Source organism: Oncorhynchus mykiss, chromosome 12 (assembly GCF_013265735.2).
Source record: "Oncorhynchus mykiss isolate Arlee chromosome 12, USDA_OmykA_1.1, whole genome shotgun sequence".
Taxonomy (NCBI): Eukaryota; Metazoa; Chordata; class Actinopteri; order Salmoniformes; family Salmonidae; genus Oncorhynchus; species Oncorhynchus mykiss.
The window spans coordinates 8217360-8473012 of record NC_048576.1 but is presented as its reverse complement, the minus strand read 5'-3'; the positions used below and the strand labels follow the sequence as shown (position 1 = coordinate 8473012).

General features: G+C 44.2%; 4 protein-coding genes and 1 long non-coding RNA gene across 17 annotated transcripts in view; 3 read left to right on the top strand and 2 right to left on the bottom strand.

Annotated features, from left to right (window-relative positions):
* The window catches only part of mapk10 (mitogen-activated protein kinase 10), a 114398-nt gene extending 113431 nt beyond the window's left edge, over nucleotides 1-967 (bottom strand). For 10 of the 11 annotated variants that reach the window (XM_036936823.1, XM_036936824.1, XM_036936827.1 and 7 more), the window contains exon 1: nucleotides 691-966. Coding sequence is in view for 9 of the 11 variants with exons in the window: in XM_036936827.1 (XP_036792722.1) it covers nucleotides 691-693 (3 nt within the window). In the remaining 2 variants the exon portion in view is untranslated. Of the gene's footprint in view, nucleotides 1-690 lie in introns of all 11 variants that reach the window. The other variant, XM_036936821.1, reaches the window with a different exon arrangement.
* An 11374-nt stretch (nucleotides 968-12341) lies between these two features.
* Nucleotides 12342-181462, top strand: ptpn13 (protein tyrosine phosphatase non-receptor type 13). 3 transcript variants are annotated; one of them, XM_036936815.1, is made up of 50 exons: nucleotides 12342-12701; nucleotides 43253-43372; nucleotides 60794-60960; nucleotides 62627-62692; nucleotides 62849-63034; nucleotides 63777-63870; nucleotides 77491-78084; nucleotides 112359-112451; nucleotides 114976-115072; nucleotides 122582-122807; nucleotides 123344-123418; nucleotides 125325-125499; nucleotides 127930-128080; nucleotides 130423-130561; nucleotides 130794-130946; nucleotides 131465-131647; nucleotides 134687-134849; nucleotides 136683-136834; nucleotides 136962-137108; nucleotides 137445-137584; nucleotides 142240-142352; nucleotides 147793-147882; nucleotides 148306-148413; nucleotides 151889-152020; nucleotides 153274-153764; nucleotides 154326-154385; nucleotides 157050-157143; nucleotides 158049-158134; nucleotides 160391-160544; nucleotides 160825-161057; nucleotides 161232-161330; nucleotides 161518-161730; nucleotides 161934-162121; nucleotides 162744-162906; nucleotides 164515-164670; nucleotides 164923-165094; nucleotides 166920-167130; nucleotides 167481-167566; nucleotides 169043-169104; nucleotides 172559-172714; nucleotides 172944-173184; nucleotides 173327-173439; nucleotides 178213-178268; nucleotides 178379-178476; nucleotides 178721-178869; nucleotides 179295-179385; nucleotides 179872-180209; nucleotides 180412-180627; nucleotides 180739-180801; nucleotides 180901-181462. In XM_036936815.1, the coding sequence occupies exons 2-50, from the start codon at nucleotides 43258-43260 to the stop codon at nucleotides 180976-180978; spliced, it is 7626 nt and encodes a 2541-aa protein (XP_036792710.1). In that variant the 5' UTR covers nucleotides 12342-12701; nucleotides 43253-43257; the 3' UTR covers nucleotides 180979-181462. The 3 variants fall into 3 exon arrangements, with proteins under 3 accessions (XP_036792710.1, XP_036792709.1, XP_036792711.1); XM_036936814.1 differs by having other exon boundaries at nucleotides 154326-154463; XM_036936816.1 differs by lacking the exon at nucleotides 154326-154385 and having other exon boundaries at nucleotides 12343-12701.
* A 433-nt stretch (nucleotides 181463-181895) lies between these two features.
* On the bottom strand, nucleotides 181896-184441 carry LOC110536916 (tubulin alpha-8 chain). Its single transcript, XM_036936817.1, has 4 exons — nucleotides 184287-184441; nucleotides 183797-184019; nucleotides 183133-183281; nucleotides 181896-182942 (listed from the first exon to the last, which is right to left on the bottom strand). Exons 1-4 carry the CDS (start codon nucleotides 184287-184289, stop codon nucleotides 181965-181967), a joined length of 1353 nt encoding a protein of 450 aa, XP_036792712.1. The 5' UTR covers nucleotides 184290-184441; the 3' UTR covers nucleotides 181896-181964.
* Nucleotides 184442-184474: 33 nt separating this feature from the next.
* LOC118937621 lies at nucleotides 184475-194472 on the top strand. Its single transcript, XR_005034853.1, has 3 exons — nucleotides 184475-185029; nucleotides 185273-185456; nucleotides 194036-194472. It is a non-coding gene; the product is annotated as an uncharacterized LOC118937621 (long non-coding RNA).
* A 25626-nt stretch (nucleotides 194473-220098) lies between these two features.
* Nucleotides 220099-227003, top strand: LOC100136343 (gonadal-soma derived growth factor; the record flags this gene model as incomplete). Its single annotated transcript, NM_001124579.2, is given in 7 exon segments — nucleotides 220099-220459; nucleotides 221812-221969; nucleotides 223480-223566; nucleotides 223875-224011; nucleotides 225059-225866; nucleotides 225867-226720; nucleotides 226775-227003. Coding segments are annotated over 5 exon segments (648 nt in total).
* Between the last annotated feature and the right edge of the window lie 28650 nt (nucleotides 227004-255653).

The following is a 255653-nucleotide window of genomic DNA, read 5'->3' as shown; positions in this document are numbered from 1 at the left end:
TCCACCGTTCAAGTTGATAACATCTAATTCAACTTCATGGTAGGTCTTGATACGATCTAAAGAAGCAATGTCAAATAAGTAGAATTATTTGCACCTAGTGTTCCTCTGTCATGTCCATGCATGACAGTTGAATGTGACGCATTCTATCAGTGTACTGTAATTAATGGCCACGTTACGAGGACAGGTGAAGTGACTTCATTCAGGCACGGTGTATTATCCAACAACATTGTCAAAATAATATTGAATATGATAAAACCACATAGAAAATATGTCTGAAATAGCCTTATAAACTCTAAATAATAGACGGCCATTCATTCCTGTATGGCCATAGTCATTGATGTTGCAACATTGTTACCATTATATAATAGACTGCTGATACATAAATAAAACACATCAAGCATTTGTGCACTAGCGGAAAACAACCTTTTGTCCTGCATCAAAACGATATCCTATCAAATCAACGCATTTGTATCACTTCCATCACACTACTACCCACCGATGTATAATATAGCAGGACAACAGAGTCAAATCAAAAAAGTTTGTTATTGTCGCTGTCGCGTTCCAAAGCGGAAAGCATTTAGTTAACCTTCGTAGCAGATCAATATTCATCACCCCACCCTTCAGCAGTTCCCGCTGCATTAATATCACAGTTCCACCGCATCGTTCCCGCACCACACCGCGCAGACCTACCATTCCGTGCCAGCTGACGACGATCCTAGTCCGGTGACAGTTCTGTTCAAAACATTCCGACGGGAGACATTTAACGACTTTTACACGTACAGAATAATACACGTGAAGATGGAGATAACTGGAAAGAAAGAAAAACCCAGCGATGGATGAAGAATACCCTAGAAATCGAGATTGCAATGCTGAATCACTCCCCGTTCACCGTATTGCAACCATTGTGTTGCAAGATGCTGGCTGTACAACCATTGTGGACCTACCAGAGAAGAGGAGGGAGAAGAAAAAAAACAAGGGGTTTAGGGAAATAAGTTGCTATGGCAACCGAAAGGAGCAAATGTGACGTCAATGCCCGGAGCACATAGAAGGGCCTGGATGGGAGGGGTGGGTATGGAGGAGAGAAGGCTCAAGCTCTCTCTCTCTCTCTCTTCCTTTCTCTCTGATCCTGCACCTTCCTCCCTCTGAGCATGGCCATATCAGTAGGCCTCACTCATCAGCCCACACACACACACACACAGCTTTCCTTTTCTGATTCTATAAACATTTAAGAATGCAAACATAGTGTAGGCGACACGCCACAGCTCAAATTCAATGACTGTGCCTGTGCAAAGCTAAAGATGGGTTTTTATTTTTTTACGCAAACTGAACCGTTTTAATTTATTTTTGTATAGATTTTATTTTACCTTTATTTAACTAGGCAAGTCAGTTAAGAATAAATTATTATTTACAATGACTGCCTCTCCAAAAGGCAAAAGGCCTCCTGCGGGGACCGGGCTGGGATAAAAAATAATAATAATAATAATAATATATAAATATGGGACTAAACACATCACGACATGAGAGACAACACAACACTACATAAAGAGAGACCTAAGACAACTACATTGCAAGGCAGCAACACATGACAACACAGCATGGTAACAACACAACATGTTAGCAGCACAAATCATTGTACAAACATTATTGGGCACAGACAACAGCACAAAGGGCAAGAAGGTAGAGACAACAATATGTCACGCAAAGCAGCCACAGCTGTCAGTAAGATTGTCCATGATTGAAGAGATTGAGATAAAACTGTCCAGTTTGAGTGTTTGTTGCAGGTCGTTCCAGTCGCTAGCTGCAGCAAACTGAAAAGAGGAGCCACCCAGGGATGTGTGTGCTTGGGGACCTTTAACAGAATGTGACTGGCAGAACGGGTGTTGTATGTGGAGGATGAGGGCTGCAGTAGATATCTCAGATGGGGGGAGTCAGGCCTAAGATGGTTTTATAAATAAGCATCAACCAGTGGGTCTTGCGACGGGTATACAGAGATGACCAGTTTACAGAGGAGTATAGAGTGCAGTGATGTGTCCTATAAGGAGCATTGGTGGCAAATCTGATGGCCGAATGGTAAAGAACATCTAGCCGCTCGAGAGCACCCTTACCTGCCGATCTATAAATTATGTCTCCGCAATCTAGCATGGATAGGACGGTCATCTGAATCAGGGTTAGTTTGACAGCTGGGGTGAAAGAGGAGCGATTACAATAGAGGAAACCAAGTCTAGATTTAACTTTAGCCTGCAGCTTTGATATGTGCTAAGAGAAGGACAGTGTACCATCTAGCCATACTCCCAAATACTTGTATGAGGTGACAACCTCAAGCTCTAAACCCTTCGAGGTAGTAATCACACCTGGGGGAGAGGGGCGTTCTTCTTACCAAACCACAACCTTTGTTTTGGAGGTGTTCAGAACAAGGTTTAGGGTAGAGAAAGCTTGTTGGGCACTAAGAAAGCTTTGTTTAAAGCATTTAACACAAATTCCGGGGATGGGCCAGCTGAGTATGAGACTGTATCATCTGCATATAAATGGATGAGAGAGCTTCCTAGAAGAGCGTGGGGCCTAGGATTGACCCTTGGGGTACTCCCTTGGTGACAGGCAGTGGCTGAGACAGCAGATTTTCTGATGTTATACACTGCACAAAGACCCCTCGGAGACATCAATACTCCTTAGCCGGCCCACAAGAATTGAATGGTCTACCGTGCCAAAAGCTTTGGCCAAGTCAATAAAAATAGCAGCACAACATTGCTTAGAATCAAGGGCAATGGTGACATCATTGAGGATCTGTCACGTTCTGACCTTTATTTCCTTTGTTCCTGTCTCTGTGTTTGCACCAGATAGGACTGTTTTAGGTTTTCGCACGTTTGTTGTTTTGTTAGTTTATTCATGTACAGTTTCTTTATTAAAGTACAATGAATAACAACCACGCTGCGTTTTGGTCCGCCTCTCCTTCAAAGCAAGAAAACCGTTACAGAATCACCCACCACAACAGGACCAAGCGGCGTGGGAACGGGCAACAGCAACAGCAGCGAAAAGAGGAATGGACATGGGAGGATGAGTTGGATGGTAAAGGACCCTGGGCACAGCCTGGAGAATATCGCCACCCCAAAGAAGAGCTGAAGGCGGCGAAGGCGGAGAGGCGCTGGTATGAGGAGAAAGCACGGCGGCGTGGATGGAAGCCCGAGAGTCAGCCCCAAAAATTTATTGGGGGAGGCACACAGGAAGTGTGGCGAAGCCAGGTAGGAGACCTGCGCCAGCTTCCTGTGCTTACCGGGGGGCTGGAGAGACCGGGCAGGCACCGTGTTATGCTGTGAAGCGCACGGTGTCCCCAGTGCGGGTGCATAGCCCGGTGCGGTACATTCCAGCTCCGCGTATCGGCCGGGCTAGAGTGGGCATCGAGCCAAGTGCCATGAAGCCGGCTCTACGCATCTGGTCTCCAGTGCGTCTCCTTGGGCCGGCTTACATGGCACCAGCCTTGCGCATGGTGTCCCCGGTTCGCCTGCATAGCCCAGTGCGGGCTATTCCACCTCGCCGCACTGGCAGGGCGACCGGGAGCATGCAACCAGGTAGGGTTGGGCAGGCTCGGTGCTCAAGAGCTCCAGTGTGCCTGCACGGTCCGGTCTATCCGTCACCACCTCCACGCACCAGCCCTCCGGTGGCAGCCCCCCGCACCAGGCTGTCTCTCCGGCTCATCCTTACAGGGGCTCCCGCCTGTCCAGCGCTGCCGGAGCCTTCCTCCTCTCCAGCGCAGCCGGAGTCTCCCGCCTGTCCGGCGCTGCTGCCGGAGTCTCCCGCCTGTCCGGCGCTGCTGCCGGAGTCTCCCGCCTGTCCGGCGCTGCTGCCGGAGTCTGAGGTGCCAGAGCCCCACAGCCCAGAGGCACCAGAGCCCCTCAGCCCAGAGGCGTCAGAGCCCCTCAGCCAAGAGCCCCTGCCCCTTAGCCCAGAGCATCCGCCCCTCTGTTCAGAGCTTCCGCCCCTCTGTCCAGAGCTTCCGCCCCTCTGTCCAGAGCTTCCGCCCCTCTGTCCAGAGCTTCCGCCCCTCTGTCCAGAGCTTCCGCCCCTCTGTCCCGAGCTGCCCCTCAGTCCAGTGGGGTCATTTAGAGGGGTCGCCGTGGTTAGGAGGCCACGGAGGCAGACAATAAGGCGGACTAAGACAATGGTGAAGTGGGGTCCGCGTCCCGCGCCAGAGCCGCCACCGCGGACAGACGCCCACCCAGACCCTCCCCTATAGGTTAAGGTTTTGCGGCCGGAGTCCGCACCTTTGGGGGGGGGGGGGGGTACTGTCACGTTCTGACCTTTATTTCCTTTGTTCCTGTCTCTGTGTTTGCACCAGATAGGACTGTTTTAGGTTTTCGCACGTTTGTTGTTTTGTTCGTTTATTCATGTACAGTTTCTTTATTAAAGTACAATGAATAACAACCACGCTGCGTTTTGGTCCGCCTCTCCTTCAACGCAAGAAAACCGTTACAGGACCTTTTAAGGTTGCAGTGACACATCCATAACCTGAGCCGAAACCAGATTGCACACCAGAGAGAAAACTATAGACATCAAGAAAACCAATCAGTTGATTATTGACAAGTTTTTCCAACACTTTTGATAAACAGGGCAAAATAGATATAGACCTGTAACAGTTAGGATCAGCTTGATCTCCCCCTTTAAATAAATGTCGAACCGTGGCTGCCTTCCAAGCAATGGGAACCTCCCCAGAGAGGAGAGACCGGTTAAAAAGGTCAGAGATATGCTTGGCGATAATAGTGGCAGTAACCTTAAAGAAGCAATTCTCTCTCTGTGGGTCTAACCCCAAGAAGTTCTGGAAAACGTCATTAAAGACCTGAAGAATAAACCCTCCTCCTCACAGCTGCCAGTGTCCCTTAATGTTGATGATGTGGTTGTACTGACAAGAAGAACGTTGGCTGAGCTATTTAATCACCACTTCATTAAGTCAGGATTCCTATTTGACTCAGCCATGCCTCCTGCCCGTCCAATATTTCCTCATCTCCCACCCCTTCTAATGTGACTGACCCCAATGCTTCGCCCTCTTTTCCCCCTGCCCCGCTACAAAGTTTCTCCCTGAGTCCGAGGTGCTAAAGGAGCTCCTGAAACTTTACCTCCAAAAAACATCTGGGTCAGGTGGTTTAGACCCTTTCTTCTTACAGTAACTAACTTTGGTCTTCCGGATAGCCAGAGTGCACTTATTTCTCATTTGCCTGAATGAGAGCCAGTCAGCCTGAGTGTGTGTGTGCTGAGCCTTTCACTCCACTGAAAATGTCAAAGATGAAGGTCCAACATAGGGGATCAAACTGAGGCCAGTTCATGAAGGCTTGCTTTATTTTTTTAGCAAGTCTATAACAAATAAGGACAGGTCGTTTCACTGAGCAGTCATTACGAACACAGGCTGTAAAACAGGGATCACTTTAAGGTCATTACAGAAAACACCAGGCTGATACCTATCAGGATTATTTGTGAGGATAACATCAAGGAGAGTAGCCTTTTCTGGGTGTTTGGAGTCATTCCTTGTGGGATTGGTGATAATCTGAGAAAGATTTAGGGAGTCCCATTGCTTTAGGACTTGGTCAGGTAGTTTAAGCATGTCCCAGTTTAGGTCACCTAGCAGGACAAATTCAGACTTAGTGTAAGGGGCCAGGAGAGAGTTTAGGGTACAGGCCGGTGCTGATGGAGGACGATAGCACACAGCAACAGTCAACAAAGAGCTATTTGAAAGTTGTAATGCTTAAAACCAGCAAATCAAATTGTTTAGGGAGAGACTAGGTGGAGACAACGGAGCACTGAAGGGGATCCTTGGTAAAGATTGTCAATCCACCACCTTTGGAAGATCTGTTTTGCCGAAAAAGGTTAAAACCAGAAAGGTTAATATCAGTATTCAAAATACTCTTCTTTAACCACATCTCAGTAATGACCAACACATCTGGATTGGTCAAGGTTACAATACGATAGGTCCCGAGTCCCGAGTATGGGAACGTAGTCAACAAAGCATGCAGGAGCCATGAGGCAAATAGTAATTTGAGTCAATTTGAGGTGTACCTGTGGATGTATTTCAAGGCCTACCTTCAAACTCAGTGCCTCTTTGCTTGACATCTTGGGAAAATCAAGAGGAAATCAGCCAAGACCTCTGCCGAGCGTGCTGTCTATTGGTCTGATATGCTCGTCCATATATTTATACAGTTGAAGTCGGAAGTTTACATACACTTAGTTTGGAGTCATTAAAACTCGTCTTTCAACCACTCCACAAAATTCTTGTTAACAAACTATAGTTTTTGGCAAGTCGGTTAGGACATCTATTTTGTGCTTGACACAAGTACTTTTTCCAATAATTGTTTACAGACAGATTATTTCACTTATAATTCACTATATCACAATTCCAGTGGGTCAGAAGTTTACATACACTAAGTTGACTGTGCCTTTAAACAGCTTGGAATATTCCAGAAAATGATGTCATAGCTTTAGAAGCTTCTGATAGGCTAATTTACATAATTTGAGTCAATTGGAGGTGTACCTGTGGATGTATTTCAAGGCCTACCTTCAAACTCAGTGCCTTTTTGCTTGACATCATGGGAAAAACAAAAGAAATCAGCCAAGACCTCAGAAAAAGATGGTAGACTTGCACAGGTCTGGTTCATCTTTGGGAGCAATTTCCAAACGCCTGAAGGTACCACGTTCGTCTGTACAAACAATAGTACACAGGTATAAACACCATGGGACCACGCAGCCCTCAGGAAGGAGATGCGTTCCTGTCTCCTAGAGATGAACGTACTTTGGTGCAAAAAGTGAAAATCAATCCCAGAACAAAAGGACCTTGTGAAGATGCTGGAGAAAACAGGTACATAAACTGTAAATTGGCTCAGCAAGGAAGAAGCCACTGCTAAAAAAACGCCATTAAAAAATCCAGACTATGGTTTGCAACTGCACATAGGGACAAAGATTGTACTTTTTGGAGAAATGTCCTCAAGTCTGATGTCCAATGACCCCAAGCATACTTCCAAAGTTGTGGAAAAATGGCTTAAGGACAACAAAGTCAAGGTAATGGAGTGGCCTTCACAAAGCCCTGACCTCAATCCTGTGGAAAATTTGTGGGCAGAATTGAAAAAGCGTGTGCGAGCAAGGAGGCCTACAAACCTGACTCAGTTACACCAGCTCTGTCATGAGGAATGGGCCAAAATTCACCCAACGTATTGAGGGAAGCTTGTGGAAGGCCACCCAAAATGTTTGACCCAAGGTTAAATTGTTTAAGGCAATTCTACCAAATGCTAATTGAGTGTATGTGATGAAAGAAATAAAAGCTGAAATAAATCATTCTCTCTACTATTATTCTGACATTTCACATTCTTAAAATTTAGTGGTGATCCTAACTGACCTAAAACGGGGAGTTTTTACTTGGATTAAAATGTCAGGAATTTTAAAAAACTGAGTTTAAATGTATTTGGCTAAGGTTTATGTGAACTTCCGACTTCAACTGTATATTCTTAATTAGGTATTTGTTGTGAAATTGTTAGATATTGCTGCATTGTTGGAACAAGAACCACAAGCATTTTGCTACACCCACAATAACATCTGCAAAACACATGTATGTGACAAATCAAATTTGATTTGATTAGACTTAATATGCGTGTTTGGAAACATACGAGTGCAAGACCAAGTCCAGCTTCAGCGCGTGATTAAGACGGATAATTGGTTTAGATCAAGAATCAGCCTGAAACCTGTAAACTCATCCTTCTAAAACGTGAAAGCATTTTACAGGACAGTACTCACCTCCCTTTCACTCAAAACTCATCCTCCTAAAACTTGAAAGCATTTTACAGGACAGTACTCACCTCCCTTTCACTCAAAACTCATCCTCCTAAAACGTGAAAGCATTTTACAGGACAGTACTCACCTCCCTTCACTCAAAACTCATCCTTCTAAAACGTGAAAGCATTTTACAAGACAGTACTCACCTCCCTTTCACTCAAAACTCATCCTCCTAAAACTTGAAAGCATTTTACAGGACAGTACTCACCTCCCTTTCACTCAAAACTCATCCTTCTAAAACTTGAAAGCATTTTACAGGACAGTACTCACCTCCCTTTCACTCAAAACTCATCCTCCTAAAACGTGAAAGCATTTTACAGGACAGTACTCACCTCCCTTCACTCAAAACTCATCCTTCTAAAACGTGAAAGCATTTTACAAGACAGTACTCACCTCCCTTTCACTCAAAACTCATCCTCCTAAAACGTGAAAGCATTTTACAAGACAGTACTCACCTCCTTCACTCAAAACTCATCCTTCTAAAACGTGAAAGCATTTTACAAGACAGTACTCACCTCCCTTCACTCAAAACTCATCCTTCTAAAATGTGAAAGCATTTTACAGGACAGTACTCACCTCCTTCACTCAAAGCTCATCCTTCTAAAACATGAAAGCATTTTACAAGACAGTACTCACCTCCCTTCACTCAAAGCTCATCCTTCTAAAACGTGAAAGCATTTTACAAGACAGTACTCGCCTCCCTTCACTCAAAACTCATCCTTCTAAAACGTGAAAGCATTTTACAGGACAGTACTCACCTCCCTTTCACTCAAAACTCATCCTTCTAAAAACGTGAAAGCATTTTACAGGACAGTACTCACCTCCCTTTCACTCAAAACTCATCCTTCTAAAACTTGAAAGCATTTTACAGGACAGTACTCACCTCCCTTCACTCAAACTTCCGTCGCAGCAGCAGCTGGACAAGAGGAAAGAGACTTCTACAAAATAAAATGAAAACAGACAGATATGGGGACTCTTTTACTCCAACAGCCATTAGGCTGTTTAATAGATATAGTCTGTTGGACCCTCCTGTACACAGCACATTGCACTTTCACTTTAAATGTGTAGCCATGGCACTTTCAATTCATTATATTTTGTAGTTTCTGTGTTTTCGTGTTTTATGTATCGTATTTTTAATAAGCACATGACCAAATTAAATTCCCCGTGATGAGATAATAAAGTAGATCTGAATCTGAAATACATTTTTTTTTTAAATAAGAAATAATGTCAGTAACACAAAAGGACATGACCAAATTCTCAGGAAGGCAGAGCTAACCTGAGAAGTCTTTCACTCACACACACACACACACACACACACACACACACACACACACACACACGCACACACACACGCACTCACACACACACACACACACACACACACACACACACACACACACACACACACACACACACACACACACACACACACACACACACACCCACACACACACACACACACACACACACACACATCACAATTGCTGCTATCAAATTCTTATTTACTATTCCTAATACTTCACAATTTAAGCCACATACACCTACAGTGACGGTCTTCACATTCACGCAAACTCACATACATGTACACACTCATGCACCCATGCTCACACACACACACATACACACACACTCACTCATTACCATGCACGCAACACACACAATGATGCCATTCTTGATGGATTGATTATAATGATTATTTTTACCATTAGTATTGATCCTGCTATCAGACACTTTTACCCCTGTTTACATGTACATTGCTTACTCAAATCACTCTCATAGGGCAGCGCACAATTGGCCCAGCATCGTCCGGGTTTGGCCGGGGTAGGCCGACATTGTAAAATAAGAATTTGTTCTTGACTGACTTAGCCTAGTTAAATAAAGGTTAAATAAAAATATCAGACCTGTATATTAGACCTGTATATCAGACCTGTATATCAGACCTGTATATCAGACCTGTATATCAGACCTGTATATCAGACCTGTATATCAGACCTGTATATCAGACCTGTATATCAGACCTGCATATCAGACCTGTATATCAGACCTGTATATCAGACCTGCATATCAGGCCTGTATATCAGACCTGTATATCAGACCTGTATATCAGACCTGTATATCAGACCTGCATATCAGACCTGTATATCAGACCTGTATATCAGACCTGTATATCAGACCTGTATATCAGACCTGTATATCAGACCTGTATATCAGACCTGTATATCAGACCTGTATATTAGACCTGTATATCAGACCTGTATATCAGACCTGTATATCAGACCTGTATATCAGACCTGTATATCAGACCTGTATATCAGACCTGCATATCAGACCTGTATATCAGACCTGTATATCAGACTGTTCTCATGTTTGTTTTTTTATTTCTTCTGTTGCGTTTCACTTTTTTTTTTTTCCTTATCTATATTCCTACCTTGATTGTTGGGAAAGAGCTCGCAAGTTAAGCATTTCACTGTCTTGTTTTACACCTGCTGTATCCTGTGCATGTGACAATAAACCTTGAAATAACAAATAAACAAACACACACACAGTTACAAATCCCATAGTAATAAGTTAATATGAGTTTGTATCTCTACAATTGACACATTCCTGAAAGATACCCCTCCCCAATGTGTGAATAAAGTTGGCCTCATTGAGCAGAATATGCACTAAGTCTGTTAACACGTCCTGCTTGCAATGATTTAAAAAAAACACTAGATGGCAAATAATGAGTTTGAAACAGCCAGCCCAGTGCAAACTGAGGAAGTGCTTGATGCTGAATTACTTCCTGACTGACTGGATGGATAGATGGCATCACATTTCCAAACAAAACAGTTGATGTGGCAGTGCTCATAGCGGCTATTTTTAACTGAAATGTAATTTTTTGTTTTGTTGTTGTCGATATTTTGATTGACATATAGGGCATATAGAGTACATATACAATACAATATTGTTTATGCTTCTGATAATATTTTGAAAGTTTACATTTAAGTTCGTAAAAGTTTTGTGCTACTTATTGAAATGCATGGTTTCGTCAAAGGATACAATCTGTGAATCCCAGATGACCAATTATCCAGGCTTTATCACAACCGGCCGTGATTGGGATTCCCATAGGGCTGCGCACAATTGGCCTAGCGACGCCGGGGTAGGCCGTCATTGTAATTAAGAATATGTTCTTAACTGACTTGCCCAGTTTAATAAAGGTTAAATAACTAAAAATATTTAAAAAATTACCAATAGACTGTACCACGATATATTCTCTCCTTCCACTCCTACTCCTGTATTTGCCATCATGCATGTCATTAGAGGGTTTAATGAGCTTGGTCTACAGGCACTGCTGGCAAATGTTTTCCTTCGGTCCACAGGTTCTAACAACGTATGGTTTAAAATAGCCTAGCCTGCTCCCGTCCCTTGTGGGTATGATGTTCTCTCATTAAAATACAAAACTTGAATCATCATCTATATTGTGGTCAAAAGTTACAAATAGTTTACAGTGCAGATAAATAAAAAGTTAAAGTACAAGTGGATTATGTTGGATTACAGCATAACACAGTACATACAGTACAGTATTTAATCACTTAGCCTATTTGCTGTGCTCTGATTTAAATCTTGTGGGAAAAAAATGTCCAGAAACAAACATTTTGCGGTCTGCTTGGAAATAGCTCACTTTTTGCTGCTCTGGATAATGTTTCCGAAAGAGAAATGTAGAGGCTTAAGAAAAACAACAGAACCAGAGTTGAGCCTATTTCTTCCCTTCATACCCCGCCATTTGTGGTGTGAAACCTCATTCTTCTCTTGTTAGTCACTGAAAGTGGTGAAATGACGTGCTACTTTCCTCACGAGTAACTATGTCCAAAATAGACCCCCAAAAGCACTCGTATTGTGTCAATAGGACTACAACGATTGATAGTTGTTTGTTAAAAAGTGAGAAAACGAGTGAGAGAAAGTGTATGAGAGAGAGCGTGAGAGACAGAGAACAAGAGAGAAAGAAAGAAGTGAGAACATCGTGCGTTTGTGTGGAGGAGTGGGGAGAGATACTGTAAGTATACGGTAGCCCATTCCTAGCAGCCTCTGTGGTAGGCTCACTGAAGAATATCCACGCCAGACATTGGAGTGGAGAGAGAGAGAGAGAGTTTGAATGCACTATTACTTTACGTTTGTTATTTAGTTGTTTCTATTTGTTGACCTGCCAAAATGCTTGGATTCAAGGGTCCAGCTATTGTTAATTACTCAGACCTTTGTACAAATATACTGTATACCACTGTTCAATAATACCCACAATGAATGGCTACCCCCTATCCCTAGAAAACCACATATGGAAAACCTTGATCAGATTTTATACTTGACCAAAAGAGTACTGGTACACCTATATCAACATTAGTAGCCTCAGCCTACTGTACAGTATTTTCCTCCCCGTTGAGGGTAACTATAGAGACGTCTCAGATGCTTATATGACGAAGACGGTCCCCCTGCACAGAGCCAATGAACAGTGTGAATATGGCGTCTGGTTACTCCCAGTCCGCCACAGCTAGACGGGAGAAGGGAGGGGACTGGAGAAGGAAAACGCTCATAAGCAGTAATGGTTACTGGGCTTCGCCGAACAAACTGGGGATTGACAGGCAAACCCGCCACGACTGTTTAAAATTATTATTATTTTTCAACGCAGGCTTTTGTTGCTTTTAACCACATGATCTTTAACGGATATATCTATATTTTTTGATCGAATACGTTGTCGTGAGGACATTAACCTGTTGCATCCTTTCCGACAGTCTCGCGGCAGCGGTCAACTTTAAGATGTTCTATTGTGGATGCGATGACGTTTTGTTTCGTCTTTTTGCGCTTCTGTAGGATAGTCGGACTGCGAACATTTTTCCTTCAAGCTCTTTAGTGTCATACATCGCTCGGTAAGTTGACTATTTTGTATCTATTTTTCCAGAGGTTGAGCTTTCTTTATGAAGTTTATTTAGCATAAAAGTTTATGGACGTGCAAAGCTGCTAGCACTACTCAGCCTATCACTCGCTGTTCACAACCGACACGGTGCTAGTGTTCTAGCTTTGTTATCATGGGGTTAAAGCCAACCTTTTTTCAGACAGGAATGTGCGGAAACACCCATTTAAAAAAAATAGTCTGTTACTTTTCGTTACTTGTCTTTTAATGGTTACATAGTTGCTGCGTTTTTAGTAGAAACTTGACCTATGTGGTTTGAACGTAGCATGGAATGTGTGTTGCAACAATGTTGCAAAGGAAGGTATCGCTCGAGGAAAAATGCTGTAGCACGAGATGCCACAGGATGGAACAAAACAAAAACCCAGTATCAGCGCTCTGAAGTAGCCAGCTGAATCAACTGCAACATTGCCCTGTGTACATTTGTTACAATGTTTCAACTTTAATCTAAAAGGTCTAATGCATAATATTAATCATCATTCCAAATAAAAGGCTCACAGTTGCATTTAGAAGCCAGTATTGAAATCCACCAAGGGTCATTTTGGCGGTTCTGTCAGATTGTAGGTTACATATAGGCCTGTATCATCTAAAAACCTTTGGAATCCTCATGGGGACTACAGCTAGATAATCTAACTCGTGTTCAATTAGATTACTAATGCATCATGACTCAATATAGAATTTCAGCTGTTCCTTGAATCTCACTTAACTTTCAGATTTTAAATAGAGAATCATCCACCTATCTAGTCTTGGTTCCTTGGTTGACAACATTGCATAAAGCCTAATGCAGTTCTCCCCTCCCCCAATCCATAACTAGAAGATGTTTGTAAAGTCAACACTCAGGTTTAGGACTTTATTTATTTATTTTTATTTCACCTTTATTTAACCAGGTAGGCTAGTTGAGAACAAGTTCTCATTTGCAACTGCGACCTGGCCAAGATAAAGCAAAGCAGTTCGACACAAACAACAACACAGAGTTACACATGGAATAAACAAAACATACAGTCAATAATACAGTAGAACAAAACAAAACAAAAAGTCTATATACAGTGAGTGCAAATGAGGTAAGTTAAGGAAATAAATAGGCCATGGTGGCCATGTAATTACAATATAGCAATTAAACACTGGAATGGTAGACTGACAGAGGATGAATGAACAATTTGTCCCATATAACAAAAGTTATTTTGGGTGGGTTTGGCCATGCAGCAACTAATGAGCAAAGTCCCAGTTTTAACAAGGAACAGTTTGATTTGGAAGGTGTTACTTTGCTGTCTCCTTGATCACTGGTAGGCTAAAAGGCAGTATTTATGTTTGAGTTATAATGCTATGGGGAAAACCAACATGTTTCACTAGTTAGTTAGTACATGGTATACATTGTGTGTAGATATCTATCTTATCTATCTCTCATCCAACTAAATGTTTACTTTCAGGCTCCTTTCTTGACAATGCAACAACAATAAGAAATACAAAAACATAAGAATAGGAACGTTGAGTCTTGGGTAAGGTTGCAACATTCCAGAAACTTTCTGGGAACTTTACCCAGATTTTTCTGAATTCCCGGTTGAAGTCAGGGATGTCAGAAATCCCGGAATCAGGAGTGAACTGGGGGGGGGGTGTGTGTGTGGTTTAGTAAAAAACCATGAGCTGCATGTCAGTGTCTCCATGGAAATGCTGTGATGAGCAGGAATGGGCGGATGAGGTGAAGACCAATAGAGTGCTGAGAGGGATGGAGAGGGAGGGGGCGAAAGGGGGAGAGAGAGAGATGACTGAAGGGCTTAGTAATGATGGACCTGCTTTATGTCTAGCTGCCTGTCATCAAAACATCAACAACAGGACCGGATGTTTTCCCCCACATTTAAAGGAGAATGAGTGACAGAACGAAAGCCGTTGCTCTGTCACCTGACCAGGAAAGGCGTTGCTCTGTCGCCTGACCAGGAAAGGCGTTGCTCTGTTGCCTGACCAGGAAAGGCGTTGCTCTGTCGCCTGACCTGGAAAGGCGTTGCTCTTTCACCTGACCAGGAAAGGGGTTGCTCTGTCACCTGACCAGGAAAGGGGTTGCTCTGTCACCTGACCAGGAAAGGCGTTGCTCTTTCCTCACGAAACTAGAACAAAACAGGACCATGAATTTTCACAATTGACTCTATAGAGGGGTCCTTTGGAGGAAGGAATGTTGACATATGTTTGACATTTGTATCTTAAATCATAACTGAGATAATAAATTAAAGTTGGAACATTTGTGACATTTTGCCTTTACCCTGCTTCCCTTTTTAAGACGCCATAATGTTCCATCTGTAAGTGCTACAAAGCAAAAACTAAAATAAACACAAATTCATACTTAGTCAAATATCCATATCATTCAAAAATGATATTGTGATATGCAGCTGTCGATAATATATATTTTTCCTTCTCCCCCTATCACTATTTCAGTTGCTCCCCCCCCCCCTTCTGATCCAAATGGTTTTATCAGCTCTGACCCAACCTCAGCTCCAACGTATGGAGAAAATGAACCAACAGCTTGTTTTCAGATCTCTGAATCGTTATGCTGTTGGAAACTAAGCCTGCGTAACATTTTCAGATCTCTGAATCGTTATGCTGTTGGAAACTAAGCCTGCGTAACATTTTCAGATCTCTGAATCGTTATGCTGTTGGAAACTAAGCCTGCGTAACATTTTCAGATCTGTGAATCGTTATGCTGTTGGAAACTAAGCCTGCGTAACATTTTCAGATCTCTGAATCATTATGCTGTTGGATACTAAGCCTGCGTAACATTTTCAGATCTCTGAATCATTATGCTGTTGGAAACTAAGCCTGCGTAACATTTTCAGATCTCTGAATCGTTATGCTGTTGGAAACTAAGCCTGCGTAACATTTTCAGATCTCTGAATCGTTATGCTGTTGGAAACTAAGCCTGCGTAACATTTTCAGATCTGTGAATCGTTATGCTGTTGGAAACTAAGCCTGCGTAACATTTTCAGATCTGTGAATCGTTATGCTGTTGGAAACTAAGCCTGCGTAACATTTTCAGATCTCTGAATCGTTATGCTGTTGGAAACTAAGCCTGCGTAACATTTTCAGATCTCTGAATCGTTATGCTGTTGGAAACTAAGCCTGCGTAACATTTTCAGATCTCTGAATCGTTATGCTGTTGGAAACTAAGCCTGCGTAACATTTTCAGATCTCTGAATCGTTATGCTATTGGAAACTAAGCCTGCGTAACATTTTCAGATCTCTGAATCGTTATGCTGTTGGAAACTAAGCCTGCGTAACATTTCAGATCTCTGAATCGTTATGCTGTTGGAAACTAAGCCTGCGTAACATTTTCAGATCTCTGAATCGTTATGCTGTTGGAAACTAAGCCTGCGTAACATTTTCAGATCTCTGAATCGTTATGCTGTTGGAAACTAAGCCTGCGTAACATTTTCAGATCTGTGAATCGTTATGCTGTTGGAAACTAAGCCTGCGTAACATTTTCAGATCTCTGAATCATTATGCTGTTGGAAACTAAGCCTGCGTAACATTTTCAGATCTCTGAATCGTTATGCTGTTGGAAACTAAGCCTGCGTAACATTTTCAGATCTGTGAATCGTTATGCTGTTGGAAACTAAGCCTGCGTAACATTTTCAGATCTCTGAATCATTATGCTGTTGGAAACTAAGCCTGCGTAACATTTTCAGATCTCTGAATCATTATGCTGTTGGAAACTAAGCCTGCGTAACATTTTCAGATCTCTGAATCATTATGCTGTTGGAAACTAAGCCTGCGTAACATTTTCAGATCTCTGAATCATTATGCTGTTGGAAACTAAGCCTGCGTAACATTTTCAGATCTCTGAATCATTATGCTGTTGGAAACTAAGCCTGCGTAACATTTTCAGATCTCTGAATCATTATGCTGTTGGAAACTAAGCCTGCGTAACATTTTCAGATCTCTGAATCGTTATGCTGTTGGAAACTAAGCCTGCGTAACATTTTCAGATCTCTGAATCGTTATGCTGTTGGAAACTAAGCCTGCGTAACATTTTCAGATCTCTGAATCGTTATGCTGTTGGAAACTAAGCCTGCGTAACATTTTCAGATCTCTGAATCGTTATGCTGTTGGAAACTAAGCCTGCGTAACATTTTCAGATCTCTGAATCGTTATGCTGTTGGAAACTAAGCCTGCGTAACATTTTCAGATCTCTGAATCGTTATGCTGTTGGAAACTAAGCCTGCGTAACATTTTCAGATCTCTGAATCGTTATGCTGTTGGAAACTAAGCCTGCGTAACATTTTCAGATCTCTGAATCGTTATGCTGTTGGAAACTAAGCCTGCGTAACATTTTCAGATCTGTGAATCGTTATGCTGTTGGAAACTAAGCCTGCGTAACATTTTCAGATCTGTGAATCGTTATGCTGTTGGAAACTAAGCCTGCGTAACATTTTCAGATCTCTGAATCATTATGCTGTTGGAAACTAAGCCTGCGTAACATTTTCAGATCTCTGAATCATTATGCTGTTGGAAACTAAGCCTGCGTAACATTTTCAGCTTTTTTTTTTTGATTGCTTCAAAAGTTGTCCATTATTACTCGTGAGGTTTGAGGGATTTCTGTGAAGTTCGGGAAAGGAAGGTGTGTGTGTTTTTGCAGTCTCCTTTTAAAAAAAAAAAAAAATCTCTGTTAGGCCTAAAAGGCATGAGAAAAATGGCAGTAAATCTGAGGCAATTTATGTTATCTGTCTGATTCAGTCTTATTCACCCACTTGAAAAATGTAATTTTACAGAGTGGGTTGTTTTTTTCATGGTGAGTAACTGCATCAGTCAGACCAGCGAGAGGGAAAAACACTACAGCACCACAGAGTAGGGCTACGTCCCACATGCCACCCTATTCCTTATGTAGTGCACTACTTTTGACCAGGGTCCATAGCGCTCTTCTCAAAAATAGTGCACTAGTCACTCTTACCTACACGTACATATTACCTTGACTAACCTGTGCCCCCAGCACATTGACTCTGTACCTATACCCCCTGTATAAAGCCTTGTCACTGTTACTCTTTAATTAACCTAACTAACCTGTGTCCCCAGCACACTGACTCTGTACCTGTACCCCCTGTATAAAGCCTTGTCACTGTTACTCTTTAATTAACCTAACTAACCTGTGCCCCCAGCACATTGACTCTGTACCTGTACCCCCTGTATAAAGCCTTGTCACTGTTACTCTTTAATTAACCTAACTAACCTGTGCCCCCAGCACATGGACTCTGTACCTGTACCCCCTGTATAAAGCCTTGTCACTGTTACTCTTTAATTAACCTAACTAACCTGTGTCCCCAGCACATGGACTCTGTACCTGTACCCCCTGTATAAAGCCTTGTCACTGTTACTCTTTAATTAACCTAACTAACCTGTGCCCCCAGCACATTGACTCTGTACCTGTACCCCCTGTATAAAGCCTCGTCACTGTTGCTCTTTAATTAACCTAACTAACCTGTGTCCCCAGCACATTGACTCTGTACCTGTACCCCCTGTATAAAGCCTCGTCACTGTTACTCTTTAATTAACCTAACTAACCTGTGTCCCCAGCACATGGACTCTGTACCTGTACCCCCTGTATAAAGCCTTGTCACTGTTGCTCTTTAATTAACCTAACTAACCTGTGTCCCCAGCACACTGACTCTGTACCTGTACCCCCTGTATAAAGCCTTGTCACTGTTACTCTTTAATTAACCTAACTAACCTGTGCCCCCAGCACATTGACTCTGTACCTGTACCCCCTGTATAAAGCCTCGTCACTGTTGCTCTTTAATTAACCTAACTAACCTGTGCCCCCAGCACATTGACTCTGTACCTGTACCCCCTGTATAAAGCCTCGTCACTGTTGCTCTTTAATTAACCTAACTAACCTGTGTCCCCAGCACATGGACTCTGTACCTGTACCCCCTGTATAAAGCCTTGTCACTGTTACTCTTTAATTAACCTAACTAACCTGTGCCCCCAGCACATTGACTCTGTACATGTACCCCCTGTATAAAGCCTCGTCACTGTTACTCTTTAATTAACCTAACTAACCTGTGCCCCCAGCACATTGACTCTGTACCTGTACCCCCTTAAAGCCTTATCACTGTTGCTCTTTAATTAACCTAACTAACCTGTGCCCCCAGCACATGGACTCTGTACCTGTACCCCCTTAAAGCCTTATCACTGTTGCTCTTTAATTAACCTAACTAACCTGTGCCCCCAGCACATGGACTCTGTACCTGTACCCCCTTAAAGCCTTATCACCGTTGCTCTTTAATTAACCTAACTAACCTGTGCCCCCAGCACATGGACTCTGTACCTGTACCCCCTTAAAGCCTTATCACTGTTACTCTTTAATTAACCTAACTAACCTGTGCCCCCAGCACATGGACTCTGTACCTGTACCCCCTTAAAGCCTTATCACTGTTGCTCTTTAATTAACCTAACTAACCTGTGCCCCCAGCACATGGACTCTGTACCTGTACCCCCTGTATAAAGCCTTGTCACTGTTACTCTTTAATTAACCTAACTAACCTGTGTCCCCAGCACATGGACTCTGTACCTGTACCCCCTTAAAGCCTTATCACTGTTGCTCTTTAATTAACCTAACTAACCTGTGCCCCCAGCACATGGACTCTGTACCTGTACCCCCTGTATAAAGCCTTGTCACTGTTACTCTTTAATTAACCTAACTAACCTGTGCCCCCAGCACATGGACTCTGTACCTGTACCCCCTGTATAAAGCCTTGTCACTGTTACTCTTTAATTAACCTAACTAACCTGTGCCCCCAGCACATGGACTCTGTACCTGTACCCCCTTAAAGCCTTATCACTGTTGCTCTTTAATTAACCTAACTAACCTGTGCCCCCAGCACATGGACTCTGTACCTGTACCCCCCGTATAAAGCCTTGTCACTGTTACTCTTTAATTAACCTAACTAACCTGTGCCCCCAGCACATGGACTCTGTACCTGTACCCCCCGTATAAAGCCTTATCACTGTTGCTCTTTAATTAACCTAACTAACCTGTGCCCCCAGCACATGGACTCTGTACCTGTACCCCCTGTATAAAGCCTTGTCACTGTTACTCTTTAATTATTAGTGCTTTTTCTATTGTCTGTTTTTATTTTTTCAGTATATTTTAGTAAATACTTTAACACTTCTTAAAACTGCATTGTTGTTTAAGTGCTTGTTAGTAAGCCTTTCACTGTAAGGTTTACACCTGTTGTATTGTGCGAATGTGACAAATATAATGTTGATATAGGGTGCCGTTTGGGACAACCAAAGACCAGGGACTCTTAAAATCCTTCTTGTGACTGTTACTCTGTATTCCATAGTAGTCTTAGTTCATATCCTTAATGTGACTGTTACTCTGTATTCCATAGTAGTCTTAGTTCATATCCTTAATGTGACTGTTACTCTGTATACCATAGTAGTCTTAGTTCATATCCTTAATGTGACTGTTACTCTGTATACCATAGTAGTCTTAGTTCATATCCTTAATGTGACTGTTACTCTGTATACCATAGTAGTCTTAGTTCATATCCTTAATGTGACTGTTACTCTGTATACCATAGTAGTCTTAGTTCATATCCTTAATGTGACTGTTACTCTGTATACCATAGTAGTCTTAGTTCATATCCTTAATGTGACTGTTACTCTGTATACCATAGTAGTCTTAGTTCATATCCTTAATGTGACTGTTACTCTGTATACCATAGTAGTCTTAGTTCATATCCTTAATGTGACTGTTACTCTGTATACCATAGTAGTCTTAGTTCATATCCTTAATGTGACTGTTACCCTGTATACCATAGTAGTCTTAGTTCACATCCTTAATGTGACACTAACCAGGTTTCCATCCACAGTTTTTATGTGAGTAAAGTCCTAACATGTTAAGAATAAACCGTGACAGCTGTGATGGAAACAGTTCGGTTCAAGTTTATAAATGTCGTGACGTACACTAAGGCGAGGTACACTAAGGCGAGGTACACTAAGGCGAGGTACACTAAGACGTTTTTTAGCAAATAGATGGATGCAGTTCAATGCTTGATTTAATATAATTCACCAATACATTTTCTTGGTAGTCCAAAAAATATTGCTATCATTGTTTGCTGCCTCCACCTATTCGGGATGCATTGTTTTATGGGCGACTAAGGCTGGAATTGTCAATATAATCAAACTAGCAAGGGCAATGATCACAAGTCTGTCATAAGGGGGGGGGGGGGGGGGGGGAATAGGCTAGCGTGCCTGTCGAACCCAAAGCCTGTGGGTCAACTAGGACAACCAAGCGAGTCAACAGTTCAGCCATCTACTTTATGAAATTACATTTACCAATGACAGCACATCAGGCTTTAACTTCAATTTCTCTGAAATGTGTTTGTCCCGTTTTACACCGCGCAGTGGAGGGAACGTGTAGTTCTACAGACACACGCCACAGCCCTAGCTAAGCTACTAAAATGTTGCAGTCTGGCTTTGGTTTTTAAAGCTTCATAATGAATAACCCCAAAAAACTAAACCTGCAACAAAACACCATGCAGAGGACAAGCAAGTAGAGGCCTGTTACAGCAACGTTACAGCAGTATAACATGTAGTAGGCCTGTTACAGCAACGTTACAGCAGTATAACATGTAGTAGGCCTGTTACAGCAACGTTACAGCAGTATAACATGTAGTAGGCCTGTTACAGCAACGTTACAGCAGTATAACATGTAGTAGGCCTGTTACAGCAACGTTACAGCAGTAGAACATGTAGTAGGCCTGTTACAGCAACGTTACAGCAGTATAACATGTAGTAGGCCTGTTACAGCAACGTTACAGCAGTATAACATGTAGTAGGCCTGTTACAGCAACGTTACAGCAGTAGAACATGTAGTAGGCCTGTTACAGCAACGTTACAGCAGTATAACATGTAGTAGGCCTGTTACAGCAACGTTACAGCAGTATAACATGTAGTAGGCCTGTTACAGCAACGTTACAGCAGTATAACATGTAGTAGGCCTGTTACAGCAGTAGAACATGTAGTAGGCCTGTTAGAGCAGTAGAACATGTAGTAGGCCTGTTACAGCAACGTTACAGCAGTATAACATGTAGTAGGCCTGTTACAGCAACGTTACAGCAGTAGAACATGTAGTAGGCCTGTTACAGCAACGTTACAGCAGTAGAACATGTAGTAGGCCTGTTACAGCAACGTTACAGCAGTATAACATGTAGTAGGCCTGTTACAGCAACGTTACAGCAGTATAACATGTAGTAGGCCTGTTACAGCAACGTTACAGCAGTAGAACATGTAGTAGGCCTGTTAGAGCAGTAGAACATGTAGTAGGCCTGTTACAGCAACGTTAGAGCAGTAGAACATGTAGTAGGCCTGTTACAGCAGTAGAACATGTAGTAGGCCTGTTAGAGCAGTAGAACATGTAGTAGGCCTGTTACAGCAACGTTACAGCAGTATAACATGTAGTAGGCCTGTTACAGCAACGTTACAGCAGTAGAACATGTAGTAGGCCTGTTACAGCAACGTTAGAGCAGTAGAACATGTAGTAGGCCTTTTACAGCAACATTAGAGCAGTATAACATGTAGTAGGCCTTTTACAGCAACATTAGAGCAGTTTAACATGTAGTAGGCCTTTTACAGCAACATTAGAGCAGTATAACATGTAGTAGGCCTGTTACAGCAGTAGAACATGTAGTAGGCCTGTTACAGCAGTAGAACATGTAGTAGGCCTTTTACAGCAACATTAGAGCAGTATAACATGTAGTAGGCCTGTTACAGCAACGTTACAGCAGTATAACATGTAGTAGGCCTTTTACAGCAACATTAGAGCAGTATAACATGTAGTAGGCCTGTTACAGCAACGTTACAGCAGTATAACATGTAGTAGGCCTGTTAGAGCAGTAGAACATGTAGTAGGCCTGTTACAGCAACGTTAGAGCAGTAGAATATGTAGTAGGCCTTTTACAGCAACATTAGAGCAGTATAACATGTAGTAGGCCTGTTACAGCAACGTTACAGCAGTATAACATGTAGTAGGCCTGTTACAGCAACGTTACAGCAGTATAACATGTAGTAGGCCTGTTAGAGCAGTAGAACATGTAGTAGGCCTGTTACAGCAACGTTACAGCAGTAGAACATGTAGTAGGCCTGTTACAGCAACGTTACAGCAGTATAACATGTAGTAGGCCTGTTACAGCAACGTTACAGCAGTATAACATGTAGTAGGCCTGTTACAGCAACGTTACAGCAGTAGAACATGTAGTAGGCCTGTTACAGCAGTAGAACATGTAGTAGGCCTGTTAGAGCAGTAGAACATGTAGTAGGCCTGTTACAGCAACGTTACAGCAGTAGAACATGTAGTAGGCCTGTTACAGCAACGTTACAGCAGTAGAACATGTAGTAGGCCTGTTACAGCAACGTTAGAGCAGTAGAACATGTAGTAGGCCTGTTACAGCAACGTTAGAGCAGTATAACATGTAGTAGGCCTGTTACAGCAGTAGAACGTGTAGTAGGCCTGTTACAGCAGTAGAACATGTAGTAGGCCTGTTACAGCAACGTTAGAGCAGTAGAACATGTAGTAGGCCTGTTACAGCAACGTTAGAGCAGTATAACATGTAGTAGGCCTGTTACAGCAGTAGAACGTGTAGTAGGCCTGTTACAGCAGTAGAACGTGTAGTAGGCCTGTTACAGCAGTAGAACATGTAGTAGGCCTGTTACAGCAGTAGAACATGTAGTATTCCTGTTACAGCAGTAGAACATGTAGTAGGCCTGTTACAGCAGTAGAACATGTAGTAGGCCTGTTACAGCAACGTTACAGCAGTAGAACATGTAGTAGGCCTGTTACAGCAACGTTACAGCAGTAGAACATGTAGTAGGCCTGTTAGAGCAGTATGACATGTAGTAGGCCTGTTAGAGCAGTAGAACATGTAGTAGGCCTGTTAGAGCAACATTAGAGCAGTAGAACATGTAGTAGGCCTGTTACAGCAGTAGAACATGTAGTAGGCCTGTTAGAGCAGTAGAACATGTAGTAGGCCTGTTAGAGCAGTAGAACATGTAGTAGGCCTGTTAGAGCAGTAGAACATGTAGTAGGCCTGTTAGAGCAGTAGAACATGTAGTATTCCTGTTAGAGCAGTAGAACATGTAGTATTCCTGTTAGAGCAGTAGAACATGTAGTATTCCTGTTAGAGCAGTAGAACATGTAGTAGGCCTGTTACAGCAACGTTACAGCAGTAGAACATGTAGTAGGCCTGTTAGAGCAGTATGACATGTAGTAGGCCTGTTAGAGCAGTAGAACATGTAGTAGGCCTGTTAGAGCAACATTAGAGCAGTAGAACATGTAGTAGGCCTGTTACAGCAGTAGAACATGTAGTAGGCCTGTTAGAGCAGTAGAACATGTAGTAGGCCTGTTAGAGCAGTAGAACATGTAGTAGGCCTGTTAGAGCAGTAGAACATGTAGTAGGCCTGTTAGAGCAGTAGAACATGTAGTATTCCTGTTAGAGCAGTAGAACATGTAGTAGGCCTGTTAGAGCAGTAGAACATGTAGTAGGCCTGTTAGAGCAGTATAACATGTAGTAGGCCTGTTAGAGCAACATTAGAGCAGTAGAACATGTAGTAGGCCTGTTAGAGCAGTAGAACATGTAGTATTCCTGTTAGAGCAGTATAACATGTAGTAGGCCTGTTAGAGCAACATTAGAGCAGTAGAACATGTAGTAGGCCTGGTAGAACATGTAGTAGGCCTGTTACAGCAGTAGAACATGTAGTAGGCCTGTTACAGCAGTAGAACATGTAGTAGGCCTGTTACAGCAGTAGAACATGTAGTAGGCCTGTTAGAGCAGTAGAACATGTAGTATTCCTGTTAGAGCAGTAGAACATGTAGTATTCCTGTTAGAGCAGTAGAACATGTAGTATTCCTGTTAGAGCAGTAGAACATGTAGTATTCCTGTTAGAGCAGTAGAACATGTAGTATTCCTGTTAGAGCAGTAGAACATGTAGTATTCCTGTTAGAGCAGTAGAACATGTAGTATTCCTGTTAGAGCAGTATAACATGTAGTAGGCCTGTTAGAGCAACATTAGAGCAGTAGAACATGTAGTAGGCCTGGTAGAACATGTAGTAGGCCTGTTACAGCAGTAGAACATGTAGTAGGCCTGTTACAGCAGTAGAACATGTAGTAGGCCTGTTAGAGCAGTAGAACATGTAGTATTCCTGTTAGAGCAGTAGAACATGTAGTATTCCTGTTAGAGCAGTAGAACATGTAGTATTCCTGTTAGAGCAGTAGAACATGTAGTATTCCTGTTAGAGCAGTAGAACATGTAGTATTCCTGTTAGAGCAGTAGAACATGTAGTAGGCCTGTTACAGCAACATTAGAGCAGTAGAACATGTAGTAGGCCTGTTACAGCAGTAGAACATGTAGTATTCCTGTTAGAGCAGTAGAACATGTAGTATTCCTGTTAGAGCAGTAGAACATGTAGTATTCCTGTTAGAGCAGTAGAACATGTAGTAGGCCTGTTAGAGCAGTAGAACATGTAGTAGGCCTGTTACAGCAACATTAGAGCAGTAGAACATGTAGTAGGCCTGTTACAGCAGTAGAACATGTAGTATTCCTGTTAGAGCAGTAGAACATGTAGTATTCCTGTTAGAGCAGTAGAACATGTAGTATTCCTGTTAGAGCAGTAGAACATGTAGTATTCCTGTTAGAGCAGTAGAACATGTAGTATTCCTGTTAGAGCAGTAGAACATGTAGTATTCCTGTTAGAGCAGTAGAACATGTAGTATTCCTGTTAGAGCAGTAGAACATGTAGTATTCCTGTTAGAGCAGTAGAACATGTAGTAGGCCTGTTACAGCAACATTAGAGCAGTAGAACATGTAGTAGGCCTGTTACAGCAGTAGAACATGTAGTATTCCTGTTAGAGCAGTAGAACATGTAGTATTCCTGTTAGAGCAGTAGAACATGTAGTATTCCTGTTAGAGCAGTAGAACATGTAGTAGGCCTGTTAGAGCAGTAGAACATGTAGTAGGCCTGTTACAGCAACATTAGAGCAGTAGAACATGTAGTAGGCCTGTTACAGCAGTAGAACATGTAGTGGGCCTGTTACAGCAGTAGAACATGTAGTAGGCCTGTTAGAGCAGTAGAACATGTAGTAGGCCTGTTACAGCAGTAGAACATGTAGTAGGCCTGTTAGAGCAGTAGAACATGTAGTAGGCCTGTTACAGCAACATTAGAGCAGTAGAACATGTAGTAGGCCTGTTAGAGCAGTAGAACATGTAGTAGGCCTGTTACAGCAGTAGAACATGTAGTAGGCCTGTTAGAGCAGTAGAACATGTAGTAGGCCTGTTAGAGCAGTAGAACATGTAGTAGGCCTGTTACAGCAACATTAGAGCAGTAGAACATGTAGTAGGCCTGTTAGAGCAGTAGAACATGTAGTAGGCCTGTTAGAGCAGTAGAACATGTAGTAGGCCTGTTACAGCAGTAGAACATGTAGTAGGCCTGTTAGAGCAGTAGAACATGTAGTAGGCCTGTTACAGCAATATTAGAGCAGTAGAACATGTAGTAGGCCTGTTAGAGCAGTACAACATGTAGTAGGCCTGTTACAGCAGTAGAACATGTAGTAGGCCTGTTAGAGCAGTAGAACATGTAGTAGGCCTGTTACAGCAATATTAGAGCAGTAGAACATGTAGTAGGCCTGTTAGAGCAGTAGAACATGTAGTAGGCCTGTTACAGCAGTAGAACATGTAGTAGGCCTGTTAGAGCAGTAGAACATGTAGTAGGCCTGTTAGAGCAGTAGAACATGTAGTAGGCCTGTTACAGCAACATTAGAGCAGTAGAACATGTAGTAGGCCTGTTAGAGCAGTAGAACATGTAGTAGGTCTGTTACAGCAGTAGAACATGTAGTAGGCCTGTTAGAGCAGTAGAACATGTAGTAGGCCTGTTAGAGCAGTAGAACATGTAGTAGGCCTGTTAGAGCAGTAGAACATGTAGTAGGCCTGTTAGAGCAGTAGAACATGTAGTAGGCCTGTTAGAGCAGTAGAACATGTAGTAGGCCTGTTAGAGCAGTAGAACATGTAGTAGGCCTGTTAGAGCAGTAGAACATGTAGTAGGCCTGTTACAGCAGTAGAACATGTAGTAGGCCTGTTAGAGCAGTAGAACATGTAGTAGGCCTGTTAGAGCAACATTAGAGCAGTAGAACATGTAGTAGGCCTGTTACAGCAGTAGAACATGTAGTAGGCCTGTTAGAGCAGTAGAACATGTAGTAGGCCTGTTAGAGCAGTAGAACATGTAGTAGGCCTGTTAGAGCAGTAGAACATGTAGTAGGCCTGTTACAGCAACATTAGAGCAGTAGAACATGTAGTAGGCCTGTTAGAGCAGTAGAACATGTAGTAGGCCTGTTAGAGCAGTAGAACATGTAGTAGGCCTGTTAGAGCAGTAGAACATGTAGTAGGCCTGTTAGAGCAGTAGAACATGTAGTAGGCCTGTTAGAGCAGTAGAACATGTAGTAGGCCTGTTAGAGCAGTAGAACATGTAGTAGGCCTGTTACAGCAACATTAGAGCAGTAGAACATGTAGTAGGCCTGTTAGAGCAGTAGAACATGTAGTAGGCCTGTTAGAGCAGTAGAACATGTAGTAGGCCTGTTAGAGCAGTAGAACATGTAGTAGGCCTGTTAGAGCAGTAGAACATGTAGTAGGCCTGTTAGAGCAGTAGAACATGTAGTAGGCCTGTTAGAGCAGTAGAACATGTAGTAGGCCTGTTAGAGCAGTAGAACATGTAGTAGGCCTGTTAGAGCAGTAGAACATGTAGTAGGCCTGTTACAGCAGTAGAACATGTAGTAGGCCTGTTAGAGCAGTAGAACATGTAGTATTCCTGTTAGAGCAGTAGAACATGTAGTAGGCCTGTTAGAGCAGTAGAACATGTAGTAGGCCTGTTAGAGCAGTAGAACATGTAGTATTCCTGTTAGAGCAGTAGAACATGTAGTAGGCCTGTTAGAGCAGTAGAACATGTAGTAGGCCTGTTAGAGCAGTAGAACATGTAGTATTCCTGTTAGAGCAGTAGAACATGTAGTAGGCCTGTTAGAGCAGTAGAACATGTAGTATTCCTGTTAGAGCAGTAGAACATGTAGTAGGCCTGTTAGAGCAGTAGAACATGTAGTAGGCCTGTTAGAGCAGTAGAACATGTAGTAGGCCTGTTAGAGCAGTAGAACATGTAGTAGGACTGTTAGAGCAGTAGAACATGTAGTAGGCCTGTTAGAGCAGTAGAACATGTAGTAGGCCTGTTAGAGCAGTAGAACATGTAGTAGGCCTGTTAGAGCAGTAGAACATGTAGTAGGCCTGTTAGAGCAGTAGAACATGTAGTAGGCCTGTTAGAGCAGTAGAACATGTAGTAGGCCTGTTAGAGCAGTAGAACATGTAGTAGGCCTGTTAGAGCAGTAGAACATGTAGTAGGCCTGGTAGAGCAGTAGAACATGTAGTAGGCCTGGTAGAACATGTAGTAGGCCTGTTAGAGCAGTAGAACATGTAGTAGGCCTGGTAGAACATGTAGTAGGCCTGTTACAGCAACATTAGAGCAGTAGTCTAGGCTGGCTACTTAACTACAGGACATTACAGGACCATCCAGCAATGCTGCATTCAACTGCACTGGTGATCCATGCTGTGCAAAAACACGAAAAACATGTTTCAACTTATAGCTGCATTTAATTTTTTTTTTTTTTTTTTAAGTTATTAAATACTTTTTGATTCGTCACAGCATATTATGCACATCTGCAAGCATAGCAGCAAAGGCTGGATAAATATTATTTTTTGTTTTAATTTTAAAATGCTATATACAGCATCCTGTAGACATTTATAAAGGGACATGTTTTTTTCTTATAAAACCATGGCCAGTTTGGGTCGCAGTTGCTCGTGTAAAATTAAAAACAAAAAAATGTTTTTTCTCTCCACTGATTTATTCCCCTCATTGTTTTTCACTGCCTACAGCTAGAGATGCAGGTGTCATTTGGTTAGCTAGCAAAAAATGTGAATTGCTTTGCTAGCTATTCTGAACATGAATGACTGTTGTCCAAAATTAACATATCTGTTGTCAGTCAAATGTATTTGTGAGGCAGGCAAGTTCCCTTTCAGTTGTCAAAACGTGGGTTGGGACAAGCGTGCATTGGCAGGCAAACTGCAGAAGGACGAGCAGGCTACTGTTCCCCATCGTTTATCAGTGCATTTGACGCGCCAACTAGCTGAAAAAGTTTGATAACATTTATCTAGCGTTGCCTCGTTAGATTTTAGCGCATCTCACTCTGGCTAGCATTAGTTGTTGATCTTGTTGTTGATGTGCGTACGCTCTCTCCACCAGTTGCCCATCTTTTCATGGTGTTTTATCAATAGGACTGTAAAGTTCCCAAATGTAAGGACTCCCGTGGAATTAGCAGAAATCCATTCAGGTGTGGCTTTTGGCAAGTGAATGATGGCAGGCCCGTGCGGCAAATGATATAGGCCCAATGAAGCTCTGCTTGGCTATATATAGCCCACCGGTCTGTGTCGACGCCGGTCCTGGACAGGACACGTGTTTTTATTAGGTTTTATTTACTGCAGTGTCTACTCATTGTCCAAACGCACAGCTGTTTTCCCACTCGATATTGCTACAGAATTTTTTCAAAAGTTTGGACACAAGGGTTTCTCTTTCTCTTTATTTTTTACTATTTTCTACATTGTAGAATAATAGTGAAGACGTCAAAACTATGAAATAACACACATGGAATCATGTACTAGTCAAACAAGTTAAACAAATCAAAATATATTTTAGAATCTTCCAAGTAGCCACCCGTTGCCTTGGCAGCTTTGTCCAGTATTGTATGTTGTTCCCAAAACACTCTATAGGAATTTGTGAAAATGACTTGAGTGCACGCTTGTCACAAATGTAACAAAAAGAAAGGTGTTGTTCATCCTGGGGGTGTATATGAACAGATTTGAATACATTTTCATGTTTCTAAAATGCTGTCCGTTGCACTTTTTAAAGCAAAAAGTGTGTTTTGTGTGCACTGCGTCATCACGCACTCGTTTTGATCTGCAACAGTTTGGTGGAAACGCACCATTGGAAACACCACTGGTGGGAAAAGGTGATTTCTTTTTCTTTGTGGATTTTAGAATATACAACCTAACTTGTGACCATGTATAGCACCTTCTTGTGACTGTGACATAGTAGTCTTAGTTTGTTCCTCTTTCTAAATGTAGTGTGGGAAATAACTTGGAATAAAACAAACCAACCCCCTTTTGGAAAGAGAAAATGACTCTCACTCACACCCTCTTTCTCTCCTTTTGCTCTCTTGCTCTTTTTCACTCTCGTACAGTTTCTTTCTCGCCTTCTCTCTTTTTAATTTCTCTCTCACGCACTTTCTTTTTATCTCTCGCCCGCCAGCTCTCTCTCTCTCTCTCTTTCCTCTCTTCTCTCTCTTCTCTCTCTTCTCTCTCTTCTCTCTCTTCTCTCTCTTCTCTCTCTTCTCTCTCTTCTCTCTCTTCTCTCTCTTCTCTCTCTTCTCTCTCTTCTCTCTCTTCTCTCTCTCTTCTCTCTCTCTTCTCTCTCTCTTCTCTCTCTCTTCTCTCTCTCCTCTCTTCTCTCTTCTCTCTCTTCTCTCTCTAGGGCCTGCCCTCCATAGCAGCCTCTGTCAGGATAAAAACATTCCACTGTTAGGTCTCTGTTGAAATAACAAGAACGCTAAACAATTGGGCCAAGGTCTTCTCCGTGCTACTCACTCTCACCCATTCTGTCGTGTTTTTTTTAATGAGTACCGTTATGGGTTGTAACCCACTTTCCCTTTGGTCCTGGATCCATCCCATTGACCAAAGTATTTTAACTTGCATTCTTGCATAAATATGTATTACTATCCCTACATGCCAGTCATCAACTCTACCGTACTGATCCACTTACCATCCATTAGAATAATTGTGTCCTCATTTGCACCCATTTGGCTGATTTGTAGATTGTGATGCTTATTCTTAGCTTTTTGTTTTTCTTCTGCGTTTTGACCAGCGTGGATTGCGTTAGATAAGCTTCAGGATTTGGCAGAGGTTTCTGCAAAACCGATCCATCCCAGCGTGTAATATTCACGACAGAATCTATGTTTTTAGAGCTTTATTTGGTGGTGGTGGTGGTGAGCAGCAACTGGTTTCTTCCTGGGGCGTTCATCTATACAGATATAGGATAAACACTACAACCCATAACTGATGTAGCCCTGTTACATCAGCATTACAGCAACAGGCTGTAAACCCCACAGACGGTCTGACTCCACATTTCAATTGAAATGTGACGCACACCTATTTAGGTACTAATGGTTTTTGCTTAGTTAAATGTAATCCCTTTAAAACCCGACTCTTCCTATACTTCACTTGCATCACATCGCAATGGGATTCAGAGGATTTAAACATACTTTATCGCTCCAGCCTAGCAGCTGGGGTTTATCACACTGTATGCATCCCAAATGAAACCCTATCCCCTATATAGTGCACTACTTTAGACCAGAGCCCTATGGAACCCTATTCCCTATATATAGTGCACTACTTTAGACCAGAGCCCTATGGAACCCTATTCCCTATATAGTGCACTACTTTAGACCAGAGCCCTATGGAACCCTATTCCCTATATAGTGCACTACTTTAGACCAGAGCCCTATGGAACCCTATTCCCTATATATAGTGCACTACTTTAGACCAGAGCCCTATGGAACCCTATTCCCTATATAGTGCACTACTTTTGACTAGGGCACTAGTCTATGGCACTATGGGGATAGGGTGCCATTGGAGAGAGTGACAACGATGAAAAAAGTTTAGTGGAAAGAAGGCATCAAACAACTATTTCTTTATTAGTGGGACTTACATTGAGCTGGATGTATCATTTGTAGAAAGTGACTTTTTGGACCTGAATGCCAAAACAGTCAAGAGGTAAAGGTGCTGAAAGTTGAGGCCCTGCCTGTGAGACATTAGAAACATCAATCACTGGAAAAGATAAACGGTGTGAGATTGCTAACATTTTTAAAAGTTTACACACAAGGTTGTCAAACTATTTTTTTAAATAATTTCTTACGTTTTAAAATACAAATGTTGACATTTTTTCACAACAAGAAAAATGCTACCGATTTTTTTTTTTTTTTTTTTTTTTTTTTTTTTTTTTTTTTTTTTTAGTCTAGTAAATTCCTCACCAAATACATGTTTATTATGTTGTAGTGTAAACCCTACTTTACATCTGAGATGTTTGTTGTGCCCAACGTTGGTTCAGTCATAACGTTCTTTTGAATACAGGGTGGGTGATAGGTATTCCCATTCAAGTTATTCTCTGATGTGTGGCCCTCCAACCATCTTTATGGTACCATTTTTTAAAAGTTAAAATGTCAATTTTATTATATTTCTCAGCCAAAACATATGTTTTAAATCATACTGTCAATCCTGCATAGAAAACCTATTGAAATAAAGATCATGGAATGGACATGAACGTATTTTAAATTGCCATTTGACAGGTTGGGTGGACCAGCGGGCTGTCTCATCAACAGCACAAATCCAGAATTGTGTTTAGCAAACCATAACTCTCTATGCACAAGGACTACTTTAAACAATGTACGCTGGACATTTTACAATAACATTTACTGGAAGAACTGTGCATATGCAAAGTTTGGGTAACAAGAATTTCGGTAAAACCTCCCTCCGTTTTTATATCCACGTTTTCCAAAAAAATAACTCTTAAATATCTGCTCCGACTTAAGATTCAACGATGTATGCAGAAAGAATAGGGTGTCAGCTATGACGTGACACAAATCTACTGGTTATTGAACTACAGTAAGTGAAATGGATTTACACCTGGTAACTAACTACCTTTCTGTAACGGAATTATCATGGGACCCTGATGCATAGGAAATGAATAATAATGGAAATTAATATCATGATCTTCATGGTGATGTATCCTAAATAGGTACACAAAAGGTTATTAAATATCTTCCTTTTGCTTATTTGGGTGTTATTTTTAGACACTAGTATATGCTTCTATTTTTTATGAGCTCTGCCCTCAAAAAATACAAAATTTGGTTGTTCTGGACCGGATAAAGTCTGTACCAATCAAAGATGTCTGTTTCATAAGTTTGTACAGCACAGTAAAGTACACTATATTATAGTGTACTCAACTGTAGAGTTCTCTACTGTGTAATGAACTCTACTGTAAGATATACTTTATTGTCCATTTACATAAAACTACTTTTTTTTTGTTGTGGTGTCAGCACACAAATACGCAACACTATTACATACAGTACTGAAAACGTGAAAGTCACAGAGTTACATGTTCACGTACTGTATTCAAAGCCTGCAGCCTACTGTCCCACTGGTCCAGCAGCTCGATGGCTGATGGAACAACTTACCCTGGCTCCTATTCTTAACATTGGGCAACATTTTGTGCGGGGGGGTTCTCTGATGTGCTTCACCTTGCCCGTTAATCATAGACACTCTGAATCCCCACTCCCACACTGCAAACTCAGCACAAACTGTTCTCCATTTTGGGAATACATTTGTTTTCAGCACTTTTATTTCCATGACTGATCAAAACTTGTTTTCTCGTGTCTCCATCTTGTCCCTCTGCAGCAGACATATGGTGAGCAATGTTTGGAACATCGAATCGCAATAAAATCACAGTATCAAATCCCATATACAGTGGGGAGAACAAGTATTTGATACACTGCCGAATTTGCATGTTTTCCTACTTACAAAGCACGTAGAGGTCTAATTTTTTTCTCATAGGATCACTTCCACTGTGAGAGATGGAATCTAAAACATAAATCCAGAAAATAACATTGTATGATTTTTAAGTAATACATTTGCATTTTATTGCATGACATAAGTATTTGATACATCAGAAAAGCAGAACTTAATATTTGGTACAGAAACCTTTGTTTGCCTTTACAGAGATCATATGTTTCCTGTAGGCCTTGAAATACATCCACAAGTACACCTCCAATTGACTCATTATGTCAATTAGCCTATCAGGAGCTTCTAAAGCCATGACATCATTTTCTGGAATTTTCCAAGCTGTTTAAATTCACAGTCAACTTAGTGTATATAAACTTCTGACCCACTGGAATTGTGAAACAGTGAAAAAATCTGCCTGTAAACAATTGTTGGAAAAATTACTTGTCATGCACAAAGTAGATGTCCTAACTGACTTGCCAAAACTATAGATTGTTAACAAGAAATGTGTGGAGTAGTTGAAACACTTAGGTTGGAGTCATTAACTTGTTTATGTAAACTTCTGACTTCAACTGTACATAAGTATTCAAACCTTTTACCCAGTACTTTTGTTGAAGCACCTTTGGCAGCAATTACAGCCTTGAGTCTTCTTGGGTATGAAGCGATAAGCCTGGCACACCTGTATTTGGGGGTGTTCTCCTGTTTCTCTCTGCAGATCCCCCCCAAGCGCCCTCAGGTTGGGTGGGGAGGGTTGCTGCGCAGCTATATACAGGTCTCTCTAGAGATGTTCAATCGGGTTCAATTACGGACTTTGGCTGGTCCACTCGAGGACATTCAGAGACTCGTCCTGACGCCACTCCTGCGTTGTCTTGGCTGTGTGCTTAGGGTCGTTGTCCTGTTGGAAGGTGAACCTTCACCCCAGTCTGAGGTCCTGAGTGCTCTGGAGCAGGTTTTCATCAAGGATCTCTGTACAATTTCTCAGTTCATCTTTGCTTTGATCTTGACTAGTCTCCCAGTCCCTGCTGCTAAAAAACATCCCCGCAGCGTGATGCTGCCCCCACCATAGGGATGGTGCCAGGTTTCCTCCAGACTTGACGCTTGGCACATCAGAGTCCATACCCCGACGATATGAAGCTGATTGAATGTAGACCCTACATTGTTTAGACTTGTTCTCAGGTCTTGCCTCATTTGACTGTATGAAATGAATTCAAAGAGGTTTTTCCCAAGCAGAGATTTGTTAAGACGTGTCTAGTGGAACACGTGTTAGTTCTGCAGTTAAACTACTGTAAATGAGGCATGTCTATGATAGTCCTAAATGCCACCCTATTTAGTACATTACTTATGAGCAATTCCAATAGTAAGGTCAACCTGCGCATGGAAAAACAAAATCCCTTCATTCTTTATTGAACTATTTTAAAGATTTACCTTGAATGTGTGTATTTACATTTGGCCTTTAAAAAAAAACATTATTTTATTTTTTTAGTACAAGGTAGGATAGGCTCTATTTTCAGTCAACCAGAATTCACAGCGTTTAACAATGGGCTCATATAGCTTGTTTTGGTACCCCCCCCATCGGTCCCCCTGTGTTTCTGACCAAGTCGGAAGGTTAATGAAACAATAAATAAATGTTTATCCATTCAGTGCTGTTATAGAATGAACCCTGATTTGGGCAGGCAGTGTCACATATGTAACGGATGAGGAGAGATTGTTATCGTCGACTCATTTCGAGTATGATTGAATGCAAACTTTCTGTGCAAAGTTTACTTTCATCAGGAGCTTGTGTGTGTGATTAGTCTCCTTTCTCTCTTTTTGTCAGTACTCGTTCTAAGCGTACCGTATTACAGACAGCTAGTGGGCAATCTTTATCTCTGTGTTGGTGTGTGTGTGTTGGTGTGGGTGTTGGTGTTGGTCGGTAGGTGTGTGGGTGTAGGTGGGTGTAGGTGTTGTGTGTGTGTAGGTGTTGGTCGGTGTGTAGGTGTTGGTCGGTGTGTAGGTGTTGGTCGGTGTGTAGGTGTGTGTGTGAGAGAGCTATCTATTCTCCTGTTCTCATATGAACTGTAATCATGCGTTGTTCTGCTAACTGGCACATTGCATGTGATCACATGGCATAATAAAAATATCTATTTATTTATTTTGATCCAGTTTAACTTCCTGGTACCCCCCAGTGACAATATTGGTCTGTGTAGTCTGCAACTGGCAAGCCTGAGGTGATTTACAATCTGACAACAAATGTATTTTAAAATGCAAATCCTGTAGGTTATAATTTAATGTTTTTTGTACCATATCACATGATGAAAGGGAAGTTTAGCCCCTCATAGGAAAGACATCAACATAATGATATAGCAGGGATTAGCAGAGTGAAGAATGAGTCCATCTAGCTCAAATAAACAAGGGAATGAAATGAGTATCAGTCCCTGAGTCTAGGGTTAGAGGTATACACTTTTTCATGGAAAGAGCCTAATGTTTTATAGACTGACTGACCAGGGGAATCCAGGTGAAAGCTTATTATGTCACTTGTTAAAATCCACTTCAATCAGTGTAAATGAAGGTGAGGAGACAGGTTAAAGAAGGACTTTTATGCCTTGAGACATGGATCGTGTATTTTCTGTGGTATACTCGGTGTATATACACAGGCAGTTTGTGTGACTGGTAACAAAATTTAAGACGGCCTCTGATGCTGTTGAGATGCAGTTCTTGATAAGAAACGACCACACAAGATTTGTGTACATCTCGCCAGCCAATGACGACCAGGCCTGGGTGGCTGCAGGTCAAGTTGTTCAGTCTCTGTGGACAACATGGAGAGGAGACTCTTTTTAAAAAAAAAAAAATGAATTTTACCCCTTTTTCTCCCCAATTGTTTTAGTAGCTACTATCTTGTCTTATCGCTACAACTCCCGTACGGGCTCGGGAGAGACGAAGGTTGACAGTCATGCGTCCTCCGATACACAACCCAAACAAGCCGCACTGCTTCTTAACACAGCGCGCATCCAACCCGGAAGCCAGCCGCACCAATGTGTCGGAGGAAACACCGTGCACCTGGCAACCTTGGTTAGCGCGCATTGCCCGCCACATGAGTCGCTGGTGCGCGATGAGACAAGGATATCCCTACCGGCCAAGCCCTCCCTAACCCGGACGACGCTAGGCCAATTGTGCGTCGCCCCACGGACCTCCCGGTCGCGGCCGGTTACGACAGAGCCTGGGGTCTCTGGTGGAACAGCTGGCGCTGCAGTACAGCGTCCTTAACCACTGCGCCACCCGGGAGGCCTCAGGAGGGACCATTTTTAATAAAACATCTGTCATTAATAATATAGAAGGACATTTTCTAAATCGTTGTAAATATGAAATGGAATGCAGTGTCATCATTTGCCAGACACCTAGGTATTTATAGTTGTCCACATGTTATAAGTCCGAACCATCCAGATTAGTGATGCTAGGCGGGCGGGTGCAGGCAGCGATCGGTTGAAGAGCATGCATTTAGATTTACTAGCATTTAAGAGCAGTTGGAGGCCACGGAAGGAGAGTTGTAATGGGGTTGAAGCTCGTTTTGGAGGTTAGTTAAGTGTCCAAAGAAGGGCCAGGTGTATACAGAATGGTGTCGTCTGCGTAGACGTGGATCAAAAATTACCCGCAGCAAGAGCGACATCATTGATGTATACAGAGAAGAGTCGGTCCGAAACACAGCTCCTGCAGCTTTGAAAACGTTCAATAGCGAACTCCATTAGAGACTGCCGGCTAGCTGGTCTTTAATAGCGACCTCCATTTGAGACTGCCGGCTAGCTGGTCTTTAATAGCGACCTCCATTTGAGACTGCCGGCTAGCTGGTCTTTAATAGCGACCTCCATTTGAGACTGCCGGCTAGCTGGTCTTTAATAGCGACCTCCATTTGAGACTGCCGGCTAGCTGGTCTTTAATAGCAACCTCCATTTGAGAATGCCGGCTAGCTGGTCTTCAATGTCTCTCGCCTTACAGGGAATTCTCAACTAAGTGAACAAAAGAGCTTACACACATTGCAAAAGCCGAAATTTGCCCTTTTACATCCTCATAGTGGTGAGCACGAAAGCAATGTCTTTGCACGTACTGTTGGTAGCAGCATCGGCTAACCATGGTAGCTATAGAACACAGTTCCAGCCAGGTCAGATTACAGGGGGAAAAGCAACAGCTAGCAGGGAATACAGCCACAATTAGCATGGGACACCTTCACCTCCATCCACAAGGGCTAACCACGTCGCGGACTGTGTTCAAGCTGTTCGTGGGAAACCCTGCTAGCTTAATACTGATAGCTACCAGCGAGGCTAATAGCTAGCTACGGCAAACAACTTCAGGCTTTTTGGTCTGGCAGTATCCCGGGACAGATGGTAGCGGTCGCAGGTTCTAAAATCTAAAAGTGTATATAAATCAAACTTTTGTAAGGAAACAACTTTACAAATAAAAAATACAACCTAAGGTCTTGTTAAATCCACTTCAATTAAAGGATTTAAAAAATAATAATATAAGCCTTGAAAAATGAATTTTGTATGTGTTCCGTAAAAATGGGCAAGACAAAAATATTTAAGTGCCTTTGAACGATGGTAGTAGGTGCTAGGCGAGCTGGTTTGTATCAATAAGTGCCAAGCTGTTGAGATTTTCACGCTCAACAGTTTGTGTATCAAGAATGGTCCACCATCCAAAGAACATCGAGGCAACTTGACACCAACAGTGGGAAGCATTGGAGTCAACATGGGCCAGCATCCCTGTGGAACGGTTTTGACACCTTGTAGAGTCCATGCCCTGACGAATTGAGGTTGTTCTGAGGGCAAAATGGAGTGCAACTTAATATTAGGAACCTGTTCCTAATTTTTTGTGAACTAAGTTTTCAGCCTTGTATGCATGTAAAGTTCCTAGTGGAAGGAATATAATAAATACTGACAGTAATGTACTAATGGTAATATATAAACTCAGAAAAAAAAGTGTCCCTTTTTCAGGACCCTGTCTTTCAAAGAGAATTTGTAAAAATCCAAATATATCTTCATTGTAAAGGGTTTTAACACGATGCTTGTTCAATGAACCATTATCAATGAACATGTCTAGGACACACGTTCCGTTAACGGAACCCCCCCCCCCCCCCCCCCCCCCAACATTCCGCAGAAAATATTTTTTCAAAATATTTAACTTTCACACATTAACAAGTCCAATACAGCAAATGACAGAAACATCTAATCTACCCATTGTGTTATATTTTTTTTTATGTTTTACAGCGAAAACGTAACATATTAGATCACCACCAAATCCAAAAAACACACGGCCATTTTTCCCAGCCAAAGATAGTCACAAAAGCAGAATTAGAGATAAAATGAATCACTAACCTTTGATAATCTTCATCAGATGACACTCATAGGACATCATGTTACACAATACATTTATGTTTTGTTCGATAATATGCATATTTATATCCACAAATCTCGGTATACATTGGCGCCATGTTCAGAAATGCCTTGAATATCCGAAATAATTACAGAGAGCTACGTCAAATAACAGAAATACTCATCATAAACTTTGACAAAAGATACATGTTTTACATATAATTAAAGATACACTAGTTCTTAATTCAACCGCTGTGTCAGATTTTTAATAAACTTTACGAAAAAAGCATACCATGCAATAATCTGAGACGGCACTCAGAAGTAACAACATTTCTCCGCCATGTTGAGTCAACAGAAATACGAAATTACATCATAAATATTCCCTTACCTTTGATGATCTTTCATCAGAATGCAGTGCCAGGAATCCTAGTTCCGCAATAAATCGTTTTGTTCGATAATGTCCATTACTTGTGTCCAATTAGCTACTCTTGCTAGCACGTTTAGTTCACATGTCCAAAAGCTGGCGCTGGTCCAGGCGAACTCGGACAAACTTCAAAAGGTTATATTCCAGGTCGAATAAACTGGTCAAACTAAGTAGAGAATCAATCTTCAGGATGTTATTATCATATCCAATAACGTTCCAACCGGAGCATTCGTTTTTGTCTACAGAGTAATGGAACGCATGGCGATATCAAGAGTAATGCGCTTAACCAGAAACTGGCATTCTGCCAGACCACTGACTCAAATAGCTGCCATCCGGTCCCACATCACACTAGAGGCTTCATTCCACGTTCTACTGACTGTTGACATCTAGTGGAAGGCGTAGGAAGTGCGAACAGGTTCATATCTTACTGGGATGTGAATAGGCGATGAGTTGAAAATCAACCAGCCCCAGAATTTTCACTTCCTGTTTGGAAGTTTGCCTGCCCTATGAGTTCTGTTATACTCACAGACCTAATTCAAACAGTTTTAGAAACTCCAGTGTTTTTTTTATCCAATAGTAATAATATGCATATATTAGCATCTAGGACAGAGTAGGAGGCAGTTCACTATGGGCACGCAATTCATCCAAAGTGAAAATGCTGCCCCCTATCCCTAAAAAGTTAATGAACATGCACCTGTGGAATGGACAGATGGAAGGCAATTAAGGTCACAGTTATGAAAACTTAGCACACTAAAGAGGCCTTACTACTGACTCTGAAAAACGGCAAAAGAAAGATGCCCAGGGTCCCTGCTCATCTGCATGAATGTGCCTTAGGCATGTTGTATTCGGCGCACGTGACAAATAAACTTTGATTTGATTTACAAGGAGGCATGAGGATTGCAGATCTGGCCAGGGCAATAAATTGCAATGTCCGTACTGTGAGATGCCTAAGACAGCGCTACAGGGAGACAGGACGGACAGCTGATTGTCCTCGCAGTGGCAGAGAGTGTAACCACACCTGCACAGGATCGGTACATCCGAACATCACACCTGCGGGACAGGTACGGGATGGCAACAACTGTCCAAGTTACACCAAGAACGCACAATCCCTCCAATGCTCAGACTGTCCGCAATAGGCTGAGAGAGGCTAAACTGTGTGCTTGTAGGCCTGTTGTAAGGCAGGTCCTCACCAGACATCACCGGCAACAACGTCGCCTATGGGCACAAACCCACCGTAGCTGGACCAGACAGGACTGGCAAAAAGTGCTCTTCACTGACGAGTCGCGGTTTTGTCTCACCAGGGGGAATGGTCGGATTCGCGTTTATCGTTGACGGAATGAGCGTTACACCGAGGCCTGTACTCTGGAGCAGGATCGATTTGGAGGTGGAGGGTCTGTCATGGTCTGGGGCGGTGTGTCACAGCATCATCGGGCTGAGCTTGTTGTCATTGCAGGCAAACTCAATGCTGTGCGTTACAGGGAAGACATCCAGCATGATAATGCCACCTGCCATACTGGTTGCGTGATTTCCTGCATGACAAGAAAGTCAGTGTTCTACCATGGCCAGCGAAGAGCCCGGATCTCAATCCCATTGAGCACATCTGGGACCTGTTGGATCAGAGGGTGAGAGCTAGGGCCATCCCCCCCCCCCCCCCAAAATGTCTGGGAACGTGCAGGTGCCTTGGTGGAAGAGTGGGGTAACATCTCACAGTAAGAACTGGCAAATCTGATGCACTGCAGTACTTAATGCCGGTGGCGGGCACTCCAGATAATCAATCAAATGTATTTATAAAGCCCTTCTTACATCAGCTGATGTCACAAAGTGCTGTAGAGAAACCCAGCCTAAAACCCCAAACTGGTGTAGAAGCATTGACTGTTACTTTTGATATTGACCCCCCCCCCCCCCCCCCCCCCCCCCCCACCCCCTTTGTTCAGGGACACATTATTCAATTTCTGCTAGTCACATGTCTGTGGATCTTGTTCAGTTTGTCTGTTGAATCTTATATGTTAAGTTTGCTGAAAAATAAACACAATTGACAGTGAGAGGACGTTTCTTTCTTTTTTCTGAGTTTACATGTTAACAGGAGTAATAGTGACCAGTAGCAGGATAAATAGATACTAATGTAATGACACTCAATAATCAATGGACAGCAGGGTAATGGGGTTATTTAATCGATAATCATTTTAGCAGCAGCGTAGGTTGTCTGAGTGTGTAGAGAGAGTCCTGTGGATGGGCACAGTCAGTGTGGATAGTCTGTAGTAGAACAGTAGTTATCTATTTAACCGTTTAGAAGCTGTGTGAGTCTGTTGGTCTGAGCCTTGGTGTACTGGTACCGCCTGCCGGACTGTAGCATGGAGAACAGTCCACGTTTCGGGTCTTTGGTATTTTTTTGGGGGGGGTGGTTCTCATATATAATAGTCTCCTGTGTTCTTGGAGGGGGTTGTTATTCCTCACACTCCCTGGTTTTTATAAGTATGTCAGCGGGCTGTTGCGTTGTGTCAGCGGGCTGTTGCGTTGCGTCAGGGGGCTGTTGCGTTGTGTCAGCGGGCTGTTGCGTTGTGTCAGCGGGCTGTTGCGTTGCGTCAGCGGGCTGTTGCGTTGCGTCAGCGGGCTGTTGCGTTGCGTCAGGGGGCTGTTGCGTTGCGTCAGGGGGCTGTTGCGTTGCGTCAGGGGGCTGTTGCGTTGCGTCAGGGGGCTGTTGCGTTGCGTCAGCGGGCTGTTGCGTTGCGTCAGCGGGCTGTTGCGTTGCGTCAGGGGGCTGTTGCGTTGCGTCAGGGGGCTGTTGCGTTGCGTCAGGGGGCTGTTGCGTTGCGTCAGGGGGCTGTTGCGTTGCGTCAGGGGGCTGTTGCGTTGCGTCAGGGGGCTGTTGCGTTGCGTCAGGGGGCTGTTGCGTTGCGTCAGGGGGCTGTTGCGTTGCGTCAGGGGGCTGTTGCGTTGCGTCAGGGGGCTGTTGCGTTGCGTCAGGGGGCTGTTGCGTCAGGGGGCTGTTGCGTTGCGTCAGGGGGCTGTTGCGTTGCGTCAGGGGGCTGTTGCGTTGCGTCAGGGGGCTGTTGCGTTGCGTCAGGGGGCTGTTGCGTTGCGTCAGGGGGCTGTTGCGTTGCGTCAGCGGGCTGTTGCGTTGCGTCAGCGGGCTGTTGCGTTGCGTCAGCGGGCTGTTGCGTTGCGTCAGGGGGCTGTTGCGTTGCGTCAGGGGGCTGTTGCGTTGCGTCAGCGGGCTGTTGCGTTGCGTCAGCGGGCTGTTGCGTCAGGGGGCTGTTGCGTTGCGTCAGGGGGCTGTTGCGTTGCGTCAGGGGGCTGTTGCGTTGCGTCAGCGGGCTGTTGCGTTGCGTCAGGGGGCTGTTGCGTTGCGTCAGGGGGCTGTTGCGTTGCGTCAGGGGGCTGTTGCGTCAGGGGGCTGTTGCGTTGCGTCAGGGGGCTGTTGCGTTGCGTCAGGGGGCTGTTGCGTTGCGTCGGGGCTGTTGCGTTGCGTCGGGGGGCTGTTGCGTTGCGTCAGGGGGCTGTTGCGTTGCGTCAGGGGGCTGTTGCGTTGCGTCAGCGGGCTGTTGCGTTGCGTCAGCGGGCTGTTGCGTTGCGTCAGCGGGCTGTTGCGTTGCGTCAGCGGGCTGTTGCGTCAGGGGGCTGTTGCGTTGCGTCAGGGGGCTGTTGCGTTGCGTCAGGGGGCTGTTGCGTTGCGTCAGCGGGCCGGTGTGTTATGTCAGCTGGAGGGGAGCAATATGTGATGGGAGACCTAGCCCGTATTACAGTGCTGGTGTTGTAGTGACATCGCATTCTTTATCCTCTTTCTCTCCTCTCCCTTAGCGGTTTTAAAACTCACGTGGAAGAATGAATCACATAACATAAGATCTGTTTACAGGAGATCCCCACTCCCTGGAATTAACACCCCCCTCCCCCCAATTACAACAAACCACTAAGCTAAAGTATGTTTTAAATGTATTAGATATTTCTGTTCCTCCGGGATGATGCAAGTCCATTATTTTTGGGTTTTGTTATAATTGCAATATACTGTAAGCCACTGTCCCCACTTAGCTCGTTTTAATAATAATGTGTGTTTATATTTTCTCCTCCCAGGGACGATGCATGTCTCTCTGGCTGAAGCTCTGGAGGTGCGAGGAGGTCCCCTTCAAGAGGAGGAGGTGTGGGCTGTCCTCAGTCAGAGTGCTGATAGCCTCCAGGAGCTATTCAGAAGAGGTACGTTGATATAGCACCCAGCACAGCCAGAAGAGGACTGGCCACCCCTCATAGCCTGGTTCCTCTCTAGGTTTCTTCCTAGGTTCTGGCCTTTCTAGGGAGTTTTTCCTAGCCACCGTGCTTCTACACCTGCATTGCTCAACTGTTTGTGGTTGTAGGCTGGGTTTCTGTACAGCACTTTGAGATATCAGCTGATGTAAGAAGGGCTTTTATAAATAAATATGATTGATTACAGTAATCACAAGATTCATCAAAGTTTCAGTACCCCCTGAGACGAGGGTGTTGAGCAAAAAGTGAGTCTGACGTTATTCAGTGAAGCCACTGCAGCCACGACATATCGCTAGGTAACCAGAGTTCACTGTGTATACCTTAGGGAGTGAGACTGCTGAGAGCTCTCGTTGTCCAGACACAATCTACTTCTTCCAGCAATCACCAGAGAGCGATTCAGAGGTGTGTGTGTTCGTTGTCATCCAGTTCCCCCGGTTTATCTGGTCTGATTGGACGAGTTGAAGCCTTTTTATCTTTCTGTCATTCTCTGTTCTTTCATTTCTTTCTCTCCATTCTCAGCATAACCATCCTTGTTATGTTAACTGTTGTGTATCGGCCTCCATTTTGTTTTCCTCAAACAAAAAGGCCACAAAATACCCTCTGTTTTCTTTTGCCTCTCTTTCTATCTCTCTCTCTATATTTTCATCTCATTTACACATTTCCCAGAAAGTCTATGGTCCTGTTGAGACAGTGACCCAGGATGGTGGTTTATTTAAATGACTCATGATTCTTATCTGCTATATCTCCAATGTCTCCATGGTAACTATATATTTTTTTATATGCAGTGCATTCAAAGTATTCAGACCTTGACTTTTTCTACATTTCGTTACATTACAGCCGTATTAAAAAATGTATGAAATTGTTTTTTCCCCCCTTATCAATCTACACACTTAACCCATAATGACAAAGCAAAAACAGATTTTTTTTCAAATGTATAAAATTTGTCAAACTGAAATATCAATCAAATGTATTCATAAAGCCCTTTTTACTTCAGCCGATGTCACAAAGTGCTATACAGAAACCCAGTCTAAAAACCCAAACAGCGAGCAATGCAGATGTAGAAGCATGGTGGCTAGGAAAAACTCCCTAGAAAGGCAAGAACCTAGGAAGAAACCTAGAGAGGAACCAGGCTATGAGGGGTGGCCAGTCCTCTTCTGGCTGTGCCGGGTAGAGATTATAACAGAACATGGCCAAGATGTTCAAACATTCATAAATGACCAGCAGGGTCAGATAATAATAATCACAGTGGTTGTAGAGGGTGCAACAGGTCAGCACATCAGGAGTAAACGTCAGTTAGCTTTTCATAGCCGAGCATTCAGAGTTAGACGGCAGGTGCGGTAGAGAGCGAGTCGAAAACAGCAGCTCCAGGACAAGTGAACAGGTCAGGGTTCCATAGCTGCAGGCAGAACAGTTGAAACCGGAGCAGCAGCACGACCAGGTAAATGTTATATCAAGTCCACATCAGTATTCAGACCCTTTACTCAGTACTTTGCTGCCAAAGGTGCTTCAACAATTACAGCCTAGAGTATTTTTGTGTATGACGCTACAAGCTTGGCACACCTGTATTTGGGGAGTTTCTCCCATTCTTCTCTGCAGATCCTCTCAAGCTCTGTCAGGTTGGATGGGGAGTGTCCCTGCACAGCTATTGTCAGGTCTCTCCAGAGATGTTAGATTGTGTTCAAGTCCGGGCTATGCCTGGGCCACTCAAGGACATTCAGAGTCTTGTCCCAAAGCCACTCCTGTGTTGTCTTGGCTGTGTGCTTAGGGTCGTTGTCCTGTTGGAAGGTAAACCTTCACCCCAGTCTGAGGCCCTGAGCGCTTTGGAGCAGGTTTTCATCAAGGATCGCTCTGTACTTTGCTCTGTTAATCTTTGCCTCGATCCTGACGAGTCTCCCAGTCCCTGCCGCTGAAAACATCCCCACAGCATGATGCTGCCACCACCATGCTTCACTGTAGTGATACTGCCACCACCATGCTTCCCCGTAGGGATGGTGCCAGGTTTCTTCCAGACGTGACGCTTGGCATTCAGGCCAAAGAGTTCAATCTTGGTTTCGTCAAACCAGACAATCGTGTTTCTCATGGTCTGAGTCCTTTAGGTGCCTTTTGGCAAACTCGAAGCGGGCTGTCGTGCCTTTTCCTGAGGAGCAGCTACCGTCTGTACACTCTACCGTAAAGGTCTGATTGGTGATCAGATTGGTGATTGGTGGAGTGCTGCAGAGATGGTTGTCCTTCTGGGAGGTTCTCCCATCTCCATAGAAAAACTCTGGAGCTCTGGCAGAGTGACCATCGGGTTCTTGGTCACCTCCCTGACCAAGGCCCTTCTCCCCCGATTACTCAATTTGGCTGGGCGACCAGTTACAGGACGATTCATGGTGATTCCAAACTCCCATTTCAGAATGATGGAGGCCACTGTGTTCTTGAATCTTCAATGCTGCAGACATGTTTTTGTACTGCTCCTCAGATCTCAACACAATCCTGTCTCGGGGCTCTACGGACAATTCCCCTGACCTCAGCTTGGTTTTTGCTCCGACATGCACTGTCAACTGTGGGACCCTACATAGACAGCCTTTCCAAATCATGTCCAATCAGTTGAATTTACCACAGGTGGTCTCCAATGAAGTTGTAGAAACATCTCAAGGATGATGAATGGAAGCAGGATGCACCTGAGCTCAATTTCGAGTCTCATAGCAAAGAGTCTGAATACTTATGTAAATAAGGTATTTCTGTTATGTATTTTAATACATTTGCAAAAAATTTTAAACATGTTTTTGCTTTGTCATTATGGGGTATTGTGTGTAGATTGAGGATTTTTTTAAATACATTTTGGAAAAAGGCTGCAACGTGGTGGGGGGGGTCCAGGGGGTCTGAATACTATGTGAATACACTGTAAAGGTATTGTATAGCATATGTAAGTACAATTCATCACAATGCATAATACAATTAATTAATTCACCCCCCCCCATGTGTTGCATACACACGTACTCTGAAAAAAAAGCAATGCATACAATCAGACAAACGATCAACAACAAAAATGTAGTAATGTTAATAAACATTTCACTCATTACTTTATTATTATTATGACCATGATTTGGATGTGGGAATGCTGGATGTCTTCTTTTGATGTCAAGTAAAATCTGGTCCAAAGGGATCTAGCTACAAGGAACAGTCTAACAGGGAACTAACTCATTAAAAATCGTTGAAATTATTGCGTTTATATAAGGAAGTAATTAAATGAATTGGGCCATGAAGTATGGATTTCACATGACTGGGAATATAGATATACATCTGTTGTTCACAGATACCTTAGTAAAAAATGTAGGGGCATGGATCAGAAAACCAGTCAGTATCTGGTGTGACCACCATTTGCCTCATGCAGGGTGACACATCTCCTTCGCATAAAGTTGATCAGGCTGTTGGTTGTGGAATGTTGTCCCACTCCTCTTCAATGGCTGTGCGAAGTTTTTGGATATTGGCGGGAACTGGATGATGCTCTCATACATGTCATCCCAGAGCATCCCAAACATGCTCAATGGGTAAAATGTCTAGTGAGTATGCAGGCCATGGAAGAACTGGGACATTTTCAGCTTACAGGAGTTTTATACAGATCCTTGCAACATGGGGCTGTGCATTATCATGCTAAAACATGAGGTGATGGTGGCGTGGATGAATGGCACGACAATGGGCCTCAAGATCCCGTCACGGTATCTCTCTGCATTCAAATCACCATCAATAAAATGCAATTGTGTTTGTTGTTCGAAAGCTTAATACCCATACCATGACCCCACCGCTGCCATGATGAGGCACTCTGTTCACAACGTTGACATCGGCAAACCGCTTACCCACGTAACGCCATCGGTTGAAGCTGGGATTCATCCTTGAAGAGTATACTTCTCCAGCATGCCTGTGGCCGTCGAAGGTCAACGTTTTCCCACTGACGTCGGGTTACAACGCCAAACTGCAGTCAGGTCAACACCCTGGTGAGGACGACAAGAACTCGGATGAGCTTCCCTGAGAGCGTTTCTGACAGTTTTTCATCAGCAGTCTGGGTGGCTGGTCTGACGATCCCGCAGGCGAAGAAGCCGGATGTGGAGGTCCTGGGTTGACGTGGTTACAGTTGTGAGGCCAGTTAGACGTACTGCCAAATTCTCTCAAACTACGTTGGTGGCTTATGGTAGAGAAATTAACATTAAAATCTCTGGCTACATCTCTGGTGGACATTCCTGCAGTCAGCTTGCCAATTGCACGCTCCTTCAACTTGAGACATCTGTGGCATTGTGTTGTGTGCCAAAACTGTACATTTTTAGTGGCCTTTTATTGCCCCCAGCACAAGGTGCACCTGTGTAATGATCATGCTGTTTAATCAACTTCTTGATATGCCACACCTGTCAGGTGGGTGGATCTTCTAGGCAAAGGAGAAAGGGATTTTATTTCAGATCATGAAACATGGGACCAACACTTTACATATTGCGTTTTTATATTTTTGTTCAGTGTATATATTTAATTTATCCGCAGTGTTTAAAGTAGGGGGGACGATCTGATTTCAAGAATGTTAGATATGTTTTTGCTGCAAGCTCATGCGGATCAATATATTGATTTCATGGATCTAGTTCACTAGTCCCAAACAGAAACAAGCTAGGCATGAGAGATATATATACATCTGTTAACTTTGTGTTGTTTACTAATTCCTAAATCCATGTCCACAAACGTGATTAATAAGTACCCTTTTTGCTTCTTACAGCGCCATCAAAGGAAAGACGTTTTGGCATTCCATTCTCGCTGTCATACTTTGATTCCACACACCCCTCTGATCCTGTGTTACTTTGACCTCTCCTCTACCATGTCTCTCCTCTACCATGTCTCTCCTCTACCATGTCGCTCCACTCCCGTCTCCTCTACCATGTCTCTCCTCTCCCGTCTCCTCTACCATGTCTCTCCTCTCCCGTCTCCTCTACCATGTCTCTCCTCTCCCGTCTCCTCTACCTTGTCTCTCCACTCCCGTCTCCTCTACCATGTCTCTCCACTCCCGTCTCCTCTACCATGTCGCTCCACTCCCGTCTCCTCTACCATGTCGCTCCACTCCCGTCTCCTCTACCATGTCGCGCCACTCCCGTCTCCTCTACCATGTCGCGCCACTCCCGTCTCCTCTACCATGTCTCTCCACTCCCGTCTCCTCTACCATGTCTCTCCACTCCCGTCTCCTCTACCATGTCTCTCCACTCCCGTCTCCTCTACCATGTCTCTCCACTCCCGTCTCCTCTACCATGTCTCTCCACTCCCGTCTCCTCTACCATGTCTCTCCACTCCCGTCTCCTCTACCATGTCTCTCCACTCCCGTCTCCTCTACCATGTCTCTCCACTCCCGTCACCTCTACCATGTCTCTCCTCTATCATGTCTCTCCTCTACCATGTCTCTATTCTACCATGTCTCTCCTCTACCATGTCTCTCCACTCCCGTCTCCTCTACCATGTCTCTCCTCTACCATGTCTCTCCTCTACCATGTCTCTCCTCTACCATGTCTCTCCTCTACCATGTCTCTCCTCTACCATGTCTCTCCACTCCCGTCTCCTCTACCATGTCTCTCCTCTACCATGTCTCTCCTCTACCATGTCTCTCCTCTACCATGTCTCTCCTCTACCATGTCTCTCCTCTACCATTTCTCTCCACTCCCGTCTCCTCTACCATGTCTCTCCTCTACCATGTCTCCTCTACCATGTCTCTCCACTCCGTCTCCTCTACCATGTCTCTCCTCTACCATGTCTCTCCTCTACCATGTCTCTCCACTTCCGTCTCCTCTACCATGTCTCTCTTCTACCATGTCGCTCCACTCCCGTCTTCTCTACCATGTCGCTCCACTCCCGTCTTCTCTACCATGTCGCTCCACTCCCGTCTCCTCTACCATGTCTCTCCTCTACCATGTCTCTCCTCTACCATGTGTCTCCTCTACCATGTGTCTCCTCTACCATGTCTCTCCTCTACCATGTCTCTCCACTCCCGTCTCCTCTACCATGTCTCTCCTCTACCATGTCTCTCCTCTACCATGTCTCTCCACTCCCGTCTCCTCTACCATGTCTAGATCATCAGGTGTTAGTCACAGTTGGTGACACAGCGGTTACAGCCGAGAACTGTGTTGATAGGCTGTTCACAAGACAGGTTCCCGACAGGGGAGTAATTGCCAAGGTCAACCAGAAAGTGAAGTTTCTAGTCAGAAAGGCCACATTTCTAGAGAAAAAGGGACCTTGAAAACACTTGCAGCAGTGTTCCTTGCAGCCTCACTTTGGCTGCATACTCTGCAGCCTCACTATGGCTGCATACTCTGCAGCCTCACTTTGGCTGCATACTCTGCAGCCTCACTATGGCTGCATACTCTGCAGCCTCACTTTGGCTGCATACTCTGCAGCCTCACTATGGCTGCATACTCTGCAGCCTCACTTTGGCTGCATACTCTGCAGCCTCACTATGGCTGCATACTCTGCAGCCTCACTTTGGCTGCATACTCTGCAGCCTCACTTTGGCTGCATACTCTGCAGCCTCACTTTGACTGCATACTCTGCAGCCTCACTATGGCTGCATACTCTGCAGCCTCACTATGGCTGCATACTCTACATGGTACAGAAGCTTCCATTTGTTCATTTAAGAACAAGCTACAGGCAGCTCAGGCTATAATGTCAAGGGTCGTTCTGAATCTTCTCCCTCGGGCTCTTGTTGGCCCTTCTCAGCTCAGTGTACTACGGTGGCTATCAGTTGATGAAAGAGTCATTCAGCAGACGCTTGAATTAGACCATGAAATCGTGCATGGTACAGTCCCCCAGTATCTGAAGAGCTGTCTTACTACTGTTAGAGACTGTCATTCCTACGCCACGAGAGGCAGTGCTACAGATTTTGTGCCATGTCGGTTCAAGAGCGGTACGGGCCAGAACACGTTTTTAAATATGGAAGTGGAGAAAAACTCCATGGCTGAGAAGCCGTTTCTGCCAGTCTTTTGGTTCAAAGCCACTCTACGCACGCACACACACGTAGAGTGGCTTTGAACCAAAAGACTGGCAGAAATTGTTTCTCAGCCATGTGTTCTGCCCTGCACTCTGTGTGTGTGTGTGTGTGTGTGTGTGTGTGTGTGTGTGTACACACACACACACACCTTAGCCAAATACATTTTAACTCCAGTTTTTCACAATTCCTGACATTTAATCCAAGTAAAAATTCCCCCCTTTGGAAATTGCTCCCAAGGATGAACCAGACTTGTGGAGGTCTACAATTATTTTCTGAGTTCTTGGCTGATTTCTTTTGATTTTCCCAAGATGTCAAGCAAAGAGGCACTGAGTTTGAAGGTAGGCCTTGAAATACATTCACAGGTACACCTCAAATTGACTCAAATGATGTCAATTAGCTTATCAGAAGCTTCTAAAGCCATGACATCATTTTCTGGAATATTCCAAGCTGTTTAAAGGCACAGTCAACTTAGTGTATGTGAACTTCTGACCCACTGGAATTGTGATATAGTTTGTAAGTTAAATCATCTGTCTGTAAATAACTGTTGGAAAAATAGTGGTTGTGTGTGGTTGAAAGTGGTTGAAAAAGTGGTTTGAAAAATTAGTGGTTGAAAAATTAGTTTTGTCTCCAACCTAAATGTATGTAAACTTCTGACTTCAATTGTGTGTGTGTGTGTGTGTGTGTGTGTGTGTGTGTGTGTATTTTTTTTTTGTGGATGTTGTGTATGATTGCGTGCATATCAGAGTGCCCATGTCACTAAGGTTTCTGCCACTAACCTAGCAAAAGAGGACAACAATAGAAACATGTCTCTGACTCTGTGTAATTCTATTACATGTATTAGTTGCCTGGCCTGTATGTATTTTAAAATGGTAAATGAAATGCTGAACAAATGACATGGTGTTTCAGGAAGATGCAGTATGTAGCTACCTAATTGTTTTGCGAATATTCCCTAAACCGATTTTGTAGGCTCACGAGTCAAAGGACGTAACCACCTACTCTTGTAAAACTTGTTTTATTTTATTATTTTTGGCTTTTATTATATTTGAGCCAAATAAGCCTACTGTTTGGTGTGAGATAAATCATAGCAGATGTCAAACAGAATATGTCATAGTTCTAATGCCCGGTCAAGATATAAAACACACACTTTCTTCCAAACCACAGCGATCCTGCCTCTAGCTAAGTTAGCCAGTTACCTCACTCAATGTGGAAATATTTGTATTTGGCATTCTAAGCTCTGGATGCATCTCAATTGGCTCCCTATATAGTGCACTGAGCACTATTGGCCCTTGTCAAAAAGAGTACACTATATATATAGGGAATAGGGTGGGATTTGAGACTCGGTCTGTTAGCGCTTCCATATGATGGTTTGGCATTCCTAACGATGGAACTGCTCTTGAGCATTTCAGCCTTTTAAAAAAACTAAATTAAAAAGAAAGAAAAAATATATATATTTTAATGGACTTCTGTGATTTTGAGGCTCTCGATCCATTTTTGATTCATGAACATATTTAAAAGTGAATCCAAAATGACTTGCTGAACTATTTCATATTAGCTGTTAAGGGAGTAAAGTTGTCTCAACAGTGCATCTCCAGTGAACCATGCTTTCTTTACTTCATTCTAGGTGGCCTTCTCACCCTCCGTTGATCCTTCAATGAAAACAATGTAGCCTATATTTTGTAGTGCGATGTTCAAGGAAATGTGTGGCAGATTGACATATAGAAATATCATTAATTTATATTTTGTTCTATTGATTTGACTAATTTCTCATCTCCAACAAATGGCCTATTGAGCTTTGAGATGTTCCACAATGCAAGCTGCTGGTACCTCAGCCTGCACAACCCCAGTGTTCAACAGATAAGGATAGGGGGGGGAGGAGGGGTTGTGGTGCTGGCCAACAGACTTTCATACAAAGGATGCTTTATTGTCCACTGCCTGTGGTCTGTATTGACAACATGGCGGTTCAAAGGGCTCTGCTGCCTTTGGTCGGTCTCTCGGGCCGTGGGCCGGTCTGTCTTGAGTGCCAGCCAGCCCTTTTGACCACATGCTGGTCATCTATGCGAAGGCCCTTGATGTCATCATCAGACCGGTCACACTGTAGAGAGAGAGAGAGATGGCAGACTCTTTGTAGGTTGTCTGCGTCACTAGGGTCAGAGGACAATACCCAGCTTCTGTCATATGATCCTTCAAGTTCCGGTAACTTTAAAATAAATAAAAGGTTTTCAGAGAAATCTCAGTTGGAGGATTCTGTTCCTGATTCCGGGAATCCTCCAACAGGATTTTGCTAACCTACTTCTTCTGAGTCAGTCTCCTTCCTCCCTTTTTGACTCAGGCCTGCCCAGTGTGGTTATTGTGTAATTGGCCTGTACCTTCAGGGTGGTGGGGGTGATAGTCTGGCATGCGGCTTCAGAATGCTACTGTCCTTGGTTAATGAATGTGAAATGGAGCCTTGGTCTTGGCTCCTCATACATACAGTGGCATCAAGAAGTATTTCCCTCATTTTCTCAACTTTTTTTGCATATTTTAGTCACTGAATGTTATCGATCTTCAACCAAAACCTATTTTTAAAGAGAACCTGAGTGGACAAATGAGACCAACATATAGATACTCCGCCCCATTTATTTAGTAAAGCGTTATGCAACACCCAATGCCCCTGTGTGAAAAAGGAATTTGACCCTTTACACTCAATAACTGGTTATGCCACCGTTGGCTGCAATGACTGCAACCAAGCACTTCCTGTAGTTGTTGATCAGGGCATTTGACCTTTTTTGACTGTTCTAAGCAGCCGCATGATTTTCCCCCTGGTACTCAAATAAAAAAAAGAAGCTATTTTTAGAACAAAGGCTGTACTGGGGAAAAAAAATGCACATTTATCTATAGACTAACTGTGTGTGTGTGTGTGTGTGTGTCGAACATTTCATTCTAAAATCATGGGCATTGACATGGCGTTGGTCCCCCCCCCCCCCCCCCTTTGCTGCTATAACAGCCTCAACTCTTCTGGGAAGGCTTTCCACTAGATGTTGGAACATTGCTGCAGGGACATACAGCCACGAGCATTAGTGAGGTCGGGCCTGATGTTTGAGGTCAGAGCTCTGTGCAGGCTAGTCAAGTTCTTCCACACGGATCTTGACAAACCATTTCTGTATGGACCTTGTTTTACAGGTGTGGCTGAAATAGCCTATTCCACTAATTTGAAGGTGTGTGGGGTGTGTGTGTGTGTGTGTGCAGTACCAGTCAAAAGTTTGGACACCTAATCATTCAAGGTTTATTCTTTATTTTTACTATGTTCTACATTGTAGAATAATAGTGATGACATCAAAACTGTGACATGGAATCATGTAGTAACCAACAACAAAAAAGACACAGCAAATGTAAATAGTTTATTTTTTATTTTTTACAGTATTTGAAAAGAAATATGATTTCTGGTTGAAGATATAGTTTTGACATCAGTTTGAGTGTTGAACTACTTATACCTATCTCTACTCTGGATATATTTTGGCCTACTCTTCCATGCAGATCTGCTTTAACTCAGTGACATTTATGGATTTTCCAGCGTTAACTGCTTGTTTCAGGTCCGGCCACATCTCGCTCGGGTTTAGGTCTAGACTTTGACTAGGCCATTACAGAACTTTATTTCAAAGTTGCTTTTCAGATGTAGACTTGCTTGTGTCTTTTTGTGTCATGGTCTTGTTGCATGACCCAGCTGGGCTTTAGCTCACGGACGGATGGCCTGACATTCTCCCTTGTAGGAATTCAGATTTTTCAGAGCAGAATCCATGGTTCATTTATGGTTCTTTCAATGATGGCATGTCGTCCAGGCCACGCGGCAGCAAAGCATCCCCCACACCGTGATACGAACACCTTCATGCTTGACGGTTGATAGGAGGTTCTTACTGAGGAATGCAGTGTTTGGTTTGTGCCAGACATAACAGGACCCATGTCGTACAAATTGTGACCTCATGTGCATGGTTATGGAATGCTGAGTGAAGGATTTGCAATGAGAACCATATGTAATTGAAGTAACTTCTTACTACAATGGTCCAGAACATTCCCCTACCATCAAAACAAACAACCATCCACATTGAGATTGCATGCTCTACTGTGTCCTTGGTTAGTTGATGGGAATGTTTATTAGCCAATCGGAATCCTGTGCATGTCAACCATGTCCAAAAAGCCTTCATTTTATACATGTAATCATACATGACTATACCAAACATTAGCAACACCTTCCTAATATTGAGTATCACCTCCCCCCTTTGTCCTCAGATTCTGGCCTATGTTGACTAATGCTTCCCACAGTTGTGCCAAGTTGACTGGATGTCCTTTGGGTGGTGGACCATTCTTGAAACACACAACTGTTGCGTGTGGAAAAACTCAGCAGCTTTACAGTTCTTGAGACAAACCGTTGCTCCAGGCACCTACTACCATTACCCCATTCAAAGGCACATAAATATTTTGTCTTGCCCATTCATCCTCTTAAAGATCCTTCTTCAACCTGTCTCCTCCCCTTCACCTACATTTAAAGTGGATTTAACAAGGGACCTCAATAAGGGATCATTGCTTTCACCTGGATTCACCTGGTCAGTCTGTCATGGAAAGAGTTTTGTACATGCATGTACAATGCCTTCAGAAAGTATTCATACCCCTTGACTTACTCCACATTTTGTTACAGCCTGAATTAAAAATGGATTAAATAAAACATTTACCATCTACACAATACATAATGACAAAGTGAAAACATCTTTTTAGACAAATGTATTAAATGAAATACAGAAATATCTGATTTACATAAGTAAATCCCTGAGTCAATGCTTTTTATAGAAGCACCTTTGGCAGCTGTAACACGGAACCCAAACCGGCTGCATCATGCATACATTTATTTTGTCCCCCCACACCAAACGCAATCACGACACACAGGTTAAAATATCAAAACAGACTCTGAACCAATGATATTAATTTGGGGACAGGTCGAAAAGCATTAAACATTTATGGCTAGTTAGCTTGCACTTGCTAGCTAATTTGTCCTATTTAGCTAGCTTGCTGTTGCTAGCTAATTTGTCCTGGGATATAAACATTGAGTTGTTATTTTACCTGAAATGCACAAGGTCCTCTACTCCGCCAATTAATCCACACATAAAACGGTCAACCGAATCGTTTCTAGTCATCTCTCCTCCTTCCAGGCCTTTTCTTCTCTTGACTTTATATTGCAATTGGCAACTTTCATAAATTAGGTGCATTACCGCCACAGTTCTCATTTGTCTTTCAGTCACCCACGAGGGTATAACCAATGAGGAGATGGCACCTGCTTCTATAAACCAATGAGATGGGAGAGGCAGGACTTGCAGCGCGATCTGTGTCAGAAAAAGGACTGATTTTCTATTTTAGCCCTTGGCAACGCAGACGCTTGCAAGCAGTGTGGGTGTAATAATTGAATAACATAGATTTCTAAATTTATTTTACAACGTGAGCGGTGTGGTCAGCCTGGAAGTCTCTAAGAGCTCTGCACACCTGGATTGTACAACATTTGCCCATTTTTATAATTTTAAAAATTATTCAAGCTCTGTCAAGTTGTTTGTTGATCATTGCTCGACAACCATTTTCAAGTCTTGCCATCGATTTTCAAGATGATTTTTAAGTCAACTGTAATTAAGCCACTAAGGAACATTCAATGTAGTCTTGGTAAGCAACTCCAGTGTAGATTTGGCCTTGTGTTTTAGGTTATTTTCCTGCTGAAAGGTGAATTCATCTCCCAGTGCTTGTTGGAAAGCAGACACAACCAGGTTATCCTCTAGGATTTTGTGCATATTCCGTCACTTTTAAGCCTAAAAACCTCTAGTCCTTGCCGTTGACGATCATACCCATAACATGATGCAGCCATCACCATGCTTGAAAATATGAAGTGGTACTCATTGATGTATTGGATTTGCCCCAAACATAACACTTTATCAGGACAATAAGTTAATTTCCTTGCCATATTCTTTGCAGTATTATTTAAGTGCCTTGTTCCAAACATGATGCATGTTTTGGAATATATTTTTATTCTGTACAGACTTTTTTCCCCCTCTGTCATTTGTTAGTTATTGTGGCGTAACTACAATGTTGTTGATCCATCCTCCAGTTTTCTATCACAGCTATTAAACTCTAACTGTTTTAATGTCACCTCATGGTCAAATCCCTGAGCAGTTTCCTTCCTCATCGGCAACTGGGTTAGGAAGGACTGAAGGACACCTGTGTCTTTGTAGTGACTGGGTGTATTGATACGCCATCCAAAAACCTAATTAATAACTTCACCCTGCTCAAAGGGATATTCAGCGTCTGCTTTTATTAGTTTCTTTTGTTATTTTTACACATCTACCAATCGGTGCCCTTTTTGTAAGACATTGAAAAACCTCCCTGGTCTTTGTGGTTAAATCTTTGCTTGAAATTCACTGCTCTCCTTACGGACTTCAGTTATCTGTATGTGTGAGGTACAGACACTGGGTAGTTAGTGAACAAATCATGTTAACCACTATTATTGAACATAATGAGTTAAGCAAAATTTCACTTTGACATGATGGGGTATTGTGTGTGTCGATCTGTGACAATCTTAATACATTTTACATTCGGCCTGACAACAAAATGTGGAAAAGTGAATGGGGTGTGAATACTTTTTGAAGGCTGTGTGCGACTGTGATTTTTATTTGCTTGTAGTCCTCTATATATATTATATCTATATTATTATATACCAGTGTCCTACTTTTGCTAACAGATTCATCAAGTTTTGTTTTTGTGGAAATAAACCAATTGATTGCAGGTGTTACGACTGGAGGGTACAAGTAGAGACCTTAGTTCAACCCAGCCCCCTATATTATTCCTAGTCAGGAATGTGTCCTGCTCTGAGACGAACCTAAGAAACGATACCCTCTGTCTATATCCCAAATGGCTGCCTATGACATGCTCTACTTTTGACAAGGTACAATTTCCTTTTTACCCAAGGAAGTGCACTACGTAGGGAACACAGTACTATTCTGTTTCCAACGTTATGGCTGTGACAGAGCAACACCGTCTGTCCAAACACTAAACCTTCACCTCCAGTGATGCCATATATAGCCTACTTTGTGTAAAATAGTCGTTTGTTTGTCAGGTTTATTAGTTACTTACAGATTTTGTTAGCTACCATGTTAGTGGGAATGGAGTTGTTTAACTAGGTTAAGTAATGTGTTGGGTTTTTGTGATTTAAGTGGCTTTTCTTTCTGCTTATCACTTCAACAGTATGATCTAAAAATGAAAAAAAGGTATTGTGGTGATACCCAGTGCCCTCAAAGCTTGTTTAGTTCGTGCGATTTTTAAAAACTGATAGCTGGCTAGCATGATACTGTACAGTTAGCTGCCTGCCTGCTATTTTTAGAGCGCTAGCTACTCCCTGGCCTGGCCCTCTGCCTCATCATTGATCTGAGTCCCAAACCCTGATAACAAAGCTTATCTGATGGTACTGCCTGACTGGAGTAGTTTAAGCCTGAATCCAAAATGGTACCCTGACTATATATAGTGCACTCCTTTCAACCAGGGCCCCTGTGGCTGTTGGCTTGCAACGTCAGGGTTGTGGGTTCGATTCCCATGGGGGACCAGTATGAAAATGTCTGCACTCACTACTGTACTTTGCTTTGGATAGGAAGGTCTGCTAAATGACTAAAATGTTCATGTCAAGTATATAGGGAATAGGGTGCAGTCTTACTGTGGGATCTCCTTCAAGTGCGTTGAGTGTTAGGGTTGTTGGACTGCCTTTTTGTCACTTTGTTGAATTTTTATCAAGTATGGGTGTTGCCTTAACTCAAGTGTTTATGATGGTAAGGATAGGGATTGGAGTTACAATGGCATCCAGGTCTTTGCAAGATGGTCAAAAATAATTCAACAGGAAACATCCTATTTACTTTGTGAATTCCAGTCTTTGAAAAAATGTTGTACTTCATAACCTTTCTACTTTTTTTTCCTTCTCTTCCTCTCGGAGGAGGAAAAATATCAGTCATTCAAAGAAAGGAATTTTGCAGTGCAGCTCTAACATTCCTTTGTATATTTTTAAGATGTTAGTTCAGTGTAACTCAACCTCCTGAGTTTTTTGCTTTGTAGGAAAGGAGAATTACTCCATTTCTGTGAAGGCCCATTTCTCTCTGTCACACCTTTTCAAACAAGAGTTTTCAAACAAAAATCGTTTTTTTTTTGTTGTTTTTTTGCCAACTTGATCGTCCTAAACAACATTTCTTTATATCTGAAAGGTATTGGCGGCGACCAAGCCTCTACTTTTTTATTTCCGCCAACCAACCTAGTCATGATTGCGGTAAAGTTCTGCCTATGGCTTAGTATGAAATGTAGCTGTAATGCAGAGGCTCTTAGGTTCTTGATGGTTGCTAGGCGGCAGCAGTTAACCATCCTCCTGGCGTTTCTAAACTTTGGCTAGCTAAGCTCATGCGCAGAAACACGTCATCGGGTGTAACGATCATCTCATGCCGAACTGCAGATGTGCCAACTAAAGGCACGCCTTAGTTTTAATTTTCGTCAATAAAAATGTACTTTCACGAAGTTGGAGTAATAATGGGACTTAATAATAATAATGAATTTCCCAAAACATTCTTTCCTACTGACCCCCATTGTAAAACAGGCAACTTCCTTGTTGATACATTTTTGCGGTGTTTCCTCTGAAAAAATGTGTGTGCATTTCGGAGTAAAATGTACTTTTAAAAAGTCACTAGAACTGAGCTTCTCAGTCCTTCTATATAAAAAATGATCCGGGGGAGGACACCGGACCCCCAAAACAAGGAGGGGAAGGACTTCTCCTTAAACCCCCCCCCTGTTTTCGGGGTCCCTCCCCCAGATATTTTTTTATTTAGGACTTTCTACTCCAAAATGAATTACATTTAAAAATAATAATTTCCACCTCCCAGAAATCAGCCTAATAATATATTGGTAAAATTATGTTATCAATGTATACACTTCAACATATTGGCTATAAATAAATAGGCTGAGGCATGGGGTTGCGGATCTGCATTTACCCTACTGGGTTAATTATTAGTTAGATCCCAGATGTGATCATTTTAACTACTTTGCATCCTATTGATTTTAATTTTATGCCCTAAAAAATGCATAAAGTGAGAATAATGTGGGCCTACCTGTTAGGGTAACTTGGGGTAACATGCCACCTGCCTGTACTTCTCACTTCTCGTCACTATTTTTCCTCCCAACTCTTTCCCTGGTTGCCACTACTCTAAAAAATTTAATCGGTCTCATCGCAATTTAAGTCAGTCCCTCAAAAATAAGAGTTTTGGTGGCGTATTACTCTACAATTGACCTGTCACATTTAGCCCCTCTCTCCCCTATCCATTTGACCCGTGTCACATTTAGCCCCTCTCTCCCCTATGCACTTGACCTGTGTCACATTTAGCCCCTCTCTCCCCTATGCACTTGACCCGTGTCACATTTAGCCCCTCTCTCCCCTATGCACTTGACCCATGTCACATTTAGCCCCTCTCTCCCCTATGCACTTGACCCGTGTCACATTTAGCCCCTCTCTCCCCTATGCACTTGACCCGTGCCACATTTAGCCCCTCTCTCCCCTATGCACTTGACCTGTGTCATATTTAGCCCCTCTCTCCCCTATGCAATTGACCCGTGTCACATTTAGCCCCTCTCCCCTATGCACTCATGATGAATTGCTGAGTTGTAATGTGATTTTAACCATGATGCTACTAAAAACGGAGTTTAAAATAGTGCAGTTAGTGCATATTTAGGAATTGACAAATAAATAAAGTAGGAATGGAATGCTGGGAATTAACAAAGGGCATTTTAAAAGGGCTGTTTTCCTGCGATCGCAATAATTTGTTGTTCATTAACTGCTTGTCAGAATGCAGGTTTCCCTCCCTGTGGCACTCGTTACTTGAATGCTCCTCAAGAGTAATGTTTCTCTCTGAGGACACAACGAGCGGACTAGGTAAATAGGTTGCAGTATTGTACCATGGGGGTTATCTGACTTTTCTCTATACATTACTCATTTTGTTGTCAGAGGAAAAGTAAATGTGGACTGTTCTAGCATCTTCAAACTGCGCCAGGACAGAAATGTTCAATTTTTTTTGGCATGGCGGCAATAATTTTGCCTTGGCTCAGTGCTACAGTTGAATGAGTGCAGTGGAAACACTGACTTTTTAAAAAAAATCTATATATTATTGACGGGTGTTTTATTTTCATAACGCTCTTAATCCATAACCATAGTAAATCATCATACCTGCAGGTATGAAAAAGTCTCAGCTAAAGCAACTGAAGTCCCTAACCATTGAGATTCATGATGATGTGCTGTGTTACTGTTTTTATTGAATGAAGACTCTCCGGGTCCCCTCTAATCCCATGATGTCTCCCTCCAGACCCCTCTGCCCTGGGCTTCATCATCTCTCCCTGGTCCCTGTTGTTGATGCCCTCAGGGAGCATCTCCTTCACAGACGAGAACGTGACGCAGCAGGACCTGAGGGCCTTCACAGCTCCAGAGGTCCTGGAGGGAGTCACTCTCTCCTCTCTGTCAGATATAGAGAAGGTATTTATGATACTGTATATTATTATGTTAGAAGGTGCAGTGGTCAAACAGGAAAATCAATTGTTTTCCACCATTTTTTAAATTTTTCCCAGAGTGTATTTCAGAAACATTTAAAATAAGAAGTGTTTTGTGTAGGCTTAACCTGGCGTGACTTTTTGATAACCGTGCAAATCTCTCTGACAAAGTTGACCTCTTATGGATGGTTATATTTTACTCTCGTATTTGTAAATGCTAATGAGCATCAAAGTAGACATGTAAAACTTTCCTGTCTCTCTGCCTCTCGCTCTCTGCCTCTGTCGTTTCTCTTCGCTCTCTCTCTCTCTCGTTCTCATAGAGAAGATACTGTATTGTTGCAGTAGCAACACATCTATTAGTGGGGTTGTTGCTTTGTGTGTGTGTATATAAAAAAAAAACAATGTCAGTCAAAAGCATAACAGAGCGTGCTAGGGTTGGGGTCAATTCCATTTCACTTTAATTCCTGAATTGACCCCAACATGCCTCCTATCTCTGGCCAAGAATCACACACCTCAACACACAGGGCTGTACACAATCAATAGTGACTCCACTGTAACTGCATTAGGCATTAGGCTTAGGTTAGGCTACAATAAGGTTTCGATTCTCATTTATAATAGAAATACATTTGAATGAGATATATATGTATATATATGTATATGTATATGTATATGTATATGTATATGTATATGTATATGTATATGTATATGTATATATATATATATATATATATATATATATATATATATATATATGTATGTGTATATATATATATGTGTATATGTATGTGTGTATGTGTATGTGTATGTGTATATATATGTATATATATGTATATATATATGTATATATATATATATATATATATATATATATATATATATATATATATATATATATATATATATATATATATATATATATATATATATATATATATATATATATATGTATGTGTGTATATATGTGTATATATGTGTGTATATGTATATATATATATATATATATATGTGTATGTGTATATGTATATGTATATATATATATATATATATATATGTGTATGTGTATATATATGTGTATATGTATATATATGTGTATGTGTATATATATGTATATATATGTGTATGTGTATATATATGTGTATATATATGTATGTGTGTGTGTGTGTGTATGTATATATTACAACGTCCTGTGCTTTTCTCTTTTAATTGCACTATAAATGCCATGCTCTGTATAATTACAGAGAGGACATGGCAATTGTGAGGGGTTTGCGAATCACATTCATAACTCAAGAAACTGTAGTTTTACTCTTTAAGCTTGTGGCGAACTCTGACTGTTCCTAAGACGTTCAAGGCTATGATGTTGCGTTCTTTGGCGATCCTCTAGTTATTCTTTCCTTCACCAAGCCTAACTCTGAGGGGAAGCTAATCCTCTGCTCTGAGGGAGCTTTCCTGCAGAATTGTATGGAATGGAAAAGGTTTGGATCTCGTCGCTTTGTTTCAGAACAGAACAAAGGGTCAGAATATTGTTGTACTAGTCAGACGAGAGCTAGTCCTCTACCTTGTTTTTTTTTTTTTTCAACTACAGCTGCTACCTTTTTTGTGTCTAAAATGATTGGAACCACTTATCCTGTTTTTTTTTAATTAATTTTCCACAGATGCACATGTACTCTCTTGGAATGACCTTGTTTTGGGGAGCTGACTATGAGGTTCCACAGAGTCAGGTACAGCTGCAACATTCATAATCCATAGATGATATATTCACAAGTTGGAAACGGATCAGCAATCATGTTTTTCTATTTGCAGAAATTATGTTTTATGTATACTTCTCTTCCCGTGTATGTGTTCGTTAACCCCTCTCTGACGTCTGTCTGTCTCAGCCCATGAAGCTGGGTGAGCACCTGAACAGTATTCTCCTCAACATGTGTGACGACACCACCCTGAGCCGTATGTCTGTTCTCACCGTAATGGACGCCTGCAGCACACACATCAGAAATTCTAGCTGCGAACCCTCCTTCACACACATCAGAAAGCTGGTCCGACTGGTGTTGGGCAGCCTCTCCCAGGTAAACAACTACAACACATCACTGTTAGCTAGTGTTGGAACATTTTATAATGGACCTGTGGGTTTAATACCCCTTATTCTTAACAAAATACAGTAGGCTTGGGCGGTATCCAGATTTTCATACCATTCTTACGGTATTACCTGGATTGCACTCAAGGGGGTGCAAAAAAATACAAACAAATTCCTTCCTGTTGGCAGTCTTACCAGAATGCTAACAAAATTAGCAAAAGTAATAGCGAAATCAGATGGGACGCCGTTAGCTAAATGCTAACGAACATAAACTAATTGCAAGGACAGGCAGATTTGGTCTCTGCGTTGTGTATTCATCTTCAAAGAATTCTTATACATGCTTTTCTGAAGGAGGAGCAGCATGTGTACGCGGAGCGGAGGAGAACGGAGGAACAAAATGGCAAACATTTAGTTGTGAATTGCATATGTGTAACTTCTTCACCTCGTGTGCTGCACCACAGAGACTCTCCGATAGATATAGAACTCTATGGATTCACCAGCTCCCTCTGTCTACCTGCTGTTTACTAACTAACACGTGACTGTCTTTTTATGACACCTCAGACATACTATTAGATGTCCCCTCCAGCTCCTTGTGATAACCTCAACCATTGTCCTTTTTGTGTTTCTTGCTTTCCTTTATTCTCACTCTCTCATTTTCTTGCGCTCTCTTGCCCTTTTGTTCTCTCTCTCTCTCTCGCTCCCTCTTTTTCTGTCTTTCTCCATATCTCCATTAGTTGGATGGCCTGCTGTCCCAGAGTGATAGGGAGTCTATTCCGGAGAGGAGCAAGGAGATTCGGGAGAGGCTTCGGGGCAAAGGCCTTCCCTCAGGTAACATGATCTTCACAATCTCAACCTCCCAACCTCCTGCATAGAGGTTTTTAGTGACAATAGAGAACCTTACCTTCTATCCCTGTGTGTACACACACACACACACACACACACACACACACTGTGGGGTCTGAAATGATTGACACCCTTGATAAATATAAGCAATTATGACTGTATAAAATAAAGGATTTTGTTGAATACTTTTTCTCAACAAGGTAGGGGTGCAAATTACTGACACCCCTAAAGATTTTTCTAAATAAAGTAGTCCAAGTGTAGTATTTTGTCCATATATTTCCAGCACACAATGCCTAAATCAAGCTTCGGGCTCTACAAACTTGTTGGAATCATTTGCAGTTGTGCCCAGTAGGCATGAATGATTAAAATATTGTATTGTCACTTTGGAGTCTCGTTTATTTTAAATAAGAATAGAATGTTACAACACTTCTACATTAATGTGGATGCTACCATAATAACGGATAATCCTGACTGAATCGTGAATAATGATGAGTGAGAAAGTTACAGATGGTCAAAGATAAAAAAAAAACAACAACATGCTAACCTCGCCTGTTATTGGTAATGGTGAGAGTTTGCATGTCTTTGGCCCTCTGTAACTTTCACTCATCCTTATTCACGGTTCTTTCAGGATTCTCTGTAGTCATGGTAGCATCCACATTTTAATGTAGAAGTGTTTAGAACCATATTCTATTGTTATTTACAATAAAAGTTACTCCAAAATGACACTGTTATTTACCATTCATTTATTTTAGGCAAAAAAAAACTATTCTGAGAGACAAACAGCAAATACATCTATCACATTTGAGTCACAAGGCTTGATATAATCATTGCGTGCTAGGAATATGGGACCAAATACTAAACTTTCGGCAAATCATATCCTTCATTTATAAAAAATATTTATAATTATTTTATGCTGCCATTATTTCTCATCTTCATCAAGGGTGTCAATCATTTAGGACGCCACTACAGGAAGGCGGGCACTGTGCCTTCAGAATGTACTCTCCTTGACTTTCTCCACTTTCCATTTTGTTGTAACATCCTGCATTTAAAATGGATTCAATTGAGATTTTGTGTCACTGGCCTACACACAAATACCCCATAATGTCAGTGTAATTATGTTTTTGGAAATGTTTACAATTTTAATTAAAAATAAAAACCTGAAATGTATTGAGTCTAATTATTCAACCACTTTTTGTTTTGGTAAGCCTAAATAAGTTCAGGAGTAAATGTGCTTAACAAGTTGATTGGACTCACACTGTGTGCAATAATAGTGTTTAACCTTATTTTTGAATGACTACCTCATCTCTGTACCCCACACATATAATTATCTGTAAGGTCCATCTGTTGAGCAGTGAATTTCAAACACAGATTCAACCACAAAGACCAGGGAGGTTTTCCAATGCCTCACAAAGAAGGGCACCTATTGGTAGATGGGTAAAAAAACAAACATTGAATATGCCTTTGAGCATTATGAAGTTATTGATTAGGCTTTGGATGGTGTATCAATACACCCAGTCACTACAAAGATACAGGGATCCTTTCTAACTCAGTTGCCGGAGAGGAAGGAAATCACTCAGGGATTTTCACCATGAGGCCAATGATGACTTTAAAACAGTTCCAGAGTTTAATTAATGACGGTGATAGAAATCTGAGAATGGGTTAGCATTGTAGTTCCTCCACAATACTAACATAAATGACTGAGTGAAAAGAAGGAAGCCTGTACAGAATAAAAATATTCCAGAACATGCATCCAGTTGGTAATAATGCAATAAAGTAAAACTGCAAAAAATGTGTCAAAGAAATTAACTTTGTCATAATACAAATGTATTTATATAGCCCTTCTTACATCAGCTGATATCTCAAAGTGCTGTACAGAAACGCAGCCTAAACCCCAAACAGCAAGCAATGCAGGTGTAGAAGCACAGTAGCTAGGAAAAACTCCCTAGAAAGGCCGAAACCTAGAGAGGAACCATGGTATGAGGGGTGGCCAGTCCTCTTCTGGCTGTGCCGGGTGGAGATTATAACAGAACATGACCAGCATGGTGATAAATGACCCGCATGGTGATAAATGACCAGCAAATGTTCATAAATGACCAGCATGGTCAAATAATAGTAATCACAGTGAACAGGTCAGGGTTCCATAGCTGCAGGCAGAACAGTTGAAACTGGAGCAGCAGCAAGGCCAGGTGGACTGGGGACAACAAGGAGTCATCATGTCAGGTAGTCCTGAGGCATGGTCCTAGGGCTCAGGTCCTCTGGGAGAGAGAGAGAATTAGAGAGCATACTTAAATTCACACAGGACACCGGATAAGACAGGATAAATACTCCAGATATAAGACTGACCCTAGCCCCCTGACACAAACTACTGCAGCATAAATACTGGAGGCTGACACAGGAGGTGTCAGGAGACACTGTGGCCCCATCCGAAGGTACCCCCGGACAGGCAGGATATAACCCCACCCACTTTGTCAAAGCACAGCCCCCACACCAGTAGAGGGATATCTTCAACCACCAACTTACCATCCTGAAACAAGGCTGAGTATAGCCCACAAAGATCTCTTGCCATGGCACAACCCAAGGGGGGTGCCAATCTAGACAGGAAGACCACGTCAGTGACTCAACCTACTCAAGTGACGCACCCCTCCTAGGGACGGCATGGAAGAGCACCAGTAAGCCAAAGCATTATGTTTGGGGCAAATCCAACAACACATCACTCATATTTTCAAGCATGGTGGTGGCTGCATCATGTTATGGGTATGCTTGTCATTGGCAAGGACTAGGGACTAAACGGAATGGAGCTAAGCACAGGCAGAATCAGAGGTTAAACCTGCTTCAGTCTGCTATTCAACAGACACAGGGAGACAAATGCACCTTTCAGCAGGACAATAACCTAAAATTCATGGTCAAAAATACACTGGAGTTGCTTACCAAGATGACGTTGAATGTCCCTGAGTGGCATAGTTAGTTTTGACTTAATTCGTCTTGAAAATCGATGGCAAAACTTGAAAATGGCTGTCTAGCAATGATCAACAACCAACTTGACACAGAGGTTGAAGAATTTAAATATTTGTACAATCCAAAGCTTTTAAACTTACAGAAAGCATTGACGGTTGTGAATACTAATGTAAATTAGATTTATGTAGTTCATTTTCAAATACATTTGCCAAAATTACTAAGAACATGTTTTCACTTTGTCATTGTCTTGTGTGCAGTAGAAGGGTGAGGAAAATGAATAAATGTTAATGTTGTATTCAGGGTGTAACACAACAGTGTGGGGAAAAGTCGAGGAGTGTGAATGCTTTCTGAAGGCACTGTACGTACATACTTACGGTAGGCCTACAGTCGATTCACCTGGCTGAATATAGACTGAGTATATACCTGATTGATGAATATCTGATCTAATGACTTTCTGAGTCATGTCAGTGTTGCTGCTGTTTACTGGGAGGAAGTGATTCACAATTTCAACAGAGACAGACCTTGGTCTGGTTCCAACAGGCTTGGTCTCCTCTAGTTGATGGAAGAAGAAGAAAAATCCCTGGGGGTGTTACAGTAGGCGGGCTGAACATAACCCTGACAATAGAGACCCTGGTAGGCTGGCATAGACAAGTTGGGACAGTGAACTGAACACTAGTTTTAGTTCACGGATCCTTCTTTTAATGGGTGGCGGTGCATTACCAGTGTCCTAATGTTGACTGACTCCCACGCTTCCTGAACCATGGCCAAGAGGGAGGTGCTCAGAAGACAAGTCAGTGGTGAGAGAAAATGAACAGCCTTGAAATGTGCTGGAAGTTAGCTAATCGAATTGGTGTGTATACAATAGAAAGTATCAAGTGTACATGTGTGTTTTTTTTAAGGGTTTGAAGTGTTAATGAAGGTATGAAGATCCAGGGGCTTTTTGTGTTACCCCCTTTTTTAGATTCCACTCCTTCAGTCCTCACGTGTCAGACTTTTTATTGATACTTTAAAGATGCCTACTTCCTTTCAATGAAAAAAAAATGGGAGGGGAGAGGAGAGGAGGCTTATGTAACCATTGCATGGTATTGATTATAGTTCCTAAGCTGGTCTGGGTTCAATACTAATTTAAAATACTTTAGCTGGACTTGATTGAGCACGCCTGGCACAATGGCACCAATGTAAAAGTCTCAAAAGACCAACCTCCTCCCACCTGGCACTACAGGCAGGCTAAAGCAAAAAAGCAGTAGAATAGGATAGAATACAGTATATACATGTAATGCAAAAATATGTAAACATTATTAAAGTGGCTAGTGTTCTGTTGTTTAAGTGGCCAGTGATTTCAATTCTATATAAATTCCACCAGCCTCTGTGCTAGTGATGGCTATTTAACAGTCTGATGGCCTTGAGCTGGTTTTTCAGTCTCTCGGTCCCAGCTTTGATGCACCTGTACTGACCTCGCCTTCTGGATGATAGCGGGGTGAACAGGCAGTGGCTCGGGTGGTTGTTGTCCTTGATGATCTTTATGGCCTTCCTGTGACATTGTGTGCTGTAGGTGTCCTGGAGGGCATGTAATTTGTCCCCCCCGGTGATGCATTTGGCAGACCGCAACAACCTCTGGAGAGCCCTGCGGTTGCGGGCGGTGCAGTTGCCGTACCAGGCAGAGATGCAGCCCGACAGGACGCTCTCAATTGTGCATGTGTAGAAGTTTTAGGTGCCAAGCCAAATTTCTTCACCACACTGCGTTGGTGTACCATTTTCAGTGTCATTGACGCCAAGGAACTTAACTTTCCACCTTCTCCACTGTGGTCCAGTTGATGGGGGGGGGGGGGTGTTGCTCCCTCTGCTGTTTCCTGAAGTCTACGATCAGTTGTTTTTGTTAACGTTAAGTGTGAGGTATTTTCCTGGCACCACACTCCCAGGGCCCTCACCACCTCCCTGTAGGCTGTCTCGTTATTGTTGGTAATCAGGCCTACTACTGTAGTGTTGTCTGCAAACTTGATTGAGTTGGAGGCATGTATGGCCACGTAGTCATGGGTGAACATCACTTTCTTTCTGCAGATGTGACATGTCGGTGGTTAGCGTTGAAGTGACTGTGGAGAAAATGCTGTCATTGCTTTGTTTTTCATGCTGGGCGACGTGATTGTTTTCATTCTGCTTTAGTACCACAGCGCTGACTGTGCAGTGCAGCTTACCCATGCCCACCACCACTAATAGTTCTAGATAAACCTCCTGGAAACAATTCTCTGAATGTTGCAACTAAGAATGAAAGGGCCAAAACAAATGTTCTATTTCCTGTTATTATTTTTTAAATATTTTTTTTCAATCAATCTTGTCCTGGTCTGTCTGTCTCCATAGCAACAGTGTTCCTGGAAAAGTTTCTGTCTGCCCCATAGCGAGTGTTCCTGGAAAAAAATAATTCTGTCTTTGATGTTCTGTTTTACTGTAGAGATGGAGCCATATGCTTTGTAGATTAAAGCAAGGCACTACATGTTTTATAGGCCTGAGTCCCCTCCCCCTCTCTCCAACATTAGCTACGCAGACTCTCGTTCTTCAGGAAGAGGTCCCAGTTTCTCAACTCTTTGTGGTTGTCACAGCATTGGCAAGACAACACAGATCTGACACCAAGCTAGTTATACACTATATACAGTGCCTTCGGAAAGTATTCAGACCCATTTACTTTGTCCACATTTTCCACATTTTATGTTGCAGCCTTATTCTAAAATTTATTAAATACCCCATAATGACAAATCAAAAACATGTTCTTAGAAGTTTTTGCAAATGTATTACAATTTTTTTTTTTTTTACTATAATTTTATAAGTATTCAGACCCTTTACTCAGTACTTTGTTGAAGGACCTTTGGCAGCAATTACAGTTGAGTCTTTTTGGGTATGACGCTACAAGCGTGGCACACCTGTATTTGGGGAGTTTCTCACATTGTTCTCTGCAGATCCTCTCTAGATCTGTCAGGTTGGATGAGGAGCGTCGCTGCACAGCTATTTTCAGGTCTCTCCAGAGATGTTCGATCGGTTTTAAGTCCGGGCTCTGGCGCGGCCACTCAAGGACATTCAGAGTTGTCCCGAAGGCACTCCTGTGTTGTCTTGGCTGTGTGCTTAGGGTCATTGTCCTGTTGGAAGTTGAACCTTTGCTCCAGTCTGAGGTCCTGAGCACTCTGGGGCAGGTTTTTATCTAGGATCTCTCTATACTTTCCTCCGTTCATCTTTCCCTCGATCCTGACTAGGCTCCCAGTCCCTGCCGCTGAATAACATCCCCACAGCATGATGCTGCCACCACCATGCTTCACTGATTTCCTCCGTACGTAATCCTTGGCATTCAGGCCAAATAGTTCAATCTTGGTTTCATCAGACCTGAGAATCTTGTTTCTCATGGTCTGAGAGTCCTTTAGGTGCCTTTTGGCAAACTCCAAGCGGTCTGTCGTGCCTTTTTCTGAGGAGTAGCTTCCATCTGGCCACTCTACCATAAAGGCCTGATTTGGTGGAGTGCTGCAGAGATTGTTGTCCTTCTGGAAGTTTCTCCCATCTCCACAGAGGAACTCTGAAGCTCTGTCAGATTGACCATTGGGTTCTTGGTCACCTCCTTGACCAAGGCTCTTCTCCCCCGATTGCTCAGTTTGGCTGGACGGCCAAACGTGGTTCCAAACTTCTTCCATTTAAGAATGATGGAGGCCGCTGTGTTGTTGGGTATGCTGGTGCCCTTTCCCAGATCTGTGCCTATACACGATCCTGTCTGAGCTCTAAGGACAATTCCTTCAACCTCATGGCTCGGATTTTGTACAGACATGCACTGTCAACTGCGGGACCTTATAGAGGTGTGTGCTTTTCCAAATCATGTCCAATCAATTGAATTTTCCACAGGTGGACCAATGAAGTAGAAACATCTCAAGGATGATTAATGGTGCCTCCCGGGTGGCGCAGTGGTTAAGAGCTGTGCAATCAGAGTCCCTGGGTTCGCGCCCAGGCTCTGTCGTAACCGGCCGCAACCGGGAGGTCCGTGGGGCGACGCACAATTGGCCTAGCGTCGTTAGGGTTGGTCGGTAGGGGTGTCCTTGTCTCATCGCGCACCAGCGACTCCTGTGGCGGGCCGGGTGCAGTGCGCGCTAACCAAGGTGGCCAGGTGCACGGTGTTTCCTCCGTCACATTGGTGCGGCTGGCTTCCGGGTTGGACGTGCGCTGTGTTAAGAAGCAGTGCGGCTTGGTTGGGTTGTGTATCGGAGGACACATGACTTTAAACCTTCGTCTCTCCCGAGCCCATATGGGAGTTGTAGCGATGAGACAAGATAGTAGCTACTACAACAATTGGATACCACGAAAAAGGGGTAAAATTTTTTTTTTTAAATGTTTTAATTAAATAAAGGATCAATGGGCCCAAATGTGAGTTTCTACTGCATGGTATTATGTTTGCAGACATTTATAAAAAACAGTTTTTGCTTTGTTATTATGGGGTATTATGGGGTATTGTGCTATTGTAGAATAAGTCTGTAATGTAACAACATGCATACAATTGAGCACACAGCCATGCAGTCTCCATAGTCTCCATAGACAAACATTGGCAGTACTGAAGAGCTCAGTGACTTTCACCGTGGCACCGTCATAGGATGCCACCTTCCCAACAAGTCAGTTCGTCAAATGTATGTCCTGCTAGAGCTGACCCCGGTCAATTAAATGCAAGTGCTGTTATTGTGAAGTGAAACGTCGAGGAGCGTCAACAGCTCAGCCGTGAAGTGGTAGGCCACACAAGCGCTACGCTGAAGCACAAGGCGCGCAAAAAATCGCCTCTCCACGGTTGCACTCACTACCGAATTCCAAACTGCCTCTGGAAGCAACGTCAGCACAGTAACTGTTAGTCGAGAGCTTCATGAAATGTGTTTCCATGGCCGAGCAGCCGCACACAAGCCTAAGATCACCATGAGCAATGCTAAGCGTCATCTGTAGTGGTGTAACTCTGGAACCGTGAAAACATGTTCTCTGGCGTGATGAATCCTGCTTCACCATCTGGCAGTCCTATGGACAAATAAGACTTAGAATCCACCAATCAGAACGTTATCTGCCCCAGTGCCAAATGTAAAGTTTGGTGGAGGAGGAATAATGTTCTGGGTCTGTTTTTTTCATGGTTCGAACTAGGCCCCTTCGTTCCAGTGAAGGGTAATCTTAACGCTACAGCATACAATGACGTTATAGAATTCTGTGCTTCCAAATTTGTGGCAACAGTTTGGGGAACACCCTTTCCTGTTTCAGCATGACAATGCCCACGTGCCTAAAGCGAGGTCCATACAGAAATGGTTTGTCGAGATCGTTGTGAAAAACTTGACTGGCCTGCACAGAGCCCTGACCTCAACCCCATCAAACACCTTTGGGATGAATTGTAATGCCGACTGCGAGCCAGGCTTAATCGCCCAACATTAAGCTTTTATCTCAACGCCATCAGACTGTTAAACAGCCGTCACTAACATTGAGTGGCTGCTGCCAACATACTGACTCAATCTCTAGCCACTTTAATACTTTTATTAGATCCAATTTTAAATTATCACTAGTCACTTTAAACTATGCCACTTTATATAATGTATACATACACTACCCATCTCAAATGTATATACTGTACTCTAATCCATCTACTGCATCATGCCTATGCCGTTCGGCCATCGCTCATCCATATATATTTTTATGTACATATTATTATTTATTATTATTATTATTATTATTATTCACTCATTTACACTTGTGTGTGTATAAGATAGTTGTGAAATTGTTAGATTACTTCTTAGATATTACTGCATGGTCGGAACTAGAAGCACAAGCATTTCGCTACACTCGCATTAACATCTGCTATCCATGTGTATGTGACAATTTTTTTTATTTCACCTTTTATTTAAGTATATTTACTTCGTGCTTTTTTATTTTTTATTTTTATTTAACCAAGTAGGCCAGTTGAGAACAAGTTCTCATTTACAACTGCGACCTGGCCAAGATAAAGCAAAGCAGTTCGACACCTACAACAACAGAGTTACACATGGAGTAAACAAACATACAATCAATAACACAGTAGAAAAATATATATGCAGCATGTGCAAAGGAGGTAGGATAAGAGAGGTAAGGCAATAAATAGGCCATGGTGGTGAAGTAATTACAATAGAGCAATTAAACACTGGAATGGTAGGATGTGCAGAGGATGAATGTGAATAAATACCAGTATGGGGATGAGGTAGATTGGATGGGCTATTTACAGATGAGCTATGTACAGGTGCAGTGATCTGTGAGCTGCTCTGACAGTTGGTGCTTAAAGCTAGTAAGGGAGGTAAGAGTCTCCAGCTTCAAAGATTTTTGCAGTTCGTTCCACCCATTGGCAGCAGAGAACTGGAAGGAGAGGCGGCCAAAGGAAGAATTGGCTTTGGGGGTGACCAGTGAGATATACCTGCTGGAGCGCGTGCTGTGGGTGGGTGCTGCTATGGTGACCAGTGAGCTTAGATAAGGGGGGACTTTACCTAGCAGGGACTTGTAGATGACCTGGAGCCAGTGGGTTTGGCGACGAGTATGAAGTGAGGGCCAACGAGAGCATACAGGTCGCAGTGGTGGATAGTATATGGGGCTTTGGTGACAAAACAGATGACACTAGACTGCATCCAATTTCTTGAGTAGAGGCTGTTGAGTCGAGGATCGGTAGGATGGCCAGTTTTACGAGGGTATGTTTGGCAGCATGAGTGAAGGATGCTTTGTTGCGAAATAGGAAGCCGATTCTAGATTTATTTTTGGATTGGAGATGCCTAATATTAGTCAGGAAGGAGAGTTTACAGTCTAGTCAGACACCTAGGTATTTGTAGTTGTCCACATATTCTAAGTCAGAACCGTCCAGAGTAGTGATGCTGGACGGGTGGGCAGGTGCGGGCAGCGATTGGTTGAAGAGCATGCATTTAGATTTACTTGCATTTAAGAGCAGTTGGAGGCCATGGAAGGAGAGTTGTATGGCATTGAAGCTCATCTGGAGGTTAGTTAAGTGTCCAAAGAAGGGCCAGAGGTATACAGAATGGTGTCGTCTGCGTAGAGGGGGATCAGAGACTCACCAGCAGCAAGAGCGACATCATTGATGTATACAGAGAAGAGAGTCGGCCTGAGAATTGAACCCTGTGGCACCCCCATAGACTGCCAGAGGTCCGGACAACAGGCCTTACGATTTGACACACTGAACTCTATCAGAGAAGTAGTTGGTGAACCAGGACGAGGCAATCATTTGAGAAACCAAGGCTGTTCAGTCTGCCAATAAGAATGTTGTGATTGACAGAGTCGAAAGCCTTAGCCAGGTCGATGAATACGGCTGCACAGTAATGTCCCTTATCGATGGCGGTTATGATATCGTTTAGGACTTTGAGCGTGGCTGAGGTGCACCCACGACCAGCTCTGAGACCAGATTGCATAGTGGAGAAGGTACGGTGAGATTCGAAATGGTCGGTAATCTGTTTGATAACTTGGCTTTCAAAGACCTTAGAAAGCAGGGTAGAATAGATATAGGTCTGTAGCAGTTTGGGTCTTTGAAAAGGGGGATGACCGCAGCAGCTTTCCAATCTATGGGAATCTCAGACAATACGAAACAGTTTGAAACAGGCTAGTAATAGGGGTCGCAACAATTTCGGCAGATCATTTTAGAAAGACAGGGTCCAGATTGTCTAGCCCAGCTGATTTGTAGGGATCCAGATTTTGCAGCTCTTTCAGAACATCAGCTATCTGGATTTGGGTGAAGGAGAAGTGGGGAGGTTTGGGCGAGTTGCTGTGGGGACTGCTGTTGACCGGGGTAGCCAGGTGGAAAGCATGGCCAGCCGTAGAAAAATGAATAATTGAAATTCCCAATTATTGTGGATTTATCGGTAGTGACAGTGTTTCCTAGCCTCAGTGCAGTGGGCAGCTGGGAGGAGGTGCTCTTATTCTCCATGGACTTCACAGTGTCCCAGAACATTTGAGTACAGGATGCAAATTTCTGTTAGGAAAGCTAAGGCTAGCTTTTTCAAACTGCCTGTGTATATTGGTTCCTAACTTCCCTGAAAAGTTGCATATCACGGGGGCTATTCGATGCTAATGCAGAATGCCACAGGATGTTTTTGTGCTGGTCAAGGGCAGACAGGTCTGGAGTGAACCAAAGGCTATATCTATTCCTGGTTCTACATTTTTTGAATGGAGCATGCTTATTTAAGATGGTGAGGAAGGCACTTTTAAAGAATAACCAGGCATCCTCTACTGACGGGTTGAGGTCAATGTCATTACAGGATACCCCGGCCAGGTCGATTAGAAAGGCCTGTTCGCTGAAGTGTTTTAGGGAGCGTTTGACAGTGATGAGAGGTGGTCGTTTGACCACAGTCCCATTACGGATGCAGGCAATGAGGCAGTGATCGCTGACATCTTGGTTGAAAACAGTTAGTTGGGATGATATCTATGAGGGTGCACGTGTTCACGGATTTGGGGTTGTACCTGGTAGGTTCATAGATAATTTGTGTGAGATTGAGGACATCAAGCTTAGATTGTAGGATGGCCGGGGTGTTAAGCATGTCCCAGTTTAGGTCACCTAGCAGCACGAGCTCAGGAGATAGATGGGGGCAATCAATTCACATATGGTGTCCAGTGCACAGCTGGGAGCAGAGGGTGGTCTATAGCAAGCGGCAACGGTGGGAGACTTGTTTCTGGAAAGGTGATTTTTTTTTTTTAAATAGAAGCTCCAATTGTTTTGGTACAGACTTGGATAGTAAGATGGAACTCTGCAGGCTATCTCTGCAGTAGATTGCAACACTGCCCCCTTTGGCAGTTCTATCTTGGCGGAAAATTGTACAGTTAGGGATGGAAATTTCAGGGTTTTTGGTGGTTTTCCTAAGCCAGAATTCAGACACGGCTAAGACATCCGGGTTGGCAGAATGTGCTAAAGCAGTGAATAAAGCAAACTTAGGGAGGAGGCTTCTAATGTTGACATGCATGAAACCAAGGCTTTTGCGGTTACAGTTTGCGGTTAAGTCAACAAATGAGAGCACCTGGGGAGTAGGAGTGGAGCTAGGCACTGCAGGACCTGGATTAACCTCTACATCACCAGAGGAACAGAGGAGAAGTAGGATAAGGGTATGGCTAATGGCTATAAGAACTGGCCGTCTAGCACGTTGGGAACAGAGAGCAAAGGGAGCAGGTTTCTGGGCACGATAGCATAGATTCAAGGCATAATGTACAGACAAAGGTATGGTAGGAAGAGAGTACATTGGAGGTAAACCTAGGCATTGAGTAATGATGAGAGAGATCTAGTCTCGAGAGACGTTTAAACCAGGTGATGTCATCGCATATGTGGGAGGTGGAACAACATCGTTGGTTAAGGCATATTGAGCAGGGCTAGAGGCTCTACAGTGAAATAAGACCGTAAACACTAACCAGGACAGTAATGGACAAGGCATGTTGATATTAGGGAGAGGCATGTGTAGCCAAGGGATCGTATGGGTCCAGTGGGTGGTTGGGCTGGCTGGGGACACGGTGATTCAGACAGTTAGCAGGCTGGGGCTAGCAAGCTAGCAGTTAGCAGGCCTGGGTTAGCGGGTTAGCAAGCTAGCATAAGGGCCTTAGATGGACGTCGCGATGGAAGAAAGTCTGTTTTTGCCTCCTTGTGCAGTGACGTCGATAGACCAGTCATGGAATTAATATGGTTCCAAGTAGCAGAGGGGTCCAAGTCCAATTGGCAAAATGGGTATAGTGGTTCAAGAAACTGGCTGAAGGATCAGCAAACAGTCCAATATGCTCTAGACAGCAGGCCACGGTTAGCAGAATGGGCCTTCAAGGGACGTCGCGCCTGAGTGGCCTGTCGGTATTCCAGTCGTGAAGGATCGGCGGGGTTCCGTACCGGCAGTCGAAGGGGTCCGGATATTGTAGCCGAGGAGTGGGCTTCAGGAGTAGCCCAGGAGCCCTAGCCGGGAGATGGGTCTAGCATGGGCTAGCTCCAGCTAACTGTGATGGTCCAGATGAAAAGGTTCAGAGTTTGCTGTAGGAATCTGGGGATATGGAGAGAAAAATAGGTCCAGTATGTTTTGGTTTGAAATGCGTTGTACGAACTGGCGAGAGCTTTCCGAGCTAAAGGTTAGCTGATGACCGCTAGCAGTGGTTAGCTGACTGATAGCTGATAGCTAGTAGCTAGATAGCTAAATAGCTTCAGTTGAGGTATTCCAGTTCGGCGGTAAATATAAATACTTACGAAAAAAAACAGATCCATTCCACGTTTGGTGAGGCGGGTTGCAGGAAAGTATTTTGAAGTTAAGGTTTAGGAAAAATATTCAAAATAATGTGAATAAAAATATATAAAAAGATATACATAGGACAGGATAAGACAAAGACGTCTGACTGCTACGCCATCTTGGACCTCACTAATGCTTGTGGCTGAATGTCCTCGTAGCAATGTTCCAACACCTAGTGGAAAGCCTTCACAGAAGAGTTGAGGTGGTTACAGCAGCAAAGGGGGGACCAACTCCATATTAATACCAATGATTTGGAATGAGATTTTCGACAAAGGTGTCTACATACTTTTGGTCATGTAGTGTAACACAAAAACCTGTGGTACACTTTCTCATTAGTCCCTTTACGGTATGTTATTTCCCTGTTGTCTGATCTACCGTCTGTCTTTCCCCTCAGGGAGGAGTGCAGCCCCGAGGGTACTGGAGCGTTACAAGGCTCGTAGTCAGGAGCAGGCATCTCTGAACCGTGGCCTGAGTCGCTCCATGGGTTCCCTCCCCATCCAGGACCTCCTGAGAGGTGAGGGGGCCCTGCCTGGTCCCTACCCGCCTTCGGACTACCATCCTGGGTCAGAGTCCTCCGCAGACCTGGCCCTCTACCTCGAGCCCCAGCAGAGAGGCAGGCCGGTAGAGCTGGACAGGAGGTCCCTGCCCTATAGAGGAGACTCGACAGCCCAACACAAGAAGAACTGGGCGTCTTCTGTAGACCTGGCCCACATAGACCCGGATATGCTCCGCTTTGGAGCCCTTGAGGATGCCAGGCGGGGTAGCAGTGCCCTCAGTACCCGCTCAGGGGGAAGGCACAAGTCAGCCTCCCGGGTGTACCGGGATCGAGACGGGGAGAACCGCTACTCAGACTTTGGTGGGTTGGAGACGCCCAGGACGAAGGCCCACCACCACTCACCCCTGTCGGTCAGCTCAGCTCTGACCTCAGCCTATGACCGGATCAAGGAGAAGCAGAGGAAGCTGCAGGTGCTCCGCCAGGCCATGGATGGTGAGACCTTTTTTTCCCTGGTTTTAATGGTAGGATAAGGAAGATGAAGAGATGAAGAGATTCAAATGTCAGGGGCACAGACAGGAGAATGACTGAGACAGTGCTTGGACCACTATCTCAGGGTGTATGTGTGGTCTGGAGTCCGCAGCACCACCATGTAGACCAGACTCCTCCGTGGACCTGCTGCTATGAAATTGATAACTAGTCGTCTATCAGCTGTTGAGACGTTTGAAAAATGTGTGAGAGATGACGTTACCAGAGCAGAGAGGCTGACTGGTTAGTGAGATGTTCTAGATGGCCGGGATGTGGGAAGCTGTGTTGGTCCAGGTGCATTCCAAATGGTATCCTATTCGCTGTAGTGAACTCATTTTTACCCCAGCTCTATGGACCCTGGTCAAAGTAGTACACTATAAAGGGAATAGGGTACTGTTTGGGATTAACACCCAGAGTGCATGAGACAGAGTGGCTGTGGTTTCCAAATGCCTGCTTTTTAATAAGGGACAGGATAATTCTAGCCCTTTAACCCTCTCTCACTTATAGCCAAGTCTGCCTCTCTCTCCAGCTCTTCTCTGTCTGTCTGTCTGTCTCACACTGGTGCATGTTTGACACTGCTTGCGTGCTACAACCAGCCATGACAGCCGTATTCTACTTGCCGTGGCTCTTATTTAATTTCTGACAAGTGTTACTGATATGAAGTCACATGGGACGTTAATGTTTATGTCCTTCTCTAATGCAGCGGTGTCTGGTGGCCATATGGAGGAGGCTTTAGGGCTGGAGGGAGGGACGGATGAACGAGCTCCTATAATAAACCTCAGGCCTTCCTATCCGGCCTGCCTGCCCCTCCTCGGTTGCATCCCAATTGGCATCATATTCCCTTTTAAGTGCACTACTTTTGACCAGGCCCCATACTACTCTGGTCAAAAGTAGCGCATTTTGTATGGAATAGGATCCAAATTGGGATGGCAGCTTGCTCTGTTTCTTTTCTCCTTCCTCTGTGGTTGTTTTTAAATGATAGCACAGCAGCAGTTAATGCTCTCTGGTTACCTCCATGTACATGGAGCCTTAATCTGTGACTTGCTCCTCCGGCTGCAGTGTACCAGCCTCCTTTCCATCCTCCCCCTCTCCTCTTTAACCTTTCTCACCCCTTACCAACATATGGTGCCTTAAACTGTGGCTTGTTCCTCCGGCTGCAATTCAACACCACCCTTCTCTTTCTTCCTCCACCGCCCTTTTTTCTTCCTCCACCACCCTTCTTTCTTCCTCCACTACCCTTCTCTTTCCTCCTCCTCCACCACCCCCTCCTCCTCCTCAACCACCCATCTCTTTCCTCCTCCTCCACCACCCTCTCCTCCTCCATCACCCTTCTCTGCAGTTCAACACCACCCTTCTCTTTCTTCCTCCACCACCCTTCTCTTTCTTCCTCCACCACCCTTCTTTCTTCCTCCACCACCCTTCTCTTTCCTCCTCCTCCACCACCCCCTCCTCCTCCTCCACCACCCTCTCCTCCTCCACCATCCTCTCCTCCTCCACCATCCATCTCTTTCCTCCTCCTCTATCACCCTTCTCTTTCCCCCTCCACCACCCTCTCCTCCTCCATCACCCTTATCTTTCCTCCTCCTCCACCACCCATCTCTTTCCTCCTCCTCCATCACCCTTCTCTTTCCTCCTCCTCCACCACCCATCTCTTTCCTCCTCCATCACCCTCCTCCATCACCCTTCTCTTTCCTCCTCCTCCATCACCCTTCTCTTTCCTCCTCCTCCACCACCCTTCTCTTTCCTCCTCCTCCACCACCCTTCTCTTTCCTCCTCCTCCACCACCCTTCTCTTTCCTCCTCCTCCACCACCCTTCTCTTTCCTCCTCCTCCACCACCCTTCTCTTTCCTCCTCCTCCACCACCCTTCTCTTTTCTCCTCCTCCACCACCCTTCTCTTTTCTCCTCCTCCACCACCCTTCTCTTTCCTCCTCCACCACCCTTCTCTTTCCTCCTTCATCACCCTTCTCTGTCTTCCTCCTCCATCAACCTTCTCTGTCTTCCTCCTCCATCACCCTTCTCTTTCCTCCTCCACCACCCTTCTCTTTCCTCCTCCACCACCCTTCTCTTTCCTCCTCCACCACCCTTCTCTTTCCTCCTCCACCACCCTTCTCTTTCCTCCTCCACCACCCTTCTCTTTCCTCCTCCACCACCCTTCTCTTTCCTCCTCCACCACCCTTCTCTTTCCTCCTCCACCACCCATCTCTTTCCTCCTCCTCCACCACCCATCTCTTTCCTCCTCCTCCACCACCCTTCTCTTTCCTCCTCCATCACCCTTCTCTTTCCTCCTCCACCACCCATCTCTTTCCTCCTCCTCCACCACCCTTCTCTTTCCTCCTCCACCACCACCCTCTCCTCCTCCATCACCTTTCTCTTTCCTCCTCCACCACCCTCTCCTCCATCACCCTTCTCTTTCCTCCTCCTCCACCACCCTCTCCTCCTCCATCACCCTTCTCTTTCCTCCTCCTCCACCACCCTCTCCTCCTCCATCACCCTTCTCTTTCCTCCTCCTCCACCACCCTCTCCTCCTCCATCACCCTTCTCTTTCCTCCTCCTCCACCACCCTCTCCTCCTCCATCACCCTTCTCTTTCCTCCTCCTCCACCACCCTCTCCTCCTCCATCACCCTTCTCTTTCCTCCTCCTCCACCACCCTCTCCTCCTCCATCACCCTTCTCTTTCCTCCTCCTCCACCACCCTCTCCTCCTCCATCACCCTTCTCTTTCCTCCTCCTCCACCACCCTCTCCTCCTCCATCACCCTTCTCTTTCCTCCTCCTCCACCACCCTCTCCTCCTCCATCACCCTTCTCTTTCCTCCTCCTCCACCACCCTCTCCTCCTCCATCACCCTTCTCTTTCCTCCTCCTCCACCACCCTCTCCTCCTCCATCACCCTTCTCTTTCCTCCTCCTCCACCACCCTCTCCTCCTCCATCACCCTTCTCTTTCCTCCTCCTCCACCACCCTCTCCTCCTCCATCACCCTTCTCTTTCCTCCTCCTCCACCACCCTCTCCTCCTCCATCACCCTTCTCTTTCCTCCTCCTCCACCATCCTCTCCTCCTCCACCATCCATCTCTTTCCTCCTCCTCCATCACCCTTCTCTTTCCTCCTCCTCCACCACCCATCTCTTTCCTCCTCCTCCATCACCCTTCTCTTTCCTCCTCCTCCACCACCCTCTCCTCCTCCATCACCCTTCTCTTTCCTCCTCCTCCACCACCCTCTCCTCCTCCACCACCCTCTCCTCCTCCACCATCCTCTCCTCCTCCACCATCCATCTCTTTCCTCCTCCTCTATCACCCTTCTCTTTCCCCCTCCACCACCCTCTCCTCCTCCATCACCCTTCTCTTTCCTCCTCCTCCACCACCCTCTCCTCCTCCATCACCCTTCTCTTTCCTCCTCCTCCACCACCCTCTCCTCCTCCACCATCCTCTCCTCCTCCACCATCCATCTCTTTCCTCCTCCTCTATCACCCTTCTCTTTCCCCCTCCACCACCCTCTCCTCCTCCATCACCCTTATCTTTCCTCCTCCTCCACCACCCATCTCTTTCCTCCTCCATCACCCTTCTCTTTCCTCCTCCTCCACCACCCATCTCTTTCCTCCTCCATCACCCTCCTCCATCACCCTTCTCTTTCCTCCTCCTCCACCACCCTTCTCTTTCCTCCTCCTCCACCACCCTTCTCTTTCCTCCTCCTCCATCACCCTTCTCTTTCCTCCTCCTCCATCACCCTTCTCTTTCCTCCTCCACCACCCTTCTCTTTTCTCCTCCTCCACCACCCTTCTCTTTCCTCCTCCACCACCCTTCTCTTTCCTCCTCCACCACCCTTCTCTTTCCTCCTCCATCACCCTTCTCTTTCCTCCTCCATCACCCTTCTCTTTCCTCCTCCACCACCCTTCTCTTTTCTCCTCCACCACCCTTCTCTTTCCTCCTCCACCACCCTTCTCTTTCCTCCTCCACCACCCTTCTCTTTCCTCCTCCACCACCCTTCTCTTTCCTCCTCCACCACCCTTCTCTTTCCTCCTCCACCACCCTTCTCTTTCCTCCTCCATCACCCTTCTCTTTCCTCCTCCTCCACCACCCTTCTCTTTCCTCCTCCATCACCCTTCTCTTTCCTCCTCCTCCACCACCCTTCTCTTTCCTCCTCCACCACCCTTCTCTTTCCTCCTCCACCACCCATCTCTTTCCTCCTCCTCCACCACCCATCTCTTTCCTCCTCCTCCACCACCCATCTCTTTCCTCCTCCTCCACCACCCATCTCTTTCCTCCTCCTCCACCACCCTTCTCTTTCCTCCTCCATCACCCTTCTCTTTCCTCCTCCTCCACCACCCATCTCTTTCCTCCTCCTCCACCACCCTTCTCTTTCCTCCTCCACCACCACCCTCTCCTCCTCCATCACCTTTCTCTTTCCTCCTCCACCACCCTCTCCTCCATCACCCTTCTCTTTCCTCCTCCTCCACCACCCTCTCCTCCTCCATCACCTTTCTCTTTCCTCCTCCACCACCCTCTCCTCCATCACCCTTCTCTTTCCTCCTCCTCCACCACCCTCTCCTCCTCCATCACCCTTCTCTTTCCTCCTCCTCCACCACCCTCTCCTCCTCCATCACCCTTCTCTTTCCTCCTCCTCCACCACCCTCTCCTCCTCCATCACCCTTCTCTTTCCTCCTCCTCCACCACCCTCTCCTCCTCCACCACCCTCTCCTCCTCCACCATCCTCTCCTCCTCCACCATCCATCTCTTTCCTCCTCCTCTATCACCCTTCTCTTTCCCCCTCCACCACCCTCTCCTCCTCCATCACCCATCTCTTTCCTCCTCCTCCACCACCCATCTCTTTCCTCCTCCTCCATCACCCTTCTCTTTCCTCCTCCTCCACCACCCATCTCTTTCCTCCTCCATCACCCTCCTCCATCACCCTTCTCTTTCCTCCTCCATCACCCTCCTCCATCACCCTTCTCTTTCCTCCTCCTCCACCACCCTTCTCTTTCCTCCTCCTCCATCACCCTTCTCTTTCCTCCTCCACCACCCTTCTCTTTTCTCCTCCTCCACCACCCTTCTCTTTCCTCCTCCACCACCCTTCTCTTTCCTCCTCCACCACCCTTCTCTTTCCTCCTCCATCACCCTTCTCTTTCCTCCTCCTCCACCACCCTTCTCTTTCCTCCTCCTCCACCACCCTTCTCTTTCCTCCTCCTCCACCACCCTTCTCTTTCCTCCTCCTCCACCACCCTTCTCTTTCCTCCTCCACCACCCTTCTCTTTCCTCCTCCACCACCCTTCTCTTTCCTCCTCCACCACCCTTCTCTTTCCTCCTCCACCACCCTTCTCTTTCCTCCTCCACCACCCTTCTCTTTCCTCCTCCACCACCCTTCTCTTTCCTCCTCCACCACCCTTCTCTTTCCTCCTCCACCACCCTTCTCTTTCCTCCTCCACCACCCTTCTCTTTCCTCCTCCACCACCCTTCTCTTTCCTCCTCCACCACCCTTCTCTTTCCTCCTCCACCACCCTTCTCTTTCCTCCTCCACCACCCTTCTCTTTCCTCCTCCACCACCCTTCTCTTTCCTCCTCCACCACCCTTCTCTTTCCTCCTCCATCACCCTTCTCTTTCCTCCTCCACCACCCTTCTCTTTCCTCCTCCTCCACCACCCTTCTCTTTCCTCCTCCTCCACCACCCTTCTCTTTCCTCCTCCTCCACCACCCATCTCTTTCCTCCTCCTCCACCACCCTTCTCTTTCCTCCTCCACCACCACCCTCTCCTCCTCCATCACCTTTCTCTTTCCTCCTCCACCACCCTCTCCTCCATCACCCTTCTCTTTCCTCCTCCTCCACCACCCTCTCCTCCTCCATCACCCTTCTCTTTCCTCCTCCTCCACCACCCTCTCCTCCTCCATCACCCTTCTCTTTCCTCCTCCTCCACCACCCTCTCCTCCTCCATCACCCTTCTCTTTCCTCCTCCTCCACCACCCTCTCCTCCTCCATCACCCTTCTCTTTCCTCCTCCTCCACCACCCTCTCCTCCTCCATCACCCTTCTCTTTCCTCCTCCTCCACCACCCTCTCCTCCTCTCCACTTCAGGGCCAAGGTGCTTCAATCAGTACTATAGTTTCCTAGCTTCCCTGAGGTTAGTAATTGGAGTCATGTGTAGCGGATGAGGGGAAATACAAATGTTATTGGACTTTCCGGTGCTTGGCAGCGGGTCATGTGGCTCTCGAATAGGCTGGGCTGGGTTCTGTAATGGGCGGAGCTGAGCCGTGATTGGCTGGATCAGGCTCCGGAATGGGCTGGGATAGGATTGGCTGGGCTTAAGATATGATAGGATGGGCAGGGCTCCAGGATGTGATTGGCTAGACTGGGCTAGGATAGGATGGGCTGAGCTCCCGAATGGGTTGGAGAACGAGGTGGAGGGGCCTAACTAAACTAATTACCACAGTTTTTCTAAATAAGGTTTTTCTGCTTGTTGACTTCAAAAGTTGTCGGCTATCGCAAGACTTAGGTTAAGTCAGAAGGGAGGGCTTTTAACAAGAAGGTGACGGTTGCTAGGCAATACTTTGGCTCAGAATAATTGTTGGGAATGCAGAAGCAGTAGCTGTTGAATCTAGTAGCTCTTGTATGTACAAGTCCATCAAATATCTTTTCTCTGCATATAACTAACCAACCATGCAGTAAATGTGAGATGCTATGAAACTGTGGTCAAGCCATGTAGTCAAGAACATGTCTCAACCTATGGTGGGTGCAACACAACTTCAGATGACGTAAAATAGGGTCTGCTACAATATATGTGAATATGAAAAAAATCTATACATAAAAACAGACATAAATAACATTATGGAAACTACTTTGAGCACATTCATGTCTAAATAAAAAAAAAAATCTCTTTCTGACCACTTCTACAATGGGCAAATATGAAATGTTTCATTCAAATCAAAAAGGGGTGCTGTCAAAGTGATTGAATTCAAATGGTTTACCCAAAGTCCTCTTGTTTTGTCACTTACTCGCCTTGCAGTGTGACCGAGCATGTGTTTGATTCACAGACCTAGATGACATGGTCCTCTAATGTGATCAGATCCATAGGCTCAAATCTGTGTCAGAGATACCTGGGTTCAGGAGAAGAAACTGGGGGCAAACAGCAGCTGCTGAGGATTGCTTTGCTTTGCTGAGAATATTTATCTAATTTTGGTAAGGGGAAAAACCCCCTGAAAAAAACACAATTCTGGAAAATGAACGCTTCTATCACACCAAAAACGTTTCTTTCTTTGTATCATGTTTGGCACCGCAAAAAAAAAACCTCAGTTACCGGAAATTCTGAGTTCTAGTAAGCTATCATTATCCAGTTAGCATCTGTTCTAGTGAGAGGGCGGCTCTTCTCCTAGTAAGCTATCATTATCCAGTTAGCATCTCTTCTAGTGAGAGGGCGGCTCTTCTCCTAGTAAGCTATCATTATCCAGTTAGCATCTGTTCTAGTGGGAGGGCGGCTCTTCTCCTAGTAAGCTATCATTATCCAGTTAGCATCTGTTCTAGTGGGAGGGCGGCTCTTCTCCTAGTAAGCTATCATTATCCAGTTAGCATATGTTCTAGTGAGAGGGTGGCTCTTCTCCTAGTAAGCTAGCATTATCCAGGTAGCATATGTTCTAGTGGGAGGGAGGCTCTTCTCCTAGTAAGCTATCACTATCCAGTTAGCATCTGTTCTAGTGGGAGGGAGGCTCTTCTCCTAGTAAGCTATCATTATCCAGTTAGTATCTGTTGAAATCAAATGTGTTTTGTGACACACACATGGTTAGCAGATGTTAATGCGAGTGTAGAGAAATGCTTGTGCTTCTTGTTCCGACAATGCAGTATTATCGAACAGTTCCCCAACAACTATCTAATATACACAAATCTAAAAGGGGTGAATGAGAATATGTACATATAAATATATGGATGAGCGATGGCCGAGTGTGCATAGGCAAGTTGCAATAGATGGTATAAAATACAGTATATACATATATGAGTAATGTAAGATATGTACATGATTAAAGTAGCATTATTAAAGTGACTAGTGAGAGGGAGGTTCTTCTCCTAGTAAGCTATCATTATCCAGTTAGCAAATGGTCTAGTGGGAGGGAGGCTCTTCTCCTAGTAAGCTATCATTATCCAGTTAGCATATGTTCGTTTTAGTGGGAGGGAGGCTCTTCTGCTTCCTCCTTGGAGCCACCAGACTGTAAATAATCTGAGTTGTCCTCTCTTCCTCTCTGTTTGAACATAGCTGAAGGCCATAGCTTCTATGCTGTCACACATTCAACAGCAAGGACTTTCTTCAGAGCTTGTTTTCCAACTCACCTAAGGCCCTATTCCCACTAGCAGATATGAAGGAGAGTCTGAGGAGCGGGGGGTGGTGAAAGAGAATTCGACTTTGCAAGTCACAACAAAAAGGCAAGGATGTCATGTGAATTGAAATGTGAAATTCTTTGTCTGCAGCTCAAATTTGACCAATACATATCCCAGTAGCCACTAGCCAGTAAGCACAAACTGTTCCAAAATGACAAACAACTCGCAGGGTTCTGGTTCCGGTGGCATGCGTTGAAACGTGTGGGCCTTATCGTGGTTTTCTTTTGCAAAATGACGACGAATAAACAGACTTGTTTTCTAAAATAGTCGATTGTAAACACCATATTAAGGTGTGGCGAATTCATTTGTATAACAAGTATCCGAGAGATTGTTTGTGAGGAGATTACCTCTGGCCCTTAACTTGCAATTAAAACTGGTAAATGAATCACTCCCAATGCTTCCTTTTTGAAAGTATATGCCTATTCAATTAAAGTAGAAAGTCTGTAGAAGGCAGCCAATGAGACAGAGGTACAACTCCATGACCTGGAAACAGCGTGAGCTAAGTTAGAGGGGGGAAATCAATCTCTTAATAGAGAAAATAGAATCACCTTTTAAGTTATTCACTTAAATTCAATGTGCGGATAATAGGACTTGAAGCTGCCGTGGAAACGGGCAACACGACTTCTGTTATGAGCAATCTTTTCTATGAACTGGTTAGGCAGGAGAAGCTGGGTCCCATGATGTTAATTAACACGGGTCCTCTCCGGAATGGGTCTTGCTGATGGTACGAATCCACAGAAGTCAAAGGACAAACTGTTTGACTTGCAGCGGAATCGGGGAGGGCTCTGACCTAATGTGGAGAAGAGGATCAGCACCTACCCAGACCTGAGTGCTGACTGCTAAAACAGAGGGAAACCTACTATGAAGTGAGATCCAAGCTATGTAGGCTAAATCTGAGATATGGCTTCATCCACCTGGCAAAACTTTTCTTCACCTTCCAGAATACAAACACACACGTTCTCTTCTGCCAAAGCAGCTCAAGACGTCTTTCAGAATATTATTAATTATATATTATTAATAACATATATATTTTTTAACAATGGCAACGCTAGCTATTCTCTCTTGGAATTTGAAAGGCCTTAATAATCCTATTAAACCTTCCAGCTGTCTTGATATCCTAGCAAGAAACCATGTTTATATAGCCATGTTCCAAGAAACACACATGTTCCAAAAGGACACACATTGCCTAAAGAACCATTTGTACAAACTGGCTGCTTTTTCATCAGCCCCAAACAAAACTAAGTGTATTCATAATGATACATAAGAAACTCAATCGCCATCTTGAGTAAAGGCGAAGACCAAGAAGGGAGAATCACTTCCCTTAATGTATCCAAAATGGAAAGAAAATGACCTTTTTATTCATGTGTGTGTGCTCCAAATTCCTATTATCCTATTTGTTTTTCTCTGAACAGCATATCATTAGCATGAACTTAATTCCATTTGGTTATTGTTACCGACATGAATGTCATTTTGGACATGCGAGACTACAATCCACACACAACCAAGACTCTCCAGCGTATACTTTCTGATTACAACCTCATTGATGCCCATTGAGCACATAATCCTAAAGCAGAGGTGTACACTTTCTACTCAAACAGGCATAAGTCATTCTCACAAATTGAATTCAAACTATCTACACAATCTATTTTATTTTCATTAATAAGTACCTTCTGGAAGTATTTAGACCCCTTGACTTTTTCCATATTTTGTTAGGTTACAGCCTTATTCTAAAATCTACACAAAATATCCTCAAATGTTGCTAATTTTATGAAACAAAAGCACTGAAATAAATGTATGTAATTATTCAGACCCTTTACTCAGTACTTTGTTGAAGCACTTTTGGCAGCAATTACAGCCTCCGGCCTTCTTGGATATGACGCTACAAGCTTGGCACACCTGTATTTGGGGAGTTTCTCACATTCTTCTCGGCAGATCCTCTCAAGCTCTGTCAGGTTGGATGGGGAGCGTTGCTCCACAGCTATTTTCAGGTCTCTCCAGAGATGTTTGATCGGTTTTAAGCCTGGGCTCTGGTGGGGCCACTCAAGGACATTCAGAGACTTGTCCCGAAACCACTGTTGGAAGGTGACCCTTTGCCCCAGTCTAAGGCCCTGAACTCTCTGGAGTAGGTTTTCATCAGAGATCTCTCTGTACTTTACTCTGTTCATTTTTGCCTCAATCCTGGCTAGTCTCCCAGTGCCAACTGCTGAAGAACATCCCCACAGCATGACGCTGCCACCACCATGCTTCACCATAGGGATGGTGCCAGGTTTCCTCTAGATATTACGCTTAGCAGTCAGGCCAAAGAGTTCAATCTTGATTTCATCAGACCTGGGTTTGTAGGTTTCTTTTAGCAAACTCCATGCGGGTCCTGATACCTTTTTAATGAAGAGTGGCTTCCGTCTGGCCACTCCACCATAAAGGCCTGATTGGTGTAGTGCTGCGGAGATGGTTGTCCTTCTGGATCTTGTCCTTCTCCAATCTCCACAGAGGAACTCTAGACCGTTGTCAGAGTGACCGTCGGGTTCTTGGTACCCTCCCTGACCAAGGCCCTTCTCCCCCGATTGCCCTGTTTGGCCGGGTAGCCAGATTCTTGCTGGTTCCAAACTTCTTCCATTTAAGAATGATGGAAGCGGGCCTCCCGGGTGGCGCACTGGTTAAGGACGCTGTACTGCAGCACCAGCTGTGCCATCAGAGTCCCTGGGTTCGCGCCCAGGCTCTGTCGTAACCGGCCGCGACCGGGAGGTCCGTGGGGCGACGCACAATTGGCCTAGCGTCTTCCGGGTTAGGGAGGGATTGGTCGGTAGGGATCTCCTTGTCTCATCGCGCACCAGCGACTCCTGTGGCGGGCCGGGCGCAGTGCTCGCTAGCCAAGGTTGCCAGGTGCAGCCTCCGACACATTGGTGCGGCTGGCTTCCGGGTTGGATGCGCGCTGTGTTAAGAAGCAGTACGGCTGGTTGGGTTGTGTATCGGAGGACGCATGCCATTCAGCCTTCGTCTCTCCCGAGCCCGTACGGGAGTTGTAGCAATGAGACAAGTAGCTACTACAACAATTGCATACCACGAAATTGGGGAGAAAAGGGGGTAAAATTTTATAAAAAAAGAAAAAAAAAATGGAGGCCACTGTGTTCTTGGACCTTCAATGCTGCAGTCATTTTTTGTTACCCTTCCCCAGATATGTGCCTCGACACAATCCTGTCTCGGCGCTCTACGGACAATTCCTTTGACCTCATGGGTTTTGCTTATATAGATCTTATAAAGACAGGCGGGACCTTATAGACAGGTGTGTGCCTTTCCAAATCCTATCCAATCAATTGAATCTACCACAGGTGGACTCCAAGTTGTAGAAACATCTCAAGGATGATCAATGGAAACAAGATGCACCTGAGCTCAATTTTTAGAGTCTCATTGCAAAGGGTCTGAATACATATGTAAATGTGGTATTTAATTTTTTAAAATTTGTAATACATTTGGCAAAAATGTCTAAACCTATTTGGCTTTGCCATCATGGGGTATTGTGTGTAGATTCATGAGGATTTTATTTGTATTTAATATATTTTAGAGTAAGGCTGTAACGTAACAAAATGTGGAAAAATTCAAGGGGTCTGAATAGTTTCCGAAGACACTGTATGAGCTTGTCTGACCATCATGCCTACTACTGCCAACTTCAAATCTTAGAATGTACAAAAAAATCCACCCAGATGGCGTTTCAATGTTTCATTCCTACAAAATCCTACAGTCCTCTCATCCTGGGATTTACAGTATTACCGGCTTAGTACACAAGGGGTCGCCAAAAACGTAAAAATACCCATTTGACGTCTACCAGAATGCTAACAAAATTAGCACTTTGTAGAGAATTTCTCTTGAGGTTGCTAGCTAAATATGCTAACGAGCTCAAAGGAAAATAAACAAATTGCAAAGACATGCAATCCAGCTCATAAAGGTTTACATATACATACCAAATTTCATTTTTGGTGAGTTTGGACATATACAAGCAAACGTGAACATTTTGTGGATGAGCGATATTGTGCAAGTGAAAGTTTTGACCCATGCTTGTCTGAAGGAAGAACAGTACAGGCTCTGGAGCAGTATGTGTACACACTGTGTCTGTGTGGAGTCTGGAGTTGCTAGGGAAACGGGCCTGCCTGCCCGGAAGGAGATGTTCTGACAACGAAGAGAAAAAAAACTCTGGGAAATGATCCAAAGAATTCCTCCAAAGAGCCTTGACTTCTCAAACATGGCAGAAAGCTAACACAATATGATGCCCCGTCACCTTATTATACTGAACAAAAATATATATACAACATGTGAAATGTTGGTCCCGTGTTTCATGAGCTGAAAGAAAAGATCCCAGATATGTTCAATATGCACATTAAGCTTTCCCCTCAAATGTTGTGCACAAATTTGTTTACATCCCTGTTAGTGAGCATTTCTCCTTTGCCAAGATAATCCAGCCACCTGACAGGTGTGGCTTATCATGCAGCTGATTAAACAGCATGATTATTACACAGGTGCACCTTGTGCTGGGGACAATTAAAGGCCATTCTAAAATGTTCAGTTTTTCACACAATGCCACAGAAGTCTCAAGTTTTGAGGGAGTGGGCAATTGGCATGCTGACTGCAGGAATGTCCACCAGAACTGTTACCAGAGAATTGAATGTTCATTTCAATAACATTGAACGCCTCCAATGTCGTTTTAGAGAATTTGGCAGTACGTCCAACCGGCCTCAAAACCACAGACCACGTGTAAATGCCAGGCCCTCCACGTCCGGCTTCTTTTACCTGCGGGATCATCTGAGACAGCCACCAAGACAGCTGATGACACTGTGGGTTTGCACATCCAAAGAACTTCTGCACAAACTGTCAGAAATCATCTCAGAAGCTCATCTGCGTGCTCGTCATCCTCACCCGGGTCTTGACCTGACTGCAGTTTTGGTGTCGTAACTGACTTCAGTGGGCAAATGCTCATCTTCGATGGCCACTGGCACGCTGGAGAAGTGTGTTCTTCACGGATTAATCCCGGTTTCAACTGTACCGGGCAGATGGCAGACATCCGTGTATGGTTTCGTGGTTTGCCCACATCAACGTTGTGAACAGAGTGCCCGTGCTGGTGTGGTTAAGGTATGGGCAGGCATAACATACGGACAACAAACATTAATTGCATTTTATCGATAGCAATTTGAATGCACAGAGATACTGTGATGAGCTCCTAAGGCCCATTGCCTTGCCATTCAGCCTGCTGCCATCACGTTTCATCATAATGCACAGCCCCATGTCGCAAGGATCTGTACACAATTCTGGGACGTAGAAAATGTCCCAGATCTTCCAATATCCAGCAACTTCGCACAGCCATTGAAGAGGAGTGGGACAACATTCTACAGGCCACAATCAACAGTCTGATCTACTCTATGCAAAGGAGATGTCGTGCTGCATGAGGCAAATGGTCACACCAGCTACTGACTGGTTTTCTGATCCATGCCACTACCTTTTTTTCAAGGTGTCTGTGACCAACGGTCATGTGAATTCCCGGTCATGTGAAATCCATAGATTTAGGGCCTAATGAATTTATTTCAATTGACTAATTTTCCTTTTTTCAAATTTTATTGTTCGGATACACATTTGGCTGAAGTTATTGTGGGTTAAGCAAAATGCTTGTGAATGATCTCATAAAAATCTTTTGGAATTGTTACAAGCTTTTGATCATTTCTCTGGTCTGTCTTGGAACATATGGGAATTGGCTCCAGTTTAATTAATAAAATTAACATGCTATATACCCTCAGACGTAACAGGCAATCTCCGAGTCACTAGAAGCAGCAGACAAGGCGATCTAATTTCAACTTCTATTTTATCATCCCAGGAACCCCGCACCCAGACAATTCGCCAATCAAAGGAAAAACAAATTTCCCTAAAATCTGCTGATCTCTTCATCTCATATGCAGACACATTTGTCTATATATAGTAAAATATTATCTCAATCGCTTTGAATATCATAGATGCATGCAGCTTCATCTCAAGTTATAAAATGAATCTAACCAAATCCATCTTACTGCCTTTCAAGACCCTGATGAAGGACTCCATCTCTACTCATGGATTCACAATAGTTTCCCATTTTAAATGCTTGAGTAGATGTATTTCCTTCCTCAGATAAAACCATTGCCAGAAACTTTAACAGAACGCTCAAATAAATGAAATCCGACCTCTTTAGATGGAATAATATCCCAGTTTCTTTAACCAGAAGATACCTATTGTCAAAATGTACACATTGCCACGGCAGAATTTCTGTAGTTCAATGCTTATGGCAAGGTTAACGATCCCGGATAAAAAAATATATAAAAACATACTATGAGTGAAAGACGTAGAAAGTCTAGCACGTACCAAACTTTTTAAATTGTATTTCCAGGCACTAGCATTTCGCCCCATCCTAAATTGGTTTAGACATGATTCTTTAGCCCCCTGGCTGAGTAAAGAGAAATATGGTGTCTCCTATTGCCCTGGAAGAGGTGTTCTTCATTGATATGTCCCTTAATATAATATGGTGTCTCCTATTGCTCTGGAAGAGGTGGTATTCACGGATACTGTATATTCCTTAGCCTCTAGCGACGAGCAATCCCGTATCCGGGAGCGTAATCATAGCCTCAAGCTCATTACCATAACGCAACATTTCCTATTCATGAAAATCGCAAATGAAATAAATATATTTAAACACAAGCTTAGCCTTTTGTTAACAACACTGTCATCTCAGATTTTCAAAATATGCTTTTCAACCAAAGCTACACAAGCATTTGTGTAAGAGTATTGATAGCCTAGCATAGCATTAAGCCTAGCATTCAGCAGGCAACATTTTCACAAAAACAAGAAAAGCATTAAAATAAAATAATTTACCTTTGAAGAACTTCGGATGAGTTCAATGACGAGACTCTCAGTTAGATAGCAAATGTTCATTTTTTCCAAAAATATTATTTGTGTTGGCGAAATAGCTCCGTTTTGTTCATCACGTTTGGCTAAGAAAAAGACAGAAAAATGCAGTCACTACAACGCCAAACTTTTTTCCAAATTAGCTTCATAATATCGACAGAAACATGGCAAACGTTGTTTAGAATCAATCCTCAAGGTGTTTTTCACATATCTATTCGATAATATATCAGTCGTGACAGTTGGTTTCTCATCAGAAGCGAACGGAAAAATACTGCAGCTGGAGATTACGCAATAATTTCAACGGAGGACACCAAGCGACCACCTGGTAGATGTAGTCTCTTATGGTCAATCTTCCAATGATATGCCTACAAATACGTCACAATGCTGTCGACACCTTGGGGAAGCGACAGAAAGCCTAAGCTCATTCGTGGCCCATTCACAGCCATATAAGGAGTCATTGGCATGAGGCGGTTTCAAAAAATGCGGCACTTCCTGATTGGATTTGTATCTGGGTTTCGCCTGTAACATCAGTTCTGTGGCACTCACAGACAATATCTTTGCAGTTTTGGAAACGTCAGTGTTTTCTTTCCAAAGCTGTCAATTATATGCATAGTCAAGCATATTTTCGTGACAGAATATCTTGTTTAAAACGGGAACGGTTTTCATCCAAAAATTAAAATAGCGCCCCCTATATCCAAGAAGTTAGACAACGTAAACTACGCTTTGGCCCTATTAATGCTCACAATTTCTATTTGGCACCAAACTGCAAAACAATATAACTGGGAATCTAAATCCCATGCCCGAACTCCAATATTTCACAATAATGCCTTGTGATCTGGAGTGTGGCCTTTGGCATCTACCCCCAATGGTCCAAATAAGAAATCCATACGCTTGCCGATTTATGATGGACAGTAATGAAAACATTCCATGATTTTAAAGATACATGCACATTACCGGGCAACTCCCCTTCTCTATATTTACAACTTAGGACAGCTATGCTGGCCTATGAGTCCCTTGGGTAACCCAACTACCGAACCCCATCCAATGATGGGATTTCTAAATAAATGATCTAGGCTTCCGAAAGGACTGATCTCTATAATATGCAGTGCCTTCAAAAAGACCCCTTGACTTTTTCCACATTTTGTTACGTTGCAGCCTTATTCTAAAATTTATTTAAATAAAAATGCTAAATCCTCAGCAATCTACACAAGTATTCAGACCCTTTGCTATTAGACTCAAAATTGAGCTCGGGAGCATCCTGTTTTTCCATTGATCTTCCTTGATGTTTCTACAACTTGATTGGAGTCCACCTGTGGTAAATTAAATGGATTAGACATGATTTGGAAAGGCGTGCACACACCTGTCTATATAAGGTCCCACAGTTGACAGTGCATGTCAGAGCAAAAAAACGAACCATGAGGTCGAAGGAATTGTCCGTAGAGCTCCGAGACAGGATTTTGTCGAGGTTCTGGGGAATGGCACCAGAAAATGACTGCAGCGTTGAAGGTCCCCGAGAACAGTGGCCTCCATTCTTAAATGGATGAAGTTTGGAACTACCAAGACTCCTAGAGCTGACCGCCCGGCCAAACTGAGCAATCTGGAGAGAAGGGCCTTGATCAGGGAGGTGACCAAGAACCCAACGGTCACTCTGACAGAGCCTTCCAGAAGGACAACCATCTCTGCCGCACTCCACCAATCAGGCCTTTATAGTAGAGTGGCCAGACAGAAGCTGGTCCTCAGTAAAAGGCACATGACGGCCTGCTTGAAGTTTGCCCAAAGGCACCAAAAGACTCTGACCATGAGAAACAAGATTCTCTGGTCTGATGAAACCAACATTGAACTCTTTGGCCTAAATGCGAAGCATCACATCTGAAGGAAACCTGGCACCATCCCTACAGTGAAGCATGGTGGTGGCAGCATCATGCTGTGTGAAGATTTTTCTGCAGCAGGGACTGGGAGACTAGTCAGGATCAAGGAAAATATGTACGGAGTAAAGTACAGAGATCCTTGATGAAAATCTGCTCTAGAGCAATCGGGACCTCAGACTGGGGTGAAGGTTTACCTTTCAACAGGAGGACCCTAGGCACACAGCCAAGACCATGCAGGAGTGGCTTCGGGACTAGTCTCTGAATGTCCTTGAATGGCCCAGCCAGAGACCTGACTTGAACCTGTTCGAACGTCTCTGAAGAGACCAGCATGGTCAGATATTAATCAGTGGTTGTAGAGTGTGCAACAGGTCAGCACCTCCGAAGTAAATGTCAGTTGGCTTTTCATAGACGATCATTCAGTTAGAGACAGCAGGTGCACTAGAGAGAGTCCTAAACAGTAGGTCCGGGACAAGGTAGCACGTCCAGTGAACAGGTCAGGGTTCCATAGCCGCAGGCAGAACAGTTGAAAGTGGAGCAGCAGCATAACCAGGTGGACTGGGGAAAGCAAGGAGTCATCGGGGGGGGGGGGGGGGGGTTTAGAACTTTGCTTCTAAACCATAGTACACTACTGAATGACGAAACAATTCACAAGATTGTATGTGCAGACAAAGGGTGTATTTTCTCATCTGTAGGATACTCATTACGTTTTGGCTTCAAGACAAAAGCTTTGAGTTGGTAATTGCATGTCTTCAATTGTGGCAAAAGCAATTTGCGACTGAATGTGGGTATAAGTAAATTCACTGCGATTTTAGCTATTTTATATGGAAGCCCACACCACCATTTAATGAAATGCATCATGGCCACAGCTGCAGGTAGCCTACTGATAACAACCACAGCTGCAGGCATCCTACTGATAACAACCACAGGTAGCCTAGAGCAGCCTACTGATGACAACCACAGCTGCAGGTAGCCTAGAGCAGCATACTGATAAGAACCACAGCTGCAGGCATCCTACTGATAACAACCACAGATAGCCTAGAGCAGCCTACTGATGACAACCACAGCTGCAGGTAGCCTAGAGCAGCCTACTGATAAGAACCACAGCTGCAGGTAGCCTAGAGCAGCCTACTGATGACAACCACAGGTAGCCTAGAGCAGCCTACTGATGACAACCACAGGTAGCCTAGAAGAGCCTACTGATGACAACCACAGATAGCCTAGAAGAGCCTACTGAGGACAACCACAGGTAGCCTAGAGCAGCCTACTAATGACAACCACAGGTAGCCTAGAGCAGCCTACTGATGACAACCACAGCTGCAGGTAGCCTAGAGCAGCCTACTGACGACAACCACAGGTAGCCTAGAGCAGCCTACTGATGACAACCACAGGTAGCCTAGAGCAGCCTACTGATGACAACCACAGGTAGCCTAGAAGAGCCTACTGAGGACAACCACAGGCAGCCTAGAGCAGCCTACTAATGACAACCACAGGTAGCCTAGAGCAGCCTACTGACGACAACCACAGGTAGCCTAGAGCAGCCTACTGACGACAGCTGCAGGTAGCCTAGATGCAATCTGGTCCAGGGGAAAGTTATGTATTTATAGTATTTTTATTTGTGTTCTGAGAAAATGTGAATGGTCAAATTTGGTTTATATTCAAGCTTCAGGTGGTTAGGCTGCCTACTCCTTTTTAATCCAAGATGATTGACTGGAATGAATCAATCAATACCATAGTGATGAACTACTGAGTATTTATTTTTAAATTACAGATGCAAAGGCCTTCACCATGCAACCCTGCATACAGCCAGTTCAGCCCAGTTTCAGTTTTTGTCCAATCGCTGTTGTCTCTTTCTGTGTAAAGGGTTTGTTTTCATAGTCCCTAGGGCCAGGAGTTTTTTATTTATTTATAAACCGTATGATCAGTTTTAGAAAAGTAATCTGGTTCCATCAGCCCATATAAAATCGTTTAAAAAAAAATATATATATATATATATTTTTAATTTACAGCAGATTTATTACTACATTATACGTTACAACCGCAGTTGGTTAGGTCAACCTACTACCTCAACTCTGGGGCCCCAGGAAAACAACCCCCCCCCCCCCGACCACCACTTTTGCTTCCATAGTTTTATGTGGCTCAGTGCAACCAGATGCGACTGCTACAATTTCAGAATGTAACAGGCTGTTACTGCAATTTCAGGTAAAAACAGCTGAAAGTCTATACATTCAGCTGTTTCAAAAACATGGCTCTACTATTACCATTTTATTCTGTAGCAATGTTGGCTTACTGAGACCATTCTGTTTACACCGCTGTGCTTCGGGGGGTGGGGAGGGGGGCAACTATCAGCGTGGGTATCGAGCACTACCTCTGGAGGTACTGGTTGAGACGTAGCAAGTCCCCTAGTTTACATTTGAGTAATATGTTTAGCAGACGGTATTTTTTTAGGAAAGGTGTAGTTTGTGTGAAGAGGCTCGAAGAGTGTTCAGAGTGTTGAATCAGTCTGGCTTGACTGACAGGCTTGAAAGGAAAAACAGCCAGATACAATGAATAAAGTCATACCGTATATTTAAATCACTACCACTCTGATGGAAACACTGGAATCTTTTTGTGTCGATAAAATGTATGCCACAAATTGCAGTGGAATTTCCCTAGTGTTTCTTCCCTAGTGACTCAGATAAACACAGTGAGGCCTTTCCTTCTCTCTCCACTAGTGTGACTTAGATAAACATAGTGAGGCCTTTCCTTCTCTCTCCACTAGTGTGACTTAGATAAACATAGTGGGGCTTTCTCTCTCCACTAGTGTGACTCAGATAACATAGTGAGGCCTTTCCTTCTCTCTCCACTAGTGTGACTCAGATAACATAGTGAGGCCTTTCCTTCTCTCTCCACTAATGTGACTCAGATAACATAGTGAGGCCTTTCCTTCTCCCTCCACTAGTGTGACTCAGATAACATAGTGAGGCCTTTCCTTCTCCCTCCACTAGTGTGACTCAGATAACATAGTAAGGCCTTTCCTTCTCTCTCCACTAGTGTGACTCAGATAAACATAGTGGGGCTTTCTCCCTCCACTAGTGTGACTTAGATAAACATAGTGGGGCTTTCTCCCTCCACTAGTGTGACTTAGATAAACATAGTGGGGCTTTCTCCCTCCACTAGTGTGACTCAGATAAACATAGTGGGGCTTTCTCCCTCCACTAGTGTGACTTAGATAAACATAGTGGGGCTTTCTCCCTCCACTAGTGTGACTCAGATAAACATAGTGGGGCTTTCTCTCTCCACTAGTGTGACTCAGATAAACATAGTGGGGCTTTCTCCCTCCACTAGTGTGACTTAGATAAACATAGTGGGGCTTTCTCCCTCCACTAGTGTGACTCAGATAAACATAGTGGGGCTTTCTCCCTCCACTAGTGTGACTTAGATAAACATAGTGGGGCTTTCTCTCTCCACTAGTGTAACTCAGATAAACATAGTGGGGCTTTCTCTCTCCACTAGTGTGACTCAGAAACATAGTGGGGCTTTCTCTCTCCACTAGTGTGACTCAGATAAACATAGTGGGGCTTTCTCTCTCCACTAGTGTGACTTAGATAAACATAGTGGGGCTTTCTCTCTCCACTAGTGTAACTCAGATAAACATAGTGGGGCTTTCTCTCTCCACTAGTGTGACTCAGATAAACATAGTGGGGCTTTCTCTCTCCACTAGTGTGACTCAGATAAACATAGTGGGGCTTTCTCTCTCCACTAGTGTGACTTAGATAAACATAGTGGGGCTTTCTCTCTCCACTAGTGTAACTCAGATAAACATAGTGGGGCTTTCTCTCTCCACTAGTGTGACTCAGATAAACATAGTGGGGCTTTCTCTCTCCACTAGTGTGACTCAGATAAACATAGTGGGGCTTTCTCTCTCCACTAGTGTGTGACTCAGATAACATAGTGAGGCCTTTCCTTCTCTCTCCACTAGTGTGTGACTCAGATAATAGTGAGTGAGGCCTTTCCTTCTCTCCACTAGTGTGTGACTCAGATAACATAGTGAGGCCTTTCCTTCTCTCTCCACTAGTGTGTCACTCATAACATAGTGAGTGAGGCCTTTCCTTCTCTCTCCACTAGTGTGTGTTGGTGATTATTGCCTTTGAAGCAGAAAATCCAAACAGTTACAAAATAGAAAGACAAAACATTAATGAATCAATTATCAAATGATTCACAGGGAGCATTAGATCTTCAAAGTAAACTATTCATCTTCCCAAATACACACACTCACTCACTCACTCACTCACTCACTCACTCACTCACTCAAACACACACTGTCTCTCTTTCCCACTCTGCCCTGTTCTCCTTCCTCCCTTCCCTCTGCGGAGTGTGTTGGCGTGGGGAATGTGCTGAGATGTTCATTCCAGATTAGCTGTGGGTGTGTCTGTGTGTTTGAGCCTGGCCCTCCTCGGCTCTTTATCCTCTGTCTTGGGCTTGACTGCCACTCTCCCACAGCCTGTGTGACGATGGCTAAGGCAGTACAGGGCTGGATGGCCTTACCACGTTACCGTTTCTCTCCCAGAGAAGAGTCAGTGGCTCTGTTTTGATTTGTTGACAGCAGACTGTGTGAGAGGAGGCAGCACCGGTGTAGAATACAGATGTGTGTCTTGTCCTCTGGGAGTGTTTCTGGCGACTCTTGACTGCGTGAAGAATCATGTCACCTTTACTGCTGGTCTGCTCCTCTCGCTCTCTCTCAGCAGAGCTGTTAGTCTAATGGTGAAAACAGAAAAAAAAAATGTCTGAATTAAATTAAAGGTTAATGGTTGGTTAAATGTAATAGAGCTCCCATTCAAAAATCATTATCGGGAGGCCATGCCTTTAAACCACTGTCCACACCCTCTCTTTATAGTTAGATAGTGCTGGGCTATGTTACCCCCGGCGGGGCGGGGCTATGTTACCCCCGGCGGGGCGGGGCTATGTTACCCCCGGCGGGGCGGGGCTATGTTACCCCCGGCGGGGCGGGGCCATGTTACCCCGGCTGGGGCGGGGCCATGTTACCCCACATACATATCAAGGCAGATAGCTGAGATCAAGTAAATGCATGTTTTGCTCTAGTTTAGACTAGGAAAGTCAGCTGAATGGGAGGTAAACAGGGTGACGAGTGTATAGCGTCTGAACTGAACATGTATGTATGTATGCATGTATGCATAGCAAAGCACAGCAAAGCGTTTCCAATGACCCGCTCCCCCCAGCTCTCAGAACAGAGGTCCTAGTGAATGGGTTTTAAATATCAAAAACATGTACACAATTAGACGGACGGCACCTTCACAACCTGCGTTAGACCTGAGTGTTATGATACAACATCTCTTCATCGACGGACACTACTAATGGCCCCGTTAAGAGAGTGGTCACGGCACTGAACCTTATCAGGGTTGGTGGAACAACGGGGCCGGGAGGAGGACCGGAAATAAAGAAGTCATGTTACACAGGATGGGGTCAGACGTGTTGGTACTGTTGTAGACGTGGGTTAACCGGGTCAGACGTGTTGGTACTGTTGTAGACGTGGGTTAACCGGGTCAGACGTGTTGGTACTGTTGTAGACGTGGGTTAACCGGGTCAGACGTGTTGGTGCTGTTGTAGACGTGGGTTAACCGGGTCAGACGTGTTGGTACTGTTGTAGACGTGGGTTAACCGGGTCAGACGTGTTGGTACTGTTGTAGACGTGGGTTAACCGGGTCAGACGTGTTGGTGCTGTTGTAGACGTGGGTTAACCGGGTCAGACGTGTTGGTGCTGTTGTAGACGTGGGTTAACCGGGTCAGACGTGTTGGTACTGTTGTAGACGTGGGTTAACCGGGTCAGACGTGTTGGTACTGTTGTAGACGTGGGTTAACGGGGTCAGACGTGTTGGTACTGTTGTAGACGTGGGTTAACGGGGTCAGACGTGTTGGTACTGTTGTAGACGTGGGTTAACCGGGTCAGACGTGTTGGTACTGTTGTAGACGTGGGTTAACCGGGTCAGACGTGTTGGTACTGTTGTAGACGTGGGTTAACCGGGTCAGACGTGTTGGTACTGTTGTAGACGTGGGTTAACCGGGTCAGACGTGTTGGTACTGTTGTAGACGTGGGTTAACCGGGTCAGACGTGTTGGTGCTGTTGTAGACGTGGGTTAACCGGGTCAGACGTGTTGGTGCTGTTGTAGACGTGGGTTAACTGGGTCAGACGTGTTGGTACTGTTGTAGATGTGTGTTGTTGGGTTGGTACTGTTGTAGACGTGGGTTAACCGGGTCAGACGTGTTTGTACTGTTGTAGACGTGTGTTGTTGGGTTGGTACTGTTGTAGATGTGTGTTAACCGGGTCAGACGTGTGTTGTTGGGTTGGTACTGTTGTAGACGTGGGCTGGTACTGTTGTAGACGTGGGCTGGTACTGTTGTAGACGTCTACAACAGTACCAGCCCACGTCTACAACAGTACCAGCCCACGTCTACAACAGTACCATCCCACGTGTGTTAACCGGGTCAGACGTGTTGGTACTGTTGTAGACGTGTGTTGGTACTGTTGTAGACGTGTGTTGGTACTGTTGTAGACGTGGGTTGTTGGGTTGGTACTGTTGTAGACGTGGGTTGTTGGGTTGGTACTGTTGTAGACGTGGGTTGGTGGGTTGGTACTGTTGTAGACGTGGGTTGGTGGGTTGGTACTGTTGTGGACGTGTGTTGGTGGGTTGGTACTGTTGTAGACGTGGGTTGGTACTGTTGTGGATGTGTGTTGGTACTGTTGTGGATGTGTGTTGGTGGGTTGGTACTGTTGTGGAGGTGGGTTGGTACTGTTGTGGACGTGGGTTGGTACTGTTGTGGACGTGGGTTGGTACTGTTGTGGACGTGTGTTGGTGGGTTGGTACTGTTGTGGATGTGTGTTGGTGGGTTGGTACTGTTGTGGATGTGTGTTGGTGGGTTGGTACTGTTGTGGATGTGTGTTGGTGGGTTGGTACTGTTGTGGACGTGGGTTGGTACTGTTGTGGACGTGGGTTGGTACTGTTGTGGACGTGTGTTGGTGGGTTGGTACTGTTGTGGATGTGTGTTGGTACTGTTGTGGACGTGTGTTGGTACTGTTGTGGACGTGTGTTGGTACTGTTGTGGACATGGGTTGGTGCTGTTGTGGACGTGGGTTGGTGCTGTTGTGGACGTGGGTTGGTGCTGTTGTGGACGTGGGTTGGTGCTGTTGTGGACGTGGGTTGGTACTGTTGTAGACGTGGGTTGGTACTGTTGTAGACGTGGGTTGGTACTGTTGTAGACGTGGGTTGGTACTGTTGTAGACGTGGGTTGGTACTGTTGGAGACGTGGGTTGGTACTGTTGGAGACGTGGGTTGGTACTGTTGGAGACGTGGGTTGGTACTGTTGGAGAGGTGGGTTGGTACTGTTGGGGACGTGGGTTGGTACTGTTGGGGACGTGGGTTGGTACTGTTGTGGACGTGTGTTGGTGGGTTGGTACTGTTGTAGACGTGGGTTGGTACCGTTGTGGATGTGTGTTGGTGGGTTGGTACTGTTGTAGACGTGGGTTGGTACTGTTGTGGACGTGTGTTGGTGGGTTGGTACTGTTGTGGACGTGTGTTGGTGGGTTGGTACTGTTGTGGACGTGTGTTGGTGGGTTGGTACTGTTGTGGACGTGTGTTGGTGGGTTGGTACTGTTGTGGACGTGTGTTGGTGGGTTGGTACTGTTGTGGACGTGTGTTGGTGGGTTGGTACTGTTGTGGACGTGTGTTGGTGGGTTGGTACTGTTGTAGACGTGTGTTGGTGGGTTGGTACTGTTGTAGACGTGTGTTGGTGGGTTGGTACTGTTGTAGACGTGGGTTGGTACTGTTGTAGACGTGGGTTGGTGGGTTGGTACTGTTGTAGACGTGTGTTGGTGGGTTGGTACTGTTGTAGACGTGGGTTAACCGGGTCAGACGTGTTGGTGCTGTTGTAGACGTGGGTTAACCGGGTCAGACGTGTTGGTGCTGTTGTAGACGTGGGTTAACCGGGTCAGACGTGTTGGTACTGTTGTAGACGTGGGTTAACCGGGTCAGACGTGTTGGTACTGTTGTAGACGTGGGTTAACCGGGTCAGACGTGTTGGTACTGTTGTAGACGTGGGTTAACCGTGTCAGACGTGTTGGTACTGTTGTAGACGTGGGTTAACCGGGTCAGACGTGTTTGTACTGTTGTAGATGTGTGTTGTTGGGTTGGTACTGTTGTAGACGTGGGTTAACCGGGTCAGACGTGTTTGTACTGTTGTAGACGTGTGTTGTTGGGTTGGTACTGTTGTAGATGTGTGTTAACCGGGTCAGACGTGTGTTGTTGGGTTGGTACTGTTGTAGACGTGGGCTGGTACTGTTGTAGACGTGGGCTGGTACTGTTGTAGACGTCTACAACAGTACCATCCCACGTCTACAACAGTACCAGCCCACGTCTACAACAGTACCAGCCCACGTCTACAACAGTACCATCCCACGTGTGTTAACCGGGTCAGACGTGTTGGTACTGTTGTAGACGTGTGTTGGTACTGTTGTAGACGTGTGTTGGTACTGTTGTAGACGTGGGTTGTTGGGTTGGTACTGTTGTAGACGTGGGTTGGTGGGTTGGTACTGTTGTAGACGTGGGTTGGTGGGTTGGTACTGTTGTGGACGTGTGTTGGTGGGTTGGTACTGTTGTAGACGTGGGTTGGTACTGTTGTGGATGTGTGTTGGTGGGTTGGTACTGTTGTGGAGGTGGGTTGGTACTGTTGTGGAGGTGGGTTGGTACTGTTGTGGACGTGGGTTGGTACTGTTGTGGACGTGTGTTGGTGGGTTGGTACTGTTGTGGATGTGTGTTGGTGGGTTGGTACTGTTGTGGATGTGTGTTGGTACTGTTGTGGATGTGGGTTGGTACTGTTGTGGATGTGGGTTGGTACTGTTGTGGATGTGGGTTGGTACTGTTGTGGATGTGTGTTGGTGGGTTGGTACTGTTGTGGATGTGTGTTGGTGGGTTTGTACTGTTGTGGATGTGTGTTGGTACTGTTGTGGACGTGTGTTGGTACTGTTGTGGACGTGTGTTGGTACTGTTGTGGACATGGGTTGGTGCTGTTGTGGACGTGGGTTGGTACTGTTGTGGACGTGGGTTGGTACTGTTGTGGACATGGGTTGGTGCTGTTGTGGACGTGGGTTGGTGCTGTTGTGGACGTGGGTTGGTACTGTTGTAGACGTGGGTTGGTACTGTTGTAGACGTGGGTTGGTACTGTTGTAGACGTGGGTTGGTGGGTTGGTACTGTTGGAGACGTGGGTTGGTACTGTTGGAGACGTGGGTTGGTACTGTTGGAGACGTGGGTTGGTACTGTTGGAGAGGTGGGTTGGTACTGTTGGAGACGTGGGTTGGTACTGTTGGGGACGTGGGTTGGTACTGTTGTGGACGTGTGTTGGTGGGTTGGTACTGTTGTAGACGTGGGTTGGTACTGTTGGAGGCGTGGATTGGTGGGTTGGTACTGTTGTGGACGTGTGTTGGTGGGTTGGTACTGTTGTGGACGTGAGTTGGTGGGTTGGTACTGTTGTAGACGTGTGTTGGTGGGTTGGTACTGTTGTAGACGTGTGTTGGTGGGTTGGTACTGTTGTAGACGTGTGTTGGTGGGTTGGTACTGTTGTAGACGTGTGTTGGTGGGTTGGTACTGTTGTAGACGTGGGTTGGTACTGTTGTAGACGTGTGTTGGTGGGTTGGTACTGTTGTAGACGTGTGTTGGTGGGTTGGTACTGTTGTGGACGTGTGTTGGTGGGTTGGTACTGTTGTGGACGTGTGTTGGTGGGTTGGTACTGTTGTGGATGTGTGTTGGTACTTTTGTAGATGTGTGTTGGTACTGTTGTAGACGTGTGTTGGTACTGTTGTGGATGTGTGTTGGTACTTTTGTAGACGTGTGTTGGTACTGTTGTAGACGTGTGTTGGTACTGTTGTAGACGTGTGTTGGTACTGTTGTAGACGTGTGTTGGTACTGTTGTGGATGTGGGTTGGTACTGTTGTAGACGTGGGTTGGTACTGTTGTAGACGTGGGTTGGTACTGTTGTAGACGTGGGTTGGTACTGTTGTAGACGTGGGTTGGTGGGTTGGTACTGTTGGAGACGTGGGTTGGTACTGTTGGAGACGTGGGTTGGTACTGTTGGAGACGTGGGTTGGTACTGTTGGAGACGTGGGTTGGTACTGTTGGAGAGGTGGGTTGGTACTGTTGGAGAGGTGGGTTGGTACTGTTGTAGAGGTGGGTTGGTACTGTTGTAGACGTGTGTTGGTACTGTTGGAGAGGTGGGTTGGTACTGTTGGAGAGGTGGGTTGGTACTGTTGGAGAGGTGGGTTGGTACTGTTGTGGACGTGGGTTGGTACTGTTGTGGACGTGTGTTGGTGGGTTGGTACTGTTGTGGATGTGTGTTGGTGGGTTGGTACTGTTGTGGATGTGTGTTGGTGGGTTGGTACTGTTGTGGATGTGGGTTGGTACTGTTGTGGATGTGGGTTGGTACTGTTGTGGATGTGTGTTGGTGGGTTGGTACTGTTGTGGATGTGTGTTGGTACTGTTGTGGACGTGGGTTGGTACTGTTGTGGATGTGGGTTGGTACTGTTGTGGATGTGTGTTGGTGGGTTTGTACTGTTGTGGATGTGTGTTGGTACTGTTGTGGACGTGTGTTGGTACTGTTGTGGACGTGTGTTGGTACTGTTGTGGACATGGGTTGGTACTGTTGGAGAGGTGGGTTGGTACTGTTGGAGAGGTGGGTTGGTACTGTTGGAGAGGTGGGTTGGTACTGTTGGGGACGTGGGTTGGTACTGTTGTGGACGTGTGTTGGTGGGTTGGTACTGTTGTAGACGTGGGTTGGTACTGTTGTGGATGTGTGTTGGTGGGTTGGTACTGTTGTAGACGTGGGTTGGTACTGTTGGAGGCGTGGATTGGTGGGTTGGTACTGTTGTGGACGTGTGTTGGTGGGTTGGTACTGTTGTGGACGTGTGTTGGTGGGTTGGTACTGTTGTAGACGTGTGTTGGTGGGTTGGTACTGTTGTAGACGTGTGTTGGTGGGTTGGTACTGTTGTAGACGTGTGTTGGTGGGTTGGTACTGTTGTAGACGTGGGTTGGTACTGTTGTAGACGTGGGTTGGTACTGTTGTAGACGTGTGTTGGTGGGTTGGTACTGTTGTAGACGTGTGTTGGTGGGTTGGTACTGTTGTTGACGTGTGTTGGTGGGTTGGTACTGTTGTGGACGTGTGTTGGTGGGTTGGTACTGTTGTGGATGTGTGTTGGTACTTTTGTAGACGTGTGTTGGTACTGTTGTAGACGTGTGTTGGTACTGTTGTAGACGTGTGTTGGTACTGTTGTAGACATGTGTTGGTACTGTTGTAGACGTGTGTTGGTACTGTTGTGGATGTGTGTTGGTGGGTTGGTACTGTTGTAGACGTGGGTTAGTACTGTTGTAGACGTGGGTTGGTACTGTTGTAGACGTGGGTTGGTACTGTTGTAGACGTGTGTTGGTGGGTTGGTACTGTTTTAGACGTGTGTTGGTGGGTTGGTACTGTTGTGGACGTGTGTTGGTGGGTTGGTACTGTTGTGGACGTGTGTTGGTGGGTTGGTACTGTTGTGGATGTGTGTTGGTACTTTTGTAGACGTGTGTTGGTACTGTTGTAGACGTGTGTTGGTACTGTTGTAGACGTGTGTTGGTACTGTTGTAGACGTGTGTTGGTACTGTTGTGGATGTGTGTTGGTGGGTTGGTACTGTTGTAGACGTGGGTTGGTACTGTTGTAGACGTGGGTTAGTACTGTTGTAGACGTGGGTTGGTACTGTTGTAGACGTGGGTTGGTGGGTTGGTACTGTTGGAGACGTGGGTTGGTACTGTTGGAGACGTGGGTTGGTACTGTTGGAGACGTGGGTTGGTACTGTTAGAGAGGTGGGTTGGTACTGTTGGAGAGGTGGGTTGGTACTGTTGGAGAGGTGGGTTGGTACTGTTGGAGAGGTGGGTTGGTACTGTTGTAGAGGTGGGTTGGTACTGTTGTAGAGGTGGGTTGGTACTGTTGGAGAGGTGGGTTGGTACTGTTGGAGAGGTGGGTTGGTACTGTTGGAGAGGTGGGTTGGTACTGTTGGAGAGGTGGGTTGGTACTGTTGGAGAGGTGGGTTGGTACTGTTGGAGAGGTGGGTTGGTACTGTTGGAGAGGTGGGTTGGTAGTGTTGGAGAGGTGGGTTGGTAGTGTTGGAGAGGTGGGTTGGTACTGTTGGAGAGGTGGGTTGGTACTGTTGGGAACGTGGGTTGGTACTGTTGGGAACGTGGGTTGGTACTGTTGTGGATGTGTGTTGGTGGGTTGGTACTGTTGTAGACGTGGGTTGGTACTGTTGGAGACGTGTGTTGGTGGGTTGGTACTGTTGTAGACGTGTGTTGGTGGGTTGGTACTGTTGTGGATGTGTGTTGGTGGGTTGGTACTGTTGTAGACGTGGGTTGGTACTGTTGGAGGCGTGGATTGGTGGGTTGGTACTGTTGTGGACGTGTGTTGGTGGGTTGGTACTGTTGTAGACGTGTGTTGGTGGGTTGGTACTGTTGTAGACGTGTGTTGGTGGGTTGGTACTGTTGTAGACGTGGGTTGGTACTGTTGTAGACGTGGGTTGGTACTGTTGTAGACGTGGGTTGGTACTGTTGTAGACGTGTGTTGGTGGGTTGGTACTGTTGTAGACGTGTGTTGGTGGGTTGGTACTGTTGTAGACGTGGGTTGGTACTGTTGTGGACGTGTGTTGGTGGGTTGGTACTGTTGTGGATGTGTGTTGGTACTGTTGTAGACGTGTGTTGGTACTGTTGTAGACGTGTGTTGGTACTGTTGTAGACGTGTGTTGGTACTGTTGTGGATGTGTGTTGGTGGGTTGGTACTGTTGTAGACGTGTGTTGGTGTGTTGGTACTGTTGTAGACGTGTGTTGGTACTGTTGTAGACGTGTGTTGGTACTGTTGTAGACGTGTGTTGGTACTGTTGTGGATGTGTGTTGGTGGGTTGGTACTGTTGTAGACGTGTGTTGGTGGGTTGGTACTGTTGTAGACGTGGGTTGGTACTGTTGGTACTGTTGTAGACGTGGGTTGGTACTGTTGTAGACGTGTGTTGGTGGGTTGGTACTGTTGTAGACGTGTGTTTGGTGGGTTGGTACTGTTGTAGACGTGTGTTGGTGGTTTGGTACTGTTGTAGACGTGTGTTGGTGGGTTGGTACTGTTGTAGACGTGGGTTGGTACTGTTGTAGACGTGTGTTGGTACTGTTGTAGACGTGTGTTTGGTGGGTTGGTACTGTTGTAGACGTGTGTTATCCGGGTCAGGTGTGTTGGTCTTCACTCACTAGGCTATTTCCTCAGAGCTGCTGCTGATGGGCAGAATGACAGAATCTCCATTTGACCTTTTCTGACGGAAATGTATGTACGCACACGCACACATGATGAAAATATATTTGGCCTACAATTGTGTCCATGAAAGATGTCCCTTGAATCATTTGATTGGCTGTAGGCCTACTAAAAAAAACATTACCACCCCTCCCTGTAGCATTTAGTAAGGTCTTCACAGCCGATGTCAGATTTATTTACTACTTTTACTTACTTAATCATCTTTATTCCCAATGGGACAGACATTAGTCAGGGTCAGTGTGAATCCGCTTTATTCTCTGAGATCTGGAGTCGCAGTGGAGGGATCTGAGGAACTATTTTTTTGTCAATAGGTGAACCGGTCAATCGTGGCCTACTCACTCAGCATCGATATCCCTGTTGCTTTAAGTGTCTTACCATTCTGCTCTGCTCATTGTTTATGTAAGACACCAAATAGGCCAGAAACCTACTGTACTGAGAAGTATTTTTTTTAACCCCACGCCTACATGAGAAATCTCTGAAGAATGTTGTTTTTAAAGTATGTGCAGTAGCATGGCGTGAGCAGGACTTTCTGGTTTTGTAAACACTTGAAGGTATGTTGGACTGACGTCATGGGTTTTATCACAGTAGAGAGGTATACTACAAAGCAGGTTCAAAAACACATCTAAGTTTGTTTTTCTGATTGATTAAGAAAGCTAATGGTGATTTCTGGTTCTTTATCGAAGTTAGATGGCTAACTCATTGAACCTGCTTTGTAGTCTACCACTCAAGAGGTTACATATTTTATTAATCAAATGTTTATTTGTGTTTATAAAATAGTAATGTTCAAATATATCACAGTCCGCATTTTGGAATGACAGAATGCATTTTAAACGTGTGGTTGTGCATTGATAAGTGCACCAAAGACAGCACTTCAACCAAACCTCTTACACCCGTAGCCTGATGAAGATCACTTTTCTTTCATTTTGATTTCGGCACAAATGGAAAATATTGGCACTGACTCACCAATGGATTGATATTTTAGCATTGTCTCATTTGAAGAGTTCTGACTCACCCATGGAGTTTAGTCAGATCTCCTCTCACACAGCCAGTCATCCCTGCCTCTAATCCATCTAGTCAGTCAACCCTGCCTCTAATCCATCTAGTCAGCCAACCCTGTCTCTAATCCATCTAGTCAGATCTCCTCTCACACAGCCAGTCATCCTGCCTCTAATCCATCTAGTCAGTCAACCCTGCCTCTAATCCATCTAGTCAGCCAACCCTGTCTCTAATCCATCTAGTCAGATCTCCTCTCACACAGCCAGTCATCCCTGCCTCTAATCCATCTAGTCAGTCACCCTGCCTCTAATCCATCTAGTCAGCCAACCCTGTCTCTAATCCATCTAGTCAGATCTCCTCTCACACAGCCAGTCACCCTGCCTCTAATCCATCTAGTCAGTCACCCTGCCTCTAATCCATCTAGTCAGCCAACCCTGTCTCTAATCCATCTAGTCAGATCTCCTCTCACACAGCCAGTCACCCTGCCTCTAATCCATCTAGTCAGTCAACCCTGCCTCTAATCCATCTAGTCAGCCAACCCTGTCTCTAATCCATCTAGTCAGATCTCCTCTCACACAGCCAGTCACCCTGCCTCTAATCCATCTAGTCAGTCAACCCTGCCTCTAATCCATCTAGCCAGCCAACCTTGCCTCTAATCCATCTAGCCAGTCAACTCTGCCTCTAATCCATCTCATCAGATCTCCTCTCACACAGTCAACCCTGCCTCTAATCCATCTAGTCAGATCTCCTCTCACACAGCTAGTCAACCCTGCCTCTAATCCATCTAGTCAGATCTCCTCTCACACAGCCAGCCAACCTTGCCTCTAATTCATCTAGTCAGATCTCCTCTCACACAGCCAGTCAACCCTGCCTCTAATCCATCTAGTCAGCCAACCCTGCCTCTAATCCATCTAGTCAGATCTCCTCTCACACAGCTAGTCAACCCTGCCTCTAATCCATCTCGTCAGATCTCCTCTCACACAGCCAGCCAACCCTGCCTCTAATCCATCTAGTCAGATCTCTCACTCACTCAGCCAGCCAACCCTGCCTCTAATCCATCTAGTCAGCTATCCTGTCACACAGCCCCGCCTGCCTTTAATCCATTTTGTCAGCTCGCCTGTCACAAAGCCAGCCCTGCCGCTATTCCATCTAGTCAGCGCTCCTCTCACACAGCCCTGCCTCTTTCCCTGCCCGAGGCTGTTAAGACTAGAGGGAATATTCACAACACGTTGCAGTGTCAAGCTAGCTGCCTTCACCTATTATTTATGATGTTTTCTATCTGATTATAGGGACTTTTCATGACATCTTTCCATATTTGTTTACTTTCCTGGTGTGAGTTATTTGTTTTCCTTACTGTTGTCTCCAACAGGTTTAATGTGTTTGTTCACAAACGATTTTAGAGAATCAAATTCCCCCAGCAGTTGGAAAGGAACTGCTGCTCTGAGTTCTCAGGCTGTCCCAGATGGAACCCTATTCCCTATATAGTGCACTACTTTAGACCGGAGCCCTATGGTTCCCTATTTAGTGCAGAGCCCTATGGAACCCTATCCCCTATATAGCGCACTACTTTAGGCCAGAGCCCTATGGAACCCTATTCCCTATATATAGTGCACTACTTTAGACCAGAGCCCTATGGCACCCTATTCCCTTTATAGTGCACTACTTTAGACCAGAGCCCTATGGAACCCTATTCCCTTTATAGTGCACTACTTTAGACCAGAGCCCTATGGAACCCTATTCCCTATATAGCGCACTACTTTAGGCCAGAGCCCTATGGAACCCTATTCCCTATATAGTGCACTACTTTTAACCAGAGCCCATATAGGGTGGCATTTGTGACACCGCCTCAGTCTCACTACCACGCGTGGACTCCGTTTCCCCTGAGTTAGACCGTCTTCGCTGCTAATCAGTCAAATCCTCTTAAAATGAATTTATTTCAATGTATTTGGTTGGGACATAAAATATGGCTTCTTGGCTCAAACTAGTTTTTTCTGTGTCAAAATGAAAAACCTACTTTGCATGATTTTATAGCCATAACTCACAGTGACGCTGTGTCTACGGATGTGTTGGAGCTGTGAAAGCAAAACGTGACTATGACGCAGTGACTGTTCTCTCATGAAAATTCACTGCTTGTACAAAACATTAGGAACACCTCCCTAATATTGAGTTGCACCCTATTTTTGCCCTCAAAACAGCCTTAATTCGTCAGGGCATGGACTCTACAAGTTCTCAAAAACGTTCTATTGGGAAGTAAATTGACTCCAATGCTTCCCACAGTTGTGTCAAATTGGCTGGATGTCCTTTGGGTGGTGGACCATTCTTGATACACTGGAAACTGTTGAGCATGAAAGACTCTTTGCAGTTCTTGACACACTCAAACTGGTGCGCCTGGCACCTACTACCATACCCCGTTCAGAGGCACTTTCGGCTTGCCCCATTTAAATATTTTGTCTTGCCCATTCACCCTCTGAATGGCAGACATACACAATCCATGTCTCAATTGTCTCAAGGCTTAAAAATCCTTCTTTAACCGGTCCCTTCATTTACACTGATTGAAGTGAATTTAACAAGTGACATCAATAAGGGATCATAGCTTTCACCTGGTCATCAGTCTGTCATGGAAAGAGCAGTTGTTCCTCATGTTTTATACACTCTGTCTATTTGACACACAGCAGCTTCTCTACTGTCTGAGTAAATGTCTGTCTTTCAGAGCATAGAGATCCAATATAATAACTCAGATTTTAATGTGTCTGTCTTTCAGATCCTCTCCACTCCCATCGGAGGTACCACAGTGACTACAGCTCGTCTAGTGAGAGCCCCTCTGTAGCATCCTCCGACACCGACTACAGACAAGGTAGCATATCATTCAAGCCAGTCCTTTTTTAAACTTTAAAATACAAACACTGCATGTTCGTTACACGCAAGGTGTTTCAAATTCCACAGCGAAAGAGGAAAATGTGTCGTTGAACGTAGATTCGTTATGAGTCATGTGTCTTGAAGCCAGAGCTGACACCAGTGGTGGAAAAAGTACACAATTGTCATACTTGAGTGAAAGTAAAGATACCTTTTTAATAGGAAATGAATCAAGTGAAAATCACCCAGCAAAATACTACTTCAGTAAAAGTCTAAAAGTATTTGGTTTTAAATAGGCTTAAGTATCAAAATAAAATGTAATTGCAAAAATGTTTAATTAAAAGTAAATTATTTCAAATCCCTTTATATTAAGGAAACCAGATGGTACAATTGTTTGTGTTTTCTAAATTTACAGATAGCCAAGGGCACACTCCAACATCATTCACAAACTAAGAATTTGTGTTTAGAGAGTTGCCAGATCAGAGGCAGTAGGGATGACCAGGGATGTTCTCTGTTTAGTGAGTCCTCCAGATCAGAGGCAGTAGGGATGACCAGGGATGTTCTCTGTTTAGTGAGTCCTCCAGATCAGAGGCAGTAGGGATGACCAGGGATGTTCTCTGTTTAGTGAGTCCTCCAGATCATAGGCAGTAGGGATGACCAGGGATGTTCTCTGTTTAGTGAGTCCTCCAGATCAGAGGCAGTAGGGATGACCAGGGATGTTCTCTGTTTAGTGAGTCCACCAGATCAGAGGCAGTAGGGATGACCAGGGATGTTCTCTGTTTAGTGAGTCTACCAGATCAGAGGCAGTAGAGATGACCAGGGATGTTCTCTGTTTAGTGAGTCTGCCAGATCAGAGGCAGTAGGGATGTTCTCTGTTTAGTGAGTCCTCCAGATCAGAGGCAGTAGAGATGACCAGGGATGTTCTCTGTTTAGTGAGTCCTCCAGATCAGAGGCAGTAGAGATGACCAGGGATGTTCTCTGTTTAGTTAGTCCTCCCGATCAGAGGCAGTAGGAATGACCAGGGATGTTCTCTGTTTAGTGAGTCTACCAGATCAGAGGCAGTAGGAATGACCAGGGATGTTCTCTGTTTAGTGAGTCTACCAGATCAGAGGCAGTAGGGATGACCAGGGATGTTCTCTGTTTAGTTAGTCTGCCAGATCAGAGGCAGTAGGGATGTTCTCTGTTTAGTGAGTCCTCCAGATCAGAGGCAGTAGAGATGACCAGGGATGTTCTCTGTTTAGTGAGTCCTCCAGATCAGAGGCAGTAGAGATGACCAGGGATGTTCTCTGTTTAGTTAGTCTGCCAGATCAGAGGCAGTAGGGATGTTCTCTGTTTAGTGAGTCCACCAGATCAGAGGCAGTAGGGAGGACCAGGGATGTTCTCTGTTTAGTGAGTCCACCAGATCAGAGGCAGTAGAGATGACCAGGGATGTTCTCTGTTTAGTGAGTCCTCCAGATCAGAGGCAGTAGAGATGACCAGGGATGTTCTCTGTTTAGTGAGTCCACCAGATCAGAGGCAGTAGAGATGACCAGGGATGTTCTCTGTTTAGTGAGTCCTCCAGAACAGAGATGCAGTAGTGAATTGGACCGTTTTCTGTCCTGCTAAGCATTTAAAATGTAAGAAGTACTTTTGGGTGTGAGAGAAAATGTATGGTGTAAGAAGTACATCATTTTCTTTAGGAATGTAGTGAAGTAAGTGTTGTCAAAAATATAAATTAAAATACAGATACCCACAAAAAATGACATAAGTACTTTAAAGTATTTTTACTTCTGTACTTTACACCACTGGTGTCCACTTCACGTCCCCCTCGTCTTGGAAAGGAAATTCTAAACAGCTTAACTGCACTCCCAGCAACCTCACTGACACAAAGCTGCTGTTAACCGTTGCTTAGTTCTATGAATGTGTGATACTTCTGGTCTGTTCCACTTTCACCGTCACTACTCGACCAACTCCCCTCGGAGCCTGCTGCCCCTCGGAGCCTGCTGCCCCTCGGAGCCTGCTGCCCCTCGGAGCCTGCTGCCCCTCGGAGCCTGCTGCCCCTCGGAGCCTGCTGCCCCTCGGAGTCTGCTGCCCCTCGGAGCCTGCTGCCCCTCGGAGCCTGCTGCCCCTCGGAGCCTGCTGCCCCTCGGAGCCTGCTGCCCGTTAGCGCGTGCTGCCCGTTAGCGCGTGCTGCCCGTTAGCGCGTGCTGCCCGTTAGTGCGTGCTGCCCCTCGGAGCCTGCTGCCCGTTAGCACGTGCTGCCCGTTAGTGCGTGCTGCCCCTCGGAGCCTGCTGCCCGTTAGTACGTGCTGCCCCTCGGAGCCTGCTGCCCGTTAGCACGTGCTGCCCCTCGGAGCCTGCTGCCCGTTAGCGCCTGTTGCCCGTTAGCGCCTGCTGCCCGTTAGCGCCTGCTGCCCGTTAGCGCGTGCTGCCCGTTAGCGCGTGCTGCCCGTTAGCGCGTGCTGCCCGTTAGCGCGTGCTGCCCGTTAGCGCGTGCTGTTGATCATGTGATGTAACTTGACATATTTTTATTTATTCTGTTTCAGTTAAGAAACCAGAGGAAGTGAGACGTTACAGCTCCCAGTTGGCTCTCTCAGACCATCACGGCATGTCTCTCACCAGCCACAACGCACACAGACACAGGTACATCCCTGTTAAGAATTACACCTGAGATACAGGCATGTCCGTTCCCAGAAGAAGATTCACCTGGGCTTTGTTCATTAGGATACGCAATGGAAGAAAACAGTCCGAAACAGGGAGGTACCATCTGAACTTGTCCAAAAGCAAAGGTCCTTTTTTGTTTTTCATTACACAATGTTTAAAAAAAAAAAAGTTGTGCTATGGTGTGCCTTAATGAAAATAACCCTTCACCTGAGTGTGCTCTCTCCCGTCTCACATTCCTAGTGTCCAGTCAAATGTCTGAGTCCTATAGAAACGTGTGTTTGTGTGTGTGCACACCCTGCTCTATAGCATTTAGATAATATATCCAGCAGAATGTGGACACCCCTTCAAATTAGTGGATATGTCTATTTCAGCCACACCTGTTGCTGACAGGAATATAAAATGGAGCACACAGCCATGCAACCTCCATAGACAAAACATTGGCAGTAGAATGACCTTACTGAAGAGCTCAGTGACTTACAACATGGCACCGTCATATAATGCCACCTTTCCAACAAGTCAGTTCATCAAATTTCTGGTCAACTGTAAGTGCTGTTATTGTGAAGTAGAAAGATCTAGGAGCAACAACGGCTCAGCCGTGAAGTGGTAGGCCACACAAGCTCACAGAACGTGACCGCCGAGTGCTGAAGCGCCTAGCGCATTAAAATCGTCTGTCCTCGGTTGCAACACTCACTACTGTGTTCCAAACTGCCTCTGGAAGCAACATCAGCACAAGAACTGTTTGTCGGGAGCTTCATGATATGGGTTTCCATGGCCGAGCAGCTGCACACAAGCCTAAGATCACCATGCGCAATTTCAAGCGTTGGCTGGAGTGATGAATCACGCTTCACCATCTGGCAGTCTGATGGAGGAATCAGGGTTTGGTTGATGCCAGGAGAACGGTACCTGCCCTAATGCATAGTGCCAACTGTAAAGTTTGGTGGAGGAGGAATTAAGGTGTTTGGCTGTTTTTTTGTGATTCGGTCCAGGTCCCTTAGTTTCAGTGAAGGAAAATCTTAATGCTGCAACAATGACATTGTAGACAATTCTGTGCTTGCAACTTTGTGGCAACTGTTTTGGGGAAGGCCCTTTCCTGTTTTCAGTGTGACAATGCCCTGTGCACAAAGATAGGTCCATACAGAAATGGTTTGTCGATCGGTGTGGAAGAACTTGACTAGCCCGCACAGAGCCCTGACCTCAACCCCATCGAACACCTTTGGGATGAATTGGAACGCCGACTGCATTGCCAGGCCTAATCACCCAACATCAGTGCTGACCTCACTAATGCTCTTGTGGCTGAAAAGGAAGCAAGTCCCTGCAGCATTGTTCCAACATCTAGTGGAAAGCCTTTCCGGAAGAGTGGAGGCTGTTATAGCAGGAAAGGGGAGGACCAACTCCATATTAATGCACATGATTTTAGAATGAGATGTTTGACGAGCAGGTGTCTACATACTTTTGGTCATGTAGTGTATATACCGTGGCCCGGGATAGACACCTGTTCATGTTCAACTAAATGTATGCATCTCAGGGTGAAGCTATTCTCACATCGCTCACGTTGCACAAGACTGGGAAAACGGGAGAGGTGAGTCGTAGTTAAGGTATGGAAACACGCCAGTCCGAGTGGAGTTATTTATCAGGATAAAGGTTAAATAAAAATCTGGAAATGTATATCATGGGTCATTCATCCCGTTTTCAATTATTCACACTTGTTCCAGGGTAAGGTGTGCTTCCTAAAGGGTAAGGTTTTTTTAACTTCCTGAAGCAGTCTTACCCATTAGCTGTATGATGTGTTATCTATGGCCCTCCTGCACCCCCTGCTGGTTAAATTTATGTATAACCTGGCTCTATGGTCTAGTCTTTTTATTTTTTTTACCTTTTTATTTAACTAGGCAAGTCAGTTAAGAACAAACTCTTATTTACAATGACGGCCTACGGCAACTGCCTTGTTCAGGGGCAGAACGACAGAATGTTGGCCTAAAGTAGTGCACTATATAGGGAATAGGGCATCATAGGGCTCTGGTCAAAAGTAGTGCACTATATAGGGAATAGGGCATCATAGGGCTCTGGTCAAAAGTAGTGCACTATATAGGGAATAGGGCATCATAGGGCTCTGGTCAAAAGTAGTGCACTATATAGTGAATCAGGCATCATAGGGCTCTGGTCAAAAGTAGTGCACTATTTCGGGAATAGGGTTCCATTGGGCTCTGCTACTGGCTGTGTGTGATATCAGTGTGATTTACACGGCCGGCTGCAAGCTGGCTGTAGTGTGGTGGGGTGTGGTAGGTTAATCAGTGCCAGTAGGATTTCATAATTGATCCTGTGTGTAGGCAGACAGTTTGGGCACAGGGCCACAGAGTGGAATGACACACACTCACCCAAACAGCTGTTCTGGCGCTTTAGATTTTAGTGATACAGTGCATTTGGAAAGTATTCAGACCCCCTGGACTTTTTCCGCATTACTGCCTTATTCTAAAATGGATTAAATAGTTTTCCCTCATCATTCTACACACCATACCCCATAATGACATCACAATACCCCATAATGACATCACAATACCCCATAATGACATCACAATACCCCATAATGACAAAGCAACAACAACAAAAAAAATAAATTTGAAAGAAGAACCTGAAATCACATTTTACATAGTGCCAGTCTAAAGTTTACACACCTACTCATTCAAGGGATTTTCTTTACTTTTACTATTTTCTACATTGTAGAATAATAGTAAAGACATCAAAACTATAAAATCACACATATGGACTCATAGTAACCAAAAAAGTATTGAACCAATCTAAATAGATTTTAGATTCTTCAAAGTAGCCACCCTTTGCCTTGACGACAGTTCTGTACACTCTTGGCATTCTCTCAACCAGCTTCATGAAGAATGCTTTTCCAACAGCTTTGAAGGAGTTCCCACATACTATGAGTATTTATTGTCTGCTTTTCTTTCACTCTGCGGTCCAACTCACCCCAAACCATCTCAATTGGGTTGAGGTCGGGCGATTGTGGAGGCCAGGTCATCTGATGCAGCACTCATCACTCTCCTTATTGGTCAAATAGCCTGAAGCCTTACACAGCCTGAAGTTGTGTTTGGTCATTGTCCTGTTGAAAAACAAATGATAGTCTCTCTAAGCGCAAACCAGATGGGATGGCGTATTGCTGCAGAATGCTGTGGTAGCCATGTCTTGAATTCTAACTAATTCACTGACAATTTCACCTGCAAAGTACCATCACACCTCCTCCTCCATGCTTCACGGTGGGAACCACACATGCGGAGATCATCCATTCACCTACTTTGCGTCTCACAAAGTGGTTGGATTCAAAGATCTCAAATTTGGACTTATCAGACCAAAGGACATATTTCCACTGGTTGAATGTCCATTGCTCGTGTTTCTTGGCCCAAGCAAGTCTCTTTATTTTATTTTAGTAGTAGTTTCTTTACAGCAATTCGACTATGAATGCCTGATTCACGTGGTCTCCTCTGAACAGTTGATGTGTCTGTTACTTGAACTCTGAAAAATGTATTTGGGCTGCAATCTGAGGTGCAGTTAACTCTAATGAACCTATCCTCTGCAGCAGAGGATAGAGAGCCACTTTCATCAGAGCGCTTGATGATTTTTGCTACTTGAAGAAGCTTTCAAAGTACTTGACATTTTCCGTATTGACTGACTGAAAGTAATGCTGGACTGTCGTTTCTCTTTGCTTATCTGAGCTGTTCTTGCCGTAATATGGACTTGGTCTTTTACCAAATAAGCCTATCTTCTGTATCTAATATATTTTGACATGTTTAACACTGTTTTTTGCTTATTACACGATTCCATGTGTTATTTCATAGTTTTGATGTCTTCACTATTATTCTACAATGTAGAAAATAGTCAAATGTAAACCCTTGAATGAGTAGGTGTGTCCAAACTTTTGACTGGTATTGTAACTATTCAGACTCTTTACTCAGTACTTTGTTGAAGCACCTTTGGCAGCAATTACAGCCTTGCGTCTTCTTTGGTTTAACGCTACAAGCTTGGCACACCTGTATTTGGGGAGTTTCTCATTCTTCATTCTTCTCTGCAGATCCCCTCAAGCTCTGTCAGGTTGGATGGGGAGCGTCGCTGCACAGGCTATTTTCAGGTCTCTCCAGAGATGTTCAAGTCCGGGCTCACCTGGTTCACCTGTTGGAAGGCGAACCTTCGCCTCAGTCTGAGGTCTCTGGAGAAGGTTTTCATCAAGGATCTCTTTTGTACTTTGCTCTATTCATCTTTCCCTCGATCCTGACTAGTCTCCCAGTCCCTGCTAGTGAAAAACATCCCCACAGCATGATGCTGCCACTACCATGCTTCACCGTGGGGATGGTGCCAGGTGACCCTTGGCATTCAGGCCAAAGAGTTCTTTGGTCTGATGAAACCAAGATTGAATCTTGTTTCTCATGGTCAAACTCCAAGCAGGCTGTCATGTGCCTTTTTACTGAGCAGTGGCTTCCTTCTGGCCACTTGGCCATGAAGGCCTAATTGGTGGAGTGTTGCAAAGGTAGTTGTCCTTCTGGAAGGTACTCCCATCTCCACAGAGGAACTCTGAAGCTCTATCAGAGTGACTGTAGAGTTCTTGGTCACCTCCCTAACCAAGGCCCTTCTCCCCCGATTGCTCACTTCGGCCGGGCGGCCAGCTCTAGTAAGTCTTGGTGGTTCCAAACGTCTTACATTTAAGAATGATGGAGGCCACTGTTCATGGGGACCTTCAATGCTGCAGACATTTTTTGGTAGCCTTCCCCAGATCTGTGCCTCGACACGATCCTGTCTCGGAGCGCTATGGACAATTCCTTCGACCTCATTGCTTGGTTTTTGCTCTGACATACCTGTCTATATAAGGTCCCACTGTTGACAGTGTGTGTGCCTTTCCAAATCATGTCCAATCAATTGAATTTACCACAGGTGGACTCCAACCAACTTGTAGAAACATCTCAAGGATGATCAATGAAAATAGGATCCACCTGAGCTCAATGTCGAGTCTCAATACAATGGGTCTGAATACTTATGTAAATATGATTCGGTTTTTAATTTTTAATACATTTGCAAAAATTAAGAAACCGTTTTTTGCTTTGTCATTATGGGGTATTGTGTAGATTGCTGAGGATACTTTTTTATTTAATCCATTTCAGAATAAGGCTGTAACTTAACAAAATGTGGAAAAAGTCGAGAGGTCGGAATACTTTCCTGTGTGTGTGTGTGTGTGTGTGTGTGTGTGTGTGTGTGTGTATTCACGTGTTTATCTCTATCCATCATCTCTAAAACCAGTAACCGAATGTCCATAACGTTTTTAATGGAGCACGTTAAACTATCCAGTTTAACAGCAACGTCTTTTCTCCACGTTTTAGTTGCTTGGGGGATTTTAGGACAACTTTTAACTAAACCTTTTGTGGTGGAATACTGAAAGAAGGTGATACCCGTGACTAGCGACTGGCTAGCGTGGGAGCACAGTGTGATGATGATGAGAGAAGGTGATACCCGTGACTAGCGACTGGCTAGCGTGGGAGCACAGTGTGATGATGATGAGAGAAGGTGATACCCGTGACTAGCGACTGGCTAGCGTGGGAGCACAGCCTGATGATGATGAGAGAAGGTGATACCCGTGACTAGCGACTGGCTAGCGTGGGAGCACAGTGTGATGATGAGAGAAGGTGATACCCGTGACTAGCGACTGGCTAGCGTGGGAGCACAGTGTGATGATGAGAGAAGGTGATACCCGTGACTAGCGACTGGCTAGCGTGGGAGCACAGTGTGGTGATGAGAGAAGGTGATACCCGTGACTAGCGACTGGCTAGCGTGGGAGCACAGTGTGATGATGAGAGAAGGTGATACCCGTGACTAGCGACTGGCTAGCGTGGGAGCACAGTGTGATGATGATGAGAGAAGGTGATACCCGTGACTGGCTAGCGTGGGAGCACAGCGTGATGACTCAGTCACCATTCATGGCACTGTTTGAATGACTGACCATCTGTGGGTTAACACAGTGGTCAAACACACCTGATCTGTAGCAATCTCAATGAAGAGACATTCCCACAGAAGTCATAGGCTCACTGAAGCCAGGAGAGTTGAAGACTGATTCAACTTTAATAGACAAAATGCATGTTACTGTGTGAATTAAATTGTCATGTTTGGATTGTTTCAAGCATTCAGAAAGAGCCTTGCATGTTGACATGTTTCATTGTAGTGTAAGTGGTATGTGATTACCGTTACAGAGACACTGTTATTCTGTTCATCGGAAGGCTGATAGTTCAAAGAGGACCGACACAGGGGTGCACCCGTATAATTTAGACCAGTTGTGATGACTTTTTTTTTATGCCTCTGTTTTAATGTTTTGGGCAAAGTGATGTTAATTAGACGATAGGAGATACTGGGTCATGTAAAGTGATGTTAATTAGATGATAGGAGATACTGGGCCATGTAAAGTGATGTTAATTAGACAATAGGAGATACTGGGCCATGTAACGTGATGTTAATTAGACAATAGGAGATACTGGGTCATGTAAAGTGATGTTAATTAGATGATAGGAGATACTGGGCCATGTAAAGTGATGTTAATTAGACAATAGGAGATACTGGGTCATGTAAAGTGATGTTAATTAGATGATAGGAGATACTGGGCCATGTAAAGTGATGTTAATTAGACAATAGGAGATACTGGGTCATGTAAAGTGATGTTAATTAGACGATAGGAGATACTGGGCCATGTAAAGTGATGTTAATTAGACGATAGGAGATACTGGGACATGCAAAGTGATGTTAATTAGACGATAGGAGATACTGGGCCATGTAAAGTGATGTTAATTAGACGATAGGAGATACTGGGCCATGTAAAGTGTTGTTAATTAGACGATAAGAGATACTGGACCTAGGGTGCCTTAATCGACATTGACGGCGCCCGGGGAACACCAGGTGAGAGCTATGATCCCTTATTTAGTCACTTGTTAAATCCACTTTAATCAGTGTAGATGAAGGGGAGGAGACGGGGTTAAAGAAGGATTTTTAACCCCTGAGACGATTGAAACATGGCTTGTGTATGCCATTCAGAAGGTGAATGGGCAAGACAAAATATTTAGGTGTCTTTGAACGGGGTATGGTAGTAGGTACCAGGCGCACCGGTTTGTGTCAAGAACTGCAACGCTGCTGGGTTTTTCACGTTCAACAGTTTCCCGTGTGTATCAAGAATGGTCCACCGCCCAGCATCCCTGTAGAGTCCAAGCCCTGACGAAACAAGGATATTCGGAAGAGCAACTCAATATTAGGAAGGTGTTCTTGATGTTTTTGTACACTCCGGTGTATATGCTTGTCTAGGTCATGTAGAGTAAGTAATCATGGCAGTTCTATGCATCTTATCTCCATGTCCTCCCCATGCAGGCTGTATGAAGGGGCTGCACACACATGAATGTCTGCAATGTATAGTATGGAATCCATCGTGTCCGTTCTGTTGTACATTTCAATCTGTTTTTCCCCCAGGCGACATGAGGGTGCAGCCGACGAGGGTCTGATGCTCCAGAGACGTGAGGAAGAGGTTCAGAGGCTCCAGGCTCACCTGGCTAACAGGCTGTCCAGGGCCTCCCTATACCCAGGGGATGACCCCCGAGCCAGCCTCTACACCGGGGATGAGCCCCTGGCACGCACCTCCATGCTGGACCTCCGGGACCCTCTCAATGCAACGCTACCGCACCACCGCAAACCTAAGGTAGCCTACCGCATAAGCAAACCTAAGGTAGCCTACCGCATAAGCAAACCTAAGGTAGCCTACCGCATAAGCAAACCTAAGGTAGCCTACCGCACCACCGCAAACCTAAGGTAGCCTACCGCACCACCGCAAACCTAAGGTAGCCTACCGCATAAGCAAACCTAAGGTAGCCTACCGCATAAGCAAACCTAAGGTAGGCTACCGCACCACCGCAAACCTAAGGTAGCCTACCGCATAAGCAAACCTAAGGTAGCCTACCGCATAAGCAAACCTAAGGTAGCCTACCGCATAAGCAAACCTAAGGTAGCCTACCGCATAAGCAAACCTAAGGTAGCCTACCGCATAAGCAAACCTAAGGTAGCCTACCTACATCTCAGGCCTACACTTGATCTAAAACCAAAGCTGTCTCTTTGTGAAATGACTGCCTGTGTGATTTTTAGATGGGGAGAACAAGCAGGCCTAACATTTTTACAGCACGACACGGTGCAGTCTGTGTGTGTAACCTCTTGTTACTCTGTCTCTCGTTCCTATTGCAGAATTTCTTTGGTCCTGAATTTGTGAAGATGACCAGCGAGCCATGTGTTGCCTTGACGGTTCCCTCTTCAATAATGGTGAGACTCCTCAAGGTGTTTCAGATGGGGTACTTGTGGAGCAGACTGATTTTCTAGCCCGGTGGTTGTGTGAGTGAGGGTTATGTCAGTGTAGTGGAATACATCCTAACCTCTCCTCTAGCTCTGGGTTCAGACAGAAAGCTTTCAATTTTGAATCATTTATCTCTGCTTGATTGAGCTGGCCTGGCTACAATGGAACCAATGAAACCCTGCCTACCTAGAACCTCCAGGCATGCTCAATCAAACTCTCTCAAACTATAAAAATATAAATAAATAACCTGCTCTGGAGCGGAGAGATCCCAGGTCTGGTGGTCAGTGCAATGTACTGGCCCTCTGCGGGTGCAGGGCAATGTACTGGCCCTCTGCTGGGCAATGTACTGGCCCTCTGCTGGGCAATGAACTGTCCCTCTGCTGGGCAATGTACTGTCCCTCTGCTGGGCAATGAACTGGCCCTCTGCTGGTACAGGGTAATGTACTGGCCCTCTGCTGGTACAGGGTAATGTACTGGCCCTCTGCTGGGCAATGTACTGGCCCTCTGCTGGTACAGGGCAATGTACTGGCCCTCTGCTGGTACAGGGCAATGTACTGGCCCTCTGCTGGTACAGGGTAATGTACTGGCCCTCTGCTGGGCAATGTACTGGCCCTCTGCTGGGCAATGTACTGGCCCTCTGCTGGTACAGGGCAATGTACTGGCCCTCTGCTGGTACAGGGCAATGTACTGGCCCTCTGCTGGTACAGGGCAATGTACTGGCCCTCTGCTGGTACAGGGCAATGTACTGGCCCTCTGCTGGTACAGGGCAATGTACTGGCCCTCTGCTGGTACAGGGCAATGTACTGGCCCTCTGCTGGTACAGGGCAATGTACTGGCCCTCTGCTGGTACAGGGCAATGTACTGGCCCTCTGCTGGTACAGGGCAATGTACTGGCCCTCTGCTGGTACAGGGCAATGTACTGGCCCTCTGCTGGTACAGGGCAATGTACTGGCCCTCTGCTGGTACAGGGCAATGTACTGGCCCTCTGCTGGTACAGGGCAATGTACTGGCCCTCTGCTGGTACAGGGCAATGTACTGGCCCTCTGCTGGTACAGGGCAATGTACTGGCCCTCTGCTGGTACAGGGCAATGTACTGGCCCTCTGCTGGTACAGGGCAATGTACTGGCCCTCTGCTGGGCAATGTACTGGCCCTCTGCTGGGCAATGTACTGGCCCTCTGCTGGGCAATGTACTGGCCCTCTGCTGGTACAGGGCAATGTACTGGCCCTCTGCTGGTACAGCGCAATGCACTGGCCCTCTGCTGGTACAGCGCAATGCACTGGCCCTCTGCTGGTACAGCGCAATGCACTGGCCCTCTGCTGGTACAGGGCAATGCACTGGCCCTCTGCTGGTACAGGGCAATGTACTGGCCCTCTGCTGGGTAATGTACTGGCCCTCTGCTGGTACAGGGTAATGTACTGGCCCTCTGCTGGTAGAGGGTAATGTACTGGCCCTCTGCTGGTAGAGGGTAATGTACTGGCCCTCTGCTGGTACAGGGCAATGTACTGGCCCTCTGCTGGTACAGGGCAATGTACTGGCCCTCTGCTGGTACAGAGCAATGAACTGGCCCTCTGCTGGTACAGGGCAATGTACTGGCCCTCTGCTGGTACAGGGCAATGTACTGGCCCTCTGCTGGTACAGGGCAATGTACTGGCCCTCTGCTGGTACAGGGCAATGTACTGGCCCTCTGCTGGTACAGGGCAATGTACTGGCCCTCTGCTGGGACAGGGCAATGAACTGGCCCTCTGCTGGGACAGGGCAATGTACTGGCCCTCTGCTGGTACAGGGCAATGTACTGGCCCGCTCCTGTCCCATATCTCACCCTAAATTACCCTTTTCTATCTCTCTCCTGTCCCGTGTCGTCTCTCTCCCCCAGAACAAGCGTGGGAAGCTGGATGAGGTCCAGAGGAAGGTGGGGGTGGTCCTGCTGACCGGCCAGAAGCTGGAGCTGAGCTGTGACATCAAGGCTGTGTGTAAGGATGTGTTGGACATGGTGGTGGCTCACATTGGACTGGTGGAGCACCACCTCTTCGGCCTGGCCTGCCTCACAGGTATTGTGTGTGTGTGTGTGTCAGGGGCCGACTGGGACAAGAATTCGGCCATGACATCTTAACCAGCCCACATCACTGCATGTGGCGGCAACTTTTCCCGCAGTTGCATTTTGAAATGTTACATGATCAGAACGTGTTTTTCTCTCGAGCGCATGCGGGGAGAGTAGAGGCTCGCTCATTACAGCAGCAGGCGAAGTCATAGGCTGGAAAGACACTTCCATTACAGAAATCATGGAGGATAATGCACTTTACTGTTCGAACAAATCATGGAGGATAATGCACTTTACTGTTCGAACAAATCATGGAGGATAATGCACTTTACTGTTCGAACAAATCATGGAGGATAATGCACTTTACAGTTCGAACAAATCATGGAGGATAATGCACTTTACTGTTAGAACAAATCATGGAGGATAATGCACTTTACTGTTCGAACAAATCATGGAGGATAATGCACTTTACTGTTTGAACAAATCATGCTTTTGAGCCCCTCCCAACAAAACTATGTTTTGAGTGAGGTGACGACATAGAATGTGCTCTTTCTACATTTATAGGCAACCTTATCGTTTTTCATGATCTTGGCTGTCTAACTGATGAGTCGGAGCAGCTCTCTTTGCTGATTCTGCTTTTGACTTTGCATGTGAGTTTATGTGATCTTAGACTGCGCTATCAGAAAACCGGTCCTGCCCATCTTGGTAGAGGGGTCAGCCAAAGTATCATTATAGATTAGTAGAACCTTAGTAATTTCTATTTTGTGCATATCAATTTCGACCAGCCCACTCAACAAAAAAATGGGCCAGCCCATCATATGACCAATCTGCTCCTGCTGGGTGTGTGCTCTTCTGCCCTCCTACTGTCCCGTGTAAACCAAAATCCAGACACTTGTTGATTTTCCTGGCTGCTTTCTGACTGCAAGTGTCTTAGTTATTTTCAGTGTGTCTGTGCAAGTGTCCAGCTCATGCTAACTTATTCCTATGTTATCGCTCTCTCTCGCTCTCCCCACTCCTCCTTGCCTCCCCCTCTTCCCCCTCCTCCCTCCCTGCTGCATTGCTCCCTCCCTCTACTTCCTCCTCTCTCCTCCCTCCCTGCTGCATTGCTCCCTCCCTCTCCTCCCTCCCTCTACTTCCTCCTCTCTCCTCCCTCCCTCTCCTCCCTCCCTGCTGCATTGCTCCCTCCCTCTACTTCCTCCTCTCTCCTCCCTCCCTGCTGCATTGCTCCCTCCCTCTACTTCTTCCTCTCTCCTCCCTCCCTCTCCTCCCTCCCTGCTGCATTGCTCCCTCCCTCTACTTCCTCCTCTCTCCTCCCTCCCTGCTGCATTGCTCCCTCCCTCTACTTCTTCCTCTCTCCTCCCTCCCTGCTGCATTGCTCTCTCCCTCTACTTCTTCCTCTCTCCTCCCTCCCTGCTGCATTGCTCTCTCCCTCTACTTCTTCCTCTCTCCACCCTCCCTGCTGCATTGCTCTCTCCCTCTACTTCTTCCTCTCTCCTTCCTCTCTGCTGCATTGCTCCCTCCCTCTACTTCCTCCTCTCTCCTCCCTCTCTGCTGCATTGCTCCCTCTACTTCCTCCTCTCTCCTCCCTCCCTGCTGCATTGCTCTCTCCCTCTACTTCTTCCCTTCTCCTTCCTCTCTGCTGCATTGCTCCCTCCCTCTACTTCCTCCTCTCTCCTCCCTCTCTGCTGCATTGCTCTCTCCCTCTACTTCCTCCTCTCTCCTCCCTCCCTGCTGCATTGCTCTCTCCCTCTACTTCTTCCTCTCTCCCTCCTCTCTGCTGCATTGCTCCCTCCCTCTACTTCCTCCTCTCTCCTCCCTCCCTGCTGCATTGCTCTCTCCCTCTACTTCTTCCTCTCTCCACCCTCCCTGCTGCATTGCTCTCTCCCTCTACTTCTTCCTCTCTCCTTCCTCTCTGCTGCATTGCTCCCTCCCTCTACTTCCTCCTCTCTCCTCCCTCTCTGCTGCATTGCTCCCTCTACTTCCTCCTCTCTCCTCCCTCCCTGCTGCATTGCTCTCTCCCTCTACTTCTTCCCTTCTCCTTCCTCTCTGCTGCATTGCTCCCTCCCTCTACTTCCTCCTCTCTCCTCCCTCTCTGCTGCATTGCTCTCTCCCTCTACTTCCTCCTCTCTCCTCCCTCCCTGCTGCATTGCTCTCTCCCTCTACTTCTTCCTCTCTCCCTCCTCTCTGCTGCATTGCTCCCTCCCTCTACTTACTCCTCTCTCCTCCCTCCCTGCTGCATTGCTCCCTCCCTCTACTTCCTCCTCTCTCCTCCCTCCCTGCTGCATTGCTCACTCCCTCTACTTCCTCCTATCTCCTCCCTCCCTGCTGCATTGCTCCCTCCCTCTACTTCCTCCTCTCCCTCTCTCATCCCTTACTGCTGCATCCCTCCCTCCCTCTCCCTCCCTCTCTCCCTCTCTCCCTCCGTGTCTCGTTTATCTAGACAATGAGTTCTTCTTCATTGATCCCGATGCCAAGCTGTCCAAAGTTGCTCCTGAGGGGTGGAAAGAAGAACCCAAGAAGAAGAAACCAGACATCCAGTTTAACCTATTCCTACGCATCAAGTTCTTTCTGGATGATGTCAACCTCATACAGTAAGACCATGGGGCTATTCATCTTCTCAGAGTATGAGTGATGATCTAGGAGCAGTTTGCTATTTTAGATAATATTGACTACGAAGACATGGAGAGAAGGGGACCTGATTCCCCATTCTTACTCCGGGACAAGCCCTGTCCTCCATAAAGTAAGACAATGGAAACATGTCTGCCCACTTCCTGTCAGTGGAGCTCAGGCCCTTATTCATGAAGCATCTCAGAATAGAAATGCTTATCTAGGATCGCTTTTGTCTTTCTTGGTAGAGTTGGTAGAGCATGACGCTTGCAACGTCAGGATAGTGGGTTCGATTCCCTTGAACAACCACATGTAAAATGTATGCACGCATGACTGTAATTCGCTTTGGATAAAATAGGCTGCTAAATGGTGCATATATACAGTACCAGTCAAAAGGTTTGGACACATCTACTCAATTGTTTTCCTTTATTTTTATTATTTTCTACATTGTGGAATAATAGTGAAGACATCAAAACTATGAAATAAGACGCATGTAATCAGAAGTGTTAAACAAATCAAAATATATTTGAGATTCTTCAAAGTAGCCGCCTTGAGAGCTTTGCACACTCTTGGCATTCTCTCAACCAGCTTCATGAGGTAGTCACCTGGAATGCATTTCAATTAACAGGTGTGCTTTGTTAAAAGTTAATTTGTGGAATTTCTTTCCTTCATGCGTTTGAGCCAATCAGTTGTGTTGTGATGAGGTAGGGGTGGTATACAAAAGATAGCCCTATTTGGTAAAAGACCAAGTCCATATTATAGCTAGAACAGCTCAAATAAGTAATGGACTGTCGTTTCTCTTTGCTTAAAGACATAAAGGTCAAGTCAATCAGTAAAATTTCAAGAACTTTGAAAGTTTCTTGAAGTGCAGTCGGGGGGAAAAAATCAGGCTCTGTGATGAAACTAGCTCTCATGAGGACCACCCCAGGAAAGGAAGACCCAGAGTTACCTCTGCTGCAGAGGATAAGTGCGTTAGAGATACCAGCCTCAGAAATTGCAGCCCAAATAAATGCTTCGGAGTTCAAGTAACAGACACATCTCAACATCAACTGTTCAGAGGAGACTGTGTGAATCAGGCCTTCGTGGTTGAATTTCTGCAAAGAAACCACTACTAAAGGACACCAATAATAAGAAGAGACTTGCTGGGGCCAAGAAACACAAGCAATGGACATTAGACCAGTGGACATCTTTCCTTTGGTCTGATGAGTCCAAATTTGAGATTGTTGGTTCCAACTGCTGTGTCTTTGTGAGACGCATAGTAGGTGAACGGATTATGTCTGCATATGTGGTTCCCTCCGTGAAGCATGGAGGAGGAAGTGTGATGGTGTGGAGGTGCTTTGTTGGTGACACTGTCAGTGATTTTATTTAGAATTCAAGGCACACTTAACCAGCATGGCTACCACAGCAACACGCCATCCCATCTGGTTTGCGCTTAGTGGGACTATCATTTGTTTTTCAACAGGACAATGACCCAACACACCTCCAGGCTGTTTACGGGCTATTTCACCAAGAAAGAGAGTGATGGAGGGCTGCATCAGATGACCTGGCCTCCACAATCACCCGACCTCAACCCAATTGAGATGGTTCGGAATGAGTTGGACCGAACGAGTTGGTGCTTCTACACCTGCATTGCTTGCTGTTTGGGGTTTTAGGCTGGGTTTCTGTACAGCACTTTGAGATATCAGTTGATGTACGAAGGGCTATATAAATACATTTGATTTGATTTGACCGCAGAGTGAAGGAAGAAGAAAAAGCAGCCAACAAGTACTCAGCATATGTGGGAACTCCTTCAAGACTGTTGTAAAAGCATTCCAGGAGAACCTGGTAAAGAGAATGCCAAGAGTGTGCAAAGCTGTCAAGGCAAAGGGTGGCCACTTTGAAGAATCTCAAATATAAAATATATTTTGATTTGTTTAAAACTTTTTTTGGGTTACTACATGATGCCATATATGTAGAAAAAACCTTTGAGTAGGTGTGTCCAAACTTTTGACTGGTACTGTATGTGTCCACTTTTGACTTACTGTGTATATACAGTACCAGTCAAAAGTTTGGACACTTACTCATTCAAGGGTTTTTATTGTTACCATAATAAAGAATGCCGTGGTAGACATACTGGTTAAGTGTGCCTTGAATTCTAAATAAATCATAATAATATGAACCCTGGTCTCAGATCTGTGCCAAGCATAGCAACAACCAATAGGACTATACAGCACAAACAGATCTGGGACCAGGTTAGTCAGAGCCTTTAGCTGAAGTGAAACAAGCCCTTGGTTAAACAACAATAGCCTGCTTCAGAATAAAGTATCAATACTGTGCTCCACTCCAGACACACCATGACAAAACACCAGTACTACTTGCAGCTGAGGAAGGATATCTTGGAGGAGAGGGTGTGCTGTGACATGGAGAATGCCATGCTCCTGGCGTCCCTGGCTCTTCAGGCAGAGTTTGGTGACTACCAGGCAGAGGTAGTAATCCCTCCTCTACAGTAGTAGTATAGTTATTATACAGTGTTTACCACATTGACATAATGGGGTGGTTTCCTAGACCATATTAAGCCAATCCTGGACTACAAAGCCATTTCAGTTGAGGCTCTCCATTGAACATGCCTTTTTAGTCCAGGAGTCGGCTTAATCTGGAACCAGGATGCTGACCAACCCTATATGTGAGGGCTACAATTATACCGTCTGTTTCTTCTAGCTCCATGGAAAGACGTACTTCAGAATGGAACATTACATGTCTGCCTCTGTGCTGGATAATATTGACCAGAGCTCCATCAAGGAAGAACTGCTCAAACTACACAGCACATACTATGGAGCCACAGAGGCAGAGACAGAGTTTGAGTTTCTCAAGGTAAGTGCCCAGATGGCTAGCCTAGCCTGGTCCCAGGTGGCTAGCCTAGCCTAGTCACAGGTGGCTAGCCTAGCCTAGTCACAGGTGGCTAGCCTAGCCTAGTCACAGGTGGCTAGCCTAGCCTAGTCACAGGTGGCTAGCCTAGCCTAGTCACAGGTGGCTAGCCTAGCCTAGTCACAGGTGGCTAGCCTAGCCTAGTCACAGGTGGCTAGCCTAGCCTAGTCACAGGTGGCTAGCCTAGCCTAGTCACAGGTGGCTAGCCTAGCCTAGTCACAGGTGGCTAGCCTAGCCTGGTCACAGGTGGCTAGCCTAGCCTGGTCACAGGTGGCTAGCCTAGCCTGGTCACAGGTGGCTAGCCTAGCCTGGTCACAGGTGGCTAGCCTAGCCTGGTCACAGGTCAAATGACGTAAAGATGTGGTAACGTCAAGGGGGTGGAGACGTTATGGTTGATCGTAATTATGATTGATCCCTGTTTTTGAGTTTTAAAGACTCCTTTTATCCTGTTTTCTTTCCTGAAGGCGAGCCAGAGGCTGACGGAGTACGGGGTTCACTTCCACCGTGTCCTCCCTGAGAAGCGGTCCCAGACAGGTATCATGCTAGGGGTCTTCTCCAAGGGCGTCCTCATCTTTGAGGTCCTGAATGGAAACAGAACCCCAGTACTAAGGTTCCCCTGGAGAGAAACCAAGAAGATTTCTTTCACAGTAAGTGTATTGCACTCTAAACTCCAAGCAGAGTTCAATTTAATAATTCAATCGTTTTATTTTAATTTTATTTAACCAGGCAAGTCAATTAAGGACAAATTCTTATTTACAATGACAGCCTATGAAGAGTGGGTTAACTGTGAGGGGGCAGAATGACAATTATTTTTACCTTGTAAGCTCGGGGATTCGATCCAGAAACCTTTCGGTTACTGGCCCAACACTTTAACCACTAGGCTTCCTGACACCCCTTTTAATAAACATTTTGGGTGGGGGTGATGAGGTGTTTTTCATACTTATGTTAAAGGCTTTGAGCTACTAGATAGGTACTCTATAAATCCAATATGTTAATTAATCTCCACATTTCAAAATACTTAGTCTATAAATTATAAAAGTGAAGCCTCTAGTCTGGTGTAGTGTTTCTCTCACTCACTGGAAATGTGCCCCGTTTCTTCTGCATTAATGTGCCCTGTTTCTTCTGCATTGCTTTGTAATGTGCCCTGTTTCTTCTGCATTGCTTTGTAATGTACCCTGTTTCTTCTGCATTGCTTTGCAATGTACCCTGTTTCTTCTGCATTGCTTTGTAATGTGCCCTGTTTCTTCTGCATTGCGTTGTAATGTGCCCCGTTTCTTCTGCATTAATATGCCCTGTTTCTTCTGCATTGCTTTGTAATGTGCCCTGTTTCTTCTGCATTAATATGCCCTGTTTCTTCTGCATTGCGTTGTAATGTGCCCTGTTTCTTCTGCATTAATATGCCCTGTTTCTTCTGCATTGCGTTGTAATGTACCCTGTTTCTTCTGCATTGCTTTGTAATGTACCCTGTTTCTTCTGCATTGCTTTGTAATGTGCCCTGTTTCTTCTGCATTGCGTTGTAATGTGCCCTGTTTCTTCTGCATTGCGTTGTAATGTGCCCTGTTTCTTCTGCATTAATATGCCCTGTTTCTTCTGTATTAATGTGCCCTGTTTCTTCTGCATTAATATGCCCTGTTTCTTCTGCATTGCGTTGTAATGTGCCCTGTTTCTTCTGCATTAATATGCCCTGTTTCTTCTGCATTAATATGCCCTGTTTCTTCTGCATTAATGTGCCCTGTTTATTCTGCATTGCTTTGTAATGTGCCCTGTTTCTTCTGCATTGCTTTGTAATGTGCCCCGTTTCTTCTGCATTGCGTTGTAATGTGCCCTGTTTCTTCTGCATTAATATGCCCTGTTTCTTCTGTATTAATGTGCCCTGTTTCTTCTGCATTAATATGCCCTGTTTCTTCTGCATTGCGTTGTAATGTGCCCTGTTTCTTCTGCATTAATATGCCCTGTTTCTTCTGCATTAATATGCCCTGTTTCTTCTGCATTAATGTGCCCTGTTTATTCTGCATTGCTTTGTAATATGCCCTGTTTCTTCTGCATTGCTTTGTAATGTGCCCTGTTTCTTCTGCATTAATATGCCCTGTTTCTTCTGCATTGCTTTGTAATGTGCCCTGTTTCTTCTGCATTAATATGCCCTGTTTCTTCTGCATTGCTTTGTAATGTGCCCTGTTTCTTCTGCATTAATATGCCCTGTTTCTTCTGCATTGCTTTGTAATGTGCCCTGTTTCTTCTGCATTAATATGCCCTGTTTCTTCTGCATTGCTTTGTAATGTGCCCTGTTTCTTCTGCATTAATATGCCCTGTTTCTTCTGCATTAATATGCCCTGTTTCTTCTGCATTGCGTTGTAATGTGCCCTGTTTCTTCTGCATTAATATGCCCTGTTTCTTCTGCATTAATATGCCCTGTTTCTTCTGCATTAATATGCCCTGTTTCTTCTGCATTGCTTTGTAATGTGCCCTGTTTCTTCTGCATTAATATGCCCTGTTTCTTCTGCATTGCTTTGTAATGTGCCCTGTTTCTTCTGCATTAATATGCCCTGTTTCTTCTGCATTAATATGCCCTGTTTCTTCTGCATTGCTTTGTAATGTGCCCTGTTTCTTCTGCATTAATATGCCCTGTTTCTTCTGCATTGCTTTGTAATGTGCCCTGTTTCTTCTGCATTAATATGCCCTGTTTCTTCTGCATTAATGTGTCCTGTTTCTTCTGTATTAATATGCCCTGTTTCTTCTGCATTAATATTCCCTGTTTCTTCTGCATTAATATTCCCTGTTTCTTCTGTATTAATATGCCCTGTTTCTTCTGTATTAATATGCCCTGTTTCTTCTGCATTAATGTGCCCTGTTTCTTCTGCATTAATGTGCCCTGTTTCTTCTGCATTAATGTGCCCTGTTTCTTCTGTATTAATGTGCCCTGTTTCTTCTGCATTAATATGCCCTGTTTCTTCTGCATTAATGTGCCCTGTTTCTTCTGCATTAATGTGCCCTGTTTCTTCTGCATTAATATGCCCTGTTTCTTCTGCATTAATATGCCCTGTTTCTTCTGCATTAATATGCCCTGTTTCTTCTGCATTAATATGCCCTGTTTCTTCTGCATTAATGTGCCCTGTTTCTTCTGCATTAATATGCCCTGTTTCTTCTGCATTAATATGCCCTGTTTCTTCTGCATTAATATGCCCTGTTTCTTCTGCATTAATATGCCCTGTTTCTTCTGCATTAATATGCCCTGTTTCTTCTGCATTAATATGCCCTGTTTCTTCTGCATTAATATGCCCTGTTTCTTCTGCATTAATATGCCCTGTTTCTTCTGCATTAATATGCCCTGTTTCTTCTGCATTAATATGCCCTGTTTCTTCTGCATTAATATGCCCTGTTTCTTCTGCATTAATATGCCCTGTTTCTTCTGCATTAATGTGCCCTGTTTCTTCTGCATTAATGTGCCCTGTTTCTTCTGCATTGCTTTGTAATGTGCCCTGTTTCTTCTGCATTGCTTTGTAATGTGCCCTGTTTCTTCTGCATTGCTTTGTAATGTGCCCTGTTTCTTCTGCATTGCTTTGTAATGTACCCTGTTTCTTCTGCATTGCTTTGTAAAATTTCTCCGTCACTCATTGGAATGCCATTTTTTCCCCCCTGTTTGGTGTATCGCTCTCACTCACTTTTCTTGTCCGTCTGTTTCTCTGCAGAAGAAGAAGATCTGTCTTCAGAACACGTCAGACGGGATCAAACACCTGTTCCAGACAGACAGCAACAAGACCTGTCAGTACCTGCTGTGCCTCTGCTCTGCTCAGCACAAGTTCCACCTCCAGATGAAGGCCCGGCAGAACAACCAGGAGCTGCAGGACTTAGGTGAGACAGAGGGAGATGGTGAACTTAACGACAGCATGTCTACATGAGCTTTGTCACATGGCCTCATCCTAAACAGTAGAACAATTTAACTGATTCTGTTAGACCTACTTATGGGGTGAAGACATACAGTGGGGCAAAAAAGTATTTAGTCAGCCACCAATTGTGCAAGTTCTCCCCCTTAAAAAGATGAGAGAGGCCTGTAATTTTCATCATAGGTACACTTCAACTATGACAGAAAATTAGAATAAAAAAATCCAGAAAATCACATTGTAGGATTTTTAATGAATTTATTTGCAAATGATGGTGGAAAATAAGTATTTGGTCAATAACAAAAGTTTCTCCAATACTTTGTTTAATACCCTTTGTTGGCAATGACAGAGGTCAAACGTTTTCTGTAAGTCTTCACAAGGTTTTCACACACTGTTGCTGGTATTTTGGCCCATTCCTCCATGCAGATCTCTAGAGCAGTGATGTGTTGGGGCTGTTGCTGAGCAACACGGACTTTCAACTCCCTCCAATTTGCTATGGGGTTGAGATCTGGAGACTGGCTAGGCCACTCCAGGACCTTGAAATGCTTCTTACGAAGCTACTCCTTCGTTGCCTGGGCGGTGTGTTTGGGATCATTGTCATGCTGAAAGACCCAGCCATGTTTCATCTTCAATGCCCTTGCTGATGGAAGGAGGTTTTCACTCAAAATCTCACGATACATGGCCCCATTCATTCTTTCCTTTACACGGACCAGTCTTTGCAGAAAAACAGCCCCAAAGCATGATGTTTCCACCCCCATGCTTCACAGTAGGTATGGTGTTCTTTGGATGCAACTCAGCATTCTTTGTCCTCCAAACACGACAAGTTGAGTTTTTACCAAAAAGTTATATTTTGGTTTCATCTGACCATATGACATTCTCCCAATCTTCTTCTGGATCATCCAAATGCTCTCTAGCAAACTTCAGACGGTCCTGGACATGTAATGGCTTAAGCAGGGGGACACATCTGGCACTGCAGGATTTGAGTCCCTGGCGGCGTAGTGTGTTACTGATGGTAGGCTTTGTTACTTTGGTCCCAGCTCTCTGCAGGTCATTCACTAGGTCCCCCCGTGTGGTTCTGGGATTTTTGCTCACCGTTCTTGTGATCATTTTGACCCCACGGGGTGAGATCTTGCATGGAACCCCAGATCGAGGGAGATTATCAGTGGTCTTGTATGTCTTCCATTTCCTAATAATTGCTCCCACAGTTGATTTCTTCAAACCAAGCTGCTTACCTATTGCAGATTCAGTCTTCCCAGACCTCCTGGTGGAGGTCTACAATTTTGTTTCTGGTGTCCTTTGACAGCTCTTTGGTCTTGGCCATAGTGGAGTTTGGAGTGTGACTGTTTGAGGTTGTGGACAGGTGTCTTTTATACTGATAACAAGTTCAAACAGGTGCCATTAATAAAGGTAACGAGTGGAGGACAGAGGAGCCTCTTAAAGAAGAAGTTACAGGTCTGTGAGAGCCAGAAATCTTGCTTGTTTGTAGGTGACCAAATACTTATTTTCCACCATAATTTGTAAATAAATTCATAAAAAATCCTACATTTTCTGGATTTTTTTTCTCAGTTTGTCTGTCATAGTTGAAGTGTACCTATGATGACAATTACAGGCCTCTCTCATCTTTTTAAGTAGGAGAACTTGCACAATTGCTGGCTGACTAAATACTTTTTTGCCCCACTGTACATTTTAGTTAGCATTTACTTTACATTTCAGTTATGTGAATTATTGTATAAGATTTAGCATTTAAGACCCCTGATAATGTCTTCTCATAATATCCGACCTGGTACTTCTCCCTGTTCCACAGAGAACTCTCCACTGAACCTCCTGCAGTACTCTCTGGGCCAGGGGGGGGTGGAGGGGATGGGGAGGGCCTTGAGCTCTGCCAGCCTGACCCCTAGCTCCTCAGCCCGCTCCGCACACTCAGACTCAGACCTGAAGAGGATTTCCTACTCAGAGGTAATTGATGTTTTACATCTTTAGAAATCCTCGGTCCAATCCCCAGTTCCTCTGTTCTTTGTGGTGTGTAGTTTTAATTACATTCATTTTTTTTTGTTGAAAAACAATAACAAAAGTGTTATCGCAGGTGGCCCTGAACAAGGCCCCTGGCGGCCGGCTCCATGCCCAGGAAGAGGTGCTCTTCCCTGGGTTCAACTCCGGCCTCGGCCCCCACCACCACCACCCTTCCAATGCCCGGTTAATGATGAGCAGATCACACCACAACCTGGGCCAGGTATTATGACATTTAATCATGATGTCTTATGGATGCTATGGCTCTTCTTATGGCTCTTCTTATGGCTGCTATGGCTCTTCTTATGGCTCTTCTTATGGATGCTATGGCTCTTCTTATGGCTCTTCTTATGGATGCTATGGCTCTTCTTATGGCTCATCTTATGGCTCTTCTTATGGATGCTATGGCCCTTCTTATGACTCTTGACTTTGTGTGTTATTATTTTTGTTGTGCGTGTTTTTATCTACTGCTGTATGACATTTTCCCATCTGAGATTAATGAAGTTCCATCCAAGCAGCTATTAAAATATGTATCTATCCATGTATGGCTCTATCCAAGGTGCCTGAATCTCCAGAGCACCGTGCAGTCTCCTTCAACAGCCAGTCTCAGTCTGCTGTGAACCATGCCCAGCTCCCGGACTCCCACCACCGAGCCAGCTCAGACACAGACTCCATCTCTGTAGCTTACCAGCAGGATAGGTGAGTCACCTATACCTTTAAGTGCTCACCTAAGCCTCTTTAGTTAGAGGGAGAGACCATCCGACGAGCCAAAACACTTCCCCTGATATTGATTTAGAAGATGGATTACGGTATATGTTACCGTAACGATAAAACATTTAGGAAAATGGCATGTTGTAATGCGGCGCGTGCTGGTGACAGGGAAGTCAGGCCCATGAGAATGAACTTGGTAAAAACGGAGCTGTTTAATAAAAATAAAAAATTAAACTCAGAAAACCAAAGTATGCCAAAATAACATGATAGGGTGCAAAACCCATCGCACACCAGAACAAATAACACACCTACATACAAGGACATGAGGGGAAACACAGGCTTAAATACACAACGTAATGAATGGGATTGGAACCAGGTGTGTAGAGAGACAAGACAGAACCAATGGATCAAGGATGGCTAGAGGACCGCCGAACACCAACCGAACAAGGAGAGGGACCGGCAAACACCGTCTGAACAAGGAGAGGGACCGGCAAACACCGTCTGAACAAGGAGAGGGACCGGCAAACACCGTCTGAACAAGGAGAGGGACCGGCAAACACCGTCTGAACAAGGAGAGGGACCGGCAAACACCGTCTGAACAAGGAGAGGGACCGGCAAACACCGTCTGAACAAGGAGAGGGACCGGCAAACACCGTCTGAACAAGGAGAGGGACCGGCAAACACCGTCTGAACAAGGAGAGGGACCGGCAAACACCGTCTGAACAAGGAGAGGGACCGGCAAACACCGTCTGAACAAGGAGAGGGACCGGCAAACACCGTCTGAACAAGGAGAGGGACCGGCAAACACCGTCTGAACAAGGAGAGGGACCGGCAAACACCGTCTGAACAAGGAGAGGGACCGGCAAACACCGTCTGAACAAGGAGAGGGACCGGCAAACACCGTCTGAACAAGGAGAGGGACCGGCAAACACCATCCGAACAAGGAGAGGGACCGGCAAACACCGTCTGAACAAGGAGAGGGACCGGCAAACACCGTCTGAACAAGGAGAGGGACCGGCAAACACCGTCTGAACAAGGAGAGGGACCGACTTCGGAAGCCATGACACATGTTTGGGTCTAATCAAATCATCACATTTTATTAGTCACATGCTTTGTAAACAACAGGTGTAGACTAACAGTGAAACGCTTAGTCAATAACAATGCTTTTATTTAACTAGGCAAGTCAGTTAAGAACAAATTCTTATTTTCAATGACGGCCTACCGGGGAACAGTGGGTAAACTGCCTTGTTCAGGGGCAGAACGACACATTTTTACCTCGTCAGCTCGGGGATTCGATCCAGCAACATTTCGGTTACTGGCCCAACGCTCTAACCACCTGCCAGGCCAATCCCAGCTCTTTTCATGTGTTCTGCTTCCTTCTCCAGCCTACTCTTCATTGAAAGCAGAATCAGACTTTGTCAGGCAATGTTTTGGTGCTCCCTATGTTTCTATAAACATCCCAAGCATTTTAATAAAGACGGTTATTATTGCAGCAGACAGCATTGTGTCGTCCTGAACGAGCCGGTGGTGATTTTTAACATGTAAATCTTGGTGGCGCAAACACAAACAAACAAACAAACAAACAACTGGGGGGGATGAATGCCAGCAAAGTCACAACACTAAACAATACATTAATTGCATTATAACGGTGACAAACGGTGCCCACAAACTGTTAGGGCCTACAGTACATAAAGCTGTTCCAACAGCTTCTACTGACAATTGAGATGTACAAACTATGGTGTTCTCCCTGTACACCAAGTCAGAAGCTTAGGATAAATAAAGGGGGCATATAAGCAGACAATGGAAGCTCTTACAATATTCAATGATTACATTTCTCTAAAACAGGCTTTAGGCTACATGTGCAACACCAAGTCAGAACTGTAGGCGAAATTAAGAGGGGGAAAATAGACCAAATTATTAGGGTGAGGCTACTAACAGCTTACTACACAACATACACTTAGTATTACTTTCTTATCTACTGTATACATATCTCCCTGGAAAAGTACATCATTTATGCAGCAGCATACAATACATTTTTGGACTCACCTTGTTGTGCTGTACTCACTTGAACAGGAAGGTGGTGCGGCGGTCCTTCTCGTGGGCAAATTTTGTCATCAAAGTCGGGTATTCTCTGAAATTATGGTGCTTTCAAGACAACTGGGAACTCTTAGGGGGAGGGGGGGGGACAAGGTCCAATCATGATGATGTCAGTGATCTTCAGGTAGTAGCTCTAGAAAGAGGTCAGAGTTCCCGACTTACAATTTTGAGTTGGATGACCTATCAAAACGTATTTTCCCAGTCGGAGTTAGTTTTTTTTCCCCCCTGAGTTACCATTTGTCTTGAACTCACTGAAATCAGATTTCCCAGTTCTGAGTTAAGTTGTTTTGAGCTCTGCAGAATTCATGCTGGGTTGACAGCATGGCCAATGTTTATCATTTTAAGTTTGGAAAAGTGACCTTGAAAAACTTCTCAAGGATCAAATCCCGTTTAACGGGATAGATTTGACAACATCCGGTGAAACTGCAGAGCGCGAAATTCAAATTACAGAAATATAAGTATAGAACTTTCATGAAGTGTCATACATTTTTTTTTAAAAAAGCTTAACTTCTTGTTAATCCAGCCGCAGTGTCAGATTTCAAAAAGGCTTTACGGCAAAAGCCCACCATGCGATTATCTGATGACAGCGCCCCGAATACGAAAGCATAAACCATTTTTCAACCAAACAGATGCATAACGAAAGTCAGAAATAGCAATAAAATAAATCGCTTACCTTTGAAGATCTTCATCTTTTTGGCAATCTCAAATGTCTGTTACACAATGAAGGGTCGTTTTGTTCGATAAATTCCTTCTTCATATCCCCAAAATGTCCATTTATTTGACTCGTTTGATTCAGAAATACACCGGCCCAACATGATTACAAAGTATCTAATGAGTTACCTGTAATCTTGGTCCAAACATTTCAAACAAAGTTTCTAATCCAACCTTAAGTACCCTAAAATGTAAATAATCTATAAAATTTAAGATGGAATAAACTGTTTCCAATACCAGAGAAAAACAACACGGAGCATGCAGTCATTCACGCGCACCAAAAGACTAAAGTCCACCTGAGTGACACTTACAAAGAATATGATTTACTTCATTTTTCAACAAAAAAAACAGAACAATTTCTAAAGACTGTTGACATCTAGTGGAAGCCGTAGGAACTGCAATCTGGGTCCAAATAAATCAGGTTTCTCATAGAAAAGCATTGGAAAATCCAATGACCTCAAAAAAAAAATGTATCCCTGGATTGATTGTGCTCGGGGTTTCACCCTACAAATCAGTTCTGTTATACTCACAGACATTATTTTAACAATTTTAGAAACTTTTGAGTTTTCTGTCCAAAACATATCCTAGCTTCTGGGCCTGAGTAACAGGTTGTTTACTTTGGACACCTCAGTCATCCAAACTTCCGAATACTGCCCCCTAGCGAGAATTGGGAATACACCCACTCCACTGAATAGCAGGCTAGTGATTGCTTTGCAGTGCTTGCAGATAGCCACTGATTCCTTCCAAACCACTCATTGTTGAATTTGTGATTTCTAACTTATTGTGTTATGTCCAATGGCCGATTGCACTTCTAATGTAACTCTATGGCAGCGCCTAAGGGGCTTGAATTTTCTAGCTCTACCCTTAGATTTGGCAGTGACTTAGTGTCCCCATGAGTGACCGAACACTTAGCCAATTACAGCGCAACTAGAGAACATTACCAACCCCTACGCTCCGCATTTTCCGCTGGCTGCCCCACCACCACGGAAAGCAATGAGCTAGGCTGAAACACCTGAATTTTGGAGCTGCCTTACTCAAGAAGACAAAAAAGAGACCGCGTTTGTATGGAGGGTTTATGGAGGGTTTACTTTTTTTTTTTTTTTTTTTTTTACATTGTTTGAAAACTGATGTGAGACACATATTAATGCCGAAATAACTTTGCAAAACAGGCAACAAATGTGGGCTTCTGCCCCACCTGCCCTGAATGACGGGTTGCCTCTGGACTGAGCTGACCTTAGAGCAGGGCAGGGCTTGCCTACCTTCAGCACCACAGCAGACTCTTTTTTTACTATGTAATATCTCTTCATTCCTTTGTCTGTGGATCAGTGAGTGTTCTAGTCTATGTCTAGTCATGCCTTTAATTAGCCCTCTAGGGGAGGAGAGGCGAGGGAGGGCCTTTCTGGTTCAGTGCTGAGTTGACAGTTCTTTGTCTTCCCTCATATCTTCCTCCCACCGGATTTTGTTTTGAGGCTTTTTGGAATGGAAAGACGTTCTGCTCTGTTCTTATTAAAAAGGTGTTTGGTTCTGACCCATAGACTAGAACAGGGCTTCATGTTAACATCATGTTCATTTGTGAAGGGGATTGTTGTATTCAGTCACAGTCTCTGGGTTGTTTTTGCTTCCAGACAGATTAACTACCATCTGAATATGGAGTTAGTTCTAGCCTAAGACTTTCTCTTTTAATACAGCAGTATAGTTTGGGCTGTCCCAGACCAGTAACAAAAAGATCATACTCTGCTCTTTAGGGGCTCTGTAGGGGCTCTGTAGGGGCTCTGTAGAAGGGTGTTAATACTCTTTCTCCCTCTCTTTCTCTCTCCTCTCTCTCTCCTCAACAGAAGGTTTGGCTCCTCAGCATCGCACGGCAGCACCACCTGGAGTCTTAAGAGCTTCCAGAAAGAGTCTGACTCCTCCTCCTCCGTGGAAGAGACGGGACATGCTGATGTCGTAGGTCAGTCTTTTTCTGGTTGCTATGAGACATGCTGTGCTTGTCTTTCTGTTTTTTGTTGTTTGCTTTGACATTGGCCTTGGCAGTACCAACACTGTCTGTCTGCGTGAACATTGTGCAACTTGTATTGTCTAGTAACCATGTGAGGATGTTTCTTGTATTGTCTAGTAACCATGTGAGGATGTTTCTTGTATTGTCTAGTAACCATGTGAGGATGTTTCTTGTATTGTCTAGTAACCATGTGAGGATGTTTCTTGTATTGTCTAGTAACCATGTGAGGATGTTTCTTGTATTGTCTAGTAACCATGTGAGGATGTTTCTTGTATTGTCTAGTAACCATGTGAGGATGTTTCTTGTATTGTCTAGTAACCATGTGAGGATGTTTCTTGTATTGTCTAGTAACCATGTGAGGATGTTTCTTGTATTGTCTAGTAACCATGTGAGGATGTTTCTTGTATTGTCTAGTAACCATGTGAGGATGTTTCTTGTATTGTCTAGTAACCATGTGAGGATGTTTCTTGTATTGTCTAGTAACCATGTGAGGATGTTTCTTGTATTGTCTAGTAACCATGTGAGGATGTTTCTTGTATTGTCTAGTAACCATGTGAGGATGTTTCTTGTATTGTCTAGTAACCATGTGAGGATGTTTCTTGTATTGTCTAGTAACCATGTGAGGATGTTTCTTGTATTGTCTAGTAACCATGTGAGGATGTTTCTTGTATTGTCTAGTAACCATGTGAGGATGTTTCTTGTATTGTCTAGTAACCATGTGAGGATGTTTCTTGTATTGTCTAGTAACCATGTGAGGATGTTTCTTGTATTCAGGTAGGCATACTTGTTTGTTCCCTTTCCAGGTGTGAGCTCTGACTGGCGACAGCGCCTGTCTCTCTGACAGCACATGTCTCTCTGACAGCGCCCGTCTCTTTATAGTCCACTACTACCCTATTCCCTTTATAGTCCACTACTACCCTATTCCCTGTATAGTCCACTACTACCCTATTCCCTGTATAGTCCACTACTATCCTATTCCCTTTATAGTCCACTACTACCCTATTCCCTTTAGTCCACTACTACCCTATTCCCTGTATAGTCCACTACTACCCTATTCACTTTATAGTCCACTACTACCCTATTCCCTGTATAGTCCACTACTACCCTATTCACTTTATAGTCCACTACTACCCTATTCACTTTATAGTCCACTACTACCCTATTCACTTTATAGTCCACTACTACCCTATTCCCTTTATAGTCCACTACTACCCTATTCCCTGTATAGTCCACTACTACCCTATTCCCTTTATAGTCCACTACTACCCTATACCCTATAGTCCACTACTACCCTATACCCTATAGTCCACTACTACCCTATTCTCTATAGTCCACTACTACCCTATTCCCTATAGTCCACTATTTTATAGTCCACTACTACCCTATTCTCTATAGTCCACTACTACCCTATTCCCTATAGTCCACTATTTTATAGTCCACTACTACCCTATTCCCTGTATAGTCCACTACTACCCTATTCCCTGTATAGTCCACTACTACCCTATTCCCTATAGTCCACTACTACCCTATTCCCTATAGTCCACTACTACCCTATACCCGTTAGTCCACTAATTTATAGTGCACTACTACCCTATTCCCTATAGTCCACTACTACCCTATACCCGTTAGTCCACTAATTTATAGTGCACTACTACCCTATTCCCGTTAGTCCACTATTTTATAGTGCACTACTACCCTATTCCCGTTAGTCCACTATTTTATAGTACACTACTACCCTATTCCCTATAGTACACTACTACCCTATTCCCGTCAGTCCACTATTTTAGTCCACTACTACCCTATTCCCTTTATAGTGCACTATAGAGGGAATAGGTTCGCCATTTGGGACACTTGTCGGTCTAGTGAGTGTGGGTTTTTATCTGTATTTAGCTTCAGTTATATAGGTGTAAGTAACTGCAACAACACTAAGTCTCATTGGTAGAGTTCCATAACTCTGGCTTCTGTTCCCCAGGTGTGGCCAAAATGGCACCCTATTCCCTATATAGTGCACTAAATTGGACCAGGGCTCCCCAGTTGAACAGCCTCATGCTTGGCACCAGAATGTATCGTGACCTTTTACCCTAGCTTAGCCTGTGTTAGCTCGCTCCCATTAGCCTCTGGCCCACACACACACACACACACACACACACACACACACACTGCTTCTGTTGTGCTGGATGACAGTGATATATAGATGTGCTAAAGCGATCAGCCTGTTTAAACTTCTTCAATGCATCATACATACAGGCTGCTCCCAGTTAGAGAGCAGAGCAATGTATTTCACCAGTCTCTGTGATACACCAGAGAGAATGCATACAGACACACACCCACAACAGATAATGCTGTCCATTAATGTATTTAATCATGTGGGTCATTTATCTTGCGGAGTGATGTGCTCACCATAGTGTGTTATTAGGTTACCCAGAGTCCAGCAACACGCATCTTCTTATTCAACATGTTATGGTCAGTAGGACAGGAAATCCTCAGTCAACTTAATACAACCATGATGTTTTGATTTGATAGTGGTACTGTTTAAATGTACATCACGCTCTAGCGACTCCTTGTGGCGGGCCGGGCGCCTGCAGGTCATCGGTTGAACGGTGTTTCCTCAGACACATTGGTGCGTCCGGGTTAAGCGAGCCGGTGTTAAGAAGTGCGGCTTGGTGGGTCATGTTTCAGAGGACGCATGACTTAACCTTTCGCCTCTCCCGAGCCCGTTTGGGAGTTGCAGCGATGAGACAAGATCGTTATCATGAAAATTGGGGAGAAAAAGGACAGTATTATTATTATTATTATTATTATTGTTATTATAATAATAATAATAGAATAATAAAAACATCAGATTTGTGATGATGACGACATGCAAGAGATATGTCATTCATTCATTGCTATGATCATTGAGCTTCTGAAGAATATAACCCTCTTCCTTACTTTCTGTGCCCCCCCTGAATGTACTGGTAAAGTGACCAGGTAGTTAGCTAGCTAGTAATGAAGTCACACGACTGAACAAATGGTGTAAGTAACTGCAACAAGATCAACAGACCAGAGTTCTGCCCCCCTACTCTCTGAAACCCTGTTGTAGACAGAGAGACAGCAGGTTAGTATGAACAGAGCAACAGACCAGAGTTCTGCCCCCCTACTATCTGAAACCCTGTTGTAGACAGAGAGACAGCAGGTTAGTATGAACAGAGCAACAGACCAGAGTTCTGCCCCCCTACTCTCTGAAACCCTGTTGTAGACAGAGAGACAGCAGGTTAGTATGAACAGAGCAACAGACCAGAGTTCTGCCCCCCTACTCTCTGAAACCCTGTTGTAGACAGAGAGACAGCAGGTTAGTATGAACAGAGCAACAGACCAGAGTTCTGCCCCCCTACTCTCTGAAACCCTGTTGTAGACAGAGAGACAGCAGGTTAGTATGAACAGAGCAACAGACCAGAGTTCTGCCCCCCTACTCTCTGAAACCCTGTTCTAGACAGAGAGACAGCAGGTTAGTATGAACAGAGCAACAGACCAGAGTTCTGCCCCCCTACTCTCTGAAACCCTGTTGTAGACAGAGAGACAGCAGGTTAGTATGAACAGAGCAACAGACCAGAGTTCTGCCCCCCTACTCTCTGAAACCCTGTTGTAGACAGAGAGACAGCAGGTTAGTATGAACAGAGCAACAGACCAGAGTTCTGCCCCCCTACTATCAATCAATCAAATTTATTTTATATAGCCCTTCGTACATCAGCTGATATCTCAAAGTGCTGTACAGAAACCCAGCCTAAAACCCCAAACAGCAAGCAATGCAGGTGAAGAAGCACGGTGGCTAGGAAAAACTCCCTAGAAAGGCCAAAACCTAGGAAGAAACCTAGAGAGGAACCAGGCTATGTGGGGTGGCCAGTCCTCTTCTGGCTGTGCCGGGTGGAGATTATAACAAAACATGGTCAAGATGTTCAAATGTTCATAAATGACCAGCATGGTCGAATAATAATAAGGCAGAATAGTTGAAACTGGAGCAGCAGCACAGTCAGGTGGACTGGGGACAGCAAGGAGTCATCATGTCAGGTATTCCTGGGGCATGGTCCTAGGGCTCAGGTCCTCCGAGAGAGAGAAAGAAAGAGAGAATTAGAGAGAGCATATGTGGGATGGCCAGTCCTCTTCTGGCTGTGCCGGGTGGAGATTATAACAGAACATGGCCAAGATGTTCAAATGTTCATAAATGATCAGCATGGTCGAATAATAATAAGGCAGAACAGTTGAAACTGGAGCAGCAGCACAGCCAGGTGGACTGGGGACAGCAAGGAGTCATCATGTCAGGTAGTCCTGGGGCATGGTCCTAGGGCTCAGGTCCTCCGAGAGAGAGAAAGAGAGAAGGAGAGAATTAGAGAACGCACACTTAGATTCACACAGGACACCGAATAGGACAGGAGAAGTACTCCAGATATAACAAACTGACCCCAGCCCCCCGACACATAAACTACTGCAGCATAAATACTATCTGAAACCCTGTTGTAGACAGAGAGACAGCAGGTTAGTATGAACAGAGCATAAGACCAGAGTTCTGCCCCCCTACTCTCTGAAACCCTGTTGTAGACAGAGAGACAGCAGGTTAGTATGAACAGAGCAACAGACCAGAGTTCTGCCCCCCTACTCTCTGAAACCCTGTTGTAGACAGAGAGACAGCAGGTTAGTATGAACAGAGCAACAGACCAGAGTTCTGCCCCCCTACTCTCTGAAACCCTGTTGTAGACAGAGAGACAGCAGGTTAGTATGAACAGAGCAACAGACCAGAGTTCTGCCCCCCTACTCTCTGAAACCCTGTTGTAGACAGAGAGACAGCAGGTTAGTATGAACAGAGCAACCGACCAGAATTCTGCCCCCCTACTCTCTGAAACCCTGTTCTAGACAGAGAGACAGCAGGTTAGTATGAACAGAGCAACAGACCAGAGTTCTGCCCCCCTATTCTCTGAAACCCTGTTCTAGACAGAGAGACAAGGAAGTAACGCGACTGAACAAATGGTTAACTATGTCAACGCGAGAGCTGTTTTAGAACATGCGGTCATGGCGATCTGCGACAGGAAGCAGAGGATGTTGTACCCATAATATGGGTCAGCTCATTTGACCTGATTTGTTATCTGGGATTGTTTTTTCTTCATAGTCACACAGCGCTCTCCAAATAGAACTCCTGGTCACACAGCAAAATATTTAGTCGCATATGTGACCAAATTGGTTGTACTTTAGAGCCCCGAGTACCATTTTAGACATTTAGCAGACATACTTATCCAGAACGACTTACAGTAGTGTGTGCACTCATTTTCGTACCACATACATTATCTAGTTTTCGGTAGCTTTATATACACACTTCTGTAAAGCTAAGTAAATGCTTCTCCTTGGATGGCGTTTTACCAAGGTTCCCTGAAGACAACGCTGAATGCCTTGCCTTCCCCAGAGAGAGAGATTACCACGGTCAATCTGAAGAAAGATGTGAAGTCTGGCCTGGGTGAGTTCCCCTCTTACTCTGTGGTGTAGCTTAGATTGTCGGGACGGGTTTGACAGATTGGGAAGCAATAGATCCATGGGAACCGGAATAGAGCCGGCTGAGTTGATACAGAGACACTGATAAATGGCTGAGGTTAGTCCCACTGCTTTCAGAAGGGTTTTCAGGCCTAGAGCAGGTGCACTGCATAGAAGTGCACTAAGACTCTCAGACAAAAACAGCCTCATTTAGTGCTGCCAACTACCACGCCACAACATTTAGCTGTGATGGATGGACCTCCAACATAGGGGAAACACAATTGGGTTACAGTGCCTTCGGAAAGTATTCAGACCCCATGACTTTTTCCACATTTTGTTATGTTACAAGGGCAGAACTCTGGTCTGTTGCTCTGTTCATGCTAACCTGCTGTCTCTCTGTCTACAACAGGGTTTCAGATAGTAGGGGGACAGAACTTTGGTCATGTTGATCTTGGCACTTTCATCAGCTCCATAACTCCTGGGGGTCCTGCTGATATCAACGGCTGCCTCAAGCCAGGTCAGTGAGAAACAATGTATTATAATAATAATAATAATAATAATAATAATAATAATAATAATAATGTAGTGTGTGATGATAAAGATAATAATAATGTGTGTGATGATGATAATAATAATAATGTAGTGTGATACTAATAATAATGTAGTGTGATGATGATAATAATAATAATGTAGTGTGATAATAATAATGTAGTGTGATAATAATAATGTAGTGTGATTATAATAATGTAGTGTGATAATAATAATGTGTAATAATAATAATAATAATAATAATAATAATAATAATGTAGTGTGATAATAATAATGTGTAATAATAATAATAATAATGTTATAATAATGTAATGATAATAATAATAATAATAATGTAATAATAATAATGTAGTGTGATAATAATAATAATGTAGTGTGATAATAATGTATAATAATAATAATAATAATAATGTAGTGTGATAATAATAATGTGTAATAATAATCATAATAATAATAATAATGTAATTATGACAATAATAATGTAATTGTGACAATAATAATGTAATTGTGACAATAATAATGTAATTGTGACAATAATAATGTAATTGTGACAATAATAATGTAATTGTGACAATAATAATGTAATTGTGACAATAATAATGTAATTGTGACAATAATAATGTAATTGTGACAATAATAATGTAATTGGGACAATAATAATGTAATTGGGACAATAATAATGTAATTGGGACAATAATAATGTAAGTGGGACAATAATAATGTAAGTGGGACAATAATAATGTAAGTGGGATAATAATAATGTAAGTGGGATAATAATAATGTAGTGGGATAATAATAATGTAGTGGGATAATAATAATAATAATGTAGTGGGATAATAATAATAATAATGTAAGTGGGACAATAATAATGTAATTGGGACAATAATAATGTAATTGGGACAATAATAATGTAAGTGGGACAATAATAATGTAAGTGGGACAATAATAATGTAAGTGGGACAATAATAATGTAAGTGGGACAATAATAATGTAAGTGGGACAATAATAATGTAAGTGGGATAATAATAATGTAAGTGGGATAATAATAATGTAAGTGGGATAATAATAATGTAAGTGGGATAATAATAATGTAAGTGGGATAATAATAATGTAAGTGGGATAATAATAATGTAAGTGGGATAATAATAATGTAAGTGGGATAATAATAATGTAAGTGGGATAATAATAATGTAAGTGGGATAATAATAATGTAAGTGGGATAATAATAATGTAAGTGGGATAATAATAATGTAAGTGGGATAATAATAATGTAGTGGGATAATAATAATGTAAGTGGGATAATAATAATGTAGTGGGATAATAATAATGTAAGTGGGATAATAATAATGTAGTGGGATAATAATAATGTAGTGGGATAATAATAATGTAGTGGGATAATAATAATAATAATGTAGTGTGTAATAATGTAGTGCGATGATAATAATGTAGTGTAATAATAATGTAGTGTGATAATAAAAATGTAGTGTAATAATAATGTAGGGTGTGATGATAATAATAATAATACTGTAGTGTGTAATAATGTAGGGTGTGGTAATAATAATGTAGTGTAATAATAATGTAGTGTAATAATAATGTAGTGTAATAATAATGTAGGGTGTGGTAATAATAATGTAGTGTAATAATAATGTAGTGTAATAATAATGTAGTGTAATAATAATAATGTTGTGTGTAATGTAGTGCGATAATAATAATAATGTAGTGTAATAATAATGTAGTGTGATGATGATAATAATAATAATGTCGTGTGTAATGTAGTGTGATGATAATGTAGTGTGATGATGATAATAATAATAATGTAGTGTGATGATAATGTAGTGTGATGATGATAATAATAATAATAATAATAATGTAGTGTGATGATAATGTAGTGTGATGATGATAATAATAATAATAATGTAGTGTGATGATAATGTAGTGTGATGATGATGATAATAATAATAATAATAATAATAATGTAGTGTCTACTACTAATAATGTAATGTGTATTATAATAATAATTTATGTATTGAATAATAATGTATTGTATAATATAGCATCATTTACAAAATGCACTTAATGTATTGCACCATGTCTTTGAAACCAAGCCAAAGGGTCTGCTCGTACTTGTGTAATACACACTACATGACCAAAAGTATGTAGACACCTGCTCGTCCAAGATCTCATTCCAAAATAATGGGCATTAATATGGAGTTGGTCCCCCCCCCCCCCCCCCCCCCCCCCCCTTTGCTGCTATGACAGCCTCCACTCTTCTGGGAAGGCTTTCCACTAGATGTTGGAACATTGCTGCTATAACAGCCTCCACTCTTCTGGGAAGGCTTTCCACTAGATGTTGGAACATTGCTGCTATAACAGCCTCCACTCTTCTGGGAAGGCTTTCCACTAGATGTTGAACATTGCTGCTATAACAGCCTCCACTCTTCTGGGAAGGCTTTCCACTAGATGTTGGAACATTGCTGCTATAACAGCCTCCACTCTTCTGGGAAGGCTTTCCACTAGATGTTGGAACATTGCTGCGGGGACTTGCTTCCATTCAGACACGAGCGTTAGTGAGATCGGGCACTGATGTTGGGCGATTAGGCCTGGCTCACAGTAGGCGTTCCAATTCATCCCAAAGTTGTACGATGGGGTTGCGGTCAGGCCTCTGTGCAGGCCAGTCAACTTGTAGTTGACCGGGGCAGCTCCAGTAGAGCAGAAATTTGATGAACTGACTGTTATTATTGTAGAATAATAGTGAAGACATCAAAACTATGAAATAACACATGGAATCATTTAGTAACTCAAAAAAAAAGTGTTAAACAAATCTAAATATATTTTATATTTGAGATTCAGATGGACTTCGCCCTATTTGGTAAAAGACCATCTTCTGTATACCACCCCTACCTTGTCACAACACAACTTATTGGCTCAAACGCATTAAGAAGGAAAGTAATTTCACAAATCAACGTTGCAGAAGGCACACCTGTTAATTGAAATGCATTCCAGGTGACTACCTCAGCTGGTTGAGAGAATGCCAAGAGTGTGCAAAGCTGTCATCAAGGCAAAAAGGGTGGCTATTTGTAGAATCTCAAATATAAAATATATTTTGATTTAACACTTTAAAAAATATATATATTACTACATGATTTCATGTGTTATTTTATAGTTTTGATGTCTTCCCTATTATTCTACAATGTAGAAAATGGTAAAATAAAGAAAAACCCTTGAATGAGTAGGTGTTCTAAAACTTTTCACTGATATTGTAGTGTGTGTGTGTGTGTGTGTGTGTGTGTAGTGTAAATGGTTCAGAAAAGTGTATTTGCATCCATCAGGAAGCCTTACTTTGTAACTTTCAGAGAGCCATATCTGACTTGTGTGGAATAGATGACTCCAGATTGCTCCAGTATGTGCCGTGTGAGTGACAGTGTGTGTGTTGTGTTCTGCAGGGGACCGTCTAATCTCTGTGAATGAGGTGAACCTACAGGGCCTTCCCCACACCGCTGCCACCGAGGTCCTGCAGAGCGCCCCCGATGATGTCACGCTGGTGGTGTCTCAACCCAGAGAGAGACTTTATGAAGGTAGTTTATGGGCAGTTATTAGCAGCTATGTCTTGCATTATAATGCATTATGTATCTCTCACAGGCCAGAGAAATGCTCTTTGTATCTATTTATGTAGTTATTATAGATGTTTGAGTAGTTATAAGCACCTCTTGTTGTGCATTATATTCCATTATTAGTGCTGAGAGTTTAGTGCTTTAAGGCGATTTCGGTTCAAACAGTTTTAGATGATTTATTTTTAACATTAAATGCATAATGAAATAATGACTCTTCCCCTCTGATCCGTCTCTGAGCCGGGAAAAACAGGCGCAATGGATTATGGTCGTTATAGTTAATTAGCACGTTTCTGCGTCTGAACTAGGTTGAATATTTGCTTAATGAATTCTCTCGTGAGTGACTGGCTGGGGTTAGCGCTGGGTCTGACTGACTGGGGTTAGCGCTTGGTCTGACTGGCTGGGGTTAGCGCTGGGTCTGACTGGCTGGGGTTAGCGCTGGGTCTGACTGGCTGGGGTTAGCGCTGGGTCTGACTGGCTGGGGTTAGCGCTGGGTCTGACTGGCTGGGGTTAGCGCTTGGTCTGACTGGCTGGGGTTAGCGCTGGGTCTGACTGGCTGGGGTTAGCGCTGGGTCTGACTGGCTGGGGTTAGCGCTGGGTCTGACTGGCTGGGGTTAGCGCTGGGTCTGACTGGCTGGGGTTAGCGCTGGGTCTGACTGGCTGGGGTTAGCGCTGGGTCTGACTGGCTGGGGTTAGCGCCGGGTCTGACTGGCTGGGGTTAGCGCTGGGTCTGACTGGCTGGGGTTAGCGCTGGGTCTGACTGGCTGGGGTTAGCGCCGGGTCTGACTGGCTGGGGTTAGCGCCGGGTCTGACTGGCTGGGGTTAGCGCCGGGTCTGACTGGCTGGGGTTAGCGCCGGGTCTGACTGGCTGGGGTTAGCGCCGGGTCTGACTGGCTGGGGTTAGCGCCGGGTCTGACTGGCTGGGGTTAGCGCCGGGTCTGACTGGCTGGGGTTAGCGCCGGGTCTGACTGGCTGGGGTTAGCGCCGGGTCTGACTGGCTGGGGTTAGCGCCGGGTCTGACTGGCTGGGGTTAGCGCCGGGTCTGACTGGCTGGGGTTAGCGCCGGGTCTGACTGGCTGGGGTTAGCGGTAGAGCAATCCTATAACTAGTATCCTTTATGAATGTAGTTATAGATGTTTGAGGCACTATAAGCGCCTGTGTCACGTTTTATAATCCGTAGCAGTGCAATCATAACCACTATTCCTGTCTGTCTCCTCTAGAGCCTCCGTCAGGGTTTGTTTATAAACCCCAGGCTCCTCTGGTGGTCTCCGGACAGAGACAACAGGACCTGGACTTTGAGTCTTCAATTGAGGAACAGGAGGCAGGAACAGGCTCCCCCAGCCCTCCTCTCCCCACCACCACCCCGTCTGTCTCCACTGTCCCACGCCAGAGCAGCCTCCGCTCACAGGACTCCAGTACCGAGAGCACCAATGCACCTCACCAGACCCCCGTCAACGGCACCCACCCTCATCGCACCCTGCCCACTGAAGCTGCCTCGGTACCCGTATCCATACTCCATCACCAGGATCGAACCAACAACATCGCCTTGACCTTCGACCCACTCAAAGCGTCTCCACCAGCGTTGCCACCCAAAACCAGGAAAGCTAAGATCCCTGAGGTCCCTAAAGACCCAGACTATTCAGATAGAGGGGACTCTGAAATGGATGAGGAGACGTACTCTAGTAGTCAAGAGAAACCAAAGTTTAAAAAGGTAGGTAGGGACCGGTGTTTTTTTCTGACAAAACTTTAACGAGTTCAACAGGTGCCAGCTCTGTTTCAGTTACCTGTAGTGGAGAGTTTTTCTCTGGTGGTGTTTTGGTGCTTTTGACATGTCTGGTAGTCAGTAGGCTACAAGATCAAATTCAAGAGCAACATGTACAGTGAATAATGTTGAACATCTTGTGTATCACCTGAAGACTACCTGAGAAACAGTCCCTAGTATTTTAGTCATATGTTTGTAGGTATCCTCAAGGTAGACTATACAATACCACTACAAAGATGCATGGAGTTAACAAACAACCTCTCAAATGTTTGACGTTTTTTTACAAACTAATTGCATGTTTTGTTTAATCATGTCTGGCTACATGTCATTGCATTTAGAATTTTAACAAATGCAATACAGTGTTATAGTATGGCTGCATCTTTCAACCTTTTCCTATGTTATACCAATTCCTCCCCCTCCTCTAAAACTACTTCCTGTTATTCTCTCTGCATGTCTGTTGCCTGGCAACAACCCCAATGTTCCATTTACTGCCATGTTCTCTGTTTGCAGGAGTTAACTCCTCCTCTCCCCAACGGCAGCATGGGAGGGTTAAGTGGCAATGTCCCAGGGGTCAGTAGTCTCTCTCCTGGAGATCTGTTTGTCGTTGAGCTGTCTAAAAAGGACAGCAGCTTGGGCATAAGTGTCACGGTACTGTTACTTAGTGTCACGGTTCTGCTACTGAGTGTACTGTTTCTGGTACTGTTCTGAAAGGTTCTCTCGTTTTTGTTTTTGGGGGGGGGGGGGGTTCTTTCCTCATGACTGGTGTATGTGTTTTCCTGTAGCTCTGCTGCCTAGCGTCGCTCTGCTGCCTGGCGTCGCTCTGCTGCCTAGCGTCGTAGGTCTGCTGCTTGACTTTCATTGTGGGATTTGTAGATTGCTTTGCGTCTCTGCATGCAAATTTTCTCAAACAGACATGTTGAATGGAGGAAGATTCACACATGGGGACACTGGCGCTGTAGGTACAGATTACAGAAGTATCATTTGACCCACCAGTTTAATCTTGGTATTACTAATGCCTGCGTAGATGTTGTGCCACTGCCTGCTTGACCACTTTGATTTGCTGAAGTGACCAGCAGTGTAATTTCCCCTGTGAATGAGTAGTATTATTATTGTTAGTGTCTTTCAACTTGAGTCATGTGGTCTATCATGGTGATCCGTCATGTTAACAACACCACTTAGATACATCTGATCTGGATAATACAAACCAACTAATAACCCCATAGACCGGTAGTCTGTGGAAGACATGAATACAGCATTATGCTCCATCTGTCTGGTTGACTAGTGAATACAGCATTATGCTCCCTCTGTCTGGTTGACTAGTGAATACAGCATTATGCTCCATCTGTCTGGTTGACTGTAGTGAATACAGCATTATGCTCCCTCTGTCTGGTTGACTGTAGAGAATACAGCATTATGCTCCCTCTGTCTGGTTGACTAGTGAATACAGCATTATGCTCCATCTGTCTGGTTGACTGTAGAGAATACAGCATTATGCTCCCTCTGTCTGGTTGACTACTGAATACAGCATTATGCTCCCTCTGTCTGGTTGACTGTAGAGAATACAGCATTATGCTCCCTCTGTCTGGTTGACTGTAGAGAATACAGCATTATGCTCCCTCTGTCTGGTTGACTACTGAATACAGCATTATGCTCCCTCTGTCTGGTTGACTGTAGAGAATACAGCATTATGCTCCATCTGTCTGGTTGACTGTAGAGAATACAGCATTATGCTCCCTCTGTCTGGTTGACTGTAGAGAATACAGCATTATGCTCCATCTGTCTGGTTGACTGTAGTGAATACAGCATTATGCTCCATCTGTCTGGTTGACTGTAGAGAATACAGCATTATGCTCCCTCTGTCTGGTTGACTGTAGAGAATACAGCATTATGCTCCATCTGTCTGGTTGACTGTAGTGAATACAGCATTATGCTCCATCTGTCTGGTTGACTGTAGAGAATACAGCATTATGCTCCCTCTGTCTGGTTGACTGTAGATAATACAGCATTATGCTCCATCTGTCTGGTTGACTGTAGAGAATACAGCATTATGCTCCATCTGTCTGGTTGACTGTAGAGAATACAGCATTATGCTCCCTCTGTCTGGTTGACTGTAGAGAATACAGCATTATGCTCCCTCTGTCTGGTTGACTGTAGAGAATACAGCATTATGCTCCCTCTGTCTGGTTGACTACTGAATACAGCATTATGCTCCCTCTGTCTGGTTGACTACTGAATACAGCATTATGCTCCCTCTGTCTGGTTGACTGTAGAGAATACAGCATTATGCTCCCTCTGTCTGGTTGACTAGTGAATACAGCATTATGCTCCCTCTGTCTGGTTGACTGTAGTGAATACAGCATTATGCTCCATCTGTCTGGTTGACTACTGAATACAGCATTATGCTCCATCTGTCTGGTTGACTAGTGAATACAGAATTATGCTCCCTCTGTCTGGTTGACTGTAGTGAATACAGCATTATGCTCCATCTGTCTGGTTGACTGTAGAGAATACAGCATTATGCTCCCTCTGTCTGGTTGACTAGTGAATACAGCATTATGCTCCCTTTGTCTGGTTGACTAGTGAATACAGCATTATGCTCCCTCTGTCTGGTTGACTGTAGAGAATACAGCATTATGCTCCCTCTGTCTGGTTGACTAGTGAATACAGCATTATGCTCCCTCTGTCTGGTTGACTACTGAATACAGCATTATGCTCCCTCTGTCTGGTTGACTGTAGTGAATACAGCATTATGCTCCATCTGTCTGGTTGACTGTAGAGAATACAGCATTATGCTCCCTCTGTCTGGTTGACTGTAGAGAATACAGCATTATGCTCCATCTGTCTGGTTGACTGTAGTGAATACAGCATTATGCTCCCTCTGTCTGGTTGACTGTAGAGAATACAGCATTATGCTCCCTCTGTCTGGTTGACTGTAGAGAATACAGCATTATGCTCCCTCTGTCTGGTTGACTAGTGAATACAGCATTATGCTCCCTCTGTCTGGTTGACTGTAGTGAATACAGCATTATGCTCCCTCTGTCTGGTTGACTGTAGTGAATACAGCATTATGCTCCCTCTGTCTGGTTGACTGTAGTGAATACAGCATTATGCTCCCTCTGTCTGGTTGACTAGTGAATACAGCATTATGCTCCCTCTGTCTGGTTGACTGTAGTGAATACAGCATTATGCTCCCTCTGTCTGGTTGACTGTAGTGACACGACCTGTTCTCCTCAGGGTGGAGTGAATACCAGTGTGAAGCATGGAGGGGTTTATGTGAAGGCCATCATCCCTAAAGGAGCTGCAGAACTGGACGGAAGGATCCAGAAGGGTAAGCTATAGCACCTAGGTCCTGTTCAGTAAGGCACACCGTAGCAAAACGTTTTAAAACAAGGGTTTCTTTTTGGACATGTCCAGGTAGTCCCTCCGTGTTTCAGTCTGTGTTGTTCCATTTGGTGCCTGATCAACATATCAGTAGGGAGAAAACATTTCGAAATGGGGAGTACTACCTGACCTTGTCCAATAAGAACACAGATTTATGCTTTCCGTAGCAAAAACCTGTGCCATGGTGTATCCTACTGAACATTACCCTGATGGACTTGAGCCAGCATGGAGGATTCCCACCAAACCTGCCGTGGTATCATGGTGTCAGCACCTCAATGCTTGACTGGTGTTTGCTGAGTCAGACTGTTTATATACACTGAGTCTACAAAACACTAACAACTCTTTCCATGACACAGACTGACCAGGTGAATCCAGGTGAGAGCTCTGATCTCTTATTGATGTCACTTGTTAAATCCACTTCAAATCAGTGTAGATGAAGGGGAGGAGACAGGTTAAAGAAGGATTGTTAAGCCTTGAGACGATCGACACACAGATTGTGTATGTGTGTCATTCAGAGGGTAAGTGGGCAAGACAAAATATTTAAATGCCTTTGAACGGGGAATGGTAGGAGGTACCAGGCGCACCGGTTCGGGTCAAGAACTGCAAAGCTGCTGGGTTTTTCCACAATCAAGACTCCCGTGTGTATCAAGAATGTTCCACCACCCAAGGGACATGCAGCATTGGAGTCAACATGGGCCAACATCCCTGTGGAACGCTTTCGACACCTTGTGGAGTCCACGCCTCGACGAATTGAGGCTGTTCTGAGGACAAAAGGGGATGCAGCTCAATATTAGGGAAGGTGTTCCTAATGTTTTGTACACTCAGTGTAATACCCGTCTCTATTGTTACTAGGTGACAGGGTGGTGGCTGTCAATGGGAAGAGTCTGGAAGGAGCCACTCACAAGCAGGCTGTGGAGACCCTCAGAGATACTGGAAAGGTCAGTACAGTCACAGTTGAAGCGATAGTTCACTTTCATCAAGTTTTACCTTATTTCCACTTACCTGTGGTAGTGAGTGATTGATTGCCTACTACGGTATGATTTAACCAGACAGTTTTTAAAGTCCATAAGCTTGTTTAGCAAGTTCCAGTATCTACAGTGGAAGTCGGAAGTTTACATACACTTAGGTTGGAGTCATTAAAACTTGTTTTTTCTACCACTCTACAAATTTCTATAGTTTTGGCAAGTCGGTTAGGACATCTACTTTGTGCTTGACACACATCATTTTTCCAACAATTGTTTACAGACAGATCATTTCACCTATAATTCACTGTATCACAATTCCAGTGGGTCAGACGTTTACATACACTAAGTTGACTGTGCCTTTAAACAGCTTGGAAATTTCCAGAAAATTATTTCATGGCTTTAGAAGCTTCTGATAGGCTAATTGACATTATTTGAGTCAATTGGAGGTGTACCTGTGGATGTATTTCAAGGCCTACCTTCAAACTCGGTGCCTCTTTGCTTGACATCTTGGGAAAATCAAAAAGAAATCAGCCAAGACCTCAGAAAAAACAACAACAGCAAAGAACCTTGTGAAGATGCTGGAGGAAGAGGGTAAAAAAGTATCTATATCCACAGTAAGACGAGCCCTATATCGACATAACCTGAAGGGTTGCTCAGCAAGCGAGAAGCCACTGCTCCAAAACCGCCATAAAAAAGCCAGACTACGGTTTGCAACTGCACATGGGGACAAAGATCATACTTTTTGGAGAAATGTCCTCTGGTCTGATGAAACAAAAATAGAACTGTTTGGCCCTAATGACCATCGTTATGTTTGGAGGAAAAAGGGGGAGGCTTGCAAGCCGAACAACACCATCCCAACCATGAAGCACGGGGGTGACAGCATCATGTTGTGTAGGTGCTTTGCTGCAGGAGGGACTTCACAAAATAGATGGCATTATGAGGGAGGAGAATTATGTGGATATATTGAAGCAACATCTCAAAACATCAGTCAAGAAGTTAAAGCTTGGTCACAAATGGGTCTTCCAAATGGACAATGACCCCAAGCATACTTCCAAAGTTGTGGTAAAATGGCTTAAGGACAACAAAGTCAAGGTATTGGAGTGGCCATCACAAAGCCCTGACCTCAATCCTATAGAAAATGTGTGGGCAGAACTGAAAATGCGTGTGTGAGCAAGGAGGTCTACAAACCTGACTCAGTTACACCAGCTCTGTCAGGAGGAATGGGCCAAAATTCACCCAACTTATTGTGGGAAGCTTGTGGAAGGCCACCCAAAAAGTTTGACCCAAGTTAAACAATTTAAAGGCAATGCTACCAAATACTAATTGAGTGTATGTAAACTTCTGACCCACTGGGAATGTGATGAAAGAAATAAAAGCTGAAATAAATCATTCTCTCATTTCACATTCTTAAAATAAAGTGGTAATCCTAAAACAGGGAATTTTTACTTGGATTAAATGTCAGGAATTGTGAAACTGAGTTTAAATATATTTGGCTAAGGTGTATATGTAAGCTTCCGACTTCAACTGTATCTACTATATAGGCTTATGGTGTCTTCTTTCCAATTTGAGACTCCTTGTGCTTTCTGACCAGTGATGTTACTCTCCGCTCCTCCCCTTCTCCTCCGCTCCTCCCCTTCTCCTCCGCTCCTCCCCTTCTCCTCCCCTTCTCCTCCCCTTCTCCTCCCCTTCTCCTCCCCTTCTCCACCGCTCCTCCCCTTCTCCTCCGCTCCTCCCCTTCTCCTCCGCTCCTCCCCTTCTCCACCGCTCCTCCCCTTCTCCACCGCTCCTCCCCTTCTCCTCCGCTCCTCCCCTTCTCCTCCGCTCCTCCCCTTCTCCTCCGCTCCTCCCCTTCTCCTCCGCTCCTCCCCTTCTCCTCCGCTCCTCCCCTTCTCCTCCCCTTCTCCTCCGCTCCTCCCCTTCTCCTCCCCTTCTCCTCCCCTTCTCCACCGCTCCTCCCCTTCTCCACCGCTCCTCCCCTTCTCCTCCGCTCCTCCCCTTCTCCTCCGCTCCTCCCCTTCTCCTCCGCTCCTCCGCTCCTCCCCTTCTCCTCCGCCCCTCCCCTTCTCCTCCGCTCCTCCCCTTCTCCTCCCCTTCTCCTCCGCTCCTCCCCTGCTCCTCCCCTTCTCCTCCGCTCCTCCTCCGCGCCTTCTCCTCCGCTCCTCCCCTTCTCCTCCGCTCCTCCCCTTCTCCTCCGCTCCTCCCCTTCTCCTCCGCTCCTCCCCTCTTCAGATGGTCCACTTGCTGTTAGAGAAGGGTCAGCTCCCTGTGGACCGTATCCACGCCCCTCTGACACCTCAGTGCACCCCTCCCAGCGACCAGCAACAACCGGCGCCAGAGGCTGCTCCGCCTAAAGCCCAGCCAGAGTACATCTTCATCACTGATAGTGAGTGTACAGTACACTCATTAATTCAAACACTCATTACTTTCTTCTACATCACCAGCAGGTGCTAGTCTTTGATGTTTGATTATGGCATTGTGCCCTACTGCCGTTGTGCCCTTGAGCAAGGCACTTAAACCATAATTTGCTCCAGGGGCGTTACTCTGCAGCTGACCCTGTGCTCCTACCCGTATCTCAGGTGTGTGTGGTGTCTGAGAGAGTTAGCAGTCATACACATTTACGTTTTTGTTGGACAATAAAGTTTTCTTGTCTTCCTGTCCCCAAGACAATGTATTTGAGGTGCCCTTGCTGAAGAATTCGTCAGGCCTAGGGTTCAGCTTCAGTAGAGAGGAGACCTTCCCTGACCAGAACACCGGTAACGCCTCTGGTAACAGCTTCAGCATGGTCCGAGTGAAGAAGCTTTTCCCTGGGCAACCTGCCGCTGAGAGTGGACGAATCAACGTGGGTGACGTCATCGTCCGTGTCAACCAGACGCCCCTCAAAGGACTCTCGCAGCACGTATGTCACCTTTTTCAATATTGATCAATCAAGTCAAACAATGGGTTATATTAAGGGGTGGGGTTTCAAATGGCTTTTTCAGTTGAAGAACTGACTCCTTTTGTATGCCGATATTACATGACTCAACCATTTTCATATTAAATATTCTGTTGCGTTTCTCTGCCCTGCCACTAGGAGGTGATCTCAGCGCTGCGAGGGACCGGCCAGGAGGTCACTCTGCTGCTCTGTAGACCTGACCAGGGTGTCTTACCTGAGATGGACGCCTCTGCTCTGGTGAGGAACTCTACCAGTCAGCAGCACCTCTCACTGGGCAAAATGTCTGCTCTTCTCTTATAGTGATGGCATAGGACCATTTATCACTATAACCGCATTCACTATAAGTGGAGTGCAGTGTATTTTTGATGTTTAGTGAGCTATACACTAATATACTTACGGAGTGTATCTCATTCTCCCTCCCCAGACTCCCATGGCCTCTCCTCGTAAGGAACCAGTAGTCCAGACCCAGCAGCCTGAATCCAGCCTGGCCAGGCCCAGAACAGCCTCTCCTGTGGGGTCTGAGGGGAAGAGGAGCCTGGGACTGGGGCCTGGGCAAATGGAGGAAGCTCTGGACAGGCTGCTCATGAAGTCCCCCAGCCGTCGGGACAGCTACAGCGACAGCACAGATGATGAGGAGGTAACGATTTCATTGATAATTAGTAACAATTGATATCAAGAACCACTATAGGAATGGGTCTGTAAACTAGTGAGTTAATGATTTTTAATGTGTGTATTGTTTCACTCGGCTGAGGCAACTGGACATTTTGTCAAATTCATTAATGGCTAATCATTGGATTTATTTATTTATTTATCCATTCATTCATTACTTAATTCATTCAGGTGGAGGAGGCCTTCAGCCCATCTCTGGAGCAGGGCCGACAAGCCTGGGATCGTAGTATCTACCAGACCCCCAGCAGTAACCTCACTCTGGAGAGACTCCGCCAGTATGAGACCCCCTGTGAGCTGGATGACACCATCCGCTCTGCCTACTACTCTTCCAACCTGTCACTGTCCAACCTCAGCAAAAGGTGAAGATTATGGCCTGTTATCCCGCAGAGGGGGTGGCCTGTTATCCCGCAGAGGGGAGGGCCTGTTATCCCGCAGAGGGTAGGGCCTGTTATAGGCCTTGTTACAGGCCTTGTTGATAGTGTTGTTAAGAAGGTAGAAACTAGGGCCTGTAGGACCTGCCTTGTTGATAGTGTTGTTAAGAAGGTAGAAACTAGGGCCTGTAGGACCTGCCTTGTTGATAGTGCTGGTAAGGTAGAGCAGTGCTTTATTATGGACCGACTAGAGTAACCAATGAGAGGTGATATAGTTTCCAGGTCATTAGTACCGTAACCAATGAGAGGTGATATAGTTTCCAGGTCATTAGTACCGTAACCAATGAGAGGTGACTCATTGCAGTCAGGTGAAATGTAATGAAAAGTTTTTTTTTATTCTACCTGACAGACAATAATATTGTATGATCTGTTCTACACAAGATATTTCTATGATAACCTTATAGACTAAGAATGCCACCTCAGTTGTACACTGTGCTTCAGCTTCTACTTGCTCTGTGGGGTCTAAACCAGGTTACAGTAAACAACCTTGCGACAACTGTTGGTTTAAAAATCACTTATTTGATGGATTCATTGTGTTCTATTTCCGCAGGTGTCCCTCCTCCTCCCCTCGGGTCCCTGACCTGACCACCACCCCTCAACCTATGGTATTATCTCCAGAAGCCCCCAGTCCCGACCCCCTGCCTCTCCCTCGACCACCACACTTCAACCACACCCTGACAGACAACAGACAGGACATGGACGAGTTTGTGCCGGTAAGAGCAGGGGGAAACTAGGACCTGTCTGAAAGCATAAGTACTTAGACCGTTCTGGTTTCCTGCATTCCTTTCTCTCAAAGCACATTGGAGGAGGTCCAAGGGAATCTCTTATGGGCAGAGGAGGCAAGGATGTAATGTGCATTATCCATGTAATTATGTAACTAAACTCAGCAAAAAAAGAAACGTCCTTTTTTCAGGACCCTGTCTTTCAAAGATAATTCGTAAAAATCCAAATAACTTCACAGATCTTCATTGTAAAGGGTTTAAACACTGTTTCCCATGCTTGTTCAATGAACCATAAAGAATGAATTAACATGCACCTGTGGAACGGTCGTTAAGACACTAACAGCTTACAGACGCTAGGCAATTAAGGTCACAGTTATGAAAACTTAGGACACTAAAGAGGCCTTTCTATTGACTCTGAAAGACACCAAAAGAAAGATGCCCAGGGTCCCTGCTCATCTGCGTGAACGTGCCTTAGGCATGCTGCAAGGACGCATGAGGACTGCAGATGTGGCCAGGGAAATAAATTGCAATGTCCGTACTGTGAGACGCCGACGGACAGCTAATCGTCCTCACAGTGGCAGACCACATGTAACACCTGCACAGGATCGGTACATCACACCTGCAGGACCGGTACAGGATGGCAACAACAGCTGCCTGAGTTACACCAGGAACGCACAATCCCTCCAGTGCTCAGACTGTCCGCAATAGGCTGAAAGAGGCTGGACTGAGGGCTTGTAGGCCTGTTGTAAGGAAAGTCCTCACCAGACATCACCGGCAACAACGTCGCCTATGGGCACAAACCCACCGTCGCTGGATCAGACAGGACTGGCAAAAAGTGCTCTTCATTGATGAGTCACGGTTTTGTCTCACCAGGGGTGATGGTCGGATTTGCGTTTATCGTCGAAGGAATGAGCGTTACACCGAGGCCTGTACTCTGGAGCGGGATCGATCTGGAGGTGGAGGGTCCGTCATGGTCTGGGGCGGTGTGTCACAGCATCATCGGACTGAGCTTGTTGTCATTGCAGGCAATCTCAACACTGTGTGTTACAGAGAAGACATCCTCCTCCCTCATGTGGGAGCCTTCCTGCAGGCTCATCCTGACATGACCCTCCAGCATGACAATGCCATCAGACATACTGCTCGTTCTGTGCGTGATTTCCTGCAAGACAAGAATGTCAGTGTTTTGCCATGGCCAGCGAAGAGCCCGGATCTCAATCCCATTGAGCACTTCTGGGACCTGTTGGATCGGAGGGTGAGGGCTAGAGCCATTCCCCCCCAGAAATGTCTGGGAACTTGCAGGTGCCTTGGTGGAAGAGTTGGGTAACATCTCACAGCAAGAACTGGCAGATCTGGTGCAGTACATGAGGAGGAGATGCACTGCAGTACTTAATGCAGCTGGTGGCCACTTGTTCAGTTTATCTGTTGTTGAATCTTATGTTCATACAAATATTTACACATGTTAAGTTTGTTGAAAATAAACACATTTAACAGTGGGAGGACGTTTCTTTATATGCTGAGTTTGTGTAGTATTCAGTATTCAGTTCCTTTTCAGCGCAGTTTGATTCCAACAGCGTTTGTTTACCACTGTCTGTTCGTCAGGACGTGGAGCTGAAAGTGTCCCTTGTGAAGTCTGAGAAAGGAAGCCTGGGGTTTACTCTGACCAAAGGGAACGACCTGGGCTGTTACATCCATGACATCATCCAGGACCCTGCCAAGGGAGACGGCAGGCTGCGTCCCGGGGATCGCATGATCATGGTACACATCTGCTGAATGTAGCTACTGAACACTCTCAATCTGGTTTTCCTTGATTCCTCACCTCCTCCTCCAATGCGTTTTAAGGAGGTGAGGAGAGACTTTGGGTCTCCTTCTCCAATGCGGTTTGAGGACACACGGAGAGAGGATACGAGGAATTGAAGACGGACAAATTGATAGTCATGTTTTCACACTCACTGTCAAGCATTTCACCTGTAGCGCTTTACTAACGACCCCCCCCCCCCCCTCCTTCAGGTGAACAACAAAGATGTGTCCAACATGGGTCACACTGAGGTGGTGAACCTGGTGAGAGCGGCCCCCAGGGTGGTCGATCTAGTGGTAGGAAGGGTTCTCGAGGCTCCTAAACCCCCTATAGAAGCACACCTACTGTCGGACATCTCCTTCCAGTGCCCTGACCAAACATTAGGTAAGCGAGATGTAGAGATCTATTTACACTGCCTAAAATTATCTATTTAACTCACGTGTATCATCTCAACTGTTGAAAATATCTGTGTTGGTTTGGGGTTATCAACCTCAGCGATGATGATGATGATTGTAAAGAACTTGTGACATGGACAGAGCTCAAGAAAGCACAATATGTAAAAGGGTGTTAGATTGCAGTTTGAAAGGAATGTGTTTTTTGGGGGGGGACGGGGACTATAAATAAGCTTCCACTGCCTTGCTGTGGTGTTTTAGGTGACCGCTTTTGGTTCAGAAGGTCAGGGTTGTGTTCATTAGGCACCAAACAGAAGAGAATGGAACAGGTATAACTGAGCTTTTGGTTCAGAAGGTCAGGGTTGTGTTCATTAGGCACCAAACAGAAGAGAATGGAACAGGTATAACCGAGCTTTTGGTTCAGAAGGTCAGGGTTGTGTTCATTAGGCACCAAACAGAAGAGAATGGAACAGGTATAACCGAGCTTTTGGTTCAGAAGGTCAGGGTTGTGTTCATTAGGCACCAAACAGAAGAGAATGGAACAGGTATAACCGAGCTGGACTTCAGTTTTCCATAGCAACACATTTTAAAACATATTATTTTCGCTGCAGGGACTGTGTTGGACGGGGGAAGTGTATGTGGTGTTGTTCATAAAGCTTAACGGTGTTGTATCTCTCCCTACAGGTCTAGTATTGGACAGTGACAGTGTGTACAGGGTGTTGTCTCTCCCTACAGGTCTAGTATTGGACAGTGACAGTGTGTACAGGGTGTTGTCTCTCCCTACAGGTCTAGTATTAGGCAGTGACAGTGTGTACAGGGTGTTGTATCTCTCCCTACAGGTCTAGTATTAGGCAGTGACAGTGTGTACAGGGTGTTGTTCATAAAGCTTAACGGTGTTGTATCTCTCCCTACAGGTCTAGTATTGGATGGGGGCAGTGACAGTGTGTACAGGGTGTTGTCTCTCCCTACAGGTCTAGTATTGGACGGGGGCAGTGACAGTGTGTACAGGTGTTGTCTCTCCCTACAGGTCTAGTATTAGGCAGTGACAGTGTGTACAGGGTGTTGTATCTCTCCCTACAGGTCTAGTATTAGGCAGTGACAGTGTGTACAGGGTGTTGTTCATAAGGCTTAACGTTGTGTCTCCCTACAGGTCTAGTATTAGACAGTGATGGTGTGTACGGGGTGTTGTCTCCCTACAGTTCTAGTATTAGACAGTGACAGTGTGTACGGGGTGTTGTGTCTCCCTACAGGTCTAGTATTGGACGGGGGCAGTGACTGTGTGTACAGGGTGCTGTGTCTCTCCCTACAGGTCTAGTATTGGACAGTGACAGTGTGTACGGGGTGTTGTGTCTCCCTACAGGTCTAGTATTGGACGGGGGCAGTGACAGTGTGTACAGGGTGTTGTCTCTCCCTACAGGTCTAGTATTGGACGGGGGCAGTGACAGTGTGTACAGGGTGTTGTCTCTCCCTACAGGTCTAGTATTAGGCAGTGACAGTGTGTACAGGGTGTTGTATCTCTCCCTACAGGTCTAGTATTGGACGGGGGCAGTGACAGTGTGTACAGGGTGTTGTATCTCTCCCTACAGGTCTAGTATTAGGCAGTGACAGTGTGTACAGGGTGTTGTATCTCTCCCTACAGGTCTAGTATTGGACGGGGGCAGTGACAGTGTGTACAGGGTGCTGTGTCTCTCCCTACAGGTCTAGTATTAGGCAGTGACAGTGTGTACAGGGTGTTGTTCATAAGGCTTAACGTTGTGTCTCCCTACAGGTCTAGTATTAGACAGTGATGGTGTGTACGGGGTGTTGTCTCCCTACAGGTCTAGTATTGGACGGGGGCAGCGACAGTGTATACGGGGTGTTGTTCATAAAGGAGGTACTGCCTGGCTCGGTGGCGCTGCTGGAGGGGAGTCTGAGGCCCTTGGACCTGGTCCACTATATCAACGGAGCTCCAACTCTGGACCTGACCCTCAATGAGAGCTGCAGGCTGCTGGAGATCTCCCTCAGGGAGCTCACTATCAAAGCTACAAGGTAAACTTAACCCTCACCCTGAATTCCAAATAGACCCCTAGCCCCTTACACACTAGGCACTTTGGGTTAGGTGTAGACCTGCGAGGGTCCCTCAGGGACCTCACCAGGTAAACACTAGCCTTATGTACCATAAACACGTTTTTTCTCCAGGAAATGTCCTTTACTATTTAACATTGTCAGTCCATTTCTGTGCAAGGCAGTGCTTGCCAGCTAGTGACAAAGAGGTTTGGAACTGAGAGACTCAATAAATGATTACTTCCTATAATGCCCTCTTCAGATACCCGTCCAAGAGGTACATGTGTTCATTATCCTTGACCTAATTGATCTCTCTATCTCTCTTCTCCCTCCAGGGATGGGAAACCAGTGTCTCCAGGACAGAAGAGTATTTCTTTTCTCAACAACAACGTCAGTCCCGAAGTCTCCACCAGCCTCAACGGTAAGTACTTCGTAAAAGCCTATCCATACAAATCGTTTGAAAGATTTGCTGAATGTGTATAGCATTATGGTACATATACAGTAAGTACATCCAGTCAAGTTCTCTTACCTTCTTCACAATCAGGAAGTATACAATACCCCTATACCTTTTCCACATTTTGTTGTAACTGATCTACGCACAATACCCCACATGTTATTTTTTTATGACTAGCCAATCTCTGTACCCCAGACATACAATTATCTGTAAGGTCCCTCAACTGTGTAGTGAATTTCAAGCAAAGACCAAGGTTTTTTTTAAGTTCTCAAGGGATGCCACCGATTGGTAGATGTAAAAAAATGTTTTTTTTAAAAGCATTTGCTGAATGTCTCTTTGAGCATGGTGTGGTGAAGTTATCAATTAGGCTTTTGATTGTCACTACAAAGATACAGGCGTCCTTGCTAACTTAGTTGCCGGGCAGGAAGGAAACTGCTCAGGGATTTCACCATGAGGCCACTGCTGACTTTTTATAACAGTTACACACTTTAATGACTGTAATAGGAGAAAACTGAGGATGGATCAACAACATTGTAGTTACTCTACAATACTAACCTAATTGACAGAGTGAAAAGAAGGAAGCCTGTACAGAATAAAAATATTCCAAAACATGAATCCTGTTTGCATTAAGGCACTAAAGTAATACTGCAAAAAATATGGCAAAGCAATTCACTTTTTGTCCTGAATACTAAGTGTTATGTTTGGGGCAAATCCAATACAACACATTACTGAGGACCACTCTTCATATTTCCAAGCATAGTGGTGGCTGCATCATGTTATGGGTATGCTTGTAATTGTTAAGGACTTTTCAGGATAAAGAAACATAATGGAGCTGAGCACAGGCAAAACCTGGTTCAGTCTGCTTTCCACCAGACACTAGGATATGAATTCACCTTTCAGCAGGACAATAACCTAAAACACAAGGCCTAATACACACTGGATTTGCTTACCAAGAAGACTTTTGATGTTCCTGAGTGGCCTAGTTACAGTTTTGACATAAACCAGCTTGAAAATGTATGGCAAAACATGAAAATGGCTGTCTAGCAATGATCAACAACCAACTTGACAGAGCTTGAAGATTTAAAAAAATAAAATAATGTGCAAATATTGTACAATCCAGGTGTGTAAAGCTCTTAGACACACAGCTGAAATTGCTGCCAAAGGTGATTCGAACAAGTATTGACTCGTGAATACCTATGTAAATTAGATTTCTGTATTTCATTTTCAATACATTTGCAAACACTTCTAAAAACATGTTTTCGCTTCATTATGGGGTGTTGTATGTAGATGGGTGACAAATATATATATATATATATATATTTAATCCAAGCTGTAACACAACAAAATGTGGAGTAAGTCAAGGGGTATGAACACTTTCTGAAGGCACTGCATGTTATGAGGTTGTGGAGTATGACGTGACTGTTCCTTCCCCCCCTGTTACAGATTATGTCTTGGGGGCTGATCACAGAGAAACAGAGGCCTTCTCTACACTATGTCCTCCAGAGGTAACTACACCTGCTTTATTTAAGTCTACTACTTTCCTATTGTTGGATAGATTGACAACACTTGCTTTACATGTGACTATAGCAACTCAACTTCAGGCACTTACACACATTTCAATTGCATTAACTGTGCTATAAGGATATTGTGTAAATGTCCATTCATTGGGGGGGGGGGGGGGGGGGGTAGTGTTTTGCCATGATGTTCCTATACTGCCCGCATCTGAATCAAATCAAATGTTAGTTGTCACGTGCGCCGAATACAACAGGTCCTTAACCAACAATGCAGAGCATTGTCCTTACAAGCCCTTAACCAACAATGCAGAGTATTGTCCTTACAAGCCCTTAACCAACAATGCAGAGTATTGTCCTTACAAGCCCTCAACCAACAATGCAGAGTATTGTCCTTACAAGCCCTCAACCAACAATGCAGAGTATTCTCCTTACAAGCCCTTAACCAACAATGCAGAGGATTCTCCTTACAAGCCCTTAACCAACAATGCAGAGTATTGTCCTTACAAGCCCTTAACCAACAATGCAGAGTATTGTCCTTACAAGCCCTTAACCAACAATGCAGAGTATTCTCCTTACAAGCCCTCAACCAACAATGCAGAGTATTCTCCTTACAAGCCCTTAACCAACAATGCAGAGTATTCTCCTTACAAGCCCTTAACCAACAATGCAGAGTATTCTTCTTACAAGCCCTTAACCAACAATGCAGAGTATTGTCCTTACAAGCCCTTAACCAACAATGCAGAGTATTGTCCTTACAAGCCCTTAACCAACAATGCAGAGTATTGTCCTTACAAGCCCTTAACCAACAATGCAGAGTATTCTCCTTACAAGCCCTCAACCAACAATGCAGAGTATTCTCCTTACAAGCCCTTAACCAACAATGCAGAGGATTCTCCTTACAAGCCCTTAACCAACAATGCAGAGTATTGTCCTTACAAGCCCTTAACCAACAATGCAGAGTATTGTCCTTACAAGCCCTTAACCAACAATGCAGAGGATTCTCCTTACAAGCCCTTAACCAACAATGCAGAGTATTGTCCTTACAAGCCCTTAACCAACAATGCAGAGGATTCTTCTTACAAGCCCTTAACCAACAATGCAGAGGATTCTCCTTACAAGCCCTTAACCAACACTGCAGAGTATTCTCCTTACAAGCCCTTAACCAACAATGCAGAGGATTCTCCTTACAAGCCCTTAACCAACACTGCAGAGTATTGTCCTTACAAGCCCTTAACCAACAATGCAGAGTATTGTCCTTACAAGCCCTTAACCAACAATGCAGAGTATTGTCCTTACAAGCCCTTAACCAACAATGCAGAGTATTGTCCTTACAAGCCCTTAACCAACAATGCAGAGTATTGTCCTTACAAGCCCTTAACCAACAATGCAGAGTATTGTCCTTACAAGCCCTTAACCAACAATGCAGAGGATTCTCCTTACAAGCCCTTAACCAACAATGCAGAGTATTGTCCTTACAAGCCCTTAACCAACAATGCAGAGTATTGTCCTTACAAGCCCTTAACCAACAATGCAGAGGATTCTCCTTACAAGCCCTTAACCAACAATGCAGAGGATTCTCCTTACAAGCCCTTAACCAACAATGCAGAGTATTCTCTTTACAAGCCCTTAACCAACAATGCAGAGTATTGTCCTTACAAGCCCTTAACCAACAATGCAGAGTATTGTCCTTACAAGCCCTTAACCAACAATGCAGAGTATTGTCCTTACAAGCCCTTAACCAACAATGCAGAGTATTCAGCTTACAAGCCCTTAACCAACAATGCAGAGTATTGTCCTTACAAGCCCTTAACCAACAATGCAGAGTATTGTCCTTACAAGCCCTTAACCAACAATGCAGAGTATTCTCCTTACAAGCCCTTAACCAACAATGCAGAGTAAAGTTTTTTTTTTTAATTAACACAATAAAATGATACAGGGGGTACTTGTACCAAGTCAATGTGCGGGGCTACGGGTTAGTCGAGGTAATTGAGGTAATATGTACATGTAGGTAGAGTTAAAGTGACTATGCATAGATAATAAACAGAGTAGCAGCAGTGTAATAAAGGGGGTCGATGCAAATAGTCTGGGTAGCCATTTGATTAACTGTCCAGCAGTCTTATGGTATAAAGGTCCTGGATGACAGGAAGCTTGGCCCCAGTGATGTACTGGGCCGTATGCTTTACCCTCTGTAGCGCCTTGCGGTCGGATACCGAGCAGTTGCCATACCAGGCGGTGATGCAACCAGTCAGGATGCTCTTGATGGTACAGCTGTAGAATTTTTTGAGAATCTGATGACCCATGCCAAATATTTTCAGTCTCCTGAGGGGGAATAGGTGGTGTTGTGCCCTCTACACAACTGTATTGGTGTATTTGGACCATAATAGTTTGTTGGTGATGTGGACACCAAGGAACTTGAAGCTCTCGACCCGCTCCACTACAGCCCTGTCGATGTGAATGGGGGCGTATCAGTGAAGTCACTTGCCAGTTGGTCAGTGCATGCTCGGAGTACACATCCTGGTAATCTGTCTGGCCCTGCGGCCTTGTGAATATTGACCTGTTTAAATGTCTTACTGACCGGCTACGGAGAGCGTGATCACACAGTCGTTCAGAACAACTGATGCTCTCGTGCATGCTTCAGTGTTGCTTGCCTCGAAGCGCGCATAGAAGTCATTCGGCTACCGTCAATGGGCAGCTCGTGGCTGGGCTATGTTTTGTATTTCGTAATAGCTTGCAAGCCCTGCCACATCCGACGAGCCGGTGTAGTAGGATTCAATCTTAGTCCTGTATTGACGCTTTGCTTGTTTGATGGTTCGTCTGAGGGCATAGCGGGATTTCTTATAAGCGTCCGGATTAGTGTCCTGCTCCTTGAAAGCGGCAGCTCTAGCCTTTCGCTCCGTGCGGAGTGACGGAAGCGGGGACAACAGTCCGTGGCTGGGGTCCTTAATGATCTCCTTGGCCTTCCTGAGCCACCTGGTGTTGTAAGTGTCCTGGAGTGCAGGCAGTGTGCACACAATGGCGCGTTTGGCTGAGCGTACCACCCTCTGAAGAGCCTTGCCGTCCGTGGTGGTGGAGTTGCCATACCAGGCTATGATGCAGCCTGACAATATGCTCTCGATGGTGCTCCTGTAGAACACTGAGAGCCCTAGGGGACAGGCCAAGTTTCTTCAGCCTCCAGAGTTTGAAGAGTCACTGTCATGCCTTCACCGGGGTGTCTGTGGTTTGACCATTTCAGCTCCTTGTAGATGTTTATGGTGAGGAACTTGATGTTTTTGACCATTTCCCTGTTGATGGCTATAAGGATATGTCCTTTAGTAGTCAATAAAAGGTGTTGACTAAAGTGTTCTGATCTGTTGACTCCAACCTGTGTGTCTCTTGAGATTTCCGATTGCCCCTGGACATTGGACAGTGAAAGTAATATTCTAATTCTGTTTTGTTGTGCTTCCAGGAGGAGATCATTCAGTTGGACCTTGACAAGCCTGCTGCCGGAGGCCTAGGCTTCTCTGTTATCGGAGGAGAGAGGGGCATCTTTGTCAAGTCCATCACCCCTGGTGGTATAGCAGATCGTACAAGACGGCTGCAAGTGGGGGATAGACTGCTCAAAGTAAGTCTGATCGACGCTTGCGGCTGTGTTTTCAATGTAATAACAGCTCTTGTCCACTAGGTGGTGATCTTTGACCATAACTCATCTGAATGCAGGGTTGTGCTCTAGGGCACGTCGTAATAAACGTTGTACAACAGCAAAACAAATTCAGGCATTTACCTCCCTGTTTCACCCAACCATACATGACGCAGTTCTGAGGTTTCTAGCTGACAGTGTATCTATCCATCAGGTGAACGAGGAGCTGATGACTGGTGTGTCTCACACTAAAGCTGTCACCACTATCCGAAAGGTCAAAGGACTGGTCCACCTCATAGTGTCCAGACCGCCTGACCAAAACCCCAACACCTACCTGGCCTACCTCCCCATCATCTCTGACAAGTGCAACGGCAACAGTGACGACATTGGGGTGAAGACTAAACCGTCTAGTCCACCTGATGAGAACAGTAGCCCTCCTGACATACCGCCAATAGGTAAGTTACTACTCTTTATCCCTACAGATTTGCGTGTTGAAAGGTATGTTGAAAAGTTAAATTTTCTGATGCCTGCTCCTCACTGTTGTCAACACCATGTGCCAGTTTGACAGTCTTCTTCTCTCCTGTGTTCGTCACCCAGACTATGATGTAGGTTCAATGGAACGGAGGACGAGAGAGGGTGAGGTGGAGAACACGGAGCTGTCTGAAGACACAGACCGTGACGGTTCCTCTCTACCAGAGGACTCTCCTGAGGTGGGTACATACTGTGATGGTTCCTCTCTACCAGAGGACTCTCCTGAGGTGGGTACATACTGTGATGGTTCCTCTCTACCAGAGGACTCTCCTGAGGTGGGTACATACTGTGATGGTTCCTCTCTACTAGAGGACTCTCCTGAGGTGGGTACATACTATGATGGTCCCTCTCTACCAGAGGCCTCTCCTGAGGTGGGTACATACTGTGATGGTTCCTCTCTACTAGAGGACTCTCCTGAGGTGGGTACATACTATGATGGTCCCTCTCTACCAGAGGCCTCTCCTGAGGTGGGTACATACTGTGATGGTTCCTCTCTACCAGAGGACTCTCCTGAGGTGGGTACATACTGTGATGGTTCCTCTCTACTAGAGGACTCTCCTGAGGTGGGTACATACTATGATGGTCCCTCTCTACCAGAGGACTCTCCTGAGGTGGGTACATACTCTGGGGAGGATGTGCCTCTAAGGCAGGGCTATTCAACTACAAATCAAATCAAATTTATTTATATAGCCCTTCTTACATCAGCTGATATCTCAAAGTGCTGTACAGAAACCCAGCCTAAAACCCCAAACAGCAAGCAATGCAGGTGTAGAAGCACGGTGGCTAGGAAAAACTCCCTAGAAAGGCCAAAACCTAGGAAGAAACCTAGCTATGAGGAACCAGGCTATGAGGGGTGGCCAGTCCTCTTCTGGCTGTGCCGGGTGGAGATTATAACAGAACATGGCCAAGATGTTCAAATGTTTATAAATGACCAGCATGGTCAAATAATAATAATCACAGTAGTTGTCGAGGTTGCAGCAAGTCAGCACCTCAGGAGTAAATGTCAGTTGGCTTTTCATAGCCGATCATTAAGAGTATCTACCACTCCTGCTGTCTCTAGAGAGTTGAAAACAGCAGGTCTGGGACAAGTAGCACATCCGGTGAACAGGTCAGGGTTCCATAGACGCAGGCAGAACAGTTGAAACTGGAGCAGCAGCACGGCCAGGTGGACTGGGGACAGCAAGGAGTCATCATGCCATGCCACATGTCAGGAGACACTGTGGTCCCATACGATGATACCCCCAGACAGGGCCAAACAGGCAGGATATAACCCCACCCATTTTGCCAAAGCACAGCCCCCACACCACTAGAGGGATATCTTCAACCAACAACTTACCATCCTGAGACATGGCCGAGTATAGCCCACAAAGATCTCCGCCACGGCACAACCGAAGGGGGGGCGCCAACCCAGACAGGAAGATCACGTCAGTGACTCAACCCACTCAAGTGACGCACCCCTCCTAGGGACTGCATGGAAGAGCACCAGTAAGCCAGTGACTCAGCCCCTGTAATAGGGTTAGAGGCAGAGAATCCCAGTGGAGAGAGGGGAACCGGCCAGGCAGAGACAGCAAGGGCAGTTCGTTGCTCCAGAGCCTTTCCGTTCCCCTTCACACTCCTGGGCCAGACTACACTCAATCATAGGACCTACTGAAGAGATGAGTCTTCAATAAAGACTTAAAGGTTGAGACCGAGTCTGCGTCTCTCACATGGGTAGGCAGACCATTCCATAAAAATTGAGCTCTATAGGAGAAAGCCCTGCCTCCAGCTGTTTGCTTAGAAATTCTAGCGACAATTAGGAGGCCTGCGTCTTGTGACTGTAGGTCACGTGTAGGTATGTACGGCAGGACCAAATCAGAAAGATAGGCAGGAGCAAGCCCATGTAATGCTTTGTAGGTTAGGAGTAAAACCTTGAAATCATCCATTGCCTTAACAGGAAGCCAGTGTAGAGAGGCTAGCACTGGAGTAATATGATCAAATGTTTTGGTTCTAGTCAGGATTCTAGCAGCCGTATTTAGCACTAACTGAAGTTTATTTAGTGCTTTATCCGGGTATCCGGAAAGTAGAGCATTGCAGTAGTGTAACCTTGAAGTAACAAAAGCATGGATACATTTTTCTGCATTTTTGGACAGAAAGTTTCTAATTTTTGCAATGTTATGTAGATGGGAAAAAGCTGTCCTTGAACCAGTCTTGATATGTTCGTCAAAAGAGAGATCAGGGTCCAGAGTAACGCCGAGGTCCTTCCGTTTTATTTGAGACGACTGTACAACCATTAAGATTAATTGTCAGATTCAACAGAATATCTCTTTGTTTCTTGGGACCTAGAACAACCATCTCTGTTTTGTCCGAGTTTAAAAGTAGAACGTTTGCAGCCATCCACTTCCTTATGTCTGAAACACAGGCTTATAGCAAGGGCAATTTTGGGGCTTCACCATGTTTCATTGAACTGTACAACTGTGTCTCATCCGCATAGCAGTGAAAGTTAACATTATGTTTTCGAATGACATCCCCAAGAGGTAAAATATAGAGTGAAAACAATAGTGGTCCTAAAATGGAACCTTGAACACTGAAATGTACAGTTGATTTGTCAGAGGACAAACCATTCACAGAGACAAACTGATATCTTTCTGACAGATAAGATCTAAACCAGGCCAGAACTTGTCCTTGTAAACCAATTTGGGTTTCCAATCTCTCCAAAATAATGTGGTGATCGATGGTATCAAAAGCAGCACCAAGGTCTAGGAGCACGAGGACAGATGCAGAGCCTCGGTCTGACACCATTTAAAAGGTCATTTACCACCTTCACAAGTGCAGTCTCAGTGCTGTGATGGGGTCTAAAACCAGACTGAAGCATTTCGTATACATTGTTTGTCTTCAGGAAGGCAGTGAGTTGCAACAGCTTTTTCTAACATTTTTGAGAGGAATGGAATATTCGATATAGGCCAACAGTTTTTTATATTTTCTGGGTCAAGGTTTGGCTTTTTCAAGAGGCTTTATTACTGCCACTTTTAGTGAGTTTGGTACACATCCGGTGGATAGAGAGCCGTTTATTATGTTCACCATAGGAGGGCCAGGCACAGGAAGCAGCTCTTTCAGTAGTTTAGTTGGAATAGGGTCCAGTAGGCAGCTTGAAGGTTTGGAGACCATTATTATTTTCATCATTGTGTCAAGAGATATAGTACTAAAACACTTGAGTGTCTCTCTTGATCCTAGGTCCTGGCAGAGTTGTGCAGACTCAGGTCAACTGAGCTTTGGAGGAATACGCAGATTTAAAGAGAAGTCCGTAATTTGCTTTCTAATGATCATGATCTTTTCCTCAAAGAAGTTCATGAATTTATTACTGCTGAAGTGAAAGCCATCCTCTCTTGGGGAATGCTGCTTTTTAGTTAGATTTGTGACAGTATCAAAAATACATTTTGGATTGTTCTTATTTTCCTCAATTAAGTTGGAAAAATAGGATGATCGAGCAGCAGTAAGGGCTCTTCGATACTGCACGATACTGTCTTTCCAAGCTAGTCGGAAGACTTCCAGTTTGGTGTGGCGCCATTTCCATTCCAATTTTCTGGAAGTTTGCTTCAGAGCTTGGGTATTTTCTGTGTACCAGGGAGCTAGTTTCTTATGACAAATGTTTTTAGTTTTTAGGGGTGCATCTGCATCTAGGGTATTGCGCAGGGTTAAATTGAGTTCCTCAGTTAGGTGGTTAACTGATTTTTGTCCTCTGACATCCTTGGGTAGGCAGAGGGAGTCTGGAAGGGCATCAAGGAATCTTTGTGTTGTCTGAGAATTTATAGCACGACTTTTGATGCTCCTTGGTTGGGGTCTGAGCAGATTATTTGTTGCGATTGCAAACGTAATAAATTGGTGGTCCGATAGTCCAGGATTATGAGGAAAAACATTATTAACAACATTTATTCCATGGGACAAAACTAGGTCCAGAGTATGACTGTGACAGTGAGTAGGTTCAGAGACATTTGGAGTGGGTCTGTGGACTTTTCCGTGTGAATATTGAAATCACCAAAAATTTGAATATTATCTGCTATGACCACAAGGTCCGATAGGAATTCAGAGAACTCAGTGAGGAACGCTGTACATGGCCCAGGAGGCCTGTAAACAGTAGCTATAAAAAGTGATTGAGTAGGCTGCATATATTTCATGATTAGAAGCTCAAAAGACAAACATTCTTTTTTTTTTTTTTGTAAATTGAAATTTGCTATCGTAAATGTTAGCAACACCTCTGCCTTTGCGGGTTGCACAGGGGATATGGTCACTAGTGTAACCAGGAGGCGAGGCCTCATTTAACACAGTAAATTCATCAGGCTTAAGCCGTGTTTCAGTCAGGCCAATCACATCAAGATTATGATCAGTGATTATTTCATTGACTATTACTGCCTTTGAAGTGAGGGATCTAACATTGAATAGCCCTATTTTGAGATGTGAGGTATCACGATCTCTTTCAATAATTGCAGGAATGGAGGAGGTCTTTATCCTAGTGAGATTGCTAAGGCGAACACCACCATGTTTAGTTTTGCCCAACCTAGGTCGAGGCACAGACAGTCTCAATGGGGATAGCTGAGCTGACTACACTGACTGTGCTAGTGGCAGACTTCACTACTGCCTGGCCTGCACCCTATTTCATTGTGGAGCTAGAGGAGTTTGAGCCCTGTCTATGTTGGTAGATAAGATGAGAGCACCCCTCCAGCTAGGATGGAGTCCGTCACTCCTCAACAGGCCAGGCTTGGTCCTGTTTGTGGGTGAGTCCCAGAAAGAGGGCCAATTATCTACAAATTCTATCTTTTGGGAGGGGCAGAAAACTGTTTTCAACCAGCGATTGAGTTGTGCGACTCTGCTGTAGAGCTCATCACTCCCCCTAACTGGGAGGGGGCCAGAGACAATTTACAGTCCTGGAGGGTCAAAACACAGCTTCATCTGTTTCTGTGTTGTGTGTGGAATTCCAGACCTCCCGGAAAGCCGACTGGAAAGAAGAAAGTGTAGATGACCCACTAAATGAAAGGTAAGGGGGGTGGGCTCCAGAATAGTGTGACTGAATGTCACCAGAGGACATTTTTGTATTTTTTTGTGTATATATTTTTTTTAAATCTCATATCGTATGTTCCTTCCCAGCTACCTGCAGATGACGTCAGAGCTTCCAGAAGAGGATGAGATTACCTGGGGGAGTGACGAGCTGCCTATAGAGAACATCAACTCCAAATTCACTGACGGTAAGCCCATCTATAGAGAATATTAACTGGAAATTGACTTTGAGCGTGAACGCCGCACCCAACGTCTCAACATCACCAATTTCATTGCCTAACCTTGATTGACCTTTGGTTCTGCCGATTTTGAATATCCTCTTCCAAAACATATGCAATTGAATGGATTTTCTCGAGTGAGTGGTTAGCTGAGTCTCTGGTTATCTGAGTCTCTGGTTAGCTGCGTCTCAACATTCTCCTCCCCTCCCCCCAGATAAGCCCATCATTACAGAGGATGAGCTGACCTCTCTGCCCCTGGTGAAGGTGGTCCCTGATGGACAATACACTGGGGCCAAACTCAACACTGTGGTGCGTATGCTGAGGGGTCTGCTCGAACAGAAGATCCCTTTGCAGGAGTTTGAGGTACGAACTTGTCTGTCTGATCTAGTATAGAAACCTCACATCTGGTGTCAAACTCATTCCACGGAGGGCCGAGTGTCTGCCGGTTTTCACTCCTCCCTTGTACTTGATGAATTAAGGTCACTAATTAGTAAGGATATCTCTTCACCTGGTTGTCTAGGGCTTAATTGAAAGGGGGGGGGGGGCTGCAGACACTAGGCCCTCCATGGAATGAGTTTCACACCCCTGCTCTACATTAAACAGCCTCAACTTTATCCCCTCTTGGTTCCATAGTATGTAGCGCTGAAGCTTTTTGTCTGGCGCTGGTCTGTGTTTTTATTACATTCAAAATTACATTTAAACAAAATACATGACATCACTATAATACAGAACATTTTGTTTTCTTGAAAATCTGTAAAGTTACTTATTTCTTCTTCTCTCTCCAAAAGAATCTGCAGAATCTACAGCCGCTGGACGACTGTCTGATTGGTCAGACGAAGGAAAACAAGAAGAAGAATCGTTATAAGAACATTGTCCCTTGTAAGTGTAGATAGAATGTCGCAACGAAAACTCCACATTATCGCTGTAGTTAGAATGTCGCAACGAAAACACCACATTATCGCTGTAGATAGAACGTCGCAACGAAAACACCACATTATCGCTGTAGATAGAATGTCGCAACGAAAACACCGCATTATCGCTGTAGATAGAATGTCGCAACGAAAACACCACATTATCGCTGAAGTGTTTTACCTGGGAATGGTGCAGATTATACGTGTCAATATTCCTCTATCTACTTCAATAATAGCCCAGCACAGGAGGTTGGTGGCACCTTAATTGGGAAGGACGGGCTCGTGGTAATGGTTGGAGCGGAATGAGTAGAATAGGATCAAATATATAATTTGATACCATTCCTTTCCAGCCATTTATTATGAGCCGTCCTCCCCACAACAGCCTCCACTTAAGCCCAGTGCAGTATATAACAAACTTAATCAAAGCTTCTCCTGTGTTCTCTTGTTTCTCCAGTCGATACCACCAGAGTGATCCTGGGTAAAAATGGTGGCTACATTAATGCCAACTTTATCAACATGCCAGTGAAAGATGAGAACTTCATGTTCATTGCTTGTCAAGGACCCCTACCCACCACTCTGGGTGACTTCTGGCAGATGATCTGGGAGCAGAAATCTAATGTCATTGCTATGATGACCCAGGAAGTGGAAGGGGGAAAGGTCAAATGTCAACGGTACTGGCCTGACACCCCGCGGACGGCTGAGATGGTGGACGAGAGGCTGCAGATCACCTTGGTCAAAGATCAGCACCTGGACAACTTTGTTATCCGTCTCATTGAGGTCAAAGATATCCAGGTGAGATTAAGTATACAGTAGGTTATAAGGACAGGAGCCCCAGAACAGAGCCTTGCAGGACTCCATACTTAACCGTGAAGGGATTTCATTTTTCTAGAATTTTACTTTATTACCAAGTAAATGTAAAAATAAGGTTAAACAAAAGCCAGTGGGTACTCTGGATTCAGAGCTTCAGATAACGATCCTATCCCTCCGGTTCTAGACTGAAGAAATTCAACGCGTCACCCACCTGAACTACACCGGTTGGCCAGACCACGGTACGCCCTCGCAGCCTGAGCAGCTGTTGACGTTCATATCCTACATGAGGCACATCCACCAATCAGGACCCATCATCACGCACTGCAGTGCAGGGATTGGCCGATCCGGAACTCTCATCTGCGTAGACGTGGTTCTCGGCCTCATCAGTAAAGATGCTGATGTAAGTATGGTGACAAGACAATAGCTTCTTTTTTTTTATGCTTAAAAAAAGGTCCAAGCACATTTTTTCCTGTTTGAGAGATGATATTTTAACACGCACTACTGTTTTCAGTTTGATATTTCAGATGTGGTACGTAACATGAGGCTGCAGAGACAAGGAATGGTACAAACGGAGGTAACAACTACAACATGTTGGTCCCTTTAAAGAGTCTGTAATGTACATGCTCTTTCTGCATTAATAATAATATACATAATCATTGTTTATTCCACACAGGAACAATACATCTTCTGCTATCAAGTCATCTTATATGTGCTCCGATGTCTTCAAGCTGAGGAGAAAATCTCAGGATAGCAACTTTTACGAAAGTCCCACACACAGCACAGAACCAAGCAGTGGATTTACAAACCACTGCTCAACCAACGCCTTAAAACAGTCTGGGATTGTGTCCCGAACACAGATCAAGCCTAGTCTTGGATTTACTGGTACTTTCAATAGAGAATCTCCATTTAACATGTTTTTTTAGTCCACGACTAGGCTTGATCTGTGTCTGGGGAAAGTAGTCCCTCACAGGAGTCTGTATATATGTTTGCTTGACCTCTACCTCTGTAGCTGCTACCCCTTCTCTTAATGTATACACAAGAATACAGTTGATGTTCCCATCTTATCTACATGAAAGCAATTTTTTTTATAGATTGGCTTATGAAATATCTGAAAGTTAATAAATTCATATTTTAAAGATTTTGATGCTGGAAGTTGCCTTGACAGAATACGACAGTATTTGCTGCCAGTGTTAAAGGAAATTAGTGTACATATGTCTTTTGAAAAAGTGAAATTTACATTTTGGTACTTTATTTAAATGCTATTGGCCTTTGCTATGCACTTCATTCACCTGCCTAGTTAAAATTACAATGTCCCTAATCTCCGGCTGTGCCCCCTACCTAGCCAATCAGTGTTTCCCCACATGCTGGTCTGGGGGTGAAGTGGAATTAAGTTGGCTTGCACTTCTGGGCCTCGATTTACTGCAACCTTCCGCTTTGTAGGGAGCAGTAAGAGTTCTGAAAACCTCATGTATCAGATTAGCCAAATGATACAAGTTAGTGATCTGCAGATCAATGGGGTAGAGGGTTTAGTCATTCAAGAGAATTGGGTCTAATGCACTTTAGTTGCACCAAAAGTCAATGGTTTTCATAAGTAAATTGTTCCAGAGAACATCCTCCACAGAGCTAGAGTCTGATACTGTAAACTGAGTAATACATAAAGACAAGAACTCAAATGCATTTGGTTTTTATTGAAAATTGCTTTGGACAAGTTCCTTTAAGAGAACAGGATTAACATATTTAGTATTCATCCTCCTCATCCTCACAGGCGTCCCCAGAGTCGGCCCCCACCTCCTCATAGTCCTTCTCCAGAGCAGCCATGTCCTCTCTGGCCTCAGAGAACTCTCCCTCCTCCATGCCCTCACCAACGTACCAGTGCACAAAGGCTCTCTTGGCATACATCAGGTCAAACTTGTGGTCCAGACGACTCCAGGCCTCAGCGATGGCTGTGGTGTTACTCAGCATACATACAGCCCTCTGGACCTTGGCCTGGTCTCCTCCAGGAACCGCCGTAGGGGGTTGGTAGTTGATCCCCACCTTGAACCCAGTGGGGCACCAATCTACAAACTGGATGCTGCGCCGGGTCTTGATGCTGGCGATGGCTGCGTTGACATCTTTGGGAACCACGTCGCCGCGGTACAGCAAGCAGCAGGCCATGTACTTGCCGCGTCTGGGATCACACTTCACCATCTGGTTAGCCGGCTCAAAGCAGGCGTTGGTGATCTCGGGGACAGAGAGCTGCTCGTGGTAGGCCTTTTCTGCTGAGATGATGGGGGCATAGGTGACCAGGGGAAAGTGGATACGGGGGTAAGGCACAAGGTTGGTCTGGAACTCTGTCAGGTCTACGTTGAGAGCTCCATCGAAGCGCAGGGAGGCTGTGATGGAGGAGACAATCTGGGCGATGAGGCGGTTCAGGTTGGTGTAAGATGGCCGCTCCACTCCCAGGTTACGCTTGCAGATGTCAAAGATGGCCTCGTTGTCCACCATGAAAGAGCAGTCCGAGTGCTCCAGGGTGGTGTGGGTGGTCAGGATGGAGTTGTAGGGCTCCACCACTGCTGTGGACACCTGGGGAGCAGGGTAGACTGAGAATTCTAGTTTGGATTTCTTGCCGTAATCCACAGACAGGCGTTCCATCAACAAGGAAGTAAAACCAGAGCCGGTCCCTCCTCCAAAACTATGGAAGATGAGGAACCCTTGTAGTCCAGTGCATTGGTCAGCCTGACAACAGAAGACATGGGATCATTAGTAATTCACCGAATGTTGGAGCTTTGAAAGATTATCAACTAAACAATCTTATTTTTTGGGGTTATGATAAAGTTGAGCCAAGCTAACCAGTCAATGATGTCAATTTAAATGATCTAAACTGGATGGTAAACAGCAGTGGCCCTTTAATCATTCAGCAGCGCACCATTTTGCGCATCCTGTCCATGACAGAGTCCACGATCTCCTTGCCGATGGTGTAATGGCCACGAGCGTAGTTATTGGCAGCGTCTTCCTTGCCACTGATGAGTTGTTCAGGGTGATACAGCTGACGGTAGTGGCCATTCCTGATCTCATCTACAACAAATCATGGACATACATATGAACACAATGTCATACCACAGAACAGCCATTCCTGATCTCATCTACAAAAATCAATGTCACATGCACCAAATACAACTGGTTTTAAACTGAAATGCTTGCTTATCATTCTGAAAACAAAGTTGACATACCAATTATATTTTCAGTACTACACAAGGGCCACATACTAGGCTCATTGTAGAATTAATTGTTTTCCATATCAGGCAGTCATAGCCTGGTCTCATGAGTTTGTGTGGTTTTACCAACTCCTATGGTCATTCATTAACACAAGAGAATTGGCATGTTCAACTCAAATTGGTAGCAGCAAAACCTCTAAATTCAAAAGGGAAAAACCTGCACACTAACATTTAAGTTAGTGTAGTTTGTAGCAGAAGTCAGAGCAAACAGTTCTGTTTTGGCAAAAGCTGTTGTCAGCATGTTGATAGGAATTGGTATAAACAGATCTGGGACCAGGGTAGGGCAAACCATTATACAAGCTTCCTCGTCCTCACCCACAACAGTAGGCTCCAGATCTAAGAAGATGGCCCTGGGAACATATTTCCCAGCCCCAGTCTCACTGAAGAAGGTGCCAAACGATGAGTCAGTCAATTGAGGAGCAGTGTTCGCATGGATGGTCCCATCTGGCTGGAAGCCATGCTCCAGACAATACAACTCCCAGCATGCATTGCCCATCTGGACTCCTGCTTGGCCGATGTGGACGGAAATGCACTCCCTCTGTCAAGAAAAACACTCTTTAGTCGATCAATAATTTATAAAAGGGGGGGGGGGGGGGGCTGAGCCCAGCAATCATAAATCTTGACATTACAAAGCTGAGAGAAGAAACTGTCACCTCCAACAAATCTCACAACTCATTATCAGTTCTCATTTATCCTGAATGTACATTCTATATGAACAAAATACAGGAAATTAGCACAGGAAAGCACAACTTCAGAGATGAAAAACAAAACACAAAGCAGTCATGTTGAATTAAAAATAACTCACCATTTTTCCTGCAGTTATGTAGAATAGATGGCCTTCTTGAGGAATTAATGAAACCTGAAACAGTTCCACCACAAGCGTTTACATATCAAATTGATGTAAGTAAAGTATCATAGGCTAGGCTACATGTTGAACTCCAAACACACTCACTCACTTACCTTTGAACACAATGGCAGTCTGCTTCATGGGCCAGTTTATATGGTATCAGGGTGAGGTGTAGTAGGTGTGGCTTTTCAAATGACCTTTGACCATTGACCAAGGGGTCGTGTATGTTTTATGATGATGAGGTAAATGTTCAATTTAAAAGTTTATTTTAATTTTGTTAAAGACAATACAAATCTAACTACATGTTTCTGAATCTGCACGTCTAACAGTGGTTCATATATTTGAACCACTGTTAGACGGATGATTTGAGGCCTGAATGCTGATTGACTGAAAGCTGTGGAATGTCAGACCAACAAAATATTTATTTGTACCGCTCTAGTTACGTTGGTAACCAGTTTATAATAGCAATAAGGCACCTCGGGGGGTTGTAATTTATGGCCGATATACCAAAAGGCAAAGGGCTGTGTCCTAGCACTCCGCAAGAACAGCCCTTAGCCGTTGTTTATTGGCCATATATCACTCCCCCTCGGGCCTTATTGCTTAAATATAGCGTGTTGATTTGTTATTATGCATTACTGCATCCAGGAGCGCCTTCTTACGGTTTTCCTGCATGCTCAAGTCATTGTGATGCACTGGGAGAGGTAGGAACGATGTTTCTGTCGTCTTCAGACAACTTACGATTCCTTTAAGCACAAAGTCATACACAGTGTTTTGTTCATGAATAATGTTGTATATTTAGAGTTTACTCATAAGTGGATGGTATTGTCAATGTGCTATTGGAATTGTACTTTTTAGGATGATATTAACGTTTTAAATGCAACATGTGGCTACTAGCTAGCTAAAGTATTGTCTGTGTGAACTGTGGCTAGATCTGTGGGATTCAGGAGCGAGAAATCTCATCCAATAAAACAACCTGATCTCCGAAGTCCACGTTTTTAATCTCAATCACACACCGCGGGGCGGTACAGCACCGGTTACATTGGTGCCTTCTAGACCCGGATTCATCGATGATCAACGTCAGCTCGGTCACCGTGGAGCTGCTGCTCTAGAGACTGTTTACATCATGAGGTACTCCTGGCGCCTTGTGGCAAAAAGCGGAACTGCAGTCTATTTTCATTCCTGTAAAAAAACAAAAATCTGAATACTATGTATTTATTTAACATAGAAGTGTGTTCACAAACAGACATTTGAACATGGTTTAGTGAACAAATTGGTACGTAGTAACGACCAGGTACAACTGATATATTAATTCTCGAAGTTGCCAGGATGCCAGGTGCCCTAATTTAAATCATTACACTCATAACAACTTAAGCATTACATAAATAGCAAATAAGCCATTTATTTGTTGTTGTTAACCAAATCCGACACTCATTGACCTCTATACAAAACTTTTAATTTGGTGGGTGGAAAATTGCAAAAATTCCACCTGCTGGAGGGAGAGATTTTTCGCAGAGTTGGGCCTCTCTCCTTCTCTTCCTCTCTGGTAGCTATAGCTCTTTGTGAACAGGAATAATCATGGTTGTCACTAGTTAAGTCACAAAGGGTTTGTTTATAAATTCACTCTGGCTATCTACTCCTATTTCAGAGCACCCTCGTCTGAGTGTGCCAGAGCAAAGAATTACTGATGAATTGTCAAACCCGCACCACGCGTTGAATATGACCAGTGTCAGTAAACGTTAGCAAAACTTCAGTCATCAAACAGCACGAAAACAGCCTAACCAACAACGCTAGGGTGAATAACTTGGTCACAGTGAGCTGTTCTCTCATTTGTATCAGGAAGGCGCTAGCAAGATCGATAAATAGAAATGGTATTCATTAATTCCACCGACTGCATGTTTTGTTGGTTAAGGCACTTCCGGCTTTTCATTTGGCTCACTTGCAGCCAAAACAACATTATCTTCAGCTTTTTGGCTTTGCCACAACCACCACCACTGTCAACCAAGGGACATCCAGCCATCTTAACACAACTTTAGGAAGCATTGGCGTCAACATGGGCCAGCATCCCTGTGGAACTCTTTAGACACCTCGTAGAGTCCATGCCTTGACGAATTGATGCTGTTCTGAGAGCAAAAGGGATGCAGCTCAATATTAGGAAGGTGTTCCTTATTTTTTGTACACTCAGTGTATATTTGGCTTTGTGTTTTAGGTTATTGTCCTCCTGAAAGTTGAGTTTGTCTCCCAGTGTCTGTTGGAAAGCAGACTGAACCAGGTTTTCCTCTAGAATTATGCCTGGACTTGGCTCTTTTCTGTTTCTTTAAATCCTAAAATAACTCCCAAACCCAAAACATGATACAGCCACCATCATGCTTGAAAATATGAAGAGATATACTCAGTGACGTGTTGGATTTGCCCCAAACATAACACTTTGTATTCAGGACAAAAGCTACATTTCTTTGCCACATTTTTTGCAGTATTTAGTGCCTTGTTACAAACAGGATGTGTGTTTTGGAATATTTTAATTCTGTATAGGCTTCCTTTTCACTCTGTCAATTGTGTTATTAGTCCCTCCTTTGCATTGGAAAATCTCCCTGGTCTTTGTGGTTGGATCTGTTTAAAATTCACTGAGGGACCTTACAGATAATTTTATGGGGTACAGAGATGGGATAGTCATTCAAGAGTTAAACACAACAATTGCACACAGAGTGAACCCATGCAATTGATTATGTTTCTTGTTAAGCTAATATTTAATCCTGAATTTATGCTGAACTTATTTATGCTTGCCATAACAGCAATGTTGAATATTTGTTGACTCAAGACATTTCAGCTTTTCATTAATTAATATATGAACATTTTTAAAAACATAATTCCACTTAGATATTATGGGGTATTGTGTGGAGATCAGTGGCACAATTTCAATTTAATCTATTGTAAATTCAGGCTGTAACAACAAAATGTGGAAAAGGGACTCCTTCCTTTTCCCACATTTTGTTACGTTACAGCCTTTTTCTAAAACAGATTAAATTAATAAGTATTCGGACCCTTTGCTATGAAATTTGAAATTGAGTTCAGGTGCATCTTGTTTCCATTGCTCATCCTTGATGTTTCTACAACTTGATTGGAGTCCACCTGTGGTAAATTCAATTTATTGGACATGATTTTTAAAGGCACATACCTGTCTATATAAGGTTCCACGGTTGACAGTGCATGTCAGAGCAAAAACCAATCCATGAGGTCGATGCAATTTTTCATAGAGCTCTGAGGCAGGATTGTGTCGGCACAGATCTGGGGAAGGGTACCAAAAAATGTCTGCAGCATTGAAGGTACCCAAGAACACAGTGGCCTCCATCATTCTTAATGGAAGAAGTTTGGAACCATCAAGACTCTTCCTAGAGCTGGCCGCCCGGCAAAAAGGGCCTTGGTCAGGGAGGTGACCAAGAACCCAATGATCAATCTGACAGAGCTTCAGAGTTCCTCTGTGGAGATGGGAGAACCTTCCAGAAGGACAACCATCTCTGCAGCACTCCACTAATCAGGCCTTTATGGTAGAGTGACCAGACGGAAGTCACTCAGTAAAAGGCACATCACAGCCCACTTGGAGTTTGCCAAAAGGCACCGAAAGGACTCTCAGACCATGAGAAGTAAAGATTCTCTGGTCTGATGAAACCAAGATTGAACTCTTTGGCCTGAATAACAAACATCACGTCTGGAGGAAACCTGGCACCATCCCTACGGTGAAGCATGGTGGTGGCAGATTCACATTTTATTGGTCACATACACATGGTTAGCAGATGTTATTGCGAGTGTAGCGAAATGCTTGTGCTTCTAATTCCGACAAGTAATCTAACAATTCCACAACAACTAGCTAATACACACAAATCTAAGTAAAGGGATGGAATGATAATATGTACATTTGAAGTCGGAAGTTTACATACACCTTAGCCAAATATTTTAAACTCAGTTTTTCACAATTCCTGACATTTTAATCTGAGTAAAGATTCCATGTCTTAGGTCAATTAGGATCATCACTTTATTTTAAGAATGTGAAATGTCAGAATAATAGTAGAGAGAATTATTTATTTCAGCTTTTATTTCTTTCATCACATTCCCAGTCGGTCAGAAGTTTACATACACTCAATTAGTATTTGGTAGCATTGCCTTTAAATTGTTTAACTTGGGTCAAACGTTTCGGGTAGCCTTCCACAAGCTTCCCACAATAAGTTGGGTGAATTTTGGCCCATTCCTACTGACAGAGCTGGTGTAACTGAGTCAGGTTTGTAGGTCTCCTTGCTCGCACATGCTTTTTCAGTTCTGCTCACAAATTTTCTATGGGATTGAGGTCAGGGCTTTATGATGGCTACTCCAATACCTTGACTTTGTTGTCCGTAAGCCATTTTGCCACAACTTTGGAAGTATGCATGGGGTCATTGTCTATTTGGAAGACCCATTTGCGACCAAGCTTTAACTTCCTGACTGTCTTGAGATGTTGCTTCAATATATCCACGTAATTTTCCTTCCTCATGATGCCATATATTTTGTGAAGTGCACCAGTCCCTCCTGAAGAACACTGGGATGGTGTTCTTCGGCTTGCAAGCCTCCCCCTTTTCCTCCAAACATAAAGATGGTCATTATGGCCAAACAGTTATATTTTTGTTTCATCAGACCAGAGGACATTTCTCCAAAAAGTATGATCTTTGTCCCCATGTGCAGTTGGAAACCGTAGTCTGGCTTTGTTATGGTGGTTTTGGAGCAGTGGCTTCTTCCTTCCTGAGCAGCCTTTCAGGTTATGTCGATATAGGACTTGTTTTACTGTGGATATAGATACTTTTGTATATGTTTCCTCCAGCATCTTCACAAGGTCCTTTGCTGTTGTTCTGGGATTGATTTGCACTTTTCACACCAAAGTACGTTCATCTCTAGGAGACAACGCGTCTCCAGCCTGAGCGGTATGACGGCTGCGTGTTTATACTGGTGTACTATTGTTTGTACAGATGAATGTGGTACCTTCCTTGCCCCCAAGGATGAACCAGACTTGTGGAGGTCTTCAATTTTTTTCTGAGGTCTTGGCTGATTTTTCCCATGATATCAAGCAAAGAGGCACTGAGTTTGAAGGTAGGCCTTGTAATACATCCACAGGTACACCTCAAATTGACTCAAATGATGTCAATTAGCGTATCAGAAGCTTCTAAAGCCATTAAATCATTTTCTGGAATTTTCCAAGCTGTTTAAAGGCACAGTCAACTTAGTGTATGTAAACTTCTGAATTATAAGTGAAATAATCTGTCTAAACAATTGTTGGAAAAATGACTTGTGTCATGCATAAAGTAGATGACCTAACCGACTTGCCAAAACTATAGTTTGTTAACAAGAAATTAGTGGAGTGGTTGAAAAACAAGCTTTAATCACTCCAACCTAAGTGTATGTACTTCCGACTTCAACTGTACATATAAATATATGGATGGGCCATGACCGACCGGCATGAACGAGATGCAATAGATGGTTTAAAATACAGTATATACATCTGGGATGAGTAACATACAAAATATGTAAACATCATTAATAAAGTTACTAGTGGTCCATTTGTGAGAACTTCTTAGGGACCAGGCCCCTTTTTTCTCAATTTCCGGCTGAACGACGTGCCCAAAGTAAACTGCCTGTTGCTCAGGCCCTGAAGCCAGGATATCCTGATGCCAGAATATGCGTTGGGCAGACCGCACCACCCTCTGGAGAGCCCTGCTGTTGCGGGTGGTGCAGTTGCCGTACCAGGCGGTGATCTAGCCCGAAAGGATGCTCTCAAATGTGCATCTGTAAAAGTTTGTAAGGGTTTATAAGGTGACAAGCCACATTTCTTCAGCCTCCTGAGGTTGAACAGCCAAGTCACTGTTGCGCCTTCACCATGCTATCTGTGTGGGTGGACAATTTCAGTTTGTCCGTGATGTGTACGCCAAGGAACTTAACTTTCCACCTCCTCCTCTGCTGTCCCATCTGTGGATAGGGGGGTGCTCCCTCTGCTGTTTCCTGAAGTCCACAATCATCTCCTTTGTTTTGTTGTTTGAGAGTGATATAATGTTTTGTTAAAGTTGAGTGAGAGGTTGTTTTCCTGACACCACACTCCGAGTGCCCTCAACTTCTGCCTGTAGGCTGTTTTGTCGTTGTTGGTGATCAAGCCTACTACTGTTGTGTCATCTGTAAACTTGATGATTGAGTTGGAGGCGTGCATGGCCACACAGTCATAGGTGAACAGGGAGTACAGGAGAGGGCTGAGCACGCATCTTTGTGGGTCCCCAGTGTTGAGGATCAGCAAAGTGGAGATGTTGTTTCCTACCTTCACTACCTGGGGGTGGCCCATCAGGAAGTCCAGGACCCAGTTGCACAGGGTGGGCTTCAGACCCAGGGCCTCAAGCTTAATGATGAACTTGAGGGTACTATGGAGTTGTAGTCAATGAAGGTACTATGGTGTTGAATGCTGAGTTGTAGTCAATGAACAGCATTCTTACATAGGTATTCCTCTTGTCCAGATGGGATAGGGCAGTGTGATGGCGACTGCATCGTCTGTGGACCTATTGGGGCAGTATGCAAATTTAAGTGGGTCTATGGTGACATCTAAGATGGTGATATGATCCTTGATTAGTCTCTCAAAGCACTTCATGATGACAGCAGTGAGTGCTATGGGGCGATAGTCATTCAGGGTCATTCAGTTCAGTTACCTTTGCCTTCTTATAGGTACAGGAACAATGGGGGCCATCTTGAAGCATGTGGGGACAGCAGACTGGGATAGGGAGCGATTGAAAATGTCTGTAAATACACCAGCCAGCTGGTCTACTCATGCTCTGAGGACTCGGCTAGGGATGCCGTCTGGGCCGGCAGCCTTGCGAGGGTTGACACGTTTAAATGTCTTGCTGACGTCGGCCACGGAGAAGTAGAGGGGGGGACACAGTCCTTGGTAGCAGGCCGCGTCGGTGGCAATGTATTATCCTCAAAGCGGGCAATGAAGGTTTGTCTGATAGCAAGGTGTCGGTGTCCGTGACATGGCTGGTTTTCCTTTTGTAGTCCGTGATTGCCTGTAGACCCTGCGACACATCTCATGTCTGAGCCGTTGAATTGCAACTCCACTTTGTCCGTATACTGACGTTTTGCTTGTTTGATTGCCTTGCGGAGGGAATAACTACACTGTTTGTATTCGGCCATATTCCCGGTCATCTTTCCATCGTTACATGCGGTGGTTTGCGCTTTCAGTTTTGTGCGATTGCCAGTTTCTGCTTAGGGTAGGTATTAACCTTTTGGGGATAGAGGACAGCAATAAAAAAACAATAATTTTGCACGCCCAATTTTTCAGTTTTTGATTTGTTAAAAAAGTTTGAAATATCCAATAAATGTCGTTCCACTTCATGATTGTGTCCCACTTGTTGTTGATTCTTCACAAAAAAATACAGTTTTATATCTTTGTTTGAAGCCTGAAATGTGGCAAAAGGTCGCAAAGTTCAAGGTGGCCGAATACTTTCGCAAGGCACTGTATTTGCAGATGATACTACAATTTATGCAGCAAGACAATCGGTTCAACAGGTACAGCAAGCTTTGCAAGGAGATTTGAAGATTATCAGGAAATGGGTTTGCCAAAACAACTTTGGTTTTCTTGGTGTTTAAAGCAAGTTTATGTTGGTCTGTTCAACTAGGAAAATACCAAAACAGCATGGGATACAATTAAGTATGGGAGGAGTACAAATTGAAGAAGTGGCAGAAACCAAACTACTGGGAGTGCAGCTAGACAACTGCTTATCATGGTCGTCTCAAATCACTAATCTATGTAAAAAAAAATATATATTAAAACAGCATGCATAATCAGAAGGATAGCTAAATATTTACCAGGGAAAACCCTTCAGCAAATAACACAGGCATTGGTTGAGAGTCAAGTGAACTACTGTTCGGTGGTCTGGGGAAATGCATCATCTAGTGAAGTTAGGAGGCTGCAGAATGCACAGAATAAAGCAGCAAGGATTGTTTTAAGTGGGAGATATGGTTCTTCTGTTGCAGTCATGCGCAGTGTTCTTGGTTGGTCATCAATCGACAAGATAATTGAAAAAAACATGCTTATCTTATTTTATAATATACATCATTTAAAACGGCCAAGTTCTATTCACAATGGTATTCAGTTGGTTAAGAGACAGACATTCCGTAAATACTAGGAATAGATTGTCCACCATCTGTGTGTTATCCAGACAGAAAAAAGAAATGGGCAAAAGAACATTTCGATTTAGAGCAATAAAGAAATGGAATAAATTAACTGAGCAAACTAGAAACCTCTCAATATATACGTTTAAACATTATTTAAAAACAATTTAAATGTTGTGGGACTATAGTAGATGAAGAATCAATATTTTTTTATATTGAGTATTTATTGGGTCATTATGCTAGTGTATTATGTATGTTTGTAATAGTGTGTTATATGTGAAAGTGGGTTTGTATTATAAATTGTATTTTAATGTTAAGGACTCTTGGAAGATTAGTCCAAATGGGGACTAAAAGAGATCCTAATCAAATGAAATCAAAATCAAATCCAGATTTGCCCGTCGGACTGCCAATTGGTGAATTCATCACTCCAGAGAATGCGTTTCCACTGCTCCAGATGTACACCACTCCAGCCAACACTTGGCATGGCTGAGCAGTGTGTGGCTGCTCAGCCATGAAAACCCATTTCATGAATCTCCCGACTAAGTTATTGTGCTGACGTTGCTTCCAGAGGCAGTTTGGAACTCAGTAGTTAGTGTTACAACCGAGGACAGACAATAATTATTATTATTTATTTTTTCATTTATTTTGTATATTTGCGGTCCCGTTCTGTGAGCTTGTGTGCTTGTGAGCCGTTGTGAGCCATTTCCACTTCACAATAACAGCACTAACCGTTAACCGGGCAGCTTTAGCAGGGCAGACGTTTGACAAACTGACTTTTAGTAGTTACTAACTCCCAACTCCCGTACGGGCTCAAGAGAGACGAAGGTCGAGAGTCATGCGTCCTCCGAAACACAACTCAACCAAGCCGCACTGCTTCTTTAACACAGCGCGCATCCAACCCGGAAGCCAGCCGCACCAATGTGTTGGAGGAAACACCGTGCCCCCAGCAACCTGGTCAGCGTGCACTGCGCCTGGCACACCACAGGAGTCGCTAGTGCGCGATGAGACAAGGATATCCCTACCGGCCAAACCCTCCCTAACCCGGACGACGCTAGGCCAATTGTGCGTCGCCCCATGGACCTCCCGGTCGCGGCCGGCTGCGATAGAGCCTGGGCTCGAAACCAGAGTCTCTGGTGGCACAGCTGGCACTGCGATGCAGTGCCTTAGACCACTGCGCCACCCGGGAGGCCCTGTGGCGTGATTTTTATATGCTTTTTTTTATTTTACCAGGTAAGTTGACTGAGGACACATTCTCATTTACAGCAACGACCTGGAGAATAGTTACAGGGGAGAGGAGGGGGGATAAATGAGCCAATTGTACGCTGGGGATGATTAGGTGGCCATGATGGTATGATGGCAAGGGGTGTGGCTGAAACAACCAAATCCACTAATTTGAAAGGGTGTCCACATACTTTTGTGAAATATAGTGTGTGGTCAGCCATTAGTCCATCAGTAGTACTGAGTGTCTCTGTTCATATTAGTGTAGGTATGGTTAGTCAGTATTGTTGACTGTCTCCGTTTTTCTTTCCCTCTCTCCTCAGCAGCAGGCGGGTCTGAGTCTGCTGATCAGTGTGATCAAAGACCTCGTGGAAGACCTCAATCTGATTGGACACGGCTTCCTGGACTTGCTCAGCTCAACCCGCCCTGCCCTTTTCACTGTCCGTCTGAGCTGGATTCAAATAGTATTTGCTTTCTTTCAAATACTTTGAGCATTTGATTGATCCGGTCTGATGCACGGTTGCACATTATGGGACTATTGGACGGCAGGTAAAGTATTTTAAAATTAAAGGGATGTTTATTTAAACCAGGTCTGATGCTGATAACCATTGTTAAAGAGACATGCCACTTTGTTGGCAACACATCTCTCTTTCTGTGTTTCCCACTCAAAGCTCCCATCCATCTGAACTAAGATGTGACTGTTTTGAGTTGTTCAATATGTTGGGTGATATTCAACAAATAAATATGAGAATACTGCACAAGCCCAACGTGGCTTAATAATAAGGTTTCATTGAAGAGCCTCCAGAACTGAGTTTGGATCTCTTTTCTGACCCAAGTGTCACCAGCATCACCGTGCTAGCTTATCCAAGTGTCACCTGCATCACCGTGCTAGCTTATCCAAGCGTCACCAGCAACACCGTGCTAGCTTATCCAAGTATCACCATGCTAGCTTATCCAAGTGTCACCAGCATCACCGTGCTAGCTTATCCAAGTGTCACCAGCAACACCGTGCTAGCTTATCCAAGTATCACCGTGCTAGCTTATCCAAGTGTCACCAGCATCACCGTGCTAGCTTATCCAAGTGTCACCAGCATCACCGTGCTAGCTTATCCAAGTATCACCGTGCTAGCTTATCCAAGTGTCACCTGCATCACCGTGCTAGCTTATCCAAGTGTCACCTGCATCACCGTGCTAGCTTATCCAAGTGTCACCAGCATCACCGTGCTAGCTTATCCAAGTATCACCATGCTAGCTTATCCAAGTGTCACCTGCATCACCGTGCTAGCTTATCCAAGTGTCACCTGCATCACCGTGCTAGCTTATCCAAGTGTCACCAGCATCACCGTGCTAGCTTATCCAAGTGTCACCAGCATCACCGTGCTAGCTTATCCAAGTGTCACCAGCATCACCATGCTAGCTTATCCAAGTGTCACCAGCACTTCCTCCCTAGCTCATCCAAGTGTCACCAGCATCACCGTGCTAGCTTATCCAAGTATCACTGTGCTAGCTTGGCAGCTTCACTTCCTCCCTAGCTTATCCAAGTGTCACTGTGCTAGCTTGGCAGCTTCACTTCCTCCCTCAATCTGCCTCTGACTGGGCTTGAACCAGTCAAGCCCATGACTGCCTATTTTGACAACATACAAACCAGTTATGTAACTGAAAAATATTAGTTTCAATGGCACCATGGGAAACATTTTACGCTGCGGGTGAGTTTATCTGGATCAATCTCAATCCATTACACAAGCATAGATACTATGCGTACACCTCACTTCTGCACCATTTCTAAAAGAAATGCTTTACAAATCCATGTCCCGTGTCGCTCTCTTGTTCTTGTTATACTGCTTACATAGTGACTAAGCAATGGCTGTGCAGCTTTCATCTATAGAAGCAATATTATTTTGGTCATAACATAACATTCTTTTGGTCATAACATTCTGTTGGTCTTAACATAACATTCCTTTGGTCTTAACATGCTGTTGGTCATAACATTCTTTTGGTCTTAACATTCTTTTGGTCATAACATTCCTTTGGTCTTAACATTCTGTTGGTCATAACATTCCTTTGGTCTTAACATTCTGTTGGTCATAACATTCCTTTGGTCTTAACATTCTGTTGGTCATAACATTCCTTTGGTCTTAACATTCTGTTGGTCATAACATTCCTTTGGTCTTAACATTCTGTCGGTCATAACATTCCTTTGGTCTTAACATTCTGTTGGTCATAACATTCCTTTGGTCTTAACATTATGTTGGTCATAACATTCCTTTGGTCTTAACATTATTTTGGTCTTAACATTCCTTTGGTCTTAACATTCCTTTGGTCAGCTATAGTGGCTATTGTATGAATAGTCAGGTATCCCCTAAAATATCTTTCTAATGTGTTCCTCTGTCTACTGAGAAAGAATCTCGGTAGTAATTCTGTCCGTTTGGAGATGGCTGGGGCCATTGAGTCGAATGAGTAGATTCCAGTTTATAATAATATATTTCCTCTTGAGGTGGTGTATCAGTAGGGGTCATCTCCTTCATGCTGCAGATGGCCTCCTCCCACCAGGCGGAAGGCCTTCATGAACTCATTGATGTCTATTCTGACGTCCTAATTGATTTCACACTGACGTCCTTGTTGAAGTCTGCAATGACGTCCTTGTTGAGGTGTTCGCAGCCATTACAGAGAGACCATATAGCCATTACAGAGAGACCAAGCAGCCATTACAGAGAGACCAATCAGCCATTACAGAGAGACCAAGCAGCCATTACAGAGAGACCAAGCAGCCATTACGGAGAGACCATATAGCCATTACAGAGAGACCATATAGTCATTACAGAGAGACCAAGCAGCCATTACAGAGAGACCAAGCAGCCATTACAGAGAGACCAAGCAGCCATTACAAAGAGACCAAGCAGCCATTACAGAGAGACCAAGCAGCCATTACAGAAAGACCAAGCAGCCATTACAGAGAGACCAAGCAGCCATTACAGAGAGACCAAGCAGCCATTACAGAGAGACCAAGCAGCCATTACAAAGAGACCAAGCAGCCATTACAAAGAGACCAAGCAGCCATTACAGAGAGACCAAGCAGCCATTACAAAGAGACCAAGCAGCCATTACAAAGAGACCAAGCAGCCATTACAGAGAGACCAAGCAGCCATTACAGAGAGACCAAGCTGCCATTACAGAGAGACCAAGCAGCCATTACAGAGAGACCAAGCAGCCATTACAGAGAGACCATATAGCCATTCCAGAGAGACCATATAGCCATTCCAGAGAGACCATATAGCCATTCCAGAGAGACCATATAGCCATTCCAGAGAGACCATATAGCCATTACAGAGAGACCATATAGCCATTACAGAGAGACCAAGCAGCCATTACAGAGAGACCAAGCTGCCATTACAGAGAGACCAAGCAGCCATTACAGAGAGACCAAGCAGCCATTACAGAGAGACCATATAGCCATTCCAGAGAGACCATATAGCCATTCCAGAGAGACCATATAGCCATTCCAGAGAGACCATATAGCCATTACAGAGAGACCATGCAGCCATTACAGAGAGACCAAGCTGCCATTACAGAGAGACCAAGCAGCCATTACAGAGAGACCAAGCAGCCATTACAGAGAGACCAAGCAGCCATTCCAGAGAGACCATATAGCCATTACAGAGAGACCAAGCAGCCATTACAGAGAGACCAAGCAGCCATTACAAAGAGACCATTCAGCAATAACACAGTCAGCCTCAAACTGCTACCTTAAAACCCCATAACCCTTACCCAGCGTTTCCCAAACATGGTCCCGGGGACCCCAAAGGGTGCACATGTTGACCATAGCACTACACAGATGATTCAAATAATACAAGCTTGATGATGATGATGATGAGTTGTTTGAATCAGCTCTAGGGCAAAGAAACAGAACGTGCATTCCTTGGGGTCCCCAGGACACTGCCCTAACTCTTCTGGTCAGGCCCAGTTTCAACACAGCCTCCATGGAACTGGCCCGGAGAGATCAGACGTGAGAGAGAGACCAGTCGGACCAGATAGATACCGCACAGCCTCACATTGATAACGCAGACAATCTTCACTGCATAGAGAGAGAGATCAAGTTGTTGCTTTACTGAGCCGTAAAGACACATAAGAGACCATTAAAACACAATTTGATGTTGACACACCATTCATTGTCCATTGGGAACATTTACGATTTGAAGAGACCGCTAGGTACTATTTACCGTTGCCATTTATAGCCACTAGATGGTGATGAATAGTCAACCGGCTATATAATGTTTCTAAACTACTGAGGACGAACGCAGGTTACTGGTAGTTGTGATATGAGTGAAACAGTGAGCGTGTGTGGTTCGTCACCAGCATATTCTCCGGGTCGTCTTCCTGAATGAGGTGAGGTGTTTAAACAGAGGTTACTGGTAGTTGTGATATGAGTGAAACAGTGAGCGTGTGTGGTTCGTCACCAGCATATTCTCCGGGTCGTCTTCCTGAATGAGGTGAGGTGTTTAAACAGAGGTTACTGGTAGTTGTGATATGAGTGAAACAGGGAGTGTGTGAACAGTGAGTGTGTGTGGTTCGTCACCAGCATATTCTCCGGGTCGTCTTCCTGAATGAGGTGAGGTGTTTAAACAGAGGTTACTGGTAGTTGTGATATGAGTGAAACAGGGAGTGTGTGAACAGTGAGTGTGTGTGGTTCGTCACCAGCATATTCTCCGGGTCGTCTTCCTGAATGAGGTGAGGTGTTTAAACAGAGGTTACTGGTAGTTGTGAAACAGTGAGTGTGTGTGGTTCGTCACCAGCATATTCTCCGGGTCGTCTTCCCGAATGAGGTGTTCAAACAGCTGCTCCTTCAAAGCCTTTAGAGCTGAAAGCTCAGTCCGCCCAACACTGAAAACACGAAGAGAAGAGTATCTGCTGCTCTTGCAACAGCTAATGGTGGACTCTAATAAAACACCAAATACCAAACACATCATACGGCATTAACCACATCACACACAGTGGATACCGTGTCTGTAGGAGGTATTCATGGTATTCACTGCAGGGGTTTTTAGTGGAAGTAGCATATGTGGGAGGTATCAGTTATCAAGCATAACACACAAACAGTGGGACTACTGATAATTTCAGGAGGCCGCATACTAATGTGAGAGCTTCTTGATATTTCCCCTCCAAACAGATGACACAATGTTACCAGTGTTGAGCAATTGGATTTCCCAGAGTCATAGAAGTATCTCTATGGATAGCTGGTGTGATGTCTGTTTCATCTCTATGGATGGCTGGTGTGATGTCTGTTTCATCTCTATGGATGGCTGGTGTGATGTCTGTTTCATCTCTAGGGATGGCTGGTGTGATGTCTGTTTCATCTCTATGGATGGCTGGTGTGATGTCTGTTTCTTTTGCCTCATTGTGATCACCCTGGTAGCCCTGTTGGCCTGGTACTGGATGTAGTGAGGCACCCTGGTAGTCCTGTTGGCCTGGTACTGGATGTAGTGAGGCACCCTGGTAGTCCTGTTGGCCTGGTACTGGATGAAGTGAGGCACCCTGGTAGTCCTGTTGGCCTGGTACTGGATGAAATGGGGCACCAGGCACCCTGGTAGTCCTGTGGCTTGGTACTGGATGAAGTGAGGCACCCTGGTAGTCCTGTTGGCCTGGTACTGGATGAAGTGAGGCACCCTGGTAGCCCTGTTGGCCAGGTACTGGATGTAGTGAGGCACCCTGGTAGTCCTGTTGGCCTGGAACTGGATAAAGTGAGGCACCCTGGTAGTCCTGTTGGCCTGGTACTGGATGAAGTGAGGCACCCTGGTAGTCCTGTTGGCCTGGTACTGGATGAAGTGAGGCACCCTGGTAGTCCTGTTGGCCTGGTACTGGATGAAGTGAGGCACCCTGGTAGTCCTGTTGGCCTGGTACTGGATGAAGTGAGGCACCCTGGTAGCCCTGTTGGCCAGGTACTGGATGTAGTGAGGCACCCTGGTAGTCCTGTTGGCCTGGAACTGGATGAAGTGAGGCACCCTGGTAGCCCTGTTGGCCTGGTACTGGATGTAGTGAGGCACCCTGGTAGTCCTGTTGGCCTGGTACTGGATGAAGTGAGGCACCCTGGTAGTCCTGTTGGCCTGGTACTGGATGAAGTGAGACACCCTGGTAGCCATGTGGCCTGGTACTGGATGAAGTGAGGCACCCTGGTAGTCCTGTTGGCCTGGTACTGGATGAAGTGAGGCACCCTGGTAGTCCTGTTGGCCTGGTACTGGATGAAGTAAGGCACCCTAGTAGTCCTGTTGGCCTGGTACTGGATGAAGTGAGGCACCCTGGTAGTCCTGTTGGCCTGGTACTGGATGAAGTGAGGCACCCTGGTAGTCCTGTTGGCCTGGTACTGGATGAAGTGAGGCACCCTGGTAGCCCTGTTGGCCTGGTACTGGATGAAATGGGGCACCAGGCACCCTGGTAGTCCTGGGGCCTGGTACTGGATGAAGTGAGGCACCCTGGTAGCCCTGTTGGCCTGGTACTGGATGAAATGAGGCACCCTGGTAGCCCTGGTAGTCCTGTTGGTCTTGTATTGAATGAAGTGAGGCACCCTGGTAGTCCTGTTGGTCTGGTATTGAATGAAGTGAGGCACCCTGGTAGCCCTGTGGCCTGGTACTGGATGAAGTGAGGCACCCTGGTAGTCCTGTTGGCCTGGTACTGGATGAAGTGAGGCACCCCGGTAGTCCTGTTGGCCTGGTACTGGATGAAGTGAGGCACCCTGGTAAACCTGTGGCCTGGTACTGGATGAAGTGAGGCACCCTGGTAGTCATGTTGGCCTGGTACTGGATGAAGTGAGACATCAGGCACCCTGGTAGTCCTGTTGGCCTGGTACTGGATGAAGTGAGGCACCCTGGTAAACCTGTGGCCTGGTACTGGATGAAGTGAGGCACCCTGGTAGTCCTGTTGGCCTGGTACTGGATGAAGTGAGGCAACAGGCACCCTGGTAACCCTGTTGGCCTGGTACTGGATGAAGTGAGGCACCCTGGTAGCCCTGTGGCCTGGTACTGGATGAAGTGAGGCACCAGGCACCCCGGTAGTCCTGTTGGCCTGGTACTGGATGAAGTGAAGCACCCTGGTAGTCCTGTTGGCCTGGTACTGGATGAAGTGAGGCACCCTGGTAACCCTGTGGCCTGGTACTGGATGAAGTGAGGCACCCTGGTAGTCCTTTTGGCCTGGTACTGGATGAAGTGAGGCACCCTGGTAGTCCTGTTGGTCTGGTACTGGATGAAGTGAAGCACCCTGGTAGCCCTGTTGGTCTGGTACTGGATGAAGTGAGGCACCCTGGTAACCCTGGTAGTCCTGTTGGCCTGGTACTGGATGAAATGAGGCACCCTGGTAGCCCTGGTAGTCCTGTTGGTCTTGTATTGAATGAAGTGAGGCACCCTGGTAGTCCTGTTGGTCTGGTATTGAATGAAGTGAGGCACCCTGGTAGCCCTGTGGCCTGGTACTGGATGAAGTGAGGCACCCTGGTAGTCCTGTTGGCCTGGTACTGGATGAAGTGAGGCACCCTGGTAGTCCGGTTGGCCTGGTACTGGATGAAATGAGGCACTCTGGTAGCCCTGTGGCCGGGTACTGGATGAAGTGAGGCACCAGGCACCCCGGTAGTCCTGTTGGCCTGATACTGGATGAAGTGAAGCACCCTGGTAGTCCTGTTGGCCTGGTACTGGATGAAGTGAGGCACCCTGGTAGTCCTGTTGGCCTGGTACTGGATGAAGTGAGACACCCTGGTAACCCTGTGGCCTGGTACTGGATGAAGTGAGGCACCCTGGTAGTCCTTTTGGCCTGGTACTGGATGAAGTGAGGCACCCTGGTAGTCCTGTTGGTCTGGTACTGGATGAAGTGAAGCACCCTGGTAGCCCTGTTGGCCTGGTACTGGATGAAGTGAGGCACCCTGGTAGTCCTGTTGGCCGGGTACTGGATGAAGTGAGGCACCCTGGTAGTCCTGTTGGCCTGGTACTGGATGAAGTGAGGCACCCTGGTAGTCCTGTTGGCCTGGTACTGGATGAAGTGAGGCACCCTGGTAGTCCTGTTGGCCTGGTACTGAATGAAGTGAGGCACCCTGGTAGCCCTGTTGGCCTGGTACTGGATGAAGTGAGGCACCCTGGTAGTCATGTTGGCCTGGTACTGGATGAAGTGAGCCACCAGGCACCCTAGTTGTCCTGTTGGCCTGATACTGGATGAAGTGAGACACCCTGGTAGCCCTGTTGGCCTGGTACTGGATGAAGTGAGGCACCCTGGTAGTCCTTTTGGCCTGGTACTGAATGAAGTGAGGCACCCTGGTAGTCCTGTTGGCCTGGTATTGAATGAAGTGAGGCACCCTGGTAGTCCTGTTGGCCTGGTACGTCTGGGCCCCATCTGTTGAGCAGCGTGATGTTGTGTCATTCCAGGACCTCTTCTGTCACTGTTTAGAGCCTCCTTAAAGTAGGGAGGTGCAGGAATCAGGAGCAGGAGAACAAGGATGTCCCAGTGGCACAATCGTTTATTTAAGAAGTCCCAACTCCGCAACAACATGGGGGAGAATACACCCAAATGAGGTCGCCACCCACAGGGAAATAAACATTACACACGGAGGAGAAACCTCTACTCCTAAACACACACCAAACGGTACAAACTGCTGTGTAAAAGAAAACCCTGTGGTGCAGACACGCACCCCTAACAAAGATACCACAGCAAACATTCCCGCAAAAAGACTAGCAGGCAGCGGAGGTAAATAGAACCCCCCCGAAATAAACTAAAAGGACACAGGTGTAAACAATACAGACAGACACAAACTAAAAGGAAAAATGGATCGGTGGCAGCTTGTAGGCCGGCGACAACGAACGGCGAGCACCGCCCGAACAGGGAGAGGAGCCACCTTCAGTGGAAGTCGTGACAGTCACGTCTGGGCCTCATCTAAATGAGCAGTGTGAGGTTGTGTCATTCCACCTCATCTGTCACATCTGGGCCCCAGTCGCAACCTCCACCTCGCACCTCATTGGGGACACAGCCGTTCTGAGGCATGGGAGTCGCTCCACAGCATGTCCACAATCTGTAGCCCAGACAGACAACACCAGGGTATAATTACTAGTCAGTACCACCACTAAGGAGATTGGAACGGAGTCATGGTGACCTTCCACTCTATTCACTGGTACTTTAGGAAAAATGTCCATCCAAATCCATCCGTCCATCCCAGCAATAAATGTGGCATACATCTAAGCATTCCGTCTGATGTCAGTCACCTGTTTTACTCTCTGGTGACAGCTGGTGCACACAAAGATTTGGTTCTGAGGACGGATATTAGCTCTTTCCACTCGTCCTGTACTTCTCCAGCAGCTACCCAGAATCTCAGTCAGTCTGGGTCAGAGTTAGTCAGGGAGTTACGGAGATCTCCATAGGACTGTGCTGAGGTTCACTCTGGTAATGAAGGGAAGGGTTGTGGTGTCTGAGATTCCGCCATGTGATCAATTACCATTGCCAAGGGCAACCAGCTGAAGATCTTCTGAAGAAGCTTTAGAACCTTCTTGCCATGAAGCTGAGGACAAACCAAGCAACCCGAATAATGCTAATTATGCATACGTTAAAGCTGCAATATGTAACTTTTTGGGGCGAACCGACCAAATTCACATAGACGTGTGAGTTATAGATCTGTTATTCTCATTGAAAGGAAGTCTAAGAAGCGGTAGATCTGTTCTATTTCTATGCTTCCCGTTCTTAAGTTTGGTGCGTCTGTCACTTTCGGTTTTGTACACCAGTTTCAAATGACTGAAAAAACAATATTTTTTCTAATGGAAAATATTTCACAGCAGGTTAACGTTGTCTTGGCTCGGAAGGTGAACCTTTGCCCCAGTCTGAGGTCCTGAGTGCTCTGGAGCAGGTTTTCATCAAGGATCTCTCTGTACTTTGCTCCATTAATCTTTCCTGACAAGTCTCCCAGTCCCTGCTGCAGAAAAACCTCCCACAGCATGATGCTACCACCGCCATGCTTCATCGTAGGGACGGTGCCAGGTTTCCTCCAGACGTGACCCTTGGCATTCAGGCCAAAGAGTTCAATCTTGGTTTCATCAGACCAGAGAATCTTGTTTCTCATGGTCTGAGAGTCCTTTAGGTGCCTTTTGGCAAACTCCAAGCGGGCTGACATGTGCCTTTTATTGAGGAGTGGCTTTCATTTAGCCACTTTACCATAAAGCCCTGATTGGTGGAGTGCTGCAGAGATGGTTGTCCTTCTGGAAGGCTCTCTCATCTCCACAGAGGAACTCTGGAGCTCAGTCAGAGTGATCAACGGGTTCTTGGTCACCTCCCTGACCAAAGCCCTTCTCCCCCATTTGCTCAGTTTGGCCGGGCAGCCAGCTCTAGGAAGAGTCTTGGTGGTTCCAAACTTTTTCAATTTAAGAATAATGGAGGCCCCTGTGTTCTTGGGGACCTCCAATCCTGCAGACATTTGTTGGTACCCTTCCCCAGATCTGTGCCTCGACACAATCCAGTCTCGGAGCTTTACGGACAATTCCTTCGACCTCATGGCTTGTTTTTTGCTCTGACATGCACTGTCTACTGCGGGACCTTATATAGACAGGTGTGTGCCTTTCCAAATCATGTCCAATCAATTGAATTTACCACAGGTGGACTCCAATTAAGTTGTAGAAACATCTCAAGGATGATGAATAGAAACAGGATCCACCTGAGCTCAATTTAGAGTCTCATAGGAAAAGGTCTGAATACTTAGGTAAATAAGGTATTTCTGTTTTTTTATGTTTCAGAAATTAGCAAACATTTCTAAAAACCTGTTTCGCTTTGTCATCATGGGGTATTGTGTGTAGATTCATGAGGATTTTATTTGTATTTAATATATTTTAGAGTAAGGCTGTAGCGTAAACAAATGTGGGAAAATTCAAGGGGTCTGAATAGTTTCCGAAAGCACTGTATGAGCTTGTCTGACCACCATGCAATTTCTAAAAACCTGTTTTTGCTTTGACATTGTAGTTTTTATTGTGTGTAGATTGATGAGGAAAAAATGTATTTAATCATGTATATTGGAAACTCTGGGACCTATTCTGCAACCTGTGTGGTGCTCCCAACCCTTTGGTGTGCTGCATATTTGTTTACACTATTCATACATAAAACGTTTGTATTTAATCAATAACTAAGTGGATGTGTTGCCAGCCAACCTGTCACCAATGTAATAATGTAACCCAAAACAAACTCGTCACCATAACCCTTAATGGGTCAGTGTCCTGGCTATTTACGGCTGGCTCACTGACGGACTGGCACACACACACACACACACACACACACACACACACACACACAGAGAGAAAGAGAAGGAGTGAGAGAGATTGTCACACATTTGGCAGAGGGAAAGGTCCTGTAATCTCCCATATTGAAATAGAAATGGATAGACATGGTAGAAGTGGACGCTGATCATGGGTACACATCATGCTGGGGAAGATTAGATTATTCTGCTAAACATAATCAACTACCTATGGTGGGGTTACAGTGCCTTGCGAAAGTATTCGGCCCCCTTGAACTTTGCGACCTTTTGCCACATTTCAGGCTTCAAACATAAAGATATAAAACTGTATTTTTTTGTGAAGAATCAACAACAAGTGGGACACAATCATGAAGTGGAACGACATTTATTGGATATTTCAAACTTTTTTAACAAATCAAAAACTGAAAAATTGGGCGTGCAAAATTATTCAGCCCCTTTACTTTCGGTGCAGCAAACTCTCTCCAGAAGTTCAGTGAGGATCTCTGAATGATCCAATGTTGACCTAAATGACTAATGATGATAAATACAATCCACCTGTGTGTAATCAAGTCTCCATATAAATGCACCTGCACTGTGATAGTCTCAGAGGTCCGTTAAAAGCAATGATCCAAAATCTACAATGGAATGGTTCAAAAATAAACATATCCAGGTGTTAGAATGGCCAAGTCAAAGTCCAGACCTGAATCCAATCGAGAATCTGTGGAAAGAACTGAAAACTGCTGTTCACAAATGTTCTCCATCCAACCTCACTGAGCTCGAGCTGTTTTGCAAGGAGGAATGGGAAAAAATGTCAGTCTCTCGATGTGCAAAACTGATAGAGACACCCCAAGCGACTTACAGCTGTAATCGCAGCAAAAGGTGGCGCTACAAACTATTAACTTAAGGGGGCTGAATAATTTTGCACGCCCAATTTTTCAGTTTTTGATTTGTTAAAAAAGTTTGAAATATCCAATAAATGTCGTTCCACTTCATGATTGTGTCCCACTTGTTGTTGATTCTTCTCGTTGGCTCTCGTTGGCTGGCCCTCGCTTCATACTCGTCGCCAAACCCACTGGCTCCATGTCATCTACAAGACCCTGCTAGGTAAAGTCCCCCCTTATCTCAGCTCGCTGGTCACCATAGCATCTCCCACCTGTAGCACACGCTCCAGCAGGTATGTCTCTCTAGTCACCCCCAAAACCAATTCTTTCTTTGGCCGCCTCTCTTTCCAGTTCTCTGCTGCCAATGACTGGAACGAACTACAAAAATCTCTGAAACTGGAAACACTTATCTCCCTCACTAGCTTTAAGCACCAACTGTCAGAGCAGCTCACAGATTACTGCACCTGTACATAGCCCACCTATAATTTAGCCCTATCAACTACCTCTTTCCCAACTGTATTTAATTAATTAATTTATTTTGCTCCTTTGCACCCCATTATTTTTATTTCTACTTTTATTTCTGCACATTCTTCCATTGCAAAACTACCATTCCAGTGTTTTACTTGCTATATTGTATTTACCTTGCCACCAAGGCCTTTTTGCCTTTACCTCCCTTCTCACCTCATTTGCTCACATTGTATATAGACTTGTTTATACTTTATTATTGACTGTATGTTTGTTTTACTCCATGTGTAACTCTGTGTTGTTGTATCTGTCGAACTGCTTTGCTTTATCTTGGCCAGGTCGCAATTGTAAATGAGAACTTGTTCTCAACTTGCCTACCTGGTTAAATAAAGGTGAAATAAAAAATAAAATAAAACAAAAAAATACAGTTTTATATCTTTATGTTTGAAGCCTGAAATGTGGCAAAAGGTCGCAAAGTTCAAGGTGGCCGAATACTTTTGCAAGGCACTGTATCTTGGTTAAATATATTGGTGTAGCCTGTAAATTCTAGTTTATTATACCCTTGGTTTGGGGACTGAAAGACAAACATGTCCAGTCTTTTAAAATGACACAAGGTGAGCCCTGTACTTCCCAAGCACCTGAAAATAACATGTTAAAAAGTGCATGGGTTGAATGATGTTTCCCCTGGGGAGTACCAGAGAAGAAGATATTATACTGTACATAGAGTACAGTATGTCTGACAGTACCTGAGGTTAAGATGTGGTCCTCGTTAGATTAGACCAGGAGGAAGGATCATTAGGATAGACCAGGAGGAAGGATCGTTAGGATAGACCAGGAGGAAGGATCGTTAGGATAGACCAGGAGGAAGGATCATTAGGATAGACCAGGAGGAAGGATCGTTAGGATAGACCAGGAGGAAGGATCATTAGGATAGACCAGGAGGAAGGATCGTTAGGATAGACCAGGAGGAAGGATCATTAGGATAGACAAGGAGGAAGGATCGTTAGGATAGACCAGGAGGAAGGATCGTTAGGATAGACCAGGAGGAAGGATCATTAGGATAGACCAGGAGGAAGGATCATTAGGATAGACCAGGAGGAAGGATCGTTAGGATAGACCAGGAGGAAGGATCGTTAGGATAGACCAGGAGGAAGGATCGTTAGGATAAACCAGGAGGAAGGATCGTTAGGATAGACCAGGAGGAAGGATCGTTAGGATAGACCAGGAGGAAGGATCGTTAGGATAGACCAGGAGGAAGGATCGTTAGGATAGACCAGGAGGAAGGATCGTTAGGATAGACCAGGAGGAAGGATCGTTAGGATAGACCAGGAGGAAGGATCGTTAGGATAGACCAGGAGGAAGGAAAACAGGATGTGGAGTGTATGCATGGAATCTTTTCTTCTATCCACAATGTCTCTGTGGAAGACATATGGCTTCTCAGACGATGGCAGGCCATTCTCATCAGGATAGGATGAGACATGTGTAAGGGGGGTGTTGATAAGAAAGTAGAGAGAATGTTGAAGGGCATGCACATGTCAAATACTTAGAGAAAGCCTAAATTGTTTTGCATCTATTATGAAGAATAACCATGTATTCTTCATATAAAAAATACACAATTTTACCCAGCTTGTAGAACACCAACAAAAGATCCTCAAGATGCCCATGGAAACTCCTGTTGAGAGGGAGGGCTTTACCATTGAGTGACAGGCTGGTAAAACATGGTAACAACATAGTGACAGGCTGGTAAAACATGGTAACAACATAGTGACAGACTGGTACAACAACATAGTGACAGACTGGTAAAACATGGTAACAACATAGTGACAGACTGGTACAACAACATAGTGACAGACTGATAAAACATGGTAACAACATAGTGACAGACTGGTACAACAACATAGTGACAGACTGGTAAAACATGGTAACAACAGTGACAGACTGGTACAACAACATAGTGACAGACTGGTAAAACATGGTAACAACATAGTGACAGACTGGTACAACAACAAAGTGACAGACTGGTAAAACATGGTAACAACATAGTGACAGACTGATAAAACATGGTAACAACATAGTGACAGACTGGTACAACAACATAGTGACAGACTGGTAAAACATGGTAACAACATAGTGACAGACTGGTACAACAACATAGTGACAGACTGGTAAAACATGGTAACAACATAGTGACAGACTGGTACAACAACATAGTGACAGACTGGTAAAACAACATGGCATCGACATAGTGACAGACTGGTAAAACAACATGGCATCGACATAGTGACAGACTGGTAAAACAACATAGTAACAGACTGGTAAAACATGGTAACAACATAGTGACAGACTGGTAAAACAACATGGCATCGACATAGCGACAGACTGGTAAAACAACATAGTAACAGACTGGTAAAACAACATAGTGACAGACTGGTAAAACAACATAGTAACAGGCTGGTAAAACAACATGGCATCGACATAGTGATAGACTGGTAAAACAACATAGTGACAGACTGGTAAAACAACATAGTGACAGGCTGGTAAAACAACATAGTGACAGACTGGTAAAACAACATAGTGACAGACTGGTAAAACAACATAGTGACAGACTGGTAAAACATGGTAACAACATAGTGACAGACTGGTACAACAACATAGTGACAGACTGATAAAACATGGTAACAACATAGTGACAGACTGGTAAAACAACATAGTGACAGACTGGTAAAACATGGTAACAACATAGTGACAGACTGGTACAACAACATAGTGACAGACTGGTAAAACATGGTAACAACTTAGTGACAGACTGGTACAACAACATAGTGACAGACTGATAAAACATGGTAACAACATAGTGACAGAGTGGTACAACAACATAGTGACAGACTGGTAAAACATGGTAACAACTTAGTGACAGACTGGTACAACAACATAGTGACAGACTGATAAAACATGGTAACAACATAGTGACAGAGTGGTACAACAACATGGTGACAGACTGGTAAAACATGGTAACAACATAGTGACAGACTGGTAAAACAACATGGCATCGACATAGTGACAGACTGGTAAAACAACATAGTGACAGACTGGTAAAACAACATAGTGACAGGCAGGTAAAACAACATAGTGACAGACTGGTAAAACAACACAGTGACAGACTGGTAAAACAACATAGTGACAGACTGGTAAAACATGGTAACAACATAGTGACAGACTGGTACAACAACATAGTGACAGACTGATAAAACATGGTAACAACATAGTGACAGACTGGTACAACAACATAGTGACAGACTGGTAAAACATGGTAACAACATAGTGACAGACTGGTACAACAACATAGTGACAGACTGGTAAAACATGGTAACAACTTAGTGACAGACTGGTACAACAACATAGTGACAGACTGGTAAAACATGGTAACAACATAGTGACAGACTGATAAAACATGGTAACAACATAGTGACAGAGTGGTACAACAACATGGTGACAGACTGGTAAAACATGGTAACAACATAGTGACAGACTGGTAAAACAACATGGCATCGACATAGTGACAGACTGGTAAAACAACATAGTGACAGACTGGTAAAACAACATAGTGACAGACTGGTAAAACATGGTAACAACATAGTAACAGACTGGTAAAACAACATAGTGACAGACTGGTACAACAACATAGTGACAGACTGGTAAAACAACATGGCATCGACATAGTGACAGACTGGTAAAACAACATAGTGACAGGCTGGTAAAACAACATAGTGACAGACTGGTACAACATAGTGACAGACTGGTAAAACAACATAGTGACAGACTGGTACAACAACATAGTGACAGACTGGTACAACATAGTGACAGACTGGTAAAACAACATAGTGACAGACTGGTAAAACAACATAGTGACAGACTGGTACAACAACATAGTGACAGACTGGTAAAACAACATAGTGACAGACAGGTACAACATAGTGACAGACTGGTAAAACAACATAGTGACAGGCTGGTAAAACCACATAGTGACAGACTGGTACAACAACATAGTGACAGACTGGTAAAACAACATAGTGACAGGCTGGTAAAACAACATAGTGACAGACTGATACAACAACATAGTGACAGACTGGTAAAACAACATAGTGACAGACTGGTAAAACAACATAGTGACAGGCTGGTAAAACAACATAGTGACAGACTGGTAAAACAACATAGTGACAGACTGGTAAAACAACATAGTGACAGGCTGGTAAAACAACATAGTGACAGACTGGTAAAACAACATAGTGACAGGCTGGTAAAACAACATAGTGACAGGCTGGTAAAACAACATAGTGACAGACTGGTACAACAACGTAGTGACAGACTGGTAAAACAACATAGTGACAGACTGGTGCAACAACATAGTGACAGACTGGTAAAACAACATAGTGACAGGCTGGTAAAACAACATAGTGACAGACTGGTGCAACAACATAGTGACAGACTGGTAAAACAACATAGTGACAGGCTGGTAAAACAACATAGTGACAGACTGGTACAACAACGTAGTGACAGACTGGTAAAACAACATACGTTGTTGCCATGTTGTTTTACCAGCCTGTCACTATGTTGTTGCCATGTTGTTTTACCAACCTGTCACTGTTGTTGCCATGTTGTTGCCATGTTGTTGCCATGTTGTTGCCATGTTGTTGCCATGTTGTTTTAACAGCCTGTCACTATGTTGTTGCCATGTTGTTGCCATGTTGTTGCCATGTTGTTTTAGCAGCCTGTCACCATGTTGTTGCCATGTTGTTGCCATGTTGTTTTACCAGTGTGTCACTATGTTGTTGCCATGTTGTTGCCATGTTGTTTTAGCAGCCTGTCACTATGTTGTTGCCATGTTGTTGCCATGTTGTTGCCATGTTCTTTTACCAGCCTGTCACTATGTTGTTGCCGTGTTGTTGACATGTTGTTTTACCAGCCTGTCACAATGTTGTTGCCATGTTGTTTTACCAGCCTGTCACTACGTTGTTGCCATGTTGTTGTCATGTTGTTTCACCAGCCTGTCACTATGTTGTTGCCATGTTGTTGTCATGTTGTTTTATCAGCCTGTCACTATGTTGTTGCCATGTTGTTTTACCAGCCTGTCACTATGTTGTTGCCATGTTGTTTTACCAGCCTGTCACTATGTTGTTGCCATTTTGTTGCCATGTTGTTTTACCAGCCTGTCACTATGTTGTTGCCATGTTGTTGCCATGTTGTTTTACCAGCCTGTCACTATGTTGTTGCCATGTTGTTTTACCAGCCTGTCACTATGTTGTTGCCATGTTGTTGCCATGTTGTTTTACCAGCCTGTCACTATGTTGTTGCCATGTTGTTGCCATGTTGTTTTACCAGCCTGTCACTATGTTGTTGCCATGTTGTTGCCATGTTGTTTTACCAGCCTGTCACTATGTTGTTGCCATGTTGTTGCCATGTTGTTTTACCAGCCTGTCACTATGTTGTTGCCATGTTGTTTTACCAGCCTGTCACTATGTTGTTGCCATGTTGTTGCCATGTTGTTTTACCAGCCTGTTACTATGTTGTTGCCATGTTGTTTTACCAGCCTGTTACTATGTTGTTGCCATGTTGTTTTACCAGCCTGTTACTATGTTGTTGCCATGTTGTTTTACCAGCCTGTTACTATGTTGTTGCCATGTTGTTTTACCAGCCTGTCACTATGTTGTTGCCATGTTGTTGCCATGTTGTTTTACCAGCCTGTCACTATGTTGTTGCCATGTTGTTGCCATGTTGTTTTACCAGCCTGTTACTATGTTGTTGCCATGTTGTTTTACCATCCTGTCACTATGTTGTTGCCACGTTGTTGCCATGTTGTTTTACCAGCCTGTCACTATGTTGTTACCATGTTGTTTTTACCAGCCTGTCACTATGTTGTTGCCATGTTGTTGCCATGTTGTTTTACCAGCCTGTCACTATGTTGTTGCCATGTTGTTGCCATGTTGTTTTACCAGCCTGTCACTATGTTGTTGCCATGTTGTTTTCCCAGCCTGTCACCATGTTGTTGCCATGTTGTTTTACCAGCCTGTTACTATGTTGTTGCCATGTTGTTGTCATGTTGTTTTACCAGCCTGTCACTATGTTGTTGCCATGTTGTTTTACCAGCCTGTCACTATGTTGTTGCCATGTTGTTTTACCAGCCTGTCACTGTTGTTGCCATGTTGTTGCCATGTTGTTTTACCAGCCTGTCACTATGTTGTTGCCATGTTGTTTTACCAGCCTGTCACTATGTTGTTGCCATGTTGTTTTACCAGCCTGTCACTATGTTGTTGCCATGTTGTTTTACCAGCCTGTCACTATGTTGTTTCCATGTTGTTTTACCAGCCTGTCACTATGTTGTTGCCATGTTGTTTTACCAGCCTGTCACTATGTTGTTGCCATGTTGTTTTACCAGCCTGTCACTATGTTGTTGCCATGTTGTTGCCATGTTGTTTCACCAGCCTGTCACTATGTTGTTGCAATGTTGTTTTACCAACCTGTCTCTACGTTGTTGTCATGTTGTTTTACCAGCCTGTCACTATGTTGTTGCCATGTTGTTTTTCCAGCCTGTCACTATGTTGTTGCCATGTTGTTTTACCAGCCTGTCACTATGTTGTTGCCATGTTGTTTTTCCAGCCTGTCACTATGTTGTTGCAATGTTGTTTTTCCAGCCTGTCACTACGTTGTTGCCATGTTGTTTTATCATTCTGTCACTATGTTGTTGCCATGTTGTTTTTCCAGCCTGTCACTACGTTGTTGCCATGTTGTTTTACCAGCCTGTCACTATGTTGTTGCCATGTTGTTTTTCCAGCCTGTCACTACGTTGTTGCCATGTTGTTTTACCAGCCTGTCACTATGTTGTTGCCATGTTGTTGCCATGTTGTTTTACCAGCCTGTCACTATGTTGTTGCCATGTTGTTTTTCCAGCCTGTCACTATGTTGTTGCCATGTTGTTGCCATGTTGTTTTACCAGCCTGTCACTATGTTGTTGCCATGTTGTTTTTCCAGCCTGTTACTATGTTGTTGCCATGTTGTTGCCATGTTGTTTTACCAGCCTGTCACTATGTTGTTGCCATGTTGTTTTTCCAGCCTGTCACTACGTTGTTGCCATGTTGTTTTATCATTCTGTCACTATGTTGTTGCCATGTTTTTTATCATTCTGTCGCCATGTTGTTGCCATGTTGTTGTCATGTTGTTTTACCAGCCTGTCACTATGTTGTTGCCATGTTGTTGTCATGTTCTTTTACCAGCCTGTCACTATGTTGTTGCCATGTTGTTTTTCCAGCCTGTCACTACGTTGTTACCATGTTGTTTTATCATTCTGTCACTATGTTGTTGCCATGTTTTTTATCATTCTGTCGCCATGTTGTTGCCATGTTTTATCTGCTTAGCATGTATGCCAAATATATTGCTTCATTCTAATGAAATCAAAATTAAATCAAGTGGTATGTTAGTGTGGATTTATTCATGTTTTCCACAGGGGGTAGATTGGATTGATAGCAAAGTGAGCTAACGGATAGAACTAGTAAAGCCAGTCTCCTGCGCCAGACTTTCTCCCCAGAATCCAGGGTTGTAAACAGTTTCACATAAGGCCAAACCCAGTCCAAGGTTACAAGAGGCAGGCTGGATGCACTATAATCAAAAAAAGACAAAACTATGTTTGTTAATACAACACAAATGTGGTTCAACGATCCACTGCCAATCCATTACATTTCCTTCAAACTGAAGGACTTTGTCTGTTGAATCTTTACTCATCACTATGTTTTCAAACACTCCAGGAACGTAATCTATTTAGTTTGCTTTTAGACAACCTGTGACACACCTCCTCAACACAACCTGTGGAAATAAGTACTTTGTGAGGCATTGATTTCCTCTCCACCAGGACCTGTACTCCACTTCTCCACCAGGGCCTGTACTCCACCAGGACCTGTACTCCACCTCTCCACCAGGGCCTGTACTCCACCTCTCCCCCAGGGCCTGTACTCCACCTCTCCACCAGGGCCTGTACTCCACCAGGACCTGTACTCCACCTCTCCACCAGGGCCTGTACTCCACCAGGGCCTGTACTCCACCTCTCCACCAGGGCCTGTACTCCACCAGGGCCTGTACTCCACCTCTCCACCAGGGCCTGTACTCCACCTCTCCCCCAGGGCCTGTACTCCATCGCTCCACCAGGGCCTGTACTCCACCAGGGCCTGTACTCCACCAGGGCCTGTACTCCACCAGGACATGTACTCCACCAGGGCCTGTACTCCACCAGGGCCTGTACTCCACCAGGACCTGTACTCCACCAGGGCCTGTACTCCACCAGGGCCTGTACTCCACCAGGACCTGTACTCCACCAGGGCCTGTACTCCACCAGGACCTGTACTCCACCAGGACCTGTACTCCACCAGGACATGTACTCCACCAGGGCCTGTACTCCACCAGGGCCTGTACTCCACCAGGACCTGTACTCCACCAGGGCCTGTACTCCACCAGGGCCTGTACTCCACCAGGACCTGTACTCTACCTCTCCCCCAGGGCCTGTGCTCCATCTCTCCATGACACTCAGTGAGGAGACCGTGGGAAATAGGCCACAGTCAAGGTCTTTATTCATCTTCATGTTCTAACCATAAACAATGCCTTGCTGTCCCCCTGCATTGTAACCGCAGCCTACTCTGAACCTCTGGCGACAGGGCTCTGATCAGCCACTTTCCTGCCATGCCTCTCTAACTTACTACTGGCATGTCTAGAAACGTATAAAAATACGACAGGAGGTCAAAATTCCAAACTATACTGAACAAAAATATAAACTTAACCATTTCAAAGATGTTAATGAGTTACAGTTCATAAAAGAAAACCAGTTAATTTAAATAAATTCATTAGGCCCTAATCTATGGATTTCACATGACCGGGAATACAGATATGTGACTGTTGGTCACAGATACAGTACCTTAATAAACTTACTTACCCTACTTAAAAGTAGGGGTGGATCAGAAAACCAATCATAACTTCTATTTAACTCTCTCAGACAGTTTGGCTGCTTTCTGGAATCTATGTCCTTGCATGGCAGGTGCAAAGCTACAATAACATGTTCTTGGTTATCAGAGGAAAATTGCCACCTTTCATGTTGGGCCAGCACTATAGGGAGGTGATGGTTGCAGTCCCCTTTAACAAGGAGGACTGTCTGGTTATCAACCCAACTCCCAGTTTTCATGGCAAGTCACTATTATCAACAGGGTGAGTCACAAATAGCACCCTATTCCCTTCATAATGCACTACTTTTTTTATCAGAGCCCCATGGGCCCTTTTATAAGCAATAGTGTGCCATTTGAGACGGAGCCTTCATAAAGAGAGGTCTTATGATTCTCCGCTTCCCTCGATGATGGGCTGAAAAAAAAATCCAAAGCTCAATCAATGGAATCTTTGTGGGTTTTTTCATGTTTACTGGTGTCCCAGCTTACTGGATGTTTCATATGAAGCTTGTTTACTGGTGTCCCAGCTTACTGGGTGTTTTTATATGAAGCTTGTTTACTGGATGTTCCAGTTTACTGGATGTTTCATATGAAGCTTGTTTACTGGTGTCCCAGCTTACTGGGTGTTTTATATGAAGCTTGTTTACTGGATGTTCCAGTTTACTGGATGTTTCATATGAAGCTTGTTTACTGGTATCCCAGCTTACTGGATGTTTCATATGAAGCTTGTTTACTGGTGTCCCAGCTTACTGGATGTTTCATATGAAGCTTGTTTACTGGTGTCCCAGTTTACTGGATGTTTCATATGAAGCTTGTTTTCTGGTGTCCCAGCTTACTAGATGTTTCATATGAAGCTTGTTTACTGGATGTTCCAGTTTAGTGGATGTTTCATATGAAGCTGGTTTACTGGTGTCCCAGCTTACTGGATGTTTCATATGAAGCTTGTTTACTGGTGTCCCAGCTTTACTGGATGTTTCATATGAAGCTTGTTTACTGGTGTCCCAGTTTACTGGATGTTTCATATGAAGCTTGTTTACTGGTGTCCCAGCTTACTGGATGTTTCATATGAAGCTTGTTTACTGGTGTCCCAGCTTACTGGATGTTTCATATGAAGCTTGTTTTCTGGTGTCCCAGCTTACTAGATGTTTCATATGAAGCTTGTTTACTGGTGTCCCAGCTTACTGGATGTTTCATATGAAGCTTGTTTACTGGATGTTCCAGCTTACTGGATGTTTCATATGAAGCTTGTTTACTGGATGTTCCAGTTTACTGGATGTTTCATATGAAGCTTGTTTACTGGTGTCCCAGCTTACTGGATGTTTCATATGAAGCTTGTTTACTGGATGTTCCAGTTTACTGGATGTTTCATATGAAGCTTGTTTACTGAGGTCCCAGCTTACTGGATGTTTCATATGAAGCTTGTTTACTGGTGTCCCAGCTTACTGGATGTTTCATATGAAGCTTGTTTACTGGTGTCCCAGCTTACTGGATGTTTCATATGAAGCTGGTTTACTGGTGTCCCAGCTTTACTGGATGTTTCATATGAAGCTTGTTTACTGGTGTCCCAGCTTTACTCGATGTTTCATATGAAGCTTGTTTACTGGTGTCCCAGTTTACTGGATGTTTCATATGAAGCTTGTTTACTGGTGTCCCAGCTTACTGGATGTTTCATATGAAGCTTATTTACTGGTGTCCCAGCTTACTGGATGTTTCATATGAAGCTGGTTTACTGGTGTCCCAACTTACTGGATGTTTCATATGAAGCTGGTTTACTGGTGTCCCAACTTACTGGATGTTTCATATGAAGCTTGTTTACTGATGTCTCCGCTTACTGGATGTTTCATATGAAGCTTGTTTACTGAGGTCCCAGCTTACTGGATGTTTCATATGAAGCTTGTTTACTGATGTCCCAACTTACTGGATGTTTCATATGAAGCTTGTTTACTGATGTCTCCGCTTACTGGATGTTTCATATGAAGCTTGTTTACTGATGTCCCAGCTTACTGGATGTTTCATATGAAGCTTGTTTACTGGTGTTCCATCCCTTCTGGATATTTTATGTAACCGGTCTGATTTGTATGTCATGCTAGATGATTCAGGTAAAGTAATATCAAATATAAAGCTTTAAATACAAAGCATATAACAGCAGCTGTACTCTCAGGTCTTGTGCTAGATATTGTAGACATTGTTGCTCTTCTCCATGAAAGAAGCATCTTCCCCTCTTTCAACATATAACATTACATACTTTTGTTTCATTCAGGAGAAGTAGGCTATTTAATTTATTTTATGAAACACCTGCAAATTAATGTTTGTATCATATTATCTATTCTTCCAGGCTGAATCACATTCGGCGGCGCACAATTGGCCCAGCGTCGGCCGTCATTTGTAAATAAGAATTTGTTCTTAATTTATTTTATTTTTTTACTAGGCAAGTCAGTCAAGAACAAATTCATATTTTCAATGACGGCCTAGGAACAGTGGGCTTTCTCTCTCAGCTCTCTCTTTCTCTCTCAGCTCTCTCTCAATCTTTCTGTCTCTCCTAATCTTTGTCTCTCAGCTCTCTCTCAATCTTTCTGTCTCTCCTAATCTTTCTTTCTCAGCTCTCTCTCAATCTTTCTGTCTCTCCTAATCTTTCTCTCTCAGCTCTCTCTCTTTCTCTCTCAGCTCTCTCTCAATCTTTCTGTCTCTCCTAATCTTTCTCTCTCAGCTCTCTCTCAATCTTTCTGTCTCTCCTAATCTTTCTCTCTCAGCTCTCTCTCAATCTTTCTGTCTCTCCTAATCTTTCTCTCTCAGCTCTCTCTCAATCTTTCTGTCTCTCCTAATCTTTCTCTCTCAGCTCTCTCTCTTTCTCTCTCAGCTCTCTCTCAATCTTTCTGTCTCTCCTAATCTTTCTCTCTCAGCTCTCTCTCAATCTTTCTGTCTCTCCTAATCATTCTCTCTCAGCTCTCTCTCAATCTTTCTGTCTCTCCTAATCTTTCTCTCTCAGCTCTCTCTCAATCTTTCTGTCTCTCCTAATCTTTCTCTCTCAGCTCTCTCTCTTTCTCTCTCAGCTCTCTCTCAATCTTTCTGTCTCTCCTAATCTTTCTCTCTCAGCTCTCTCTCAATCTTTCTGTCTCTCCTAATCTTTCTCTCTCAGCTCTCTCTCAATCTTTCTGTCTCTCCTAGTCTTTCTCTCTCAGCTCTCTCTCTTTCTCTCTCAGCTCTCTCTCAATCTTTCTGTCTCTCCTAATCTTTCTCTCTCAGCTCTCTCTCAATCTTTCTGTCTCTCCTAATCTTTCTCTCTCAGCTCTCTCTCAATCTTTCTGTCTCCTAATCTTTCTCTCTCAGCTCTCTCTCTTTCTCTCTCAGCTCTCTCTCAATCTTTCTGTCTCTCCTAATCTTTCTCTCTCAGCTCTCTCAATCTTTCTGTCTCTCCTAATCTTTCTCTCTCAGCTCTCTCTCTTTCTCTCTCAACTCTCTCTCAATCTTTCTGTCTCTCCTAATCTTTCTCTCTCAGCTCTCTCAATCTTTCTGTCTCTCCTAATCTTTCTCTCTCAGCTCTCTCTCAATCTTTCTGTCTCTCCTACTCTTTCTCACTCAGCTCTCTCTCAATCTTTCTGTCTCTCCTAATCTTTCTCTCTCAGCTCTCTCCTAATCTTTCTCTCTCAGCTCTCTCTCAATCTTTCTGTCTCTCCTAATCTTTCTCTCTCAGCTCTCTCTCAATCTTTCTGTCTCTCCTAATATGTCTCTCTCAGCTCTCTCTCAATCTTTCTGTCTCTCCTAATCTTTCTCTCTCAGCTCTCTCTCAATCTTTCTGTCTCTCCTAATCTTTCTCTCTCAGCTCTCTCTCAATCTTTCTGTCTCTCCTAATCTTTCTCTCTCAGCTCTCTCTCAATCTTTCTGTCTCTCCTAATCTTTCTCTCTCAGCTCTCTCTCAATCTTTCTGTCTCTCCTAATCTTTCTCTCTCAGCTCTCTCTCTTTCTCAGCTCTCTCTCAATCTTTCTGTCTCTCCTAATCTTTCTCTCTCAGCTCTCTCTCTTTCTCTCTCAGCTCTCTCTCAATCTTTCTGTCTCTCCTAATCTTTCTCTCTCAGCTCTCTCTCAATCTTTCTGTCTCTCCTAATCTTTCTCTCTCAGCTCTCTCTCAATCTTTCTGTCTCTCCTAATCTTTCTCTCTCAGCTCTCTCTCTTTCTCTCTCAGCTCTCTCTCAATCTTTCTGTCTCTCCTAATCTTTCTCTCTCAGCTCTCTCAATCTTTCTGTCTCTCCTAATATTTCTCTCTCAGCTCTCTCCTAATCTTTCTCTCTCAGCTCTCTCTCAATCTTTCTGTCTCTCCTAATCTTTCTCTCTCAGCTCTCTCTCAATCTTTCTGTCTCTCCTAATCTTTCTCTCTCAGCTCTCTCTCTTTCTCTCTCAGCTCTCTCTCAATCTTTCTGTCTCTCCTAATCTTTCTCTCTCAGCTCTCTCTCAATCTTTCTGTCTCTCCTAATCTTTCTCTCTCAGCTCTCTCTCTTTCTCTCTCAGCTCTCTCTCAATATTTCTGTCTCTCCTAATCTTTCTCTCTCAGCTCTCTCTCTTTCTCTCTCAGCTCTCTCTCAATCTTTCTGTCTCTCCTAATATGTCTCTCTCAGCTCTCTCTCAATCTTTCTGTCTCTCCTAATCTTTCTCTCTCAGCTCTCTCTCAATCTTTCTGTCTCTCCTAATCTTTCTCTCTCAGCTCTCTCTCTTTCTCTCTGGTCCTTCTCTATCACCCCAACACTGTTTCATACTTGCAGGACATAAAAACAATGTAAAATATTCCAAGGACAACCTGGTGTACGAGGAGATAAAGCTGAGGTTTCCAGGCCAATACAAACAATAGCTATTCTCTTCCTGCCCCATTTTGAGCTTCCATTGGATAACCAGACCTCTACCAGAGCGTCACTATCAGTTGTACAAGTACAGCCTCCTCCTCTGCCAACTGAAGAACACCTAGTTCTTCCTTCATTACTGAACATAGTCAAATTAATTTATTGCCACAAAACCACAAGTTGGTGGTATTTGCTCTGATAGTTGCATAGAGGCCAGACTGACCACCATCTTTCCAAAAATGTATTTTGCACACTTTGTGATGATGCTGGTGCTCTTTGGTTGTTCTCTGGGAAAATCTTTTGTCCTCCAGTCCTCGGAGAAGGAACCCGCTGCAGCTACTGGCTCTGCCGTCCTCCACCCCGACAGGTTAGTAGTATCACCTCTCACTGGAGCGACACATCACTGGATAGTCCGAAGGTCGTAGAGGACACATCAATTCTGGAAATAATTTTAAAAAATATCAAATTTTTTGAATTTCATTCAAAATGGCGTTTTGGTTAAATAATCTGTCCTTCTAACCAACACAGAAACTTAGTATGTTCTCATTGTGCCAATCCCTGACATAAGCTATTTTCTAAATGCCATGCCCAGTTCTACAGGTCATCAAGACTTGAAAAAGCCAACCATATATCCAGTGTTAGGCTATTTTAAATCTTGATGACCCATACAGCTGCACCAGGTTATATCATGACTTGCAAGGTCCCCGTTGATAAATGCTTGCTGAGGCCTCATGAAATGAGCCGGGTGTTGTATGAGAGGTTTACTTGGCTGCATCTAGATTTGAGAGAGCTGACCTTACAGTATTAAGTGTAACATTGTGTTCTCCCCAGGCATGAACAACACTATCAATCTTTCTTACATGACAACATTCAAGGCATAGAGACAGAGCAACGCTGTCTGCAACACTCCAGAGACAGAAGAACAGCACTGTCAGCAACACTATCTTTAGACATAGAGCCGATCCACCTCAAATAGAGATTGTGAGAACAAACTGCCTGAACAAGTATGGTCTCCGGTTATAGATTTAACAACGCATGCTTTGGTAACACAGCCAACTTTAGTCTGAGTGAACAAGCTGTTTTAATACTTTACCTAAAGGTTGATCCGGTTGGATTTGTAAAATCATCTTCAGATTAAATCACCAACAGTACCCCCAATTTAACAGCATGCCATTAATACATTGATTGAAGTCCATCTAAATATTTCATGCACAAAATAGTGCTTGTTGATTCTTTTAGAGAATTCTCACAAAATGGATGCAAGAGATTGAAAAGAACAGGCTATCCATGGTTATGCAATCTGAAGTGTAGCCAGCCAGGACTGTGAATGCCTGAGAGAGAAGGCAGGCAGGTGGCCGTGCTCCATTGCTAACATTACAATATCCTTCTCTCTGTTGCGGTCAAAGGCAATAGGAGGCCCACGGGCCAAATTCGGCCCTTTTGCAATTTTATTTGTCTTATCAAAGATGTCTTAGTAAAAATTACTTTTTTTTTAAATCACCAGGAATTGTGTAAAAAAAAAATGGCACCAGGAATTGTTTTCTAAAGTATTTTCATGACCATATACTGAAAATAAAAATAAATACTGAAATAAAAAGATAACTGGAATGCTACAAATATTTTATTGTCAGAAAATAAGCAAATTAAGTTTCAATTTACTGTTTTACATATAAACTCGATTTGATTTGCAATAAACTAATTTGTCTGTTCCGTGTGCAGGTGCCATGGAGAGTTGTTGAATGACATCAGAAAGACCCTTATTGGAGCCCTCAACCTGCAGCAGGAGCCCCAGGTGACGGCGGACAGACTGACTGCCATCAGAGAGCAATGGAAGACCGCATTCTCTGCCATCTCTCACAAGACCCAGGACAAAGCAGGTAGACACATTTTGGGGGGACAATAGAACTTCAGGATCCCACTTAATTTAGATAGTATGACCCTCTGATCTACTTACTATATTAGACTAACACACAGTACACACACGTACATTACAATATTGTTGAACAGTGGTATCATACATTTTGTATTGTAGATATGTGGTGGTGTGACAGTGTTATATGATGTACTGTTTTATTTTATTTATTTAAAGTGTGATATAAGTGTCTTAATGTGTCTGGACTCCAGGAAGAGTAGCTGCTGCCTTGGCAGGAACTACTGGGGATCCCTAATAAACCCCAGGAAGAGTAGCTGCTAATAGTGATCCATAATAAACACACATACACAATGCAAATACTTTCAGATGGTCAAATTATCAACAAACTATCTTTTGATAAGCAACTGCCTGCTAAGGTTACGGTTAGGGATGGGCTAGGTTTAGAATTAGGTTAAGGGTTAGGATATGGGTTAAGTTTAGAATTAGGTTAAGGGTTAGGGTATGGGTTACGTTTAGAATTAGGGTAAAGGTTATGGTATGGGTTACGTTTAGAATTAGGGTAAGGGTTAGGATATGGGTTATGTTTAGAATTAGGGTAAGGGTTAGGGTATGGCTTAAGTTTAGAATTGGGTTAAGGGTTAGGGTATGGGTTAAGTTTAGAATTAGGTTAAGGGTTAGGTTATGGCTTAAGTTTAGAATTAGGGTTAGGGTTAGGATATGGGTTAAGTTTAGAAGTAGGGTTAGGGTTAGGATATGGGTTAAGTTTAGAATTAGGGTAAGGGTATGGGTTAAGTTTAGAATTAGGGTTAGGGTTAGGATATGGGTTAAGTTTAGAATTAGGGTAAGGGTATGGGTTAAGTTTAGAATTAGGGTTAGGGTTAGGATATGGGTTAAGTTTAGAATTAGGGTAAGGGTATGGGTTAAGTTTAGAATTAGGGTTAGGATATGGGTTAAGTTTAGAATTAGGGTAAGGGTATGGGTTAAGTTTAGAATTAGGGTTAGGGTTAGGATATGGATTAAGTTTAGAATTAGGGTAAGGGTTAGGATATGGATTAAGTTTAGAATTAGGGTAAGGGTATGGGTTAAGTTTAGAATTCGGGTTAGGGTTAGGATATGGGTTAAGTTTAGAATTAGGGTAAGGGTTAGGATATGGGTTAAGTTTAGAATTAGGGTAAGGGTATGGGCTAAGTTTAGGGTTAGTGGATGTTTATTTGAAATGTTGTTGACAGTTATTGAACATCTACTGACTATCTACAAACCATCTACTAAGGACTATTCAAATAAAGTGTTGCCAACTTCAGTGTCATCCAAATTGTAGATAACAGCAGAGGTGAGTAACTTCCAATGCAGAGAGTAAAACCCGGTTCTTCTGACCAAACGTGCAAGTGTGCTAGCCAGTTCGTAATGGGCTTAAGAGGGCTATATGATCATTGCATTATTCTGCTTCTAGTATTCTGACGCATCATCACAATGTTTCGTATTGATTCACATATGTCCTTTCCCTTTCTCCATAGTGGCTTTACCTCAGGCTGAGGGTCCTGCAGCAGACAACAGTAGTGGTCTGATATGCTGTCCGCTGGCCTCACAGATCTTCCTGAAAGGTGACCAGCTCTGTTCACACAACATTTTTTATAAAACACTGTTAATCTATGAAACATCAATAGAGTGTGTGTTTAAAAAAATACAAATAATAATATTTGCGCAACTGCTACCTGGCCAAGGTGTGTGTGTGTGTGTGTGTGTGTGTGTGTGTGTGTGTGTGTGTGTGTGTGTGTGTGTGTGTGTGTGTGTGTGTGTGTGTGTGTGTGTGTGTGTGTGTGTGTGTGTGTGTGTGTGTGTGTGTGTGTAACTGTGGTCATCACCATAGCATTTAAGCCTTCTGTGCCGTCTGTCTTCATTTCTCCATTAGATCTTGGCTGGGAGAACTGGGTAATCTACCCTGAGAGTTTCACCTACGTCCAGTGCTCACCCTGCAAATCCCGACTGGACCTGAGCCCCTTGCGCTGCCCATCACACACTCCTCCCACACAGGACACCCCCTCGCAGGTAAAACAACTCTTCATGTTTCTTAAAAAAGGAACGGCACTTTACTGGTGTGTAGTAGGACATTGTGTGGATTATGATCAGTGTATTAGCATCATGTGAATAAGCTTACTATAATAGGTTTTTGGCTTGTCCTATTGGATATTTGGATTCTGAGTTGGTCCGCTGCCCTAAGATCCACACCTGGTTTCCATTTTAGTCCGTCCGTAAGTCAAGCTCAATGTTCAGTTTAGTTCCTAGTAAAGCAGCAGACCAAAGACATAAATCTAAATCATTTAAATAGTTGAAGTCTTCCCGCCCTGCATACCAGTAAAGCTAGGAAAAAAATAAATCAGGCGCACATCAAGATTAAGAGAATTAGTCTCAGGTCTGGGAAAACAGCAGGGAAACAGAGTGTCCTGGAGAGACCCCAGGCTGTGCTAGGGGAGATATCAATGTTTTGTCTAGGTATCTGTGGAAACAAGCAGCTCTGTGAGTGAGAAGCACAGCCAGGTGCAAGGTCGATCATGAGGAACATCTTGCAGCCACCTGTGTTTTAGACTTATCACATTTCTCGTAGTGTTTCAACTTACTGTTAAAAAAAAAAATTATATACTTTTTATGGAAATGTATTTGGCTAAAACATCCCATTCTAAATCCACTAATATTTCAGCTTAATGACTTTAAAAAATGTTTTCATCAGGATAACATTGTACCACCAGTAGGACTGGGACCACCAATGAGACACCAATTTTAGATTATTGAGGATTTTCTTCAAAGGAGGTCACAGATGCTCAAATCTAAGGTCCTTAACCCTTTAAAAAACGTTTACTAAAGGCACATGATTCATAATTTTGCTCATAATGTTATTTCCCTTCATTTAAATTGACTAACACCAAGTGACACTGGATTTAGACACCAAATTATCAGTGGGATCCTCAAATTTGTAACATACTGAAAGGGTGTGATTGCTAAAAAAAATATGTATTATAAATTGGGTGGTTCGAGCCCTGAATGCTGATTGGCTGACGGCCAACTCCTCCCTCCTCCTCTCTTTAATCCTAACCCCAGATGCCGTGCTGCCAGACCACTTCTACAGAGCATGTGCCCTTCCTCTACATGGATGAGTTCAGCACCCTCACCATCTCCTCTGTTCAGCTCACCCGCGCCTGCGGCCCTGGCAACCCCCAGCTGCCAGCTGAGGACTGATCATTGACCCCCCACACCATCCCGGGGAGCCCCCACCCCATCCCAAGGAGCCCCCACCCCATTCCAGGGAGCCCACCCAATGCCATCCCAGGGAGTCCCCCTACCCCTTCCCCATATCCATTCTGCTCATGAAATACCTATAGAGTGGACATGGTTGCAGCATTCCAGTAATTATCCCAAAATTCCCAGGTTTTCCAGAATTTCCATTTGAAAGATTCCCAGAATCAAGAAGGAATAGGCAGGAAATACATAATCCTCAAATCGGGAGTTTTGGAAAATCTGTGAACCTTGGGAAAATTACAGGAACCTTGCAACCTTAAATGTGATGGGCTTGTCTTACAGCTTTGTTTTGGCACATAGCCTACATTCCTACATAGATTATGGCTATTTCCTAGTTATGTCCTAGTTAATTTGACAAAACATTGGAATATTGAAATGTGTTCATCTTGAGGAGCATAAAGAAAATGGATCATTGCGGCTTCATAAAATTAGACAAGCTCCCATATGAAACCCTGCTCTCCTCTCTTTTCCCAGAAGGGGAAAGCAGTAGCTACATAAAAATAAAATAAATACCTAGAGAATCCTGCACATGCTCAGAAGCTTCGAGACATAAAAATAAAATAAATACCTGGAGAATCCTGCACATGCTCAGAAGCTTCGAGACATAAAATGAAAAAGGTCTGAGTAAAATCAGATCTGCAGCCACTCCGTTCTGAAAAACAAAAAACTGACAGCTTTTAGTTCTGGTTGAATAAACGTTGGCAGTCTTGCTTTGATGACATTTCAAATGTGCTTTGATGCTATTTTTGACGACGATATTTCACAACCCTGAAGCGCTAGACTGGCAAGGGATTAAAGCAATGCTACTCCATGTTCCCCACAGAAATGTGAACACATGCTTCCCATGCCAAAAAAAAACCCTCTCAGGGTGGGAAAGCCGACCCAGCACTAGGCAATAACAGCAGAGCTCTCATCTAAACAGGCTTCTCCCCGGGACTCTAACATGCATGGAACCAGTTCTCTACAAAAGTATAACATTTAAAAAAATAATAAACCTGGGTTATGTAAAATAAAGATTCTGATCTCCCCAAACAAAAACTTGTTCTTATATGTGCTGTGATTTTCCACTCCATTGGGAATTGCCCTCTTGGAAAGCTCCATAGCTCATGTTTGGACAAGTAGAAACCTTTGGCATGGAGATAAATAACAGTGCTGCGGTTTTCACCAAACAAAGCCTATCATTTTCAGTTAAGACATTTGTTCGGTTGCACATGTGGAGTCCAAAAAGTATTTCAGTTTGCTACATTTGCAACTTTAATTGTTATCCCCCAATGCTTCCCTTGTGCTCCTTTCGACAACATTGTTGTCTATCAGTCCTGAACTAGGTCCACAGCGTTTTCTGGGTTTGGCAGTTGGATAAATATTTACTCTTTTTATATTTTCTTTGAGATACACTAAATAAATGTATTCCTTTTACATTTACCTCACATTGCCCACCCTTCACAATGTATTTTCCACCATAATATTTATCACCACGATATGGAATGTACCATTTATCACCACGATATGGAATGTACCATTTATCACCACGATATGGAATGTACCATTTATCACCACGATATGGAATGTACCATTTATCACCACGATATGGAATGTACCTGAGGTTCTCACAGCTTCACTAACAAGTTTTGGTTAAAAAAAATAATAATTGTGAAATGTGTTATTGCCATTGATCACACAGTTTGAGAATTTGTATCAATTATGTCTATTATCTGATTAAATTCTTTAATAAATGCTACTACAAGAATTCTGGATTCCAATTTCATTATTTCCAAGATTAAACAGTCAAATATCAGTATATATATTTTTTTTGCTTTGGAGAATTCATACTATTTATAAATGCTGTCAAAATGTATCTTCGTTCACTGACATTTTAACCCTGCATTTAAAGTGTAACCTAAAAGTGAATAACTATTTATACAGTGACCTCTTAATAGAGGGAGTGATTCATAGCCCCCGGCTGTGGGATCAGTTTGACAGGAAACCTAAATGTACAGGGGGGCGACAAGAGGGGAAACCAGGTTTCTGGGTCGCCGCTTCAGCAATGCAGCACCATCTGTAAAACAGCATCGACATCCTGTTGCGCACTTCTTATTCTGGGTCGTTCCATGAAAATACTGCCTTTTGCGCACCGATATTGAATTTTAAATGCCCTTTATATTAAATAGTCCCCTTTAATATGGATCACATGAACGGATCAATAAATCAGGTTTGTAATGTGAATAAAGACTTGCTAAAATGCCAAGATGAAGCATTTTGACATTTTCCTTCATGCACCATCTGTGACTTCTAGGAAGACTTTAACCCACTTAACCCCAACATTTCTCCCAAGTTATCACCATCATTGTAAAGCCCTAGGTGGCTTGCCGCGTGGCGCAACGGTCTAAGGCACTGCGTTGCTTGAGGCGTCACTACAGATCCGGGTTCGATCCCGGGCTGTATTGCAGCCAGCTACGACCGGGAGACCCATGAGGTGACGCCCAATTGGGTTAGGTGTCTGGGTTGGCCGGCCAGGTTGTCCTTGTCCAATCGGGATCTAGCGAATCCTGTGGCGGGCCGGGAGCCTGCCAGGTGACTTCGGTTGCCAGTTGGACAGTGTTTCCTCTGACACATTGTTGCGGCTGGCTTCCAGGTTAAGGGAGCAGTGTGTCAAGAAGCAGTGCGGCTTGGCGGGGTCGTGTTTCGGAGGACACATTGGCTATCGACCTTCGCCTCTCCCGAATCCGTGTGGGAACATCTAATAGTCCAATCAGTGTAAATGCAGATTAGCTGGTTCTACACCTTTTGGCCATTTTGTGGTGTTTTGTGGTGGAAAACTGAGCAGGTCAAGCATAACACATCAACCCTGTTACCTATAGATAGACAGGCTAGAATAACACATCAACCCTGTTACCTATAGATAGACAGGCTAGAATAACACATCAACCCTGTTACCTATAGATAGACAGGCTAGAATAACACATCAACCCTGTTACCTATAGATAGACAGGCTAGAATAACACATCAACCCTGTTACCTATAGATAGACAGGCTAGAATAACACATCAACCCTGTTACCTATAGATAGACAGGCTGGAATAACACATCAACCCTGTTACCTATAGATAGACAGGCTAGAATAACACATCAACCCTGTTACCTATAGATAGACAGGCTAGAATAACACATCAACCCTGTTACCTATAGATAGACAGGCTAGAATAACACATCAACCCTGTTACCTATAGATAGACAGGCTAGAATAACACATCAACCCTGTTACCTATAGATAGACAGGCTAGAATAACACATCAACCCTGTTACCTATAGATAGACAGGCTAGAATAACACATCAACCCTGTTACCTATAGATAGACAGGCTAGAATAACACATCAACCCTGTTACCTATAGATAGACAGGCTAGAATAACACATCAACCCTGTTACCTATAGATAGACAGGCTAGAATAACACATCAACCCTGTTACCTATAGATAGACAGGCTAGAATAACACATCAACCCTGTTACCTATAGATAGACAGGCTAGAATAACACATCAACCCTGTTACCTATAGATAGATAGATAGGCTAGAATAACACATCAACCCTGTTACCTATAGATAGACAGGCTAGAATAACACATCAACCCTGTTACCTATAGATAGACAGGCTAGAATAACACATCAACCCTGTTACCTATAGATAGACAGGCTAGAATAACACATCAACCCTGTTACCTATAGATAGATAGATAGGCTAGAATAACACATCAACCCTGTTACCTATAGATAGACAGGCTAGAATAACACATCAACCCTGTTACCTATAGATAGACAGGCTAGAATAACACATCAACCCTGTTACCTATAGATAGACAGGCTAGAATAACACATCAACCCTGTTACCTATAGATAGACAGGCTAGAATAACACATCAACCCTGTTACCTATAGATAGACAGGCTAGCATAACACATCAACCCTGTTACCTATAGATAGACAGGCTAGAATAACACATCAACCCTGTTACCTATAGATAGACAGGCTAGAATAACACATCAACCCTGTTACCTATAGATAGACAGGCTAGAATAACACATCAACCCTGTTACCTATAGATAGACAGGCTAGAATAACACATCAACCCTGTTACCTATAGATAGACAGGCTAGAATAACACATCAACCCTGTTACCTATAGATAGACAGGCTAGAATAACACATCAACCCTGTTACCTATAGATAGACAGGCTAGAATAACACATCAAACCTGTTACCTATAGATAGACAGGCTAGATTTATTTTTACAATTACATTTTTTCTTGTGAAGCTTGCCTTCAACTGCCACTCCCTGTTTTACACAACAAGCTTCCATTCCCCCTGTCACAAAGGGATTTATGGCTGATTACTTTATTTGGCACTTAATAGGTACTTACTTTAATCTTATTTTATTTTTTGGAGATGGGAAAATGTGTTTTTTATTAAGTTGAACGTGCTATTTATGACAGAATGTTAAAATTAGGTGAAATCATTAAAAAACATTTTTTTGTCAAGTTACATATCTCAAATGTCCCGTGGGTCAAAGGTCATTCAATGCTTGGAAGCTTGTCATCTCTTAACATATTTCACACTGCCACATTCAAGGAGCAGAAGACTCATTTGGACGCTTGTAAGAAATCCTGCTACGCCCTCCGACAACCTACACTGACTCCTACTACACTGACTCTGAAGCTTGTCGGATGTGGCTGGGGCTTGCAAACTATCACTGATTACAAATGTAAATCCAGGCGCGAGATGCTCACTTTTAACTATTTAAATCGTTTTTTGAAGATTGCCTTCAACTGCCACTCCCTGTTGCATACAAGCTTCCATTCCCCCTGTCACAAGGGGATTTATGGCTGATTTAAGATGACATTGAAACCCATTAGAAAAGGTTTAACTAAAACGATTATATTTGACTCCAAAACAAGCTAAAATTAAATAAAAACCATTATGAATTATGTCATTTTTTTCTAACTGTTAGTAGGCAGGGTAGGCAGGTAAATTCTGCCAGGAAAAGGCAATGTTTCAAATCGGCCAAGCATCACTATTACTAGCTATTAGTAGCTAACAGGGGAAAAATTGTCTAGGTAGCTACCTTGATCTCCACGCTGATCCTCAACATTGGGGCCCCTCAGTGGTGTGTACTTAGTCCCCTCCTGTATTCCCTGTTCACCCACGACTGCGTGGTCAAGCACAACTCCAACACCATCATTAAGTTTGCTGACGACACAACAGTGGTAGGCCTGAACACCGACAACGATGAGACAGCCTATAGGGAGGAGGTCAGAGACCTGGCCTTGTGGTGCCAGGACAAACACCTCTCCCTCAAAGGAGCTGATCATGGACTACAGGAAAAGGCGGGCCGAACAGGCCCCCATTAACATCAACAGGTCTGAGGTGGAGCAGGTCGAGAGTTTCAATTTCCTTGGTGTCCACATCACCAACAAACTATCAAGGTCCAAACACACCAAGACAGTCGTGAAGAGGCCACGACAACACCTTTTCCCCCCACAGGAGACTGAAAAGATTTGTCATGGGTCCCCAGATCCTCAAAAAGTTCTATAGCTGCACCATCGAGAGCATCCTGACCTGTTGTATCACCGCCTGGTATGGCAATGGCTCGGCATCTGAGAGTAAAGCGCTATGGAGGGTAGTGCGTACGGCCCAGAACATCACTGGGGCCAAGCTTCCTGCCATCCAGGACCTAGGATGCTAGGCAGTGTCAGAGGAAGGCACAAAAAATTGTCAAAGACTCCACTCACCAAAGTCATAGAATCTTATGGCAAATGGTACCGGACCGCCAAGTCTAGGACCAAAAGGAAAAGGCACCGTAACAGGTTCTACCCCCAAGCCATAACACTGCTGAAAAATTCATCAAATGGCCACCCGGTCAATTTACACTATTTACACCCCCCCCCCCCCCTCCCCTTCTTTTTACACTGCTGATACTTGCTGTTTATTATCTATGCATAGTCACTTTACCCCTACCTACATGTACATATTACCTCGACCGACCTGTACCCCGCACATTGACTCGGTACCGGTACCCCCTGTATATAGACTCGTTATTATTATTTTATTGTGTTACTTTTTTTATATATACAGTGGGCCAAAAAAGTATTTAGTCAGCCACCAATTGTGCAAGTTCTCCCACTTAAAAAGATGAGAGAGGCCTGTAATTTTCATCATAGGTACACTTCAACTATGACAGACAAAATGAGGCAGAAAATCACATTGTAGGATTTTTAATGATTTTATTTGCAAACTATGGTGGAAAATAACTATTTGGTCACCTACAAACAAGCAAGATTTATGGCTCTCCCAGACCTGTAACTTATTCTTTAAGAGGCTCCTCTGTCCTCCACTCGTTACCTGTATTATTAATGGCACCTGTTTGAACTTGTTATCAGTATAAAAGACACCTGTCCACAACCTCAAACAGTCACACTCCAAACTCCACTATGGCCAAGACCAAAGAGCTGACAAAGGACACCAGAAACAAAATTGTAGACCTGCACCAGGCTGGGAAGACTGAATCTGCAATAGGTAAGCAGCTTGGTTTGAAGAAATCAACTGTGGGAGCAATTATTAGGAAATGGAAGACATACAAGACCGCTGATAATCTCCCTCGATCTGGGGCTCCACGCAAGATCTCACCCCGTGGGGTCAAAATGATCACAAGAACGGTGAGCAAAAATCCCAGAACCACACGGGGGGACCTAGTGAATGACCTGCAAAGATCTGGGACCAAAGTAACAAAGCCTAACATCAGTAACACACTACGCCGCCAGGGACTCAAATCCTGCAGTGCCACACGTGTCCCCCTGCTTAAGCCAGTACATGTCCAGGCCCGTCTGAAGTTTGCTAGAGAGCATTTGGATGATCCAGAAGAAGATTGGGAGAATGTCATATGGTCAGATGAAACCAAAATTTAACTTTTTATTAAAAACTCAACTTGTCGTGTTTGGAGGACAAAGAATGCTGAGTTGCATCCAAAGAACACCATACCTACTGTGAAGCATGGGGGTGGAAACATCATGCTTTAGGGCTGTTTTTCTGCAAAGGGACCAGGACGACTGATCCGTGTAAAGGAAAGAATGAATGGGGCCATGTATCGTGAGATTTTGAGTGAAAACCTCCTTCCATCAGCAAGGGCATTGAAGATGAAACGTGGCTGGGTCTTTCAGCATGACAATGATCCCAAACACAACCAATTTCAAGGTCCTGGATTGGCCTAGCCAGTCTCCAGGTCTCAACCCCATAGAAAATCTTTGGAAGGAGTTGAAAGTCCGTGTTGCCCAGCAACAGCCCCAAAACATCACTGCTCTAGAGGAGATCTGCATGGAGGAATTGGCCAAAATACCAGCAACAGTGTGTGAAAACCTTGTGAAGACTTACAGAAAACGTTTGACCTCTGTCATTGCCAACAAAGGGTATATAACAAAGTATTGAAATACACTTTTGTTATTGACCAAATACTTATTTTCAACCATATTTTGCAAATAAATTCATAAAAAATCCTACAATGTGATTTTCTGGATATTTTTTTCTCATTTTGTCTGTCATAGTTGAAGTGTACCTATGATGAAAATTACAGGCCTCTCTCATCTTTTTAAGTGGGAGAACTTGCACAATTGGTGGCTGACTAAATACTTTTTTGCCCCATGGTATATATTTGTGTTTATTTAGCACATTTTTTCTCTATTTCTTGAACTGCATTGTTGGTTAACGGCTTGTAACTAAGCCTTTCATGGTAAGGAACAGGCATTGGTCTATTATAATCAGATCACGTGGTGACATCATGACTTGGGCCAAAGGTTCCATCTCACCTGAACAGGCTAAAATCCCAGGGATTTTTTTTCAAACAGCTTTTACACAAAATGGGCATTATTCTAATTTTCACAATTTCCTGAGTGTTATTTTGACCTTCTAGTGTGGAAATATTATTTCAAAAATGAAGGAAAAACACATTTTTAATTGCACTGACCATTTTTTTTTTTTTGTTACACTTCTCAAAAGGCACCGGATTGGTCGGAATGACCCAACTGCTATTTCAGCAGCAGTGCCAACATTTGCCTTCTAAACAAACATTTTTCTGGGGGGGAGTGATGAGCAATGAAAATGCTTATTAGATTTTGGATACACGTCCAGAGTTACTACGACACAGCTCAGCACAGCAGCCGCAAGAGGTAGCAGCTCAACTGTTTTCCTGACTTGACTTTTGGCTGGTTTGGGTCAGAATGGCTAACTACTGGTCTGTTCAGGTTTTCTGTGCTGTTTTGTCCACCATGCTCTTGGCCATGGGGGCACTGGATGGTGGGATGGAATGTACAGACAAGGACAGATTACTGACACAGATATCCAAAGATCTGGACCCACCGTCGGAGTGTGTGCTAGGCTGCACTGTACTGACTTACAGAGCTATGCTGGAGACACAAAATACACCTACTGTACGCTTCAAAGACTCTACAGCAGGTGAGAACATGATAGAAATATTCTGTGATGGGCACTAATATGGAAAATCTATATCGATATCAGTTGTATTTTTCAATTCAATATCGATATCAAATCGGTTTGTAGAAAATACATTGCAACTGTGTGACTGTTCACTTTTCTGTGAAGTCCAGACAACTGCTTGCAGATTTTCCATTTGGGAATTTTCTGGTAACATGAACTTTGAATACAATGGGATGCCCATCCTCTGTTGATGGATCACCAGCAAGGCAGTTCAGTATGTTAAGTCAAGAGTCTGTGAGATGGTTTTGTTCATGCAGGAACAGTCATGTATGCGTTTCTTACAGAACAGTGTAGGTTAACAGGAAGAACAAACCGATTTCACAATATGTCTTGCTCATTTTTGATAATCAAACAATATCAAATTATATCAATATCATATTGAATTTTCAATATTGGTGCCCACCCCTAAAAATTTTATATTAAGCACTATATCACATGATATATCACAGTCTAAGGGAATTGCTGATGCTGAGAGAGAAAAAAGCATTCGTTTCTAGAAAACGTTTTTTTCCTCCTTTGATAAAAAGGATATAGACGATCTGTGGTGCTGTGTGGCTCAGTTTGTAGGAGTGTGGGGCTGGAAACTGCTAAGTGGCATATATCATATACCATACAAGTACCATACATGTACCATACATGCTAATCCCCTTTCTCTACAGGTGAGCATGGAGAATACTGCTGGTCCAGGAGAACGAAGTGTAGCCCCGGAGAGAGCCTGCTTCATGCCTACATCGTGTTACCTGTGGATGTGTCACTGGTTAACGAGGAAACCCTTGGATTGAAAGCTACTCTCCCCCGCCATAACAGCATACTAACTCCTCACGACGGTCCCACGCCACTTTCCAAACTCTGTGGTCTCCGCTTTGACATCACAGACCAGTTCACCGTGACAAAGAGATTGCCAACGTTCTGTGTGCAGGTTGTCCCACAGCAGAGCACCTTGGATAACGGAATTCCTATTAGATGCCCACCTTTCTTGGTGACGATGTGGCAGAGGCTGAATAAGTAACCTACAAAGCAATGGAGGGGGATGAAATGGACTTGTTTAGCCGACGACCATCCGAAATGTTTAATGGCATCAAGGTTAGTTTGTCAGAATTGTTAGGTAACCCTTCTCCTATTGTAAATGCATCTGGATCTGATAGTCTTGCTTATTTCACAGCTATCTATCTTGTCAGCAGCATATTGTATATAACATAGTGTTTCTTCATTTATTGATTTAGCAGCGGTGCCCCGCCACTCCCCCCCCCCCAAAAAAAAATATAGAGTGACAAGTTACAACGTATATTTTGTCTTTAGATTCTCGCTACAATTGTCACTGCTGCTGAATGAAATCCTTAGGGAGGACGACGCTGTAACACTCACAGTAGGTTATATCATGTTTATGGAAAAGAAAAAAGGATGTCCGATTCAAATGGAAAGTCAGTTAAAACAACGGATTGTCCGATAAAATACCCAGAACTCTTTGACACAAGACTGTTGACTAAATGGAGTGCTTTCAACGATGACTTGAAATGGACTCAGTGTGGAATGAGAAGAACGTGAGGTAAATGTATGGAAGGTGAAAATGAACCGTTGTATTTGATAGATAGATAGATAGATAGATAGATAGATAGATAGATAGATAGATAGATAGATAGATAGATAGATAGATAGATAGATAGATAGATAGATAGATAGATAGATGATAGGTATATTGATTGATAGATAGATAGATAGATAGATAGATAGATAGATAGATAGATAGATAGATAGATAGATAGATAGATAGATAGATAGATAGATGATAGATAGATAGATGATAGATATATTGATTGATAGATAGATAGATAGATATATTGATAGATATATTGATAGATAGATAGATAGATAGATAGATAGATAGATAGATAGATAGATAGATAGATAGATAGATTGATAGATAACAATATCATTGTTAATATGCTGTATGGATGTATGCTTTTGGGTCGATAGTTGATTCTAGATTGAGATAATATTTCAAATAATATGGATTTGAGGCCTTTGTGTTCATTTGTGCTCTATTGTGTGGAGCAAACATTTGATGGCACATATGTATATAGAATGTATAAGCTTCTTATAAGAAATATACGTGGCTGCTAATTTAAGTGTGTGAACACCAGAAACTGTCCTAAAGCACATTTATTTTATTTAACTTTTATTATATTTACTTTAACTTCTATTTTTATTTACTTTAATTTGCTATAACACCACACTAATTGGTTTGATGTAACCTCTGTAAACTGTGAGCTTTACTAGAATGTTTTTCCAACCATGTCAAGTATCCACAACATTAAAACAACTTCACATGATTGTGTATGTCTGTGAGCTTCCACAAAAAGAAGGACATAGTTTGATCTTACCATAACAAATTATCAAAAGTTGAGAGAATAGGAACTGTTCCAGATCTGGAATTTAAAAAAAAAACTTTCTATAGAAGCAAGAAACAGGAAAATGGAGGACAGTTTGCAACAACAGTGGGCGTTACCTTACCACCGCGAGCTGTAGAGAGCATTATATTGACTATAGCTCCCTCTGCTGGCAGAAACACAGTATCATGCATATGCCTACATTGCCCTATTTTACTCAGGGTGGCACACTCGGCACATTATGGTCCCCACCAGAGCTGAAATTAAAATTCAAACTTCAAAAAGTATATGTTCAATGACTTCTCAATAGGAGAATAAGCTACTTATTTGAAATTTTAATTTTAATGTTAAATATAATCCCTTCCTCAATTGACTGCTTTCAATTCCAATAGACCCCAGCCCTGGTCCCCACTCCCAGCTATGGGAGACCCTACAGCCACCCACTTATTCCCTGTTATCACATAATTCTACACATTTATCATTCTCTACACAGCTGAATAGGGAGATTACAATTTGATGTCAAGTATAAGAAAGACTACTGTTTGAGTGTGCAAAACACATAGGAAGATCTAGCATCCACCAAGCTGGCCTCTTTTGATTGTGGTGCCAGGAAGAATCTTCAGAGAGACTCGTGCCTGGTATGTTTCCCCAAGCTGGCCTCTTTTGATTGTGGTACCACGAAGAATCTTCAGAGAGACTTGTGCCTGGTATGTTTCCCCAAGCTGGCCTCTTTTGATTGTGGTGCCAGGAAGAATCTTCAGAGAGACTTGTGCCTGGTATGTTTCCCCAAGCTGGCCTCTTTTGATTGTGGTGCCAGGAAGAATCTTCAGAGAGACTTGTGCCTGGACGGTACACCAAACTGGAACAGTATGTCCCCTGAAGAGTTTTCACCAGAGAGGGACATGCAGTGAACTGATGAGGGACATGCAGTGAACTGATGAGGGACATGCAGTGAACTGATGAGGGACATGCAGTGAACTGATGAGGGACATGCAGTGAACTGATGAGGGACATGCAGTGAACTGATGAGGGACATGCAGTGAACTGATGAGGGACATGCAGTGAACTGATGAGGGACATGCAGTGAACTGATGAGGGACATGCAGTGAACTGATGAGGGACATGCAGTGAACTGATGAGGGACATGCAGTGAACCGATGAGGGACATACAGTGAACCGATGAGGGACATGCAGTGAACCGATGAGGGACATGCAGTGAACTGATGAGGGACATGCAGTGAACCGATGAGGGACATGCAGTGAACCGATGAGGGACATGCAGTGAACCGATGAGGGACATGCAGTGAACCGATGAGGGACATGCAGTGAACCGATGAGGGACATGCAGTGAACCGATGAGGGACATGCAGTGAACCGATGAGGGACATGCAGTGAACCGATGAGGGACATGCAGTGAACCGATGAGGGACATGCAGTGAACCGATGAGGGACATACAGTGAACTGATGAGGGACATACAGTGAATTGATGAGGGACATGCAGTGAACCAGTGAGGGACATGCAGTGCAAGTGCAGTAGAGTCAAATAAAATAAAATACAATTGTATTCGTCACATTCTTCGTAAACAACAGGTGTAGACTAAAAGTGAAATACTTACTTATGGGCCCTTCCTAACAATAGAGAGAAAGAAAATAGAGAAATAATAGAAAAGTAATAAGTAATAATAAATTCACAATGAGTGAATAACTTGGCTTTGTACACGAGGTACCAGTACAGAGTCGACATGCTAGGGTACGAGATAATTGAGGTAGATAAACATACATGACCAAAAGTGTGTGGACACCTGCTCGTCGAACATCTCATTCTAAAATCATGGGCATTAATACAGAGTTTGTCCCCCCTTTTCTGCTATAACATCCTCCACTCTTCAGATGTTGGAACATTGCCTGCGGGGACTTGCTTCTATCCTACCACAAGAGCATAAGTGAGGTCGGGCACTGATGTTGGTTGATTAGACCTGGCCCGCAGTCAGCGTTTTCAATTCATCAAAAAAGGTGTTCGATGGGGTTGAGGTCAGGGCTCTGTGCAGACTAGTTAAGTTCTTCCACACCGATCTCGACAAACCATTTCTGTTTGGACATCGCTTTGTGCACGAGGGCAATGTCATGCTGAAACAGGAAAGGGAATTCCCCAAACTGTTGCCACAAAGTTCGAAGCACAAAATCGTCTAGAATGTCACTGGAACTAAGAGGTCTAGCCCAAACCATGAAAAACAGCCCCAGACCATTATTCCTCCTCCACCAAACTTTACAGTTGTCACTATGCATTGGGGCAGGTAGTGTACTCCTGGCATCCGCCAAACCCAGATTAGTCCATCGGACTGCCAGATGGTGAAGCGTGATTCATTACTCCAGAGAGCGTGTTTCCTCTGCTCCAGTGTCCAATGGTGGCAAGCTTTACACCACTCCAGCCGGCGCTTGGCATTGTGCATGGTGATCTTAGGCTCGTGTGCGGCTGTCCAGGATGTCTGGGATGGCGGTTTTGATGTGAGTCATGACCAACCAGCCTTTCAAAGCATTTCATGGCTACAGATGTGAGTGCTAAGGGGCGATAATCATTTAGACAGGTTACCTTGGCGTTCTTGGGCACAGGGTCTATGGTGGTCTGCTTGGAACATGTAGGTATTACAGACTGGGTCAGGGAGAGGTTGAAAATGTCAGTGAAGACACTTGCCAGCTGGTCAGCGCATACTCTGGGTATGCGTCCTGGTACTCCAAATGGCCCTGCGGCCTTGTGACTGTTAACCTGTTTTAAAGGTCTTACTCACATCGGCTACGGAGAGATTGATTACACAGTTGTTTGCCTCGAAGCGAGCATAGAAAACCTCTAGCTCGTCTGCTACGCTTACGTCTCTGGGCAGCTCCCGGCTGGGATTCCCTTTGTGATCCTTGATAGTTTGCAAGCCCCTGCCACATCCGACGAGCTTCAGAGTCAGTGTAGTAGGATTTGATTTTACTCCTGTATTGATGCTTTGCCTGTTTGATGGTTTGTCGGAGGGCGTAGCAGGATTTCTTGCAAGCGTCCAAATGAGTCTTCTGCTCCTTGAATGTGGCAGTGTGAAAGATGTTAAGAGATGACAAGCTTCCAAGCATTTGGAAAAACGTCACACCCCCAGTAAACAGAAAGAGACATTGTACAAACACACTGTAGTGTACATGACCTTTGACCCACGGGACCTAATGTTAACAACTGTGTCGTTCCAACAAGTCAGATGATTTTTGAGAAGTGTAACTTTTTTATTAAACTGGGAAGTGTTTTTTATTAAGTTGAACTTGTGCTATTTATGACAGAATATTAAAATTAGGTGAAATCAAAAAATATATATTTTTTACCATGGTTGACTGTATCAGGGATGACGATTTCATCTAAAATCAGTCATAAATCCCTTTGTGACAGGGGGAATGGAAGCTTGTTGTGTAAAACAGGGAGTGGCAGTTGAAGGCAAGCTTCACAAGAAAAAAAGGTAATTGTAAAAAAAAATCTAGCCTGTCTATCTATAGGTAACAGGCTTGATGTGTTATTCTAGCCTGTCTATCTATAGGTAACAGGGTTGATGTGTTATTCTAGCCTGTCTATCTATAGGTAACAGGGTTGATGTGTTATTCTAGCCTGTCTATCTATAGGTAACAGGGTTGATGTGTTATGCTAGCCTGTCTATCTATAGGTAACAGGGTTGATGTGTTATTCTAGCCTGTCTATCTATAGGTAACAGGGTTGATGTGTTATTCTAGCCTGTCTATCTATAGGTAACAGGGTTGATGTGTTATTCTAGCCTGTCTATCTATAGGTAACAGGCTTGATGTGTTATTCTAGCCTGTCTATCTATAGGTAACAGGGTTGATGTGTTATTCTAGCCTGTCTATCTATAGGTAACAGGGTTGATGTGTTATTCTAGCCTGTCTATCTATAGGTAACAGGGTTGATGTGTTATTCTAGCCTGTCTATCTATAGGTAACAGGGTTGATGTGTTATTCTAGCCTGTCTATCTATAGGTAACAGGGTTGATGTGTTATTCTAGCCTGTCTATCTATAGGTAACAGGGTTGATGTGTTATTCTAGCCTGTCTATCTATGGGTAACAGGGTTGATGTGTTATTCTAGCCTGTCTATCTATAGGTAACAGGGTTGATGTGTTATTCTAGCCTGTCTATCTATAGGTAACAGGCTTGATGTGTTATTCTAGCCTGTCTCTCTAAGCTTAACAGGGTTGATGTGTTATTCTAGCCTGTCTATCTATAGGTAACAGGGTTGATGTGTTGTTCTAGCCTGTCTATCTATCTATCTATAGGTAACAGGGTTGATGTGTTATTCTAGCCTGTCTATCTATAGGTAACAGGGTTGATGTGTTATTCTAGCCTGTCTATCTATAGGTAACAGGGTTGATGTGTTATTCTAGCCTGTCTATCTATAGGTAACAGGGTTGATGTGTTATTCTAGCCTGTCTATCTATAGGTAACAGGGTTGATGTGTTATTCTAGCCTGTCTATCTATAGGTAACAGGGTCGATGTGTTATTCTAGCCTGTCTATCTATAGGTAACAGGGTTGATGTGTTATTCTAGCCTGTCTATCTATAGGTAACAGGGTTGATGTGTTATTCTAGCCTGTCTATCTATAGGTAACAGGGTTGATGTGTTATTCTAGCCTGTCTATCTATAGGTAACAGGGTTGATGTGTTATTCTAGCCTGTCTATCTATGGGTAACAGGGTTGATGTGTTATTCTAGCCTGTCTATCTATAGGTAACAGGCTTGATGTGTTATTCTAGCCTGTCTATCTATAGGTAACAGGGTTGATGTGTTATTCTAGCCTGTCTATCTATAGGTAACAGGGTTGATGTGTTATTCTAGCCTGTCTATCTATAGGTAACAGGCTTGATGTGTTATTCTAGCCTGTCTATCTATAGGTAACAGGGTTGATGTGTTATTCTAGCCTGTCTATCTATAGGTAACAGGGTTGATGTGTTATTCTAGCCTGTCTATCTATAGGTAACAGGGTTGATGTGTTATTCTAGCCTGTCTATCTATGGGTAACAGGGTTGATGTGTTATTCTAGCCTGTCTATCTATAGGTAACAGGGTTGATGTGTTATTCTAGCCTGTCTATCTATAGGTAACAGGCTTGATGTGTTATTCTAGCCTGTCTATCTAAGCTTAACAGGGTTGATGTGTTATTCTAGCCTGTCTATCTATAGGTAACAGGGTTGATGTGTTGTTCTAGCCTGTCTATCTATCTATCTATAGGTAACAGGGTTGATGTGTTATTCTAGCCTGTCTATCTATAGGTAACAGGGTTGATGTGTTATTCTAGCCTGTCTATCTATAGGTAACAGGGTTGATGTGTTATTCTAGCCTGTCTATCTATAGGTAACAGGGTTGATGTGTTATTCTAGCCTGTCTATCTATAGGTAACAGGGTTGATGTGTTATTCTAGCCTGTCTATCTATAGGTAACAGGGTCGATGTGTTATTCTAGCCTGTCTATCTATAGGTAACAGGGTTGATGTGTTATTCTAGCCTGTCTATCTATAGGTAACAGGGTTGATGTGTTATTCTAGCCTGTCTATCTATAGGTAACAGGGTTGATGTGTTATTCTAGCCTGTCTATCTATAGGTAACAGGGTTGATGTGTTATTCTAGCCTGTCTATCTATGGGTAACAGGGTTGATGTGTTATTCTAGCCTGTCTATCTATAGGTAACAGGGTTGACGTGTTATTCTAGCCTGTCTATCTATAGGTAACAGGGTTGATGTGTTATTCTAGCCTGTCTATCTAAGCTTAACAGGGTTGATGTGTTATTCTAGCCTGTCTATCTATAGGTAACAGGGTTGATGTGTTATTCTAGCCTGTCTATCTATAGGTAACAGGGTTGATGTGTTATTCTAGCCTGTCTATCTATAGGTAACAGGGTTGATGTGTTATTCTAGCCTGTCTATCTATAGGTAACAGGGCTGATGTGTTATTCTAGCCTGTCTATCTATAGGTAACAGGGTTGATGTGTTATGCTAACCTGTCTATCTATAGGTAACAGGGTTGATGTGTTATTCTATCCTGTCTATCTATAGGTAACAGGGCTGATGTGTTATTCTAGCCTGTCTATCTATAGGTAACAGGATTGACGTGTTATTCTAGCCTGTCTATCTATAGGTAACAGGGTTGATGTGTTATGCTAGCCTGTCTATCTATAGGTAACAGGGTTGATGTGTTATGCTTGACCTGCTCAGTTTTCCACCACAAACACCAGAAAATGGCCAAAAAGTGTAGAACCAGCTAATCTGCATTCACACTGATTGGACTATTAGATGTTCCCACACGGATTCGGGAGAGGCGAAGGTCGACAGCCAATGTGTCCTCCGAAACACGACCCCGCCAAGCCGCACTGCTTCTTGACACACTGCTCCCTTAACCCGGAAGCCAGCCGCAACAATGTGTCAGAGGAAACACTGTCCAACTGGCAACCGAAGTCACCCTGCAGGCTCCCGGCCCGCCACAGGAGTCGCTAGAGCCCGATTGGACAAGGACAACCTGGCCGGTCAACCCAGACCCCTAACCCAGACGACGCTGGGCCAATTGGGCGTCGCCTCATGGGTCTCCCGGTCACGGCTGGCTGCAACACAGCTCGGGATCGAATCCGGATCTGTAGTGACGCCTCAAGCACTGCGTGCCTTAGACCGTTGCGCCACTCGGGAAGTCAACTAGGGCTTTACAATGATGGTGATAACTTGGGAGAAATATTGGGGTTAAGTGGGTTAAAGTCTTCCTAGAAGTCACAGATGGTGCATGAAGGAAAATGTCAAAATGCTTCATCTTGGCATTTTAGCAAGTCTTTATTCACATTACAAATCTGATTTATTGATCCGTTCATGTGATCCATATTAAAAAGGGGACTTTATTTAATATAAAGGGCATTTAAAATTCAATATTGGTGCACAATTTCTACTTAAAATATCAAGATGCAGTTTTTTTGTGGAACGACCCAGTTAACACTGCAACAGAATAAGAAGTGCGCAACAGGATGTCGATGCTGTTTTACAGATGGTGCTGCATTGATGGAGCAGTGACCCAGAAACCTTGTTTCCCTCTTGGCATCCCCTGTACTTTAACCTGTTTAAACGTCTTACTCACATCGGCTAAGGAGAGATTGATTACTTAGTTGCTTGCCTCGAAGTGAACATGAAACACCTTTAGCTCGTCTGGTAGGCTTACGTCTCTGGGCAGCTCGCGGCTGGGATTCCCTTTGTGATCCTTGATAGTTTGCAAGCCCCTGCCACATCCGACGGGCTTCAGAGTCAGTGTAGTAGGATTTGATTTTACTCCTGTATTGATGCTTTGCCTGTTTGATGGTTTGTCGGAGGGCGTAGCAGGATTTCTTACAAGCGTCCAAATGAGTCTTCTGCTCCTTGAATGTGGCAGTGTGAAAGATGTTAAGAGATGACAAGCTTCCAAGCATTTGGAAAAACGTCACACCCCCAGTAAACAGAAAGAGACATTGTACAAACACACTGCAGTGTACATGACCTTTGACCCACGGGACCTAATGTAAACAACTGCGGATGCTTTTTGAGAAGTGCAACTTGGGAGATTTTGTTGTTGTTGATTTCACCTATTTTTAACAGTGTAACTTGGGAAGACATGTTTTTTTGTGAACTTGTGCTATTTATGACAGAATGTTAAAATTAGGTGAAATCTATTTGATCTTTTTTACCAGGGTTGACCGTAACAGGGTTGACGATTTCATCTTAAATCATCCATAAATCCCCTTGTGACAGGGGGAATGGAAGCTTGTTGTGTGAAACAGGGAGTGGTCAATGAATGCCATCTTCACAAAAAAAAAAAGCAATTGCTAAAACATTGCTAAAATATTTCTAGCCTATCAGGAACAGGGTTGACGTGTTTTGCTCGACCCGCTCAGTTTTTCAACACAAAACACCAAACAGAGTAGAACCAGCTCACCTGACTTTACACCGTGATTTTACTATTAGAATAGTTTTTTAAAAGTAAGTTTCAAGTTTTAATTGTCACATGCACAAGTACAGGGAAATGTCTTTCTTGCAAACTCAAGTTTCACCATATTAAACTGAGAGTTCCATTAACAGGGTTAATCAAATAAAATCAAATGTTATTGGTCACATACACATGGTTAGCAGATGTTAATGTGAGTGTAGGGAAATGCTTGTGCTTCCAGTTCTGACAGTGCAGTAATATCTAACAAGTAATATTTAACAAATTCACAACGACTACCTTACTACACAATGTAAGGGGCTGGAATATGTACATATAAATATATGGATGTGCGATGACTGTGCGGCATAGGCAAGATGCAATAGATGATATAAAATACAGTATATACATATGAGATGAGTAATGTAGGATATGTAAACATTATTGAAGTGGCGTTATTTAAAGTGACTGGTTATACCTTTACTAAATCCATTTATTAAAGTGGCAAGAGATTTGAGTCTGTATGTTGGCAGCAGCCAGTCTGTTTTTTCAGTCTCTCAGTCCCAGCTTTGATGCACCAGTACTGACCTCACCTTCTGGATGATAGTGTGGCGAGCAGGCAGTGGCTCGGGTGGTTGTTGTCCTTGATGATCTTTTTGGCCTTCCTGTGACATCGTGTGCTGTAGGTGTCCTGGTGGGCAGTTAGTTTGTCCCCGGTGATGCATTGTGCAGACCTCACTACCCTCTGGAGAGCCTTGCCATATGAGGGCGGTGCAGTTGCCGTACCAGGCGGTGATACAGCCCGACAGGATGCTCTCAATTGTGCATCTGTAGAAGTTTGTGAGGGGTTTTAGGTGACAAGCCAAATTTCTTCAGCCTCCTGAGGTTTCTTCACCACGCTGTCTGTGTGGGTGGACGATTTCTGTTTGTCCATGATGTGTACAGAAGTTAAAACTTTCCACCTTCTCCATTACTGTCATGTCGATATGGATAGGGGGGTGCTACCTGGTTCCTGAAGTCCACGATCATCTCTGTTTTTTTTTTATATATATTTTTTTTTTAAATATTTTTTTAATTTAACCCCTTTTTCTCCCCAATTTCGTGGTATCCAATTGTTAGTAGCTACTATCTTGTCTCATCGCTACAACTCCTGTACGGGCTCGGGAGAGATGAAGGTCGAAAGTCATGCGTCCTCCGATACACAACCCAACCGACGCTAGGCCAATTGTGCGTCGCCTCACGGACCTCCCGGTCGCGGCCGGTTACGACAGAGCCTGGGCGCGAACCCAGAGTCTCTGGTGGCACAGCTGCCACTGCAGTACAGCGCATACAGTTGAAGTCGGAAGTTTACATACATCTTAGCCAAATAAATGTATACTCAGTTTTTCACAATTCCTGACATTTAATCCTCATAAAAATTTGGGTCAAACGTTTCGTCGGGTAGCCTCCCACAAGCTTCCCGAAATAAGTTGGGTGAATTTTGGCCCATTCCTCCTGACATAGCTGGTGTAACTGAGTCAGGTTTGTAGGCCTCCTTGCTCACACACGCTTTTTCAGTTCTGCCCATTAATGTTCTATAGGATTGGGGTCAGGGCTTTGTTATGCACCTCCAATACCTTGACTTTGTTGTCCTTAAGCCATTTTGCCACAACTTTGGAAGTATGCATGGGGTCATTGTCTATTTGGAAGACCCATTTGTGACCAAGCTTTAACTTTCTGATTGATGTCTTGAGATGTTGCTTCAATATATCCACATAAATTTCCTCCCTCATGAAGCCATCTATTTTGTGAAGTGCACCAGTCCCTCCTGCAGGCAAGCAACCCCACAACATGATGCTGCCACCCCCGTGCTTTACGGTCGGGATGGTGTTCTTCAGCTTACAAGCCTCCCCCTTTTTCCTCCAAATATAAAGATGGTCATTATGGCCAAACAGTTCTATTTTTGTTTCATCAGACCAGAGGACATTTCTCCAAAAAGTACGATCTTTGTCCCCATGTACAGTTGCAAACCGTAGTCTGGCTTTTTTTATGGCAGTTTTGGAGCAGTGGCTTCTTCCTTGCTGAATGGCCTTTCAGGTTATGTTGATATAGGACTCGTTTTACTGTGGATATAGATACTTTTGTACCTGTTTCCTCCAACATCTTCACAAGGTCCTTTGCTGTTGTTCTGGGATTGATTTGCACTTTTCACACCAAAGTACGTTCATCTCTAGGAGACAGAACGTGTCTCCTTCCTGAGCAGGATGACGGCTGCATGGTCCCATGGTGTTTATACTTGCGTACTATTGTTTGTACAGATGAATGTGGTACCTTCAGACATTTGACAATTGCTCCCAAGGATGAACCAGACTTGTGGAGGTCTACAATTTTTTTTCTGAGGTCTTGGCTGATTTATTTAGATTTTCCCATGATGTCAAGCAAAGAGGCACTGATTTTGATGGTAGGCCTTGAAATACATCCACAGGTACACCTCCAATTGACTCAAATTATATCAATTAGCCTATCAGAAGCTTCTAAAGCCATAACATAATTTTCTGGAATTTTCCAAGCTGTTTAAAGGCACAGTCAACTTAGTGTATGTCAACTTCTGACCCACTGGAATTGTGATACAGTGAATTATAAGTGAAATAATCTGTCTGTAAACAATTGTTGGAAAAATTGCTTGTGTCATGCACAAAGTAGATGTCCTAACCGACTTGCCAAAACTATAGTTTGTTAACAAGAAATTTGTGGAGTGGTTGAAAAACGAGTTTTAATGACTCCAACCTAAGTGTATGTAAACTTCCGACTTCAACTGTACGTCTCGTTTCAGCAGTTGAATTGCGACTCTACTTTGTCTCTATACTGACGCTTAGCTTGTTTGATTGCCTTGTGGAGGGAATAACTACACTGTTTGTATTCGGTCATGTTTCCAGTCGCCTTGCCATGATTAAATGAATCACTGATCACAATGAAATATATGTGAATCTTCAGAAATTACTTTGTCGAAAGAGGGCTTTACAATGATGTTGAAACTTATTTATTTACTTATTTTTCTGCAGTGGGCTAAATCAGGGCCACGCATAGGGATTCTGGGTAGTCTTAAACAAATCTACTTTGAAACAAAAGTATACACCTCACACACATGGTTATGGGCTTTAAAAAAATGTTATACCTGTACCATGTCAGATATAGAGTTGAAATATATTACATTTTGAGTTTATATCCCAATATTACACTTTATATACAGTACCAGTGAAAAGTTTGGACACACCTACTCATTCAAGGGTTTGTCTTTATTTTACTATTTTGTAAATTGCAGAATAATAGTGAAGATGTCAGAACTATGAAATAACACATATGGAATCATGTAGTAACCAAAAAAGTATTGAACAAATCAAAATATATTTTGTATTTGAGATTCTTCAAAGTAGCCACCCTTTGTCTTGATGACAACTTTGAACATTCTTGTAAGTCCCGTAAGTTGGTGTGGAGTCCTGCAGCCGATGAGTCCTATGCTACCCTTGGTGGTGGGCGGTGGATGCCTCAGTCCATCGGAACCTGGAGTACATGCAGACAGCGAGACGGCTGAACCCGCTCCAAGCAAGGTGGGCCCTTTTCTTCACCCTGTCATATTGCCCAGGCTCAAAGAACATCAAAGCCACAATTCGGGAGAGGTTCCAGTTCTGAGTGTGTCCTTCATTCCGCCCTCCCAAATCGTTGTCCCCGTGCTTGAGAGGGAGGAACCCGCACCTGCTACCTGCCCTCGGGAGCACACCTACATCCCCACGTAGGTGTTGGCTGTTGACCTGGGCCCACACGTCCCTTGCAGCTGGAGACCCAGGTATCGCCCTCACCATTCAATCCATCTCTGCAAAGTACTGGTGGCCCAACTTGGCGCAAGATGTCGCCCGCTACGTCAACTGCTCCAAATGTGCCCAAACCAAATCTCCCTGGCACGCTCCAGCAGGGAAACTCCTTCCCCTTCCCGTGCCTCAGCGGCCTTGGTCCCATCTGCCATAGATTATGTTACTGATGTTCCCACGTCTGATGGTTTCACCACTGTTATGGTTGTTGTGGACAGATTCTCCAAATCCTGCCGTTGTATCCCTCTCTCCGGTCTCCCTACAGCCCTATCGTCTCCGACCGTTGCCCCCAATTCACGTTGCGGGTATGGAGAGCCTTCATGGAGAAGCTCGGGGGGGAGGGGGGGGGGGGTCTACCAACCACCGGTCCTGGAAATCATCATTATGCACACCTGCTCCCTTATTGTTGTTACGCACATCTGAACCTCATCATCACCTTGATTACTCTCCCTTTATTTAGCCCACAGTAGCGTCTGTGTTCAGGCAGTATTGATTTTTTGTCACATTCAATACGCTTCTCCTGTTTTTGTTATCTACCCTTCTTATCATTAAACCTTCTGCACGTGCTTCCTGACACCAAGTGTATACGTTCCAATCCTTTTCAAAATGGACGATAAATAAATCTGTCTCATTAATCTACAGTGCCTTGCGAAAATATTCGGCCCCCTGGAACTTTGCGACCTTTTGCCACATTTCAGGCTTCAAACATAAAGATATAAAACTGGATTTTTTTGTGAAGAATCAACAACAAGTGGGACACAATCATGAAGTGGAACGACATTTATTGGATATTTCAAACTTTTTTAACAAATCAAAAACTGAAAAATTGGGCGTGCAAAATTATTCAGCCCCTTTACTTTCAGTGCAGCAAACTCTCTCCAGAAGTTCAGTGAGGATCTCTGAATGATCCAATGTTGACCTAAATGACTAATGATGATAAATACAATCCACCTGTCGTGAATCCAGTCTCCGTATAAATGCACCTGCACTGTGATAGTCTCAGAGGTCCGTTAAAAGCGCAGAGAGCATCATGAAGAACAAGGAACACACCAGGCAGGTCCGAGATACTGTTGTGAAGAAGTTTAAAGCCAGATTTGGATACAAAAAGATTTCCCAAGCTTTAAACATCCCAAGGAGCACTGTGCAAGTGATAATATTGAAATGGAAGGAGTATCAGACCACTGCAAATCTACCAAGACCTGGCCATCCCTCTAAACTTTCAGCTCATACAAGGAGAAGACTGATCAGAGATGTAGCCAAGAGGCCCATGACCACTCTGGATGAACTGCAGAGATCTACAGCTGAGGTGGGAGACTCTGTCCATAGGACAACAATCAGTCGCATATTGCACAAATCCGGCCTTTATGGAAGAGTGGCAAGAAGAAAGAAATTTCTTAAAGATATCCATAAAAAGTGTCGTTTAAAGTTTGCCACAAGCCACCTGGGAGACACACCAAACATGTGGAAGAAGGTGCTCTGGTCAGATGAAACCAAAATGTAACTTTTTGGCAACAATGCAAAACGTTATGTTTGGCATAAAAGCAACACAGCTGAACACACCATCCCCACTGTCAAACATGGTGGTGGCAGCATCATGGTTTGGGCCTGCTTTTCTTCAGCAGGGACAGGGAAGATGGTTAAAATTGATGGGAAGATGGATGGAGCCAAATACAGGAGTCTGCAAAAGACCTGAGACTGGGACGGAGATTTGTCTTCCAACAAGACAATGATCCAAAACATAAAGCAAAATCTACAATGGAATGGTTAAAAAATAAACATATCCAGGTGTTAGAATGGCCAAGTCAAAGTCCAGACCTGAATCCAATCGAGAATCTGTGGAAAGAACTGAAAACTGCTGTTCACAAATGCTCTTCATCCAACCTCACTGAGCTCGAGCTGTTTTGCAAGGAGGAATGGGAAAAAATGTCAGTCTCTCGATGTGCAAAACTGATAGAGACATACCCCAAGCGACTTACAGCTGTAATCGCAGCAAAAGGTGGCGCTACAAAGTATTAACTTAAGGGGGCTGAATAATTTTGCACGCCCAATTTTTCAGTTTTTGATTTGTTAAAAAAGTTTGAAATATCCAATAAATGTCGTTCCACTTCATGATTGTGTCCCACTTGTTGTTGATTCTTCACAAAAAAATACAGTTTTATATCTTTATGTTTGAAGCCTGAAATGTGGCAAAAGGTCGCAAAGTTCAAGGGGGCCGAATACTTTCGCAAGGCACTGTATACGGTACAAATAATGATCCACACATCCTCTAAATGATTTATAAGAATCTATCAGAATCAACAAACAAGCCTATTATTATTTTTGGAAGATTATAACACAGGTTTTGAGTACTTCAATGGACCAGAAAGGAAATCACACTACAAACTATCACCCTCGTGCACTTAAGGAGATCACACTACAAACTATCACCCTCGTGCACTTAAGGAGATCACACTACAAACTATCACCCTCGTGCACTTAAGGAGATCACACTACAAACTATCACCCTTGTGCACTTAAGGAGATCACACTACAAACTATCACCCTCGTGCACTTAAGGAGATCACACTACAAACTATCACCCTCGTGCACTTAAGGAGATCACAACTATCATGGACACATTACAACCTGTAGATATATGGAGGCTTCAATACCGATCCCCTTGTTGTATGGGATACTTTCAAATGCACCTTTAGAAGCCATTCAATTCAATTACTCATCTTTAAAACAAATTCAGTTTCTGTCCAAAAGAGATGAGACTAAGGAAATAGAGGAACTAATAGCACAGGTAGCAATAACAACTGAACGATAGAGGCACAGAATAAGTTAGGAAAAACAAAAGAACTGGAAGAAGAACGATCGAGTGCAATTTACTACAAAAATAAAGCGAACTGGATGAAAAACGTCAACTTCAAAATGATTTACAGAAACTCGTTACAAATGACGAAGTCATACACGATTCAACAAACTATGTTTTGAAAGAGGAAGCAAAATATTTTAAACATATGTTTTATTTTCAGTCTCCTCCATCTCCACTGAATGATGCTAACTGTAAGGATTTATTTCCTCATAATAATCATGTAAAATTAACACCTTAATTAAGACCTGTGTGAACTTACAGAGGACAAACTTCTTGAGGCAATTAAATCCTTTCAGTCCAGAAAAACCCCAGGGCTTGATGCCCTAAAAAATGTGTATGTCCTCAAAGATCCATTATTAGCATGTTTTAACTACTCCTATAAATCATTTTTACTATCTCGTGTTCAGCAAGAAGGTCTGATTGCACTATTACTGAAACAGGAGCCAGGGGTAATGTATAAAGATCCAGTCCATAAAAAAATACTTAAATGTTGCTAAAAATCCTGGCGAAACGCATGGCACATAAAATAAAAAAATGTGTGGCGGCAGGTAGCCTAGCGGTTAGAGCGTTGGGCTAACTGAAAGGTTACTGGAACGAATCCCCGAGCTGACAAGGTTGGGGATCAAGGTCGGCTCCTCTCCTTGCTCGTTTGGCGATCAACGTCAAACCCAGCCTTTCTAGCCATCAAATCAAATCAAATGTATTTATATAGCCCTTCGTACATCAGCTGATATCTCAAAGTGCTGTACAGAAACCCAGCCTAAAACCCCAAACAGCAAGCAATGCAGGTATAGAAGCACGGTGGCTAGGAAAAACTACCTAGAAAGGCCAAAACCTAGGAAGAAACCTAGAGAGGAACCAGGCTAGGTGGGGTGGCCAGTACTCTTCTGGCTGTGCCGGGTGGAGATTATAACAGAACATGGCCAAGATGTTCAAATGCTCATAAATGACCAGCATGGTCAAATAATAATAATCACAGGCAGAACCGTTGAAACTGGAGCAGCAGCACGGCCAGGTGGACTGGGGACAGCAAGGAGTCATCATGTCAGGTAGTCCTGAGGCATGGTCCTAGGGCTCGGATCCTCCAAGAGAGAGAAAGAAAGAGAGAAAGAGAGAATTAGAGAGAGCATACTTAAATTCACATGGACTGTGAGTAGCAGAGGGGTGGGATTAAAGAGCTCATGATAGGTGGGATGGACAGAGTAGCAGAGGGGTGGGATTAAAGAGCTCATGATAGGTGGGATGGACTGCGAGTAGCAGAGGGGTGGGATTAAAGAGCTCATGATAGGTGGGATGGACAGAGTAGCAGAGGGGTGGGATTAAAGAGCTCATGATAGGTGGGATGGACTGCGAGTAGCTGAGGGGTGGGATTAAAGACCTCATGATAGGTGGGATGGACTGCGAGTAGCAGAGGGGTGGGATTAAAGAGCTCATGATAGGAGGGATGGACAGAATAGCAGAGGGGTGAGATTAAAGAGCTCATGATAGGTGGGATGGACTGCGAGTAGCAGAGGGGTGGGATTAAAGAGCTCATGATAGGTGGGATGGACAGAGTAGCAGAGGGGTGGGATTAAAGAGCTCATGATAGGTGGGATGGACTGCGAGTAGCTGAGGGGTGGGATTAAAGACCTCATGATAGGTGGGATGGACTGCGAGTAGCAGAGGGGTGGGATTAAAGAGCTCATGATAGGAGGGATGGACAGAATAGCAGAGGGGTGAGATTAAAGAGCTCATGATAGGTGGGATGGACAGAGTAGTACAGGGGTGGGATTAAAGTGCTCATGATAGGTGGGATGGACTGCGAGTAGCACAGGGGAGGGATTAAAGAGCTCATGATAGGTGGGATGGACTGAGAGTAGCAGAGGGGTGGGACTAAAGAGCTCATGATAGGTGGGATGGACTGCGAGTAGCTGAGGGGTGGGATTAAAGACCTCATGATAGGTGGGATGGACTGCGAGTAGCACAGGGGTGGGATTAAAGAGCTCATGATAGGTGGGATGGACTGCGAGTAGCAGAGGGGTGGGATTAAAGAGCTCATGATAGGTGGGATGGACTGCGAGTAGCAGAGGGGTGGGATTAAAGAGCTCATGATAGGTGGGATGGACAGAATAGCAGAGGGGTGGGATTAAAGAGCTCATGATAGGTGGGATGGACTGCGAGTAGCAGAGGGGTGGGATTAAAGAGCTCATGATAGGTCGGATGGACAGAATAGCAGAGGGGTGGGATTAAAGAGCTCATGATAGGTGGGATGGACTGAGAGTAGCAGAGGGGTGGGATTAAAGAGCTCCTGATAGGTGGGATGGACTGCGAGTAGCAGAAGTGGTGGGATTAAAGAGCTCATGATAGGTGGGATGGACTGCGAGTAGCAGAAGGGGTGGGATTAAAAACTCATGATAGGTGGGATGGACTGCGAGTAGCACAGGGGTGGGATTAAAGAGCTCATGATAGGTGGGAGGGACAGAGTAGCACAAGGGTGGGATTAAAGAGCTCATGATAGATGGGATGGACTGCGAGTAGCAGAGGGGTGGGATTATAAAGCTCATGATAGGTGGGATGGACTGCGAGTAGCAGAGGGGTGGGATTAAAGAGCTCATGATAGGTGGGATGGACTGCGAGTAGCAGAGGGGTGGGATTAAAGAGCTCATGATAGGCGGGATGGACAGAGTAGCAGAGGGTGGGATTAAAGAGCTCATGATAGGTGGGATGGACTGCGAGTAGCAGAGGGGTGGGATTAAAGAGCTCATGATAGGTGGGATGGACTGCGAGTAGCAGAGGGGTGGGATTAAAGAGCTCATGATTGGTGGGATGGACAGAGAGTAGCACAGGGGTGGGATTAAAGAGCTCATGATAGGTGGGATGGACTGCGAGTAGCAGAAGGGGTGGGATTAAAGAGCTCATGATAGGTGGGATGGACAGAGAGTAGCAGAGGGGTGGGATTAAAGAGCTCATGCTAGGTGGGATGGACTGTGAGTAGCACAGGGTGGGATTAAAGAGCTCATGATAGGTGGGATGGACAGAGAGTAGCAGAGGGGTGGGATTAAAGAGCTCATGATAGGTGGGATGGACAGAGAGTAGCAGAGGGGTGGGATTAAAGAGCTCATGATAGGTGGGATGGACAGAGAGTAGCAGAGGGGTGGGATTAAAGAGCTCATGATAGGTGGGATGGACTGTGAGTAGCAGAAGGGGTGGGATTAAAGAGCTCATGATAGGTGGGATGGACAGAGAGTAGCAGAGGGGTGGGATTATAAAGCTCATGATAGGTGGGATGGACAGAGAGTAGCACAGGGGTGGGATTAAAGAGCTCATGATAGGTGGGATGGACAGAGAGTAGCAGAGGGGTGGGATTAAAGAGCTCGTTATAGGTGGGATGGACAGAGAGTAGCACAGGGGTGGGATTAAAGAGCTCATGATAGGTGGGATGGACAGAGAGTAGCAGAGGGGTGGGATTAAAGAGCTCATGATATAGAACCCTAGATACAGCACCTTGTGCCACAGTATTCATACCACTTGATTTATTTCACATTTTGTTGTGTTACAGCTTGAATTTAAAATAGATTACATAAAAAAATGTCTCACCTATCTACACACAATACCCCATAATGACGAAGTGAAAACATGTTCTTAGAAATGTATAAAAAATGTAATACAGAAATATCGAATTTACTTCAGTATTCACAACCCTGAGTCAATACTTTGTAGAAGCACCTTTGGAAGCGATTACAGCTGGGAATTTTTCTGGGTCTCAAAGAGCTTTCCACACATGGATTGTGCAACATTTGCCAATTATTTTTTTTAAAAGTATTGGTTGCTGATCATTGCTAGACAACCATTTTCAGGTCTTTCCATAGATTTTAAAGTAGATTTAAGTCAAAACTGTAACTCAGCCACCCGGAAACATTCGTTATCTTCATGGTAAGCAACTCCAATGTAGATTTGGCCTTGTGTTTATGTTATTATCCTGCTGAAAGGTGAATTCATCTCCCAGTGTCTGGTGGAAAGCAGACTGAACCAGGTTTTTCTCTAGGATTTTGCCTGTGCTTGGCTCCATTACGTTTCTTTTTATCCTGAAAAACTCCCCAGTCCTTAACGATTACAAGCATACCCGTTACATGATGCAGCCACCACTATGCTTGAAAATATGTATACCATCAAGGGCAACATCTTGATGACTGATACACAGGAATGTTCTTGCAACGTTCCCATGGAAAGATTCTAGAACATTAATATTTTATATTCTTAGAACATGGCAACAGTGTTCTGTGTATGTTTGGTGGGACGTTGATGGAATAGTCTCCTAACCCTTAAAAAACTGTACACAGGAATGTTCTTGCACCGTTCCCATGAAACTTGTCGAGAACAGAATATTTAATATTCTAGAACATGGTAACCACATTCTGGCTAAGTTCTGTTAAGCATTAAAGGAATGGTCTCTTGGAAACAGTTCTTGCATGTCGCTGGAACATTCATATGAAAACATTAGGTAATGACCTAACGAGACTCTTCAGGGAACGTTCTCTAAAGTTGTGGAAAACGTTTGATGTCAGCTGGGAAGGCAATAATAATGTTAGCGAGAGGCTGAGAGAGAGAGCCTTCGGGGCCTGACTCTAAATGTCAGGATTGACGAAGCTCCACCGCCCCACAGCCAATAAGTTACAGCCTATTTGTGACACACTTCGAACGAGGCACCCTCCCACCCCTGAGCGACCTGCGTATTCCAACACTTCTCCGGATAAATAGTTCCTGGCAGCAGTACTGTATGTAATCCCTCAGCCAGAGCACAGCAGCAGAACAGCAGAGCGGGAGGTAAGGCCCTAACAC

What these genes read in the sequence shown, in the direction of transcription:
- ptpn13 (XM_036936814.1), top strand. Translation starts at nt 43,258, where the DNA reads ATGCATGTCTCTCTGGCTGAAGCTCTGGAGGTGCGAGGAGGTCCCCTT. An exon ending in GTGCCCTGACCAAACATTAG is followed by an intron (nt 165,095 to 166,919) that starts GTAAGCGAGATG and finishes GTCTCCCTACAG; the next exon opens with GTCTAGTATTGGACGGGGGC. An exon ending in CTCACTATCAAAGCTACAAG is followed by an intron (nt 167,131 to 167,480) that starts GTAAACTTAACC and finishes TTCTCCCTCCAG; the next exon opens with GGATGGGAAACCAGTGTCTC.
- LOC110536916 (XM_036936817.1), bottom strand. An exon ending in TCTGGAGCCTACTGTTGTGG is followed by an intron (nt 183,282 to 183,796) that starts GTGAGGACGAGG and finishes GATTTGTTGTAG; the next exon opens with ATGAGATCAGGAATGGCCAC. An exon ending in TGGACAGGATGCGCAAAATG is followed by an intron (nt 182,943 to 183,132) that starts GTGCGCTGCTGA and finishes TTCTGTTGTCAG; the next exon opens with GCTGACCAATGCACTGGACT.